The sequence below is a fragment of the Pan paniscus genome, chromosome Y, assembly GCF_029289425.2.
Source record: "Pan paniscus chromosome Y, NHGRI_mPanPan1-v2.0_pri, whole genome shotgun sequence".
In the NCBI taxonomy this organism is placed as follows: Eukaryota; Metazoa; Chordata; class Mammalia; order Primates; family Hominidae; genus Pan; species Pan paniscus.
This window is the reverse complement of record NC_073273.2, coordinates 38,308,828-38,580,252: the sequence shown is the minus strand read 5'-3', so window position 1 is coordinate 38,580,252 and position 271,425 is coordinate 38,308,828. Positions and strand designations below refer to the sequence as shown.

General features: G+C 38.4%; 1 protein-coding gene across 1 annotated transcript; it reads right to left on the bottom strand.

Moving 5' to 3' along the window:
* Nucleotides 1–40,959: 40,959 nt before the first annotated feature.
* Nucleotides 40,960–218,173, bottom strand: LOC129395521 (probable ubiquitin carboxyl-terminal hydrolase FAF-Y). The gene is given in 49 exon segments (XM_055106945.3): nucleotides 40,960–42,523; nucleotides 44,138–44,233; nucleotides 44,985–45,197; nucleotides 45,334–45,490; nucleotides 54,495–54,583; nucleotides 54,669–54,889; nucleotides 55,305–55,490; nucleotides 55,896–56,107; nucleotides 58,639–58,751; nucleotides 59,359–59,584; nucleotides 60,687–60,810; nucleotides 61,206–61,708; nucleotides 61,710–61,936; nucleotides 63,747–63,888; nucleotides 67,953–68,141; nucleotides 83,444–83,634; nucleotides 85,704–85,924; nucleotides 88,672–88,894; nucleotides 89,945–90,091; nucleotides 90,908–91,054; nucleotides 91,438–91,546; nucleotides 108,503–108,672; nucleotides 110,079–110,204; nucleotides 111,171–111,296; nucleotides 114,837–115,115; nucleotides 115,305–115,435; nucleotides 122,010–122,130; nucleotides 122,902–123,051; nucleotides 123,398–123,638; nucleotides 124,798–125,009; nucleotides 126,098–126,193; nucleotides 127,739–128,081; nucleotides 130,501–130,588; nucleotides 135,452–135,585; nucleotides 137,426–137,562; nucleotides 138,702–138,908; nucleotides 156,438–156,542; nucleotides 157,749–157,901; nucleotides 159,507–159,645; nucleotides 159,807–160,058; nucleotides 160,321–160,436; nucleotides 169,244–169,462; nucleotides 170,808–170,920; nucleotides 173,829–173,908; nucleotides 175,278–175,426; nucleotides 186,503–186,659; nucleotides 193,981–194,026; nucleotides 214,233–217,222; nucleotides 218,079–218,173. Coding segments are annotated over 46 exon segments (7,857 nt in total). The 5' UTR covers nucleotides 186,599–186,659; nucleotides 193,981–194,026; nucleotides 214,233–217,222; nucleotides 218,079–218,173; the 3' UTR covers nucleotides 40,960–42,385.
* Between the last annotated feature and the right edge of the window lie 53,252 nt (nucleotides 218,174–271,425).

The following is a 271,425-nucleotide window of genomic DNA, read 5'->3' as shown; positions in this document are numbered from 1 at the left end:
TAGTATATTATGACACGAGTATCAAATTAGGAAGAAAAAAGATAAACTTTTGTCTTAGAATGTATACAGGCTAAAAAAGCTAAAGTTACATACTTAGGTAGGTAAGTGAACAAACTTTCACAGCACCTCAAATGACTTTTATTAAGTAATCATTCCTACTCTATATTTTCCTATATTGTATTATATTTGTCTTTTTTCACTACTCTGTGGTTCCAAGTCTCTTACTATCCATGTAATATTGAGATACATAAGAAGCTGAAATAATAGTAATCATTATTATTGATATTACTGGGATAAACTGAAATGATGAAAATAAATAATGTGCTTAGGTAAACAAAATCATACTGAAAAAAGATCATAACAAAAGGTAGAGTAAAAGTAATTTTTGGTGGGGCACAGTGGCTCATGACAGTAAGCTTAGCACTGTGGGAAGCTTAGGTGCTTGGTGAGTTCGAGATCAGCCTGAGCTACATGACAAAAGGAGCAATAGCATTTGATTCTCACTTACATAAAATATCTAGAATGTGCAAATTAATAAAGACAGAAAGTAGATTAGAGATTTGCCAGGGTCTGAGATGAGAAGGTAATAGAGAGTTATTGCTTACTAGTTACAGAGTTTCTGATTAGGGTGATAGAAAAAGTCTTGAAAAGTGATAGTGGTGACAGTTACACAACATTATGCCTGTAATTAATGCCACTAAACTGCACACTTAGAAGTTATTACAACGGCCAGGTGCGGTGGCTCACTCCTGTAATCCCAGCACTTTGGGAGGCTGAGGCGGACAGATCACATGAGGTCAGGAGTTCAAGACCAGCCTGACCAACATTGTGAAGCCCTATGTCCACTAAAAATATTTAAAAATTAGCCGGGCATGGGCCGGGTGCGGTGGCTCAAGCTTGTAATCCCAGCACTTTGGGAAGCCGAGGCGGGCGGATCACGAGGTCAGGAGATCGAGACCATCCTGGCTAACACGGTGAAACCCCATCTCTACTAAAAATACAAAAAATTAGCTGAGCGTGGCGGCAGGCGCCTGTAGTCCCGGCTGCTCAGGAGGCTGAGGCGGGAGAATGGCGTGAACCCGGGAGGCAGAGCTTACAGTGAGCGGAGATCGTGCCACTGCACTCCAGCCTGGGCGACAGAGAGAGACTCGGTCTCAAAAAAAAAAAAAAATTAGCCGGCCTTGGTGGTGGGCACCTGTAATCCCAGCTACTGGGGAGGCTGAGGCAAGAGAATTGCTTGAACCCAGGAGACAGAGGTTGCAGTGAGCCGACACGGTCCCACTGCACTCCAGCCTGGGCGACAGAGCGAGACTCTGTCTCAAAAAAAAAAAGTTATTACAATGGCAGATTTATATTTTATATGTGTACTACAATTTAAATTAGTAATTTAATAAATTTTGGTATACTATGTTAATAATAATACATATTCTTTATACTGTATTAATAATATTTAATTATATAGTATACCAAAAGTTATTAAATTTAAAACTTTAGGTGAATTGTATGTATACTTCAAATAAATATAATTGTATTTGAATACAACACAGTATTGCTGTTTTATAAAAGTTAATTGCAGACCTAAGATCGCCTAGATTTTCTCCTTTGTCATTTTTGTTTTTGTTTTTGTTTTCTTTTTGAGACAGGGCCTCTCACTCTGTTGCCCAGGCTTGAGTGCAGACACACAGCTATGGTTCATTGCAGCCCTGATCTCCCGGGCTCAGATGATCCTCCTACCTCAGCCTCCAGGTGGTTGGGGTTACAAGTGTACACAAACACACCTGGATAATTTTTGTATTTTTTTGTGGAGATGGGATTTCACCATGTTGCCCAGGCTGGTCTTGAACTCCAGTGCTCAAGCAATCCTCCCACCTCAGCCTCCCCAAAGTCCTGTGATTACAAGCCTGAGCTACTGCTCGCAGTCTCCTATGTCTTTTTTAATAAGTTTTATTGTTATTGGGTTTATAATTAGGTCTATGATTCATTTTGAGTTAATTCTGTAAAAGGTATAAAGTCTGTGTCTTGATTTTTTTTCTCATGGACAATTGTTTCACTATCATTTGTTGAAATGAGAATCTTCTTTTTTCTTTTTATCTTTGCTTCTGTGTCAAAGATGAATTGACTATACTTATGTAGGTCTATTTCTGAGCTCTCTCTCCTCTATTCCATTCATCTGTGTGACTATTCCTTAGTATGCTAAGCAAGACAATACGATTCCTATAGCTTTCTAGCAAACTTTGAAGCCAGAAAGTGTCAGTCATCCAATTTTGTTCCTCACTATTGTGTGAAATTATTATTATTATTATTATTAGTTTGAGACTGAGTCTCGCTCTGTTGCCCAAGCTGAAGTGCAGTGGAGCAATCTTGGCTCACTGCAACCTCTGCCTCCTGAGTTCAAGTGCTTCTCCTACCTCAACCTCCTGAATAGCTGGGATTACAGACACCCGCCACCATGCCTAATTAGTTTTTGTATTTTTAGTAGAGATGGGGTTTCACCATATCGACCAGGGTGATCTTGAACCTCTGGGCTCAAGTGATTTGCCAACCTTCGTCTCCCAGAGTGCTGGGATTACAGCTGTAATATTAAGTGTTCTTGAGTAATTCTTAGAAAATTGGCCCATTTATCATTATTTAACTGAAACCAATTACTGGTATCATTGTTTCGCATGTTATCCTAGGTTTTTGTTTCACAACTGAGAAAATTAAGGAGCATGGATGCAAAGGGTGAGGTTGGAGTGAAAGTTTACTAAGCAAAAGTAGAAAGCTCTCCACAGTGCAGAAGTGATCCCAAGTGGGTTGCAGTTTTACTGTTGAGTGCAAAAGCTTTTATAAGAAACTCTTCTCACCACTGTAGCTGTTTGAATAACCGGTCTTATCTATAAAGCCATCTGCACAACTCCTTATCTATTCAGCTGTGAAATGTCTTTAGGTAAGCACAAATCACAGCTTTTCTTGTTTATGTAATTGTGGGTTTGTTTTAGTTAAGTCCTTCTCCTGCCAGTGCAAGTTCCTGTAGAGCTCTCCACGTATATGCCTGAAAAGAAGAGGAAACTTCTTCCTGAGAACCCACTAATCATTCAAAGAAAAAAAAGTTTGCTATGCTGAACCTTGCCTGCCTTGTCTGCTTATCTCTGTGCAGGTGCAGCCTGAGTTTACCCTAGGCTGCTCTATTTTTGCAAGTACCTGTGATTTTTGAGGCAGGCAGCTTCTCTGATGACTACTCTTAGTTTACCCAGTTGATTCTTCCTTTTCTTCTCCTTCATTTCCCCTCTTAGGAGTGGAGACCCTAACTGCTATTAGGGAAGTTGGGTGATGGTCTTTCTAGCTACTTCCTGCTGGAGAGGGGCATTGTGTAGGGAATAAAAGCTAGGGCTTTTCCTGGGGCTGGTCCAAGGGTCCTTGGAAGAATGCATGTCCACGTGGGGTTCCATTTGCACCACCATTTGGAGTTTAATAGCCTCAGGCAAGAGGAAACAATTGGGTTACAGCATTGACTATACAGGCTCCAAACATTAGTGCAAGACATTAAAAAAAAAAAAATGATCCCAGTAAAGGAGCTAATCAGGTTCAAAAAGAAGATTGAGATCCTTCAAGAAGGGATTGTAGCCAACTCAGACTAAAGCCCACTCATTCTTTCTTAATATGGCAATGATTCTGATTTGATTCTTAAGCACCTGTAAATTTTCTTCCACTTGATTAGAGGTGTTGATCCAAAAGCAACATGTTTTATTTAAGAGTGCATAAGTGCCCCTACTTCAGCTGTAAGAACATCTAGGGCTCTCCTATTTTGCATTACCACTGAGGCTAGAGAGTTTATGGATTGTTGTTATGCCTCTGTGGGTTCTACTGTTGCCTTCCACCCTCACCACATCATAATAGAGCGATTAAGCCCTGATTTCTCAAGGAGACGAATGTTGGCAAATGAAAATGGCCTTTAGCTCTAACATGTCTCATTCCTGGTCTTTTCAATTCAGTATTGTCCTGTGCATGTCCTCCCCAGTCCTCTCTCAGTTAGATCTCTGTACAATGGCATGGAAATGATAGATCTGTTTGCTGTGCCCAAGATAGGGCACTTTCTAGAATGCCAGATTAGGAATTCCACCGGATGATATTGCCATGTTGGAGGAGTTTAAAAATAATAGGTCAGGGACCACTGCCACTATAGTGCATATTCCCATCCAGTACCTAGGGAGGATTAGGTACAACCAGGAACCAAGAAGAAAATAAAGCTCTGTTGCTTGAAAAGAGGGTTCTGGGTTATAATGTGTAATAGATTCAGCTTGTCTTTGCCCAGGCCTCATAAAGAGGTTTCCCATACATTTAATGGGAGCATCTTTGGTATAGGGATAATCATAAAAAGTATAGTCATGTATGGTGCCATTTACACACTAGGTGGAAAGGATCCTTCTGACAGATGGAGTTTTGGAAGATTATGGACATAATATGTCCTGGCCAGTATCTCAGCTGATTCTTCCTGCAGTGGCTCTCAGTCTAGACATTTCCTGTCCATGAACAAATGTGTCATTATTAGTCATTATTAGGTCATTATTAGTTTCAAATAATATACAGAGGTCCAGGATTCCCTGAGGTGGCATGTTTGAGAAGCACCATGTGTTATTTGTTATTGTGACATAATAGTGGTAAGAGGAGTTATTCAGGGGCTTCCACTCAGATTTGGAATTCCAGTTAGGAGGTATGGATAGGATTTTAAGGGTTTTGCAGCAATTTATCTTGTGTTTTAGGTTAGCTTTCTCCTCTTTTTACCCTCCAGACCTCCTCATTTTTAGAGACTGTAAATGTAATGTTGCAATATTTGAGATCCCTCCCCAGGTATAGTCCTTTTCCTCTGCTTTAAAGCAGAGGGAGGTGTTTGTTATTATTCTGTCAAATGTGCCTGGTCTAAGATTCACAAGGATGTGAGTCTTAGATATGTCTTCCCACATGGAGTTTTAACTGGTATGGGGTGCTCGCATACCAGGTTCCATTTATATCTGACAAGTCCTTGATGTTTAGGGGCAAAGCTATCAAAGGGAACCCCAGGATGGTGAGTTCAGGATCATCACGAAGCCCCCTAGTTTTAGTGTTATTAAAATAAGCAAATCATTTAGGGCAAGCCATGCAATTAGTTGTATATATGGGCAATGGCTGACATTGTAGGGGCCAAAAGATGAGAAGCGTTGCTGCCTCTAACAGGCTGATAGGAATAAAGTCTTCACATTTGCCTCTTATATGTTACTACTGTCCCTGCAATAAGGAGAATAACTAAATAAAATATTCCGGCAGTGAGACTTTCTGTTTGATAGTCCACTCAGGAAGTACCACAGTGTATAACCCCAGCACAAAAAGCAAAGTAAACAAGATAATTCCTGCAATTATGAAGTAGTAGATGGTTTCCACCTGAACTTCTATTTCTCAAAATATTGGATTTCCCTATGGGCATCTATGAAGTCACAAATTTAGTCCCACAGAAAATTAAAGTTTCTCTGTAAATATGCATCAAAAAGAAGCTGCGATACCTGACAGTGGATCTCAAAATGAAAAGTGGAAATAGCTGAAAGAATCTGTTAAATGTGGTAAAGGTGAGAGTGAAGACAGGTAGTCCTCAATCATTTACTTATCTTTTGTAATTCTGTTTGAAGTTCCCAAGTTCTTTACCTTGATATCCAGGATGTTCTTCTGGACTGTCAGGGGTTGCTCCTTCTGCATTCCAGGACTTGAGTGTGATGAATCCAAGAGTTGAGTCCCACAACCTTCACCACCAAGGGGGTAGAAAGGAATATGATGTAAGGTCCCTGGAGTCTAATGGGGAGGAAGAAGAGGGGAGAGCCTTCACCACTACCAAGTCTTCTGGGTTGAATAAAGGTAGTCCTATTTCTTGGGTTTGGGCTTCTGATAGTTGTTTTAATTCTTGCTGGAAGTGGGCCACAGAGGTTATATGTTTACCCAATTTACAAGTTTACTGGTTTAATAGGAAATTATTGGTAAGGAAAGGCCAACCATACATTATTTCAAAAGAGCTTAAACCCAATTAGAAGGGATGTTCCTCACGGTAATAAGGCCATGGGAAGAAGAGTAACCCAAGGGAGGTGAGTTTCTTGAGACAGCTCTCTGAGGTTCCTCTTAATGACATTATTTGTTTTTTCTACTTTTCCTGAAGTCTATGGTCTCCAGGCACAATGTAGATGGTATTGTATGCCCCAGTGGTTTTGTTACTTAGAACCTCTGAGTAACAACTGCCTTGAATGAGGGGCCATTGTCACTTTAGAGTTACTTGTGGAGTCCAAATCGAGTTATCTCATTAATTAGCATGCTCATAACCTCACAGGACTTTTCTGTTTGGCATGGAAATGCCTCCACCCTGTTAGTAAATGTATCTAGCCATACTAAAAGATATTTAATGCCTTTTACTTTTGTATATGAGTTAAGTCTATCTGTTGGTTTTCCTGCAGTAACTCCCTATCCATTGAATTCAGGGTTTGAGGGAGGAGCTGCCTATTGAGATTTTTTTTTTTTTTTTTTTAAGATGGAGTCTGGCTCTGTCACCTAGGCTGGAGTGCAGTGGCACAATCTCGGCTCACTGCTAGCTCTGCCTCCTCCCGGGTTCACGCCATTCTCTGCCTCAGCCTCCCGAGTAGCTGGGACTACAGGTGCCCACCACCACGCCTGGCTAATTTTTTGTATTTTTAGGGCTAAAAAGTGTGTCCTTGAAAGGTGGCCCATTCTATCTTTGCAGGAGAATACTGAGGTCTTGTTTTTCTTATGGAGCTATCCCAGATTAGAGGGGTGTCAAGTGTGTCAGACCTCTTGGTCTTTTTGCCACTGATTTGGCTGCTTGATCTGCTAGTCTTTGTCCCTTGGCCATGTCAGCAATCCCCTTCTGGTGTCCTCTGCAATGCATAACTGTCACTTCCCATGGAAAGAAAACTGAAGATAACAGTCTACCTATTTCCTTAAGGTATTTATTGGGACATCCATTGGCCATGAGAAAGTGTTTTTTCTTCCAGATAGCACCATGGGCATGAAGACCCAGGAAAGCATACTTAGAATCAGTATAAATGTTAACTGACTTTCCTTAAGGGCTTAATTCAAGTATTTTGTGAGAGTGACTAGCTCAGCTAGTTGAGAACTGGTGCTCGGTGAGAGACGCATGCTCTCAACAATGTCATCCTAGGTGACTACTGCATACACTGCCATGTTCTGCAAAGGAACTTCAGTCTGTAAAGAGAGTCCAGTCTGAGTTTTCTAGGGGACTTTCTCCGAGGTTCTCTCTGACTGCATAGATGTGCACCACTATCTGTTTATAATCATGTTCAGGTTCTTTAGTTTCCTCTGGGAGGAAGGTGGCAGGGTTTAGGCAAGGTCAGTTATTTAACTGGACGGCAGATCCTTCTAGCAGCAAAGCTTGATATTTGAGGAGGCAATTTGTCTATTAGTCAGAGACTCTCTTTAAAAGATAATCAGTCCTGCTATATTATGTGGAGTGTAAACAGTCAAATTATTCCCCATGGTTAACTTGATGGCTTCTGACACAAAGCGCCCACAGCAACTGCTCAGAGGCAGGCTGGCCATCCTTTAGCCACCAGGTCAAGCTCCTTGCTTGGTAACCAACTGGCTGCTGGGCTGGACCTCAGGCCTGAGTTAAAACTTCCAAGAATAGTCTTTTTCTTTCTGAGACATAAAGATTGAGTGTGTTTCCTGTGGGAAGACATAGGACAGGTGCTTTAAGCAAAGCTTGCTTTAGATAGTTAAAGGCTTTTTGGGCTTCAGGTTCCCAGGTCAAAGAATGAGTTTAACTGCTTGAGTTTTTTTTATAAGGTGATATAAATGGTGAGCTATTTTTGCCATACCCAGGTATCCACAATCTGAAAAAGCCTGTATTACCCAAAAATCCCCTTAGCTGTTTGAGAGTTTTGGGAAGGGGGAAAGAAGGAATGGGCTTAATACTGTCTTCACCCAACATTCTTATTCCCTCTGACTAGACAAAGCCTAGGTATTTCACTGAGGTTTGACAAAGCTGGGCCTTAGATTTTGAAACTTTATACCCTCTGTCAGCTGGAAAATTAAGAAGAGGTGAAGTGCCTTCCTGAGAAGCCCCCTCAGTTGAGGCAAAAGGAGAATGTCATCAGCACATTGTAAAATTTTAACTTAAGGATGAGAGAACTCAGAGATGTCTCATGACAGTGCACAATCAAACAAGTGAGGGCTGCCTCAGAATCTCTGGGGCAGCAACATCAAGGTTAACTGGGTGGTCTGTGAGGGGTGGTCCTTGAAGACAAACAAGTATTGGGAGTCAGGGTACAATGGTATGCAGAAAAAGGCATCTTTCAAGTTTAGTACTGTGAAAAATTTTGTTCCCTCAGGAATTTGAGTTAGCAATGTATAAGGATTATGAACCACTGGATGAATTGGTTAATGAGACAGAGGTCCTGAACAAGCCTCCATTCCCAGTGTGGGTTTCTATACCCCTCACATTGGGGTGTCACAAGGGCTGCTGCAGGGCGTAAGGAGGCCTTGCACTTTCAGATGATCAGTGATGGCTTCCAGCAATTTTCTAGCTTCTGGCTTTAGGGACATTACTTCTGGCTAAGAAAAGAAGTGGGATCCTTAAGATGAATCTGGACTGGTATAACTGTTGTAGCCTGGCCAGCCTTTCCCTGAATTGCCCATACATCTGGGTTAATATTGGTTTCCATTAAGGGAAGGCAAAGAGTTTATTCTGGAGCCATTAGGATGGTGGCTCCCATAGAAGCAAAAATATCCCTGCCTAGCAAAGGAGTGGGACTTTCAGGCATAATTTAAAATGCGTGGGTAAACAGCAGGTCTAAATGTTGGATAGTATTAAAATTAACACTTCCCTAAAGAGGCTAGGCTATTCCACCCTGGCACTGGTAAGAAGGCGATGCCCTTTTACAAAGAATATGAGTTACTTTTTCTTCAGGGTGTGAGGGTCAAAGGAGTCCCAGTGTCTCAGGATGCATGTGAGAGGAGTGCAGGCTGAAGAGGATTTGTTACACATTTAGAAAAGAGAAGGAGAAGGCATTCATTAGTTTCCTTCTTTTTGGAGTGACCCACGGTGGAGAGAAAAGGCCAAAATGGCATCCCCCTTCACCCCTTTCCACCCAGCCTCTGGGTCCTGGCGACCATTACAGGTGCCACCCATGGATGCACGCATGACCTTCACTCATGGATTTGGAAGAGTTAGTCAACAGGAATAGTTACTGTTATCTGTACAACACCCTAGTCACCTATGGCTCTTCCCCTTTAATTACTTAATTTTGCATGAATGGTATGGTCCCCAGGTCCCGCAGATGGAGGGATCATGGAAAAAAAACATATAATAGTTGTGCCTGGGCCAGGCCCCCTAATGAAGGGAAGGTTCTGTCTCGTAACATATTAATTACTCTTATTTTAAATTCCAGGTCTCATAGTTCCAAAAATCTTGAGTTTTATCTAAGTCTAGTTTTAATGCTTACTTGGTCTCCTCAGACTGTATTTTCTTGCTTCTTGTCATGCTTTGTAATTTTTGGTTGAAAGCCAAACATGATATATGTGATAATAAGTTCCGAGTTAATTAGACATTTAAGTGTAAGGTTTTATTTGGTTTTGTTTTTGAGACAGAGTCTTGATCTGTTGCCCAGGCTGGAGTGCAGTCATGCAACCTTAGCTCACTGCCACCTCCACCTCCCAGGTTCAAGCAGTTTCCCTCCTCAGTCTCTCAGGTAGCTGGGAGAGTTACAGTGTTAAAAGAATTTTGCGTGTGTGATTAGATTAAGGACCTTAAAATGGAGAGGTATCTTGGTAGATCCATAGTCAATGTACTTAAAGACAAGAATTTTTTTTTTTTTGAGGTGGAGTCTTGCCATCGCCCAGGCTGGAGTCCAACAGCACAATCTCGGCTCATTGCAGCACTCTGATCCATGATCAAAGTGTTAAGATCAAGCTATTCTCCTGCCTTAGCCTCCCAAGTAGCTGGGACTACAGGTGCATGCCACCATGCCTGGCTAATTTTTGTATTTTTAGTAGAGATGGAATTTCGGCATGTTGGCCAGGCTGGTCTCAAACTCTTGGCCTCAAGCAATCTGCCTCCCTCAGCCTCTAAAAGTACTGAGGCCCAAACCTGGGCCAAGTGTAAGATTTTATGTTAAACTGGGTAAGGATTGGGCTATGTTTAATGTTTACTGTAGCTCTAGGTATCAGGAGCTTCCTCTGGCATCCTGTTTTTCTATGCCCTTTTATATTTGCATTTCCCCAGTAGCTCCTTCTTAATTAGAGGATACAAGTGCTGATTTTTCCTTTCCTTTCTTTCTCCATCTTTAGATAAAACAGAACAGCTAAAGGATGATTCAGCATGGTGGCTCAGGCCTGTAATCCCTGTCACTTTGGGAAGCTGAGGAGTTTTGAGACTAGCCTTCCTAGCAGACCCTGTCTCTCAGGAAAAAAAAAAGTGAAAACAAAAAAACAAAAACAAAACAAATAAAACCACTAACCAGTCATGATGTCATGCACCTGTAGTCCCAGCTACTCAGGAGGCTAAGGCAGGAAGGTCACTTGAAACCAGGAGGTCAAGGCTGCAGTGAGTTATATGATCACATCACTGCACTCCAGCCTGGGTGACAGAGCAATTCCATGACTCAAAAACCCAAACAGGAAAACTAAAGGCTACTGGATTTTGGTAATTGCCCTCTGCCTAAGTAGAATAAGTTTCTGTTAGCTTTTTCACAAGACAGTAGATCTCTGTGATGGAAAACGTACTGGGTATTTTTCCATTTTTCTTGACAAAATCAAGAGGTCATTTTTCTGGGCTATTAAATTTTAAAAGTTGATGGGATTTCTGTGGCCAAAATCCACGAAATTAAAGCCACTTTCCCCCACCCCATTCACTGTAAGACAACAGTTCCAGGAGGTTTCCCACTCTTAAGCTAGTCTAGACATACTCTCCAAAAATTCATTAAAATTTTTATTTAATTGTTTCTACAATTTTGTAGCTCCAGTAGCTTCTGCTTCAAGTAAACTGAACTCAGTCACATTTTCCTGCATTTGCCTATTGCTCCAGATTTTAGGATCACAGTTGGCCCTGCAACCTTAGTTTTCTAAATTGAGAACAGTCATTTATTTTCAGGTTTTGGGGGCGTTTTCCTTGTTGAAAGTATGGAGTGACAACTTCCAAGCTTTTTACATGCTGGAGGTGAAACAATAAATTCTTGAAATCCATTTTATATGTCCTTTATAGCGCACAGACTAACCTGTCTCAAATTATGTGTAATAGTACACAACTGTTTCTGCCAGTTACATATTGACTGAGAGCGGAAACTATTTTTACTTTGGGAGGCCGAGGCGGGCGGATCACGAGGTCAGGAGATGAAACCCCATCTCTACTAAAAATACAAAAACATTAGCCGGGCGCGGTGGCGGGCGCCTGTGGTCCCAGCTACTCCGGAGGCTGAGGCAGGAGAATGGTGTGAACCCGGGAGACGGAGTTTGCAGTGAGCCGAGTTCGCGCTACCCTATTCCAGCCTGGGCGACAGAGCGAGACTCCGTCTCAAAAAAAAAATAATAATAATAACTTTCACCCAACTTGTTGGTTCAATTTAATTAACAGTCCATTCATTTGCATTCTCTTCTGTATTAGGTTGGACAGATTGTAATACTTGCAGACTAAATGAAAGTTTGTTTCTATAAACCTTAATTTAAATAATGTTTACTTATGTGTTACTTTATGCTATAAATAGAAAAAGTAAGCAGAGCTTTGTTTCTTGTAATAATTGCTTTAGAAAAGGGAAAATATTGCCATTCACAAATTGGTACTCCATTCTTTCTTAAAATATTTCAAATCAATTTTTTCACACAACTTTATAATACAACAAGAAGTGTTTTAAAAATGTAACTTTTTAGTAATTTTGATAAAATTTGAATGTAAGTAATAATAAGACATAATTTTATCACAGCACCTAAGAGTGATATGTAAACATGGCACCATAAAATTATGTCTGTCTTTCATGTATGAAGCTGGAAATCATCATTCTCAGCAAACTAACACAGAAACATGAAACCAAACACTGCATGTTCTCACTCATAAGTGGGATTTGAACAATGAGAACACATGGACCCCTAGAGGGGAACATCCCACACTGGGGACTGTCAGAGGGTGGGGGCAGGGGAGGGAGAGCATTAGGAGAAATACCTAATGTAGATGACAGGTTGATGGGTGCAGCAAAAGACCATAGCACATGTATACCTGTGTAACAAACCTGTGTGTTCTGCACATGTATCCCAGAACTTAAAATATAATTTAAAAAAAGAAAAAAAAATTATATCTATCTTTATTTCCAAACCAATCTACATTTTAAATAAAATTAAAAATAAAGTACATTTGTATGAAGAAAAGCATCAATGATTCACTAATAGTCTGTAACAATTTATTGCACCATTCCTTCTTCAGCTTTCCCCTTTATACAATAAAGATAATGAGAACTATTTCATGACATAATGAGAAATTTGTTTATCTTTGTGGTAGAAAATCAATTCAGATTACTGTTGCAAGCAACAAAAAGATTTTTATAAACATTATGGTAGAGGAGAAACCAATAAGTTTAAAACATTGCTTTTCCATCATAAAACTGAAAAAACAAGATGTATAAGCAAAAATAATACTTAAAATAATATGAGGATATATGTGGTAAATGTCATCTAGACTGCAAACAGTTTTATAGTGAAACCTGCATCTTATTTACCTTTGTAAATGTAAGAAATGTATAGTAGAAATTACAGCTTTTCAAAGGAGGAGGATATATCAATTCACTGGGAAGCTAGAAAAGTCTTTACAGTTGTTAAGATTTTAGTCAAACCTAAAAAACCAGAAGGATTCAGGTTATCAAGGAGAATGAGAAAGATTAGTTTTAAAATGGTGGCAGTGGAGAGGAAGGAGAAGACACTGAGATGTGCAGAAATTTGACAAGAATGGTGAAGGCATTTTGGAAACAGTTTTGAAAACAATGGCCAGGGCCGGATGCGGTGGCTCACACTTGTAATCCCAGCACTTTGGGCAGGCTGAGATGGGTGGATCACTTGAGGTCAGGAGTTCAAGACCAGCTTGGCCAACATGGTGAAACCCCATCTCTACCAAAAATACAAAAATTAGCTGGGTGTAGTGGCACACACCTGTAGTCCCAGCTACTCACTCAGCAGGCTGAGGCACAAGAATCGCTGGAACCGGGGAGGTGAAGATTGCAGTGAGCTGAGATTGTGCCACTACACTCCAGTCTAGGCAACAGAGTGAGAAATAAATAAATAAATAAGAAAACAATGGACATGGAATTTAGAAGGATAGTTGATTTTATCAACTTAACATGCAATCATTAAAAATCCACAACACACCTGGGTCCTGTGGCTCTGACCTGTATGCCCAGCAACTCAGAAGACTGAGGTGAAAGGATTGCTTAAGGCCAGAAGTTTTAGATTAACATAGCAAGTTCCATTTCTTAAAAGAAAAACAAAAGAAAATTAGCAGGGCTTGTTGACACACACCTGAAGTCTCAGCTACTCAGGAGGCTGAGACTGCAGCATCCCTTAAGCTCAGGAATTTGAGGCTACAATGAACTATTATTCCATTACTGCACTCCAGCCTTGGCAACACAGCAGGACTGTGTCAAAAGGAAGAGAGAAAGAGAGACAGAAAGAAAGAAAGGAGAGAAAAAGGAAAGAAGGAAGGAAGGAAGGGAAGAAAGGAGGGAGAAAGAAAGGGAGGGAATGAGGGAAAAAAAGGGAAGGAGACAGGGAGAAAGAGAGGGAGGGAGGGAAGGAAGGGAAGGAGGGAGGGAGGAAGGAAGGAAGGAAAGAAAGAAGGAAATGGAGAATCCACAACACATTCCTAGGGGCTGGAAATATAATGTGATAGACAAGACATTGAGCCCTTGACCTAATGAAGACACTTACAATGTTTTACCTGGAAGAATGTCTAAAAAACTAGTGGAAAACAAAACTTGGAATGTTCGGCTCATGCTTACAATGTAGTATAGTGTGGAAGAACTTAATATTGTAAGCAGTGAGAAGTATGTGAATAATTCTGAGCAAAGGACTGACAGGAGGAAATGCTGCATTTAGATTATCTGTCAGTGTTGTATACAGGGTTAATTAGGGTAGAGAGAAGCTAAGGCTAGGACTTAGCTTGATGTCTCGGGTGAAAATGCAATAGGTAGAAGAAGGATGAGAATATGAGCAAGCATATCACACAGAACTGACAAAATGGGAAATGCGTTACTCATTTGGTGCGAGACAAAAAAGCATTATCAAGTTACAAGCCTCAAGTGTCTGTTATAATGATAATTCAATTTCTTGCTGTTAGTTTTTTCCAATATTTTATTGTAGTAAAGACAAAAGAGTTAAGAAAAGTGAACAGGGCCTAAGGGATGCAAATCAAGCATAAAAACATAAACATTGTGAGAGTGTCCAAAAAAAGAAGGGATAGAAAAGGAAACTGAATGAATACTTGAAGAAATAATGATTGAAAACTTCCTAAATTTCATGAGAAACACGAGTATAAATATCCAAGGAACTCAAACATTTCAAAAAAGATTAATTTAAATAAAACTTCACCAAAACACATTACAATCAAATTTGAAACTCAAAGACAAAAAAAAAAAAAAGAACCTTGGAGGCAGCAAGAGAGAAGTGATTCATCACGCAGAAGTGATCTTCAGTAAGATTATTAGCAGATTTCTCATCAGAAATTTTGGAGGCGAGAAGGCAGTGGATTTAAATATTCAAAGTGCTAAAAGAAAGACAATGTCAACCAAGAAGCCCTTGTTTGGAAAACTGTCCTCTAAAAGTGAGAAGGAGATTGGGCATTGTGGCTCACACCTGTAGTCCTGGTACTTTGGGAATATGAGGCAGGTGGATCATTTGAGTCCAGGGGTTTGAGACTAGCCCTGGCAATGCAGTGAAATCCTGTTTCTACAAAATAGAAAAAAATTATCCAGGCATGGTGGCATGCCCATGTAGTCCCAGCTACTCAGGATGCTAAAGTGGGAGGATTACTTGAGCCTGGGAGGTCAAGGTTGCCATGAGACATGATTGTGCCACTGCACAACAGTCTGGGTGACATGGGAGTCAGGCAGAGTAAAAAGAAAGGATGCTAGACAACAACTTGAAGCCTTATGAAGAAGTAAAGAGCTCATTAAAGGTAAATACATGTGTAATTATAACAGCTAGTATTATTGCAACAACCATATGTAACTCCATTTTTAATTTATATTTTACATTTTTTAAAAAGCAATTGTAAGAATAAGTGCTAGTATTTTTGTAACTTTTGCTAGTAAGTTTACGTTTTGTTTTCTACATAATTTAAGACACTAATAAATTTTTAAAAATTGTTAGGTTTACATTTTGAGGCACAAAGTATATAAAGATGTGGTTTTATGACATCAATGAAAATGGGTGGGACACATTGTAAAGAGGCAGTTTTTGTATGTTTTTCATGTGAAGCTGGTATAAATTTAAATGAGTATTATAACTTTGGAATGTTACCATACTTTAGAATGTTAACCACAAAGAAAATAGTTAAGGAATATGTACAAGAACAAATTAGAGTGGAATTTAAACATTTTATTATAAAAAATAACATCATAAAAATAAACACTAATGTAGAAAATTAGGGCCAAAAAAAGCTATAATGCATATGTGAAACAAGTAGCAAAATGACAGAGGTAAGTCTTTCTTATTAGTAATTACTTTAAACATAAGCAGATTAAACTCTCCAATTAAAAGGGAGAGATTGCTGAATGGACAAAAAATATGGTTAACCAGGTGCTATCTACAGAAACTCACTTTAGATCCAAAAACACACGTAGATTGAAATATATTAATAGGAAGAAAAAAAAATTTTTCCAAGGAATAGTAACCTTCATCCCTGAGAAGTCTGAGGAGAAAAAAAGAAATAAGTAATCAAGTAAGAGCAGAGATGCAGTTAGACCACAAAGCAATGTACTAATATCAGACAAAACAGATTTTAAATAAAAAAGGCTATAAAAGATAAAGAAGGACATCATATTTTAAGGAAAGACTCCATAGAGGAAGAAGATATAACAATTATAAATGTTAATAAATATTTTTTTACCTAATGACATATCTTCAAAATACATGAGGCAGAAACAGAAAATTGAAGGAGAAATAGATAATTCTGCAATAATAGTTGGAGACTTTAATACTACACTCTCAATAAGTTATAGAACCAGAGAAAAGATAAATAAGAAAATAGAGAACAACACAATAAACAAGTAGATCCAAAAGACATGCAGAATACTCTACCCAACAATAGAGGAAAGCCAAGGAAACAAAAAGCTGGTTCTCTGAAAAGATGAAAGAAATGGACAAATCTTTAGATAATAAGACTAAGTAAACAAGAGAAAAGTCCCAAATGCCTAAAATTAGAAATCAAAATAAGGACTTTAATACTGATTTTACGGAAATTAAAATGATTATAAGTGAGTATTATAAACAACCTTTGCCAACAAATTGGATAACCTAAATCAAATAAAAAATTTCTAGAAACAAAATTTCCCAAAACTAAGCCACAAAGAAATAGAAAGTCTGGATAGATCTATAATGACGTAAGAAGATCAAATCAGTAATCAAAAATATTTTGACAAAGAAAAACTCCAGACCTGATGGCTTCCTGCACAAATCCTAGGATAATAATACCAATGTGTTTCAAGCTTTTTCCAAAAACTGAAGGGAAAGAAACTTTCTAGTTCATTCTATGAGGTCGACACTACCCTGATATCAAAACCAGATTATAAGGACACTACCAGAAAGGAAAACTACACATTAATATCTTATAAACATTAATGCAAAAATCCTGAATAGAATACCAGCAAATCAAAATCAGCATTTCAAAAGGGTTATACACTATACCCATAACCAAAAGGGATTCATTTTTAGAATGCCAGGATGTTTCAACACGTGAAAACTAGGGTAGCAATCCCATTACTGGTATATATCCCAGTGAAAATAAATCATTCTACCAAAAAGACACATGCACATGTATGTTCATCACAGCACTATTCACAGTGGCAAAGACATGGAATCAACCTAGGTGCCCATCCACAGTGAATTGGATAAAGAAAATGTGATACATTTACAGCATAGAATACTATGCAGCTGTCAAAAAGACTGAAGTTGTGTTTTTTGCAGCAAATGTATGGAGCTGGCAGCCATAATCTTAAGTGAATTAATGCAAAAACAGAAAGCAAGAAGCCACAAGTTCTCACTTACAAGTGAGAGCTAAACATTGAGTACACAGGGATACAAAGGAGGTAACAACAGACACCAAGACCTACTTGGGGGTGGAAGGTGAGTGGAGAGTCAGGATCAAGAAACTACCTATCAGCTACTATGCTTATTAATTGAGTGACAAAATAATGTATACAGCGAACCCCAACAACAGGCAATTTACCCATGCAACAAACATCCACATGTACCCCCTTGAACCTAAAATGAAAGTTGAAAAGATAAAAGGAGTTTAAGGTATTTCACTAGATTAACAGAACAAGGCGGGGAAATCCATGATCATTTCAATGGATGCACAAAAAAGCACTGTAAAGAATTCATTTCCCTTTCATGATAAAAACATTCAACCACTGAGGAAGAGAAGAAAACTACCTCAACATAATAAAAGCCCTATATGAAAAACACACAGCAAACATAATATTCAATGGTGAAGGAGTGAAAGTGTTTCCTCTAATATGTGAATCGAGGCAAGGATGCCCTCTTAAGTCACTTAGTCCTAGTTACAGCTGTTAGTTCAATAATAATAATAATAAATATGTTGGGTGCAGTGGCTCACACCTGTAATCCCAGTACTTAGGGAGGCTGAGAAAGGAGGATCGCTTGAGCCCAGGATTTTGAGACCAGCCCCGGCAACATGGTAAAAATGTTGTCTCTACAAAAAGTACAAAATTCTCAGATGGGAGGATCACCTGAGCCAGAGGAGGCTGGGGCTGCAGTGAGGCATAATCACATCACTACACTCCAGCCTGGGCAACACAGTGAGAACGTGCCTCCAAAAGTTAATTAAATAAATAAAAATCAAGAAATAAATAATAAGGCATCCAATTTGGGAGAAAAAAGTAAAATGATCTCTATTTTCCAGATGATATCTTATACGTAAAAAAAGACCTAATGACTCCACAAAAGCACTGTTAGAGCTAATAATTAAATTCAGCAAAGCAACACACACTAAGTTCATACAAAAAATTAGTTGGATTTCTATATAGTAACAATGAATGATTTGAAAAGAAAATTACAAAAACAATTCCACAAACATTAGAATAAAATAAAATACTATTTTATTTCATTAATTTTAATAGCTAAATAAAATACTTAGGTATTTAAGATATTTAGGTATTTTAATATTTAATACTAACTACTTAGGTATTTAAAATACTTAGGTATTTAAGATATTTAGGTATTTTAATATTTAATACTAACTACTTAGGTATTTAAAATACTTAGGTATTTTATATACTAACTACTTAGGTATTTAAAATACTTAGGTATTTTATATACTAATTACTTACATATTTAAAATATTTAAGTATTTTATTTAGGTAGTAACTTAACCAAGAAGATGAAAGACTTATTCGGGGAAAGCTATGAAACATTGATGAAAGAAGTTAAAGCAGACATAAATAAATGGGAACATATCTTACATTCATAAATTGTAAGACTTAGTTCTACGAAGGCGTCAATAGTACCCAAAGATCTACAGATTCAGTGTGATCCGTATCAAAATCTCAATAACTTTCTTTTGTAAATATGGAAAAACTAATATTAAAATTCATATAAAATGCAAGGGATGCTGAATAGTAGCCAACACAATCCAGAAAAAGAACAAAACTGAAGGACTCACACTTCCTGATTTCAAAACTTTCTACAAAGCTTTAGTAATCAAAACAACATGGTACTGGCATAAGACAGACATATGAGCCAATGGAATAGAAAGCCTAGAAATAAACATTCACATAAATAGTTAAATAATTTTTGACAACATTATTCAATGGGAAATAACGGCATTTTCAAAAAAAAAAGGCACTGGAGAAACTGGAAATCTGCAAAAAAGTGAAGTTGGAACTTAACAAATGTTGCATGCAAAAATTAACTTAAAATGAATCAAAGATCTAAACATAAGATCTAACTATAAAACTTCTAGAAGAAAACATAGGGCAGAGCTTCACGACATTGGATGTGGCAATGATTTCTTGGATATGACACCACAGGCACAGGCAATGGTGTCTCATGCCTGTAATCCCAGTGCTTTGGGAGGTCGAGGCTAGAGATTGCTTGAGTTCAGGAGTTCAAGAGCAGACTCGGTAACACAGTGAGACCCTATCCCTATAAAAAATTTAAAAAGTAGCTGGATGTGGTGGCACATGCCTATAGTCACAGCTACTGGGGAGGCTGAGTCAAGAGAATCGCCTGAGCCCAGGAGTCTGAGGCTGCAGTGAGCCATGATCATGCCACTGCACTCCAGCTTCTGCGACAGAGCAAAACCCAATCTCCAAAAAAATAAAAATTAAAATAAGGCACCCCCCAGAATGAAGGGCTTGAATAGAGTTTTCTTCAAAAAGATATAAAAATGGCCAATAGGCACATAAACAGGTACTCAGCATCACTATTAATGAAATGGAAATAAAACTACAATGAGCTATTTCTTCACATGTATTACAATAGCTACTATAATATAAAATAAAAACAGAAAATAAGTGTTGGTGAGAACGTGGAGAAATTGAAATTTTGTGCATTGTTGGGTAAAATGGTAAAGCCATTATGGAAAACAATATAGTGATTCCTCAAAAAAATAAAAATAAAATTACAATTTGCTCCAGCAGTTCCTCTTCTGGATATATACTTAAACAATTAAAAGCAGAATCTTGATGAAATAGTTGTATACACTAGTGTTCACAGCAGCATTATTCACAATAACTAAAATGTGGAAGCAATCCAAATGTTTATTGATGAATAGATAGCAAAATATAGTATATGCACAATAGAACCAGCCTTAACTTAGCCTTAAAAAGGAGGGAAATTCTGCACTATGCCATAGCACAGATGAACCTTGATGATATTATGCTAAGTGAAATAAGCCAGTCACAAAGACACAGTGTATTATTCCATGTGTAGGCAAATATATGATTCCACTTCCAGGAGATATAGTCATGCACTGCATAATGACATTTTGGTCAACAGAGGACCCCACATCATATTATAATACCATATTTTTACTGTATCTTTTCCTTTTTTTTTTTTTTTTTAAGATGGAATCTCACTCTGTCACCCAGACTGGAATACAGTGGTTCAGTCTCAGCTCACTGCAATCTCCTCCTCTTGGGTTCAAGTGATTCTCCTGCTTCAGCCTCCTGAGCAGCTAGAATTACAGGTGCATGCCGCCACACCCAGCTAAATTTTGTATTTTTAATAGCACAGGGTTTCACCATGTTGGCCAGGATGGTCTCGATCTCCTGACCTTGTGATCCGCCAGCCTTAGCCTCCCAAATTGCTGGGATTACAGGGATAAGCCACTGTGCCCAGCATGCTGTATCTTTTCTATGTTTAGATACACAAATACTATTGTGTTACAGCTGGCGACAGTAAAGTACAGTTACTTTTCTGTATTAGGCCATTTTTGCATTGCTATAAAAGAATGCCTGAGGCTCAGTAATTTGTGAAGAAAAGAGATGTGTGTGTGTGTGTGTGTGTGTGATGGAGTCTTGCTGTGTTGCTGAGGCTGGAGTGCAGTGGCATGATCTCAGCTCACTGCAATCTCTGCCTCCCAGGTTTAAGCAATTTTTCTGCTTCAGCCTCCCAAGTAGCTGGAATTACAGGTGCACACCACCATGCCTGGCTAATTTTTGTATTTTTAGTGGAGACAGGTTTCACCATGTTGGTCAGGCTGGTCTCAAACTCCTGACCTCGTGATCCACCCACCTAGGCCTCCTGAAGTACTGGGATTATAGGATTACAGGTATGAGCCACCGGGGCCAGGCCAAGAAAAGATATTTAATTGACTCAGAGTTCTGCAGCTGTGCAATCATGTCAATGGTATCTACTCACTCGAGTTTGAACCTCAGGGAAGTTTTACTCATGGCAGAAGATGAAGCGGGAGTAGGCACATCACATGGTGAGAGTGGCAGTAAAAGAAGTTGAGAGAGGGTGCCACAAAGTTTTACACAACCAGATCTCATGAGAAATCATTATCATAAGGACACCACCAAGAGGATAGTGCTAAATCATTCATGAATCAATCACTTCCCATCAGGCCCCACCTCTAACATTATGGATTACATCTCAACATGAGATTTGGCAGGAAAAAATATCCAAACTATATTAAGGAATACTGTCAGGTTATATTCATATCAGATTGCTTCAGTAGTAGTTGAGACAAAAAAAAGTAGGCTTAAGATGAGTACACACATACAACAGATCACTTGGAGAGTCCTGAAATGTGATTCTTGCAGTTTGGAGTTTCAGGAGACTGGTATCAGAGTCTGAGGAAGGTAAAGTGGATAGGAGGATCACCTGAACCCGGGGCTGGGGACGGAGGTTGCAGTGAGCCGAGATGACACCATTGCACTCCAGCCTGGCAACAGAGCAAGACTCCGAATCAGAAAGAAAAAATCATGAGAAAATTTGTGGCAAATAAATGGCAAAGGAATTCCTGATACTTTTTGCAAGAGATTCTGTTCTCCCTTAAATTCCTGTGGGTGACTATCCATTGCACAGCAGGAAGTGAAGACATAGGACTAGGACCCTAAAGAAAGTTTTCTCAAAGAAACTTGGAGGCTGTTATGTAAGCCTGAGACTTAGGATTTAGTTTTCTGATTTACTAAGTGATAATTAACCTGAAGTCAAACAGCAAATGTAGAATGAGGGCCCAGGAGTACTTCAGCCTGAAAGAATACTTCGTATCAGCCAGGACACAATATCTGCAGAGCTTTTATTTTCTCCCTCAATGGTGAACCACAGGCAGAGTTCTTTTAGCCAAATTTGTCTCGTGTTCTTGACAAGCTGGACATTCCCAAATTTTTGCTGTCTGGATGTGTGATATGTAGACCTGAGCTTCCCAACGAGAATGTCATCACTATGTGCTGGGAATATATTATAGTTGTGTCATAAAATAGTGATCATTATATGTTTGGGTTTTTTTGGGGGTATTTTTGTTTGTTTGTTTTTTTTTATTGATCATTCTTGGGTGTTTCTCGCAGAGGGGGATTTGGCAGGGTCACAGGACAATAGTGGAGGGAAGGTCAGCAGATAAACAAATGAACAAAGGTCTCTGGTTTTCCTAGGCAGAGGACCCTGTGGCCTTCCGCAGTGTTTGTGTCCCTGGGTACTTGAGATTAGGGAGTGGTGATGACTCTTCACGAGCATGCTGCCTTCAAGCATCTGTTTAACAAAGCACATCTTGCACCACCCTTAATCCATTCAACCCTGAGTGGACACAGCACATGTTTCAGAGAGCACAGGGTTGGGGGTAAGGTCACAGATCAACAGGATCCCAAGGCAGAAGAATTTTTCTTAGTACAGAACAAAATGAAAAGTCTCCCGTGTCTACCTGTTTCTACACAGACACGGCAACCATCCGATTTCTCAATCTTTTGCGCACCTTTCCCCCCTTTCTATTCCACAAAACCGCCATTGTCAACATGGCCCGTTCTCAATGAGCTGTTGAGTACACCTCCCAGACGGGGTGGTGGCCGGGCAGAGGGGCTCCTCACATCCCAGTAGGGGCGGCCGGGCAGAAGCGCCCCCCACCTCCTGGACGGGGCGGCTGGCCGGGCGGGGGGCTGACCCCCCCACCTACCTCCCAGACGGGGTGGCTGCCGGGCGGAGGGGCTCCTCACTTCTCAGACGGGGCGGTTGTCAGGCAGAGGGTCTCCTCACTTCTCAGACGGGGCGGCCGGGCAGAGGGGCTCCTCACATCCCAGACGATGGGCGGCCGGGAAGAGGCGCTCCTCACTTCCTAGGTGGGATGGCGGCCGGGCAGAGACGCTCCTCACTTTCCAGACTGGGCAGCCAGGCAGAGAGGCTCCTCACATCCCAGACGATGGGCGGCCAGGCAGAGACGCTCCTCACTTCCCAGACGGGGTGGCGGCTGGGCAGAGACGCTCCTCACTTCCTAGACGGGGTGGTGGCCGGGAAGAGGCGCTCCTCACTTTCCAGACTGGGCAGCCAGGCAGAGAGGCTCCTCACATCCCAGATGGGGTGGTGGCCGGGCAGAGGCTGCAATCTCGGCACTTTGGGAGGCCAAGGCAGGCGGCTGGGAGGTGGGGGTTGTAGCGAGCGGAGATCACGCCACTGCACTCCAGCCTGGGCAACATTGAGCACTGAGTGAGCGAGACTCCGTCTGCAATCCCGGCACCTCCGGAGGCCGAGGCAGGCAGATCACTGGCGGTGAGGAGCTGCAGACCAGCCCGGCCAACACGGCGAAACCCCGTCTCCACCAAAAAATACAAAAACGAGTCAGGCGTGGCGGCGCGCGCCTGCAATCCCAGGCACTCGGCAGGCTGAGGCAGGAGAATCAGGCAGGGAGGTTGCAGTGAGCCGAGATGGCGGCAGTACAGTCCAGCTTTGGCTCGGCATCAGAGGGAGACTGTGGAAAGAGAGGGAGAGGGAGACCGTGGGGAGAGGGAGAGGGGGAGGGGGAGGGGGAGGGAGAGGTACATGTTTGTTAAGTGGTGGTAAAACTGCATAAAATTGACCATTTGAATCATTTAAAGTGTGTAATTCAGTGGCATTAAAGACATTCACATTGTTATGCAATGATCACCACTATCTATTTCCAGAAATTTTTCATCACCCAAACTGAAACTCTGTACACATTAAACACTAACTCTGTACAATATTAACCTCTCACTTAGTCCTTGGCATTCTGTCTCCTGCTTTCTATCTCTTATGATTTTGACTCCCCTATGTACTTCACATACGTGAAAACCTGCAGTATCTGTCTTTTTGTGACTGGCTTGTTTTACTTAGCCTAATGTTACCAAGGCTGTTGCGTGATGTAGTATGTGTCAGATTTTCCTTCCTTGTTAAGGCTGAATAATGTTCTAATGTATGCTATACTATATTTTGTTTATCCATTCTTCTGACATGGCCACTTGGATTGCTTCTACATTTAGGCTACTGTGACATAATGCACTATGAAGTATCTCTTCAAGTGCCTGCTTTCAATTCCTTCAGGTATATATATCCAGAAGTGAAATTGCTGGATCATATGGTAATTGTATTTTTAATTTTTCTGAGACATTATCATGTTGTTTTCCATAGCACCTGCACCAGTTTACATTTTTCACCAATAGTGCATGACTCTTTCTTATTTCTCTATATCCTTCCCAGCACTTATTTTTCATTGTTTTGATAATACCTGTCTTAATGGAGATGTAAACTGGTATATTATTGTGGTTTTATTAGCACTTCTCTTTTTTTTTTTTTTTTTTTTTTTTTTTTTTAGACAGAGTTTTGTTCTTGTTGCCCAGGCTGGAGTGCAGCAGCATGATCCTGGCTCGCTGCAACCTCCACCTCCTAGGTTAAAGCAATTCTGCCTCAGCTTCTCTGGGATTACAGCTGTGTGCCACCACACCTAGCTAATTTTCTTTTCTTTTTTGTAAGACAGAGTCTTTCTCTGTTACCCAGGCTGCAGTGCAGTGGCATAATCTCGGTTCACTGCAACCTCCACCTCCCAGGTTCAAGTGATTCTCCCGCCTCAGCCTCCTGAGTAGCTGGGACTACAGGCATGTGCCACCACACCCAACTAATTTTTTGTACTTTTAGCAGAGACTGAGTTTCACCATGTTAGCCCAGATGGTCTCGATTTCCTTACCTCATGACCTGCCCACCTTGACCTCCCAAAGTGCTGGGTGAGCCACCGCACCTGTCCTAATTTTTGTATTTTTAGTAGGGAAAGATTTTCACCATGTTGTCCAAGCTGATCTCGAACTCCTGACCTCAGGTGATCCAGCTGCCTCAGCCCTGCAAAGTGCTGTGATTACAAGTGTGAGCCACCACACCTGGCTATTTGCATTTCTCTAGTGCTGAGTTATGTTGAGCAGCTTTTGAAAGGCTAATGATTGTATATTTTATAATAGCTTCTTTTGCAAGTTTTATACCAGTTTGATACTTAATATCTTTTCCAACATTTTATTAGCATAACTACATAACAAAAATAAAACTGTATCATTCACTTTATTTTAGGCCGTCCTTCATAGACCCTGACATATCCTTTGCAGTTTACTCCAGTGAGATGTACAAATATTACCATTTCCTGAGTGTGCTGCAGTGTGAAAAAGTTTGTGGAGTGATGATCTAGACTCTTTGCTGATCTTCTATCCTATATTCTTTCTTTGAATAGGATCAGAATATAATTACTGAAGGAACTGCTTTCTTTGACTCTCATGTTTCCCTGAGACTACCACTGAAAATGAACTGGGCTGCAGTTTCAATTTCTTACCTGAAAGCTCAAACCATCACCTCTTGAGCAGAATGAAGAGTGAAATGGATATCCAGAGTAATACGTGAGCTATTGCCAGCCTCACAATTCAAAATTTTCTAATTTTCCTTTGCACTATTCCTGCTAAAACCAAGGGATTGGTTCTGTTTCTCAGCCTATATTACTTAGTTGAGGGGCATCAGCCTGCTGGAACTTGGGGCAGGTTCCAAAGAACAAGAATTACTAATCAGAAATGACCAACAACTTTGCTTCATCTCTTCTCTTTTAATTTTTGAAGGCAATACAGTGATGGTTCTTAAAATGTGGCACTATATAGCATCACTGAGAATTTAGAAATGCAAATTCTTATTTTCTATCCTAGACATACAGTATCATGGAAAATATGGGAGGAGAGCAGGCAGCACTTGGTTCTTTATCAGACTTTTCAGGTGATCCTCATGTAACTAAAGTGTGAAAACTACTCTGGTAAAAAAAAATTGAAGGCTCTTTAAAGTACATATCAGTTTAGTTTTAACTCATCAAATGCTGTTTCCCTAGATTTTTATTAGATTGCAACTTTCCCCACCATGAAGTTTTTGAGGCAGACAAAGCTATTGACCAGAGTAAGCAATGTTAGACAGGCCAGACTCCCTCATGGTCTTGTGCACTTCTAAGCAATCACTAGGTTTCTTCCTGGGATGTGTAGGTGGGGGAATCACTAATCTCTTAGTAAATTCAATCTCAAAAAAAAAAACACACACACAAATAAAGTTCTACAGTGAGTCTCTCTGAGAGAGAAAAGCAGAGTTTAGCTTTTCTCATTCTTCCTTCCTTTCCTCCTCTCTCTATTTCTTTTTCTTTTGTTATCAGGTGCAGAGATTCTTAATAACACTCTCCTGTTAATGAAATATTATCATGACTTGTGCACACCTGGCACCTTGTGGGTTTGTTTTCTCTTATCTCCATTTTCCACTTCCACTTCCTTGTCCCATATAGGTAAGCAATCATTTATATATACTTATTTTCATAAGTACTTCCAAAACAGCCATTATTTTTTATGTATGCATTTTTATTTTAATGTAAATTTCATAGACATAATACTGTCAATGCAAAAAAGTGAACAAGTCACAAACACATAGCTCTACAAATTTTCAGAGTAAACACCTCTTTGAAACCAGCACCCATGAGCCAGAAATGTGACACAACCACAACTCCAAAAGACCCCCTCTGGCTACTCTTCCAGTTATTAATCCCAGGGATCACTAGCATTTTGACCTAAAACAGCATAATTATTCTTTTTCATATTTATAAAATTTATTTTCTTTCTTCTTTTTCTTTCTTTTTTTAAAAAATAGATATAGGGTCTTGGTGTGTTGCCCAAGCTGGTCTCAAACTCCTGGGGCTCAAGTGAGCCTTTTAGAGTGCTGGGATTACTAGCATTAACCATTGAAACTTGTTCTGTAATTGAAGTTTCTATAGGGGTGTGTGTGTGTGTGTGCGCGCGTGCTATGTGTGTGTGTCTGTGAGAGAGAGAGGGGGAGCAAGACAGAGAGAGTGTGGGAGAGAGACCGAGAGAGAGAGAGAGAGAGAGAGAGAGAGAGAGAGAGAAAGAGAGAGATTGGATCTGTGTCTATTCCCCAAATCTCAAGTCGAATTGTAATCCCCAATGTTGGAGGTGTGACATGGTGGGAGGTGACTGGATCATAATGGCAGTTTCTCTTATGAGATCTCTGTTTTTTTTTTGGTTTTGTTTTGTTTCTTTCTTTCTTTTTTTTTTTTTTTTAGATGAAGTTTCGCTCTGTTGCCCAACCTGCAATGCAGTGGCGCAATCTTGGCTCACTGCAACCTCCGCCTCCTGGGTTCAAGCAATTCTCCTGCCTCAGCCTCCCAAGTAGCTGGGACTACAGGCATGTGCCACCACGCCTGGCTAATTTTTGTATTTTTAGCAGAGACAGGTTTTCACCATGTTGGCCAGGCCAGTCTTGAACTCCTGATCTCGTGATCCACCTGGCTCAGCCTCCCAAAGTGCTGGGATTACAGGTGTGAGCCACTGCACCTGGCCGTGAGATCTGCTTTTGAAAAGAGTGTGGCAACTTCCCAGTCTCTTGCTCCTGGTCCAGCCATGTGAGATGCACCTGTTTCTCTTTGCCTTCTGCCATGATTTTAAGTTTCCTGAGGCAGAAGTCGCTATGCTTCCTGTACATCCTGTGGAACTGTGGACCAATTAAGCTTCCTTTCTTTATGAATTACCCAGTTGCACTTATACTTTATAGCAGTGTGAGAACAAACCAATACGGTATGTGTATTCCTGAGAATAAGAAAGTATTAGTTTGCAAAGAGAGTTTTGACTGCTCTTTTCCCTGTAATCCTCCCTAGCATAGGGAACCATGCTACTCAATGGCTTTGAACAAGGACTTCAAAAAGAAGCTGAACTCTGTTCTACAAAGAGATTTATGAGGAGGCTATGATACAAGATAACAATATACATCAGAAGTACCCAGTTATTTTGTCTTTGTAGTTTTATTAGAAAATAATTTCTTGGCTGGTAAAGTTCCTGCTGGTATACCTTGTTTCTCTGTGATTAGAGCTGCCCACTCAAGTGTCTGCCCAGCAATCTGTAACAGTCTGGGGCTCAGAGAAAAACATGACAAAGTTCTTTGCATTCAATTTACCATTTGTCCCACCCTTTCCCACCTTTGTAGCAAAAAAGCAATTTATTTGACATCTGGGGAGGTTTAAAATCCTGGCTTATCACATATCTGTGTTTTGTTATTATTTTTTTCATTGTGGTAATATATGCATTAAAAAATTTACCTGTTCAACCTGTTTAAACTGTAGAATTCAGTGGCATTATGTACATTCACAACATGGTATGGACATATATTTTTAATTTACATAAATAGTACTGGATTACCTGTTTTATCTTATTTCTTACTGTATTTGTAAGAACAAAACTTTTTTTGTTGTTTTTTGTTTGTGTGTTTGTTTTTGAGACAGAGTTTTATTCTTGTCACCCAAGCTGGAGTGCAGTGGTGTGATCTCAGCTCACTGCAACCTCCACCTCCCAGCTTTAAGCAATTCTCCGGCCTTGGCCTCCCAAGTAGCTGGGATTACAGGCACCCGCCAACACGTCTCACTAATTTTTTGTATTTTTAGTAGAGACGGGGTTTCACTGTGGTAGCCAGGCTGGTCTCGAACTCCTGAGTTCAGCTGATCTGCTCACCTTGGCCTCCCAAAGTGCTGGGATTACAGGCATGAGCCACTGGGCCTGGTCAGAACTAAGTTTTAAAGATCAATTTCTTTTCCTATGTATATATCAAACCCATTGCTTCCAATTGTAGTATGATATTCTGTGGTGCACCCCCCCAACATTGAACCCAACTAAACCTCTGAAGTGGACACAGAGACTGCCTCACAATCTCTCCTGCAACAAACCACACAGGAATAGGCCTCTTGTAAATGTCTCCATGGGCCTGTGTAAACAGTTAGGTAGGATACACTCCAAAGAGACTGCTGGGTCATGCAGAATGCATGTGGTAAAACATTAAGTGCTGGCCAGGCGCGATGGCTCACACCTGTAATCCCAGCACTTTGGGAGGCTGAGACATCGGATCACAAGGCCAGGAGATCAAGACCAGCCTGGCCAACATAGTGAATCCTGTCTCTACTAAAAATACAAAAATTAGCTGGGCATGGTGGTGCACACCTGTAGTCCCAGCTACTTGGGAGCCTGAGGCAGGAGAATGGTCTGAACCCGGAAGGTAGGTGGAGATTGCAGTGAGCTGAGATTGCATCGCTGCACTCCAGCCTGGGCAACAGAGTGAGACTCTGTCTCAAAAAACTAAAAATAAAAAATTAATAAGTGCTGTTAATTATACTTCTTCCTCCACTTTAACCCTGTTTTCTCCTTCTTTACCAAATCTGTGGCTTTTTTCCTTTAAATTTTTCTTATGCATCATCTCAGTCCATTAAATAAGATTGATAATTTGCTTATTTTAATATGTTGATTATTTTAATATGATAAATAAAACGATGATTTCCGAAAGATGTCTATCTTCTAATCCTTAGAATGTGTTAATATGTAACCTTACAGTGTTAAAAGAATTTTGCATGTGTCGTTAGATTAAGGACCTTAAAATGGAGAGGTATCCTGGTAGATCCATAGTCAATGTATTTAGAGCCAAGAATTTTTTTTTGAAGCAGATTCTTGCTCTGTCGCCCAGACTCGAGTGCAATGGCACAATCTCGGCTCATTGCAGCACTCTGATCCAAGATGAATGTGTTAAGATCAAGCGATTCTCCTGCCTTAGCCTCCCAGGTAGCTGGGACTACAGGCACATGCCACTATTCCCAGCTAATTTTGTATTTTTAGTAGAGATGGGATTTCACCATGTTGCCCAGGCTGGTTTCAAACTCCTGACCTCATGATCCACCTGCCTCAGCCTCCCAAAGGGCTGGTATTACAGGCATGAGACAAGGCACCCAGCCTCCTTTTTCTGTGTGATTATGAGCAAGTTTGCCAATATCTCTAAAATGAGCACAGCATCTACTTTGCAGTATTGTTTTCAGATAAAGTGAGTAAAGTGTTGTCTTACTCAGGCTTCATAAGATACTTGGACTGGGTGGCTTAAACAACCAAGAATTTATTTCTTCCAGTTCTGAAGGCTGGGAAATCCAAGATCAAGGTGGTAAGGTGAAGGCTGGTTAACTTTTTCTGGTGAGGGCTCTCTTCATGGTTTACAATCTGCCATTTTCTTGCTATATTTACCCATGGTGTAGAGAAATCCAAGTTCAGTCTCTTTCTCTTCCTACTGAAGACAAGACATTAACTCTATTATGCAGGTCCCACCTGTACCTCATTTAAACCTAATTACTGCCCACAGGTATTCTCAAATGCTAATATTTTGGGGGCTAGGACTTCAACCTATGCATTTGTGGGAAGGGGAACACATTCAATCCATAAGAAGGATTTATGACTATAGTCCAAAAGTAGGTATCAATTACTGTTAAAACTAGATTAAATTTAAGTATGATTTTTTTCTATTACTTTATTGTCAATGAAAAATACTCGTGGAGCACTTACAATGGTGTATAATATAGGATATTATCATTACCCTTATAGCACTCACAATCTAAATGAGGCTTTTTCCATAGTACCTGCTAGAATGCATAAAATAACGGTAACCAACATTTACACAAGGCTTTCTGTTTGTACCTCTGGGATATTTTTAGGTTTCCTTAAGGGCAACACCCCTCTGTTTAGCCCCTTATTGCTTAGTAACAGTCCCTTTGTACTCATTAACCTGCATTGTGTAGACAGCTTTCTATGTTAAATTCTAGCACAACCTCTGCCTAGTTGAGGTAACTTGAGTGTGTAATAGCTTGTCTATGCTTCAGTTTCATTATTTATTAAATGAAGAATAATAAGAATAGTACTACTTCATGAGAGCTATGTCAGAATTAGATAGGTTGATACATACTGTAACAGCACCTGAAATGTGGTAAGTGGCCAATAGATAATGCCCTTATAATTTCACTTCTGTGAGTGGTGCTACTGCTAACAAAGGAAATGGACAGAATTAATGGGGAAAATACTAGTCAGTCATATATTCGGCATATATCCTATGGTGGAAGCAGTGGTGATTGTGAGGCCAATGACATCTACTACTCATGCTTCCTGAACCAGGTTATGAGGTATTGTAAATGACTACTTTTGCTTGTTCTTGGTCACAATTTGCAGCATTTCTGGCAAAACATAGCCATTAGCTGTAGGTGAATTTGATAGAGGTGGCTTGAAACATGAGTACCCCTAACATTACAGGAACAGCACATATTTTATACTTCTGCCTCATCGAGTTTCCTGATACTTCACAGTTATTTGGATAGCATTTTGTATTCAGAAGGGGCTACAGGATGATCTCAAAATCATGGTATTTGGAATAAAGCTACACAACAATGTTAGAAAATAAAATATTGGCTAAGTGTGGTGTCTCATGTCTGTAATTCCAGCACTTTTGAAGGCCAAGGCAGGCAAATAGCTTGAGCTCAGGAGTTCAAGATCAGCCTAGGCAACACAGGAAAACCCTGTCTCTAGTCAGGTTTAGTGGTATGTACCTGTAGCCCCAGTGAACTGGGAGGCTGAAGTGAGAGGACTGCTTGAGTCCAGGAGGTAGAAGCTGCATTGAGCCATAATTGTGTCACTGTACTCCAGCCTGGGTGACAGAGCAAGAAGCTGTCTCAAAAGAAAGAAAGAGAGAAAGAGAGAGAGAGAGAGAAAAAGAGAGAGAGGGAGGGAGAGAGGGAGGCAGGAGGGAGAGAGGAAGGAAGGAAGGAAGGAAGGAAGGAAGGAAGGAAGGAAGGAAGGAAGGAAGGAAGGAAGGAAATAAATACTGCAATGCCTGAGAATTTGAATTGTTATCTTTTTTTTTTTTTGAGAGAAGTCTCACTGTTGCCCAGGCTAGAGTACAGTGGTGCAATCTTCGCTCACTGCAACTTCCGTCTCTCGGGTTCAAGGGATTCTTCTACCTCAGCCTCCTGAGTAGCTGGGATTATAGACGCGTACCACCATGCCTGGCTAATTTTTGTATTTTTAGTAGAGATGGAGTTTCACCATATTGGCCAGGCTGGTTTCAAACTCCTGACCTCATGATCCACCTGCCTTGGCCTCCCAAAGTGCTGGGATTACGGGCATGAGCCACCTCACCCAGCCGCTTCTGTTTAATCTTTAAATTATTTTTAAGGTAACATTTTTGATAATTCTCCCTTCAAACCATGAATTTCCCTCTCCTTCAATGTGGCTGGATTTAGTGCTTTCCTTCTGTATTCGTCAGGGTTCTCCAGAAAAATAGCATCAATAAGACAATAGGGTGTGTGTATGTGTGATTTATTATGAAAAACAGGCTCATGAAATTATGAAAGCTGAGAATTTGCAAGATCTGCAGTCAGCAAGCAGGAGAGGAGGTGTAAGTTCCAATAGAATGACCAAATGGCTCAAGCCCCAGAAGAGCTGATGTTTCAGGCTGAGTTCAAAGGTAGAGGAAAAAGATATCCCAGTTTCGCCTACATGCAGTGGCTCATGCCTGAATCCTAGCACTTTGGATGTCAAGGTGGGCAGACTGCCTGAAATCAGGAGTTCCAGGCCAGCCTGGGCAATATGGTGAGACCCCCACCTGTACTAACAATACAAAAAATTTTCTGGGTGTGGTGGTGCAGTCCTGTAATCTGAGCTACTGGGGAGGCAGAGGTGGAAGGATTACTTGAACCTGGCAGGCAGAGGTTGCAGTATTGCGATCTTGGCTCACTGCAACCTCCGCTTAGTAGGTTTGAGCCACTGTACTCTATCCTGGGCAACAGTTAGAATATGTCAAAAAAAAAAAAAAAAAAAAGATATCCCAGTTTGAAGGCAGTCAGATGGGAGAAATTTCTGTTAACTTAAAGGAGAGTTTTAATTTTTTGCTTAACTCAGGCCTTCAACCGATTGCACAAGGCCCCTATCTTAGGCAAGCTGATCTATTTTACTCAATCTACCCATTTACATGTCAATTTCATCCAGAAACACTCTCACAGACATACCCAGAATAACTGGCCAGATATGTCACGGCCCCGTCAAATTGACACAAAATTAATAATCACATCTCCTAAAAACTGAATGTGGCAAAAGTATCAGGTACCACACACTAAGGGCTTCCTCATAAATATTTAATCTGGAGTGAACTTTGGAGCTGATCTTTTTGGAGGCTTTTGACAAAAGGAACCGGAAAAATAAATGCTTATATGTAAAAAGACAGATATCTACATTTCAGTTATTGTGGGTTTGCAAGCATCAGTTCACTGAAGTCAGCCCCTAATGACCAAAACTGTGAAATAAAGAACTCTGAGATCTCCCCAAACCCGCTATGCCAAAGGGAAAATTTAAGGTTGGAAAATGGGTCACACAGACACTCTTTTCTAAACAGAAAGCTACAAGACAGTAGGCCATATCATCTCCCCAGTTAGCGTCTGTCATCTCAACAATGCAAATGAACAACTTATCTTCCTAAGTCTGGGGCAAGAGGAGCCTAGAAATAATGGAATGCATGTTTGACTTTTTTCTCTACTCCATGTTGACTTTATGTTGTGTAAAGTGCAGATTTACCGAGTATGAGATCAATACAAAATTGCATGTTTTTCTACCCATTCCCTTTCACATGCAACATCTAGAATCAATGAGTGCTAAACAAAGCCTCAAGAGAATACAACCGTCTCACTTGTCTGCCTGCCCCATTTTTTCCTGCCTCCCTTGCCTCTTGCCCCCCTTTTTTTCCTTTAAATATTGAAGCCCTCAAAACCCTCTTTGGAAAAAGTGTGAGCTACAGATGCTACTGTGGCCTGTGTTTCTTTTTCCCAAGTATGCCCTCAATGTAGGCAAAATAAACTGATAAACTGATGGAGACTTGTGTCAGATACTTTTTTAGTTCTGTTCTTTGGAGATCTGTTCTTACTTTTGGAGATCTCTTCTTACTCTAGAATTCTAGAGTTTGCCTTGAATTCAGGCTTCTTAAGTTCAAGTCCACAGTATATCGCTTATGGTTATGGGATCTCCACCCACTCCATGTCTAACTTTTCTTACTTGCAAAGTGGAAATAGGAACCCTTATATCCATTTGAGAATGATGTATGCAAAATGTTTATAGCATATTAACAGTTGACTAATACTGAAAGAATGCTGGCTGTTTTTTTTAAATCTAATTAGTGTATTTATATAAAAGATTTTAAAGTTGTCTAAACACTGGACTCTTTCATTAATAGCTCTTTTATTTGTGAAATAAATTGTTTTAATATGGAGGTAGCTCACATGTAGCTAAAGAGTTAATATCACACATAGCTCAAAAGTTATTACCAAAAGCTCTTATCACTTTTCCCACAATTAAGTAGGGGTGGATGGTAACATTAATAATGAAGACAAATGGCAGGCATGAAGACAAATTGGCTTAATGGAAGCCACGTCCTAAAGTGATTATTAAAAAGGCTGATTACAATTAAATACAGCTATGAAAAAACATTAGGGAAATTTTAAAGCTACATTTTAAAAAAAGGGAATTAGCATTAAAGCACGTAGGCATAGGAAGTGGCTGGGATGTTTTTCTAAATGTTTATTTCAACATTGTTACCTACTTGCATATTTGTACCTTGTTGCAGGAATAAATGAAGCGATTCCCATAACAATGGAAAATACTGTTATGGATTGCTCTGGGCTATGTTGAAACAAAATGCAGTATATGTATGGTCTTCAATTTATCCTTGAAGTACAAAAAAATGTCTAAACAGTAAGAATAATATAAAGATATATGTGTTTATCATATGTCAAGTACTGTTTTTAGCTGTTTGCGTACTTTAATCCTCATATATTTATCCTAATTTTACAGGAGAAAAATGAAGCACACAAAGGATCCACCAGCTGCTGAATCCAACAGAGCTCCTATTGCTAATAATAGAGCTCCTACTACTCTTAACACTTCACTGTATGCTAGCTTTACCACAGTGGCCACAAATTGTGGGTTTTCTTAATTGTCCTTTGTCATATTGATTTCAGATGAGGGTAAGAAGGAAAGTCAAAGGAAATCTATGGTAGTTCTGCATACAATGGAAAAGCACTATTAACTAATTTAGTTACCTATGTTCTTGCTTCTAGTACAGAGAGGTACTAGAAAGCAGGAGCAGTTAAGTTTGATTTAGTATGATGCTAAACACTGAGAATGTTTATAATGATATGGTTAAAAGATGAAGGTACACAACAAGAAATAACATAGTTTTGGAACTGTTTCCAAACTTACTACCTTTAATTTGCAGCTTTCAGCAAGAAAGTTACTTCTTGCCATAAAAAGACTAATAGAAGCCAAACTAAAGCTGCCTGGCTTTAATTCTAAAACATATTTCATTTGAAAAAATGATGTTCTTGAACATGGAGTTAGAAAAGTATTTCAAGTTTTGTCTGGGACCCATAGCATTGCTAATCTTAGCATTTAGTAGAATGATGAATAGACAATAAACCATTACAATTGTACTTCTCATTATTTTATTTTTAATTAATTAATTTTGTTTTATTTTATTAATTTTTTGGAGACAGGGTCTCACTCTACTGTTGAAGATGGAATGCAGTACTGCAATCATGGCTCACTGCAGCTGTGACCTCTAGGGCTTAAGTCAACCTTCTGACTCAGTCTCCCAAAACAGTAGCAGGTAAAACAGGCCTGCACTACCCTACCTGGCTAATGTTTTATTTTTTGTAGAGATAGGGTGTTGCTATGTTGTCGAGGCTGCTCTCAAATGCTTGGGCTCAGGTAATCTGCCCACCTCAGCCTCTCTTGGTGCTGGGATTATGTGAGAGTCAGTGTGCCAACCTCATTATTTTAAATGCACTAAAAACAGGTGTGGCTTACTGGGTACATAAGGAAATACAAAAAGACAAGTAAGCTAAATATACAATCCCTTGGTTATTGTTGTCTGTAATAGCTAAAAAAAAAAAAAAAAAAAAAAAAGGAAAAGAGCGTTGGGGCAAATTCTAATACTGGGCCAAGCTCAGATTTCAGCTATCTTTACATTTCAGTCTCAGCTTTGACTGATAGCCTGAGGACTATTATGAAAGGGGAAAATTGGGCCAGGCACAGTGGTTCATGCCTGTAACCCCAGCACTTTGGGAGGCGGAGGCAGGCAGATCACGAGGTCAGGAGTTCAAGACCAGCCTGACCAACATGGTAAAACTTTGTCTCTACTAAAAACACACAAAAAATTAGCTGGGTGTGGGCATGTGCCTGTAATCCCAACTACTCAGGAGGCTGAGGCAGGAGAATCATTTGAACCCAGGAGGTGGACGTTGCAGTGAGCTGAGATCATGCCACTGCACTCCAGCCTGGGCAACAGAAAGAGACTTCGTCTCCAAAAAAAAAAAAAAAAAAAAAAGAAAAGAAAAGGGAAAATTGTATCAACACAACAGCTAACACATCTAGGACTACACATCACCAAACCAATTGTCTAGGTAATCACTTTTCAGCCTCTTGACTAAGATCAAGTGCAACACTCCAAGTAGAAGAAGGGTAGAACCAATAAGCTACAAGAAGTAAGCAAGTACAGAGTGCAAAAGAGTTTTATTATTTTGTGGATTGGTATTGTCAGCTTTCTGAAGAATCTTTACTAAATGGACTGTAAGAGCAACAAACTTCTCCTAAGAGCAGTGCATTTGGTTTGGAATGCTATTAAACAGAAGACTGTGTTTTGATTGATGTAAGATTCACAGCTTGGTATGAACAACACAGAGGGCTGTACGTGATTTCCAGGAGAAAGCTAGCTTCTGGATAAAAGCCACTGTAAAGTTTGATTACCATGAGAAGCCGTTTTCCTTCCATCTATGACAAGTGATATACTCATGGGCATGCAATCCTGCACTGGCCTCAAGATGATCTGGATATTCATCTACTGAGTAAGACCCCTTATCCAGCTACCAGCAAATGCTGTCTTATTGGGGTGGGGGTCCCTTTTTATCGATATATCCTATAGCCTTACTGAATCAAAACTAAGAAACAGTCCTAGAAGTCATATTGGATATGTTGTCTCAGATTCCTTTTATAGGCCTTACAGGTACTCAGAAGATTCATAGGAAAGGGAAAAAGCAAAAGGAGGGAGACATTCATTCACAGACTGATTCACAGAAAAGAGATATTCACAGAAAAGGAAAGGAAAAGGGGCCCTAAATAAATCTGCACGATTTATCTCAGTTTCCAAGTATTTAAAAAGCCAGGAGTAAAAGATAACAATAAGAAACTTGCCTTTGAATTGTCTGGGTAATTATCTGACGGACAGATGAATCAAGATGAAGATTGACATAGGGTCAGGACTTACTGATTTGATTCCAGACTGGGGACCCAAAGCACATATATATACATCAAATGTGCAGAGGGTAAGTATTTTTCTGGGATTCAATGACATGGGAACACCATGCACTGTGATTCCAAGACCTGGTGGGGACTACAGTTGAGAGGATAGGGGATCCAACAGTGATTAATTTAAGGTGAATATCTGCAAGAAAATTTGAGATAAAGAAACTTTGTGATGTGGTTTGTCTGTGATGGTACGGGCCTATCCAGCTTCTCCAATCTCTCTCCAGTCTGGCTCTGTCATCCAAGTTGGAGAGCAGTGGCGTGATAATGGGTCACTGCAGCCTTTACCTCCTGGGTTCAGATGATTCTCTCACTTCAGCCTCCAGTAGCTGAGATGACAGGCACCTGTCACCACACCTGGCTAATCGTGTTTTTTGTAGAAATGCGGTTTTGCCATGTTTCCCATGCTGGTCTCCAACTTCTGGGCTCAAGCAATCTACCTGCCTTAGTCTCTCGAAGTGCTGGAATTATGGGCATGAGCCACTGCACTCACTCTATGCTACTTCTTATAGTAAAATAGAAGGCATGAAATTTGCCCTCAGTCCAGACTTGATTGAATACATTAAAATGGGAACAACTAGAACTACCTATGCTCATAAAAATTGTTGAAACAGCGTAGGATACTTTGTGGACAACAACAATAAAACCCCAAACAAAAAACACTTTAATTAATTTAATTAGAAACGAAAGGACCAGTACTGACAAATTATCTAGAGTAAGCTTTTTTGACCTAGGAGAAAAAGAGTTGGTTCATGGAAACAAATCTAGAATAACGTAGTGCTGCATATACCATCAATAGTGTCGACATTCCTTTCCACAGTACAACAAAGAGACTATAGGATAGTGATATTCATTCATCTTGCAAATGTTTTTCTTTGTCTCAATCTTACAAGAGTCAACTGCATGTGGAAAAGATCCCAAATGACATTAATTATTAATATTTTGCCATAAGATTACTATCATAACTCGGTTATGAGAGATTTGGGCTTGATGCAGTTCTTCAATGTACTACTACAACATACTGAAGATGACATGTTAAAATCTGAAACTGAAGAGCAATCTAACACAGACTTATATATGTTGATTCACATGACCAACAAGGAGAGATCATAAATCCAGAGATGCACCCAAATGGTGAAATTCTTAGAAACACCTGGAAAGAGACATTGTGACACTTCATAGGTGACCTAGAATGAATTTCTGTCATTACGTACTCCTAAGCAAACAGGAAGCCCAGCATTTGGTTGAATAGGATTTTGGGGATTCCTATTACACATCCGAAAATATTTCTAGCTCCTTTCCAGAACACTACCCAAAAGAAGTTTCATTTAAGGAACATTAAGTTAATTGAAAAAATCCAGGAAATGTAAAGACCAAGTATTGCATGTTTTCATTCATAGATGGGAAATAAAAAGTTGATCTCATGAAGGTAGAGAGTGGAAAGATTACCACAGGCTGGGAAGAACACTGGGCAGGGGAAGAGATGAGTTAGTTAAAGGGTACAAATAGCATTAGAAGGAATAGGTCCTAATGTTTGATAGTATAGGAGGGAGACTATAGGTATGAGTAATTATATTTCCACATAACTGCAAGATTAGATTTGGAATGTGCTCAACACAAATAAATGATACATGTATGAAATGACTAACATAACAATTACCAATACACCAATATACCAATTAGTGATTTGGTCATTATTGTCTACATGTATCAAAATATCATTTGAACCTCATAAATACGTACAATTATAATGCATCAACTTTAAAAAAGAGAGTGGGGTCTATTTAATTAAGAAATTGCACTAAGGCAGGCCATGTCTGAATTTCAAAAAGTGCTCTCTCTCAATATTTTGGGGCGTTATGATCCACAATCTGATTTTGGAAGTGCTTGCAGGTTGTTAGGCAGACTGAAACTATGGTTAAACAAACAAACAACTGCACATGCCACTCTGCAGCAATAGCTGGGAATTTTGGACCAGGAAATTCCTGGATGCCATGATATAATATGTGCCATTTGAGAGATACTTACTAGCTTGCCTTGCATTGGTGTAGTTCGCCTTGACAAGCTAATTACTAGCTTGTCTTGCCTGCTTCTGAGACTGAAGACCATAATCTTAAAATCTGAAACACCTATAATGTGTTGCATGAATTAAGAAAACATTCTAATGAGGAAGTGCTCAGAAGAGGTCCAAAATAACATGCAAAATGGATTTATAGACAAACATGTTACCAGGAAAGTGCAAGGAGGTGCTCAATATGTTAAAGAGCAGGTAGTCTCTTTTTTCCTATGATCAACTTTGGAACCACTTCAGGAACTACTGCATGGTACTTTTGCATGGGCAATACCCTTTGAATAGCTCCCTACTGACCAAGAAAGACCTGCTTGGTTTACAGATGGCAGTTTCAAGGTGGGTGAACAATGTCCTGTTGGCAGGCTTTCATAGAGACTAGAAATGAAAAGACCGATTGAACATAGAATAAACAAATTAGTTGAATGGTTGAACTGCATGTTGTTTTCTTATGAGTGTTAAAAAATTTACAACTTTTTTTTAAACACTGCATTTGTTTGAATTCTTGCCAATTCATGAGTAGTGACTGACGGCTTGGCCACAGGGACAATGGAAAACTGAACTATTAAGCATATGCCAGTATGTGACACAGCACTTTGGAAAGTACAAGGTGGAATTTAAGGGGTATGTTAAAGAAGGGTATGTTGACATCCACCTGAAGGACCCTCTCCAGGATGATGGGGAGGTGACTAGAACCAGCAAGTTGATATCCTGGTGGATTTGCTTGAGGTGGTCACCTTACAGAGATGCAGCACTAATGCAGATGGGGTGAATCTAGACATATTCCTCTTGTACTCTGTGAGGAACAAAATCCCAAGATACATTTCCAGGTGAGAAGAGAGACACAGACTGCAAATAACTATGGCCTGAATAGGAAGGCCCTTAACATAGCTGGATTACAATGGACCAATGGCAGTAGCTGTGCCAGGGCATTAATGGATCCTGACTACTGTATTCGCAGAGGTCAGTGATAACGCTTAAAATGCTATATATAAAAAAAGATATTATAACCAATTTGGACAAACGAATTGCATTTCTTCATACTAAGCAACACATTCCAGGGTCTATTGTGTCCAACAATGGGCAAAGAGATATTACAACAAATGAACATATTACATAGGTTATAGAGTGGTAGTTTGGGAGAGTATAAGCATTTTAAATATTGATTGTATAAAATAGTTCAACATTTGCTAATTTGGTATTCATGGTGACTTTATAACTGTGAATAACAAGAATCAACTATGTAAAAATGTGCCAAAAGCACAAAAATGATTAAGCTAGAAAATTTTTTTACAAGGCCAATATCTTAATTTTTTTTTCTTTTTTTAGGTCCTTAATGAAAGGTCAAGGGCCAATTTTTTTATGCATAAAAACTCAATGTGTCTGAAATGCTGAATTCAGTGTCATGCCAACGCATGCCATGCAAATAATTAATTTAAATGCGTAGTCCTTAAGAATACTACAAGAGAGTAACAAGAAACAAAAACACACCACAGGACAAAAGTCTTCTTAAATTTTATTTGTGAATTCAGCAAAATAATTTCTATAAAACAAAACAGCCAAACATTTAAATAGTATAGGATAGGCTGTATCTATTTGCAGGTATATTTGGTTTTTAAACAGGTTCCAAAATATTACACACATTCAAAATTTACCAATTCTCTTTTAAATATAGTATTAACTCACAGGTTTCTTGGAATCTTAAAACAAACGTTTTTTCTAAAATGGTACCTTAGAATTACATTAAATAAGCAAGAGCTTAGATCTTAATTAAATCTTGTATCTAACAACAAGAGTTTTAGAATAATGAAAAAAAACTACAACAATTCTTTCTTTCAAATAAAAGTGTGACTACGAATTCAGTCAGACATCTTGGTGCAATGGTGCTTCAAAGTACTGTGGATTCTTATGATGTACACTTCACCGGGATCAGGAGAAGCAAAGTTTTAGAAACTTCACTTAATAAATTCTATGGAAAAAAAAATCGCAAGCACACCAAATACAATCTATTATGCTCCACCACATTCTGACATAGGAAAATTTTGCGTATTGGTTTTAATATTTTAAAATTCCTATTATCGATACTTTGATATTCTTCAGCTCATCAAGAAATTGAACTATCAAACATTAAATGTGAAGAACATGTATGCAATGAAAAACTGCTTGTCTGTCACATTTTCCCCCCATTTTATATTTATTCTAGGTATAAGAAATAAAAGCTCTGAGCAATATACAGCTGTCACTCTGGGCACTGTCATTCATGTAATTCTGTCCTCTTGGCTACACAAACAGTGTGAAGCCATGCTAACTGTTACAGCATAAGAATAACTTTAAAGTGGTTAGCCTATATACCAGAATAAAAAGGTAATGAAAAGTATCTAGAAATGTTACACTGCCAATTTTCCACATCAACCATATAATTCAAAAGTTACCACCAGCCTTATATATCCAGGAAAGAAGGATTAACAAGAAACTATTGGTGTAAACTGACAAAGATGGGCTCTTTTATGTTCCCTTTTTTGGGGGGAAGTTGGTAAGTTGACCAAACTGCTCAAAGCAGGCAATATCAATTGCACAATGTAGTGAACACAACAAAAAATAATTGTGTGACTGTGTAGATCTGACTTATTTTCATCAAAAACAGTTTCTTGCTTAAGAATGAATAGTCAGACATTAACATAGTATATATACCTTTCTCATTTACAGATTAGGACCAGTCATTTGTTACAAAACTCTGTACACTTCACCCTGCATGTGTCTTATACACTGACAAATTGCAAATTACTGCAAATGAGACAGTGAATATGCTCTTTACTCCATGTTGGTTTGGAGCAGTTTATCTAGTTTTCAATACTAGCCAGACATGGAGAAAGTTTGGACTGTAAGACCTTAGTGCATGGTCATAAAGGAAGCAGTTAATTATTGCTTTTCACTGATCCTTCATCTGAGGTGAGGATACTTCTTCATTGCCTTCATAATTTTCTTGGGTTCATTGGCCTGTTTTCTGAGGGTTGTTCAAGTGATGTGCTGCTGGTCCTGTATATGGCTGTCCATGTACATGATTATTCTAAGAGAGTGAAAGAGACCAGCATTGTAACACTTTTCAAATATTAACAATTAAAAATTTAAAACCATGGGGTAAGGTTGGTCAAAAAGTAGACATTTTTAAACCTGGATCTTTAAAAAAAAAAAAAAAGAACTTACAATCTGATTTTTATATTTGAAGAAAAGAAGTACCATATGAATAAAGTGTTCTGAGAAAGTGCACACACATAAATGTGTCAGCTTCTGATAAAAATTCATTTCATCTCCCTAGAGAATGTACCCAAGAGTCTTGGCCAGGTGCAGTGACTCATACCTGTAATCCCAGCATTTTGGGAGGCCAAGGTGGGTGGATCACAAGTTCAGGAGTTCAAGACTAGCCTGGCCAACATAGTGAAACCCTGTCTCTATTAAAAATGAAAAACTTAGCTGGGCAAAGTGATGTAAGCCTGTAGTCCTAGCTACTTGGGAGGCTGAGGCAGGAGAATGGCTTGAACTTGGGAGGTGGAGGTTGCAGTGAGCCAAGATCAGGCCACTGCACTCCAGCTTGGGCAAGAGTCAGACTAGGTTTAAAATAAAAAAGTCTTGGATGGCCAATTATTGTGCTAAGCGGAAAGGTTTTCCATGTGTTTTCCCCAGAGCAGCAACACTTGGAAATTTATAAGAAGTGACAATTCTTGGCCAGGTGCAGTGGCTCACGCCTATAATCCCAGCATTTTGGGGGGCCAAGGCGGGCAGATCACAAGGTCAAGAGATTGAGTCCATCCTGGCCAACATGGTGAAACTCCACCTCTACTAAAAATACAAAAATTAGCTGGGCGTGATGGTGCGTTCCTGTAGTCCAGCTACTCGGGAGGCTGAGGCAGAATTGCCTGAACCCCAGAGGCAGAGGTTACAGTGAGCTGTGATTGCACCACTGCACTCTAGACTGGTGACAGGGTGAGACTCTCTCAAAAAAAGAAAAAAAAAGGCCAATTCTTGAGCCCCACGATAGCCCTGTAGAGTGACAATTTCTGGACCCTGCAATTGCTGTTCTCAATCAGTGCATTTACATGATTATGATGTACATTAAATTTAAGAACCATGGCCTTAAAATGACTGCATTAGCCACATTTGCGGCTAATCTTCCCAGAATTTTCCCAAATATACCTGTTTTGCAAAAGAACTTATCAGAAAGTTTATTTATATTTTTCCTAAGTTATATTTTTTCAGTTAACCATCTATTAAAGCCAGTCAAACTGAATTTTTACTGCCACTGAATCTCAGATACTTGTGCTTTCACATTTCTTCAACAATTACTGAAATATTACACAGTTTTATTAACCATAGCAAATAGCAAAAGGGGGTAGTACCTGGTTACAAAGAACATACCACAATGGCAAAATAAAACATGACCTCATTTCAACTAACACTCTACTGATCATCTTGTCAAAGCTGTTCTAGATAATTTATTACTTTACAGTCACAGTGGATCCATCTTCACTCCATGTTGGTTTGGAACAGTTTATCCAGTTTTAAATATCAGCCAGGTACAGAGAAAGTTTGGACTTTCAAAATATTTAAGAAAATAATAATTGAAGACCTTTTAAGTAAAGCATCAAAATGGGTTTGGGGGATAAAAATGAAAAATCCTTTTTACCTGTTGATACTGAGAGGCAGGTGAATGAGGATATAATGGGGCATCTTCTGATGGAGAGGGCTCATGCTCATCTGGGGCATCCTGGTCATCTGGCTCCTAATTTTAAATATTTAAAGAGATTAAGCATTAGATTATAAAAGTAACTTCAAATTTATATTTAATTTCCTTCATTTAGAATAAACTTTTAAAAAATGCACAAAGCTGGCCTCTTTAACATCTTTGCATTTACTGCAAATAATTTAAAATATAAGAAAACAGGCCGGGTGCAGTGGCTCATGCTTATAATCTCAGCACTTTGGGAGGCCAGGCAGGTGGATCACTTAAGGTCAAGATTTGAGACCAGCCTGGCCAACATGCTGAAATCTTGTCTCTATTAAAAATACAAAAATTAGCCAGGCATGGTGGTGGCTGCCTGTAATCCCAGCTACTCGGGAGGCTGAGGCAGAAGAATTTCTTGAACCTGAGAGGTGGGGGTTGCAGTGAGCCGAGATCGCGCCGCTGCAGCAGCCTGGGCAATAGGGTGAGACTCTGTGTCAAAAAAAAAAAAAAAAAAAAGAAAGAAAGAAAGAAAAAGAAAAAGCAAACAAAGACAAAAAACAAACAAAAGAATATCTGAATTCTCTCAGGTATGTGATTTTTAGACAATTTCACAGAAATTTTTTCTAAAAGGAAACTCCTTTGTTAACTTAAGATCAAACAAATCAAGCTAACCATTAAAGCAAACAAAACTGCACATGATTTTTTTAAGCACAATATTAATAAACATGGGCCTACACATTAAAAAAATACTTTTCTTTTTCCCATTTCCATCTGCTGTCCATTGGTGGCCTTTTTTTTTTTTTTTTACCTCTTCTGGACAGAGTTCACAAGCTTTTGCAAGTGTCCTCCTAGCACTATGTGATCTTTCTAAGAAATAACCATTTGCTGTTTCATTGCTTTGTACTGGAGGAGACCAACTGTTGTAACTATACTGAGGATTGCCAGTATATGGTCTTCTTTCAAGTTCATCTCCTAGCCATTCCACTGCCCAGGTCCATTTTCTTTTAAGATCTCCGTTACCCTTTAGAAAAAAATAAAACTATTTAGAATTTAGAATGATTTTCAGTATCAGCTTAAAATGCTAATACAAAAATTTCACGATCATTTCCTTACTTGTGACAGAGGTTTCTACAAATTTATAAGAGAAAAACCCTCACCTGTAAGATCTGGTAAGCAACAGGACAACTGCTAAATAGAGCTACCATACATTTTATGCACTGATATGCTCGTTTTTGATAGTGATTCTTCGAGCGCTGTATTGTATCGAACAGCCCATCTCTGTCATCTGGAATTCCTTTAAGTGCATTATGAATTCTAAAACAGAAGCAGATGTAAAACTTTGTAATATCCAATAGTAGCTAACATTTGAGTGCCTAATTATGTGCCATTTAGTACATGTTTTTGATGTAATCATATAATCTAATTAACATTAGAGTTACTTTCCTAAATAGGTAGGAACAAATTAAAATTAGGAACATTTTAACAAATGAGAAAACAAGTACAGACAGCACAAATAGCTTGCCAAACATTACAGATCTGGCAACTTGAGCAGCTGGTTAGCAATCTGACTTAGTCAGACATAGGAATCTCACTTAGATTGCTAACCAGCTGCTCACAAAAATTACTAAGAGCAAATTAAGGACAATGATGCTACATTATTTTTCATATTTCTTTTCCTTTCTTTCTTTCTTTTTTTTTTTGAGAGATAGAATTCTTTCTCTGTGTCCCAGGCTGGACTGCAGTGGCATGATCGTAGTTTGTGGCTCACTGTAGCCTCAAAACCAGAATACAAGGAATACTTTCACTTCAGCCTCCCAAGTAGTTGGGATTACAGAAACACACCACCATGTCCAGTTCACCACATTACTTTACTAAAGCTATTAGTCTTTTAAGACTACTTTAGTTGAAAAAAACTTACTGATTATGGAACAGTGATATAAATTGGCAGTATAAAATTAACTTGAATTCTGATACTGTGAAAACACACACATGACGCATAAAGCAATTTTCACTGACAATGATAAAATCTGCCTGATTTGCTAATGATCAATTATTTTATTTCAGGACTGCCTAACTGCAACATATTTACATAGCCAACTCTTCCCTGTTTCTCCTTAATAGTCAATTTAAAAAATTGCAAATGAAGGCTGGGCACGGTGGCTCACACCTGAAATACCAGCACTTTGGGAGGCAAAGCTGGGTGGATCACCTGAAGTCAGGAGCTTGAGACCAGCCTGACCAACATGGTGAAACCCTGTCTCTACTAAAAATGCAAAAATTAGTCAGGCGTGGTGGTGCATGTGCGTAATCCCAGCTACTTGGGAGGCTGAGGTTGCAGTGAGCGGAGATCACCCCACTGCAATCCAGCCTGGGCAACAAGAGCAAAACTCTGTCTAAAAAAAAAGTTACAAACAAATATATGTTTTCTTTCTTTTGTGTCATTACCTACACAGAAAAATAACTTGAAATTTTTTTTCTCTATACCATGTATCTTACTTAACAAAGTATTTTTATATTCCAGGTCAGATGTTAGGTTTTTTTTGTTAGCTTCAGAGACATTTATAATACAACTTTTGTTTGGAAAGGGCAACTTTTGAAATCTAATCATTTCAGACAAAAAATAACATGGATATGCTTCCTGCAACACTTGTGATATATCATATTCCATTTTCTTATTCTCTTACAGTTTATAATGAAGTGATAATAACACTGCTTGGCACACAGCAGATGTTGATATATATATATCTGTTGAATACTGTTTACTGAATAAACTCAATGTTCATTATACAAAACACTTCAAGCTTATGTTTGTAAGGACAATATTAATTTTGTACAAAAGTCTACTATTTTCCACATTAATCCAACATGTGTATCTTTACTAAAATCACTTCCTTGGATAAGATAAGAAGGCTAAAAATGTGATTTAGCCTTATAGTAGCTACAAGATGTACATAGCTGGCTGGGTGCAGTGGCTCATGCATGTAATTCCAACACTATGGGAGGCCCAGGCAGGTGGATCACGAGGTCAGGAGATCAACACCACCCTGGCCAACATGGTGAAACCCCGTCTCTACTAAAATACAAAAAAATTAGCTGAGCGTGGTGGCACGCGCCTGTAGTCCCAGCTACTAGGGAGGCTGAGGCAGGAGAATCACTTGAATCCGGGAGATGGAGGTTGCAGTGAGCTGAGATTGTGCCACTGCACTCCAGCCAGATGACAAAGCAAGAAGGAGTCTCAAAAAATAAAATAAAATCACATAGCAAACAATATTTGTCTAAAAATTCTTTCAAACACAGTAAAAATTTTAAATAAAAATTGGAACCCATTGAAACAAATGAGATCTAATATAAAACATTACCCATCTAATGCCACTTTTACATTATTTGATCTGCTTGATGCTGGACTGAATCACAACTTGAGAATTTTAATTGTTGAAATCTAATATTTTTGGTTCTCTAAAATTCAAGATTACAATGATTTACCTTTAAGCACTGTGTTCTGCAGCTTTATAATACATTTGTTTTCAGGTTCTTTTGCTTATTATTATGTCTAATGGGTGTGTTTGTGTGTGTGTGTATGTTTGTGTGTGTTCCTAAAACAAGCTATATTAAAATTCTCACGAGGAGAAAAGTTAGAATTTTCGGGCAGAATTAGGCAACTAATTCTACAGTATAATTCTTAGACTGATTTTACTGAAGAGAACACAATTGAGAATTCTAGGGGTATGTTTATAGACCTGTTAGTAGCATAATCTCAGTTCTGAAAAATTACCACTCCGATTTCTTATATACTAATAAAACTACTTAGAGGCAATGGATTAAGTGTTACCTATTGTAACTAATTCTAGAAAAAGTACATCATAATCCTAAAATATTAACAGAACTTAAGGAGGTATCAAAAGCCTTACTGGGTTCCTTAAAAAAATAAAAACAGTAAATGGAAGACAAAACCTAATATTAAGGATGAAAGTGGAACATTAAGAGAAAAGAATGCGATGGAGAAATAGGAACAGCTCTGGTCTGCAGCTCCCACTGTGATTGATGCAGAAGATGGGTGATTTCTACATTTCCAACTGAAGTACCTGGTTCATCTCACTGGGACTGGTTGGAGAGTGGGTGCAGCCCACGGAGGGTGATCCGAAGAAGGGCAGGGCGTCACCTCACCTGGGAAGCTCAAGGTGTCCAGGGAAGCTTTCCCTTTCTTAGCCAAGGGAAGCTGTGACAGACTGTACCTGGAAAAAAGGGATACTTCCGCCCAAATACTGTGCTCTTCTCAAGGTCTTAGCAACCAGCAGACAAGGAGATTCTCTCCCATGCCTGGCTCGGTGGGTCCCACATCCACAGAGCCTTGCTCACTGCTAGTGCAGCAGTCTGAGATCGAACTGCAAGGCAGCAGCCTGGCTGGGGAATGGGCATCCACCATTGCTGAGGCTTGAGTAGGTAAACCAAGCAGCTGGGAAGCCTGAACTGCTTCCACCCACCGCAGCTCAGCAAGGTCTGCTGCCTCTAGACTCCACCTCCGCAGGCAGGGCTTAGCTGAACAAAAGGCAGCAGACAACTTCTGCAGACTTAAACATCCCTGTCTGACAGCTCTGAAGAGAGCTGTGGTTCTACCAACACAGTGTTTGAGCTCTGAGAATGCACAGATTGCCTCCTCAAGTGGGTCCCTGACCGCCAGGTAGCCTAACTGGGAGACACCTCCTAGTAGGGGCCAACAGACACCTCATATAGGCGGGTGCCCCTCTGGGATGAAGCTTCCAGAGGAAGGATCAGGCAGCAATATTTGCAATTCTGCAGCTTCCACTGGTGATACCCAGGCAAACAGCGTCTGGAGGGACCTCCAGCAAAGTCCAACTGACCTGCAGCTGAGGGACCTGACTGTTAGAAAGAAAATAACAACAGAAAGGAATAGCATCAACATCAACAAAAAGGACGTCCACACCAACACCCCATCTGTAGGTCACTAACATCAGAGACCAAAGCTAGATAAAACCACAAAGATGGGGAGTAACCAGAGCAGAAAAGCTGAACACTCTAAAAATCAGAGCGCCTCTTCTCCTCCAAAGGATTGCAGCTCCTCACCAGCAACGGAACAAAGTTGGACCGAGAATGACTTTGATGAGTTGACAGAGGTAGGCTTCAGAAGGTTGGTAATAACAAACTACTCTGAGCTAAGGGAGCATGTTCGAAACCATCGCAAGGAAGCTAAAAACCTTGAAAAAAGGTTAGACGAATGGCTAACTAGAATAAACAGTGAAAACCTTAAATGAACTGATGAAGCTGAAAACCATGGCACGAGAACTTTGGGACACGTGCACAAGCTTGAATAGCCACTTGGATCAAGTGGAAGAAAGAGTTATCTGTGACTGAAGATCAAATGAAAGAAATAAAGCAAGAAGAAAAGGTTAGAGAAAAAAGAGTAAAAGAAACAAACAATGCCTCCAAGAAATATGGGACTATGTGAAAAGACCAAATCTACGTTTAATTGGTGTACCTGAAAGTGATGGGGAGAATGGAACCAAGTTGTAAAACACTCTACAGGATAGTATCCAGGACAACTTTGCCAACCGAGCAAGTCCAGCCAACATTCAAATTCAGGAAATACAGAGAACACCACAAAGATACTCCTCAAGAACAGCAACCCCAAGAACATAATTGTCAGATTCACCAAGGGTAAAATGAAGGAAAAAATGTTAAGGGAAGCCAGAGAGAAAGGTCGAGTTAACCACAAAGGGAAGCCCATCAGACTAACAACAATGGCTTTCTCAGCAGAAACCCTACAAGCCAGAAGAGAGTGGGGCCAGTATTCAACATTCTTAAAGAAAAGAATTTTCAACCCAGAATTTCATATCCAGACAAACTAAGCTTCATAAGTGAAGGAGAAATAAAATCCTTTACAGACAAGCAAAGGCTGAGAGATTTTGTCACCACCGGCCTGCCTTACAAGAGCTCCTGAAGGAAGCACTAAACATGGAAAGGAACAAGCGGTATCAGCCACTGCAAAAACATGCCAAATTGTAAAGATGATCAAGGCTGTGAAGAAACTGCATCAGTTAACTGGCAAAATAACCAGCTAACATCATAATGACAGGATCAAATCCACACATAACAATATTAACCTTAAATGTAAATGGGCTAAATGCCCCAAATAAAAGACACAGACCAGCAAATTGGATAAAGAGTCAGGACCCATCGGTGTGCTGCATTCAGGAGACCCATCTCATGTGCAAAGACACACACAGGTTCAAAATAAAGGGATGGAGGAAGATCTGCCAAGCAAATGGAAAGCAAAAGAAAAGCAGGGGTTGCAATCCTCGTCTCAGATAAAACAGACTTTAAACCAACAAAGATCAAAAGAGTTTAAACCAATAAAGAAGGCCACTACATAATGGTAAAGGGATCAATTCAACAAGAAGAGCTAACTATCCTAAATATATATGCACCCAATACAGGAGCACCAAGATTTGTAAAGCAAGTCCTTAGAGACCTACAAAGAGACTTAGACTCCCACACAATAATGGGAGACAAAATTATTATTTTGTGTGACAGTGGAGACTTTAACATTCCACTGTCAATATTAGAAAGATTGAGACAGGTTAACAAAGATATCCAGGACGTGAAATCAGTTCTGCAACAAGCAGACCTAGTAGACATCTACAGAACTCTCCACCCCAAATCAACAGAATATACATTCTTCTCAGCACCACATCACATTTATTCTAAAATTGACCACATAGTTGGAAGTAAAGCACTCCTCAGCAAATGTAAAAGAACAGAAATCACAACAAACCATCTCTCAGAGCACAGTGCAATCAAATTAGAACTCGGGATGAAGAAAACTCACTCAAAACCGCTCAACTACATGGAAACTGAACAACCTGCTCCTGAATGACCACTGCATAACGAAATGAAGGCAGAAATAAAGATGTTTTTTAAACCAATGAGAACAAAGACACAATGTACCAGAATCTCGGGACACATTTAAAGCAGTGTGTAGAGGGAAATTTATAGCACTAAATGCCCACAAGAGAAAGCAGGAAAGTTCTAAAATCAACACCCTAACATCACAATTAAAAGAACTAGAGAAGCAAGAGCACATTCAAAAGCTAGCAGAAGGCAAGAACACATTCAAAACACATTCAAAAGCTAGCAGAAGGCAAGAAATAACTAAGATCAGAGCAGAACTGAAAGAGATAGAGACACAAAAAACCCTTAAAAAAAAAAAAGTCATGAATCCAGGAGCTGGTTTTTTGAAAAGATCAACAAAATAAATAGATCACTAGCAAGACTAATAAAGAAGACAAGAGAGAAACATCAAATAGATGCAATAAAAAATGACAAAGGGATATCACCACTGATCCCACAGAAGTAAAAACTACCATCAGAGAATACTATAAACACCTCTATGCAAATAAACTAGGAAATCTAGCAGAAATGGACAAATTCCTGGACACCTACACTCTCCCAAGACTAAACCAGGAAGAAGTTGAATCCCTGAATAGACCAATAACAGGCTCTGAAATTGAGGGATTAATTAATAGCCTACCAACCAAAACAAGTCCAGAACTAGATGGATTCACGGCTGAATTCTACCAGTGGTACAAAGAGGAGCTGATACCATTCCTTCTGAAACTATTCCAATCAGTAGAAATAGAGGGAATCCTCCCTAGTTCATTTTACGAGGCCAGCATCATCCTGATACCAAAGCCGGGCAGAGTCACAATAAAAAAAGAGAATTTTAGACCAATATCCCTGGTGAACATTGATGCAGGACTCCTCAAGAAAATACTGGCAAACCAAATCCAGCAGCACATCCAAAAGCTTATCCATCATGATCAGGTGGGCTTCATCCCTGGGATGCAAGCTTGGTTCAACATATGCAAATCAATAAACATAATCCATCACATAAACAAAACCAATGAAAAAAACCACGATTATCTCAATAGATGCAGAAAAGGCCTTCAACAAAATTCAGTAGCCCTTCATGCTAAAAACTCTCAATAAACTAGGTATTGATGGAATGTATTTCAAAATAAGTGCTATTTATAACAAACTCACAGCCAATATCATACTGAATGGGCAAAAACTGGAAGCATTCCCTTTGAAAACCGGTACAACACAGGGATGCCCTGTCTCACCATTCCTGTTCAGTATAGTGTTGGACGTTCTGGCCAGGGCAATCAGGAAAGACAAAGAAATAAAGGATATTCAATTAGGAAATGAGGAAGTCAAATTGTCCCTGTTTGCAGATGACATGACTATATATTTAGAAAACCCCATTGTCTCAGCCCAAAACCTCAAGCTGATAAGCAACTTCAGCAAAGTCTCAGGATAAAAAATCAATGTGCCAAAAATCACAAGCATTCCTATACACCAATAACAGAGAGCCAAATTATGAATGAATTCCCATTCACAATCACTTCAAACAATAAAAAAATACATAGGAATACAACTTACAAGGGATGTGAAGGACCTCTTCAAGGAGAACTACAAACCACTGCTCAATGAAATAAAAGAGGACACAAACAAATGGAAGAACATTCCATGCTCATGGATAGGAAGAATCAATATCATGTAAATGGCCATACTGCCCAAGGTTATCTATAGATGCAATGCCATCCCCATCAGGCTACCAATAACTTTCTTCACAGAATTGGAAAAAACTACTTCAAAGTTCGTATGGAACCAAAGAAGAGCCCGCATTGCCAAGACAATCCTAAGCCAAAAGAACAAAGCTGGAGGCATCACGTTACCTGACTTCAAACTATACTACAAGGCTACAGTAACCAAAACAACATGGTACTGGTACCAAAACAGATATATAGACCAATGGAACAGAATAGAGGCCTCAGAAATAACCCCACACATCTACAACTATCTGATCTTTGACAAACCTGACAAAAACAAGAAATGGGGAAAGGATTCCCTATTTAATAAGTAGTGCTAGGAAAACTGGCTAGCCATATTAAGAAAGCTGAAACTGGATCCTTTCCTTGCACCTTATACAAAAATTACTTAAAGATGGATTAAAGACTTAAATGTTAGACCTAAAACCATGAAAACCCTAGAAGAAAACCTAGGCAATACCATTCAGGAGATAGGCATGGGCAAGGTCTTCATGACTAAAACATCAAAAGCAATGGCAACAAAAGCCAAAATAGACAAATGTAAAGTAAAGAGCTTCTACATGGCAAAAGAAACTACCATCATAGTGAACAGGCAACCTACAGAATGGGAGAAAATTTTTGCAATCTACCCATCTGACAAAGGCCTAATATCCAGAATCTACAAAGAACTCAAAGAAATTTACAAGAAAAAAAACAACCCCATCAAGAAGTGGGCAAAAGATATGAACAACACTTCTCAAAAGAAGACATCTATGCAGGCAACAGACACATGAAAAAAAGCTCAACATCACTGATGATTAGAGAAATGTAAATCAAAACCACAATGAGATACCATCTCACACCAGTCAGAATGGTGATTCTTAAAATGTCAATAAACAACAGATGCTGGTGAGGTTGTGGAGGAATAGGAACGGTTTTACACTGTTGTTGAGAGTGTAAATTAGTTCAACCATTGTAGAAGACTGTGGCAATTCCTCAAGGATCTAGAACTAGAAATACCATTTGACCAAGTGATCCCATTACTGCGTATATACCCAAAGGATTATAAATCATGCTACTATAAAGACACATGCACATGTTTGTTTACTGAGGCACTATTCACAAGAGCAAAGACTTGGAACCAACCCAAGTATCCATCAATGACAGGCTGGATAAAGAAAATGTGGCACATACACACCATGGAATATTGTGAAGCCATAAAAAAGTATGAGTTCACATCCTTTGCAGGCACATGGATGAAGCTGGAAACTATCATTCTGAGGAGACTGTCACAAGGACAAAAAACCAAACACCGCATGTTCTCACTCATAAGTGGGAATTGAGCAATGAGATCACTTGGACACAGGGCAGGGAACATCACACACCAGGGCCTGTCAGGGGGTGGGGGCAGGGGTGGAATAGCATTAGGAGAAATAGCTAATGTAAGCGTCAAGTTGATGGGTGCAGTAAACCAACATGGCACATGTATACCTATGTATCAAACCTGCATGTTGTGCAGATGTACCCCAGAACTTAAAGTATAATTAAAAAAAAAAAAAGAATGCAAATAAGTGGCAATTTTTCTTCATATGTTTTTAAAGACAACATTAAGCGGAGCATCAAAGATAAAAAATGTATATGGCAAATGACAATTCCAGTCATTTCAAGAACTTGGGAAATTCTAATTATTCTGGTGGCAAAAGGGTATTCACCTGTGAGTCTGCCAGGAGTCCTCAATCAGTAAAATTTGCAAAAGTAGATCTAAATATGGCCAAAGTTCATAAGTATATGAATATGCAACCTACAAATAGGTAAGAGATAGTGAATTATGTATTTTTAAAAAATGACTAAAATTACAGATATATAAATGTTTATTTTTCTTTCACCTGCCAGAGAAGTTCGCTGAGGACAGTAGATGAGAACTGAGGATTCTCCCAAGAGCAAAAGCGAAGTAATTTGATGGTATCCTCTGAGTTACTGCAGTCTTCAATAATTTTCTTCACATAACTTGTTCTCACAAATAAAATGTCTAACACATTCTGCTGAATTGGCATTATAGGCTGTGATAAATTAGGGTCACCGAAAGGATTGGGGAGAGGGGGATTACCTAGAACAGATTTGTTATCAATGAAAAACCAATAGAATTCCTCACAAAATTATAATAATAAATTTCTTATCTTAAAAAATACAATCTGATTTTAAATTAAATTAAAAATTCACCTAAATGATCAGGTATATACCAAGATGATAAAATGCAAAAATATAAATGCTGACACTAAAGACAAAGTTTATCATTTTTACACTAAGCATTTCATAAGGTATCACAGTATCCTACATTTAAAAAATAAACTCCCTATTAAACATATGAAAAAGCTAAAACTTAAGAAATATAATATTCTAGAACATAGGCCTTCAGACTAATTTCATTTTTATAAATCTTCAGAGCTACTTTTTATGAAGTGCTACATAAAGCTAGCATTATTTTTAAACTGCTGTAAAAAAAATGGAACATGCTACTTTACCATTGATTGAAGACTGCATTGTTGATGACACATTGCAACAACGAATCAGCTGAGACACTACTGAATATAACTTGCCTAATTCAGCATACTGATATTTGATTGGAGGACCTGGTCCTTTGTCTAAAGACACAAGCATAAAGGTAGCAGGTACATTCAATTTCAGAAGCTGTGTTTTTTCTGCCACACCTATAAAAAAGGACAGAAAAATAATATGTAGAAAAAAAAACTAAGAGGGTAAGTACTGCAATAATTAAAAATTAATTATTATAGCTCTTTGTAAGTTATATTACTAAAAGCTCATTCTCTTTGCTTAGAATAGAAACAATACAGGCAGAATGCTGACAGAACAGAAAATACACTGATATAATTAAATAAGATACAGTATCATAACCCTGAAATAATGATCATGACTATGGCATTCCAATTAGCCTAGGTGCTAAGGGAAATGTATACTTTCTAGGGCCTAGAGAAGCTGGAAGGCCCTAGCTAAAGAATAACTTTCATCATAAGAAAGTAAGACAGAAACTAGCTGGTAATAGTGGCTTACACCTGTAATCCCAGCACTTTGCAAGGCCAAGGTGGGTGGATCACCTGAGGTCTGGAGTTCGAGACCAGCCTTTTCAACATGGTGAAACCCCATCTGTACTATAAATACAAAAATTAGCTGGGATGTGGTGGTTGGTGCCTGTAATCCGAGCTTCTTGGGAGGCTGAGGCAGGAGAATTGCTTGAATCCAGGAGGCGGACGTTGCAGTGAGAGGAGACTGCGCCACTGCACTCCAGCCTGGGCGACTAAGCGAGACACTATCTCAGAAAAATAAAATAAATAAATAAAAATAAAAAAAAGTAAGACAGAAACTAAATTAAATGAGCCATAAAAACTGTTCTAGAAAAAGTTTCCATTCTAGGACATTCCCTTACGTGGCTTGTTTTTTGTAACTACATCTATAGTAATAGATGTATCCAAATGATTTTAGATGATTCCAAATTCTGGACATATGTATCCCACTACTGGATTTCTTTACATAGGTATCCCATATGTTTTTAAAATGCAACCTGCTCACACAACTCCTTTTTCCTCTATCAGAAAATGGCACTACTATTTTCTCAGTTCATCAAATCACATGCCGGATGTAGGCTTAACATCTCTTTCCTGCTCCGCTTTCTCAAATATCAAATTACCAACTCCTGCTGATTCTAACTCATAAAGAGCTCCTGCATCTGTTCATACCTGTCTTCCATACTGCCAGTTTCCCTAATATAAAGCAGCCACAATTTTTTTCTATTGATAATTTTTAATACTTTCTTATCTGGGTCTATTGTAAGCCATTCTACGTTATAGACAGTGTGATGTTTTTAAGTTAAGCTTCTTGTGATCCTCTAGTGGTTCATTCATGCCCTCCTGATAATGTCCAGGCTACTTTACAAAATCAGAGTAGCATAATTAGAGAATCCTGGAAATCAGTCCTGCTATTCTGTATTCTTCACTGTATAAAGTCACACTGAATACCTCACACTGTGTCTAAGAAGCAAAGTTATGTCAATACTAAGCCTGCATGCACCAACCGCTCTGTTTAAAAAATCCTAACCAACCCCTTTCTCCTGGCAAGCTGCTTCTTCCATCCTTAAAGGAAATATTAATTATTCATCATAGAAATATTAGCATGTTTGATTGTAGGGTACTGCCTGAGGCCTTACTGGGAATCTCACACGACGTGTGGCAAACGCATTGTCTCATTTTTCTGAAATCCAAAAACTTCTAAAACCTAAAACATACTGCCCTAATGACTTAAGAGTCATAAATCTACACTAATTCTTGGCAGGGAAAATTACCATTAAGTTGTATTATAAACCATCAATGTGTTGTATATGAGCAGCCAATATCTAAAATAAAATAGTACAAAATAGGGTTTTTGTGAATGCATAAACTTAATACTTTTATATTTAAAATATAAAAGTGACTTCATTTATGTTTGTGTAATGTCTGCTTCTTACTCTATTACAAGTATCCAGGAATCTCATATGTAGTCAGGCAAGGCAGAGAAAGAGAAAACACAGAGATGATCAGAGAAGGAAGAATAACTGATAAAATGTTCTTCCCGCTCAAGTTAAAGATTAATAACACACATAACACTTTCATTAGAAGAATGCATGACTACAGAACTTAACTTTAGGTAGTAAGATATTTGTGATTTTTAAAAGTTAGCTGAATAACTTTTAAAAATCACAAATACCACAGATATAAAAGTGTAATATAGATACACAGTTATAAAATTTAACTTTTAAAAATCACAAATATCATAGATATAAAAGTGTATGTGCTGAGTCAAATCTTCAAAAAATGTGATCAAATACTTATCACTAACACTAAAATTTTAACTAGTCAATAAATTTTAATTGTATCAATAAATTATTAATTTTGAAATATTGTTGTACTAACGCCTGAATTGCTGATATTCAAATTGGATAAATACATTTGTAATAAATTTACTCTTCTTTCCACACAATAAAAACAACATAAAACAACACCGAAAACACTACAATGATTTTTGATGTGTATTCCTGGCAATCTATCCATGCATTCAACAATGACTGAGTTGTTCTATGCAATCCCCACTCATTGCAAGAATTCTGCTACCTAGCTGAGGAGTAAGGAAATTTTTTAAAAACCATCAAAACACAATGGAATAAGCCAAACAGAATTTTTTAGGTAAGCATTCTAGAGGCACTCAAAAGAAAAAATAAATAGGTTGATGTGAGAAAAAGCAGGCTACCTTAAGAAAGATATACTGAAAATCACATTTCTTAATTGATGTTAATATTAATATCAACAGAAGAATTAAAGTGGATTATATATTTGCATTATTATTAATTTCAATTTAGTTTATTTTAATAAAACATATGTACATGTCAAATTCTTTAAAGAAATAATTCTTAAACCTGATAAGCAACACAAGCACTTGGGGTCCTTTAGAAATATGGATCCCTTATCCAAGCCCTAGGAATTCTGATTCAGATGGTGTGGGGTATGACCAGGAAGCCAGTATTTTTCAAAAATCAATGTTAAGAGATAACATCAATCAGACAAAGTATATGATCTTAAAGATTACCAGAGAAATAAAACAAGTGCATAAATTACCATATAATATGAGAAATGCCATTAAAGTTACACAGAAAATTTGCAAAGCATTTTAAGAATATGAATATGGTATATTGCTTCTACTTCAGAACAAATTACATGTAATCACTTGATTAAAATGTGCTTCCCATTTAATATTTAAAATTGAAACAATCATTAATATAGTTGTGAAAAATTCTTATCTAAATTGGCATACATTACAAACAAATTAAAATATTGCTGTAAATGACGTCCATGCTCTGAAACTTCCCTCAAGAGATTTAGTGTGGCTCTTAGTAAGTGGTCACTCAAGCTCAAGTTATCACATGCCTGTGAAAAATGAAATATTATTTTATCAGCATCAAGATGCAGAAACAGCTTTTATTTGCATACAAAAGGTTATGTTCATATACAGAGCAAATCTTTCAGAAAGAAAATTATTAAATATAGTTGCTCTTTGAGAGAGAGAATGAAGAGCTCGGGTAGACTTCATTGTAGATCTTGTATGTTACTGTAACTGTAAAACAAACAAACAAACAAACAAACAAACAAAAAGCTCTGGCAACTTCAACAGAAGAATTTAAGTGGACTATTTATTTACATTATCACTAATTTCAATTTCATGTTACAGTGTTTCACTAAAAAGCTTTTAGCCATTATAAAAGTAAATCTTAAAAATGTCAAACTTAAGGATTTACTAAATAACTAAATAATTGAATGCACAAAAGGAATTTCCCTTCTTTTTCAGAATGCCCAGCAATCACTATTACCATGAAATAATTTTACGAACTCACAAGTGTCATAACGTACGTATGAATTTGTTTATGGTGAATACATCAAAGAGAGGAACATAAATTTGCTGATATGAATTTGCAGAAACAGAATTTACTTCTAAGTATTTAATTGCTTATAAAAAAAAAAAAAGCCATGCAATTACCTGACTAGAAGGTCCTGGAGATGCAAAAGGAGAAGGACAAGACCCATCTTGCAAGGAAAAGTGTGCAATAAACACTATAAGTTTTGCAAATGCACCCCTCACTTCTGCACTAGGGCACTCCAGAAGGTATTCAGAGAAGCGATTTGATACATTAAAAAGGACATTATGAGTAAACCAAAAACGTATATTTTTGCTGTGACGGAGAAGAACGCACAGTGCATCATACCTACAACAGAAACATCTATGAACGTCAAATTTCAGTGATGTGTTTATTTTGCTTGGTACATGGAAGAAACAGATTTTTATGAACCAAACAACGATCTGAGATGTTCTCTCCAATTAATGGTCAGTTGGTTTTAGTACAAATATCAGATTGATAAAGCTGTGTGACTTTAGTCCCACAGAGTCAAAAAAAGGAATGAAATACGAAATATATGTAGCTCTCTGCAAATCCATGATCAAACTCTCCCCAGTGAAGTAACATTTCTTTAATATCTTTCAACGTGAGCAATGCTAAGAGTTGTTAAATCAAGGCATTATAATGTATTCCGTACTTTTATAATTAATAGTAACTTAAAACTATACAGCTATTTTAAAATTGTCTTTTTTTAATTTTTAAAGAGGCAGAGTCTCTACTGACCAAGCTGAAATAAAAGTAGTGGTGCAATTACAGCTAACTTCAGCTTCAAACTCCTGGGCTCAAATGATACTACTGCCTCAGCCTCCCAAGTAGCTGGCTCTACATGAACAAGCTACTAGCTAATTATTTTAATTTTTTTTTTGTATAGAAGAGATCTTGCTATGTTGCCTAGGCTAGCCTCAAACTCCAGGCCTAAAGTGATCTACCCATCCCAGCCTGTGGTGGATTAGGTGGATCCTAAAGTGCTAGGACTACAGGTGTGGGTCACCACACTGAGGTAATTTAACTTTTTGTTGAGATGAGGTTTCACTGTGTTGCCCAAGCTGGTCTTAAATTCCTGGCCTCAAGTCCTGTCACCTTGGCCTCTTGAAGTGTTGGGATTACAGGTATAAGCCACCACACCTGACCTAAAAATCATCTACCTTTTTAACTATAAGTGAGAATTTCATCTAGTAAAAATAAAATAATTAAATGATGAAATAGACTAAGATATGATACAAATTCACAGGACTAGGAGCCAGTTTTTAAATAAAGGCACATTTAATTTATCTCATGACTACTGCCAAGATTTTTATTCTATATTTTAAATTTGAAATGATATTTTCATGGTTAGGAAAAAATAAAACAGGAAAAAATAAAGAACCAAACAACTATAAGTACTATAAGAATGAAATCCAAAACCATGTACCGGTCACTGGCAGGACCACGAACTATTTTCTTGGTGTGAAATCCAGTGGTAAAGAGGAATCTAGCAGCAAGCTGAATACTAATCATAGTAATTTCTTCTGCTTCAGGCAACAAATAATCCTGCCCTTTAAATAAAAAGTATATATATGGTTAAAAACATTTTTATCTTCAAACTCTATGTTAAATAATCTTAGTTATTCTTAGTGATTATCTTACCCCTTCCCTAACCCATATTTCAAACTAATTCTTGAGTAAAAAATAGTAATTACTACAACAAATGCTTTTCTATATTTCCATATATTAAGAATCACTGTTCAAAGGTACAGATATCATAATTTTTTCATTTTAAAATAACTAAACCAAAAAAGCCAACACATTCATATAAAACGAGGTTAAAGATTCTATGAAAAAATAAAAGAAAACTGAAGAAAAAGGTGAAACACATTTGATGCCCTGTAAGAAATCCTAGAAGCCAAATAAAAACTATTCTTTATTATAAGAAGCTACTTTCAAAGCTTACCTGGAGCAAGGTTTAAATAAACACCATTACATGTAAGCAGTTTTTTCACAAACTGAAAATACTCTAAACTATATTGCATTCGGTTATGCATAAATTGCACATTTTGTTTCCGTACACTTCTCTCAATGGCTGGTGACATAATGATCTGATGGGGTCTTGCAATAGTTAGCTCTGATATATATCTTATCATCTCATCATCTTCATCTATCATATCCATTTGTTCATAAAAAAGTATGTAAGCATTCCACCACCTCTTCTGTCGCCTATATGACATGCGCTTCATCATGTGATCAAATACTTCTCCCATGTACTCTCCACCAAAACACTGATTTTTCATTTCTTCATCATCATCCATTTTGCATTCTGTTACATCTCCATCATCAAATTTATACCAGTGATCTGTCTGATCATCTTTACCATTCCTTTGAATGATGTAAGAATAATAATGCCCACCGCTTGCTTGACCACTGTGTACAAGCACTTTGTGCCTCCTGCAGTTTGTCAGACTGCTCTTTCTGTTCAGTCAACTCATTTTCTGAGTTTACATTATCCCTTTCCAGGTTTGCAACACCTGCTACTGTGTAAGGTCCCATATCCAGCTCTCGAGGAAATTCAAAATAATCATTGAATTTAATTGCACATTCTCTTTCCCAGTCATAGTCAAATCGTTTGAGTTGGATAGCAAGAACCCGAGGCAATTTTTTAATTAGCAGGCGCTTTACTGTGTCAACCTATAATAAACAGAATATAAACAAATGTTCTCTTGTAACTAGAACAGAAACTAAAACAATTTCATGTTAATTTTAAAGTTTACAATCTATTTAAATTTATTTATAAGCAGATGAGTAAATAAAAATAAATACCATCAGGGTAATTATGTCACAACTGACTTAAACAATCCTTACTTACCAAAGCTAAAAATATATAAATATACTCATCCTTTGGTATCTATAGGGGACTGGCTCTAGGACCCTCATAAATATCAAAATCTGTGTCTGCTCAAGTTTCTGATTTAAAATGGAGCAGTATTTACATATCATCTACAGACATCCTCCTGTATAGTTTAAACCATCTCTACATAACCTACTTAATACAATGTATTAAGTATGCTATGTAGATGGTTATTACACTGTAACGGCTTTTGAATTTATATTACTTTTTATGGTAGTACTGTTATTTTTTGTTTTCAAATATTTTTAATACATGTTTAGAGGAAATGGTGTTTGCAGAAGCTGTGGATATGAAAGGTCCTTCATTTCTTGCAAACTGGAAAACATTACTGATAAAGACACTGATGGCTATGTAGTTCCATATGGCCACTAGTACTTGACTGTGTTACTCCTCTGATGTTTTCTTTTATGCTAATGAACAGAATTTGCTGTGAGTAAACTGAAGACATATGATAAGCAATTTTAATAGCAGGTAATATTTATAGCACTTAAAAACCAGGTAATACACTAAGTGCTGCACACATATTAATGAATTTAATCCTCACTGTCTTATAAAAAGGTACTACCTATATATAATTATTTTAAAACATGTGGATTAAGAGTAGCAGAAAGGGTGAGAAGAAATAGTCCCAACTGTTAGAAGTGTGGGTAACAGGCAGTATGGCTTTATAAACAAACAACAATCTAAGTGGTGCATAAGTCCAAAACAATGTAGGCAGCTTGAAGGTGAGGGGTTTTGAAGGTCAAGGAAAACACATACATTTTTTAATATATAATATCTTAAAAGACATGTTATCATTCCATCTCCCAAACTAACTGCCAGAGATAAAAATTAGCTGGCTAGGCCCAAAAAATGAAATCTGGGCTGGGTGCAGTGGCTGACACCTGTATTCCCAGCACTTTGGTAGGCCAAGGCAGACAGATCACGAGGTCAGGAGTTCAGGACAAGCCTGGCCAACATAGTGAAACCCTGCCTCTACTAAAAACACAAAAAATTAGCCGGGTGTGCTGGCAGGTGCCTGTAATCTCAGCTAGTTGGGAGGCTGAGGTGGGAGAATCGCTTGAACCAGGAGGCAGAGGTTGCAGTGAGCCGAGATCACACCATTGCACTCCAACCTGGGTGACAGTGCAAGACTCCGTCTCAAAAAAAAAAAAAAAAAAATTCAAAAAAATGAGATCTGTTAGTGAAACTACACGTGGTTGTGAAAATCTGATGTAAACCAATAAAATTAGCAAGCTTCCCTACTTCAAGAGGAAACTAGAGTAAGAAAATAATGTTTTCTACTACCAACTCTTCAAGATTGAAGCATTCAATTGCAATTGATTTCAGGGCAGAGATGGAAAAACTTGTAAGATTCTATGACTTTCAAAATTATTTACCCAATAAAAATGTTCTGTTTTTCCTAGTCTGGCACTGTATTTTCTCAATGTTATTTTGCTTTAAACCAGTTATCATCTTGACCACCTCTCTGCTACCACTGTAACAGCAGAGATAAAGCAGAAGTTAATTTTGAAGATGAGCATAAACAACTCCAATGTCCTCCTATTCTGTTCAATGCAATCATTATTTTTCAAAAGTAAAAAAAAATACCTTTTTATCACATTTTTCACAATGATATGCATTTGCACCTTCCAATAAATCTCCTTTGATATACTGTTCCAAAGAATCAAGAAGATTTTGATGATTTCTAATATCCACATTCAAAGTTGTAAAAGATTCTTCACATTCATACCTAAAGATATTATTAATGAAACAAATTAAAAGAATGTATTCTATAGGTTTAGTTGTTTTTTTTTTAAATCTTTTAGAGACAGGGTTTTTCTCAGGCTGGCGTGCAGTGGCACAATCAGCTCACTGTAGCCTTGAACTCCTGGGCTTATGCCAGGGATCCCCAGCCAGTACTGGTATGTGTCCTATTGGGAACTAGGCTGCACAGCAGCCAGTGAGTGGTAGGCAAGCTGGTGAAGCTTCATCTGTATTTAAACCACTCCCCATGGCTTGCATTACCACCAGAGCTTCATCTCTTGTCAGATCAGGGACAGCATTCGATTCTCAAAAGAGCAAGAACCCTACTATGAACTACACATGTGAGTGAGGTAGGTTGTGCACTCCTTGTAAGAATCCAAAGCGTGATAATCTGTTACTGTCTCCCACTGCCTCCAGATGGGACCATCAAGCTGCAGGAAAACAAGCTCAGGGCTCCCACTGATTCTACATTATGGTCATTATGGTGAGATGTATAATTATTTCATTATATATTATAATGTAATAATAACAGAAATAAAGGGCACAATAAATGTAAGACACCTGAATCACCCCAAAACTATCCCGCCATCCTCAGTCTGTGAAAAAAATGATCTTCCATAAAACTGGTCCCTTGTGCTGGAAGGTTGGGGACTGCTGCCTTTGGTGATCCTCCCACCTCAGCCTCCCTAGTGGCTAGGCCTACAAGTGGGTACCAACATGCCCAGGCAAGTTTTTTTTGTTTTTTGTTTTTGTAGAGATGGGTTCTTGCTCTTGACTATGCTGGGCTTCAACTCCTGGGGTCAAGTGATCCTTCTGCCTCATCCTCCCCAAATGCTAGGATTACATGTGTGAGCCATCGTGCCCAGCCTGGTTTCTAAATCTTATCCTTCTGGGTGCCATGGCTCATGCCTGTAATCTCAGCACTTTGGGAGGCCAAAGCAGGCGGATCGCCACAAGTCAGGAGTTCATGACCAGCTTGCCCATCATGGTGAAGTTCCATCTCTACTAAAAATATATATATATATAAATTAGCCACGTATGGTGGCACACGCCTGTAATCCCAGCTACTTGGGAGGCTGAGGCAGGTGAATCACTTGAACCCAGGAGGCAGAAGTTGCAGTGAGCTGAGATTGCACCACTGCACTCGAGTGTCCGGGAGACAGAACAAGACTCCATTTCAAAAGTAATAATGAATATATCTTTTCCTTAACTGTGAACTTGATGAAAAACACATATGCAGTATTTAACACATCATGTCAAGTATATTAATCATACAATGTTATTAATAAGTAATATCTTTTATCAGTTGCTTATTTTGTACTGGGCACTGTATTAGATTCCTTACACAGATTATAGCTCATCTTTACCTTGATAAAAGCCCTGTTAGAGGTACATATCCATCCCTACTTTAAAGCTAAGACAATGGGGTTGAGTAGGGAAGTCAAAAAGAATAATTTGATACAGTTTATTAGGTGGAATGATGCTTTGAAAACCAGCTTGTCTGGCCTTACCTCTTAAGTTCTTTATGTTCTATCACACTATGATACATATTATCTGTTTAAACAGTAATTCATGACGAGGTAAAAATAAGAATTAATCAAGCTCTAAAAAAAGCCTATACTAAACCATTAATGAACTTTATTTTTAAGTGTCCCTCAATTTCTGTCATAAACACTTTCCTAATGTGTAAGTTCAAACACTTATCATGCTTAAATGCCTCTGGTGTTCTTGTCTATAAAGTCGTAAACATAAGCAGAGAGCCAGGTGTGGTGTGGCATTTGCCTGTAGTGCCAGCTACTCAAAAGGCTGATGTAGGAGAGGGTCACTTGAGGCCAGGAGTTTGAAGCTGTTGTGTGCTATGATCACACTTTTGAATAATCACTATACTTCAGCCAGGGAAACATAGTGAGACCCTGTCTTAAATAAATAAATAAATAAATAAATAAATAAATAAATAAATAAATAAATAAATAAGTGGAGTAGAGAGTAAATAATGTGGGACTGAGTCAGCATCATAGATTATGGTAATTTTCTACAAACTCAGAAAATGAGATGGGGCAGGCACGTCAACCATCAAATCCATTCATCTAACCAATATTTTCAAAATGTCTAAACAGTATCTCACTCTCTTGCACAGTCTAGAGCATAGTGGTGCGATCTCAGCTCACTGCAACTTCTGCCTCCCGGCTTCAAGCAATTTTACTGCCTCAGCCTCCTGAGTAGCTGGGATTACAGAAGCCTGCCACCATGCCCAGATAAGTTTTTTGTATTTTTAGTAGAAATGGGGTTTTACCATACTGGTCAAGCTGGTCTTGAACTCCTGACATCAAGTGATCTGCCAGTGCTGGTGTCCCAAAGTGCTGGGATTGTAGGTGTGAGCTACCACCCCTGGCCAGTTTCTCACAGTTGGAAATTTTGATTTATTCAGGAAAAACAAGACAGTCACAAAAATGAAATTACATTTATAAATGACTTATGCAAGTTGCTTTTGATCAGGAACCACCCCATAGAGAAGTATAAGGCTATCTTAGAGAATAAAATAATTAAAAGATCCTACAATTAAAAGTGATACTCTGGCAAGGTGTAGTGGCTCATGCCTGTCATCCCAGCACTTTGGGAGGCTGAGGCAGGAGGAAAGCTTGAACCTGGAGTTCGAGTCCAGCCTGGGAAACATGGTGAAACCCTAATTCTACAAGAAATACAAAATTTAGCTGGGTGTTATGGCATGTGACTGCAGTGCTAGCTACTTAGGAAGCTGAGGTGAGAGGACTGCTTGAGCTTGGAAGGTTGAGGCTGCAATGAGCTGTGATTGTGTCCCTGCATTCCAACCTGGGTGACAGAGTGAGACTCTATCTCAAAAAACAGAACAAAACAAAACTACCCCCAATGCCTTATAATATAGAAGTCTTGGATGCTAATAACAAGTTTAGTTAGAATATATATTTTATTTATGCTACTGATATTTTTACTGTTTCCTGTCTTGTCAAATCTTGCTAAGTGGTTTGATGTGCAAGCATATGTAACACTTCTCAAGAATAGTAAGAATTGAGAGTAATTGAAGTCATTTAAATGTTACTTCCTTCAGAGATGTTTCAAAATCCAAGAGATAGCTAAAACCTCAGATAGCATTGAACTCTATATACTATGTATATTCTGTTTTCTTCCTAAACATACACACTTAAGTGTGATTATGTTTAATTTATAAATGATGCACAGGAATAGCTTAGCAGCCGCTTTCAGCCTTTTCTTTGGCGTATCTGAATTACCAGAATATTACTAAGTAAAATAAGAGGTATTTGAACTAAGTTGTGTGATATCTTTGACAATCATTCTGACAACTGAGACAGCAACTAAGTAGAAAACAGGCACAGAGACAGTATGGATATGCTGGAAAAAGGGATGATTTACATCCTGAGAAGGACAAAGCAGGACAGCCCCAAATTTGATCACATTATTTAGAATGGGGCACAGTTTAAAACTTATAAATTGTTTATTTCTGGAGTCTTCCACTTAATTTTTTTTTTTTTTGAAGAGTAGCTGGGATTACAGGCACATGCCACCACACTCAGCTAATTTTTGCATTTTTGTAGAGGTGGGGTTTCACCATGTTAGCCAGGATCGTCTCAATCTCCTGACCTCGTGATCCACCTGCTTCGGCCTTCTAAAGTGAACGATGAGGTGGAAACTGAAACCATGAATAATGGGTTACTACTCCAGTCTTGCCAATTATCTTTGGAAGTTCCATCTAAATATTCTGATTGCTAGTTAGAACATAAAAAGAAAATGTCTATTTAAAGAATAAGTGTAGATTTATGGAAAATGCCATTTTAAGACACAGGATAAGACAAAGCAAACAAGAATGAATTGAGGAAGTAATGAAGTACTAACCAAATGTTCCTGGGAAGAAAAAAATCAGAATAGTGTAGTATGCATATGAATTTAATTCATTCATAGTCCTAGGCTTTTGGTACACTCTGCTTTTATATAAGTACTAATGAAAGATTTAAACTATTATTAAAAAAAAAACAACACGAAGTATACATTAAAAACATAGTTAGCACTTATCTATGTGGGCAGCCTTGGCAGATCTTCTGATCAGCAAAGGAGCCTCCTAGGACTTTACTTAGTATAGCCGGGTGTCCTAAAGCTTTTAAAGCTTCATCTAAACTATCCACCAAAGAATTAAAAAACTCTAAGGCATCATGTTGTTCACGGAGATTAACAGGTTCACCCCAAATCCTAAGAAGGAAATGAAACAAAATGAGTTATGTAATACATGCCTAGAATATCCATATTTTATAACAACAAAAATAACAATGACAAACATAAGCTGAGAGTTTAAGCCACATAGAAAGGAGAAACGCACATTGTTTGCAGAGGCAACACAATCGAAGTGCTTACAGTAATAATGATACCACAGTGTCAAAAAGTTATAAATGGTGTGACTAAGCTGGATAGTAGGTTTAGAATAATGTTTGCTTCATAAAGCACAGTATATTCAAGCACTTTCAATTCAAGTAAAAAATGACATTTACATGAGAAAGAACCTAATGCTTATGTGGATGCTATAACTACTGCGTTAAAACTTTATTCTGCTTATTTCTGGTGATATAGTGAAAAGATCCTACCACTTAGTTACCATTGTTCATCAAAGCAATTTTTCCAAGTGAAAAGTGAAAGGTTTCCCCGTTCTAGAGTAAACATATTTTCAGTAATCTAAATAGGCATAAAAGGTGAACCAATCCTAAGAAAATACCAATGATAAGTATACAAAATGAGAACTAATGCTGCTGAAAGAGGTTATTCTGGAAGATATCAAGAACATCTAACAATATTTTCCTAATAATAAGCATCAGAAAATGTCATTTTTAGCAAAAGGTATGGGAATATTTTGAACTTGCTAAGGTGGTACACTGTATTTTTCTTTGCGGTGAACTTTCACAATTAAAAAAATTGTTATAAATTTACAAATAAATTTTAAATATTAATACATACAATAAAATTCACATACAATAGAAGCTACTCTGTTGAAGCCATAGGATGTGAGTTTTACAAATGGCAGCCAGCTGTGTAACCACCACAATTGGAGTATCAAACAATCTCTTAAGTACCTTCCTAAATTTCCTAATAGTAGCACTTTGTAAGCCAAATGAATCTCCTGCTATTAATTCCTGGCAACCACTGATCTGTTCTTCATAAATCTGAAGTAGCCTTTTCTAGAATATTACATACAGGAAAGCATATAGATTTAGTGTTTCCATCCTTTTTATTATTGTGGTAGAGTTTACATAATTTACTTTTTATCCGTTTTAAAAAAGACATTAAATTTAATCAGGAAAAATGTAATCAATAATTTAGAAGTATGACAGCAAATTAAAGAGAGAGGAGCACAGAACAAGTAGGATTCTTTATAAAACCAGGACATTTTAGTTTGTCAGTACAAGTCAACAGGACAATGTAACTAATAAAGGGGTAAAATGCTAATGTGTTAGGCTTCACTAATACATAAAGAGAAATCTGGTACCACACCTGGAGTATTCATTCAACTTTAAGGCCACCCTTTAAGAATACTGATGCACTTTGGGAGGCCGAGGCGGGCGGATCACGAGGTCAGGAGATCGAGACCATCCTGGCTAACACGGTGAAACCCCGTCTCTACTAAAAATACAAAAAATTAGCCGGGCGTGGTAGCGGGCACCTGTAGTCCCAGCTACTCGGGAGGCTGAGGCAGGAGAATGGCGTGAACCTGGGAGGCGGAGCTTGCAGTGAGCCGAGATCGCGCCACTGCACTCCAGCCTGGGCGACAGAGCAAGACTCCGTCTCAAAAAAAAAAAAAAAAAAAAAAAAAAAAGAATACTGATGAACTGGAATGTGGCTTTATTCTTTTGTTTTTAATTCATATTACTGTGGTAAAATAAATACAACACAACATTTACTTTTTAAATCATTTAAGTGTAAAGTTTAGTGGAATTAAGAACATTCATGATGGCTGCTGTACTACCATTACACCATTCCATCTCAGACCTCTCTTCATCTTGCAAAACTGAAATTATACCCATTAAACAACCCCTAAAAACTTCTTATTGACAACCTCTGAAAATCAGCATTCATTTGGTACCTATAAATACAATCTCACTAAGTTGGATCATACAGAATTTGTGTTTTTGTAATTGGATCATTTCACTTAGCATAAAGTCCTCAAGGCTCATCTATGTTGTAGCATATCACAGAATTTCCTTCAATGGTGAATAACATTTCATAATATGTATATAGATTTATCAATTTATCAGATGATACAAACCAAAAATATTTTTACATTTATCAACTGTGAATGTCACTAACTACCGAGTGTACACTAACTCTTTTGAGACCCTGCTTTCAATTCCTTTGGGTTTATACCCACCAGGGAAATAAGAGAAATTGCTGGAGCATATGGTAATTCTACTTTTATTGATTTATTTTTGAGACAGAGTCTTGCTCTGTCATCAAAGCCAGAGAGCAGTGGTGCAATCTTGGCTCACTGCAACCTCTGCTTCCCAAGTTCAAGTGATTCTCCTGCCCCAGCCCCCTGAATAGCTGAGATGATAGGTGTATGCCACCACACCCAGCTAATTTTTGTATTTTTAGTAGAGATGGGGTTTCCGGCTGGTCTCGAACTCGACCTCAGGTGATTGCCCGCCTCCACCTCCCAAAGTGCTGAGATTACAAGCATGAGCCACCACATCCGGCTGTACTTCTACTTTTAACTTTTTGAGGAAGCACTATATGTTTTCAACAGTGGCTGTACCATTTTACAATCCCACCAATAGTACACAAGGGTTTCAATTTTTTCACAGCCTCACCAGCAGTTACTATTTTTACAATGGTCATTATAATACATCTAAAATGGTATTTCAATACAGTTTTGTTGTGCATTGCCTTTATGATTAGTAATATTGAACATTTTTATATGTACCTCTTAACCATCTGTATGTTTCTTGAAAAAACATTTATTCAAATCTTTTGCTCATATTAGTCTGTCTTCACACTGCTGTTAAGTACTGAAACTGGGTAATTTATACAGAAAAGTTTAAGTGACTCGGTTCCACATGGCTGTAAGGAAGCAAGACTGATAGGCCTTAGGAAACTTAATCATGGTGGACAGGGAATCAGAAGCAAGCACATCTTATATGGCAGAGCAATATAAATCTTTCACCACCTTGGTTAAATTAATACCAAAGTATTTTATTTTTTGATGGCTATATAAATGTTTTCATACTTTCTTTTTGGGACTGTTTACTGTTACTGTATAGAAATGCAACTGATATTTGTGAGACTTTGCATTCTGCTACTTTGCCTAATTCAATTATTTACTCCAACAGTTTTCGTAGGAGTATCTTCAGAAATTTATACATGTAAGATCACAGCATGTGTAAACAGAGATAATTTTTCTGCTCCTTTTCCAATGTGGATGCCTCTTCTTTTTTCTTGCCTAACTGTGCTGGGTAGGACTGCCAGTATTATATTAAACAGCGGTGGTATAAGTGGGCAGCTTTGCCTTGTTCGTTAACTTAGAGTAAAAGCTTTATATTACAAATATGCTTGCTCAGAGTTTTTTATACATGGCTTTTATTAAGCTGAGGCAGTTTCCTTCTGTTCTGTATTCACTGCATGTTTTTATCATGAAAGGCAGTTCTGTTAAATGCTTCCTCTATCTCAATTGAGATGACAATGTGCAATTTTTTGCTCATTTATTAAAGTGGTGTATTACACTGATTAGTTTCACTTGTTGAATCATGCACATATTCTTAGAATAAACCCCACTTGGTCATGATATAATATTCTTTTAACATGCTGCTAAATTGGGCTTGCTAGTATTTTGTTGTGGAATTTTGCATCCATGTTCATAATGTATTACTGGTCTATAATTTTCTTGCAGCATCTTTGTCAGGCTTCTATATGTTAGATGTAGATTTGAGGCTTTCCTTTAGCACAATGAATGTGAACCTTTAACTCAGCTCAGTGTGTCAATAGCTTAATCCTTTTTCTTTGCCGTGTTGTATTTCACCATATGAATGTACCAGAATTTACTTATCTATTAGCCATTCAAGGGACAAAAGTTGTTCCCAAAATTGCTGGGACACAAGCAGTTTAGCACTGCTGATAAAGCTGCTATAAATACCTACATACAGGCTCTATCTTAGTCCTCAGTTCATTTTGATAAATATCCAGGAGTCAGCCTGCTTAGTTGTACATTAAGTTTATGAATAAGTTTGTAAGAAACTGGCAGTTTCCCAAAGGATCACAACTTTGGAAAATTTTATCAGTAATGGCTGAGTATCATGTACTCCTGATCCAAACCAGCACCAGAAAAAAACAGGGGTGTAGTTGTATCTGTTGTGGTTTTAACATAAAAACCCCTAATGAATAATGATGTTGAACACAGTTTTATACCATTTATCTTCTTTGGTTAAGTTTTCAAATATTTTAAGAATTTTAATTATGTACTTTTTAATATTGAGATAGGAAAATTCTTTATTTTGTATGTATTTTGCAAATATTTTTCCCATGCTATGCCTTTTCATTTTCCTAATGTCGTCTTTGGAAGAGTATATGGCTTTCCTTTTGATGAAGTCACACGTATCAACATTTATGAATTATCATCTAAATATTGTTAGATAACAATTCAAAGTGACAAAAGGTTTTTCTTCAATATTCTCACATTCTAGGTCTGAGTTTCATTTTGCATTAAATTTGTATAAGGCACAGGTTGAGGTTCACTTTAGGGGAAAGGGTATGAATGTCCAGTTGTCCCAAATCACTAAAAGCGAAGACTTTGCATTCTCTCCTCAAGATGGGAAAAATGCAAAGTCTTTTCATTAAATGATCTGGGACATTAGTCATATTAGTATACATTATTTTCCAAAGCTACACATGGTATTAATCTTTGTGCCTATCCTTTTATTAATGCCATGTTTTAATTTTTGTGGCTTTAATGGCAGTCTTGAAATCATGCAGTGGAAGCTCTCCAATTTGGATCATTTTCTTTCCCAAATTGTTTTAGCTTTCCTTGTCCTGTTTCCTTTCATGCTAATAATTGGTAAATTAATATATGTAAATATCCTGATAGAAAACATAGGTTTATAAATCAATTTGGGAAGAACTGACATGTTAGCAATATTTCATCTTTCATTAAAGGGGTAGTATGGTATCTGCATGGTCTTGTGGGGAAAAAAAATAGTTGTGAGTTTTTTTCTATCAATTTTTACCTTCTTTGATCTCTGCAGTTTTTTTTGAGTGTTCAGCTTTCAGAAGCTGCAATTAGTTTTCGATGTTGTTGGTTTTTTTTGTTTCGGTAAAGAGTGTTCATATACAGTAAACAGAAGCATAAACGATAAATTATAACAACACACATACACACACCCCTTGTAAAATCAACTCAGTCAAGATAATGAATGTATCCAACACTCAAGTGATTTTCCTTTTTAACCTCTCCATTTTGCCCCTGCCATCCCATTCTTCCCATCTCAAGCAACCACTTTGTGCTTTCTGCCAATTAGAATATTTCCATTTTCTATAATTTTAATACTAATACAATCACACGATATCCACCATTCCTGTCTTTTTTTTCCCACTCACAATAATGAATTTGCATTCAACATGATAGCTGTAGGCTGTCTGCAGATGCCTTTTATCAGGTTTTCTTTCATTATTAGTTTTGCTGATGTTTATCAGGAAAATCTATTTTGTCAAATGTTTTCTTACATCTACTGAAGTGATTATATGTTTCCTTTTTAGTTTGTTTAATGTAAGTATATTAATTGATTTAAACCAACTAAGCTTTCCTAAAATATATTCTCCTTTGTCATCAGGTATTGTCTTTAATATTGTTCACTTCAACTTCCAAAATTATTTTTAGAAACTGTGCATCTAACACCAGAAATGTGGTCTGTAGTTTCAGTATTTTTAAATGTTTGTCATATTTTGCTATCAAGCAAAGTAGTTCTTGAAGAATCTTAATAAAAACTTTTTTATTTAGTTTTAGGCCATCATATCTTCTAATGCCTTTTTTTTTTTTTTTTCTTCTCCTGTTTTGGGGAAATTAACTAGATCATCTAAGGTTGTCCCACAGCTCAGTGATAACTCTTTTCTTTTAGAAAATCATTTTACCCTTGTGTTTTACAATGAATACATTTAATAGATCTTTTCTTCTGCAGTGTGTTATCAGCTGTTAATGTCATTTAGTGTCTTTTTCTTTTCTTTATGAGATGGACTTTCACTCATTGCCCAAGCTGGAGTACAATGGCATGGTTTTGGCTCATTGCAACCTCCACCTCCTGGCTTCAATCGATTCTCCTGCCTCAGCCTCCCAAGTAGCTGAGATTACAAGCATGCACCACCACACCTGGCTAGTTTTCTATTTTTTGTAGATACGGGTTTAACCATGTTGGCCAGGTTGGTCTCAAACTCCTGACCTCAGGTGATCCACCGGTCTCAGCCGCCCAAAGTGCTGTGATTAGAGGCATGAGCCATGACCGCGCCCAGCCTTAACATATTTTTCATCTCTTTTAAGTCTTCATCTGCAGAGCTTTGTTGTAATTTTGCTTATCTCTAACTTTTTGAACATATGAATATACATTACAAAAACTTTTAAAAGTTTTTATCGTTTTAACATCTAAGTCAGTTCTAGGTCAGGTCCACCTATTTGTTGATTCTTCACATGGTAGGTCATATGTTCCTGCTTCTTTGCATGCCTGATAATCTTTGACTAGAAAGAGATATTTTGAATTTTACCTTATTCAATGCTTGATATTCTGTACTCTTTTAAACTTTCTCTAGCTTGGTTTGAGACGTAGTTTGATTTTCCTGTTCACACTTTAGGTAGCCAAAAACAGTGCATAGTATAGGAATAAGTATTCCTTGGTACCGAACAAGGCTCTTCTAGATACTCTATACCCTGTGAACTAACAGTTTTTCTAATGTGGCTGGGAGGAACAGCTATTTTTCCTGTTCCTGTGAGAATTTAGACTGCTCCCTCTAATTCTTTCATGTGTTTCTTTCCTTACCCCAATTTGTTTCCTGATTTACATGTAGTGCTTAGTTCTCTCTTGAATATTCAAGGAGAAACAAAAATTACTAGAATTAATGCAGCTCTCTGATGCACTATTACAAACCTTAGATCCTTTAGTCTCCTTGGATTCTCCACAATGTTTCCTTAAGTCAGGAATTCCATTGGTCTGATTCACTGTCCCACCCTACACTGTAGACTAACTAAGGCTACTGTAGGGCTCTCATTTGTTTCCTATCTCAAGAATAATATTCCTTTTTTGTCTGATGCCTAATGGTTGAAGCCATAGTTTAATGTACTTTATCTGTATATTTTTAAAAAATTGTTTCACCAAAGGAGGCAAATTAAGTCCAAATTACTTCAAGCTGACAAGAAGTAAAAACACATTGTTTTCATTTTTAGCACTACTCTAAAGTTTCTTTCTCTATCACTTCTTTTTTTTTTTTTCCAACTTCATTGGTTTCTAGTACTTCTGAAAAATCTTTGCTTGTTTTGGGTTTAATTTACTATTTTCTCCACTGTATTTTTTTCTTTCCTTTTTTTTTTTTCATTTTTCTTTTTTTTTAAGATAGGATCTTGCCCTATTGTCCAGGCTGGAGTGCAGTGATACAATCACAGCTCACCACAGCCTCAACTTATTGGGTTCAAGCAATCCTCTTCCCTTAGCTTCCTGAGTAGCTGGGACTACAGGTATGCATCACCATGCCCAGCTAATTTCTGTATTTTTAGGAGAGATGGAGGTTTCATCATGTTAGCCAGGCTAGTGTTCAACTCCTGGGCTCAAGTGATCTGCACATCTTGGCCTCCCAAAGTGCTGGGATTACAGGCATAAGCCACCATACCTGGCTGCTCCCCTAGTTTTAAGGTAGAAAACAGGTTAATAATTCCTACATGAAAATATACCGTTTACTGGCCTGGCATGGTGGCTCATGCCTGTAATCCCAGCGCTTTGGGAGGCCGAGGCTGGTGGATCACCCAGGGTCTGGAGTTCGAGACCAGCCTCCCCAACATGGTGAAACCCTGTCTCTACTAAAAACACAAAAAATTAGCTGGGCATGGTGGCAGACGCCTATAATCCCAGCTACCTGGGAGGCTGATGCAGGAGAATCGCTTGAACCTGGGAAGTGGAGGTTGTGGTGAGTCGAGATCACACCATTGCATTTCAGCCTGGGCAACAAGAGTGAAACTCCATTTCAAATAGAAAAGAAAAGAAAAGAAAAGAAAATATACTGTTTACCATTCAACTATTCCCCACTAATTTTGGTAATCAGTGAATCTTTCTTGCATCAGTTATTACTGTGATGCTCTAATGGTGTTACTCTATTTCCTTCATTTATTTATTCAGTTATTTGCTTCTACCAGTATGAGCATTTATTTTATGCTAAGTATTATAATCTAATACTATTATTATTTATCTTTTTCCTAAAATTGTTTCAATATTAAACACGAGAGCTTTTCAGTTGGCTCGTATGCCGACTTGGTATTATTTCTTTTCTTTTTTGACAATTTCCTTAATGGCTTGCATCTAGGCCAATATGCTCATAGTCGTCTGCTCCTGCCTGGGAACACACCAACTTTCCAAGCAGGTCTGGTTCCTTTTTATTAGAAAATGGTACTTACAAATTAAGCTCTAGATACCAACTGCTAGATACCTATGTACAAATTAAGCTCTAGATACCAACTGCCTAGATAACTATGTACAAATTAAGCTCTAGGTACCAACCGTTAGACACCTACATTATTGGGCTCATTATTTTTAGACATTCTCAGTGCACAGAACTTGGAAATATATGTGTATATACCACATCAATGCTCACACACACATATCTCTATTGCTACGCCTATCTGTATGTATGTGTCTAAACTTAAAACATATATACAAGACGCATGGTGGCTCAGCTCAAGCTGTAATCACAGCCCTTTAGGGGGCTGATGGGGGCAGATCACTTGATGTCAGGAGTCTGAGACCAACTGGCCAACATGGTGAAACCCCATCTCTACTAAAAATAACAAAAAAAAAATTAGCTGGGCATGGTGATGGGTGCCTGCGATCCCAGCTATTTGGGAGGCTGAGGCAGGAGAATTGCTTGAACCTGTGAGGTGGAGGTTGCAGTGAGCCAAGATTGCACCACTGCATTCCAGACTGGGCTACAGAGCAAGCCTCTGTCTCAAAACAAACCAACCAGCCAACCAACAAAAACACAACCACCAAGAAGCATACATACATATCACACCACGTATGTAGTTTAAAATAAACATGATTACAACTACATACCACTGTTCACTCAAGCCACCTACCTTCCCTTACCTATAACTTATCTTTACAAAAATTACAATCCTGGCTGTTATTATCTATGCTACATTTGTTCACCTCTAATAAACATCTAAAGTAGTTCCAGAATTGGTAACACTTGGAAATAGAATTGCAGAGATTAGTACTTCTGTACAGTTCTTTTTATTTAGCTTTACAGTACCTACTCAATACACTGTTTTCCAGAGTTACTTGGGATGGTTCTTTCAACTTTTCTTGGTTAGTGATTTCCTATTTTCTTTTTCCAAGCTTGGATTTTTTTTTAAAAAAAAGTTGAGATAATTGTAGAATCACATGGAGTTTTAAGAAATAACAGAGATGCTGTTTTCTCTGTTTCTGTATTTTAATAAAGATATCTTTTATCCAATTTCCCCAGCAATAGCATCTTGCAAAACTATGTAACACAATATCACAATTGGGATACTATTATTGGTACAAGCCAAAATCTTAAATTACATTTCTCTAGGTTTTACTTGTACTTATTTCTGTATGTACGTTTAGCTGTCTATGTCTGTGTAATTTTACATAAACACACACAAATATATATGTATGTAAATACATATATAGAATATATGAATAAATTATATACAATTGCTTTATGAATTACATTATCACAGTGTTAATATTTTACCACTTCCATTAAGATACAGAAGCTTCACAGCCAAATAATAAGCATTTACTTTTCTCCATATGTAATTGTCAAACATACTAAAACCATGCATAATTACCCCTTAATGTTATTTTTATTTTCAATACTCATAGAAATTTAAACAAACTAGGAAAGAAAAATAAGACTACTACATATACCATTTCCCGTTTGTATTCTTTCTTGCAATTACATGTGTCCCTGTGTTTAACTACCTTTCTGCCAAAACTTTTGACTGAATTTAGAAATTTCTTCACAAGTTTCCTTTCTCATGAGAATAAATGTATATCCCAGTAACTACTAAGAGATATTTTCACTGGATATCAGAATATGACTTTTATTCTTTATCTACTTTTTCTTCTGCTGCCTGTACTTTTGACGTAATCAAACAAATCACTGCCAAATCCAATGTCATAAATTTTCCCTTTAAACTTATAAAATTTTATTTATTATGTTTAGCTTTGATTCATATTGAGTCAATATTTAAATATGGTCTAAGGCAGGATTGTCCAAGGGAGAGAATACACTCATGGGTTCTGAGTTTCTGTTTCTTGATAGGCCGGTAAAGTTCCTTCCTCACCCTTGTTTAATCTTATCACTAGACACAGAAACTAAAAACCCATGGCTTCAGGCTGCTTTTAGCCTAAAAGAAAACAAAACATAACAATGAAATAAGGCAGGTTGGACAAGCTTGTCTAAGACAAGGTTTTAATGATGAAAGACTAAGAGCTTTTCCTCTAAGACCAGGAACAACTCAAAGATATCCACTTTTACCACTTCTATTTGACACAGTAATTCTCCTAGACAATCATTAAAGAAATAAGAAACAAAAAGCATCCAAATTGAAATCCTAACGATTACACACAAGTATACATCACTATGATAAAATAATTCAACAAAGTTTCCAAATCAGCACCCCAAAATCAATATGGGGATATGAGGGAGTTATTATTAATGAATATAAAGCTTCAATTTAAAAGAAGAAAAACTGGCAGGGCACGGTGGCTCAGCCTGTAATCCCAGCACTTTGAGAGGCAGAGCGAGGCAGATCACCTGAAGTTAGGAGTTCCAGACCACCCTGGCCAACATGGTGAAACCCTGTCTCTACTAAAAATACAAAAATTAGCTGGGCGTGGTGGCAGGCACCTGTAATCCCAGCTACTTGGTAGGCTGAGGCAGGAAAATTGCTTGAACCCGGGAGGTGGAGGTTGCAGTGAACTGAGATCACGTTACTGCACTGCAGCACAGCAAGAGAGCGAGACTCCGTCTGAAAACAAACAAACAAACAAACAAAAGAAGATGCAAAACCTTCGGATATAGTGGCGTAAAGGTATATAATGCCAGTCACCTGGACAACTAAAATCTATTAAAAGGGTGAATTTTTATGTTATGCACATTCTGCCATGATAGAAATAGTAAATCACAGGAGGAGCCTGAAAATGAAAAGAAAAAAAAAAGATAAGTATGACTTCATCAAAATTTAAAACTCTTGCCTGGGTGCTGTGGCTCACGGCTGTAATCCCAGCACTTTGGGAGGCCAAGGCAGGCGAATCATCTGAGGTCAGGAGTTCAAGACCAGCCTGGCCAATGTGGTAAAACTCCGTCTCTACTAAAAACACAAAAATTAGCTGGGCGGGGTGGCACAGGCCTGTAGTCTTAGCCACTTGGGAGGCTGAGGCAGAAGAATTGCTTGAATCTGGGAGGCAGAGGTTGCAGTGAGCCAAGATTGCACCACTGCAATCCAGTCTGGGTGACAGAGTGACACTCTGAAAAAAAAAAAAAAAAAGAAAAAACCTCTTAAGCATAAAGTGTACTATAAATATACAGAGAGGATAATCCACAGATGGGAGAAAATATTTCTAAATAATTTATCTTTAAGGGCCTAATATCACAAATACGCAAAAAAGATACAAAGAAGTCTTACAATGCAACAACAAAAGGCAATCAAAAAATGAGAAAAGTACTTCAACAGACATTTCCTCAAAAAAGTACAGAAATTGCTAATAAGTACATGCAAAATGCTCAATAGTACTAACAGTCATTAGGGAAATGCAAATCAAATTCAAAATAAGATACACTTCACATATTTCAAGATGGATATACTAAAAGTAAGGAAACAGCAAGTGTTGACAGATGTAGAGAAACTGTAACCTTCATAATTTGCTGACAGAAAATGTAAATGTCTGGGCCAGGGCCAGTGGCTCACACCTATAATACCAGCACTTTGGGAGGCCAAGGTCGGCAGATCATCCGAGGTCTGGAGTTTGAGACCAGCCTGGCCAATATGGCCAAATCTCATCTCTACTAAAAATCCTGTCTCTACTGAAAATACAAAAATCAGCTGTGGTGGAGTGCTGATGGAGCACGCCTGTAGTCCCAGCTACTCAGGAGCTGAGGCAGGGAGGCTGAGACAGGACGGTTGTTTGAACCCGGGATGTAAAGGCTGCTGTGAACTGAGATTGCGCCACTGTACTCCAGCCTGGGTAACAGAGTGAGACTACTTCTCAAGGAAAAAAAAAAAGAAAATGTAAAATTCTACAGGGGCTTTGGAAACCAATTTGGTGGCTCCACAAAAAATTAGACATAGAATTACCACATGACCCAGTAACCGCATTTCTAGGTCTACTCCAAAAAGAAATGAAACATGCATCCATACACAAACTTGTTCATGAATTTTCACAGAGGCACTATTCACAATAGCTCAAAGACGGAAACCATCCAAAGTTAATCAATGGATAAATAAACAAAACATGGTCTAGTCATACAATGAAATATAATTCAGCCATAAAATGAACAAAGTGCCGATACATGTTACAAAATGGAGATACCTTAAACACACCATATTTAACATAAGAAGCTAGACAGAAAGGCCATATATTCTGTGATTAAATTACAAGAAATATAAAAAATATGCAAACCTATATAGAGAGAAAAGTAATTTTTTGTTGTCAGGGTAGGAAGAAGAGAAAAGTGGGCTGAATGATTCTTTAATGAGCAGGGAACCTCTTTTTTTGGTGAGGAAAATGTCCTGGAACCAAATGGTAGTGATATTTTCACAAAAATTCTGAATGTACCAAAAAGCACTGAATTGTACACTATTAAATGGTTAAAATGTTGAATTTTATGAGAACTTTACCACAAAAGAAAAAAAATGTAATAGGAACATATGTGTCTAGAGTTTGTGTAACACAAATGTTTTAGGACAAATTGTGAGCTCCACACTTATTTGGAGAGAATCACTGAGAGGACAAAAACATATATATTTAAGTACAAACACATTATAGCTTAATACATTTAAATACAGATTATAAAGAAGCAAAACGATATATATCTATATATGTGTGTATGAAATTCCTCTATAATGTATATAATTATGTAACTGTGTATTCAGTTATCACACATATATTATTAAGTGAAAGATTTGAAGACAAATCTAAAAGTGTTATAGTAAATTGGAAGAACAGGAACAGAATTGTTGACTAGATTGCAGAAAAAAGTCGAGGTAAAGAAAGCATACGATAGGGAAAGAAAAAAATAGTTGAAACAGGTAAAAAGGGGAGCAAGGCACGTGTGAAGTTACATAACTGAAAGAGGAAAAGAAGAATTATATATGCATATCGTACTTATAATCTAGGCTTACAGCTCAGCTACAGAATACAGAAATTTATACTGAGAGATATAATGGGGAGTCAGTGTACTTTAAGTTTGTGACTTTCAAAAGGAATCAAAGTGATATGCTAATACATATAAGGGTGGCTGCCATAAGTGCAACAGAAAAAGCAGCTCAGAAATCAGAAGAGCTCTTTCCTTTCCTATCTCTGAGCTATCAAGGAAGTACCTTGTTGAAAGAACTCTAAATTCTTATGAGGGGCAGCAGTATTTTTCTACACATTAGGAAGAGCATGTCTTACAGTATATAGTAAAAAGTTGTGCTACAGTGTTTAGTACCATGTATAACACAAAGTAGGCCTTGATAAAATAGGTGAAACAAACAAACAAAAAAGACAAGTTCAAGATGTAACTGAGCTCTTTCTTTGTTTTTTTTGAGATAGGGTCTCACTCTGTTGCTGAGGCTGGAGGCCAGTGGCTCCATTATGGTTGAGGTGATCCTCCTGCCTCAGCATCCCAGGTAGCTGGGACTACTGGCACAGGCCACCACGCCCAGCTAAGTTTTTGCATTTTTAGTAGAGACGGGGTATTGCCATGTTGCCCAGGGTGGTCTTGAACTCATGGGCTCAAGTGATCTGTTTGCCTTGGCCTCCCAAAGTGATGGGGCTACTAGTGTGAGCCACTGCAGCTGGCCTAATTGAGGTTTTCCAAACCTAAAAAGAGGCCAAATTTTATTGGTCACTTTTGGAGGATATTAGGGAATCATCACTTTACAAATTTGTAAAGAAAAATATACCTATATATATATAAATATAAAGTTATAATTATATATAATATATACAGTATATAATGATATATAATAATACACATATATTTTTTGTTGCCAGACTAGGAAGGGGGACTTCCTTTCTAGTGGTGAAAATGTTCATTTCTTTATGAGTAATGCTGGTCTTCAAGGTGATTATGATACATCGCCTCAGGGATCAACACTGCTCCAGAGACCAAAAGATATCATTAATGCACTAATCTAACTTATAATGAAAGAAGAAACTAAGAACAAAAGTTAGTGAATGAAATGATATTCCACTCACTAAAGGAGCTGAGACTACAGGTTCATATTACCATGCTTAATTTTTGCATTTTTTTGTAGAGACAAGGTTTTGCCATGTTTCCCAAGATTATAAAGTAATTTTTATTATATGTGATAATGTACCATGATCATCTTCTTAAAGACAAATGTTAGGGATATATAAAAAAATCTATATAGATAAAACAATATATTTGACATTTGCTTCAGCAGAGAGCTGTTTAAGCAAGGGGATGACTGTTTTAGTATTTCGCTTTTATATCATTTTTTATTAAGATTGAGTTTCCTCTTGTTGCTCAGGCTGGAGTGCAATGGCACAATCTTGGCTCACTGCAACCTCTACCTCCTGGGTTCAAGCGATTCTCCTGCCTCAGCCTTCTGAGTAGCTGAGATTACAGGCATGCGCCACCACACCCGGCAAATTTTGTAGTTTTGGTAGAGATGGGGTTTCTCCATGTTGGTCAGGCTGGTCTTGAACTCCTGACCTCAGGTGATCCACCAGCCTTGACCTCCAAAAGGGCTGGGATTACAGGCGTGAGCCACCATGCCTGGCTGCTTTTATATAATTGATGTCTTCCAAAATGAAGAAGTAAATTACATCTTAAGAGATTAAAGAACACAGTGCCTTTCTTTACTGTGACAAATTTTACTTCTCTCTATTGGGATAATAAAACATTCTATTGGGATAATAAAACAAAACTATGACCAAGAAGGATAATTAGAATATTAGTACAGTTTAAATATTAAATATAAAACTAATTATGTATTCTAAGCTACATTTTAGAAGTTTACTGTATTGAGGTTTTTATGAAACTTAAATGATCACCCACCCATAATTTACCTGAACTGTTTCCAAAATCCTCTGGGTACATAATATTGCAGTTGGGAAGCAGCTAAATGACCAAAGATGACCTGAAGGTGTCTTAGGACACCAATATTATACTCTTTCCTATCTTCTGTCTTACTTAATGCTGGCTTGTCTTCAAATTGATGAGGATATCCAAATACATCATCTCGGGGATCAACATTACTCTAGAGACCAAAAGACATTATTGATGAGCTAATCTAACTTTAACAGTATAACGAAAGAAGCTGAAACAAATACCAGAAGTTAGTAAATGAAATACTATGCACTTTTTTATATTTCTTACTTCCAAAGCACTTAATTTTTAATATTAGTGCTCATTTCACAGATGGGTTATGATAAAAGATTTCACAGATAAGTTATCATAAAAGAAGTTAAAAAAATACATTAGAGGTAGTGTAATACAGTAAAGTTTGGTCAAGTATACAGCAGTAAAGACAAATGGGTGCTCTGCCATAAGTAACTTCAGGGGAATAAGTTACTTGGTCTTCCTAGGACTCAGTATTTTCTTGTGAGCATAATGCATTTTCCAGATTCATGAAGTAATTTACATAATGTTATCACAATTATTAACAATAAATACAGTTATTAAGAGTAGTTGTGGAAGGTACGGGAGCATATACAGAAGCTCCATAGGTCATAATTTCATTGCAGCTACAGAGCAAAATACAGCTACTTTACAAATATCTAACATGTTTCTATATGCTTTGCTCTGTATCTGGTATTTGTGATACAGAAATAAATACCCAGTTCCTGCCCTGGAGAAGCTCATTGCATAGAAAAAGTAGGCAGACACATGCATGCCATAGTACAGTGCTGAGACAACATAAAGCACAAGCAACCAAGCACAAAGGTGGGTGACCTAATCTGAAAGTTTATGTTCTGTTGGCCTCACTTACTTCTTGTCAGTATGATTTGCCATCCCTATCTGTTTTAAATTCAACACCCTATGGGTAACATGGGCTATAAAAGTAGGACTTAATTTCCAATTTCCTTTCAGTAGTGGCTCTTAACCTGGTATTGGTCAACAACCCACATGGAGATTCTACTGTAAGTATAGTTACCCAGATAGGAATGCTGGATGGTGTGATTTATTAGATCTTGAAAGGCGGCAGCAAGTGTTTGTAATCTCCATAAATGATACACTACAATCTGAAACTCAAACTATTTCTGACCACTGAAGGGAAGATACGTAGAAATTGGAGAACCATTTCCTGCAGTTACAATTTTTGTTTCTGCATTTAGTTCCTATCAACATATATGCAAAAAAGTAAAAGATAAACAGTCTAAGTATAAACATGACCGAAACTTTTTTTTTCTTTTTAGATGGAGTCTCACTCTGTCACCCAGGCTGCAGTACAGTGGCACGATCTCAGCTCACTGCAACTTCTGCCTCCTGAGTTCAAGTGATTCTCTGGCCTCAGCCTCCTGAGCAGCTGGGATTACAGGCATGTGCCACCACGCCTGGCTAATTTTTGTGTTTTTAGTAAAATCAGGGTTTTGCTATGTTGGTCAGGGTGGTCTCAAACTCCCCACCTCAGGTGATCTGCCCGCCTTGACCTCCCAAAGTGCTGGGATTATAGGCATGAGCCACCATGCCCAGCCAAAATATGACGAAAACTTCAAATTTTCCATATACATGTATTTAAGACCTGCATCTTAAATATGTGATCTGCAACTAAAACCTAACTTTTTTACTGCTTTATTTTCAACTGGATTTTTCATAGGCAGCCTGATTGCAACTGTTAACTAATATTGTTAACAGGTCCGTGAAGCATTAGCTGAGAAACAAATTTGTTTCCTTAGCAGAAAGAGCTCTAATTTGAGAAAAATAGAGAATCCTAAAAATAAGTACAGCTTATGAAACACAGACAATATAAAAAGTGAAAGAAATGAAACAACAGATTTTAAAAAACAAGGCAATGAAAATGTAATTATTAAAAATAAATAGATTCATCATTTTTCAAATACCAAATTACATTTACCATGTCACACAAAATGCGATTATATTAACTGTGCTTTGGAGACAAACAAAAAAACCGTGTTTAATTATCAACTGGAGTTTTGAGTCTATTAGATAGTGAGTACTACAAGTATGCCAGACATAGTATCTCAGAGATTCTGTGTGTATCATCAAAATGTAGTCCCCATAACATCCCATGAAAGTATAGTAATCTGAGGGAGAACAACAGCATCTGCTATCAGACTCTTCAAAGAAAACAGTATTAAAATTTACCTCACTGTCCTGCTTCTCATCCCCGAACATATCATCGTCTAAATCACTACCTGTGCCTTCAATTGCAAGAATACTGTTCCTGATAGAAGGAATCATGTATAGCTGCTGGATCACAGAGTTCATGTAACACGTAGCACCAGCATTTTTGAGTCCCACAAATCCTTTTGGTGGGCGGGGTCCAACAGGGGGCAGATATTCCCACTCAGTAAGTGTTTCACAAGCTGAGTTGAAAAGAGAAAAGATGCTTATACTATGAAAACAGTGATTCTGTTCACCATTTTCAGGCTAACAAATTAATAATAGCAACACCTCCTTCACCACCACAGCCACTTTGAAACAGTACTTTAAATTTTGACACCAACAACATAAGCCACCATACAGATTTTAACCACAGACCTTGTTAAGTTGATGTTTTTAATGATACTGCTTCTGTAACAGTTTTAAGAGTCATATAAGATGATGTAATATTGGCCAGTGCCGTGCCTCATGCCTGTCATCCCAGCAGTTTGGGAAGCCAAGGCAGGCAGATCACCTGAGTTCAGGAGTTCAAGACCAGCCTGACCAAAATGGTGAAACCCTGTCACTAGTGAAAATACAAAAGTTAGCTGAACATGGTGGCATGTGCCTGTCATTCCAGCTACTTGGGAGGCTAAGTCAGGAGAATCGCTTGAACCCATGAGACAAAGGTTGCAGTGACTCCAGCCTGGGCGACAGACACAGACTCTGTCTCAAAAAAACAAGATGGTATAGCATTAAATTTCCATGTGTTAAACACAGGCTTAGTGTTAACCATTATTATTTTACTAATTAAAAACTTCTAGCTGGGCATGGTGGCTCACGACTGTAATTGCAGCACTTTGGGAGGCCAAGGCGGGCAGATCACGGGGTCAGCAGTTTGAGACCAGCCTGGCCAACATGGTGAAACCATGTCTGTACTAAAAATACAAAAATTAGCTGGGTGTGGTGGCATGCACCTGTAGTCCCTGCTACTAGGAAGGCTGAGGCAGGAGAACTGCTTGAACTCGGGAGGTGGAGGTTGCAGTGAGCCGATATCGTGCCACTGCATTCCAGCCTGGCAACAAGACCAAGACTCCCTCTCAAAAACAAAAACGACAAAAAAAAATAAACTTCTGTACCTAAGTGTATTGAATTCACTGTGGTCAGAACTCTATATAAACAAAATACTATGGTTTTCTCACTTTTAATTGCATATAGGACCACTTTGTCTTATTTATAATGAAAGTATGTATACATTACAAACTTGACTTTGTTAAGTCGTGGTTCTGATTCTTAAAAAAGTATAACCTTCACGTAAATATCTGTTTCCTTCCTTAGTAAATAGTGATAATTGCTTTGCCAATATCCAGTTTTATTGTGAGATAAAGTCAATGGGATGGTGTATTTCAAATCACTGTGAGAACTATAAATCCCTTTCTTCCTTGCATAAAACCAAAACAACTTAAACATCAATCACCATCAGAGATGAATTACATAAACTGGAGCACATTGAACTGCAAGTTATGTAGCTAAAAAACAGAATTATACAGACCTTCATGTGCTGACAGGTGTGTCACAAAGTACAAAACAAAATTAACAATATTGTATTTTGTACATTCTCATTTGTACAAAACGAATAGCTATACATACATATAAATGCATAGACAGAGATAATCTCTGGACTGGAAACATAAAACCTGTAGGAAGTTAATAACTGTTAACATGTATCCTCTTTTGTATTTGAAAATACATATTTACCAGGTATAAACTTTAGTAAAATAAACAAGTGTTTCTAAAAAATAAACTCTTTTGAAACTACACTTACCACATAAATACATTAGCTAAATAAATTAACAAAAGAAGCGTTTTTAAAAAAGAAACTTTTTTAAAAAGAGTGACTCACACATGTAATCTCAGTAGTTACTCACACATGTAATCTCAGCGCTTTGGGAGGCCAAGATGGGTGGATCACCTGAGGTCAGGAGTTCTAGACCAGCCTGGCCAACATGGTGAAACCCTGTCTCTCTAAAAATACAAAAATTAGCCAGGTGTGGTGACAGTTGCCTGTAATCCCAGCTACTTGGGTGGCTGAGGCAAGAGAACTGCTTGAACCCAGGAGGCGGAGGTTGCAGTGAGCTGAGATGGCACCATCGCATTCCAGGCTGGGGAACAAGAGTGAGACTTCGTCTCAAAAGAAGAAACTCTTCTCTCTATGCAGATTCAAAGGGACAAAAAAAATCTGACCTTCTAAGCAGGGAGTTTAGCTAGAAACTCCTACAATGTGATTGAAAACGTCCTCACCCAGAGAAAGACATAAGCAAAGATAAATTCATATTTATTAAAGATTTATAATGAATGCTGTTATTAATTATATTTTTAAGCCTTGGGTTTTTCTTTGAAATGAACTAAATTTTATATTATTATCTGTTATTTTACTTATACCACCTCCCACTCTGAGTTTCAGTTCTATGTAAGATCTGAACATAGGTACGCACTTTGTGGGACTGATGTAGGCATTTAGAACTGAGTAAAATACACTCAAATATTCTCTTCTCACATTGTGATCTTTAAAACCATACCTTCCTTAGAATTCAACTAAAATAACATTAAGCAACTTCAGTGTTAGGATTATGAAAATCTTTTCAATACATACATTTTAAATATAAACTTTTTATGGCATTAAATTTGCCTTCCTGTTACTCTGAAGTTTTGGTTTTATTTCACATATGATTAAATAAAACTCATCTAAACAAACTATAAAGGAGCATTTAAAAGACACAGCTAAAAATTTTTCTGAATTAATGTTCTCTGACTAAAGTGGTTTTAATTACATAACTGACAGCTAAAAAATGTTAAACTCACTGGATCAAAAAAAATCCATCACAAGTTAATTTTTTCTAAAACACCAAATAAAATTTTGCAGTGAAGTATTATTAATGAAAAAAACAGCTTTATAATTTAAAATACTCACTAGTAATTGCTGTGCCCATGTAATACATTTCAGTCAAACAGTCTACTATCTGTTTGAGATTCCTCACACAGCCAATAGCTAATGCTACAAGTAGCTCAAAACCGGCATTGATGGTAACGGGTGAACTACAGACTGGAATAGCCTGCTCAGCTGGTAGTTCTCCACTTCTTACATACTGCAGGTAAACTTTGGATGCAGGAAAGATGAAATCATCAATTAATTCCTAGTAAGTTAGAAAAAGACATTACATGTTATCAGTAGAAAATATAGGTTAGGAACAATATGTTTCTTCAAAGGGAATACTTTAGTAATTATCTGACACAATTAAATATCTCATTATATCTCAAAACAAAACCCCAGAAAAAAACCCGAGTACAATTAATAAATGTAATAAGTTTTCCAGATTAGATTTTTTGAAGTGATTTAAACAATTTTATACCAAAGAAAAGTGACATTCTAAATAAATTTATTTCTTTAATCAGATATAAACAGAAACAAATTCATTTCAAACAGGAACAGAATGCATCAAAGTTATATTCTTTTTCTTGAATTGCATGACATATAAAGAAGCTCACCAAGAAATAGTGTATAAAAAATGAAGTTTTGCAAGACGGAAATTTCTCTCATTTAGAAATCTAGTCAAGAAAAATTGAGATTTATTCAACATGAAAATCACCTCAATGCTGCTTACTGACTTTTCATACCACTTTATCGTAACTCTGATTTGTAATTACTTTACAAAATCTCTTACAGTGAGGCACACGTTTTAAAGTTACTGTAACCTCTTCAGAGATCCTTTTTAAAAGAGAAGTGGGACAAGAAAAAAGAAAAAATATCAAGATTATGTCTCAAAGACATTATACAGAGGTCAATCAGACAGATTTGCTAACATTTATGAGGTCACGATAAGAAGTTCAGTAACAAAATTCAGAACTTACCTTAAAGAGGCTGGGTGCGGCGGCTCACCCACTTTAGGAGGCGGAGGTGAATGGATCACTTGAGGTCAGGAGGTCAACACCAGCCTGGCCAACATGGTGAAACCAGCTCTCTACCAAAAATACAAAAATTAGCCAGGTCTCTACCAAAAATAGAAAAATTAGCCAGGTGTGGTGACACACGCCTGTAATCCCAGCTATTTGGGTGGCGGAGGCAGGAGAATCACTTGAACCCGGGAGGTGGAGGCTGCGGTGAGCTGAGATGGCACCACTGCACTCCAGTCTGGGCCACAGAACAAGACTCCATCTCAAAAAAAGAAAAAAAAAAAAGTACTTACTTTAACGAGATTAGCACCTCCTTTTTCACAACCAAAGTGACACTTTTTCTCAGAAGTTTGAAAGGCCAATAACTCTTTTGTTACCCCAAGGTGGCCTTCCAGTATTGGCTCTTTGACACCTGTTTCACCTGTGTTTTTAACATTATCCTGCAGAAGGAAAAATATTATAGGCCCAACTCACAACATGGAGATAGAAAAGGACAAGGAGTTAGGAGAACAGAGAGCTGGAAGGAAATGAGATCTTCTATACAACTTCCCCAAACTGTTCAAGTGGTTTCCTATTTCTTTTTGAGAACTCTCTAGAACAGTAAATGTAAGCAATTTTGCTTACACAAACATATTTGGGATTTACAACCACAAGGAAAGGAGGTTACCACAGCACTGAGTGGAAGAGGCCCGAAATGCTGCTCAACATCCTACAATGCACAGCAAAGCTCCTCCCCAAAAGGAATTATCTGGGTACACAACGTCAATACCAGGGTTCAAAAACCGTGCTCCGTAAGTAAGCTTTATAATCTACTAGAAGCAGCTAACCTGAAGCCCAAAGCCATACACTTTAGAAATATACTCTCATAGAACTTTGTGAAGTAAGATATCAGATGGTTCAATGTAAATATGAATCTCTCAAATTCGATTTTTTAAAAAGTCTTCAAATGTGATAATTTCCCCAAAAAAGGCCAAGAAGCACCAAAGTGAAAGAAACAGAATTATCAGCACTCCAAGTTCCAAGAAAAGTAAAACACATTGAACAAAACTAGCTATGTTTGTTTCTATGAATCTAAGTTACCAATTCACTAGTGAAAAGTACACATTTTGTTTGTATTTACTCTCAGAGGCATTTTGAGAATTTATTCTCCTAAGTTGTCAAATAAAAATAGAGACTAAATAAAAGACTACAAGCCTCCTTTTAATAAGACAGCTGATTTGGTCATGACATAATAAACTAAATACTATTCAACTTACCCTAATCCTTTTGAGCCAATCAATTTCACTGACAAGAAGAACTTCAGCATTGGGTATGTTAATATTGCCATAGTAAGCATAATGGAGAAGGTGCCGTAAAAGTGTGAAATAATCGCCTGAATATTTACCCTTCTCTCTTGCTGTGCTCTGAAATATTAAATTAAAACAACATGAATTCACAAGTCTACACTCAGAGTCCATATAATTTTTTTAAACCCAGAAAAATTAAAATTGGCAATATTTCATATCAATGACAAAGACGTACTATATTTTTCCTACAGACGTACTATATATATAAAATAAATATATAGTACATCTATAGACCTACTATATATTTTTCCAAGACGTAGTGTATTTTTCCCAAGAACTGTAAAAAAACAAAAAGCCAATCTACAAATAGTAAAAAATTATAATACTGCATTTATTAATTATGCCTGTTCAAATACAATAAAAGCTATCGTAGTAACTTTCTGAATGTCTCTCATGTTAAGAATGCATTATATTGATAAGTTCATTTGAAAACTTCTCACCCCCAGTATGGTAAAGAGTAAAGTAATGAAGAAAAGCAGAGGCCTGTGTCCCATGCAACATCTGGTGCACATTAAAAAGAACTGCTCCTGTGCCAACTGACGAACAGTTCTGAAATAAAAACATAATGTATCTTATGAACAACAACAAAATAATTCCAACACTGATCTATCTTTAATAGGAGGTATATACATCAATAGTAAAATACAAGGTAACCCCCATTTTAGCATTTGGCTAGCAACACAGAATGAATGAGTTTAAAATACTTGTCAGGGAGCTAATCCTCAAATTGTTACCTAGTAGGCTAGGAATATTACTACTTACTATTTATTGTTCAAGTTTGTTAATGTATGATTTCTTAGATCTTCTGATATTTACTGTGAATCAGGGGTTGGGGTGGATCATGTCAAAGGTAAGCATCAATCAATAAAATATAAGCCTCTTATTTTGCAGGACATATTTTTAACAACCTCTCTTGGAAATGCGTGGAAACACCCTCTAGATACTATACAAAGGTGCTATGCATTAAGCTTCTGTATATCTTTTTTAGCCTCCCCAGAATCACTTTCAATGAACTGTGCATTGGAGCAAGCAACTCATGGAAATGCAACATGGCTAAAGATATGTCTGATTGTATCAATGATTCTCAAATGTGATTATCAGACCAACAGCATTAACATCATTTGAGAACCTCGAAGACATACAGATCCTCAGATTCCATTCCATGCTTACTGAGTCATTAATTTTGGAAGACAAACCCAGAATCTCTTTTTCTCTCTCTCTTCTGTCTTCTCTTCTCTCTCCCCTCTCTCTCCCCTCCACCCCACTCAAACTTTAATCAACTGAACTTTTCAAGGGCTTATAAAAGTCCCTCCTATTTATGAAACCCACAGCTTGGGCTCAGAAATCTTCAAACTATAGTATCAAAGAATTCCACATGTATGCCTTTTCTTCACAATTTTCTGGAGAGACAGTCCAACTGTGTTAAATTCCTAAAGGTGTCTGAGACTCTAGATTTAAGGATATTTAGCAGACTTCCAGCCTCTCACCACTAGATGCCAGTAACAACCTTACCAATCCCACTTCCAGTTATGAACCAGGCTTAAGAGTAAAATCTAAAGTAATATCTATTGACCTACATAAAACATGACCTATATAAAGCTATCACATGGACTTTCCGTTATCTCTACGAGCTCTTCATCTATAATTGTTCTCCTTTTTCATCCTGCCTCAGCCACACCGACCTTGCTATTTTTCTAACAAGCTAAGTAGGCTTATGCCAGGGATCTTCATACTTGTTGATCCTGCTGCATACTTACATGATTATTTCCTTGTTTGTTCATTTAGACATTTACTTGAAAGTCACCCTGGCAACGAAGTATTTTGTGACTGTCCTATATAAAACCAAACTGTACTTTATAACAAACAAATCCTGCCTCATGCATTTTATATGGAATTGATAATCTTACTTAAAAACAAAGCAAAGAAAAAGTTTCATACCATATCCACTAAAACAAAAACCTAACATCTAGGAACCTAAATTAGGAGGTTAATATACTACTTAATTATTTTAAGGAAAATTTTTAAGGCACAAAAGTGTAAATCTCCTAAATAAAAATGAACTCTGAGATCAGAAAACAATCAGTGCTTCATAAATTACATTGAAAGCAAAGCTACAGGACAGACACTTTCAAACCCTCCAAAGAAATAGCACATCAACCCAAAACTGACAGGACCCTGGAAATCAACAATTTATATCAACCAAGCAAACACTGAGCCAAGAGAGATAATTTTTAAAATGGTAGGAAAGTCTTGTGGTGTTACCATACCACCTCCCAGGCACAGCTGAAGCCTTTGAAAATGCAATCCACATTCTCAATGTGAGGCCCTGACCCCTGATTCTAGAAGGAGTAAAGAAGACCTTAGGTGCTAATTTATTGTGTTTTATTTCTAGTCTGTCTAGGAGTTACATAAAGAATTGGTGAAACACACAAAGCTCTGTTTTGCCTAACTCAGAACTCACTCATGGTTGAAAATGCCAGGCATTAGTCACAAATATTTAAGTTGCTGGGAGCAAAGTATATGATTAACCCATAAAACAGACAACCTGAAAAAGAGGGCAAAAGCTGGAGAGATCTTTCTTTTGGAGAAATCAGAATATTTGAAAGCAGTTAAATATACTAAAGAATTTAGAAAATCATGCACATGCTCATGACAGGAAACATTCTCAAAAAACATGTAAAACTCTAAGTGTTAGCCCTCAGGCTTAACTATAGCTTCAATGTGAGAAAAAACTGAAGGCTGAGGCAGAATTGTAAACAGTCTCCCTAAGTATTAAAGGGGTGTGTTAATACAGATCCAGTTGTAAAAACTGATAGTTTTTATATTACACTCAGTTAAAACACTGGTGCAATGCAAGCTAAGCCTTCAATAACTAAGAGGACACCTTGGAGAAATGAAGACTTCCAGAGTTAACACACTGTAACATTTCAAATATAGTTTTCTACAAAAAAACAACAAAACACACAAAAACAAACAGGAAAATATGACCAATGTGAAGTGAAAAACAGAAACTGAAAATGTCCTGAACTTTATACACAAAGACTATTAAAAAACCAAAGTTTTGGCTGGGCATGGTGGCTCATGCCTATAATCCCAGCAGTTTGGTAGGCCGAGGCAGGTGGATCACGAGGTCAGGAGATCGAGACCATCCTGGGTAACACGGTGAAACCCCGTCTCTACAAAAAATACAAAAATTAGCAAGGCATGGTGGTGTATGCCTGTAATCCCAGCTACTCAAGAGGCTGAGGCAGGAGAATCGCTTGAACACGGGAGGAATAGCTTGCAGTGAGCAGAGACCGCGCCCTTGCACTCCAGCCTGGGTGACAGAGAGAGACTCCGTCTCAAAAAAAAAAAAAAAAGGAGTTAAGCCTAAAGAAAAAAAACAACAGACAAATGATAAAAGAACACGAGAGTATCAATGAGACAAATTATAGAAGAAAATATGGAATATCTAGAGATAAAAAAGCACAATGATGCAAATGAACAGTTCATTAAAGGAGTATATAACAGCAGGTGAAGATTAAGTCTGAAGAAATGAAAATTGAAATAACCCAGTGTGAGAACAGAAAAAAAGAGGAATTTGAAAAAGTGGGAAAAACCTAACAAGTACACAGAATGCCATGAAGCAGACCAATGCATGCAATATGGGTGTCCCATAAGCGCAGAAGGAGAAGAGGGAGAAAGAATATCTGAAGACATAAATCGCTGAAAATTCCCAAACTTGATGAAATATCTGAATGTCCAAACTCAAGAAGGGTAAAAATCTCCAACAAGAACATAGTCAAAAACAGCCAGCCACACCAAGAAAATTATAGTCAGTCAAGAACCAAGACAACTGTAAAAACAGAAAGGGAGAAGCAATTTGTCATGCAGAAGGGAGTCTTGACTGACAACAGACACCTCAGAATGGAAGCCATTTGTTATGTAGAAGGGGGTACTGATTAACAACAAACAGCTCAGAAAGCATGGAAAATACAGAAGCCAGAAAGCGATAACAAAATGTTAATAGAAAAAAGCTATCAAACACGAAATCTGAATCTGGAAAAATGATACTTCAAGCAAAAATACTTCAAGCAAAAATGCCTAGATACAGAAAAGCTAACGGAATGCGTTACTACCCCTGCTCTACAAGGATTGCTAGAAGGAAGCCATCAAGTTAAAATGAAAGGACATTGGACAGTAATTTTAAGCCACAGGAAGAATTAACATTGTAAAGAAAGCTGCTATTACTATTACAACAACTGGGAAAAGTAACTATTACTATTGTACTTCTGGTAGGCAGCTATTACATAAAACAATTATAAATCCATTTTAATGGACACTGTGTACAGATAGTAATCTGAGACAATAACACAGATTAGGAAGGATGGAAAAGTACAAAAGCAGCATATTTATATACTGTTGAAACTAAACTTCATATTATTCAAACAAGTTAGTATTACTAAAAGTAGGCTATTTTAAGTTTAGAATATTAACTGAAGTCCCAAATATAATTAATAAAAAACATAAAATATACAGAAAAGGGAATAAGCACATTTTTTTTAAAAAAACAAATTTTTAAAATGAGCATCAAGTAATAATATAGTGAGGATCAAATATATAGTGAGGATCAAATATATAGTGAGGATCAAGTATATAATGAGGATCAAATAATATAGAGAACATGCAGAAAATAAGTAGGTAAATGTCGGAGTAAACCATTACTTGCTTGTAATAACTTTAAATGTACGCTCTGTGTGAAAAGGCACAGACTGGCAAAATGCATTTTTAAAAAATTGATTCACCTATATGAAATTTATGCAAGTCTCACTTTAGGTGTAAAGACACAGAGGTTAGAAGGAAGAGGATACAGGGTTCTGGGAAGAGGGCAGCAATGAACTACAGAGCACCATGAATCTGTCTCTCCAACTAGACAATAGGTGCAGTTGGCAGAATTGTGTGATACAATTATTTTGGAACCCTACAGTCTATCTGAAGGTTTACAGCTTTCAAAAGAAGACTTGGATAGTAAACTACAATTAAATTTGATCAATTTCATAGCTTGGCTCAACAGCAGCCACCTACGCTCCATCAACTACCACTGTGATATACTGCCTTGCAAACACTTCTGGAGCAGCCTGCAAGAGCCAGGATGGACAGAAAGAACCCTGTCCTCCAAATCTCAGGAGGACTTGTGCACTGATTGCCGCTTCTGATTAAGATGGTCCCGACAAAGGTGAGCAGTCATTGTTACATTCCCCAACCATTTTGCAGGAGCTTCCTCCTCCTGCTGAAGCAACTTTCCAGGGATTAAAAGGGCCAGAGCATTTTCCTTTCTCATTTTTCTATTCAGATTTGAGCAGATAGAAGGGGGGAAAAAGCACACCTAAAGAAAAGGCAGTTAAAATTATCAAGTCAGTAAGAGAAAGAAAAAATAATAAAGAAAAGTGAACACAGCCCAGGAACCTGTGGGACACCATCAAGCAGACAAACTTACACATTTTGGAAGTTCAAAGAGAAGAGAGAAAGAAACAGAGTATCTAACGAAACAGTTGTCAAGAATGTCACAAATTTTAGGAAATAAATAAATACCAAGAAGCTCAAGAAATTCCAAGTAAGATAAACTCAAAGAAACACACACAAAGATACATGCTAATTAAACTGTCTAAAACAAAGACAAGGAGAATCTTGAAAGCAGCAAGAGAAGTCACTAGTCATGAACTAAAGACCCGCATTGATAATCAGAGGATTTCTTTTTTTTTTCTTTTTTTGAGATGGAGTTATGCTCTTTCTCCCAGGCTAGAGTGCAGTGGTGCGATCTCGGCTCACTGCAACCTTCGCCTTCCGGTTTCAAGTGATTCTCCTGCCTCAGCCTCCCGAGTAGCTGGGATTACAGGTGCCTGCCACCAAGCCTGGCAATTTTTGTATTCTTAGTAGAGACCAGGGTTACACCATGTTGGCCAGACTGGCCTCGAACTCCTGACATTGTGATCCACCCGCCCCAGCCTCCCAATCATCAGCACATTTCTTATCAGACACCTCAGAAGCCAGAAAGCAGTGGGCTAACATATTGCAAGTGCTGTAAGGATAAACTGTCAAACAGAAATCTTATGTCCAAACAAGCTGCATCAATGTGAGGGAGAAATTATGACATTCCCAGATAAAAGCTGGGGAAGTTTGTCACCACTAGATTACCCTTCGAGAAATGCTTTATGGAGTACTTCAGGGTGAAATGAAAGGACACTATACAGCTGTTTGAATAAAGATTAAGGTAAAGATAAATATATGGCCAGTTATGAAAGCTATCAAAGCTTTTAACAATGTGCAACTCCACTATTTGTTCTCTACATGATTTACAACACTATTATATTAAAAGACTATCACCAGCTTATGTTTTTGGACATAAAATGCATCAAGGTGTAATTCTGTGAACTTAATAACTGACATGACGGGGTCTGAGCTATTAAGGAGTGGGGCTTTTGTATGCTACTGAAGGTAAACTAGTGTGACTTTAAAAGTGTTATAACTTTCTTAAATGTAATCGTCACAGCAACCACAAAAGGGAATAGTAACAAGCAGGTAGGACGCTTTCTGCATGACACCCGAGAGCAGGAGCTGGGGATCCAGCTGCTCTTATCTGAGGCATCTGCCTAGCCCTGCATCATGGGACCATGGCCCCAAGCCCGAGCTGGCCCACCAGGGAGTAAGTGTGGAGAGCCAAAGGCAGTTTCTCCACACAACTTCTTCCCCACCAGTGGCGACAAAAGCAGGAGAGGCTCATACGTGTCCAGCGCCCAGTGGAGCAGTGGAGGCAGAAGTGGTGGCTATGTGGGGACACAACTGAAACAAAGTGTTGGCCACCTGGCACAGCACCTGCCCCAACCCTGTCCATCCATCCATGGTTTCCCAGGAGTTTGAGGTTGAAACGATTGTTGACAAGACAAGAAAGGGAAGACGGAGTATTTGGTTTGGTGGAAAGGCTATGACAACAAGGATGACACTAGGGAATCAGGGCCACACTTCATGAACTGTGGGCAATATATTCACAATTTTAACACATCCCACACTGAAAAACAGAAAGACAACATACTGGCCAGAATAGGTAGAACTTCTTCAAACAATGCCAGAAAAGAAATCTCCAGCCTTACCGAAACCAACTTTTCTAAGAGCTCTTTTAAGATGCTAGCGATTAGCAAAGACCACAAGTCCAAAAACAGCCAGTTGTCTGCTGCCAGCCAGAACTTTGGGGAGAAACACAGCTTCATCTCTCTCCAATCCAAAGAATATGGAGCTAGTAAATTCAACTATCAATTGAATTTGCTTGCACCTCAGAGCCCCAGTAACACCAGGAACACAGTGTGTGGCTTTCAGGAACCTGAAAAACTGGACCCTGTTGAGCCACATCAGCAGGACACAGTGGTGCTTAAGGTGGCAGCAGAGAAGCCAGGCAGAGCTTTATCAGATCCCAGGTAAGAAAAGGCCGGGATGGAGAACAGACCCCAGATCTACCCACTAATGCCTCAGATGTCTGGCCCAGTGACTGCTGCTAGGGCCACAGGCTCAGCTACCAAGGAAGAAAGTACATTGCTATTAATCGATCCATTAATAGCCCATGGAGCAACAAACATGCAAACATCCATACCAAGAGTGAGAGGTGGGAAAAGAAAGGTTGTTGATGACAGGCTGGGTGTGGTGGCTCTCTGCTGTAATCCCAGCACTTTGGGAGACTGAGGCAGGTAGATCACCTGAGGTCGGGAGTTCGAGACCCCCCTGACCAACATGCAGAAACTCTATCTCTACTAAAAATACAAAATTAGCTGGGCATGGTGTCACATGCCTGTAATCCCAACTACTTGGGAGGCTGAGGGAGGAGAATAGCTGGAACCCGTGAGGCAGAGATTGCGGTGAGCCAAGATTGCACCATTGCTCTCCATCCTGGGAAACAAGAGTGAAACTCCAGAAACCCCATCTCAAAAAAAAAAAAAAAAAAAAGAAAAGAAAAAAGAAAGCTTATTGATGACAGAAGAAACCAGCATTTTGTCAAGAGGGTGCGTTTCAGCACAAAGCTAACAAAGTGCCGACAGATACTGAGATACTGTGGGGAGGAAGAAACATGGCTTCACTCAGATCCTGCTATCAACTAGATCAACAGAGAACAACTCACTAAATACAGAAGTAATGAAAGAAATTCAGGGTGCTCTGAATAGGGCTGCTGCCAATGACAGCAAGCTCATGCTACTCAGCGTAGCTGACAGTGTCTTTGCTGTGGCCTTGATTTTGTGTTCTTTGTGCGGCATTTAAGAAATGATAGAAAAAGGGCAAGCATTAAAAGAGTGGACACTAGCGAAAACTTTGTGAATACTTTCATTTAGGGTAAGAAGCCTATTATTTCATCAGTCAATGGCCCAGCCATTGGACTAGTCACATCCATACTGCCTCTTTGTGATGTGGTTTGGGCTAATGAAAAGGCGTGGCTTCCAACACCTTTGGTATTTGGAGGCGTGTACCAAATGCCTGGTCTCTCAGGCGTTTTGGACGGCACCTTTCACTCAGAAGGTTATGGTTCAAATTAAGGAGCTTGCCTCCTACAATCCTGTTGTGCTTGAGGAATCCAAAGCCCTTGTGCACTGTAATGTGAAGATTGAGTTGGAACAGGCCAATGAGAGTGTGAACAGCTGAAGAAAATCTGGGGCTTGGCACAAGGGATAGAAACTGTGTTAAAAGTATGTGCAGAAGAAAATCTATCAGTTTTGATTGTCAGTCTGTCTGCTCATGACACTAGTACTGGGCTGAGCAGAATACATCATTAGCTACAAGACGCCCTAATCCAGCCTCATAGCCTGAAACAAGTTCACCCATAGCTAACACTTGGAAGCAGGACTAGAAATATCCAAGCTCCTTATTTAATATTACAAGGCATTTTTAAGCACTGTAACTTTAAAATAAGTAACGACAAAGCTTCTTTGCCCAAATGTCATTATTTTATGCACATATACACCCAAATATAAAAGCATACTGGTGAGCACTAGACTGTTCTTGGAAGCTCTAATTTTTATCTACAGCCAGTGCTATATAAAAGACCACAATTGTGTTTTATTACTTTTGGATGACAGAAAAGTCTGAAATGATGTTTGTTTTTCTTATTTCTTCCTCCTAGAATGCTGAGTCTAAAAGGGTATGAAGTAGACTCCCTCAAATAGATACACAGAAACTGAGATACTGCCTTTGTCTTTATGAAGATACAAAATACCTCAGAGACAGAAAATTCTAAATCAAAAGACTTATTTTTTAGAATAAATATTTCTGACAAAAATTCCACTGATGATCATTCCCCCAAACCAAACATACACTTAGGATTCATGCTGACATATCAATTGATTTTCCTTTGTTTTTAAACACCTCATTCTTACCCAGTTAACATGAAGAAACCATTATCACTCTAGAATAAAATTTCTTGTGCAATATTAATGAATCATGGAATCGTTTAGGTATTGTTGCGGGATTTTGTAAGGAATCAGAGAGACCAATGGGGTTCAGGAGGATATTTATTACTTAGGTGCTCTGGCCCAGTCGGATTGACATCCAAAGGACTGAGCCATGAACAAAGAGTTAAGTTACCTTTTAAGCATTTCTTGGGGTGGGGGGAGATCTGTGCATGGGGAAGCATTACAGAAGTGAGAAACAAAGGCAGTTTTTCAATTAACGGAGACATGCAATACATCATTTCTTACTTTCCAAGGAAAAACATGTTTTGCGATTTAAGTTTATCTGTCTAGTGACCTTGCAGCTGCACAGCTAGAGAACCAGGGTCTTCACAATGCCTGGAAAAGGAGAAGAGATAAGGCTCACTAGCCACAGAAAAACAGGCAGTTACTTTTTAAAGGACTCCAGCTCTTTCTCTTCCTCAGGGGAAATCGGGTTTTCTTACGTACAACTGAGTTTTTGCTTACACACTCTTTAATTTCTTTTAATTCCTGTTCCAGTATAAACATCTAAGTTATAATGTTTATAAAGTGTAGTTTTTAGGTTCAGTTGGAGTATTTTTAATACGTGAAAATTCTTGACACACTTAAATGCAGAAACTCCTTTCAAAACAAAACAAACTACCTTACATTTGGCATTAAAGTTTCTTGATGTCTGCTTTTATGTGCACACCACCCTCCAGGAAACTACATGTTCAGCTATCTAGAAGCTCTCTGAAGCCTGTCTTCTTGTCTGTCTAAGGACACGTCATTAAATAGGCATGATTAAATAATATTCGGGTCACCGGTGGTCAACTTGACCTTCAGCCACTCACTCTTCCCTCCTAGAAACTGCCCCGTGGGGCTGAGCGTCCCAACTCTCTGTTAACGGTGGGTCTTTGTTCTTAGAGCTGCCAAGATGGTGGCAGGCTGCTCCAAAGATGGCAGCAAGCCTTCCATTCTCTCACCTGGGGTTCTTGGCTTCACAGTTTCTAAGGAATGGAACCTTGGGCCATGCAGTGAGTGTTATAAGTCTATTAGAAGCCATGGGTCACAGAAGAGAACTGTGGAGCCCAGCCACTAGTTTTCAGCTCGATTAGGACAAACCCAGGCACTTAGCCAGGCAGGAACAATAGCAAGCCTCTAGCCTGATCGGGAGCGGCAATGGGCGCCTCCCTGGATCAGAAGTGCAGTGGATACCCTGCCAGATCTGGAGGGGTGGAAGTCAATGGTGGGTCTGCAATGGCGGCATTCAGCAGTGGTGGAAGGCGAGGGAAACCTCAGCTTGAGCCAGAACAAACACAGACCAGAAAGGTGTGCAGTTGCAAGATTATTTAACAGAGTGAAAACAGAGCTCCTATATCAAAGGGGTTTGCCACTGCCGATTCAAATGCCTGAGTTTATATCCCGATCATTGTCCCTCCCCAGTGTACTCTCAGGCGATAGATGATTTGACTATTTCTTTACCTCCTGCTTTTAGCCTAATTGGTATTTTAATGAGTTCTCTTTATTACCTGATTGGTCAGGTGTGAGCTGAGTTACAAGCCCCATGTTTAAAGGTGGGCGCAGTCACCTTCCCCAGATAGACTTAGGAATTCTTAGTCAGCCTAGGAAATCCAGCTAGTCCTGTTTCTCGTAATCATGTCTTCCTCTTTCCAGTCAACACTAGCATATAAAGAGACAACACTTTGGAGATTCCAAAGATTTTAGAAGTTCTACTCCAAGAAAAAGGGACAAACACCAAACTCATTTCACAAGCTCACATCTATTAAGAAGAAAACCCCAGTGATACAGGAGTTAAGAAGAAATTACTCAGGCAGAGAGTAAGGGTGTGGGAGTCCTCCATAAGGCTCATTTTCATGACTAGCAGCCCCAAATCATTTACCAACAAACGGCGGCCTGTAAAGTCGAGTTGCAGACATAGACAAGCAAGCTGGAAGCTTGCACAGGTGAAGGCCGGCAGGAACAAGGGACTAGACATGTTCAAGATGGCAGCTCCATCGTCCCTTCTCTGCCAGCCATGTGTACAGTAATGAGCAGACAAGATGGCTCCGATCAACTGGCACAGCCCAATATGCAAAATAACCTTAGGGTGGGGCCTCTGGATGTGGTGGCTCACCCCTGTAATCCCAGCAACTTTGGGAGGTGGGAGGATCACTAGGTCAGGAGTTCCATAATGGCCTGACCAACATGGTGAAACCCCGTTTCTACTAAAAATACAAAATTAGCTCGGTGTGGTGACACACGCCTGTATTCCCAGTTACTCAGGAGGCTGAGGCAGAATTGCTTGAACCTGAGAGGTGGAGGTTGCAGTGAGCCAAGATCCTGCCACTGCACTCCAGCCTGGAGGACAGAGCAACGCCCCTTCTCAAAAAAAAAAAAAAAAAAAAAATTAGGGTGGGGCAACCAACCTTCCTCACACACTATGTAAATGTCACAGCTGATCAAACCAATCTGTGAACCCTATGTAAATCAGACACAGCCTCCTCAAACTGGGCTAGAAAATCCAGCACATCGGCTGCCAGCCGGTCCTTTCCCCTCGGAGACCCCTCTCTCTATAGAGACAGCTGCTTCTCTTTCTCTCCTCTTCTGTCTATTAAACCTCCGCTCCTGAACACCTTGGGTGTGTCCATGTCTTATATCTTCCTGGTGTATGACCATGAGCTCCAGGGTGTATACACCAGACAATGTAGCTGTTTCACCAGGACCAGAGTGTTCAACTGTTGAAATCTATCAAATGTTCAAATTAAAACAAATTTTTCCCTTTTCCAAAATCATTTATTTTAAAACAAGACAGTACAGGTTGACCATCGCGAATAACAAAAATTAGAGGTGTTCTCTAATCTGAAACTTGAGGGCTGACACGACACAAGTGAAAAACTCCATCCCTCAGTCTTAACGCAATCTTTGTTTCACGCACAAAACAAATATACAAAATTACCTTCATGAAGATAGATGAAAAATAAATGAATTTCCTGTTAAGACTAGTTTCTCATCACCAAGATATGCAAACATTCTAAAATCCAAAACACTTCTAAGTCCCAAGCATTTCAAATAAAGGATACTCAACCTGTACTTCTTAACTTATAAGACCAATACTATTCACCTAACAAAGCTAGACAAATATTTTTTCAAAGGAAGGAAGGATGGAAGGAAGGAAGGAGGGAGGGAGAGAGGGAGGGGAAGGGGGAGGGAAGGGAAAGGGGGAGGGAAGGGGAAGGGAACAAGAAGGGAAGCAAAAGGGAAGAAAAAGGGAAGGAGAAAGGAAGGGAAGGAGGGAAGGGGAAAGTAGAGACCAACACAATACCTTTTAACAATGAGGACTAAGATCTGATTTTTTATGTTGCCCAAATTCCTGTCTAAAGGGTCTGGGGAGTCATTCCCTACAAATCATAAATCCTCATCAGATGGCTTTTATTTAACCCTATATATCGTGACTTACTTTTCAGTCTGACTCTGGCATAACATTACGATACACGGAAGAAAATCAAAATATTTTACCCCAAAACATGTTTCTTAGCCATATCTTGAAACAGCTCTGCAAAGCTTTCCTTTGTGGGAGAAAATCTGCATCTGTTAAGAATCTCTATTAATATAGCCAAGTGTTTTTCTTCCAAGCCCTGTCAATCCTAAAGAGATTAACTGAAGATCTAGCACCTTTTCAAGATCTGAATAAAACACATTTGTCATTTATTGTCTCTAAGGGCAGCCACTATAAAAAGACTTCACAAGAACCTTGGTCTCCATAATCTTTTATCTTAACCTGAACATGTGCTTTCTATGATCCCAGGTCTTTGCATAAAACCAATTGCCAACCAGAAAATGTTTAAATTTACCTTTACCCTGGAAGCCCCCATCACCCACTTTTGAGTTGTCCTGCCTTTCTGGACCAAACCAGTGTATTTTGTACATATATCTGATTGATGCCTAATGCCTCCCTAAAATGTATAAAACCAAGCTGCACCCCGACCACCTTGGGCACATGTTCTCAGGACCTCCTGAGGGCTGTGTCACGGACCATGGGCACTCATATTTGGCTCAGAATAAATCTCTTCAAATATTCTATAGAGTTTGATTCTTTTCATTGACAACAATATACATGCAAAAATCCTCAATAAAATACTAGCAAGAAATCCAGCAGCATATTAAAAGTACAACGTACCATGATGAAGTGTTGGATTTATCAAGAACGTAAGGGTGTTTAAACATATGAATTGATTCCTAATATATTGTCAGAAGCCTCTGAACCAGACCAATTCCATCTTGAATAGGGGCTAGGTAAAATAAGGCTGAGATCTACTGGGCTGCATTCCCAGAGGGTTAGGCATTCTAAGTCAAAGGACGAGACAGAGGTTGGTACAAGATACAGATCATAAAGACCTTGCTGATGAAACAGGTTGCAGTAAGAAAGCCAGCTAAACCCCACCAAAACCAATATGGCAATGAGAGTGACTTCTGGTCATCCTCACTGCTGCAGTCTCACCAGCGCCATGACAGTTTACAAATGCCATGGCAATGTCAGGAAATTTACCCTATATGGTATAAAAACGGAAAGCATGAATAACCCAACCCTTGTTTTGCATATAATCAACAAATAACCATATAAATGGGTAACCAGCAGCCCTCAGGGCTGCTCTGCCTTTGGAGTAGCCATTTTCTTATTCCTCTACTTTCTTTTCCCCTGCCCCTCCCCCACCCCTTCCTGACAGAGTCTCACTTAGCCCCCCAGGCTGGAGTGCAGTGGTGCAATCTCAGCTCACTGCAACCACCGTCTCCCAGGTTTCAAGCAATCTCCTGTCTCAGCCTCCCAAGTAGCTGGGATTACAGGCACCTGCCATCATGCCTGGCTAATTTTTCTATTTTACTAGAGATGGGGTTTCACCAGGTTGGTCAGGCTGGTCTTGAACTCCTGACCTCTGGTGATCTGCCTGCCTCGGCCTCCCAGAGTGCTAGGATTACAGGTGTGAGCCACTGTGCCCAGCCTATTCCTCTACTTTCTTAATAAACTTGCCTTTACTTTATGGTCTCACCCTGAATTCTTTCTTACATGAGACCGAAGAGTCCTCTCTTAGGATCTGGATCAGGAACCTTTTCCAGTAACAATATCATCAGAAATACAATAAAGAAAATAAGGCTATCTCAATTGAGTCAAAAAAATTATCCAAACTAATGTAAACACCTTTTCATAATAAAACTGATTTTGAAAAGTTGGAATACAAGAGAAGTTTCTCAACAGCATAAAGGCCATATATGAAAAACTAATAGCTAACATGGTCACAGGTATTCGAACCAGAGCGACTCCCACAGGCAGTCCACACAAAATGCAGGTCACAAAGACCCTGCTGATAAAACAGGATGCAGTAAAGAAGCTGGCTCATTGTATGCTAAATATAATGCATTAGCTTGCGAAAAGACACTCCCACGAGCGTCATATCACTTTACAAATACCATGGGCACCATCCAGATTTTATCCTATATAGTTCAAAAAAGGGAGAAACCATCAGGTGGGTTGAGAGTGGGGAGCAGCAGATTCCCACCCCTCTCCCAGAAAACCCATGAATAATCCACTTGTTTAGCACAAATAAACTTTGTTTCACACGTAATCAAGAAATCACCACAAAAATAACCAACTAGCAACTCTCAGGGCTGCTCTGCCTATGGAGTAGCCATGCTTTTGGTTCCTTACTTCTCTATAAACTTGCTCTTACTTTACTCTGTGGACTTGACCCAGGTCCAGGAACCCTCTCTAGGGGTCTGGATCAGGAATAACAACATCACCAAATCGTGAAAGACTAAAAGCTTTTCCTCAATCAGGAACAAGATAAGTACGCCTGCTCTTACTACTACTAATCAACACAGTAGAGCATATACGCAAAAAAGGGAAGAGATAAACTTGGTCCAAAAAGGAAAGAAAAAGTAAAACTATGTTATATTTGCAAGTGACATGATCTTACTGTAAAAAAAACCTCTAATTCATAAAGAAATTTAACAAAATTGCAGGATAAATAAAATCAATATAAAAAAATTAGTTGTTTTGATATACTAGCAATGAATATCCCAAAAGAAAATTAAGAAAACAATTCCATCCACAAGAGCAGCAAAAAGAGTTAGCACTACAGTACTTAGAAATAATTTCGCAGAGAAGAAATAAGAGTGTTGAAGAAGTAAACAGAATCTAAGTAAATGAAAAGACATCCGATGTTCATGTCTTGGAAGACTTAATACTGTTAAGAGGCAATCACTCTTTTGAGAGAGATTCAATGCAATATCCAACTTAAAATTTATATGGATTTTTATAGAACCTAGAAGGTCCAAATAACCTCAAAAACAAATAAAAACCTATGCAAAACCAAAAACACAAACAAACTAAAAACCTCAACAAAGCTGAAGGACTTATATTCCCTGATGTACTAATCAGGAGTGTGGCATTGGCCTAAGGACAGGCATATAGACCAAAGGAATATAATTTAGAGCCTAGAAACAACTGCTTGTATCTTCAACAAGGTGCCTAGACCACTCAATGGGGTAAGACCACCATGTTCATCATGATGGGAAAGCTGGATATCCACATTCAAAAGAATGGAGTTGGACACTTAGTTTCACATCATTCACAAAAATCAACTCCAATTGGATGAAAGATCTAAAATTAAGAACTATAAAAATAAAAAATTCTTAGAAAACAATGTAGGAGAAAATAGCTTTTGCTTTGGATTTGCCAATGATTTCTATACTGAGGATGATGGAAACACAGGAAACCAAAAAAGACATAAATTAAACTTCATGAAAATTAAAAACTTCTGTGCATAAAATAACATTATCAGCAGAGTGGAAATAAATCCTGAAGAATAGGAGAAAATGTTTGTAAACCATTAGTCTGGTAAGGAATTAATATCCAGAATATATACAGAAACTCACTACAAAAAATAATCAAATTCAATAATGCTATAAAAACTGGAAGATACATTTCTCTAAAGCAGATATACAAGTGGCCAGTAATATCACAAGAGCCAATGCTCAATATCACTACAATAGTCATAAGGAAATGTAAATACAAACCACAATGAGGTTACATCTTACATACATTAGGATGGCCATTAACAAAAGTGAAAATAGTAGTGTGGGAGAGGATTTGGAGAAACTAAAGCCTGCGTAAGGTGAGGTTGGGAGTGTAAAGTGGTGAAGCCAATGTTAAAAAAGTTCAGCAGATCTTCAAAAAGTTAAACACAACTTACCCTATGACCCAGCACATCCATTTCTACAAATATACTCAATAGCTCTGAGAATAAGAACTCAGAGATCTGTGCTCATAGTAATATTCACAATAACAGTAATCAAGAGCTAAAAGGTAGAAATAATCCAGGTGTCTATCAACAGACCGATGTATAAACAACATCTAGTATACACATATGAGAGAGTATCCCCTGAAAATGAATCAAGTTCTGACCATGCTACAACATAGATGAACCTCTAAAACATTATGCTAAGCTAACAAACTAGACACAAAGGCACAAATTTGTGTGATTTCACTTATGTGACGTACCTAAAATAGGAAATGCATAGAAACTAAATGAATATTTTAAGTTATCAGAGATTGGAGGGTAGTGAAAATGGGAGTCATTAGTTAAAAGAATTTGTTGAGGGTGATAAAATATTTTGAGGGTGATAAAATATTTTTGAGATAAAGCAGGAGTGACTGCACAATATTGCAATCATTCAATATACACCAGTCATAACTGCACAATATTGTGCAATTAATGCCACTAAATAAAGCTAACTTAAAAAAGAGGTTAAAACGGCTAATTTTGTGTTATGTATATAATTACATGATTTACTACAATAAAAAAAGTAAAAGAAAAAAATCAATGCTGGCATCTTGCAGAGAAAAAAATTTAGGTTAACTGGAACATGTTTTTAAAAAAATGCTTCTACACTTCAAGGTATTACATGGGCAAGTAAAAGGGTTCCTTCCTTCACTTCCGGAAAAAAATTTTCTTCAGAAGTCATTCATTTCTGCTTGGAACGGTAAGGTAAGCCTTCCTTCAAATTACACATAAAAATCACATACTTGCTTGGACAGTGCAATAATAAGTCAATGATGAAGGTCTGCCAGGCTTTTTCTTTACTAAGTGCATCCAACACTGTTGGAAGTAAAGCAAAACATAAGGTCATCACTTCCAGTGCTTCACAGCAAACTTGTTCATCTTCCACCTCCAGCTTATTGCTTCCATTGGTGGTCTGCAAAATTAGAATCAGGAGCAAGTTACCTAGAGACACATTCAAGAAGAAATTCACAAACCCTCTGGTTGACATTTACAATTGCCTACTTGGTAAAGACCGTGCAGCCTCAGACTCTTCACTTGCGGCTAGAGAGGCTCTTTGGGATATACTCCAAGGGGGATTTAAGAAGCACATTCACTGATAGGTACTCCTCACTTTTCATGTTCTTCTGGATGTGACTGATCTGCTTCAATCATAACTGCTACTACAGAATCACTTTGGCACTGCAGTTTGGGTCTTGAGTAGTTCTATTGTAGAGCCTACCTACAAGTCATTTCATTCAAAAATTGATCATAATACAAATGTTCAGGAAGCCTATGGAAGACTTCTGCAACCTAAAATACAACTAGGTAGCTAATAATTTTTAATCTGTCACTATCCATCAAAATGTAACTAAGACTTGTATGTTTGGAACAGAATAACCATTCAACTATTCCTAAAACGGAAGTTGTATAATGCCATGACACACTTTCTCATTTTAACTATACTAATGTATATTTAAATACACTAATGTATATTTTAATGGAGACCATCAGGGTTCTATATGGGTAGGTAAACACCACAGACAACAAAGAGCTAAACAGTCTTATTTCTGTAAATAGCTTGCTTAATGTACCACAAGGCTGGTGATAATACCTAAATGTTAGACACTCTTCCTGCTGTTGAGTGTTCTAAAAGAACGATGTAAAATTGATTGATTGGTTGATTGAGACAGAGTCTTGCTCTGTCACCAGGCTTGAGTGCAGAGGATTTCCACTCACTGCAACATCTGCCTCCCAGGTTCAAGTGATTCTCATGCCTCAGCCACCCATGTAGCTGGGATGACAGGCATGCGCCACCATGTGCGGCTAATTTGCCCCCTTCCCCCGCCCCCCACCTGCCGGAGAGATGTGGTTTCACCATGTTGACCAGGCTGGTTTTGAACTACTGACCTCAGGCGATCCGCCCACCTTGGCCTCCTAGAATGCTGGGATTAACAGGTGTGAGCCACTGTGCCCGACGCCAGGTAAAATTTAAATGCCATAATTCCCAAAGAGACAGTTACCAAAAATTTACACAGGACAAAATCAAGAAGAACTAAAGAAAATAGGGAGAGGTGGATTCATTACAGTATAACTATATTTGAGTCAATGAGAAGTCTTTTTAAAAAAGTAGGAAAAGAAAGCTGCCTCATAGCAGGCTTCTAGAGTATTTTATTTCCAAAATAAAACAATATATTCTCATTTTATTTATAGGTAGCAATAAATTTTAAACCATTAGATACAAGCGACTTGGTCTATAAGGTGACAGAAATGATGAAAATTTAATCACATGTACAATGAAGCAACATTTTCTTAAAAATCTATTTCTGTAATAATTCTTACCATCTGATAAATTTTAGTTATTTCTTCATTTGGGCTAAAAACTAGTCCTAATGCCCCACATGCTGATGCCCAGATAATTTTCTGTATAGCTCTAATTACACAAATATCAGGCATATATCTTGAAGCCTGCAGAAAAGAAATAAATAATTAAAAGTGCTGGCAGAACATTAAAGTGAAAAATCAGGAAAACAAAATATTTCTCTTAGTGAAAGAAGTGGAAATGGAAGTAAAAGTAAACATGCATCAGACCTGCCTTTAAGGACCAAAGTTCCCTTGTTCCCATTTTTTTAATATCTTAACATTAAGTCAAAAAATATGGCTTCCCATATGAATGGAAGACACAGCAATACCCACCAAGTATGCTTCAGGTTCAAGTCTGATATGGCTTTATCCTATTTTTCATAAAATTTTAAAAATAACAACAGTCAAATTACTTAGCCATGCTATGCAGAGGTGTTCACCCAAGAGATATAAAAACGTATGTCCACAGAAGCACTATGACTTGATAAGTTACCTAAAAATTTTATTCACAACAGTCAAAACTAGACTGTTGTGAATAATCCAAATGTCCATCAACACACGAATGAATTAGCAACATGTGGAGTAACCATACATGGACTATTACCCAAAGTGAAATAAACTACACACATATATAACAACATGAATAACTTTCAAAATTTTGCTGATGGATATAAGCCAGACCCAAAAGAGTACAATGTATATGATTCCATTTATGTAAAATTTAAGAGAATAAACATCACAAGAAAACTTCTGGAGCCATTATAAACATCCTATTCCTTGCTTGTGTGAGCAGTTTAAACATATACCAAAACTTATTTGATCTAGTTTGTGCAATGTAAATTATAACTCAAAAAGCTTATTTAAAAATTTCAAAATTTCTAAAGCTCTAATATTAATATTATCAGCAGCTATCAGGTCAAATATAACTTTATGAAATTTTAAATAAATTGAGATAGAGACTAAAGTGTTTTGGGTCTACAATATTTAGCCTCAAATTCTCATAGCTTAATTTATTTACGTGTTAAGTAGAGATCATTCAAGCTCCCAGAACTGTCTAACTTTCATACTAACCTCATTAGATATTTCCTGAGCAAGAAGTATGGACTCATTTCTAAGTACGCACTCAGATGAGGGATTAGGAATGCTCTGAAGGGCACTTTGTAGCACCACTGCTTGATCATGAGTAACTTGGTTAATCTGAAAAAAGTGAATCATTTTACGTCAAATGAAAAAACTGTATATACCATAATCCCTAAAATTTTTACATTAAAAAAAATTTTACTCCTCATCCATCACCACTTCCTCGGCATGTTATTCCTTCACTTACCCCTGTGGAGTTTATGGGGGTTTGCATAAGAATTATTTCACATTGCCAACATTATGGAGCTGTCTTTCAAAGTGATAGACGTACAGAGGTGTTTACCCAAGAGATATAAAACCATATATCCACAGAAGCTCTACGATATGTTGATGAGTTTCCTAACAGTTTTACTCCCATCAGCCAAAACTAGAAACAATCCAAATGCCCATCAACAAACGAATTAACAAAATGTGGAATTACCATGCCTTGAATATCGAATATTACTCAAAGTGAAATAAACTACACACGTAGTAACACCCTGGAAACTCCAATTTGAGATGAATTCTATTATTTCTGCACTTGGGCTCATTTGCAGGGGATAAATGATACAACATGTCTCTGGGTAGAAACTTCTCCTGGTCCCCCTTTGCCACAGGTGACTAGGCCTACCATAATACAATGGAGAAAACTGAGGATACCATTAAACAGTCCTTTAAAATCTACAAACTTAGTCTTTAGGAAGCTACTTATTTTGCCCAAGGCTGATTATGCCACCTGCATTCTAATGCTCATTTCACAGACAGGCTAAAGGTTCTCACAGCTTAACCTATCATCCTCTCTACTGCTGTTATTTACACAGTAAAGTTTTATTTTATTTTCTTAAAATTTGAGACGGAGTCTCAATCTGTCACCCAGGCTGGAGTGCAGTGGTGAAATCTCGACTCACTACAACCTCTCCCTCCTGGGTTCAAGCAATTCTCCTGCCTCAGCCTCCCTAGTAACTGGGATTACAGGCACACATCACCACGCCCGGCTAATTTTTGTATTTTTAGGAGAGACAGGGTTTCGCCATGCTGACCAGGCTGGTCTTGGACTCTTGACCTCAAGTGATCTTCACCCCTAGGCCTCCCAAAATGCTGGGATTATAGGCATCAGCCACCACACCTGGCCTAAAGTTTAAAAAAAGTTTAAAAAGACCATATTAAAACAGATATTTTAAGAGATTCGAGAGCCTGGGGGAGGTGTTACTGCAATTGTCAGGCGGTCAAAGCGTTAAGACTGAACAAATCAAATACTTCCAGCCACTGTTTCCAACTTCAACCAACGAATTTTAAAATTTATCTGTTACGTACATATTATTTTCATTTTTCAATAAAGTTTTCACAAACGATTTGCCAAGTGATACTACATAAAATTTCACACACAGAAAAACTAGTATTGCAAAGGTGGTAAAAATATAGTTTCCAAGTCAGTGGCCTCACGGAATTAAAAATTTCAGCTGGCCGGGCGTGGTGGCTCATGCCTGTAATCCCAGCACTTTGGAAGGCCGAGGTGGGTGGATCACCTGAGGTTAGGAGTTTGAGACCAGCCTGCCCAGCATAGTGAAACCCGTCTCTAGTGAAAATACAAAAATTAGCCGTGTTTGGTGGCACGCGCCGGGAGTCCCAGCTACTTGGGAGGCTGGGGCAGGAGCATCACTTGAACCCAAGAGGCAGAGCTTGCAGTGAGCCAAGATGGCGCCACTGCACTCCAGCCTGGGTGACAGAGTGAGACTCCGTCTCAAAAAAAAAAAAAAAATCTCAGCTGACGGTTATCATTTTGGACCAAGCTACTTCATGCCTCCATGTCTCAATTTTCACTTACTAAATAGAAAGTAATAGCAGAGGCTCAACAAATATAGCTGTCTTCGTGATTAAAGGAGATAAAGCATAGTGACTGGCATACAAGAAACAGCTCAATATATTTTGACCATTAATATCCAATAAATTTAGAAATTATGTGAGGTCTACATGCATCTTTAGCAATTATCTGTTTTATACTAGGTACTAAATACATACATAATATCAATTACTTGTTGAATAAAAAGTTACACAATACTTTAAAACTGCAAATTGAATTTTGCTAATCCAACTAGAGTTTTTCATGTCAGCAAAGTCTTGTGTCACTTGTTCTTACACCAAAATTGTGTTGTTAACATTACTGGTAATATATTAACTCTCTAATTCAACTCAGTAGCAAAAGAAGGATTAGGAGTGCCCCAAAATGCAAAAATAACTGTGTTTACTCTAATACTGGCAGAACCAAATATTCTCCATTCAAAACTTCTCCATGGAAAGGAATTATAGTAATTAAGGATTAATAAGTGTGGAATGTGTAGAAAGTACTACAACATCTTACTTAATAGCATAAAAAGCTTTTAAATCTACGAGAGAAACCCCTCAGAATTTTCTTTGCGTTTTCCAATTTCTCAAAAGGTAACATCTTGTACGTATTGTAGACAGTCGTACATTAAACATATTTTAAAGACTAATTTTCCTTGAGCTCCTTACCAGAATATGATTAGAGATTATTATGTATCTCTGTGTCCTTTGGTAGCACACTTCTTAAACATGCATACAGAAAGAAATATGTAAAAAGATACAAAAAATATCTTGTTTGTATTTCAGTAAACTCCCATAACAAGGACCATAATAAGAACCTTACCTTTTTTATGTAAATATGCATGAAGCCCACAATATAAAGCAATAAAACTTACTCAGGATGGAGACAGAGCTTTGTAAATTAATATCTAAATTGACATGTACAAGACCATTTCTTCTTTTTGTCCTTTTTTTGAATGAAACATTTCAAAAAATATATAAAAGCAGATAAAAGAATATAATACATCCTCAAATACCCATTATCTAGCTTCAATAATTATTAACAAATGTTTAAACTTGTTTCACTGACTGCGCAAGAAACAAACCCAGAATTATTTTGAAGCAAATCTCAGACATTTTATCTTAGGTCAATAATGACAGCATGACTCATACCCAAAATAAAATTAATCAGTCTAGAATATACAGATAATCCAGTCACTATCCAAATTTCCCTAATTAACACCTCTCATATATCTAAATGTAATAATCTGTATCCCTGAACCATTTTATCTTCAAGCAGTGATTAGTAAAACCATCCTTTATAACATAAGTGAGTGAACTCAATTTAGTTAGAACTGAATTCATCTTTTGCATCCAATCTAAGCACTTCTGGAGAACTGTTGGTGATGCTGCTCAAGGCTAACAGCAAAGGAGAAAGAGATTCACAGTTGTGGGAAGAGAGGTTTGCTGCATGGCAATTACATATTCGCCTTTATGACGAACTGTCTTTATGTATCTTTTTGGTATGACTTAACAAAAGATTCAGGTGAAGTTTTCATTACACTTTAAACAACTGAAAGTAAAAAATGATTTAAAGAGACTGGGAAGTTCACTCAAAGTAGGATACGCAATAGTCAATCTTTACATTTTTAATATAAATACAACTTAATCGAAAAAATCCCTAAGATAATATGCTATCTGTTGAATTATTTCCATCATCTACTTAAAAGACACAGAGTTTACATTTATTAAATAGTAAGGACTAAATATTTTTAAAAGTTTCTTAACATTTATTACCTGTGTTATGGGGTCTGTACCATCTACAACTGGCTGACAAGCTTCTGCTACAGCTTGAACATGGCCATAGCCAATCGCAGTTAACAACAGTTTGGCTATTTTAAGAGCATTTAAATAAGCACCCCTTCGAGTTTCCGTATCTGTATTTGGCAAGAAGTTATTTCTTATTAGCATACTCAGTACAAGAGGTAAGCCACCACTTTTCAAGAAGTGAACTTGAAAGTCAGAGGACCCATCAGTTAGAGGCACACCAGCAGGCATTAACAAGGTATAAACTACCTGGAATAAAAAAAAAAAAAAGGAGAGTACATTAAAAGGGATTTTTAAAAAAACTTAGTAACATCTATTTCTCCTCTGATCATTGCTAAGAAATTCGACTATTTAAAAAACTTTCTTTACAGTCTTATCAGTGTTCTTCACATTGCCATATAATATAAAAATTACATTTTTGCAAAGGCAAAAACCAACCTCTGTTAGGTATAGAACTTGGGAGGCAGAAGGACCAAAGAAAAGAGAGTCAAGGGGTGGACTAAGTTTGCCTTCTCCAAGTTTTGCATGGTCCAAACAAACAGCTCATAATTTTTCTACAGCTGTTCTATCTGCAAAGGAAAAAGACACAGACTAAAATAAAATGTAACTCATGTGTTATTAATGTTTCACATTTGCCATTTCGAAGAGTATTATCTTAAATAAATAAAAATTATATCCACAAATCTCATTAAGCTGAGATCAAATCTTACAATATATAACTAGAACTGAACTGACTGATTAGTGATCAATCAGGACTCCTTAACTGCCAACACAAAATATGAAGGGAAGGGTTTCCTATCCAGAGAGTTCAGATCAATATATCCTCCTTCATCCACTGGAGACAGAAAGGAAAAAAAAAAAACCAAAACCAAAAACTGGAAAAAGAAATAATACAAGCATTGACCGCATATAATTGAATAATAAAACGACAAATTATCAATTAAAAATGGGCAAAGGATGTTAACAGACATTTCTTCAAAAACAGATAAACGGCTAGGAAGCAAACGAAAAATTGCTCAGCATCATTAGCCATCAAAGAAATGCAAACAAAACCATATTAACATCCCACTTCAACATCAGTAGAATGGATAACCAAATCAAAAAAACATTTAAGTAGTATTGGTGAAGACGAGGAGAAACTGTAACACTCCTACCTTACTGGGAGGATTGTAAAGTGGTACAGCCACTTTGGAAAAACTTGGTAGCTCTCAATAAGTTAAACATAGACTTACTGTCATCCAGATTTGAGTCCCAGATATACAACCCAGAGAATGCAAACATAAGCCCCCAACAAAACTTCTACACAAATATTCAAGGAAGTATGGTTCATGGTAGTCAAAAGCTGAAAACAACTTAACTGTCCATCAACAGATGAGGGGATCAACAAAATCTAGTATACACAAACCGCACTATATTATTCAGCCTTAAAAACAAAACAATTCTGCCACATGCTAAAACATGATGAACTTTGAGGACATTACTGAGCGAAACAAGCTGGTCACAAAAAGAAAAATACTGTATTATTTCATTTGCATGAGCTACGTAGAGCAGTAAAACTCAGAAAGAGAAAGTAGAATGATGACTTTGAGGGTAGGGGAGCAGGAAGAAATAGAAGAGTTGTTTTTAGTGGGTACTGAGTTTCAGCTTTGTAAGAAGAAAAAAATTCTGGAGACTGGTTGCACAACAATGTGAAAGCACTTATTACTAATGAACTATATAATTTAAAATGCTTAAGATGATAAACTGTATGGTAACTTTTCCACAATTTCTTTTAAAAAGTGAATTGCCTGATGGTAATAGTCAGAAGGCATGCAAGCCCAATTTGAGAAATATTGTACAAAACTGGTCTTTTTCAACAATGTCAATATCATCAAAGGTGCTGTAATTCCTGAAATTGATAAATTCTTCTGTGGTTATATAAGAGAATGTTCTTGTTCTAAGGAAACACACTGAGACAGTTAGGCAAAAACACAGGTTATGTGTAACTTCCTCTCCAAATGTTAGAATTATATGGAGGAAAGAATGACACAGCAGGTGTGACAACCTTTTAACAGTTGCTGAATCTGGAAGTGTATATGGAAGCACTCTGTATTATTCATGATGACTTTAAAACTATTACAATGTCAAAAGTTGGTTATATTTTAATAGAAGAAAAAAAAGATTCAGTGGACAGGGGTGACCATGCAAAACAGAAGAAACCAAGCAAAACTCGGTACAGGCACTGGAGAAATAAGCTTGCTTGTTGTATAACAACATATTTCTGTAATACCAATTAGCTCATTTCCAATCGGCAAAGAGGGTCATAATATTAGTATGATGTGTAAGCTAAGCTTGGCAGATGGGATCCCTCATAGGCAAGAAGAGCCAGAAAGTAGTAGTATAACCTTCAGATAGAAAGAAAGAAACCATTAGCTTGAGTGCTACATACATAAACGCTTTCAGCTCTACCTTAAGAAATTAAAAGGGAACACCTATTCCCTTGTAATCCTCTCAGACCACATCACCTGCTGATGCTTTTTATGTTCCACCTATATGGCAGTCCCTCTGTTTCAGAATATTCTATCATTCACTTGCTTTATCTCAATGCTGTTAAGCCAACAATTTCTCTTTTCATTTTGTGCATACTTAATATCTTCCAAAACAGGAGCTAGTCACACTGAGGCATCTACCTGGGCCACCCAAATTATACACAAAGTCAGTCACTCTTATTTCTAGTGGTACTCTGCTTAAATTGTATGTTGCATGGCAGCCTGGCATTAGAGGCTGAAGCCAGAGCTAAGTGAAGAGGAGGTTATCTACGCAAGGAAAAGGTTGGTAGAGAAGATAAATAATTGGTAACTATAGGATTAATCAAACAAGTAAATATATTAAAGAATAATACTCAGCCAGGTTTCTCACTCCTGGAGACAAAACTTTCGTATAAGGAAAGAGAAAAGAAACAAAAAGAAGCTTGTGGAACTGAACTAAAATTGGAGGTAATGGTGTGATCTCATTCATAGACAGATAGATAGATAGATAGATAAGCCTGGCTTTATTGTGCTCTACTTCACTATCCTTTGCAGATACTGTGTTTTATACAAATTGAAGGCTTATGGTAACCCTGCATCCAACAAGCCTATTGGCACCATTTTTTCAATAGTTTGTGGTCATTTTGTGTCTTGTGTCACATTTTGGTAATTCTCACAGTATTTCAAAGTTTTTCATTATTATCATATCTGTTAGGTGATCTGTAACCAGCAGTCTTTGATGTTCCTATTGTAATTGTTTCAGTATATCACAGCAAACTTAATAAATGCTGTGTGCATTCTGACTGCTCCACTGACTGGTCTTTCCCCATCTGTCCTCCTTCTCAGGCCGCCCTATCCCTGATATACAATAATGCTTAAATTAGGCCAATTAATAACCCTACAATGTTCTAAGTGTTCTTGTGAAAGGAAGTCACACATCTCTCACTTTAAATTAAAAGCTAGTGATTAAGCTTAGTAAGAAAAGCATGCCAAAAGCTGAAATGGGCTGAGAGCTGGATCTCTTACACCAGTTAGCCAAGTTGTGAATGCAAAGGAAAAGTTCTTGAAGAAAATGAAGTGTTGCTCCACTACACATAGGAAAGATTAGAAAATGAAACAGAATTATTGAAAAGAAGAAGAAAGCTTTAGCTGTCTGGATAGATCAATACAGCCATGCCTTCCATTAAAAGCCAAAGCCTAAACCAGAGTGAAGCTCTAACTTTCTCCAATTCTATAAAGGCTGAGAGAAAAGAAAGCTGCAGAAGAAAAGCTTAAAACTAGCAGAGGTTAGTTCATGAGGTTTAAGGGAAGAAGCGATCTCTAAAACATAAAAGTACAAGTTGAAGCACCAAGTGAAGCTACAGCAAGTTACCTAGAACATGGAGCTAAGATAATTGACAATGGTGTCTACAGTAAATGGATTTTCAGTACAGACAAAACAGCCTTGTAGCAGAAGAGGATTCCATCTAGACCTTTCTTAACTGTAAAGGAGAGATTAATGCCTGGCTTCCAGGCTTGATAAAACAGGCTGACTCTGTTGTTAGGGGCTAATGTCATGGGTAAATTTAATTTGAAGCCAATATTTATTTACCATTCCTGAAAATCCTAGGGTCCTTAAGAATTACGCGAAATCTACTTCGTCTGTGCCCTACAAGCAAAATAACAAAGCCTAGATGACACCACATCTGTTTACAGGATAGCCTATTGAATAGTGTAAGCCACTGTTGAGACCTACTATGCAGAAAAAAAGATTTTTTGAATGTATTACTGCTGATTGACAATGTATCTGGCAACCCAAGAGCTCTCATGGAGATGTATGTGGAAATGAATGGTGTTTTCATTGCTTGCTGACACAATGTCCATTATGCAGCCCATGGAGTAATTGTGAGTTTCACCTTATCACTTAAGAATAGCTGGGTGTGGTAGCTTACACCCATAATCTCAGAACTTGGGTAGGCCAAGGCAGGCAGATCACTTGATGCCAGGAGCTTAAGACCCAGCCTGGTCAAATTAAATATTTAAGACCCAGCCTGGTCAAAACAGTGAAACCCCATTCCTACAAAAGATATGATAAATTAGCTGCACGTGGTGGCACACACCTGTAATCCCAGCCACTCTGGAGGCTAAGGCAGGACAATCACTTGAACCTAAAAGGCGGAGATTGCAGTAAGCCAAGAGGGTACCACTGCAATCCAGCCTGGGTGACACAGTGAAACTGTCTCAAAAAGAAGCTTGTGGAACTGAACAAAGGATTACATTTTGTATGGCTATTGCTGCCATAGACAGTGATTCCTCTGTTGAATCTGGGCAAAGTATGTTGAAAGCCTTCTGGAAAGTATTTTCCCTTCTAGATGCCACTAAGAACATTCACGATTCATGGGAAAAGGTCAATATAACAACGTTACTGGGAGTTTGAAAGAAGTTGGATGACTTTGAGACATCAGTCGGGCAAGGAACTACAGATACAGTGGAAACAGCAAGAGAACTAGAATTAGAAGTGAAGCCTAAAGATGTGACTGAATTGCTGCCAATATCACAATAAAACTTTAACAGAGATGAACTTGCTTCATATGGCTGAGCAAATGAAGTGGTTTCTTAAGATGAAATCTACACTTGGAAAAGATTATATGAATACTGTTGAGATGACAACACAGGATTTAGAATATTACACTACATAAGCTTAGTTGATAAAGCAGGAGCAGAGTTTGAGAGGACTGACTCAAGTTTTGAAATAAGTTTTACTTGGGGTCAGATGCTATCAAATACTATCCCAAGCTACATGGGAATCTATCCAGAAAGGAGAGTCAATAGCAGAAAAGTTCACTGTTGTCTCCTTTTAAGAACACAGATGTCCCCAGCTTCAGCAACCATCACCCTGATCAGTTAGCAGCAGTTGATGTTGAAGCAAGACCCTTCAATGGCAAAAAGTTACAATTCGCTGAAGGCTCACAAGATAGTTACTATTTTTTAGCAATAATGTATTTTTAATTGCTGTATACCTTTTTAAAAAGATATAATGCCATTGCACATTTATAGTGTAAAAAACTTTTATGTGTATAGTGTATAAAACTTTTAGTTTTACACTAGTGTAAAAAACTTTTATGCACACCGGGATACAAAGAAACTTGTCCGACTTGATTTATTGAGAGGTACACTTTATTGTGGTGGTATGGTAATGGAAACCACAGTATCTCCAAGGCACATCTATAGACATATACATATGGTAGATTTTATTTGTATGTTAGAGAGTCCATATTTTATCTTCTATGGAACATTTTACACTAAAACAAATCAGTGATCAGGTAAATGGCCAATTTAGTCTTGGAGCTGGAAAATGGCTCATTTGTAGGCCAACAAATACAAGCCATTTAATGACAGTACGTTCAAAATCAGATGCTATTTATACAAAAATACCAATTTCTCACAGCTGAAGAAACTACTCTTTCAACTAACAACATCTGTTGATTACTTAGTACACACAACAAACAACAAAAAAATCAAAGTACAACTACCATTCCAAGGCACTTCATCATTAGATTTCAGAACTAAAGAGTTAAAAACAAAGCTTCTAGACAGAAAGTTAAGACACAACAGGTTCAGTCCTCCCAGCAGCCAATATTGCCATGAAACTGCAGATGTTCTGCTTTCAGCTCTATGTTCAACCTACTCCAAGTAAAAAAATAGAAAAAAACAAAACAACCAAATAATAAACTACTGCATGTGGGAGAGTTTAGGTGCATTCAGAAAAGTAATGTCTTAACAAAAAAATCTTGTTTTCCATGTATCGATTTTTAGGAGGGTGTCCTTCGGCAAAATGAAGATTAACTCAAGAAAGATGCAAGACCAAGGAGCACCAGAAGACCACCAAAGGAAAGGCTGTATACAGAAGTCCCAGAATGATAGCTGTGTCAAAGAGAACAAAGCACAAGGCAGCAGGAAGATGAAATGCTCCAAGAAAACATGATATAACAGATTTGACCATGTGAACAATTGTTTTAGGAAATTACTGGAAGGAGTATGAGAAAATTTAGTAATTAACACCAAGAAAACCAAGCAAATGATAAAGGCAATATTAAAATTTAGTATAATCATGTGTGAGTAACTTAGGAGATTGTAGTATTTTCACATTGTGTTAAAAATGTGAACAATGCATATAGATTTAAACAAAAACTGTGACATGACCAGAGAGTAAGGATGTGGTAATGCATAAGAAATACATTTTCACAAGTCAATACTTAATGTCTAAAACCTGACACACAAAAATAGCATGGGCATAGTGCTTAGAAAAAAAATGGTATATCCAGTAATGAAAGGTAAACCTTGAGGGCGAGTTTTCTTTGATAGATGGATGAGGTAGGAGACTGCTGTTCGTCACTGGGAGCCTTGAAAGAACCCTGACTTTCTGAAGTATTAGTTTTCTAGAAGTATTTCATGATAATTACATGCTCCTAAATATTTTCCCATCCTTGAAAATATTTTCATCAGCAACACTATGAAAGACACATGATCAACATTAGAGACTATTCCACAAAGTATATTAGATTTGCAAACAGAATTTGTTAATATTTTCTTTTTCATCCATCATGTAGTTATGAGCATCCTTTCTGTGGAATAGGGGGATGGATCATTTTCTTACCTGGTGGCATAAGTTTCATAAGTACTCTTGCTCCATCTCTAAGAGGTGGCATATTCAGGTTCCTACCTAAGTCTGCAACTTGCCAAAGGAAAGAGATGTATCTGGGATGCACTGACATTATCTAGAATACAGAATATACAAAATATTTACCTGCAAATTGTGCTACAAAAAGTTTTCTGTTAATGAAAATTTATCCACTGTCTATCCTTCAAATAAGGTTTCTATTGGTCAATCACATTTCTGGATATACCATTTATACCACCCCAAATGACTATTTTTACATTGATAAATCCATTGATTCAACATGCAAATTTATACATTACATATTAAGCTTTCTAATATACTTTGAGTAATTTCATTGCAACAATTTTTCGATTTTTTTATAAACTGTAGTTTCACATAGTACTCAGATGCTGATTATACAAAAGGCACCTCACTCCCTCAGGAATTAAATTCCTAATCCAATTTTTTCAGAGACTTAAATCTCCCTAATGCTGAAGTGACTGGTATAATTGTAGGCATAATTTTTAAGAGGCTGAGGGAAAGGCTAAGAAAGGTAGAAGCTGTTGTTCCTTTACGTATGAGATGTATTTCTAAGAATCATAGAAAGATAATACATCCTATTTTTCTTTAAAACTATCCTAAAAGACTGAAAATATAGTAGTACCTTCTAGAGCTATATATTTAATACCATACGTAAGCTATAACAGATTAATTCTACCTACATAATTTTATTATAAATTCCTACAACTAAGAAATTCACTCAGAAGTTAACAGTTGACTATACTGTTGACATTTTGACCCATTTATGAATCTCTATAAATCTATGAAGCTCCTCAGAAAAAGAACTATTCTACACATTTCTTCATATTTTGAATAGAGAATTACTCACCACCCCAGGCAAACAACTTTCCACCTCTAGATTGGGACCATCATTGTAATGATTATGGTGGTTTCCAGGAGATGCAGTTGAGGAATCGGAAGAGCTATCAGGACTTGATGGCATATTGGAATTTATTTGTGTAAGTTTGGCTGTAATTAGCTGAAAATAACAGTGTGTTTAGTAGCAAAGACAAGGCAAAACATTTCTACAAGTAATGGGAACTAGATACATTGAAAGGTTAAAATACATCTTAGGCTTTAATTTTAGAAATACATTTAAAAATTACTGTCTAACATAACCATTTAATTGTATTTCCTTTAAGTTCTGTGACATCTATCTTATTCAAGGTGATTATAATCTAGATACCAACACAGAAGTTTGTACATAATAGTTAGATGCCCAACAGACATTTACTAAATAATACGTTAATAATAAATGTTGAGGCTTACTAATATAGCCTCAACATTTAAGTTTCATGACTTATTTAAAAGCTGTATTTACTTACAGATTTATCTTTTAAGTTTAATTGTCCAATTAGTTTTCTGTCATCTTCAGAATCTATCAGCTCACCACCCACAAAAAGTTCAATTTTTGTGTGGGCTACATTGGCTTTAATACGATTAACAATACATCGCCGTACTGAACCAATTGTGTCATTCGTATGAGACCATATATCCAACTCATCAACCTGTCTGCCCTGGTTTGGAAACCGAACTATAAGAGAGAGGTGTTTGCCACGAAATGCTCTGAAAAATAAATAAGTAAATAAAAAGAATTAAAAAAAAAGAAAAAACCACAATGATATTCAGCAGACTGCTAAAAAAACCCTGAAAATTTAATATTTTATTATTAAGTCAGAGGAGGACAGTTAAAACAACTTATTTTGTATTTAGGATCTTTAGAACACCATGCTTCTTTTAAACAGTGAACAAACATCACAATCTTGGAAATGCAATAATCAAATTCTGTTGTTAATCTTATCTCTGTGAAGGCTGAAAAAAAGCTTCCTACTTACGATAGATCACAACAGACATGAATAATGCTTCAGTTATTTTCATGCCACAAAACTCAACTCACTAAGACTATTTTCAAACATGGAATATGAGTTTCGGCTTGAACATATCAACAAAAATGCTAAAATGCACGTTTCTGTCAAAATATACCCCAAAATATTTATCTTGGTATAATCTTGCTTACTTTATTCTCTTCTGATAGGTAAGATGCAAAATAAAAAACAGTATTAAAAAGCAATTTTACATTTTTTCAGTTAAGAAAGTGGAATCAGACTTTTAAAAAACGTGATTGTGCTCATTCTGTAAACTTTCCCCAAAACTGTAATTGCCATTAAATTGTTAATAAGTAACTGACTTTAGTTATACTTATATGATTTAGTTATATGATTATTATTCGTATCACGTGCTATAGAATTTGTATATAATTTATGATTATATTAATATCTGACTATTAGATCATCTAATTATTTTATGGTAATTAGTTTTTAAATTTAAAGGAATTTTAGCAAACACCATTTAAAAATATTCCTTCTCATACTGGCTTAATAAGCAGTTCTTAATTTTATTTTTAAGAACGTTCAAATAAAAAACCATCAAATGCAAAATAAGTCTATCACACTTAAGGAATGATAACGACTTGGAAAAATAAAAGAGACACTGTTAACTAATGAGTGAAATACCTTACCCAAACATAAATCAAAATAAAAATGTACCCTATCAAAAAGCATCTTTTTAAAAAAAGATACAGCTGTTTTTAAAGGTGAGAATATTGGAATTCGGAAATAAGAATATCCCCCACTTTCCTTTTAACCTATTATTACTTTCCTAAGTAACTTTCTAAGAAAATATTAAGTAATTGTAAGTTAACACTAGAGATCAACTTCACACAAACCTCAACATAGGTAGAATCATTCTTTCCTTGTGATAATCACTGTCACATTCATTAATGTACTCTTTTATAACAGTTAATACTCTAACCATTCGAATGGCTTCTTGTCTTGCACAATTAATGCTGTTTTTGTCACCATCAAAAACACACAGTGTATCATACGATGCTTTTAAACGATCAAAGCAAGACTGAATGAAGTCTTCATGGATAACCACCTATAAATAATGGACAAATACAGATAATCCAGGTTGTTTACAAATGAAATGTGACATCAATCTAATAAAAAGCAGTAAAATGTCAATTTAAAGGTAATTCAATCATAGTCATATTTACCCAGTAGTAAAACACAAGTTTCCTGAAAAGGAAACTGATTATGTGAAACTAGCAAGTATAAACCAATTTTGTTTTTAAAAAGTGAATGTTGGCCAGGTGTGGTGGCTCACGCCTGTAATCCCAGCTCTTTGGGAGGCCGAGGCAGGTGGATCACCTGAGGTCAGGTGTTCAAGATCAGCCTCACCAACATGGTGAAACCGTCTCTACTAAAAAAATACAAAATTAGCCAGGTGTTGTGGCAGGCGCCTGTAATCCCAGCTACTTGGAAAGCTGAGGCAGGAGAATTGCTTGAACCTGGGAGGCGGAGGTTCAGACAGCCAAGATCCCGCCATTGAACTCTAACCTGGGCAACAAGAGCGAAACTCCATCTCAAAAAAAAAAAAAAAAAAAAAAAAGTGAATGTCCAGTCGGGCACATGTGGCTCATGCCTGTAATCCCAGCACTTTGGGAGGCTGAAGAGGGAAGATAGCATGAGCCCAGGAGTTAGACACTAGCTCTGGCAACATAGTGAGGTCTCATCTCTAAGATGAACGAAAAAAAAAAAATTAGCTGGTGCGGTGGTGTGCGCCTATAATCAGAGGCAGGAAGATAGCTTGAGCCTGGGAGTTCCAGGCTGTAGCTGAGTTGTGGCTGCACCACTGCATTCCAGCCTGGCTGACAGACAGAAATCTCAGAAAGACAAACAAAAAGAAATGCCTAGACAAAAGGCCAATCTCAGACAAAGTTCTGGCCATCTCAACATACGATAATGAATAATTACATTTAAAATTATTTCAATCACCTAAGGATAATTATCAAAGAAACATTTCTTTAGTCAGCATTGGGCAAGGGAGAAAAGTGGATTAAACACTGAAAAAATATTTTTGACAAGAGTTAAAGATTATTTTCTAGTTATTTTCAGGTTAAAAAAGATACTACCCAACAACTTAACCCAATTGTTGTGGATCTTTTTAAGCACTTCAATTCTCACCTGATTGGCTTTTAATCTTGGGCCAAGGTTTGTGTATATCTCTTTAAGAAGATCTATAGCTCTGTTGGCAATCTCGTCACTACTCTGAATCACAACCTGGTTCCAAAAATATTACAGTATTAAAACCATTCAAGATACAGCTTAATTTGGTATTTAAATTTAAATCATATCCTTAATTATTTTTAATATAATCTTCAATAACTTAAAGATAAGTTGATTTTGATACTCAATATAAGTGATCTTAAGAATTCAAAGATTAATAAAAAATACAAGTTTTCTGAACAAAGCCGTTTGCTTAAGAATGAAAGACACAAATACTTCAAGTGATAATATTTAACTTGTCAACTTGTTAGTCAAGCTGATAGGTTTTCAAGGGGTAATTCAAGTATGCTAAAAAAAAAAAAGGGTGCGAGAAATACTATTTAACATAGAGCTATCCTGCTGGCCCCAGGAATTTTTGTAAATCTTTACCAATCATTTAATAAATCAGTGTTTTTCAAACTAAGTTTAGAATCCTTGCACCTTAGAGTATTTCAGGAATGAAAATTTGGGGAGTTTGAAGACAGAAAGGAAATGAATAATGGGAAACTAAGCAAAGAAATGCAAGCTTTCCTCTCTTACTTCCACTACCTGTATATAGTTTTTTAATTGATAGGAGTTACTACTAGTTAAAATGTTTCAAAACCACTGGTTTTAATGGAACACTGTAGCAACTTCTCAGTTTACATAAAGTTTGTCCAGAGAATAAGTAAATAATAAAACCCAAAATATAAGCTGTGACACAACAGATTAGATATATCAAGATGGCAACAAGATATATTACACTATTAATATGGGAAAGTTAGCTTTATGAGCATGCAACATTTATTCCAGCTATTTAAATATATACAAAGTGAACAATATCAATAAAGGTATTGATTCATAATGATATCCTAGTAATAGTCTTCCGTCCATCGTTCATGTCAGCATCAAATACATATAAACTTCAAGATCTATCTTATATAAAAAAGAGAATAACTTTCACAAAGGAGGGGAGAATAGAAGATGTAGTTAGCATGTAGAGGGTTACTATAATTCTTTTTTTTTTTTTTTTTTTTTTTTGAGACAGAGTCTCGCTCTGTCCTCAGGCTGGAGTACAGTGGCGCAATCTCAACTCACTGCAAGCTCCGCCTCCCAGGTTCACATCATTCTCCTGGCCTCAGCCTCTCAAGTAGCTGGGACTAAAGGCACCTACCACCACGCCCGGATAATTTTGTTTTTGTATGTTTAGCAGAGACGGGGTTTCACCGTGTTAGCCAGGATGGTCTCGATCTCCTAACCTTGTGATCTGCCTGCCTCGGCCTCCCAAAGTGCTGGGATTACAGGCATGAGACACCGCACCCAGCCTACTATAATTCTATACATCTGAAAAGGGTGACAGATTCTAAGTTAGTACAACAGGGTGAGAGAAAAAAACAGTAATGAATAAAATATAAGAAGGTAAAGAAGAGCAATTATCCTTGCACACCTAGATTTCTAGGACAAGCATCAAAACAGAATATAGCCATGAAATTCTCAGGCAAAATTATGACTCTTGAATTATTTTTAAAAAGTAACCTCAGGTACAATGTTGGCATATCAAAGTTCTTACTGCTCACTTACCCTCCAAAGGTAGTCTAGTCCAATTAATTCCAAATCATCCATCATATAGGATCTTCTTTTTGCTATTAGTTTCCTTTCTCGACAATTGACAGCTTTGAAAAATCTTTCAAAGCATTTCATTCCATTTTCAGTTAAAAGGGAAGGATCAAGCTGAAGCACACTACTTTCAAAGAAGTCCTTATTAATATCAGGATCTAAGTCTGGTTCATCCCCCATTAACTTGGAATACCACTTAAAACAGGCTTCATGATCACAAAGATAAACTGCATTTTCTGCTAAGCACTTCCATATTTGTTTTGCCTGAGGAGCACAGAGCCACAGTTGGCCATCCTTCAGTAAAAATCTTGGAGAAACAAAATCAGTAATTAGGGTCAACATAGTTTTTTCCTGCAAAGCAAGTTTTGACAGGCACAACATAATACTTCACCACAGTTATATTTTAATTACAGCTTTAAAAATATGAATTCTTTCAAAATAATTTGTTAAACACATATCTGGAATTTAAAATGTGTCAGGTATTCACATTTGTTTAACAAATATATATGAGGCAGCTACAAAATGCCAGCAACTTTGCTGGGTGATGTGCCCTAAGTAAGAAGACTTCTCCTCATTTTCAGCTCACCTTCTGAAACCCAATACTGATTTAGCTCTCCCTTAAATTATATCATTGCAAAATAAGGTTATTACACTAAATGACTTTCAGAGATAACTAAATATCACCGTGAATTTAAAGCGGCTTAAACTGCTTACATTTCTGAAAATATTGCACTCATAACTAGCCATATGAAACAAAAAATCCACCAGTAATTAAAAATTATGTCTATCTCTGTAATCATTAGTGTGTCCTCAGTGATGTCCTCGAGCTTTTTAGTTGTTTCACTATTTATTAGTTCACTACAATAAAACAATGATTAGTCTGCTTTAAGCAGTCTCTTTATTTGGTTGGCTTCTACTTTCTCTTAGCACTCTTCCACCCACTCTGTCTACCATTTCTATGAATGACAATGTAAGGAAAAATAAGTTTATTTTAATTTGAATAATAACTTCACACTTAGTTAACAAAATGACAGTGGCTTTATTCCCAAAAAGAGTGTGGCGTTTTTATTTAATAGCAGAAGGTTTCTTCTTCTGGATCTTAATTTTTTTTTTTTTGAGACAGACTCTCGCTCTGTTGGCCAGTCTGGAGTGTAGTGGCACAATCTCGGCTCACAGCAACCTCTGCCTCCCAGGCTCAAGCAATTCTCCTGCCTCAGCCTCCTGAGTAGCTGGGATTACAGGCGTGTGCCACCACACCCAGCTAATTTTTGTATTTTTAGTAGAGACCCGGTTTCACCATGTTGGCCTGGCTGATCTTGAACTCCTGACCTCAGGTAATCCGCCCACCTCGGCCTCCCAAAGTGCTGAGATTACAGGTGTGAGCCACCACGCCTGGCCTGGATCTTAATTTTAAGTTGTTAATATCTCTGTAAGAGTGCTGAGCATGAAGGGACCACCTAGATTAAATCTACCTAATCTCTCTCATCCTAATTTATAAATGAGCAACAAGAGATCCAGCAAGATGAAACACAGCAGTTTGTAAACTAAGGTTTCAGTGTAAATGTCTGAAAATTCACTAGTGTCATAGGGCAGACACTTTTAAAAACTTCTATATGGGTAATCTGGTCTCTATCACATACCAGCTGTGTGATTTCAAAGCACTTTGTTTTCCCCAAACGGAATCCCAATGAGGAGTTAACACCTGCCTCACAAGGCTGTCATGATGAGTAAAGTGATTAGCACAAGGCCAAATATATTCAGCCGGCATTAGCTCTTATAGCTTCCCCCTTTGATTAACTGTAGTACTGTAATATGAACTCTGGAAGGTCATCTGATTCTAAACTTTACTAATAGAATGAATAAATACTAACTAATTTTTCCAATCCAATAAACCTAAGGAACACATTTACCAAAAACAATGGCTCACTTTGGAAGAGATACTCAATATTAAGAGGCAGATTGTTTTTCTATGTGGTTAAAAAAAAGGTACTACAAGTGTCAGAAAACCTGATACTAGAATATTTTGCAAACTGAAATCCTATAATAAAGATGAGATCTATCTGGCAGACCATAAAATCCTCAATAGTTATGAACTGACTGAATAAAAAAAAACAACAGACTTTATGTCAAATAAATATTGTCCCATAAATTATATGATTGATCAGCAAACAGAATTACATGCTCTGTAAAAAGAAAACTAATCCCAGAATTAATAGAGAAAAATAATGAATTCAGTAAATTTTATAAAACACTGAAAAATAGTTCTGGCAACTTTTCTTAGTATACTTATTCAAATACTTTTCTTGCAATGGTATGGTAAACTGCATTTCTAAGAGATCTCTCAATATTCAAGCTATACATACATAAAAAAATACATGTCATTAAAAGCTATGTATTACTGAGTAAATTCAGTTTGGAACATAGTTTTGGCTTAAAGGACAGACAACTTTACTTATCCCATTTAAAGTAATGTTATTATACATAGTTAGAGGTTGCTTTTGTCTCTATCATTGTTAAAACATTCACAAGCCACTCAGGAGGCTGAAGTGGGAAGATCACCGCCTGGAGAGGTTGAGGCTTCAGTGAGCCTAGATTGCCCCACTGCACTTGAGCCTGAATGACAGAATGAGATCCTATCTCAAAAAGAAAAAATAAATACAGAATAACCCTGCATTCCTTATCACTGCAGTGCCTTAAAAGAATAGCACTGATGGTTTAAAACAAACCTAAGGAAGTTTAGTCGTTCTTGAACTTCTTGAACATGACTGTATCGACTTCCAAGCCTCACTGTTTGTGGATCATAGTCTTCATGATCTGCAAATAAACCAAAATTATGCATTATACACATGTATATCCACAACATTATTGACTTAGGTAAAAAGAAATTATTAAGTTAATAATCATTCTCATTAACAGAAACTTGTAATTATGGTATGTTTATTTAAACCCTTTACTTCCACAAAAAATAGTCACTTTTTACACAAAGAAAAATATAACTTGCTGAACACGTTATCAAAAATATTTTTTTAGTCTTAATTCCCCCTTCATTCATCACACACACTGGCGCAATTTGTGAGTACAGCCTACGATTTTTTTACCATCATGTTTCCATTTTCCTTCCTTCTTTGTAGGCAAAATATTTCCTTCCTTCTTTGTAGGCAAAGTATTTCAACATTAAAAATATCACTTCTTTATTCACTCAAAAAAATTAAGATGAGAGAAAATGCTGTATTTTATAAAGTTATCATGTGAGTATCTCAATCACCAGGGTATGAACTGGCTCAAACAGTCTCAGATACTCTGAAAAACCTACCTTGTCATTATGATTATAAATACTTGTGTTGGAAACCAGGCCTAGCCTATGTCAGAAATCTTTATTTTTTAATATAAAATTGGTAAATGCTTTTTATTTACTTTATTAACATCATCTACTGGGTGAAAATCTCAGTGTTTGTAAAGAATTTTTTTTTTTTTTGAGATGGAGCCTCGCTCTGTTGCCAGGATGGAGTGCAGTGGTGCGATCTTGGTTCACTGCAACCTTTGTCTCCCGGATTCAAGTGATTCTCCTGCCTCAGCCTCTCAAGTAGCTGGAGCTACAGGTGCACACCACCATGCCCAGATAATTTTTGTATTTTTAGTAAAGACGGGGTTTCATCATGTTGGCCAGAATGGTCTTGATCTCTTGACCTCATGATCTTCCAGCCTTGGCCTCCCAAAGTGCTGGGATTATAGGCGTGAGATACCATGCCTGACCTGTAAATACATTTTAAACAGCAAAAATTAAGTTCAAAGCTACTGTCCTGGCTAGGCACGGTGGCTCACGCCTGTAATCCTAGCACTTTGCTAGGCAGAGGCGGGCAGATCACAAGGTCAGAAGATCGAGACCATCCTGGCCAACATGGTCTCTACTAAAATATATAACATTAGCCGGGTGTGGTGGCACACGCCTGTAGTCCCAGCTACTCAGGAGGCTGAGGCAGGGAAACCACTTGAACATGGGAGGCAGAGGTTGCAGTGAGCCAAGATTGCTCCACTGCACTCCAGCCTAGGTGATAGAGCAAGATTCCATCTCAAACACACACACACACACACACACACACACACACACACAAACTTATTCAAAAGGTAACACTCAACTAAAATATGAATTTACTCCAACACAAAAGCCATGCTTTTAAGGAAAAGTGCCCTAAGGTGGCTTATCCCAATACCTAGCAAAATAAAAGTAACAGAAGAAAAGCATTAGAAGAATACGATAAAAACCATATGCCTGAAAATGACTGTTTGTGACATTAAACAGAAGACAGTTGAAATACATACCAATACCAAGTGTTGTCAGGAATGAAAGACCTTTATCCCGAAACTTTTAAACATAGTATGGGAGAAATATGTTGTTTTTCTTCTGCAACAGACACAGGTATTTCTCAGGTATACATCTCTTGGACCTTGTAATGTTCACATTTGGCGCCAAAAAACGTTCTTCAATTAGAAGCAAAATCTTGACTTGCAATAAAGATGGAATAGAATGTTTAGAATGTGCAATATTTAGTGAAGAAAGAAATCTCGCATATTTTGACTCGTGGCTTTTTACTTCTATATACAGGAACACCTGGCAACTGTTGTAGAAACGTACAGCTTACTTCCATGAGACTGACAGATTGCACCAAATCTCAGACCCTCAAGTTTTCTTTAAAAATCTGGCACAATAATGTAAAGAGACTTTCAGTTGCATATATGTTTTCTTGTTTTTCCGACCACGATATTGAAACATCTGTTTAAACATCAGACTGGCACTCGAGGTACTTTTTCATCCCCTATACACTTTGAACTAAAAGCTATTTTTTTTTTCTTGAGGGGGGAGTGTGTGGCATGGGGGTGGTTTATGTGTATGACTTTACATTTTAATGTAATTTCAAATTTATAGACGAGGTGCAAAAATAATACAATGAACTACTGTTTATCCAGATATATCAACTGTTTAGATGTTGCCTATTTGTTTTTACAGGTATCTCTGTTTATATGTATATGTCATTTTAATGAACCATTTGAAGGTAAGCTGGACACATCACCTAATTTTATTCCTTAAAGTTATGTTTATTTCCCAGTAACAAGTACAGTTGACCCCTGAACAACATGGGCTTGAACTGCACTGGTCTACTCATTAATATATATGGATCTTTTAAAATAAATGATGAGTATTAGAAAATTTTTAGAAAATTTGTGACAATTAGAGAAAACAGATGAACAACATAGCTTAGAAATATTGAAAAAAAAAAAGAGAAAAGGCCGGGTACAGTGGCTAACGCCTGTAATCCCAGCACTTTGCAAGGCCAAGGCAGACACATCACCTGAGGTTAGGAGTTCAAGACAAGCCTGGTCAACACAGTGAAAGCCCATCTCTACTAAAAATATAAAAATTAGTTGGGCATGGTGGTGGGCACCTAATCCCAGCTACTCGGGAGGCTGAGGCAGGAGAACTGCTTGAACCCAGCAGATGAAGGTTGCAGTGAGCTGACACGGTGCCACTGCACTCCAGCTTGCGTGACAGTGAGACTCAGTCTCAAAAAAAAAAAATTTTAGAAAAAATGAAATGTCATGAATACTTAAAATATGTTTATTTCAGTGAGCTCCAGTTTTGCTGAGTATACTTAAAATGCTGTGTGATTCTAAACTCCTGAGTGAGCAGTTAGTCTCTTCAGTACATTATGTATCATGGTATAAAGTAATCTCTTGGCTGGGCATGGTGGCTCATGCCTGTAATCCCATAATCCCAGCACTTTGGGAGGCCAACAAGGGAGGATCATGAGGTCAGGAGTTTGAGACCAGCCTGACCAACATGGTGAAACCGTGTCTCTACTAAAAATACAAAAATTAGCTGGGCATGGTGCAGCATGCCTGTAATCCCAGATACTCAGAAGGCTGATGCAGGAGAATCACTTGAACCCAGATGGTAGAGGTGGCACTGAGCTGAGATTGTGCCACTGCACTCCAGCCTAAGCGACAGAGTGAGACTCTGTGTCAAAAAAAAAAAAATATCTTGCAGTTCTCACGTATTTTTTGTGTTTAGTGCAATAATGGAAACAATGAATGACACCAGAGGACCCAAATGATGTGCTTCCCCCAAAATAGTGAAAATCATGATATCACAAGAAAAACCTGAATTGTTTGATATGCATTGCAGACTGAGTTCTGCAACCATGACTGCCCACCATTTCACGATAAATGAATTCAGTGTAAGGACGATTGTAAACACACACACACACACACACACACACACACTCTTCATGAAGCTGTCATTGCATCTATGCCAATAGAAACAAACTTTGCACTTTTGTGAAATATCTTCAATTTTGTATTGAAAATGCAGTTTTTTTGAGTAAGACTGCTATAAAAAAGGCACACTTACAGACTAATATAATGGGAAAAATCAAAGTCATATGACAACTTAAAGCAAAAGGTGTAGGAGTTTGGTCAGGGTAGTGGGAGAAATTATAAGAAGAAATTATAGGAAAAGATGCAAACCTTCTTGGAAGGTTGGGAGGTTTTGCAAAAGCTTTGAAAGATAATTTGGCTAAAGGCAGCCAAATTCTCTTATCCAGAGCCTGAGAGCAAAAGGTAGATAACAAGGAAGTGTAAAGGAATTGATCTAGGTTAAGTTAAGTTTACTTAGGCCTCAGAACCTGGCCTTTAATCATGTGCGTGCAGGACTGCTCTCTCCAGGTAAATACCCACAAGTTGTGTTGACTGAAAGCCTTTGTCATTAAATGTGTATTAAATAAATGCCCACTTCTCAGGGCTGCAACTGCTGTGACTCTTTACAGCACCTTCCTGGGTGTCTGTGAGCGGTCAGTCCCCTAGCCGTGTGCCCAGGCAAAAAAAACCTGTGTCTGCGTACATTTTCTCATCCGTCGCTTGGCCAGAGTCTGCGGGTCAGACCCAGCAAAAAGGAAGGTGAAGGATTTGAAACTGGAGAACTGCCAGCTTAGGATGATGTGATAATTTCAGAAAGTGGTTTGTCTTTAAAAATACCAAGATAGGCCGGGCGCGGTGGCTCAGCCTGTAATCCCAACACTCTGGGAGGCCAAGGCAGGAGGAACACTTGAGCCCAGGAGTTCAAGATCAGCCTGGTCAACATGGCGAAACCCTGTCTCTGCTAAAAATATGAAACAGCAGGGCATAGTGGTGGGTGCCTGTGGTCCTAGCTACTCAGGAGACTGAGGTGGGAGGATCACTTGGGCCGGAGAAGCAGATGCTGCAATGAACTGAGACTGTACGACTGCACTTTGGCCTGGGCCACAGAGTGAGACTCCATTCCCCTCAAAAAAAGAGCAAAAGCGTAATGACTTGAGTACACACCAAAGAGACCCAAGAGAATTATAACCTACCATAGATACTAACAGGCAGAGCTCCCAGGTATGAAACAAAAGATACCAAGAAGAAGGATGAGTAAGTAGACATGCATTTAATAAAGACACTGGGAAAGGTGGCCTAGAGTTTAGGTTGCCTAAGATTTGGGATACCAAGTAGATCATATTCCTCAAGTGAATGCAATATGAAGTATAAATCCACTTCTATTTTTTCTCATTCAAAAATAAGTGTTGTCATTTCTTAGGTTATTAACATTTAGAGCAAAACAAAGTTGATTCCCCATAGTTAATTTTAGCTTATCATACATACCTCTAGCATACAATCTGATGCTATTCATGTAGGTTGCAAGGTTTTCTGCTACCAAAGTAACTAAAGCATGATTTTGTTGAAGGTGGTTGATTAAATCATGGCGATAAAATATGTGGGGACTTCGCTGAGTTTGACTGAAATAAGAAGAACTTAACAGTATAATAAGGCACATGAAAATTGCTATAATTAAGAGAGTTTACAGAAGCTAAATTCTAGCTACTACTTAAAAAATTTTTAATGCTATACATTCTTAACAAAATGTGGTCAATATCCTCCCCTTAACAAAATATCAAACCCTGTAAAAAATATAATCCATGCCTCCAACCAAATATTCATTTCAGTATTCTTATTTAAAAATAAAAAGTATCTATCAGTATCAAAGCACATGTGTTGCATGATGAAGAATATCAGACATCCAGGTACATTCTGGAACAATGAGTTCACACCCTTTTACCTGGGGTTATCACAAAAAATACATAGTTCTCTTTTCCTTCCTAGTTTGTCATTATTGACGAAACCAATCAACTCACAATCGTTACTAATCTACTGGTAATGAGGTCACCAGTCTTAAGAAAGTATATGTACTGCATCTATCTATAGTAAATAGATAAGTCTGATAAAAGACAAACGATATATAGAGAGAAATAATCAAAATGTGTCATTCATAAGTATTTTTTCCAGTGTTTATTCCCATGAAACTTTCAAATTTCCTGTAATATTTCCAACATTAAAAAAATAGAGTCAAAAGTCAACTTGAAAAAAAATCACAAAATATAAATAGCATTTTAAGCTTCTATCAACACAAAAACTCTCTTTGGGGCATAATTATATCAATCTAAGCTATAAAGCATCTTGATTAATCGCCATCTGATACACAAGACAAATGTCCATACACCACGAGACAATCTTTTTTTTTTTTGAGACAGAGTTTTGCCCATGTTACCCAGGCTGGAATACAAGGGTGCAATTTCAGCTCACTGCAACCTCAGCCTCCCAGGTTCAAGCAATTCTCCTGCCCCAGCCTCCCAAGTAGCTGGGATTATAAGCGCCCGTCACCGCGCCCAGCTAATTTCTTGTATTTTTACTAGAGACGGGGTTTCACCATGTTGGTGAGGCTGGTCTTGAACTCCTGACCTCAAGTGATCCACCTGCCTCAGCTTCGCAAAGTGCTAGGATTACAGGCATGAGCCGCAGCACCCATGAGAGAATCTTTCTAAGATTACAGCTAGTTAGATAAGCCTGGAGTTCATCACTGGGAATCCTAACTGCACTGAGAATTTTCTTCAACTAACACAGGTTTCTCCATGTTATTTTTCCTTTTATTTCATTAATTTTCAATATGTTACAATAAAATAAAATAAATTATTTAAATAACCACAATTTAACATGTAACACCAAACATTTAAAATTAAAGAAAATCTAGCTAAAATAAATTATGAGTAAAAAAATCTTTAAACAGTCTTGTCATGTTTTATAATTTAAATCACTTTGTAGTCTAATTTTTAAAACTCAAGAAAGAGGTGTTCCCCCCTACAAATGTTAAAAATGTTAGATTAAATCAATTAAATAAATAACAAATAATACTATTTGTAACTACAAGGAATATTAAGCCAAGACAGAGTTAAACGTGGAAAGGATAGAGTAAAATGAGGAGTAAGATAAATACAACACATGGCATAATATCTGATACATCTGCTGGAAGTCAGAGACAATTCTGAACTAAGACCTGAAAGGCGGTAATGTCACTATGATACTTAATTGTTATTTAGTATTGGATATATCACTTACCTAACTGTGTCATAAAATACAAAGAAGTTGAATATCATCAAGGATCCTTATATTGTTGTAAACAAACTCTTAGAAATTTCTTGTTTTCCCACCATGGTTTTCTTTCTTTAAAATTTGCTTTCATATACCATTTCCAACATAATATACAGATAAAAATAAGAAAATTCTCTATTAAAAAAGTCTTACCTCAAATTTTGAGGTGCTTCACCAAACAAACTACAAATTTCTCTTATTCGTTTCAGAGCAGGAATTACCCACTTGTCATTTGTGCGAAGTTCTTCTATAAAGTGATCTATCCACTGGATCTTCTGTGCATCTCGATCCTTATACATGAAAAAAATTTATACTGTAAGTGGATCAATACTCAATGTAATTCTACCTTCAAAATTATTTTGAGACTTACAAAATAGGAAACCTTCTAAACTTAGCATCACCAAATTTATGATGTAATTGTAAAAGAGTTCAGTCAAACAAAATGCTCTAAATATATTATTTTGAAGTTATAAAGAAAACACCAAAATGTAAGGCGCTTCTATAAATTTAATGTTCCATGATTCAGAAATATCTGTACCAAGACACAGTTCCCAAATACCAGCACATTTACAGTTAGTATGATTTTAAAACATTTGTCTAAATGGTGGCTACTGCATTTCATTGAGTTTTGTGAAGTTTTAATACTTAAAATTTGTAGCATAAGGCACATCGGTTAAACATTGGGAAGCTGTTGTGATTTGCTGATAGGGAAGCCAATATGTTCTGTTAATCTTACTAACTTTTTACTAGCAAATAAAATGTAATTACCCTTATACCTCTAAAGTCACTTACTGCTTTTAAATCTTTATGATCTGTATTAGCACTACATATTTAGTTACAATATGAATATAATATGTTCTACCTATTAACATCTTTGTCTCAGTGAGGCAAAAATGCTTAGTGAATGATATATAAAATCTGGCTGGAAAACCCAAGGGTGGAGAATGGGTAGCCAGGCTTATACGACAATAGTATGCCAATTCCTCAAGATTACTTTAGAAATAAAAAATGGCAGGCTGGGTGCAGTGGCTGACGCCTGTAATCTCAGCACTTTGTGGGGCTGAGGTGGGTGGATCATGAAGTCAGGAGGTCGATACAATCCTGGCTAACACGGTGAAACCCCGTCTCTACTAAAAGTACAAAAAATTAGCCGGGCGTGGTGGCGGGCGCCTGTAGTCCCAGCTACTGGGGAGGCTGAGGCAGGAGAATGGCATGAACCCGAGAGGCAGAGCTTGCAGTAAGCCAAGATCGCGCCACTGCACTCCAGCCTGGGACACAGAGCGAGACTCTGTCTCAAAAATAAATAAATAAGTAAATAAATAAATAAATAAATAAATAAAATGATAGAAAAAACTGGAATCATCTTGTAACTAAGTTATCCTACTTGTGAAGGAAAGTCAGAAAACTGAACAAAGAAACACTCCCATACCTGGGAACAACTATAATCTAGTATTTTTATGTGGGCAGTAAGAGCAAGGTCCATGATGTCTACAGGCACATCATCACTATGAGCCAGGTTCCAAAGAAGGTTCAACACTTTGTGTGCCATCACACCATCTTTATCATCTTCTGCAAGACGGAGTATCAACTCAAGGAGCTTTTCACGTTGCTTTTTACTTGCATTTGTCCAACTTGCCTAAAGAAAGTATTTAAATGATATAAATAACACATAATTTATTACGTTTGTTTACATTAAGTAACCACTGCTTTAAGTCTTTGAATAAACTACATTCATCACATACACACACGCGCGTGCGCGCACACACACACACCCCAAGAGCATATCTGAACAAAGGTGTTAGTGGAGGAAACAAAATAGTACTCGCGAGACAAAGTAATTGCAACTCCAGGAAAAACAGCCTCTATTTCCAATATAAACTTTGTTACTTTTAACTTGAAAATTACGTAATTAAAAAATAACAAAGGATACCTGACACAAAAATGCTGTTATACATAAAGAGAGCAGATGATTAAGTAATCCGCATTAAACATTTTACAACAAAAAGCAAACATAAGAGGTGAAAAATGTTTATTAGAAATTATGTTACAGACCAAAAAATCCAAACAACAAAAACCTCCAACTTACAAAGAAATGATGAACAAATGCTGTCTACATGTAGGAGATAAAATGCTCACTGAAAAGAATTAAGATCATTTTGATTTGTGAAGGTAAAACAGATGTTTCATTATTCTTCCCATTAAATACAACCAAAACTCCTGGACATTATACATAACACGAACTTTGGAGTCTGAAAAGAATAGGGAAGAAAATAGTCCCTGAAAAGTAAAGAGAAGAATGTAGACCTCACAGAGACTTCTAAATATAAGGAACAAGAAGGTAGTGAATTCCCAGAATTTTCTTTTATTTCATATATTTCAGATTTGAAGCTAAAAGATCTAGCAACCTGCCAACATTAGTAGGTGCAGATAAGAAAAGCACCCTCCCTCCCCACAGCCACCCCTATAGCCTATGGATCAGGAAACATGCAAATTGAAAACTTAGAAAATAAATGTCCTACTCCAAGCAAAAACTATAGAAAGAATTATGACTCACTCCCCATGCATACCACAAAAAGTTGAGTGAAAACCCTAAAGTTCTTAAGGCTGTAACCAAGCATGCCAAAATCTGTGGGAAGATAAAGAAGGCCAACTAGTGAGCTGGGGTTTCTATGGAAGATAAAGAAGGCCAAGTAGTGAGCTGGGATTTCTAACTCCACTTGACAATAACAAAGAGCCAGCACCTGCCTGATTCTGCTGGAGTGATGCCTAAAAGAGAATCAGAACTTTCATCACTGCCCATTGCAAAAAACGTTACTCCCACCATGGTAGAAGTTAGAAGTGTGGACCACACAGGGGGTCAGAAATTCCTCCCCACATAGCAGTAATAAGGAACACCCCCTTCGAGTGTTAAGGAAGACAGTATAGGGAACTTGGAGTTCTACTTCCAAGTGGTAACAACCAAGGGTATCCCTCCCTTCCCTTGCCTGAGTGTTGCCAGACAAAAATCAAGGAAAACAGAAGTTTCAATATTCCTTGAGTCAAACAACATATGAATATCTCTGGGTTTCCACTGAGTATTACTTGACATATCAAGAATCAGGAAGACATCAACATGAATGAAAAAAGAATTGACTGGTGCCAACACAAAAACGACAGATGTTAGAATTATCAAAGATTTTAAAGTTACATAAACAGACACAGTAATGTGCTACAGAAATTTAAAAAATATTCCAATAACCCTCCAGAAGGCAGGAAAATAAACACAGAGAAATGAAAAACAGAAGAGAATAAGCATAACATAAAAATATGATAGCAAGCGGTAGCAGGGATTCTTTGTATTATTAAGTATAACAAAATAGGCAGGTTGAGGCTGGGCGCGGTGGCTCATGGCTGTAATCCCAGCACTTTGGGAGGCTGAGGTGGGTGAATCACCTGAGGTTGGGAGTTAGAGACCAGCCTGACCAATATAGAAACCCCGTCTCTACTAAAAATAAAAAAAACATCAGTCGGGCATGGTGGCAGGCATCTGTAATCCCAGCTGCTTCGGAGGCTGAGGCAGGACAATTGCTTTAACCTGGGAGGCGGAGGTTGCAGTCAGCGGAGACCGCGCCATTACACTCCAGCATAGGCAACAAAAGCAAAACTCCCTCTCTTAAAAAAAAAAAAAAAAGAAAGAAAACAGGTTGAAAGCAAAAGAATGCAAAAAGATAAAACTGGCAAACATTAAAGGAAAGTAGAAATAGCTATTTTAATGAGATTAAAATAGATTTCAGCACAAGAAAAAAATGTCATAGGTCACTAAACAATGAAAAAGGATCACTTCATCAAGACACGACACAGCAGTTCTAAACATGTATGCACCAAAATGTGTATACTGCAAAATATATGAAGCAAAAACTAAGATAATCAAAGGCAAAAGAGACAAAATCATAATTAGAGAGACATCAACAACCCTCTCTAAACAAACGACAGAACTACACAGAAAATTTGCAAAAATATCAACGAAAGTATCAACCAACAGGATTTAACTGACATTTATAGAACACTCCACACAACAGCAGGATAAACCTTATTTTCAAAGTTCCTACAAAAGAAAACACACAAGATAGACCACCTCTTCAGTGACAAAACCAACCTCAGGAAATTTAAGAATGAAAATCATACAATTACCCAGGAATCAAAGTATAAATCAATTACATTACGATGACATGAAAACCTCCTATCAATTGTTGTTCAAGTCCTAGTTCTACGTTCTCAAAGAGTCATCTTCACAGAAATTAATATAATTGAGGCTAAGCATGGTGGCTCATGACTGTAATCCACCACTCTGAGAGGCCAAGGAAGGAGAATCACTTGAGTCCAATAGTTTAAGGCCAAGCAAGTTTGAGTCCCAGCCTAAAAAACACAGTGAGACTTTTCCCTATAAAAAAATTTAAAAATTAGCTGGACATAGTGATTCATACCTATAGTCTGAGCTACTCAGGAAGCCTGAGGTGGGAGAATTGCTTGAACCTGGGAGGCTGAGACTGGAGTGAGTGTGATTGTACCACTAAACTCCAGCCTGGGCGAACACAGTGAGGCCCTGTCTGGAAGGAATACATACACATACATACACATACACACACACACACACACACACATACACGCAACATGTATATCTATATATTTATAATATGTATATTATACTGGTATATATGTACATATATATTGGCATATGTATATATATATACATAAGCCTGTTTGCATATATATGCATGTCAAAAAAAAGCAAAATTTGGATAAAATATGCAACATTTAAACATAGTGGAAGATGGGAGTTCGTAACACCAAACACACAGATAAGAGGAAATGCTGAAGTGAATCATCTTAACTCCTACTTTAGGAAACTACAAAAAAAGAGCAATATAAGCTTGAAGAAAGCAGAATAAAGGACACACTAAAGAATTAACAAAAATCCATAAACTTTAAAAGAAACAACAGAGAAAATTAATTAAACAAAGACTTGTCTTTTCAAAAGGATGTATAATTAAACTTCTAGTGCAGTGAGTAAAACAAAATCTTATTAAAGGTAATACACAAATTACTAACATCAGTAATAAAACAGCTATGACTGCAGACTGTGCTGACATCAAAAAACAATACGGAACACTAGAAATAATATATAATTTGACAGCCTAGACAAAATAAATCACATCTCTTAAATTACAGGAACTCAATCAATATAAACAATTTTAAAAGAACAATAATTATTATGAAAAACTAAATTTGTAATGTTAAAACTCCCCAAAATAATCACCAGACCAGATAGTTTCAGTGAGGAAAAAAAGAAGAAACACTTCCCAATATTTTATAAAGTAAGTAATGTTCTGACTGCAAAACCTGAACATTACAAAGAAAACTACAGACTGCATCCCTCAGAAATATGAATACAAAATTCCTTAACAATTATTAGAAAAGGAAAGTCAAAAACACACAATAATAATGATATATGATTAAGTATGGTTTATTCCAGGGATGCAGGCCTAACTAACTAATCAAAAAACAATCACTGTAATCCACCACATTAAAAGGGTAGAAAAGAAAAACTGGGCTGTACGTGGCTGTTCACACCTGTAGTCCCAGTGACAGGAGGTGAAGGTTTGGGAGGACAAGCCTGGGCATGACAGTGAAACCCGACCTCTGTAAAAATAAAAATTAGAAAAAAAGTTAGCTTCATGTGGTAGGGTGTGCCCTTAGTCCTAGCTACTCAGGACGCTGAGGGAGGAGGATAGCTCAGGCCCAGGAAGTCAAAGCTGCAGTGAACTGTGATCACGCCACTGCCCTCTCACCTGGGTGACGGAGTGAGACCATGTCTAAAAAAAAAAACCTCGCTATCACAGCAACAGATACAGAAAAAAACACTTGGCAAAACATCCATTCATGACAAAGAGTCTCAGAACAAAAATGGAAAACAATTTTCTTACAGCAATTAATGGCATCTACAAAAAAGGGGGAGATAACATTATTCCCTCTGTACTTGCTTTTCTGTTCTAAAACAGACAGGGTGAGATCTTGGCTCACTGTAGCTTCTAACTCTTGGGCTGAGGCAATCCTCCTGCCTTAACCTCACAAAGTGTTGGGATTACAGGTGTGAGCCACTGCTCCAGGCTAACGTTATTCTTAACAATGAAACACTGATAGTTTTCTTACCATGAGATCAAAGCAAGACTAAATTGCTCCCTCTAGCCACTTCTATTGAGCTTTATACTGGCAATTCTAACCAACATAATGAGGCAAGAAAAAGAAGTAACAGGCACACACAAGGAGAAGGAAGATGCAAAATTCTTCCTACGTGCAAGAGTATGATTTTCTATATAAAAGAAAATTGCAAAGATCCTCAAAGAGAAAAAAAAAGCCTCATGGACTTTAACATGATTGCAGGACATGGAATATACATATAAAAATCAAACCTATACAGGAGTAGTAATAAATGTATAAACACAGCATCAAAAACATTCACAATTACTCAAAGTAAAACCAGACACATAAACATTTAACTGTAAATTTAACCAAACATGTATAAGGTTTGTATGTGTAAAACTACCCAGCACTGAATAAATAATTCAAAGGTCTAAATCAATGAAGAGGTATACAGTATTCTGGGGCTCAAAAATCCATGCCAAAATTCTCCCCAAATCGATATACAGAATTTATGTACTACTATTTAAAACAGTGTATCTCCTATTACTGGGAAGCAGATATCTAAAATGAAGATCAGATTATCTAAAATTTTTATGGTAAGCAAAATTTAAAAACAACTAAATAATTTGAAAAAAAGATAAACTGGGACGAGTCTGTCTACCTGATTTTAATACTACATTATGTACTTGCAGTAATCACAATCCTGAGGCACAGGAACAAAGATCAATGAAGAAAACAAAAAATGTATAAATAAACCCACACAAATGTGACCAACTGATTTCTGAAAAAGGTACAAGAGCAACATAATAAATTAAAAATGAAAGACAGCCTTTCACAAAATGGTTCTGGAATACCTGGGAGAAGAAAAAGAAGTTTAGATCTAAGTCTCACACCTAAAGAATGCAAGAAAGCATCACTCAACTGGATCAGACCTGAATGACATAAGTAAAACTTTTAGAGAAACAATATAAGAATAAATAGGATTTATGGGTAGGCAATAAGTGCTCAGAATTTGACATAAAAAAGCATGATTTCTAAGAAAAAATAAGTCGGACCTCATCAGAATTACAAACTCAACTGGTAAAACACCTGTTAAAGCGGACAAAAAGATATGCTATAGACTGTCAGAAAATATTTGCTAACTGTGTTTCTAATAAATGACTATCATCTAGATTATATAAAGAACTCAGTAATAACAAACTTAAATTAGCAAATGAACAAAAAACATAAAAAAGGCATTTCACCAAAAACTCCACATAGAAACTAAATATATGAAAGATCTTCAACATCATTAGTCATTAGGATAACGTAAATTAAAACCATTAATGGGATTTCACTGCACACCTGTCAGAATAAAACAAGTTTAAAAAACAGTGTCACTGGGGTGGGCACGGTGGTTCACGCCTGTAATCCCAGCACTTTAGGAGGCTGAGGCCGGTGGATCACGAGGTCAGGAGATTGAGACGACCCTGGCCAACATGGCGAAACCCCGTTACTACTAAAAAAATATAAAACAATTAGCCAGGCATGGTTGCAGGCACCTGTAGTCCCAGCTACTTGGGAAGCTGAGGCAGGAGAATGGCATGAACCTGGGAGGCAGAGCTTGCAATGAGCCGAGATTGTGCCACTGCACTCCAGCTTGGGCGAAAGAGTGAGTGAGACTCCTGTCTCAAAAAAAAAAAAAAAAAAAAAAAAAAAAAAAAAAATGTCAATACCAAAATGTAGAAAGAATGTGGAGAAACTGGATTATTCATATTCATAAACTATGGGTAGAAATGAATAAGGTTAGTCATTCTGGAAAACAGTTTGGCAGTTTCTTAAAAACCTAAAAATGTCCTAAACAAAACAGAAAGAAAATCCAGCAACAAATAAAAAGATTATAGGTCATAACAAGTATCGTTTATTGCAGTTTAAGAAGCAACACATATAAAAAAAGATTATACACCAAGACAAGTATAATTTATTCGAGAAGTATAAACCTGGCTGAACATACAAAAATCAACTAATGTAATATAGGATATAAACACATGTAACATCTCCATATACCAAGACAGTTAATAAAATCCAATATCCTTTCATGATAAAAATACTCAATAAACTAGGATTTGAAGAGAACTTCCTAAACCCAATAAAAGGCATCTACAAAAGCCCTCCTTTTTACATTGTATTTTATGCTGAAAAATGGAAAGCTTGCCAACTACAATCAGAAACAAGACAAAAATGACTGTTCTCACCATTACTTTTAACATTGTACTAGAAGTTCTTGTTAGGGAAATCAGGCCAGAAGGAGAAGTTATATAATTGGAAAAGAACAAGTAAAACTAACTGTATTGCAAACAATATGATGCCATACATAGAAAAACTTAAGAATCAATAACAAACTACTACAAGAAAGAAATGTAACAGCGTTTCAGTATGCAATATCAGTAAACAAATATCAACTGTATTTCTACATACAAGATACATGTTTCTTTACATTAGATGTTAAAAAATCCAAAATGAAATTAGGAAAACTTCCACTTATATTCACAACAAAAACAAAAAATTCTTTTGGTATCACTTTAGCACAGTTGAACTGAAAACTAAAAAAAAAAAATTGCTGAACAAAAGTAAGATAGACCCAAATAAACGGAAAGACATCCCTAAGTAAATGGAAAGACATTGTATGTTCCCTGATTGGAAGACTAATACTGTTAAGATGGTAATACAATACAAACTGAATAAGGTTTATCAAAATTCCAGCTAATGTCTTTGCAAAAATCAACAAGCTAATGCTAAAACCAATATGGAAGTTCAAGGGACCTAGAATAGCCAAAACAATCTTAAAAGATAACACAATTGAAGAACTGTCACTTCATAATTTGTAAATGTTCTATAAAGCTGCAAATCAATGCAATGCAATTCTGGTTTCACGACAGATATATCCAAACAATGAAACGGAACATAAAGCTTGTAAACACTTCCATCTATGATTGACTTATTTTCGACAACGATGCTGAACAATATTCCCAAAACAATCTTTTAACAAATGCTCCTTGGACAACTGAATATTCACATGAAAAAAGTAAATCTAAAACTCTTACCAGCATACTATACACACGCATCCATCAAGGAGTCACACAGACCACACAAGTCTAGGAGGTCAAAGGGTTATCACCAGCAGAGCACTAAGGCCACATGGGTAAGCATGACTAACCCCACTGCTATGCTCCTCTGGTACCACGGTTTGGGGGTGGCACATTCAACATGGTGCTGGGACACAGTAACCAAAGAGGGAAAACAGTTGGCAGTGGGTGGGGGTGCTGCTCTCACTGTCTTCCTCTCCACTCTGGGTCACTGAAGAGACTGAGGGATGCCTCTTCTCTTGTCTCTTTTCTAGATATATAATACCCCATCCTCACGCCTGCAATCCCCTTGATTGCAGACTGGTTATCCTTTAATCCTCAGACCCTAAAGTTCACTCTGGGAAAGCCCCAATTTCACTCACATATAAAGGCCTTCCAGGATGTAAGCCAAGTATTTAAATTCTCCATGAAGGATGTTCCAGGGAAGGGAAAGCCATGAGAAAAGTAGCAGTGACCTTAAAGGACTCTAAATGGGACTATGATGATAACATCAGAAAATGGAGATGGAAACTTTTACAAATGTGTATGCTGAAGGACTTGCAGGGGATTAGAGCCAAACCTATTAACTGTTCTAAGGTTTCCAAGATAGATCAAAAACTAGATGAAAATCCTTCAGCATTTTTGGAAAGGATGAGAGAAGCTTTAGTGAAACACACCTCCTTCTCTGCTGGTTTATTACTCAGGCAGCTCCTAAAATGGGAAGGAAATTAATAAAACACTCTGTTGAAAAATCTAGTTTTTCTCACCCTCAAGTAAAAACTTTGCAGTGTATAAATGACGCTCTCCTCTGTGCCCTAATTAAGGATGTCTCAGGAAGGCACTGAGGCTATCCTCAATCTCTTAGCTTAAAGTGGATATAGGGTCTAAAAATCTAACACTCAGCTCTGTCAGACTTCAGTAAAGTCACTAGGTCTAGTCTTAACAGAAAGGACCAGAGAAGTAGGTAAGGAAAGGATTGAGTCTATTTCCTTTACTAGTTAAGGGGATTCATAGGTATTACCAGATTTGTAGACTGTGAATACCTGAGTACAGGGAAATGGCTCTCCCTTTATATTACCTCATAAGAGAAACTCAAACAGTTAAAACTCACCCCCACAACTCGGGACCCTGAGGCTCAAAAAGCCTTTAACCAGCTAAAATAAGCCTTACTTAAAACACCAGCCCTCAGTCTTCCCACAGGGAAAGCATCCAGTCTCTATGTATCAGGAAAGAAAGGAATGGCCCTAGAATTTTTAACTAAGGCTTGAGGTCTGGCTCAACAGCCAGTGGGTTACTTAAGCAAGGAACTTAACTTGGTGGCTAAAGGATGGTCAACCCACCTGCAAGCAGTTACAGTGTGGCCTTGCTAGTGCTAGAGGTCAATGGGTTACCCATGGGGAGTAACTTTTCTTTCTTTCTTTTTTTTTTTTTTGACACATGGTCTGGCTCTGTCGCCCAGACTGGAGTGCCGCAGTGCGGCTCACTGCAACCTCGGCCTGCAGGGTTGAAGCCATTCTCATGTCTCAGCTTCTTGAGTAGCTGGGATTACAGACATGTGCCACCATGCCTGGCTCATTTTTTTGTATTTTTAGTAGAGATGAGGTTTCACTATATTGGCCATGCTGGTCTTGAACTCCTAACCTCAGGTGATCTGCCCCTGTCTCAGCCTCCCAAAGTGCTGGAATTACAGGTGTGAGCCACCGTGCCCAGCCTAATTTAACTGTTACCACCCCACACAACATAGAAGAACTGCTGTCCTCCAAGGAAAGGTTCTGGCTAACAGACAAATGGCCTCCTCAAATATCAAGCTTCGCTGCTAAAGGGATCTCCTGTCCAGCTGAAAACCTGCCCTTGCCTAAGTCCAGCCATTTTCTCCCAGAGAAAACTGGGAACCCGAATATGACTGTGAACAGGAAGTGAAGCAAACTGGTAAAAGAAGTAAGAATCACTATTTACATTCTCTGTAAAGTTTTAATTAATGAAAAAGAATTTTTTTAAAGAGCACTCAACTTAATTGAAAGTGGGTCTCTAAGCTATGGGTGTATTTAAAAGGCCCTGGTGTTTTTCTCTTCATAGATCTTGTTTTTCTGCAAAAGGTTCTTCTTCAGTCAACTTTTTTCACTCTGTCTTGCCACTCTTGGTGCATGCATGAAAGACCCTAGAATGACTTCTGGTGGCCCAGGACTCCTTGAGAAAACAGATAAGGTGCAACACATCCCATTTGGGGAGAAATTTCTGTTTTCTTCATACAACCCCTGTAATTAGAGGTGGTTAAGTCCTTCTAATCTGTCTTTGTCTTCCAGCTATGCTTGTTTACTAGGCACAGGAGACTGTATTCCTAGACTGCTCTTAAAAGGGCTCCACTCTAAGCTGTTGGATCTTCTTCTGTCTGTGTAGTCATGTATGTGATATGTATGTGATGTCTATAAAAAGAGTTCTAATTAATTGGCCTAAGTAAATAAGCACTTAAATACTTTTAAAGAAAAAGCAAAAGCTGTGGTACCTTTCAGTTCACATGACTTTCATCTTTAAAAATAAAAACATTCTGGGCCAGGCACGGTGGCTCACGCCTGTAATCCCAGCACTTTGGTAGGCAGAGGCAGGCGGATCACAAGGTCAGGAGATCAAGACCATCCCGGCTAACATGGTGAAACCCTGTCTCTACTAAAAATACAAAAACTTAGCCCGGTGTGATGGTGGGCGCCTGTAGTCCCAGCTACTCGGGAGGCCGAGGCAGAAGAATAACGTGAACCAGGGAGGTGGAGCTTGCAGTGAGCCAAGATCAGGCCACTATACTCCAGCCTGGTCAACAGAGCGAGACTCCGTCTCAAAAAAAAAAAAAAAAAAAAAATTCCTAGAGTTACCGTTTTGACATCTAATTGAAACTACTGGAAATAGATCTACATGCAAGGTATATAAAAACAGTAAAATATGTTTTTAGTAAAAGATTATAAGGCAAGGAAATGTACATTGTGCCTAAGAATAAAGGACTGTCTTAAATTAGATAAACTGGAAGGTTTAAGCAAACTGAAAAAGATTGCAAAACTTAATCTTACAAAGCAAACTGTGTATGAACATATTAACTAAATTAAAAAGGGTATTTATGTTTTTTTCTGTAAATTAAATATTGAAATAAAAGCACAACAAGGTATTCCTAAGATCCCAATCTGCTCTTTAGCAAAACTTGTAAAGGGTTATAACAGGTTTGCAAAAATCTCACCTCATGGTCAAACTGGTTAAAATTGAATAGGAGTGCCTACAATGTTTCATTAAAAATTGAGGCTAAATAAATTAATAGTAAACTAATGCAAGGGTGAAATTTTAACTTTCTCTCTTCAACAGGACTTCCATATAATAATAAAGGCTGATGGGATAACCGTATGGGATATCCAAGATTCTAGGCCCAGAGTATGTGCTGTTAATTGCAATTAAGGTTGTTATGTTGAGTTATTTTAAGTCATGGAAATAATCACATTTGTCAATCATGTTCTTGACTGTAACCACCTTGGACATTTTGTCTTTACAGACAATTGTTGTCTTGCTTGAATCTTCTTCAAAAAAATAGTTTATAATCAGCTATGGAACTTTAACAGGTGCTCTCAAATGCAGGTTTCTCATAACAGAAAAATGTACAGGACTTACGAAAAGCTGAAATGTTTACAAATATCAAGCAGAACAATAGTTAACAGAATGGACTGAACTAATAGAAAACTAAAGCAATCTTTTTGGTTTATGCTTGCAACAGTGCTGATCCTTATTTTGTTTTTCAGAGTCAAGGAAACTTGTCTTGAGCTAGCTACAGACTTTAACAACTGAGTAAGGTATACTCTTGTGAACAACGTTTAGAGCATGTTTGTTTCTTTCTGCCTGGTTCCTTTAAAATTCAGATACTTGTTGTAAGTATTCTTGACTTATAATATGGTTGTTTGCGTCAGTGCAGTAAGAATCCTTTTTATTTTGCACACAATTGGAAAAACTGGTTGTTTTACCAAGGCTTTGACTGGAGGGTTTGTTTCCACTGAAGGAGTCAGTCTTGACTTGCAGAGCCAATAAAAGCCCTTTGGGAAAAGTGGCCTCATACCTTGTCTACACAGCTTCCATATAAGCTTCCTAACCTGCGGTGAGTAACAAATTTCACTTTCTCACAGCCCTAGGAACACCATGCTCTTGGAACCTCAAGAAAAGAGAAGTTTACCTAAGTTACAGGTATCTGAGGGTACAAACCCGTGGCTGGGCTCAGCTTCGAAGTCCCATCTGAGAGTCCTTGTGGAAGAAAGTTCCATCAAAGCCTATCTAAAAGGCCTGTGTAAAAATAATTATTCTTCCTGTACTTTATGCAAATCTCAGACCAACTTTAAAACTAAAGTCTATTTTGCAAACAACTCTATCTTATTTGTTTTTAACAGAAATGAGGACTGGAATTTGTTTTTAACAGAAATGAGGACTGAAAAAAGGGAAATTATGTTCCAAACTTATCACATATCTGTCATTGACTTCTAGTTTCGTTAGTAGTTTTTACGTTCCTGCCTATATTTTAAACTAACATTGCTTATTCCTGTAAACTAACCAGCCATCTCTGGCTGCAGCTCAGAGGAAACAGAAAGGGATATGTAACGTAAAAATCTGGAACAATGTTCTAGTTCAGGGCGATTATCCTACAAATGCTGCCAGGTAACCTATAATCCAGACGTTTCCATTTTGGGAAAGTAAGACCAAGGAAGCTCAACAAAGCCTAGCCCCATGCACCCAAAATCTTAACAGGCATAGTTATAGCCACCAGTTATCAGGGCATGTCAACAGCCTCAGGATTTTAATGCTGTCTTTCCCCACTTCTTGTCTCATTTTAACATATGTCCACTAGTAACCCAAATTGTTTCATTTCACTTAGAAGCTATCAAGCTCCAAATGGTAATGCAAATGGAACCAGGCATAAACACTTCTTTCATCTGAGTGTCTTAAACCATCTCCTGGAGGAATCCTAGCTTCTGTTCCCCACACAATGCCTGTCTCCAGCAGGAATTAAACAGAAAGATCAATGCCCAATCTTCCCAACAGCAGTCAGGGTTTCCACTCCTGAAGCAGGGAATGAGGGAGAAGCAAAGGAAAAATCAGTTTGGAAAACCTCAGGCTGCACCTGCACATAGCTAAGCAACTTTGTGTAATTAGTCAGCTCCCAGGAAAAAGTTTTTCAGGCATACAAATGGTGAGAACTTACACAGGGAGGTGAAGGGCTTATCGAAAACAAACCCTCAGTTATATCAAGAAGAGAAGTGGCACTCTGTGCTTGCCTAGAGACATATCCACAACTGCTTAAGATAAGAGGAGTTGCACAGACAGCTTTACTGATAATAGAAGTTATTCAAACTGCTACAGAGATGAGAAGAGCTTCTTATAAAAGCTGTTAAATACAGCTATAACCCAGCAATCCACTCAGACTCCACTCTGCTGAAGAGAGCTTTTTTCTTTCACTTATTAAATTTTCACTCCAATCCCACCTTTGTGTCCACGTTCCTTAATTTTCTTGGACACAGGACAAAGAATCTGGGGTACTGATACAGAAAATGAGAAACTGCTACAATAAGGTGCATTAGGAAGACTGCAACATTTCCACATTTCATCTCACCTAGAGAAATAAGCATTGCATTAAAACACAAAATAAAAACATAAACAAGCCAAAAACCCTGCCCACCAAGGTTCACAGCAGTTTATAATAGCCCCAACCTGGATATAATACAGATGTCCATTCACAGTGAGTAGTTCATACCATGAGTACTACTCGTCAATAAAGGAAGCAAATGTCAGATACAGTATGCCTAATGTGAAGATCTGAAATCCAAATACTCCAAAATCTGAAACTTTCTGCATGGTGACATGATGCTCAAAAGATATGCTCCTTAAAACAGTCTGGGCCAGGCATGGTGGCTCACACCTGTAATCCCAGCACTTTGGGAGGCTGAGGCAGGCAGATCAGATGACAAGGTCAGGAGATCAAGACCATCCTGGCTAACACAGTGAAATCCTGTCTTTACTGAAAAAAAAAATACAAAAAAGTTAGCCGGGTGTGGTGGCAGGCACCTGTAGTCCCAGCTACTCAGCTACTTGGGAGGCTGAGGCAGATGAACGGTGTGAACTCAGGAGGCAGAGCTTGCAGTGAGCTGATATCGCGCCACTGCCCTCCAGCCTGGGCAACAGAGCGAGACTCCATCTCAAAAAACAACAGCAATAAAAACACTCTGGATTTCAGATTTTTAATGCAGAGATGCTCAAGTAGTCAGTATGAGGCAAATGCTCCAAAAAAAAAAAAAATTCCAAAATACTTCTGGTACTAAGCATTTCAGATAAGGGATACTCAACCTGATAGATACATACATCATTCTAGTGAGCCTGCAAACAATTAAATAGAATGAAAAAAAAAACTAACCTCAAAAGGCCACATTATGTTCAATTCCAGTTAGTACATGTTTAAAGTAAAAGCAAAAGACCTTTAGAAATTGAGCTGACTGGCGGTCTGGTTAGTTGCCAGGGGTTAAGAAGGAAGTTGGGGCAGAAGGCAAGCGGGTGTTGCAATAAAAGGGCACCATGAGGAACCCTTGTGATGACACAGATATTCAGTATCTTGATGGAAACAATGTCAAAATCTTGGTAGTGATCAAAATCTTGGTTGCAGTGATTTTTAAAGATGTTAACACTAAGAGTAACAGGGAAAGAATATATGGGATTTTCTGCATTACTTCTTAACATGGTACGTGAATCTACAATCTTCTTAGTATCAAAAATTAATTTATTAAAGTAAAACAGTGTTCTAAATGCCCAGCAATAGAGAGGAAGCTATATGTAGTATTTTATTAGTAGTTATTAATGAGAGGTGAAGTCAGCTGAGCTTCTAGTTCAGATGGGGACCTGGAGAACTTTTGTGTCTAGCTAAAGGTTTGCAAATGCACCAATCTGCACTCTGTGTCTAGCTAAAGGACTGTAAACACACCCATCAGCACTCTGTAAAATCAAACCAATCAGCACTCTTTGTCTAGCTAAAGGACTGTAAACACACCAGTCAGTGCTCTGTAAAATGATCAATCAGCACTCTGTAAAATGGACCAATCAGAGCTCTATAAAATGGACCAATCAGCAGGATGTGGGTGGGACCAAATACAGGAATAAAAGCTGGCCACTCAAGCCAGCAGCAGCAACCGGCTTGGGTCCCCTTCCACCCTGTGGAAGCTTTGTTCTTTCGCTCTTCACAATAACACTTGCTGCTGCTCACTCTTTGGGTTTGCACTACCTTTATGAGCTGTAACACTCACCAGGAGGGTCTGTGGCTTCATTCTTCAAGTCAGCAAGACCAAGAACCCACAGGAAGGAATAAATTCTGGACACACTAGAACTAAAGAACTGAAATCCACTTGAATGTCCAATAATAGGAGAAAGGACTACATCACCTTAACCTAGTAACTGTACAGCAATTTAAAATGATAAATACAGAATTTCTTAGGAAGACAACTGTAACACCTGCTTTTAATTCCCTCTGGTGTCCACAAAATTCCCACTGAAATACAGAAACTACTAACAAAATAGCAAATGATGAATATTATTACAAGAACAAAAAAATGTAAGGAGGCAACTACAGAATCAAAGAGGAGTGATTAAAAGACAGAAAACTAGACAGTGAGGAATGTAGTTGGATCCTGATTCAACCAAACTGTTAATAAAACCTGTGAGAAACTATTTGTGATACAGTTTGAACAATAAGCATTTAGATACACAAAAACTCCTAGGAAACAAATTAGGACAGCTACTGGACAGGAAAAATAGACATATTCTAAGAAGGAAGTGAGAACAGCTCAAAGACCTGTAAAAATGTTCAATCTCAGTATCTAGAAATATTAAAATTGATGACCACAAAGAGAATCTCATAACCATGGGACTTTCAAAAATTAAAAATTATGCCAAAAATAAACGTTGGCAAGCACTGAAAATTAGTACCAACACCTCAGAAGACAAAGGCTTACTTAGAATTCAAATCTTTATCACCTAGAGTTTGAGCAAGCACATTAACTACATGTAACTGAGAAGAAAGATAAACTTGGAATCATCCAGCTGCAGCCCACGAAGAACTGATAATTGGCGTATACTCATTGCCTCCTTAAAAGCACCTTAACAAAGACCTTTGAAGACACACTGGCATGCTGTGTAAGAACTGCCAGATTTACCAACACCTCAAAAATGCAATGCTAGTCACTGAATAACAGACTTTTGATAAACAACAGATAAGCCAAACAGCAATACAGAAATTACAGATTTTTTTTTTTCTTTTGTGACAGTCTCCCTCTGTTACCCAGGCTGGAGTGCAGTGGTGTGATCCTGACTCACTGCAACCTCTGCCCCCGAGGTCCAAGACATTCTCCAGAGTAACTGGGATTATAGGCATGCACCACCATGCCCAGAGAACTTTTTGTATTTTTAGTAGAGATGGTGTTTCATCATGTTGGCCAAGGTGGTCTCGAACTCCTGACCTCATGTGAGCCACCCTCCTCAGTCTCCCAAAGTGCTGGGGTTACAGGCGTTAAGACACCGTTCCCAGTCAGATAATAGATTTTTTATTTTAATTATCTTGAAGTCATCTTGAGAATTTATGAATTAAAAAGGAGAGGGAGAAAAAAAAAAGAGAGAAATTGACACCAGATCCTCCATCTATTATTATGGCTGTCTTGGTGCATCACTGTTTCAGAAGTTATCTCAGGACTAAAAACAATAGGAAATAAAGAGTATCAAATATAACTTCTCAATATTGATGTCCTTGCCTACCTCTGATATACATCCAACAGATTAAAACATATAGTCATCTCAAATAAATTCTTATTATGCTGACATGATTAAAAGTCTAGTCCCTTTACATGGTAATTCTGATTTAACACATCTGGGGTGTAGTCAGAATTCAAAGTGTAACACTTGTGAAACTATTATCCAGGTCACTTCTGACTTCTTGTACATCATTTTCTTCCTTTTTTCTATATTCTCCATAATGGCAAGATCCATCTATGTGCTAAACTGTTACAATGTGTTAATTTTCATTGTCACAAAGTGTTCCATATAAAGGAGTCCACAGTTTACTTATCGTTTAATAATATATAGATATTATGTTGTTTCCTTCAGTTCGGGACTAATAAAACAATCCTGCTAAGATACTGTTGAAAACATTCCTTAGTGAACATATTCAGGAGTTTATCCAGGGCATAGATTCAGAAACAGAATAGTTGGGTGATAGAATGTAAGAATCTACATTTTAAAAGAACAATGCCAGCCTATTCTCTCTTGTAATTAGCAAGTAAAGCTCCCACCAAAAATCTAATTACTATTTACTGAAATATTTATTCCTGAATAATGACATATGGATTTATATTCTTGATCCATAAATTCATCAGCCTTAAAAACCAGCGAGACCATTGTGCCAAAATGTCTTTAAAAGTGACATTATGATATTAGAAACCTCTTGTTTTTTGAATTTCATTTCTATATGCCATATACATAACTCCATAGAACCAGAATGTTTTATGCCTCATTTTCCAATTATTCTCTGCATTTCTACAGGTTATTTTAACCAAAGTCAAAATGAAAATTACCAGTGGAAATGAATTCAAAGAAATAATCTAAGTGAAAAAACATTAAGATTCTGCATTTGTGATGAAAACTATTACAACAAATTATTGTTAAACTCTGATTGGAAGAAACAACAATGACCAATTCTTTTTCATCAGAGATTCTTCCATGAAAATGTTAGTTAAGCACACTAGCTATAAGCAAAAGAAATCTAACTAATTAAACTTTACTTAGAATTAACTGGCAATATTTACTATTTGGCAATACTTTACTATTCAAGCTACTACCTTAAAGCAATCAAAAAGATGATCAAGTTGTCCAGAAGAAAAATCCCAAGCCAACTTTGCTAGCAGATCATGTACATTCTTCACAATGGCTTCATGTTTTCCTGCCTGTTGAAAAAACAAAAGTAGAATAAATAAAAGCAAACAAAAAAATTACAGCATACTTAAATTTTAATAACAAAAAAATAGTTCTACTACAAGACTCTCCATTACTTAATAAACATTCCTACTTCATTTGAGTAATTAACAGAATTCTTAATATTTGAAATGCTTTAGAACTGTCATTTAATACCTGGCAACTCAGTTTTTTTGGGTACAAATAGTAAACTTCGGAAATTAATATGAAAACTTACTAGAAGGTATTTACAAATAAAACTAAGAGAAAAAGAAGTCAAAATATTGGATTGTTTCAAAACTCCAAGCTTAAGTGCTCAATAAAAGCAAGTATTTTGTTGTTTCTCTTTAAAAAAAGGCAAAAAACAAGCTTTATGAGCCAGTGCCTAACAATACTCCCCAAGTGACCCAGGAGTAGAAACCTGCCATTAAGATAATATAAAAACATATGCATTAGTATATCTGAAACCAGGGTTATTATGGAAAGTCATAATCTTCTATAATAATCGTATGTTTTTTAAAGTCACCGTAATGGAACTCGTGACATTTGTTTCTTCTATGCATTACATAGGTGAAAACCTCCAAATATAGATTCTTTATCCTCTTTCAATAATTGTTCCTTTAATCATAATTATTTTGCTATATAGATCTTTCATTTAAAACCATGTGTGGCCAAGCGCCGTGGCTCACACCTGCAATCCCAGCACTTTGGGGGGCTAAGGAGGATAGATCACGAGGTCAGGAGATCAAGACCATCCTGGCTAACAGGGTGAATCCCTGTCTCTTCTAAAAATACAAAAAATTAGCCAGGCCTGGTGGTGGGTGCTTGTAGTCCCAGCTACTCGGGAGGGTAAGGCAGAGAATGGTGTGAACCCGGGAGGCAGAGCTTGCAGTGAGCTGAGATTGCACCAACGCACCCGAGTCTGGGAGAGAGAGCAAGATTCCATCTAAAAACAAAACAAAACAAAACAAAAAAACCCAAAAAAACTACCTATAAGCTGCTACCATGAATATATATACAAAGACAGAAAAATGTTATTTTTTGTTTAAAAATTCTTGGTAAGATTTCTCTACATGAACAGCACATGCATTAGTAAAAGTCAGGCAATACTAAATTGCTGGCCATTATATAAGGGTTACCAAAAATTTTCTCCTTTTTGGTATCTTTCTTAGAAAACAGCTATCATCTCACTTTCTTACCTGTGCTGCCCAGATATTATCAAGGTCCTGTAATGTAAGAGCCTTTTCTTTAATCACAAAACGAAGAATTTTCTCTAGCTTTTCTACATATTGTGGTTGATGAAGACTGTCTTGCAAGACTATGGATAAGATATTATTTTGCTGTATCCATTCCTAAATGTAATACAAAAATTCAATGCTGAAACTAAAAAGAAATTTTTTAAAAAGCAAAATAAAAACATGTCTCCAACTTCTAAATAACATTAAGTAGGAATTCAAAAGTCCAAATTATGTATACATTCACAAATTACAGCACAGTAGTGTGACATTTAAGTGTTGTGTTAATTCAAAATTAAACACTAAAATAACTTATTTCACAAAATTTGGCATATAAAATCTTTCCATAGGTGTACTAGATTCACAAATTATAATTCACTAATATAATGAATTACCTTGGTGTTGTAATCTGCAATTAGTATACATTAACATAAATAATTTTACAGAATTTTACTTCTGCAAATAAAGATTCCCATATGTGATACAACAGTACACTTCTCACACTATCCATTGAAAACAACCAGTTTTATATTCCCAATCTTAGATTCTTCTGTAAAATACAATAAAAGTGCCACAACAATGTCAAATTTTGCTAAATACTTTCAATGTTGGTGTCTCTCAAGAACCAGTAATAATTCAAGGACTAGTGAATATACTGAGTAATTCTGTTTAACATTCCACAAAGCAGGCAAATTGCATACATAAAACCTGACCACCAGCACTGAGTATGAGCATGGGTCTAAGGTAAACACTATTAATACCACCCAAATGTCCTTAGCATATCTTTTTTCACATTCTAATCCTTTCCACTAGCAACCTGAAGGTTATTTTATGGTAAAGATTATTCTACAGAAATGATCTCCACTATGCAAACCACATACACTCAAAAAAAGAGTTTTTAATACTTTGGTGAAGTATTTGCTATTTATTTCGAAACTAAAATGTATGAAAATATCTATGGTAAACAGTTTCATTACCTGTCAAAATGACATACATAGTGATTTTAAAATGAAATTATTAAGAAATTAATCTTACACTTTGGGAGGACGAGGCAGGTGATCATGAGGTCATGAGGTCAAGACCAGCCTGGCCAAAATGGTGAAACCCCATCTCTACTAAAAATATAAAAATTAGCCAGGCGTGGTTGCAGGTGCCTGTAATCCCTGCTACTTGGGAGGCTGAGGCAGATAATTGCTTGAACCCAGGATACGGACGTTACAGTGAGTGGAGATCGTGTCACTGCACTCCAGCCTGGGTGATGGAGTGAGACTTTGTCTCAAAAAAAAAAAAAATTAATTAATCTTAATATTCTTAAAATCATGATAAAGCACTACTCAATTATCCCATTAGTTATAATCCGTATTTATTAATCTTCAAATGGAATTAGGAAGTGATCACTACGTTAGTTCATTCACCAGACTACAGATCCACTCAACCCCTCCAAAAATCACATCTTACTATTTCATTTCAACCAAGCCATCTATTTACATCAAAGCTACATTCAAAAATAATAAATTTACCTGAGGAACAATTAAGTTACCTCAACAGTTTCAAACAACTAATCATTTATTAAACCTTTTATTATTATTATAAAAAGATCTTACGATTAGTCATAAATCTTTCAATTTTAGTTTTGCTATTGTTGCTTCTAACAATAATTGGTAACAATGTAATTTTCCATAAGCAGTGTCTTATTCACAATAAAAGATTTAAGAGGCTTACTGCCATTTGCTCAGCTGTCAGCCATTCTTCCTCCTCAGGATTACTATGCCGATGAGTATAATATGATACACTAGATATAACCTTATTTATTTCATTCAGTGCATTCATCTTTCCATTGAAAGAGGAAATTTGCAACAATCTATGAGAAAAATTTGGAGTAAATGTTATAACCTTATTTATTTCATTCAGTGCATTCATCTTTCCACTAAAAGAAGAAATTTACAACCATAAATGAGAGAAATTTGGAGTAAATGTTATATCAGAATTCACACAAATAATTTAAGGTGGAAAATATCTTACCTGAGTATCATCTTTAACCTAAAAATTTCCAAATTTTTTATAGTCTCATCTTGTCCTGAAATTCTTGAAGCTAAGTTCTTCAAAGATTTAATAATCATTGAAATGGCATCATTTTTGGCTTCATTCTTTGCTTCCTTTTTCAGTTCTTCATCAGTTAAGTTTTCCAATAAATGTGGAACTATTTCTATAACTGGAATGAAGTACTTTTTCACTGTATGTTGACTGAGAAACTCATAGCATTGTCCAAATGGTCTGAAATACGAAGGACACAAAACCTCTGTAACATTCATGTTTTTTAAAAGAACTAAACTTGCCAATTACTTTCAACACTTAAGACCACACAAAAACAGGTCCTCATTTTACAGTGAGACACAACCCACACTGAAAAAAATGAAACAATGATTTTTAAGTAAATAAAATAGTAATTTGTATAATGCACAGAATATGAAAACGTAATAAGAGCTGCAATTATTTGAACAAACATGAAATTATTTAACAAACATGAAAACATAACTTAATAAGAGTTGCAATTATTTGAACATTTAATGCTGATCCATTAAAAAAATGATCATGCAAAATCTGGAACCCATTTAATGTGCCAAATTTATTGATGAGATCCACTAGCCAACCCTGTAATACAGTTAATAATAAAAATTAATTCCCCCCTTTCAGAAAAAAAGTTACTATTTGAGATGCATTTGTGTGAAGCATACTAGAAACGGAAAATTTAATTAAAAAATTATACTAAATTATCTTTAAAAAGAGTACAAGACATGTTTACTATATATACTTACAGAGATTTAAACCTTTTATATTGTATTTTGTTTTCTGTATCTTTCAGCTGGACACAGCACAGGCAGAAATTATATCATAGTTCATGGGGACACAACTGGTATTGTTTATATCTCATGTATCTGGTACGAGTAAGAATCAGGTAAAGGTTGTATATCTAAAAATATTTCTAAACGTTAAGATGCAATATGAATTAACGACTTCAGAAGTTATGAAAAGAATGAATAAACTAAGAATTAAGAAATAAGGTAAAATGAAAGATTTTTATATCGTTTTCTAGAGTCAAGTTTTAGGAGAAAAATCAAAAACAGGGAGTAGAGAACAAAGGATGTTTTACTACCAATCTTTTCTTCCTCTTCTTTTTTTTTTTTTGGAGACGGAGTCTTGCTCTGTCACCCAGGCTGGAGTACAGTGGCATGATCTCAGCTCACTGCAACCTTTGCCTCCCAGGTTCAAGCAATCCTCTGGCCTCAGCCTCCTGAATAGCTGGGATTACAGGCACCTGCCAATACACCCAGCTAATTTTTGTATTTTTAGTAGAGATGGGGTTTCACCATGTTGGCCAGGCTGCTCTCGAACTCCTGACCTGAGGTGATACACCCGCCTCGGACTCCCAAAGTGCTGGGATTATAGGCATGAGCCATCATGTCTGACCACACTACCAATCTTGAGAGAAATAATTTCTCCAGTTTGAACAGAAAAACATATTCAGGACATGTGGAAAATGTGAAATAAAAAATAACTTTTAAAGAATACACTTGTATAACTCTAATCCTACGTTTGATATGATGAAAAACTGAATTTTAAAAGCTTTGGTAAATATATTCCTGAATGAATTTACTATAATATTATATTTTCCTATCTTTTTATTATTTAGCTTTAAAAAATGAGTTCATGGAGTGACATCAGCAAGATTGTGGACTAAAACACTCCAAAGCCTTGTTTCTGTTCAAAGAAAAAACTTCATTGCAATTCTGAAAATCAGTCAAAAGTATACAGCTATCAAGAAAATGCCCAGTTCAAGAAAAAGCCATATTCAAAGGGAACAGGCAATTTTGTGTTATTTCACTTATCCTTGCCCACTCCCTTCCTACCAAGGTACAGTTTGCAGAACCAGTGATCTGGTCACCAGTTCTGTATGAACTGGAGGAATCAAGAGGGCTAGATTTACAAGATTCTAAATTTGTCTGCAGGCTGCCTGTGGGATTAGTCTCTGCATACTCAACCTGAAGGGCAAGGGGCCAACAGTGGCTTAAAACTCCGACTAGAAGCCATGGGAAGACAATTTGTGAAGTCTCCAAGGGAATTACAAACCTGTAGACTACTGAGGCGAACTACTGAATGAAGAATGCACATGACAGGTAAGGCAGCAAAAATAAACAGAGGTGAGGCTCATGGAGGAATTGGGAAATTTTTACAGCAACCATCATGGAATGGAATAACCAGAACCATGTGAAATACATGGGTAAAAAAGACTTACGGGAAGTCTCAAGAAAGACAAATACCTAGAAAAGGTTAAAGCAGGCTTTAAGCCTGCAAGCTGAGCTGATTAATAAAGGGAATTCCCCTGTACCAAGCCAATTCACAAAGACTGGGGAATATAAGTGCTTTTTCAAATGCTCAAAATGACTCAGGAGGCCAGTCACGGTGGCTCACACCTGTCATCCTAGCACTTTGGGAGGCTGAGGTGGGTGGATCCCCTGAGGTCAGAAGTTCAAGACGTGCCTGGTCAACATGGTGAAACCCCTGGCTAAATATACAAAAATTAGCTGGCATGGTGGTGGGTGCCTGTAAACTCAGCTACTCGGGAGGCTGAGGCAGGAGAATCGCTTGAACCTGGGAGGCAGAAGTTGCAGTGAGCCAAGATCACGCCATTACCCTCCAGCCTGGGCAACAAGAGGGAAATCTGGTCTTAAAATAATAATAATAATAATAATATAAAAATACAAAAAATTAACTGGGCATAGTGGTGGGAGCCTGTAATCCCAGCTACTTGGGAGGGTGAGACAGGAGAATTGCTTGAACCCAGGAGGCAGAGGTTGCAGTGGGCAGACATGGTGCCATTGCACTCCAGGCTGGGTGACAGAGCAAGGCTCTGTCTCAAAAAAAAAAAAGATGACAGCATACAAAAAGTAGACAAGATAAAATAAATCTCCAGAAACTGTCCTTGGAGAAACACAGTCAGACTCACTTGACAAACACTTTAAAATATCAGCGCAGTGTCTCACACCTTTAATCACAGCACTTTGGGAGGCCGAGGCGGGCGGATCGCCTGAGATCAGGAGTTCAAGACCAGCCTGGCCAATATGCTGAAACCCCATCTCTACTAAAAATACAAAAACTAGCTGGGCATGGTGGTGCACGTCTGTAATCCCAGCTACTCGGGGCCACGGGATGCTGAGGAAGAGAATCGCTTGAACCAGGGAGGCAGAGGTTGCAGTCAGCCAAGATCGCACCACTGCCCTCCAGCCTGAGAGACAGAGTAAGGCTCTGTCTCAAAAATAAAATAAGATAAAATAAAAAAATTTAAGAAAAAGTCAAATATGCCTAATGAACTAATGAAAAAGGAGGCTAAAGAAAATTAGAAAAGTGATATACAAATGAAATGAACATGTCAACAGAGAAAAAAAATAATAAAGAACCAGGGCCAGGCATGGTGGTTCAATCCTATCATCCCAGCACTTTGGGAGGCCAAGGCAGGCAGATGACCTGAGGTCAGGAGTTCAAGACCAGCCTGACCAAACATGGAGAAGAAGACCCCATCTCTACTAAAAATACAAGTAGCCGGTGGCCAGGTGTGGTGGTTCATGCCTGTAATCCCAGCACTTTGGGAGGTCGAGGCAGGCGGATCACAAGGTCAGGAGACTGACACCATGCTGGCCAACATGGTGAAACCCCATCTCTACTAAACATACAAAAAATTAGTGAGGCATGGTTGTACGCGTCTGTAGTCCCAGCTACGTGGAATCCTGAGGCAGGGGAATCACTTAAACCTAGGAGATGGAGGTTGTGGTAAGTCGAGATTGCGCCATTGCACTCCAGCCTGGGCAACAAGAGCAAAACTCTGTCTCAAACAAACAAAAAAACCAAACGTAAATTCTGCAGATGAAAATATGGAAACTGAATTAAAAAATTCACAAGATGGGCTCAACAGGAGACATCAATAGGCAGGACTGACAATCACGACTTGAGAAAAGGTCATTTAAAATCAGAGTAAGTGGAGAAAAAAAGAAGTCAAAAGTGAATAGCCTGAGAGACTTAGGGAATACCACCAATTGGAAAAATGCAAACATTATGAACGTCCAAGAAGCAGAAGATAAAGAAACAGAGGTCTCACATGCAGAAATAGTGGCCGAAATAGTGGCCAAAACTGTGCCATATTTGAGGAAAGACATGGATATATACAAATAGAAAAGGCTCAGTACCTCTAGGGAAGGCACACCCCCAAAGACCACCACCAAAAAAAGTTATAAAAAGAAAGAATCTAGAAATTAGTAAGAAAAGTAACTCCTCACATAATGAAAACAAAACAACAGCAACAACAACAACAACAAAACCCTCAAAAATAGCTAACAGCTGAATGCTCATTAGGAAGTACTGAGAGGAAAATACTATCAAATAATAATTTGGTACTTGGCAAAACAGTCCTTGAAATTAAGACATTTCTAGACAAACAAAAGCTGCTAGAGTCTATTACCACTAGACTACAAAAATGCTAAATGGAGTGCAAGTTGAAATACAAGGGCCCTAGGTGATAATTCAATGTATTAAAAAAAATGACCAAATCTGTGGTAAAGAAAAACACACAAACATTTGTAAAACTCAGTATTACTGTAATTGTCTAATAACTCCACTTTTTATTCTCTTACAGAATTTGAGAGGCCAAAGAATTAAAAAACATGTCTGTATTACATATAAAAATATATCATTTGTGATATCAATAACATAAATTGCAGCAGGTGAGGTGTAAAGGACATTATGTATGCAACTGAAATCAAGTTGGTATGGGTTTAAAATAGACTGTTACAGCTATTATAATAATATACAGGCATACTTCATTTTATTACGCTTTGCTTTACTGAATTTTGCAGATACTTTTTTTTTAAGTGAAATTTGTAAAATGTCACATTTTTTAGCAATGAAGCATTTTAAAATTAAGGTGAGTACATTTTTTAAAGACGTAATCTTACCACATACTTAACAGACTAAGAATAGTGAAAATTATATATATATTGAGAAACAAAAAACTTGTGCAACTCCCTTCAGTGTGGTAATTGCTTTATTGCAGTGGTCTGGAACTCAACCTGCAATACTATCTCCAAGGTATGCCCCTATGTAATACCCATGGTAACCAGGAAAAACATGTTTATGGAATATGCCTAAAAGGAAATGAGAAGAATCACAACATGTCTGTAAAAGACAACCTGAAGAATTGAAATTATGAAAATAAAGTCAGTAGGTAAGAAAATTATACAGAAAAAAAGCTGTAAGACATCAGAAAACAACAAAATGGCAGTGGTAAATCCTCTTTATCACTAATTACTCTGAATATAAAGTAGATTCAACTTCCCAACCAAATGATACAGATTGGCAGAATAGATTTAAAAAACAAAAACAGAATCCAAGATACACTGTCTACAAAAGACTCACTTAAATATAAGGATGCAAACAACTTGAAAGCTAAGAATACAAAACATCTGGGAGGCCGACGTGGGTAGATTACCTGAGGTCAAGAGTTTGAGACCAGCCTGGCCAACATGACAAAAGCCCGTCTCTACTAAAAATACAAAAATTAGCAGGGCATGGTGGTACATACATGGTGGTGCACACTCCCAGCTACTTGGGAGGCCGAGACATGAGAATCACTTGAACCTGGGAAGCAGAGTTTGCAGTGAGCCAAGATTGCACCACTGCACTCCAGTCTGTGCAACAGAGCGACTCTGTCTCAAAAAAAAAAAAAAAATCCACACAAACAGTAACTAAAAGAGAACATGTTTTGCTAATATGAAGCAAAATAAATTTTAGGTAGCATCCTCTCACAAGAGGCAAAAAAGGATGTTATATGATCATAAAAGGGTGAATTCACTGCAATTATAAATATGCATACACCAAACTTCAGAACTGCTGACTGTGTGAAGCAAACATTATGAGACCTAGAGAGAAAGTTATACAAAATTAGTCAGACACTTCAATACCATATTTCCAATAATCAGTAAACAATCAGACAAAATGTCAATAAGCCGAGGTGGGAGGATCACTTGACATCAGAAGTTCAAGACCAGACTGGCCAACATGGTGAAACTCTGTCTACACTAAAGATACAAAACTGAGCCAAGCATGGTGGCGGGTGCCTGTAATCCCAGCTACACAGCAGGAGAACAGCTTGAGCCTGGGAGGCAGAGATTGCAGTGAGCTGAGATGGCACCACTATACTCCAGCCTGGGTGACAAAGCAAAGCCCTGTCTCCAAAAAAAAATAAGGAAAAAAAGGCCTTGCACAACACTAGAGAACAAGTTGACCTAATAAACATTTATGGAACACTCTACACAAAAGTAGCAGAATAAACATTCTCGTCAAGTGCACTTAGAACATCCATCAGGATACATTACATAACAAACAAAACAAATCTTAACATATTTAAGACTGAGCTCATACAAGCTATCTTTCCAGATCAGGATGCAAGGAAACTAGGAATCAACAGCAGAAGAAAAACTGAAAAATCAGCCAGGCGCATTAGGAGGCCAAGGCAGGTGGATCACTTGAGGTCAGGAGTTCAAGACCAGCCTGGCCAACATGGTCAAACCCCATCTCTACTAAAAATAGAAAAAATTAGCTGGGCGTGGTGCCACACACCTGTAATCCTAGCTACTCCGGAGGCTGAGGCATGAGAATTGCTTGAACCCAGGAGGTGGAGGTTGCGGTGAGCCGAGATCACACCACTGCACTCTAGCCTGGGTGAAAAAGCGAAACTCCATCTCAAAAAATAAAAAAAAAATAAAAACTGAAAAATCCATAAATAAGTAGAAATTAAACAACACATCTTAAACGACCCATCGATCAAGGAGGAGAACTCCAACAGAAAGTATAATATTTGAGGCAAATAAAAATGAAAACATATCAAACTTATTCTCGAGATGCAGCAAAAGCTGTGCGAAGAGAGAACTTCATAGTACAGAGGATTTTTTAAAAAAGATCTCCAATCAACAACCGAAAATTTATACCTTAAAGAACTACAAAAAGAAGCTGGGAGCAACGGCCCATGCCTGTAATCCCAGCACTTTGGGAGGCTGAGGTGGGCGGATCACCTGAGGTCAGGAGTTTGAGACCAGCCTGACCACCATGGTGAAATCTCTTTTCTACTAAAAATACATAAATCAGCCGGGTATTGTGGTGAGCACCTGTTAACCCCAGCAGCTATGGAGGCTGAGGCACAGGACGGGAGGCAGAGGTTGCAATGAGCTGAGATCATGCCGCTGCACTCCAGCTTGGGCGACAGAGCAAGACTCTGTCTCAAAAACAAAAACAAACAAACAAAAAATAACTACAAAAAGGGTAACAAAATAAACCCAAAGATAGCAGAAGAATATAAATGCAAGAGATTAGCAAACAGAGCAGAAAAACAACAGAACCAAAATTTGGTTCTTGAAAAAATAAAGAAATTGCCAGACCTCTAGCCAGTTTGACTAAGAAAAAGAGAGAAGACTCAAATAACTAATAGCAGAAACAAAAGAGGAGACATTACTATGTATATTATAGAAATAAAAAACCATCTGACAGTACTAAGAACCACTGCATCCTAAAAAACTGGATAACCTAGATAGGAGGACAACTTTATAGAAATATACAATCTACCCAAGACGTAACCATGAAGAAATAGAAAATCTGAATAGGCCCATAACTAATCAGACAGAATCAGCAATCAAAAATACCCCCATAAAGAAAAGCCCAAACAAAACCCAATCACTTCACTGGGGGAATTCTACCAAATACTTGAAGAATTAAGACCAATCATCCTCACAGTCTTCCAAAAAACTGAGGAGGAAAGAACATATCCAAACTCATCTATGAAGACAGCATTACCCTGAACATCAAAACAAGACAAAGAAATTACAAAAAAAAAAAACCCTACACACTAATCTCCCTTATAAATATTGATGCAAAATTCTGCAATGCTATAGTAGCAACAAAATTTAAAACATATTAAAGAGATTATATACATGACCAAGTTATTTTTTTCCTGGAATGAAAGACACTTCAACATACAAATATTGATCAATATGACACACAATCTGAAGAGAATGAAAGGAAAAAATCACATGATCATGGCCATCAATGCCGAAAAAGCTTTGACAAAATTTAACACCACAATGATAAAACCACTAAACAAATGAGGAACAGAAATAATTGACATTAACATAATAAAGACTTTATGTAAAAAGCTCTTGGCTAACATCATATTCTATGATGAAAGACTGAAAGTTGTTTATCTAAGATCAGGAACAATCAAGAATGCCTCCTTTCACTATTTCTATTCAATACACTAATTAAGTCCTCCTACCTGTGGAGGTAACACAAGAAAAAGCAGTAACAGGATTTATCCAATTTGAACCAATGGGAAAGAAAAAAGTAAATTATGTCTGTTCACAAAAATTTTATACTATTTAAAGGAATTCTGTATCATTTTATCTTTTTGGATTCTGCGAGTTTGTGTGTTTGTGTGTGTGTGAGCACACGCACATGTGCATATGCAGTATACTTGCTAAAGCCACGTTCTATTTTCTTTTTCTGTTGCTGGTTAAGTTTTTTTTTCATGCGCTAAATATTAATTGAATTTAGTATGATCAAACTGACTTTGAGATATGAAATAGCCACTACAGTAATATTAAAGATACTGACACATTAAAGTGAAAATATACAAAACTGGGTGACTTTTCCATAGCCTTGACTGCTAGTGCAGTGGTTTTGGCTGTTTTTTTCTTTTCTGGCTTTTTGATGTATAATTAGATTTTGCTGTCTTCTATCCCGCTTCCTTGAGAAAAATTGTTAATTCTGGCAAGTATAAAGCAGATCTAACTTCCCTTTGAGGTACAATTACAAAGATTACTTACATGATCCAAGATTTAGCTGTTGAACACTGAACCATCTTCTCCTAAGAAAATCAGGCATTACAAGAAACGCCTAATGGTATGTCATGAAAGCAAAATGGTACAATTTTTAAATCTCACTGAGGTTATACAGTCTGTAAATATATGTAAGCATTCTGCTGTTTTAATAAATATATACACACAGTACAAACAAAGAACAGCCCATGCTTATTTGCAGTAATTACCGTCTCTAAAGTAGCTGTGAACAATGAATTAGCAAATACTGACTTCTCCTCACAGAAACACAATGCTATGCTCCAAGGAGCATATTCAATCAATCAATACATAATAAACCCTGTTCAGGCATGAGTTATATGGTTATTGACCATGAGTTCAAGGTTATACATATTAAATAATAGGTCTTTAAACAGAAACCCACATAAAACAAGATTATGTATTGACTTGATCATTATTTAAAGACAGGTTCACATCACTAATGGTCTGTGGCAAATGCAAATAAAAAAATTAATATTTAATCTTGAAAATAACAAACCAACGCACTTTTGGTGATCGAGGATCTGAAGAACGAGCAAATAATTCATCTTCAGGCAACTGAGCATTTGAGGAAATTAATTCACACGGACGTGTACCATTGTAGATATGAAACTTGCAGTGAGGATTTAAGGCCATGGCGAGAAGTTCTAGAAGTGGAAACCAATCTTGGGACAACTTGGCCACACAAAGTTCCACTAGGCGATGAGTATTGTTAATAATACATCTCTGTTACATGGATAGGATATAATACAGTTTATAATAAGAACACATTGCAATTTCAAACACATTTAATTTTTATTAATAATCTCTTTCCATTTTTCTGCACTGGTCATCTTAATTCTGCATAATTTCACTAATATTGCGATCAAAGTAATACATTGGTAAAGATAAATTAATATTTATTTCATAAATTTGCACTTAATTTCAAAAGCTATTTGAGAAACGTAACAAATAAAGTAGGTACCACAGTTTGTCTATTTCTGCTTTATGTCCACAGGACACACAAACTGCCACTTTTCTCTCTGGAATTTGTACTTTAGAGGAAACTTTTAAAGTTTTGTTATCAACATCTCAACTCAAAAGTCACATATTTTCAAAATTTCAATTTCCACCCCTACAAAAAAGTTATAGGTCAATTCAGAGCTGCTGGCATATGCATGCCATGGTCATTTGTGGAAAATGTCTAAGTTGTATTTTTTAGGTTGAGGTCATCAAAAAGTATATATTTGATTCACAACTTTTGGTTAACTGCATTTTCAAAAAAAGAACCAGAGGCCTGAAGTATGTACAGTAATTCAGTAAAGATACTTTATTTTTTGTCATTTTTAAAATCTCTGAAATATGAAGGTATCTTATAATAGAATCAAGATACTTGGCAGACTGCAATATATACCTAGGTACTAGATTTGCAATATTACCTGAGATTACTTGTGTTTCCTTTTACCTGTCACTTGAAGATACTGCTAATCTGAGAATGTATTAAATTCTATTTGACTTTTTTGGCATCAAAACTCTATGAATTCGTATCACAAAATTGTGTCAGTATTGGTTTCTAGTCTAAATTTCCAAGACAGGGGGTCTTCTTTCTCTACCAATCTTCTTTCTTTCATTCTCTGCACATTACATAACTGACTTTAGAACTATTATACTCTGGAAAATAGTTTCTTTGCTTTACATTTGTGCATAGTGAGTTTCTTTACCATTTACATTTTCACTGAAATTATATCCTTTGTTATCCCAGCTACATTGAGAGTCTGCTTAAGTATTTTTGACCTCAAGTGCTACAAAATAGTAGTGCCTCTTCCAATCAATACTATCTTGCATTTGATGAAATACACTGTATTGTGTGTAAGGTTACAAGGTTGTTGAAATTTCAGGGGACAGGTTAAACAAAGGTTTACTAAATCAAAACCGCAAGCTCATTCTTAAAGACCATGCTAACCTTCAATTATGCAGTATATATCAGCAGACTTGATATGTTAATATGTTACGCACAGAAGTATTTTTCAAAAACAAATCCACAGGAATCACCATGTAAATCTGAGTCCCAGAAATGAAATACAAGACTCACATGAATTTCAAACTTCCAGCCACTCACAGCCTCATCCATAAGAATTTTAGTGAAAGATATTGTCAGTCCATCTTGAAAAAAACGTTGGCATGCTTCACTTTTAACATCAAGGCCTAAAAAACGAGCCAAACAAAGAATGTTTAAAAAAAATTATTTGGCCAATTATGATTAAACATAGTAAATTGCTAGAAACTATTATGGTCTCCAATTCACAAATAGTGTTGTGGCTTTTGAAATGAGACATGACATTATAAAATGTTAAAAAGGTGAAAAAACATGGTATTTCAGAAAAAGGAATGAAATATAATATTCAGTAAATTTTAGAAACAGTTGTATAAACTACATCAAATCAAGTAATGTAACTAATTGAAACAGCTTGAAAATATGACATCAGAAAAAGAATGTTCACTAGTAGACAGGGAATTGAACCATTTCACAGAATTTTAATTACTGAAATACAGTAAAAAATCTGTGAAAATTAAAAAGTGACAATTAAAAAATCTGATTTTTCCCGGTAAATTGCCCATTTATCATCAAATTTAAGAGGCAAATCCTAAGTTTCTTTTTTCTTTTTACCTTTACCTGATTTAAGAAAAGCAAGATCCATGTGCCTCTATCAAAAAATAAAACTTACAAGTGTTTTCTTTTGAAGAGTCTTGCTCTATTTCCCAGACTGAAGTACAGTGGCACAACCTCAGCTCACTGCAATCTCCACTTCCCAGGTTTAAAAAATTCTCCTGCCTCAGCCTTCAAGTAGCTGGGATTATAGGCATGCACCACCACACCTGGCTACTTTTTGTAGTTTTTGTACAGACAGGGTTTTGCCATATTGGCCAGGCCGGTCTCAAACACCTGACCTCAGGTGATCTTCCCGCCTCGGCCTCCCACAGTGCTGGGATTACAGGGATTACAGGATCACTGCACCCAGCCAGAAAACCTGTAACTCTTAAAGCAACTCAAAACATATTAAATATGTATAAGGAGATATATTTTGATTTGAATTATATACATACTACTCTATCATTTAAACTAGTTTTATCTTAGAGTAATCACGATCTCAGAGTAACAGAGGAAAAGTCCCTGCAAATGACATACATCCACTGAATATCAATGCTATGAAATGAAATACCATTTCCAGTTTTTGTTCATTTTGTAGTGTTAGAGCCTAGAACATACCTAATACAGAAGTCCTTGACATTTACTCAATTAATAAATATGCAATTAACAAAAGAAATTTAAATGAGGAGAAATATTTTCAATCTGGTAAAATATTTTCAGAGGTCACTAGATCACATATTGGTAAGATCAGTAAAACAACATAACAGTCGTTAAATGACAGTAGGATAGTTATTAGTTAAATGAAATTAACAATACCACCACAGAGTCAGAATTGGCAACAGAAACACTTTACAGGATACCAAAGGAATTAAAAATTTGTCTAACAACACTGACAGTTAAGTTCCTGCTGAATGACACAAAAATTAAATACTTCTGACCCTTCTTAGAGCTTTCAAGTCCTTAAAAAAATACACAGTATTCACCCGGGGGGCTGGCTCACGCCTGTAATCCCAGCACTTTGGGAGGCCGAGGTGGGCGGATCACGAGGTCAGGAGATAAAGACCATCCTGGCTAACACTGTGAAACCCCGTCTCTACTAAAAATACAAAAAATTAGCCAGGCGTGGTGGTGGGCGCCTGTAGTCCCAGCTACCGGGAGGCTGAGGCAGGAGAATGGCATGAACCAGGAGGCGAAGCTTGCAGTGAGCCAAGATCGCCCTACTGCACTCCAGCCTGGGAGACAGAGCGAAACTCTGTCTCAAAAAAAATAAATAAATAAAAAATAATATAATAAAATAAAAATTAAAAAATACAAAATATTACAAAAGTGGCTCATCCATGAATTTTATTGCACCTATTATTACAACAAAATCATCCAAAATGCTTCATTCAAACCCAAAGCTTGTACTTGTGGCTGAAAGTAAAAATATCAAATTTTCTTCATAGGTTGTTGTTTTTTTTTTATATTAAGGCTTCATCTTTTAAGACGTTTTTCTTTTTGAGAAAAACCCTTCAACTCTGTGTTAAGAAGCAAAAAAAGCTAAATATGTAAGCTAGACAGTTTACTAAACATACACACTCAATATTAGTGAAATAGTGACTTCCATGTAAAAAACAAATAGATGGGGCTGGCCGGGTGTGGTGGCTCATTGCTGTAATCCCAGCTACTTGGGGGGCTGAGGCTAGAGAATCACTTGAACCTAGGAGGTGGAGGTTGCAGTGAGCTGATATCACGCCACTGACTCCAGCCTGGGTGACAAAGTAAGACTCTATCTCAAAAAAATAAAATAAAATAAATAAAAATAATTGGCAAAATTATTTACAAATTAACATACTTCTCAATCACAAATTAACATATTTCTCAATCACATGTGACTTAAGTGTAAAAAGGTCACCAAATATATATGATGTCATACAATAAACCCTCTATGCAGCACTTTGTAAACTGTAAAATATGCTTTAATGCACATTACTTCATATAGCAGACTTTAGAACTATCATATTTTGGAAAATATTTTCTTGGTCCGCAGTCTGATGCTCTAACCCTGAGCTATATCCCCTCCTCATATTCTGGAAAATATTTTCTAACTTCTGGATAACAATCTTTTTAAAAATTTAAAAAATATATATTCTCACCTTAGAAATATGGTTGTACACATAAAATTATACATAATACTTAAATGGCTCCAGGTATCCCTAAAGGCTATCTAAAGATTTCTATGAACCTTTACTATAGGGAAGTATGTATATTTGTCTGTGTGTGTGTATATATATGTGTGTGTGTGTAATAAGTATATATAATATGCATGTATATATGTAAAATAATCCTTACCAGGAAGGTTTGTGACACATTATAAACTAGGAATAAACGGTACCTTTATAACAGAGGGATGAAAAGCCTTTAAGAACAAGGTGTAAGTATATATAGGAGCACGTATTATAGAAAATGTACATCCACACTCACCTTTTACACTAAGATCAATAGCAGCTTCTAAAAAAACTTCTAATTCCCCTTTTGGCAAAACAGGAACCACCCATCGAGGCCTAAGGATTATTATAAAACAAAAAGAGGCTTTACTGGTTTCATAGTAATGAAACACTATAAATAAGTTACCTACCGTAGTTACTGTTACTATGAAAAAGTGAGAAATTCTGACTATATTATATTCACCATATAGACTTTTAAAAAGAAGTAGGCAAATTATCTACATTGGAAAACTAAGAGACATCTATTGTGTCTACATACTGAATTTTTTTAGGCACTGTCAAATGAGATATAGCAATGGCAGGGAATTCTTTTAATAGCTTCCATAGAATACTAAAACTAACCTATTCAATTATCAATTAAATGTATACCTTTTATTAGTAGGAAAACGCTCTTTGGGGGCTCATATTTATTAGTGAAAGGACACACTGTGGCAAGTGTTTTGTTTTACTCCTCTTCACAAAGACAAAAGAAATTAGATCTCAACAAAACATTTATCTCACCTTTTCCTAAAGATCACGTCTCGGGTGTGGGCCTCTAAACCTACTGTCATAGGTACATTCCCATATCAAAAGGCAATACAGAAAGCCACTATGCCATCTTAAGTACACTCCCACATTAAAAAGTGATGCAAAGGGCACCACACACTCACCTGGTACATTCCTTACTTTTGTAAAAAGTTCAGCTTTCTGCAACTATGTCTACTGACAAACCCACTACTCCCCAGAAATAACTTTCTTTCATCTGTCCCTTAATCCCTGTACTAAGAAACAGCAAAATTCCCAAATATCTCTTTTCGTTTTTAAAAAGATGCCTCAATACATATAATCTATTAAAGGTAAACTGATTCTATCCTTTTTGTTGCTTTTATATATACAAAAAAAAAAAATCTTTTCTGTCTGCCACTAAGGATTTACTAACAGTTTCAGTTCTCTAGTCCTTATGAAAATTACACTCTAACAGAAATCAGCAATCGCTAAACAAAACAGAGAAAGAAGCAATACAACCTTCTGCAATAAGGTCTCTGCTGTAGCAAATGGACATTCCACAAGTGAGAAAAGTTCTCCAGAACTCTGGTATAAAGTTCTTATCAAAGAGAAATGTTTGTAAATATTCAAAACAAAATACCTACCTATTTGTCTACGCTAGAAACACAGGAAGGGTTCATAAAGCATCATTAATCTGAAACTGTATTCATATTGTCATTACCTTCCAATATTTAAAATCCATAAGAAATGCCTGCATTAAGTACAATGAGCTGCAAAGTGTTCAGCTAGGACTAAAATGTTCAGGCTATTAAAATAGTAAGACTTGAGACACTACAATCTACTCTTTTCTTTTTCTCATTTACTACTAGTTGCAATGCTGGAAGTAGTTTTGCTTTTCTAGTTTACTGCATCCATTAATAAAACATCCAAACAAATGCACCTGTTGATCATGTCATCCAGCTTTGCCAGCTCAGTATGTGGAAATGCAGGATCTTCATCTTCATGCTGTGGTGGGGCATCACCTTGCCCTTGTTCCTCTGGAGGAGGAGTTGCTACGGAATTCTCATTGGAAGAATCAGGTGATGAAGTCTTAATTAAAAATTAAATATTCCAAATTTAAACCACAGATTAAGGAAAAATATCTATTTTTAAGTGTCCATATATATGCCCAAATATTTAATAAAACTAGGGTCACAATGTTTATCTTTTTAAAATTTAATTTGGTTAATACAGAAGTATTTTCCCTCATGATTAAGAATCTTTTTTGTGGTGGGGGATGGAGTCTCACTCTGTCTCACCCGGGTTGGAGTGCAGTGGCATGATCTCGGCTCACTGTAACTAACCTCTGCCTCCTGGGTTCAAGCGATTCTCCTGCCTCAGCCTCCTGAGTAGCTGTGATTACAGGCACCCGCCACCACGCCCGGCTAATTTTTTGTATTTTTAGCAGAGACAGGGTTTCACCGTATTGTTCAGGCTGGTCTGGAACTCCTGACCTCAGGTGATCCACCCACCGCCGCTTCCCAAAGTGCTGGGATTACAGGCGTGAGCCACCGCACCCGGCCAATTAAGAATCTTAAAAATTAACTAATGGCGGCCGGGTGCGGTGGCTCACGCCTGTAATTTCAGCTCTTTGGGAGGACGAGGCGGGCAGATCATGAGGTCAGGAGATTGAGACCATCCTAGCTAACATGGTGAAACCCTGTCTCTACTAAAATTACAAAAACAAAAACGGGTATGGTGGCGGGCGACTGTAGTCCCAACTATTTCGGAGGCTGAGGCGGGAGAATGGTTTAAATCCGGGAGGCGGAGCTTGCAGTGAGCCGAGATCACGCCACTGCACTCCAGCCTGGGTGAAAGAGTGAGACTATGTCTCAAAAACAAACAAACAAACAAACAAACAAATTTAATGGCAACACATTACTGCAGGAGTTGACTAAGTAAAAATTAGAGGATATGTTTTTGTCATGTCTACTGTTAATAAATACATTCATAATAAACCTTATGAATTATCTCCTTAAGGATAGGATACTGAAGTAAAATGACTAACTAAACAAAATAAACTATTCCTTTTAAGGCTATATTCCCAAACTACATTATCAAAGATAACACTAATCTTCACCCTCACATGCACCTTTGTGTTTACAGTGTCTTCATCAATTTAGGTTCTAATAATTTAGTTTGACTATATACTACATAAATTCTGTACAAACCTGCTTTTTTTAAACTTAGATTATAGATTATAATTATAGATTCACAATCTGTTCCAAGAAAACTCTTCATTCCTTAATAATAACCAATAGTTTAGACACAAAAATTCCTAACTAGGGATTACAGGTTCCTATTGCTGTTACTTTTCTTCTTCCTCAGTTTCCCTTGAGAGAGACAAATAAGAAAAGGCAATGAAGCTGGATTCCTCAAAACATCAAGAATTAACACCTCATAATTAAAGAGATTAAAATATTTAACTTAAGCAACACATAAATTTCTTCCTTACAAATACCAATTATGTTTTAGGAAGATGAAATTGAAAAGCATGTCTGGAAGAGGACTGTATAGAATTGACCTCATTTCTTAAATGTTTAATAGAACTTTCCTATGTTTTCTTTATTGCAAGATTTTAAAACTGTAATTTCAGTTTCTGTACTCAGAACTATTATACTGGTGGTTACAAGTCTGTACTCAGAAACTGAAATTATAGTTATTTATTACTTTTTCAGTCTTTCAGTCACCCAACTGTCCTTCAACAGGCAAATGGACAAACTAGTACATTTATGCAATAAAATACTACTCAGCAATTGACAGGAAAAAACTTTTGTTGCGTGTAACAATATGGAAGAATACTAAATGCATAATGCAAAATCTCGAAAGATTAAGTCAGCATGATTTAGAAAAGACAAACTATGCGGTATGGTAGCTCACATCCGTAATACCAGCACTTTGGGAGGTGAAGATGGGAGGACTGATTAAACCCAGGAGTTTGAGACCAGCCTGGACAACATAGGGAGACCCTATCTCTAGTTAAGGAAACAAAAGAAAAAGAAAAAGGCAAAACATACAAATGAAGAGCAGATCAGCAGTTGCCAGGAACTGAAAATGGAAGACTTAAATATACAGGGGCAGTGCAAATAAATTTTTGTATTTTACATGTTCATTATACTGGTGGTTACAGTCTTTCATTTGTCAAACCCAATACCTGTATATTATGCATACATTATGTATAAACCAAGTGACGTTTACTGTCTGTAGCCAAACAAATAGAAATTTAAAAAGCAAGAGAAACAAGAAGCGTATGCACGTGGGTTTCAACTTCCAAGTCAGATGTGATACTTAGCAACAGATTACTGCATCTGCCTATAACTGAGAAGTGGCTAAAATTAATTGCTTGCTTAAAAAACTGCAGAAGCTACCTGGGTAAGAAAAAGGGAATACTCCAGAAACATATAGACAAGATAACTGCGATTAATGATTTCAATCCAATACAATTCTGCCTACAGTGGATATGGGCAGCAGGCTCAAAACTAGCTCAAAATCCACTGCAGATGCAGGTGGAAAATCACGGAAAATGTGGAAAGTCACAGAAAGTGTGGGAAGATGAGCTTCAGCATAACTTTAACACATTATTTACAAGGCTTGAAGCAGAAAGTTTGATTTCCTATCAGGATATAGGAAATCAGGATTTCCTATCAGGATATTATGCCATAGTTGGGAATAATAAAACCTAATGGTGGCCTCCAAAGAAGAGAGTGAAACATTTCAGCATTGTTTCGCTGAAACAATGGGAAGAGCCCCACTATGGTCTACTGAAAAGGAAGAACAAAATAGAAGACCACTGAATCTTACCTCTCTCTGATTCAACAGTCTCTAAGCTTGAATTAACCAACCCCATTCTGGCCAGTGAGAAAATGGTTATATTCTCTAAAATGGAAAGGTAATAATAATGTAAGTAAACTTTCAGATTAATGATGTCATATGAACATAACCCTTAGGTGTGTTTCTGGCCTAGAACGTACAGATAGGGATACTTTGGAAATGACAATGTGATTTGTGAGTCTAGGTCATGAAAGGTATCATGGCTTTTTCTTCCCTCTCTTTTAGGTCAATTTCTCTGGCAGAGGTTAACTGCCATGTCTGAAGTCACTCAGGCAGCCCTACGAGGGGATCCACATGGTTAAGAAACAGGCCTCTACCCAACCGCCATGTGAGTAAACCATTGCGGAAATGGACCCACCACAGTCACAGTCAAGCCTATCCATACATATCTATGATAAAGTTAAAGTTCATAAATCAGGCACAGTAAGAGATTAACAACAATAATTAATAATTTTTCCATGGATGGAGCCAGTTGAGGGGTGAGAGGGTTCAGGATGAAACCTGTGATCATGAGATACTAGATTTCTCATAAGGAGCATGCAACCTACATCCCTCGCATGCATAGTTCACAGTAAGGTTCATGCTCCTATGAGAATCTAATGCTGCCACTGATCTGACAGGAGTTGGGGCTCAGATGGTAATGCTCGCTCACCAGCCTGATGCTCACCTTCTGCTGTACGACCTGCTTCCTAACAGGCCACAGTGTGGTACTGGTCCGACCTGGGGACTGGGGATTCCTGCTGTACATACACAACAGTAGCAAAATACACATTCTTTGCAAGGGCACATGGAACATGCATCAGGATACGTAATGCCACAAAACGAATCTTAACAAATATAGGAAGACTTAACTCATAAAAAGTTTCTTTTCAGATCAGGATACAATTAAAGTAGAAATCAATAGCAGAAGAGGCCGGGCGCGGGGGCTCACGCCTGTAATCCCAGCACTTTGGGAGGCCGAGGCAGGCAGATCATGAGGTTGAGAGATCAAGACCATCCTGGCTAACACGGTGATACCCCGTTGTCTACTAAAAATACAAAAACAAAATTAGCCGGGCATGGTGGCATGCGTCTGTAGTCCCAGCTACTTGGGAGGCTAAGGCAGGAGAATGGCGTGAACCCAGGAGGCGAAGCTTCCAGTGAGCTGAGATCACACCACTGCACTCCAACCTGGGCAACAGAGCGAGACTCCGCCTCAAAAATAGAAAAAGAAAGCAATAGCAGAAGAAAAACTGAAAAATTCATAAATAAGTAGAATTTAAACAATACATCTTAAATGGCCCATCCATCAAAGAGGAGAAATCCTATAGAAACTATATAATATGTGAGGCAAATGAAAATGAAAAAATACCAAATTTATGGGATAGAGCAGAACCAGTGCTGAGGAAACCTTATAAAGTACTTTAAAAAAAGATCTCAAATCAACAACCAAATTTGCACCTTAAAGAACTAAAAGAATAACAAAATACATCCATGCTCCACAAAACATTTCATTCAAGATGAACTAAATATACAATGGTCATCTCATAATATTGCAATAGTCCATTTTTACTAAATTTTTTCTGTTTAGAACTTACCATTGTATTACAATTGCCTACCATATTCAACTCATGCTAACAGGTTAGTAGCCTAGGGCAATAACTGGCCTACATATGTAGTAGGTTATACCATCCAGGTTTGTGTAAGCACACTATGATGTTTCCAAGACAGTGAAATCACCTGACAATGCATTTCTCAGAACATATGCCTTCGTTAAGTGACACATTAAAGCAAAAGCGAGCACAGATGTAAGCAAAATAGAGAGTAGAAAAACAACTAAGAAAAACCAATGAAATCAAAATTCTGTTCCTGAAAAAAATAAAGAGCTGCTAAACCTTTAGCTAGATTGACTAAGAAAAAGAGAAGAGTCAAATAATTAATATTAAAAATAAAAGAGGCATTACTATGTATTTTATACAAAAAAGTTAAGGATTATCAGTGCATCCTATAAACCACTGTATCTCAGCAAACTGCATGACTTGGATAAAAGGACAAATTCCCAGAAGCATACAATCTACGCCAAGAACAAGTTATAAAGAAATAGACAATCTGAGTAGATCTTAAACCTCTGTGGCAACCAGTCCCAAGGTATGATAACCTCAACTGTAATTAAAGAATTATTGAAGGCTCATGCTGGGAAGTATGCAATGCAAGTTAAAAACCACTAAGAGGCTGGGCGTGGTGGCTCACTTGTGTAATCCCAACACTTTGGGAGGCTAAGGTGGGTGGATCATGACGTCAGCAGTTCAAGAGCAGCCTGGCCAAGATGGTAAAACTCCATCTCTACTAAAAATACAAAAATAAGCTAGGGGTGGTGGTGCTTGTATTCCCAGCTACTCAGGAAGCTGAGGCAGAGAATTCTTTGAACCTGGGAGGTGGTGGTTGCAGTGAGCCGACATCGCACCACTGCACCACAGCCTGGGAAACGCAGCGAGACTCCCTCTCAAAAAAAAAAAAAAAAAAAAAAAAAACTACTAAGAAGCCAAATTTTATGGGAATGAACAATTTTTTTTTTAACCTTTCCCTGAAAAGATAAGAAAAAGGTCCCTTGAGCTTCTCGGAGGGAAAGATGCAAAGTAGCCATTTTGAAATACATAAGGACATTCTGTTCTGTTAAAAGAAAGCCCTCAAGAGAAACTAGTTTATACTACTGAGGTTTTTTAATGACTAAGAGACCTAAAGGAAAAAAAATACTCAACTCTAGCCTGCTACAGCATTCTACATGGTAGAACTAAAAACTCCAATTCCAGCTCCCTATATCCATCATGTTCCATCTAAGCCACAGCCCAAAGGCCACAGGCTCACTACGACATTGAGACTTAATCATAAGATTACAGATTGCTTCCCCTACCCGAATACCAGTAGTACATTACTAGAGCCCATCTGCCAAAGTTCCTTTCTACATAGTACTTTATGTGCATCTCTGAAGAAAAAATTACAATGCATACTAAAAGACAAAAAAACTGTTTGAAGAGACAGAGCAAGCATCAAATTCATACTCAGATGTAACAGGAATGTTAGATTTAACAGATGGAGGCCGGACGCAGTGACTCAAGCCTGTAATGCCAGCACTTTGGGAGGCGATTGCAGGTGGGTAGCTTGAATCCAGGAGTTCAAGACTTGGCTGGGCAACATGGTAAATCCCCATCTCTACAAAAAAAAAAAAAAAAAAACAAAACACAAAAATCAGCCAGGCATGGTAGCACATGCCTGTAGTCTCAGCTACTTGGGAGGCTGACATGGGAGGATAGCTTCAGCACACGAGGGAGAGACTGTGGTGAGCCAAGATCCTGCCACCGCACTCCAGCCTGGGAAACACAGTGACAGCCTGTCTCCAAATAAAAAGATTTATCAGATGGAAATATAACTATCATTAATGCACTAAGGGCTCTAATGAATAAAGTAGATGACATGAGAAGATAGTTAATGTAAGCAAAGAGAGAGAAATTCTAAAAAAGAATCAAGGTAATACAGTATAGATCAAAAACACTGCAACAGGAATGAAGAATGCCTTCATTCCTGTGCATTTTAATGATGCACTCATTAAAAAATTAGACTTTGAACACTGAAAAGCAGAGAAAAATAGGCTGAAAATTAAAAAAAAAAAAAAAGGCCTGGCACGATGGCTGTAATCTCAGCACTTTGGGAGGACGAGGTGGGCGGATCATGAAGTCAGGAATTCGAGACCAGCCTGACCAACATGGTGAAACCCTGTCTCTACTAAAAATACAAAAATTAGCTGGGCATGGTGACGCGTGCCTGTAATCCCAGCTACTCAGGAGCCTGAGGCCGGAGAATCGCTTCAACCTGGGAGGTAGAGGTTGCAGTGAGCCGAGATCACACCACTGCACTCCAGCCTGGGTGACAGAGCGAGACTCCGTCTCCAAACAAAAAAAAAAAAAAAAAGAAGCAATTATAGCTAAAAAATGTCCCCAAATTAGTGCCATACAATAAACAAGAGATTCAGGAAGCTCGGAGAATTCCAAGCTAGATAAATGCCGAAACAAACAAACAAACAAAAGAGTACATCTAGAAATACATTCAAATTGCAGAAAATGAAAAATAAAAAGTTTGAAACATGCTACAGGCAAACATCTTACCTATAAGCAAAGCAATGATTAGAATTACGCTGGGTTTGGTCTAAGAAATCATATAAGCAAGAGACTGGAATAAAATATCTATAAGTGTTGAGAGGAAACAACTACCAATCTAGAATTCTGTATTCTGCAAAAGTATACTTAAAAAGTGGAGAAATAGAAACTTGCTCAGACAAAAGTTAAGAGAATTTGTTGTCAATGTATCTGCTCTGCAAGTTTTTTTGAGAGTAGAAAAATGATATACAACAGAAACATCTTCAAAAGAAAAGCATTCTGTAAGGAATGCATGAAGGTAACATAAAAACTCTTCTTTTTATCTTAAATGATCTAAGACATAATGGTTTCTTTAAAATAAAATTAGCAGCTGGGCACAGTGGCTTTTGTCTGTAATACCAGTGACTTGGGAGGGCTCAAGTGGGAGGGTTGCTTGAGTCCAGGAGTTTGAGACTAGCCTGGGAAACATAGTGAGACCCTCTACAAAAGTTAAAAAAAAAAAAAAAAAAAAAAAAGCCAGATATGTTGGTGCATGCCTGTAGTCCTAGCTACCTTGGAGGCTGAGGTGGGAACAACACTTGATCCCAGGAGTTCAACACTACTGTAAGCTAAAATCATGTTACTGCATTCTAGCCTGGGTTGACAGTGATGCCTGTCTCAAAAAATAATAAAATAAATTAAAATAGCATTAACAACAATGTATTCAATGATTACAGCTTACGTAAAAATGAAATGAAAGACAGCAATGATACAAGAACAGGAGGAAACAATTACAGATATTTTGTTATGATAGTACATGTACTCCACTTTGGAAAGTGGACTTATGGATTTGATATAAATGCATATTGCAAATTCTAGGGCAATCACTAAAAAATTTAAAACTAAAAAAAATAAAAGCCTATGATTAATAAGCTTAGAAAAGAAAAAAATATATAGAATGTTCAATTACAACCACAAAAGGCAGAAAAAATGGACACAGTAACAAACAATAAGGGTAACAAATGGAGAATAATAACAAATAGTGTAGTTACTAACACAACTATATCAATAATCATCTTCAATATCAATGGCCTAAATATACCTATTAAAAGATTATCAGAGTAGATCAAAAAACAAAAGTCAACTATATGCTGTCCATAGGAAACCCACTTTAAATATAAAGATGTAGATTAGAATTAAAGGAATGAAGAAAAACATACCAAGCTAATACTAATCAAAACAAAGGAAAATTAGCTATACTAACTTCACAAAGTGAACTTCAGTGTAGGAAAATTATCAGGAATGAACAACAACATTATATATGTGGTCAATTCAAAAAGGTGGAAATATCTTTAATGTATATGCTCCTAACAATATGGCCCCATAATATGTGAGGCAAAAAGTGATATAAATGCAAGCAGGACTAGATTGATCCATTAAGATAGTTTGAGAGTTCAACACTTTTCCATGAGAAATGGACAGATTCAGCAGACTATATCAGTAGAAACATAAAAAACTAAACAGCGTCATCCATCAACTGGATCTAACTGATATCTCTAGATTATTTCCCCCACAACAGTGAGTATACCTTCTTCCTAAGTGCACTGGGAACATTCACCAAGATAACCCGCCCAGTGGCCATAAAGCTCACCTTAATAAATTTAAAATAAAAATAATAAAACACATGCTTTCAGGCCACAATAGCATTAAACCAGAACTCACTAAAAGACAGTTGTAAAATCCTAAAATATTTGGTTACTAACGCACTTCTAAATAACGTGAGTTATTTAGAAGGAAAGAGAAAGGGCTGGTCACAGTGGCTCATGCCTGTAATCCCAGCACTTTGGGAGGCTGAGGCAGGTGGATCACAAGGGTCAGGAGTTCGAGAACAGCCTGACCAACATGGTGAAACCCCATCTCTACTAAAAATACAAAAATTAGGTGTGGTGTCGCACACCTGTGATCCCAGCTATTCAGGAGGCTGAGGCAGGAGAATTGCTTGAACCCAGCAGGCAGCGGTTTCAGTGAGCCAAGATCAAGCCACTGCACTGCAGCCTGCGTGACACAGCAAGACTCAGTCTAAAACAGAAAAATAAAAGACAGAGAGAAAGAAAGCTCAAGAGAAATAAAAATAAAATTTGTACAAAGTGAAAATTCAACTTAAAATTTGTGGAATACAGCAAAAGCACAATTAAGACAAAAATTTATACCATTGAATGCATATATTAAAAAGAAACTCTTAAATCAATAATCAAAGCTTCCATTTAAAAAAAAACTATCAAGAAGTACAAATTCCAAAGTAAGCAGAAAAAAACTACAGCAGGAAGGAAAATGACAAGAAATTAACAGAAAAATCAGCAAAACCATACACGCTGGTTCTTTGAAAACATCAATAAACCTCTAGCCAAACTAAGAAAAAAGAAGACACAAATTATTAATTAAAAAATTGAAACAAGGGACATATAATACAAATGCCATACTCATTAAGGGATCCCCAAGCCTCAGGTCACAGACTGCACCAGTCCGTGTCCTGTTAAGAACCAAGCTGCACAGCAGAAGGTGAGTGTCAGGCGAGCCAGCATTAGCACCTGAGCCCCAACTCCTGCCACATCAGCAGACACGTTAGAATGTCACAGGAGCCTGAACCCTATTGTAAACTGGATCCATGTGAGGGATCTAGGGTGCGTGCTCCTTATGAGAATCTAACTAATGCCTGATGTTCTGAGGTGGAACAGTTTCATTCCAAAACCATTCTACATCCCCCCATCCATGGAAAAATTGTCTTCCACAAAAGCAGTTGCTGGTCCTAAAAGGGTTGGGGCTGCTGCATTGAAGGATAATAAAGGAATACTATGAACAGCTCTATACCTACCAGAAATTCCTTTAAAGACACAATCTGCCAAAACTCAGAAAAGAAACAGATCATTTGAATTGGCAATATTTTCTAAATAAACAGTCAATAAATAACAATCTTCTGAAACAGAAAGCACAATGCCCAGAAAGGCTCAGTGGTAAATTCTCTCAAATATATCAATTCTCTACCATTTTTTTCCACCACATGGAAGCAAAGGGAATACTTTCTTTCTAGGCCATTCTATGAGGTCAGCATTACCCTCACATCAACAACCAAATATATTGCACGAAAACTAGACCAATATATCATAAACATAAATCCAAATATCAACAAAATACTACTTCAAGGAACTAGAAAATGAACAGCAAACAAAACCTAAAGAAACCAAAGAATGAATCTTAGAAAAAGGAAGAAAAAACACACAAATGGGAATTAAAAAGCCAAAACCCTGAAAACATTAGCTCAATGCAATTAATGAATCACCCTAGGAAAAAAGGCAAGAAAAAGTAAAGGCAAATTACTAACATTAGAAGCTTCATGTATCTTACAAAAAAATCTAACAGTATAGTAAAAGAAGTAATTATTTCCAAATAGGTCAGCACAGAACTTTGATATTAAATCTATGTTAAACCTTTTAGAAATATTATTTCACTTATCCTTGTTTTATAGATATGAAAACTGAGGCTTAGATATTATAGCAGTTAGAGTCATAAGATAATCTTATAAAGTGGGGTTTGAATATAAATAGCTGCCTGAAGTCTGTGCTTATAACTAAGGTTACAGGGACTAATTTAATACTTTTGCCCTCAGATTCACATGGGACCTTAGATACAGAAAAACACAGGGCTACACTCTCAACCATGTACAGTAATCAAGGTTTCCTTTCACTAAATGCCAGAGTCACTTTTTTTTCTTTTCTTTTTTTTTTTTTTGAGACAGGGTCTCATTCTATCACCCAGACTGGAGTGCAGTGCCTCGATCATAGCTCACTGCAGTCTTGACCTCCCAGGCTCAGGTGATGCTCTTGCGTCAGCCTCCCAGGTAGATGGGACTATCTGCATGTGCTACCATGCCCAGCTAATTTTTGTATGGGAGACAGGGTTTCACCATGTTGCCCAAGCTGCTGTTGAACTCCTGGGCTAAAGCAATTCTCTCTTTAGCCTCTGAAAATGCTGGGATTACAAGTATGAGCTACCACACTCAGCCCACAGTCACTTTTTTTCACGTGTAACTTAAAATAACCACATATTTTATGATTACTTTACAAATCATTCAGGACATGTTTCACAATTTTGTATTTCACAGTACTCAAAACAACAGTCTTACTCCTACCGGGTTCTGTTGGAAGAGATGCTGAGACTGGCCATCAAGAACCTGGCCCTGGCTGTCGTTCCCTCCTAGTGGAGAGCCATGAGTGATGGCTGTCATACATGACACAGCACAGATCTTTGCTCTTTTTTTTTTTTTTTTGTCTCTTTATGTAGTTGTCCTAAGGGAAGAAATTATAGTCCACATATAGAAGATGAAGTACCAGCATATATCAGCCTTAAAAATTTCCAATTCAAGGACAGAATATCTTGCAGAGACCATTTCATAACCTAAAAGGAAAAAAGGTACCACTGGCTTACATATTAAAAAGACCAGTAAGAGTCTGGGCATGGTGGTGCATGCCTATAATCTCAGCACTTTGAGAGGCCAAGGCGGGTGGATCACCTGAGATCAGGAGTTTGCAACTAGCCTGACTAACAGTGGTGAAACCCCATCTCTAATATAAAATACAGCTGGGTGTGGTGATGCATGCCAGTAATCTGGGCTACTTGGGAGGCTGAGACAGGAGAATCGCTTGTACCTGGGAGGCAGATTTTGCAGTGAGCCGAGATGGTGCCATTGCCTGCCTGGGCAACAAGAATAAAACTCTGTCTCCAAAAAACAACAAAAAAAGATGAATAAGAAATTATTACAATTTTAATATGTACACTAAAATCACCAGTCTTTACAGTTAATAACAGAGGATTATAAAAATGAGAGAAATAAAAAGCTAAATGTGTATTTACAGTTTTACTTCCCTTAAGAAATTCACACTATTGTACAAGCAGTTATGCCAGGAAACATGCCATATATTATATAACATTCCAGAAAAATAAGTAAGCTTCTTGGTTGTCATTTTTAACTTACAGAAGAATCTGTGAAAGGCCTATCAATTGCTGCCTTATATATACTGTGAAAATTTAATACCTAAACATAAGGAAACTAGTATTAGATTTTTACAAAGAATTCAAGACAATGCACAGTCAACACATCATTGTATCAGAGCATTATAAATGGCTTTTAAGATAATTTTTTAAGTGATTTAAATACAAAATTTAAAACTTTGGGGTAACTCTTCTTTGGAAAGGGTTTAAATTACACCATATTTCTCCAAAACCATCAAATCTGTCAAGTGAGCTCATGTTTCCACTTTGACAAGTCTTTTTTCCCAAGGTCCTTTTTAATAGTCCTTCAGGAGAATCAACAGTATACTCAAAGAATCTTAACAGGACTAGAGGACACAGAAATTTAATGGTTAGGGTTCACTGCAATCTGATAGGAGTATGGGAAAACGCCACCAAATCCTTTACATTCCATATTCATTAGTCCAGTGGTTTTCATACTAAATTGCAAATTAGCATTTCCTGAAGTACTTCTAGAGGACTGCTAATGTCCAAGTTCCAGCCTAGACCAAACAGCAAAACATCTGAGACCTAATAATCAGCACTTCTTTAAAATCTCCAAGCTTAATCTGATGTGTCACTGATTGAGAACTAGGTTTGTTTCCATAAAAATTAAAACTTGAGGCTGGGTGCGGTGGCTCACGCCTGTAATCCCAGCACTTTGGAAGGCTGAGGCGGGCGGATCACGAGGTCAGTAGATCGAGGCCATCTTGGGTAACACAGTAAAACCCTGTCTCTACTAAAAATACAAACAATTAGCTGGGCATGGTGACAGGCGCCTGTTGTCCCAGCTGCTCAGGAGGCTGAGGCAGGAGGATGGTGTGAACCTGGGAGACAGAGCTTGCAGTGAGCTGAGATCACACAACTGCACTCTAGTCTGGGCGACAGAGTGAGACTCCAACTCAAAAAAAAAAAAAAAAGAAAAAATTAAAACTTGAAATCAAAGCAAGGTAGAAAAGAATAATCAGTGATATCTATGTGTCCAAAACACACTGCCAAGAAAAAAAAGAGAGAGAGAAACAGAGTAAGGCACAGTATATAAAAAACTAAAGTAAAACAAATCAAATAAACAAAAAACCACACATGACCAATACATATGTGTATAACAAATTTAAGAACAGCACTTTTTAGAAGTCAGACACTATGTGAAACACTTAATTTCACTCAACAAATCCATTTAGTAGTTGTTATTAACCACCTTCACAGGTAAGTAGAAACAGAGAGTAAAAAAAAGTAAATTGCTGGGCCAGGTGTGGTGGCTCACACCTGTAATCCCAGCACTTTGGGAGGCCAAGGCGGGCGGATCACCAGATGTTGGGAGTTTACGACCAGCCTGACCAACATGGAGAAACCCTGTCTCTACTAAAAATACAAAATTAGCTGGGCATGGTGGCGCATGCCTGTAATCCAGCTATTTGGGAGGCTGAGGAAGAAGAATTGCTTGAACCCAGGAGGCAGAGGTTGCGGTGAGCCGAGATTGCGCCATTGCACTCCCACCTGAGCAACAAGAGCGAAACTCCATCTCAAAAACAAACAAACAAACAAACAAACAAAAAAGTTAATTGCTCAAATCAGTACTTAGTGGAAAAAGGGATTCTAACATAGGAAGTCTGCCATGATTAAACCGCTACACACATACCCTTTCAATCTCATTAATAATCAAGACAAAACGTTATAACAATGCAATACTATTCTGTTTTTCCTGACCATATTCATCAAAAAAAACTAAAGACTGGTAACTAAACATTTAAGTCAGACATAGATTGTTCTTTAATAAATAAAATTGAAAACCAAGTTACAAATTAATATTATTCCATAAGGGCAGGATTGAAAAGAAAATGGACAAAAACCAAACGTGAAGTATATACACACACATAAATCTACCTCTATATGGTCATCTTATATAGTCTTCTCTTTCATTGTTTTTTGCTACATAAAAATTCTCATTCAAAATGTTTTATATGAAATACGTTTTAAAACAAACTAGAAAAACTCCCTCCCTCCCATTTTCTATTTTAGTTCTGCTGCTAATAAAAATGACTTAATAAGTTTTTCCTGCAAGTAAGAAAGAAACCAGCCACTTCACTAAACACTACTTCAAACTTGCTCATGTCTGTTCCTTTTGTCCCTTACCTGGGGGCTCCTGATCCCACATATATGCCCCACTTACGAAAAAAACCTTGCTCTAATCTTCTCTCAATTTTTCTCAGTTTCTTCCTGGATTCACTTTTCTTAGCCTATAAAATATGTTCAAGGATCCCCTACTGAAAGCCACCCAATATCTGAACTTCTTCTTCCAGAAAATTCTTGAAAAAATGGCAATGTCTTTCCTTTTCCTCATCGATTGCCTTGTATACAAGCTGCTTTAAGTGAGGATGGTGTAAGATCTATGAATGACTTAGGAATTAATAACCAATTGCTCTAAAAGCATATGCAAGCTTTCTGTGGAGTGCATTTTTTTTTAGGGAGGAGAGAGATGAAGCATAGTCCAACATCAATTTACTATGTAACTCTCTACAGGTCACAAGATCCTACTGCAGTTATAACCAGAAACAAAATACAGAATATATACCAATGAAAATGAAAACAGAATGAAACTACTTATCGCTACCAAAAAATAAATAAACAAAACACAAAAGGCAGTAAAAGAGAAAATAAGCAAAAATCCACAAGAAATACAAGGCAAAAGTAACTAACTGACAATAGTTAATACTTTCCTTTCAGTAAATACTTTAAGTGTAAATGGATTCTCCAATCAAACACATAGATGAGCTGCAAGGATAAAAAAGCAAGTTCAACCTTATCCTTCCCTATAAGAGACTCACAAGAGTCCTACAGTAGACTATGTGATCAAAGAATAACCATAGCTTCAAAGTGAAAAAATGGAGAAGGATATATCATGCATATAATAACCACATGAGAGCAGAGTTTGTTATATTAATATCACACAAAAAAGACTAAATAAAAAAATTCCACAAGAGACAGGGAAAGACACAATCATAAAAAGGTAATTCATTAGGAAGGTAAAAAACTGTAAATATGCAACAAAAAGCAGAGCTCTAAAATATATAAAGCAATATTGACAGATTAAAGGAAAAAATAGATAGCAACAAAATAATAGTACAAAATTTCCCTAACTCACTTTCTACCCAACCAGACCAAAAAAAAAAAAAAAAAAAATCAACAAGGAAATAGAGGATTTCAACAATAAAACAATTAGACATATGCTGAACACTAACCCAACAACAGTAGAGTACACATTCTTTTCAAGCGTATATGGCACATTCCCCAAGACAAACCTCATATCAAATCAAGTATTAATAAGATTAAAATAACAGAAACAACATAAGGTATCTTTTCAGAAAACAATGGGATGAAAATAGAATCAACAGCAGAAAGAAAACTGGAAATCCACAAATATGTGAAAATTTAACAAAACATTCTGAGCCAATGGGTCAGAAAAAATTAAAATGACAATTAGAAAATATATCGAGAAAAACTAAAAATAAAACATACCAAAACTGATGGGACACAGCAAAAGCAATGCTAGAGGAAAAGTTCATAGTTTTAAAGTTTATAAGTTTAATACCTGTAAATGCTGGCCTTAAATCTGAAATTAACAACCTAACTATAATCTTAAGGGAGAAAAAGAACTAAACCTGAAGCTAACTGAAGAAAGATCATAGCAGAGATAAATAAAATACAGAATAGAAAAAAAAGATCAACCAAATCAAAAGGAGGCTGTTTGAAAGATCAACACAACTGACACCACTACTTACATAAAGAGGAAAAAATAAAACCTCAAATAACTAAAACCAAGACTGAAAGAAGGGATATACAACCAATGCAAACAGAAAAAAAGAGTCTAAGAAAATACTTTGAACAACTATATGTCATTAAATTAGATAAGCTACAAAAAATGAATGTAAGTTGCTAAAAACACTCAATGTACCAACACTAGATAATGAAGGATTAGAAAATCTGAACAGATTTATAACTAGTAAGGAGGCTGAATCATTAATTAAAAACTTTCCAACCAACAAGTCTGTGATCACGACTTCACTGAAGAATTACACAAACATCTAAAGAATACGTATCACAAATCCTGAAAGTCTTCCTGAAAAATAAAGAAAACACTCACAAATTGACTTTGGAATAAAGGTAATGCAGGCCTCTTAGACTAAATCTGCGAGTGTTTTCTTTTCCACTTTCTTTTCTACTAAAAAGAAACTACAGACCAACGTTTCTGATAAATATAAATGCAAAAATCTTCAACAAAACACTAGCAAACCAAATTTAGCAGTATCATGAAAAAATTATAATCAAATGGGAATTTTGCAATGCAAAATTGGTTCAATACATGAATACCAATCAATGTAATATACCCTATCACCAAAAAAAGGAGAAAAACCACATGATCTTTATCTTGATGTAGAAAAAAAATATTTAACTAAATTCAACAACCTTGTATTACCATTCAACAAAACAGAATGTAAAAAAAGGTCACATAGCCAGGATGGTCTCGAGCTCCTGACCTTGAAAGGTGAAGCCAGCTGTACTTCCTGGATCGAATGGGGACTTGGAAAACTTTTCTGTCTAGCTAGAAGATTGTGAACGCACTATTCAGCACTCTGTGTCTAGCTAAAGGATTGTAAATGCACCAATCAGCACTCTATAAAAATGCACCAATGAGCACTCTGTGTCTTGCTAGAGGATTGTAAATGTACCAATCAGCACTCTGTAAAAACATACCAATCAGTGCTCTGTGTCTAGCTAGAGGATTGTAAACACACCAATGAGCACTCTGTAAAACGCACCAATCAGCACTCTGTATCTAGCTAAAGGATTGTAAACAGACCAATCAGCACTCTGTAAAATGGATCAATCAGCACTCCATAAAATGAACCAATCAGCAGGACATGGGCAGGGACAAATAAGGGAATAAAAGCTGGCTACACCCAGCCAGCAGCAGCAACCTGCTCGGGTCCCTTTTCATGCTGTGGAAGCTTTGTTCTTTCGCTCTTCACAATAAATCTTGCTGCCACTCACTCTTTGGGTCCACACTACCTTTATAAGCTGTAACACTCACCATGAAGGTCTGCGGCTTCCTTCCTGAAGTCAGTGAGACCACGAACCCACTGGGAGGAATAAACAACTCCAGACCCGCCACCTTTAAGAGCTGTAATGCTCACTGCGAAGGCCTACAGCTTAACTCCTAAAGTCAGAGAGACCATGAACCCACCAGAAGGAAGGAACTCCAGACACATCTGAAAATCTGAAGGAACAAACTCCGAACACCATCTTTAAGAGCTATAACACTCACCGCAAGGGTCCGCAGCTTCCTTCTTGAAGTCAGCGAGACCAAGAACCCACAAGAAGGAATAAATTCTGGACACAACCTCACATGTTAAAATCCCATCTCTATTAAAAAAATTTTAAAAATTAGCCAGGCATGGTGGCAGGTGCCTGTAGTCCCAGCTCCTCGGGAGGCTGAGGCAGGATAATGGCGTGAACCTGGAAGGCAGAGCTTGCAGTGGGCCAAGACTGCGCCACTGCACTCCAGCCTGGGCGACAGAGCAAGACTCTGTCAAAAAAAAAAGTCATATAAGACAAAGAAGAGAGCAAGACCTAACTTCATACCAAATGGGAAAAGGCTCAAAGCCTTTCTCTAAGATCTGGAACAAGACAAGGACCCCTCTAATTCAACATAGTATGGAGAGTCCTAGTCAGAGCAAAGAAAGAAGAGATAGATATAAAATGGCATCCAAATCAGAAAGAAGGGAGTAAAACTGTGCCTATTCAGAGATGACATGATATTACATGTAGAAAAATCTATAGAATTTAAGCAAGGAGACAAATGACTTATACTAAAAACAAACAATTATTGCAGAGGGAAAAATAACTAAAGACAGAAATACAGGCAAAGACCTCTAATGTCCAGGTATTACAAGACTTACTACTGTTATCAGTACTACCCAATGTGATTTACAGATTCAACACTATCTCCACAATATTGTTTTGCAGACAGAAAAATCCATATTAAATATACCCTCAAGGAACCTCAAGTACTACACACTTCTACTGTTCAAATTAGAACAACAAAAATTTCTCATAACATTTTTCCCAAGCAGGCTACAATAGATAATTCCCTAGGCCTCAACATAGGTACCCTTAGCTTGATAGCCAAGGCTTGCCCCAAACACTGAAACAGGCTTACAGATATATCCTTACAGCAAGGACAACTGCTAGCAAAGAAATCAGCCCTGCTGTCAGCAATCATGTGAGTAAGCTATTGTGGAAGTGGATACACCAGCCTTCAGATAAATAACTGCTACCCACAAAAACGAAAAGATATGTTTGTTGTTTTAAGCTGTTAAACTGTGAGCTATTTTCTTATGAAGTAAAAGACAAATATCCTGCCCCAGCTTAGTAATTAACTCAGTGACAAAAAAGAAAAAATTGTATTAGCTGCCCCTCTATCAGACCATGGTAGTCTCATAGGTCTCTGACTGTTCAATTTTATTCCACAAAACATTTCTGTAAACATCTCTTACCCAAACTGCTAAAACTATTGTTTTAATTCTTCAGCTAGCGACTCACCTCCAACACATCCTCCACACAGCGACCAGAATTATCTCCAAGCTCTCTGCAAAACAAAAAGCAGATTTCATCATGAATCCTTTCTTTTAAAAGGAAAAAATCTGACTTCAGTGCTTAAAAATAAAATCTCAGTGCCTTAATCTGGTACTTGAAATCACTTATGACCCAGTCTCATTCAAACCAGCTCTTAGTTTCACGCTCGCTAATTCCCTCCTAAATATCTGGTGTGTCTTCCTCATTCTATTACTATTATCACATACATCCTTTAAACTGTTTCCCTCCAGTGGAAGTATCTGACCTAATTTATGGAATCACCAAAATACCACAGTTTTTAAGACCAGCAAACAGTATTCCACCTCAAACTATGATTTTCTTCACCTCTTCTACTATTCCACATTTGAGACATGTATTTTAACACAGCAGTTATCATATTGTATAAATAAGTACCTATTTAGCCACTAGAACTAGAGCCTTAAAAGTGGAGACTAACCATTTTTACATCATGAGTAAATGAATACAATTCATAAGCTGCCCAGTAATGACTAAGTCCACATCTACCACTTTACAATTTCAGTGAGGTTAAACAATCTGCTAATTGGTAGAAAAGCTACAATGGCAAATCTAAGTTTCTTAACTAACATCACAACTCTGTTAATCACTACACTCTCTCAATCAGTCAGAAATGCTGCTGATACACAAGGGTCAGTTTCACCTCTGAGCCCAGAAAAGTCTTTCCACACCATCTATAAAAACATTGTTTCATTAGGTTTTGTAATGGAATTACCACTGCAAAAATACGGAGAAATAAAGTTCAATTATTCAACAGTCTGATAGTTACAGAAGCCAGCCAAATGCCTAGACAGGGGCAAGTCCCTGGTGAAACCCCACCTGAAAGCCAAAAACAGGCCACAGGCTGAAAGACTGACTGCTAGTCCTGTATGAAACACAACCCAGAATGAGAACCTCTGTTCCTTTTTGCCTGCCGTTTCATTCATGATTGATTCTTTCTGAATAGTATCTTTTAACCAATCGAATGTTGACTTTTCCAGTACTACCTATGGCTTGCCCCTCCCCAATTCTAGGCCCATAAAAAGCCCGACTCAGCCATATTAGGGGGACCTTCCTGCCTTTGGGAAGGGGGACAAACCCCTCGTCCCTTTTCAGGTTTGCCTGACTAGTTCGTCACTCAATAAAACTTCCCACCTTGCTCACTTTGTTAGCACATCCTTATTCTTCATGGGTGCGGGACAAGAGTTTTAGAACCACCAAAAAGGGGTACAAGCTATAACACAGGTGAGCTGGGGCATGCCAGCATGGCCATGCAAGGCCCAAGCAGGGCATCACCAGCCAGGGTTCATCAGCTTACGAAGTGACTGAGAAGAAAAATCCTATCATTTTTGGGTCTCACTCAGGATACCTGAAGGGTGAGTAAATGTGGACCTAAATTTCACTTTTTTTCTGTGAACTCTTGTCCTCAGACATTTTTCTGAAGGCAGATGAAGCACCAAACCTCTGGTAAGCTAGTTAAGAACAGTGGTGCAACTACAGAGGATAGGATGCTAGAGAGGACCCTCCCCCATCACTCTTGGGGTTAGGGAATGCTGGCCTCATTCAATTCCCATTTTTCCTGTGGCATTTGTCTTCTTGTTTTTCGGGGATGTTATGGTACTTATCTCTTTTACTGTTAGATCCTCTCTCAAGATTCTTACTTCGGGATAGGGCCGCCGCCAGAGACCACTCGACACGGAGATTACAGCAAAGAGACACTCTTTATTACTAGCGCGCTAGGGTCCCCAGCGTATGAGGCCAGGAGACCCCGAATGACTGTTACACACTGCTTATAAAGGCAAAAACTACAAATTCAAACAGGGGGAGGTTACAAATTCAAACAGGGGGAGGTTACAATAAGCTGATTGGGTCACATATTTGAAAAGTCTTAGGGCATGAGGTTTGGAAGTAACTGGTTGGTTCTAATTATGGCCTGAGCTAGCTGTCTCACGCTGGTTGGTCAGGGGGCTTATAGGCGGCAGGAGGTATTTCCTGGAAATGTTTTCCTGCTTTAGTTCCGGGAACATTGGGGGGCAGAGGGGCTCCTTGCCCTACCCTGGGCATCTGGTGTCTTTGATAGCCATTGACACACCCTGACTCCTGGCCATCTGGTGTTTTTCTAGTGGCCATCTGGTGTTTTTCTAGTGACCATCTGGTGTTTTTCTCTGGGGTCTCTCATTCCCTCCTCTTTTTGTGACTTAGAGGCTCAATCTTGAGTCTCTTCGTTAGTCTTGACTGCCTGGTACCGCTGAGTCAGGACCATAGCATGCACTATATTTAATCTGTCTTTAATTAGAGCAAGCAAGCGGTTAAAAATGCAGGGCCTGAAAGTTAAAATAAGCATAAACAGAATCAGGGGCCCTAGGATAGTGGAGATGAGAGTACTAAACCAGGGGGATTGGTTGTACCAAGTTTCAAACCAGTTTTGTTGGGATTCTCTTTCTTTCTGTCTATCATCTAGTCTTTTTCTAAGTTTGGCCATAGAGTCTTTAACTACTCCGGAATGATCAGCGTAAAAGCAACACTGCTCTTTAAGGGCAGCACAGAGCCCGCCCTCTTTTAGAAAAATTATATCTAGTCCCCATCGATTTTGGAGTACTACTTCGGACAGGGAGGTTAGAGATTCTTCAAGTTTGGTAATGGAGTGTTCTATGGCCCTGAGGTCTTCATCTACGGCTGCCCTGAGTTGTTGTAGGTGGTAGCTGCCATGCACTAATGCTGCGGTTCCTGTCCTGACCTCAGCCGCTACTCCTAATCTTAGCATAACAGCGAGGGTGAGGGAAACAGGTTCTCTCTTCATTCTAGTGAGGTATTTTTGCTCAAACTGGGATTTAAAAGACTCTCCAGTTTGGTAATAAACTTGGGGCACAACTTGTACTAATATACAGTAATCCTCACTGTCGTTGAAGACAGCTGTGGATACACAAGGGGTAAGTCCGGTTTTGCAAGCCTACCAGTCTGGCCCGGAGGGTATTAGATAGTGGCTAGTTCTGGGTACTGCCAGGGTTTTATTACAGAGATGTTGGTGACTGGGGGGCACCTGGCCTATACAGGTTCCCGACCCTGACACTTCTGCTAGGGTAAGTTTCTTGTGCTGGTGCCATGCACATCCAAAATGACTAGTGGAATTAGTAAAATTACTAACAGAGGCAATACCTTCATAGTAAGGGGGGCCTGTGGCCAGGCAGAGCCAGCAGGAGGTGGTGGATTCAGGCCTTGTCTGGTTCAGGGCGAGGTAAGCGCCTCTGATGAGTTTGAAGAGTCTACTGGTTGCTTCCAGGTCGGGAGGCAGGCGGGTGGTCCCCGGGAGCGCCGAGGGGGCCCTTGGGAGTGCCGATGGGGATTCGGATGGCGGAGGAGATGGGGAAACGGTGGTCGGGACTTTTTGCCGGCTCTCTGACTGAGAAGGTGCCCTCCCTGTTAGAACCGGGTTTGGCCTTACTGGGACCGAGGCTGAGACCGGGTTGACTAGTAGCCTAATTTGGATAGGGAGTCCAAATGCCGGAGATTGGTATAAATTTAGGCCTCAAATTAGTCCGGTTGTCCAACGGGGGTCAGTTTTTGCGGCCTCCTCAAATTTGACACAGATTAAGTTACAGGTGGCCGAATACCGTGTCCTAGTGCATGGCTGGACATAGGACATGGTCACATACCAGGGTTGGGTTTTCCATTTCCATTCTCCATCATTAGTTGTTACACATGACCAACTTGCACAGTATAGGGACATTATTTCACCACAGGTCTTTTTCATCGGTCCTGTCCGAAATCCAGGGCAAACATAAAACCCGTTTCAACTAAGGGAGACCTTTCTCGCTTGCTTTCTCCACTCACCACCTTCCATTTCATTTATCATGGCTATTTTGTCAAGATTAAAGTAGAGGTCGGGGAACCAGGTGTTTAAAGGGGCTATATGTGAAGTCTCGTTGAGGACTTCATGGGTTTCAAAATTAGTTATTTGCCAAGTCAATCGATAGGGTTGATGGGGGTTGCTGCTTCCCATAACCCAGGGAAGGAAAAGGGCTAACAGTAGGTGGGGGGTTAGACACGGGAGAGTCTTATCTTGAGGGGGTCCCTGGAGCGACGAAGTCTCCATTTCTCAGGCGATGCTGATTCTGGCGCCTTCGGAGCAGCTTTCACGTGGGATGCGTGGATCCAGGCGGCGACCCCGTCAACTTTCACGGCAGTGGGTGTGGTGAGGAGAACGATGTATGGTCCTTTCCACCGGGGTTCTAATCCTTGGGAGCGATGTCGTCTGACATAGACGGAGTCTCCCACTTGGAAAGGGTGACTGGTTTGTGGGTGTCCAGGCTGGTACAGTTCCACCAAAGGAGCCTAAATTTGGGCTTGCACCGCCTGTAGTCCTTTTAGCCGAGCCTGCAAGTCAGTCTTAGGGTCAGAGGGGGAGAAAGAATCAAGCAAGGTTTACAAGGGAGGTGGTCCCCCGTAGAGGATTTCATAAGGGGTGAGCCTAAAGTGATTAGGTGTATTTCGGGCCCTCAAGAGAGCTAGGGATAGGAGACGTCTCCAATCTTTTAAGCCAGTCTCTAAGGTCAATTTTGTTAAGGTCTCTTTAATAGTTCTGTTTATCCGTTCTACCTGTCCTGAACTCTGGGGCCTATAAGCACAATGAAGTTTCCAATTAATCCCCAGTATTTTGGCAAGTCCTTGACTTACCTGGGAGACGAAGGCTGGCCTATTGTCTGACCTAATTACCTTGGGGAGTCCGAACCTGGGGAAAATTTCTTCCAATATCTTCTTGGCCACTATGTGGGCCGTTTCTTGCTGGGTGGGGTAGGCTTCTACCTATCATGAAAAGGTGTCTACAAATACTAATAAATATTTATATCCCGCATGGTGAGGCTTTCAGTAAAATCTACTTCCTAATAGGTCCCAGGGCGGTTGCCCCGTGTCCTTATCCCCGCCGGGACTCGCGTGGCCCCGGCGTTTACTTGTTGGCAGGCCTTGCAAGCGAGCGTTACTTGTTCCAGGAGGGTGCCGACCCTGGGGATTAGGAAGTCAGTCTTTTCAATGAGAAGTTTTAGTTTTCTACTACTTAGATGTGTCCAGGCGTGCATCTGCTGCACCATGGCCGTGGCCTCTTTTCGTGGGAGAACTGTTTTCCCGTCTTTTTCCTAATTTTTAGTCTCTTGGTTTTCTATGGCTCCTAAGGCTACTGCCTCTTCCCGGTCCTCTGGTGTATAGATATAACTTGTGGGAGGGGATATCCGGTCAGCCTCTCTGGTTTCCGAAACTAAGGTCAATGTCTCTATTCTAGCAGCCTGCTTGGCCGCGTGGTCAGCTTGCCTGTTACCTTGGGCGACGGGATCAGGTCCTTTTTGATGTCCAGGACAATGAATTATGGCCACCTTTTTAGGGAGGAAGAGGGCCTTCAATAAGGCGATTATTTCAGCCTTATTTTTGATTTATTTTCCTTCTGATGTTAGGAGTCCTCGCCTCTTGTAAATGCTCCCATGGGTGTGGGCTGTTGCAAAGGCATACCGACTGTCTGTGTAGATGTTAGCCTTTTTCCCCTGCGATAGCTCCAAGGCCTTTGTTAGAGCAGTTAGTTCAGCCTTCTGAGCAGACGTTCCGGGAGGCAGTGCCTGCGCCTATATCGTGGCATGTCCATCCACTACCGCCGCCCCCGCCCTCCGGGTACCTGCGTCCATGAAGCTGCTACCGTCTGTGTACCAAGTATGGTCTGCGTCTGGGAGTTTGTGGTCCTGGAGGTCTTCTCGAGTCCCGTGGGTCTCCGCCAGCACTTGTCGACAGTCATGGGGGCTCAGCGGGACTTCCGGTACGGGTAGCAAGGTGGCAGGATTCACAGTGACCGGAGGGCCAAAGCGGACGCGGTCCGTGTCTAGTAGGAGGGCTTGGTAGTGGGTTAGACGAGCGTTGGTGACCCAACGGTCCGGGGGCTGCTGCACTATGGCCTCCAAGGCGTGCGGGGTAATGACAGTCAATGGTTGCCCAAGGGTTAACTTAGCAGAGTCTTTGACTAGCATAGCGGTGGCTGCCATAATGTGGAGGCAAGGGGGCCACCCAGCCGCCACAGGGTCCAGTTTCTTAGATAAGTAGGCTACTGGTCTTTTCCAGGGCCCCAGTTTTTGGGTTAAAACCCCTTTGGCTATCCCCCGTCTCTCGTCTACATAGAGGGTAAAAGGCTTGGATGTGTCAGGTAGCCCGAGGGCGGGGGCAGAGAGGAGTGCCTTCTTTAAAGTTTCGAAGGCCTGTTGGTGTTCTTCCAGCCAGGTAAAGGGGTTGCTCCCTTTGGTGAGGGCATAAAGGGGGGCCGCTAACTCAGCAAAACCGGGTATCCACAGACGGCAGAACCCGGCAGTCCTCAGAAACTCACGCACCTCCTTGGGGCTCCGGGGTGGCGGAATGCGGGCTACAGTCTCTATCCACCCAGGGGTGAGCCACCTTTTTCCTTCACTCAAGATGTATCCCAGGTAGGTTACCTTAGCCTGGCAGATTTGTGCTTTCTTGGCAGATGCTCGGTATCCTTTTTCTCCGAGCTCCTGGAGCAGTTGCCTGGTGCCCTGTAGGCAGGCTTCTTTAGTGGGGGCTGCCAGGAGGAGGTCATCTACATACTGGAGCAGAGTTAAATCTGGGTGCGGGGTGTGAAAATCAGTCAAGTCCCGGTGAAGAGCCTCGTCAAAGAGGGTAGGAGAGTTCTTGAACCCTTGGGGAAGCCGAGTCCAAGGTAATTGGCCTGAGATTCCCCTCTCAGGGTCCTTCCATTCAAAGGCAAAAAGCTCTTGGCTTTGGGGAGCCAGGGGTAAGCAAAAGAATGCATCTGTTAGGTCTAGTACTGTATACCAGTTGTGGTCTGGTCTCAAGGTACTGAGCAGGTTGTAAGGGTTAGGGACTGTAGGATGTATGTCCATGGTTCTCTTATTAATTTCTCTTAAGTCCTGGACAGGCCTATAATCTTGGGTACCAGGTTTCTTTACCGGAAGGAGTGGCGTATTCCAAGGTGAGCGGCATGGCCGTAAGACTCCTAATTCCAGAAATTTGTTAACATGCTGTTGGATGCCCATACGGGCTTCTCGGCTCATGGGGTATTGCTTAATGGACACGGGCACTGCGGTGGGTTTGAGGTCAACTATAATCGGGGCTTGAAATTTTGCCAGTCCAAGTCCCCCTGTCTCTGCCCAAGCCTGGGGAAATTCTTGCAGCCAATTATCGGGAGGGCTGGTGAAGTTGGGAGTCTCAAAAAGCCGGTACTCATCTTGCAAGGAAACGGTCAGAATTTGGATAGGCTGACCATCCTCGCCCAGTACCTGGGCCCCTCTCTCCGAGAAATGTATCTGGGCTCCGAGCTTGGTCAACAGATCCTGCCCCAGAAGGGGATATGGGCATTCAGGTACTACTAAGAAAGAATGAGTCACCATACCTTTTCCAAGGTTTACTGTTCGGTGGGTCGTCCACTTGTGCAGCTTTCCTCCTGTTGCTCCTTGGACCCAAGAGGTGCGGGATGAAAGAGGCCCGTCTGCTTTTGTCAGAACTGAATGCTGGGCCCCGGTGTCCACTAGAAAGGTGGTGGGGCGCCCCCCTATAGAAAGGGTTAGCCGGGGCTCGGGGGGGACTTCGGAGCCCTGACGCCCCTAATCACTGTCCTCTCCCAGGGTCAGGACAGGAGTGGGCTTCTTCCGGTCCTTAGGACGTTTAGGACATTCCTTGACCCAATGTCCTCGTTCCTTGCAATAGGCACATTGGTCTTTATCCACCTTCGGGCGCCTTCGTTCTCCCCCCTCTCTCCCTGGCCCTGGCCCTTTCCCTGTCACTACTGCTGCCAGGATTTTAGTCAAATGCCTGTCTCTCTTACGATCTCGTCAATCTTCCCGCTCCTCCTGTTCCTTTGCTAGCCTAGCTTCTTTTTCTTCAGTAGTCTCTCTTTTGTTATAAACCTTTTCTGCTTCCCTCACTAGTTCCTGCAGCCCATAGGTCTGGATCCCGTCCAATCTTTGGAGCTTTCCCTTTATGTCTAGCGCCGCTTGGTCTATGAATGACATTGCCACGGTGGCCTTGTGCTCTGGGGCCTCGGGATTGAACGGAGTGTACATTCGAAACCCCTCTAGGAGCCTTTCCATGAAGGCTGCTGGGCTTTCGTTCTTTCCCTGAGTAATAGTTCTTACCTTAGCCAAATTGGTGGGGCACTTTCCAGCCCCTTTGAGACCTGCCAACAGAGCCTGGAGATAGATTCGGAGACTCTCCCTACCTGTTGCTGTTTCATAGTCCTAATCCGGGCGGGTGAGGGGAAATCCCTCATCTATCTCGTTGGGGAGCTGGGTCGGGAATCCTCCTGGCCCTGGCACATTTTTCCGAGCCTCGAGGAGGACCCGTTTCCTCTCTTCTGTCGTCAGAAGAACCTGTAAGAGCTGTTGGCAGTCATCCCAGGTGGGTTGGTGAGTGAGGAGAATAGACTCTATCAGAGAGGTCAGGGCCTGCGGGTCTTGGGAGAAGGGGGGGTTATGGGTCTTCCAATTGTAGAGATCTGAGGCCGAGAAGGGCCAATACTGGACCGTGCGGTTCACGGTGCGGAGGGGAAAAAGGGAGGACTGCCAGGCGGACTGGTCGCCAGGGTCCTTGGCCCGCCGTAAGCGGAGGCGGGGTGTCTGAGGCGGGTCTGAGGGGCGAGTTCGGGTGGGGCCGGAGAGGGGAATGGGATCTGAGAGGGGGTGGAAGAAGAGGTTGGAGAAAGAGTAGGAGCCGAGGGGGTGGAAGAAGGGGCAGGAGACAACGCAGGGGGTGAGGGCGTGGCATAAGGAGGGGGGTAAAGGAGGGGATTGTGAGGCGGAGGAGGGAGGGAGTCTAGGAGGAGGAGGTCCTTCTGACTCTCATCCTGGAGGACAGGTTTCAGGGGGACCGGGGTCTGGTCTCGGGGGGCCTCCAAGGCGAGGAGGGTCGACTGGGAAGGGGAAGCCGAGGGCAGGAAGGGCTTCACCTAAGTGGGGGGATCCCGAACCAGGTCTTCCTAGTTGATGATATAGGCCACCTGGTCAGGATGGCCGCGTGGCCCTAGATCTATTACTTTTGTCTTAACCTGTAAGATAATGGAGAGGTCAAAGGTCCCGCCTTGGGGCCACCCAACGCCGAGGGTGGGCCATTCAGAAGAGCAGAAGGCTTGCCATCGCCCTTTGCAAATTTCCACAGAGAGATTGTGGGCTCGCGCTCGTACGTCAGGGAAGTGAGTCAGGGTCAATGATAGAGGAGTCGTCAGTGTCTGTCCTATAGTCGTGTCTACAGATTCCAATGCACAGGCAAACAAGACAATAGTAAAAACAGAGACTGCACACACACAGAGAAGCCGCGCGGCAAGAGATCGGCGCCACAGTTCTACAAAAGATTCAGATGGCAGGGAGAACCTGCCTTCAGAGGTGAGGAGACTGACGGAATCGTCAGTTTTCCTCCAGACAACCGCCAGGGCGGTGCTTCGGTTCCACGAAGGATTCAGATGGCAGGGAGAACCTGCCTTCAGAGGTGAAGAGATTGACGGAATCGTCAATTTTCCTCCAGACAACCGCCAGGGCGTCCCCCGGGGCGTAAGTGGGAAGGTGCCGAGCACGTCTGCCCCCCTTCCACACTTATACAGATTGAGTACTCTTCCGATTTAGCCGGCAACACAAATAGACGAACAAAACAAAACGAAAGTACCTGAGGGCACCTGGTCGTCAGTCAGTCGATGGCCCGGGCCGAGTGTGTCTTCGCCGTGCGGGTCGGGGGTCGTCAGGCGGCGAGCAATCCCGGACGAGCCCCCAAATGTTAGAACCTCTCTCAAGATTCTTACTTCGGGATAGGGCCGCCGCCAGAGACCACTCGACACGGAGATTACAGCAAAGAGACACTCTTTATTACTAGCGCGCTAGGGTCCCCAGCGTATGAGGCCAGGAGACCCCGAATGACTGTTACACACTGCTTATAAAGGCAAAAACTACAAATTCAAACAGGGGGAGGTTACAAATTCAAACAGGGGAAGGTTACAATAAGCTGATTGGGTCACACATTTGAAAAGTCTTAGGGCATGAGGTTTGGAAGTAACTAGTTGGTTCTAATTATGGCCTGAGCTAGCTGTCTCACGCTGGTTGGTCAGGGGGCTTATAGGCGGCAGGAGGTATTTCCTGGAAATGTTTTCCTGCTTTAGTTCTGGGAACACTGGGGGGGAGAGGGGCTCCTTGCCCTACCCTGGGCATCTGGTGTCTTTGATAGCCATTGACACACCCTGACTCCTAGCCATCTGGTGTTTTTCTAGTGGCCATCCGGTGTTTTTCTAGTGACCATCTGGTGTTTTTCTCTGGGGTCTCTCATTACAATGTTGCAAGTGTTGTTGCAAACTACAAACATATTACTAGGTGGAAAGAGCATTTGGACCAGCCATCAGATATGTAATTCAGAACAATGCAGTTTCTGTCTGTTCCTAGAGGAAAACAGGAAGCAGAGGTTAAAAGTCTCTCTCCCTGCTCGAGGAATCTATTTGCATAAAGAGGCTTTTTCAACCCCAAGCACCTTCCCTGCCCTGCATGTAAGCTGTTTTTTTTTTTTTCCTTTTCTTTTCTCTGCCACATACAGGGAGCTTTTCTATGCAAGAGGTTTTGCTTTCTTTTGGAAGGCATCTTACTAGGCCAGATCCCCAATTCTCCCTTTCTCTCCATTGTCTCAGTACAAACCCGTTGCACAGCTATACCTGAGTATTCAGCTTATAAGAAGATGGCGAAGAAGTAGCCCTCACAGCTGCTGGCTGCAGTCTGGTGAGGGCCACCTGGACTTAATGAAACCATGCACCTTCCTAAGGAAGTTGCTTGTCCCAAACTGAACTCCAAGCTTCAGGCTGAAGCTCTAGAAAGGAAAATGGATCTGAGGGATCCAGCGGCAGACAATAGTCAAGGGGCACAGTGCAGGTGAGCATGACTAATTCCTGCCAATTGGAATCTCCACCCCCACTGCCCATTTTATGGATACAGGTCATGCTAGCATCCATGGCATAGATAAGTTACAGACAGCAGAAAAAATAGGCAATGGATAGGTGAATGCGGATAATTCCTACCTGTTACACATGCGTGAAAGCACCCTGCTGAGTCACTGGGACTCAGGGATATAAAGACAGAAGAAATAAAGGGGACGCCTTTTCTTTCTCTCCCTCGTGTACCCCAGGTATTCACTGGAAACACACAGGAACTAAGGGATGCTGTTTTCCCCTCCTTCCAGGTAAGTAACCAGCCACCTTCAGTCTGCACTTCTCTTGGATACATCCTGAATCACTGGGACTCCCTTGAAAAAAAAAAACAAAAACCTTTTTCCTTTTTCCTCCTCTGTCCTCTTTGCAGATGAGTAATTGTGTCCCCATGCTACAGAATCCCTACAGATTCATCCCCCAGACTGGGAAAAGTCAATTTCCCCAAACCTCAAACTGTTTGGCTTAAAAATAAACTGAGAAGGCTGGGCATGGTGGCCCAGGCCTATAATCCCAGCACTTTGGGAGGCCAAGTAAGGTGGATCACAAGGTCAGAAGTTCGAGACCACCCTAGCTAACACGCTGAAACCCCATCTGTACTAAAAATGCAAAAAATTAGTTGGGTGTGGTGGCACACATGCCTGTAGTCCCAGCTACTCAGGAGTCTGAGGCAGGAGAATCACTTGAATCTGGGAGGTGGAGGGTGCAGTAAGCAGACATTGTGCCACTGCACTCCAGCCTGGGTGACATCAAGACTCTGTCTCACACAAAACAAAACAAAAAAACTGGGAAGCAAGCACCAATCTGAGTAAATATCTTGAGGAGGGACAACTTTTACAGTATCATTGCCTACTTCCCTTTCACAGGACTTCAGGATAGATAGGTCTTCACAACTTGGGGGAAGGGAACTCAAAAGCCTGACAGATCAGCAAAAAACCGTTTTTCTTACCAAACTTCTGGCCTCGCTCTCCCTGTGTAAACTGGTAGAATGAGTTATAAAAATCACTATTTAAATCCTCTCTGTAGTTTTAATTAATAGAAAAAAGGATTTATGAGACTACTCTTAAGCTGTAGCCAATCTGATATGCTTTATGTGTCTCTCTATATGGTTCTGTCATAAGAATACCCTAGGATAGAGCACGGCCTATGACCCAATAAGCCCACTGTTCAAGCCAGGCCATCAAAGTGGTCAGTAACAAATTTTGCTTGTCTCCATCTTGTTTTAAGCCCCTGGGAGCTTGACCTTGTAAACCTGTGGCAGTACTTTCTTTGGGTGTCTGCCATTTTACAATAGTGGTCCTGGTTCAATATTGGCATAGGGACTAAGTACTTTCTGGTTAGTGTGTGAATTTTACCATTTGCTGATTCTCTTCCCTTCCATGAACGACTTCTAGCTAACTTTCTTAACTCATCCTATCTCTGAGCTATCTTTAAAGAGTCTAGGTTTTGTAAAAACTGCTTACCACCTCTTTGAAAATGCCACATACACTCTTCATTAAGTCATAACTTTGAGTTGAGGCTTGTTGGTTTCACCTGTGAGGTTATATTTTTGGTGAAGGTCAAAAGCCAAAAATATTGGCCTCTTGGCATAGCTAAAGTTGAGTAACAAGGGGTTTTAAATTATTTTCTTAAGGAATGCTATACTTAATTAAAAGTGGATAACCAAGCTATATATTATTGACCTCATGATCCACCCACCTCAGCCTCCCAAAACTGCTGCAATTACAGGTGTGAGCCACCATGCCTGGACCAAGCTATAGGTATATTTAAAAGGCATCTATGTTTTTCTTCCTCTTCTTGGAACTTTCTGGAAAAAGTTTTTTTTTCTTCTTAGTCATCTGAATTACTTTTCTTCATTTTGTTGTGCCACTCTAAATGCATGCATGATAGGCTCTGAGATAACTTCTGAGAGCATGAGGCTGCTCGGAATAAACAGAAAATGTGACATGGACCCCATTTTGGGAAGGAAAAAAAAAACAACTCTGTTTTCCTCATGGAACCCCAGAAATTAAAAGTGAATAGATCCCTCTCAAAAATCTGCTTTTGGCTTCCACATATACCTGTTCATTAGGCCCTAAAACCTCCATGTTTTCCTAGCTCTGTTTTTGGACAGGCTCCACCAGGTGGTAATCGAATTAGGAGATGAGCAAATTAAAAATCTTGCAAATATTGGATCTTCTGTTTGTGGTTTGTGTAGTTATATATATGTGTTATGTGTGTTATGTTTATATAAAAAAGAGGTCTAATTAATTGGCTTAAAGAAAAATATGTGCTTAGATGAAATATTTTTGAAGGAAAAAAGCTATAATGCCTTTTTTGTTCACGACTTTAATCTCTCAGAAATTAAAAGTTTTAAAGATTATTGGTAAAATACAATTGTTTTCAAAATGTAAATACATAGTCTAAATTATGCAGGTCAGATTCTAGGTTTGCTAAATGTCAAGGTTATAAACTGCTTCTTTGGCTTTTGAGAATTGTTTGATTTGCCTGTTTCACAATTTGGTCAGGCCTGGGGACATATGTAATTAACAGTGCTCCTCCTAGCTGTGCCATAAACTTTATCTGTGCCTGGCACATAATCAAAAGAGCTTAACCGGCTGGGCACAGTGGCTCACACCTGTAATCTCAGCACTTTGGGAGGCCGAGGTGGGTGGCTCACCTGAGGTCAGGAGATTGAGACCAGCTGGCTAACATGGGGAAGCCCCATTTCTACTGAAAATAGAAAAAATTAGCCAGGCATGGTGGCAGCTGCCTGTAATCTCAGCTACCCTGGAGGCTGAGGCAGAATTGCTTGAACCCGGGAGGCAGAGTTTGCAGTGAGCCAAGATGGCGCCATACAGACTAGGCAACGAGTGAAATTCAGTCTCCAAAACAACAACAAAAGAGCTTACCAGGTTTTACATTAAAATTACAAATTGCTATGAATTACCCTTATGTAACTGAAACTATTGAAAATAGATTTATACGAAAGGTGTGTAAGAAAACTAAAATGTGTTAGCAGTAAAAAATATAAAAAGGCATGGCAAAGTAAATTTTTCCTTAGGAGGGTGGAAGCCTTATTTTAAATTAGATAAAATGCGTTTTGTCTATTTTAGTTTTGTAAAAATTAATCTTATAAAATAAATTCTGTGTGAACATGTTGACTAAATTCAAAAAGTATTTTTTTGGTTTGTCTCTAATTTGAGCATTTAAATAAAAACACAACAAGGTTTTCTTAAGGCACTGATCTGCTCTTTAACAAAATTTGTAAAGGGTTATGAAAGATTTACAAGATTATCACCTCACGGTCAAACTGGCTGAGATCGGAGAGAATCATCTATAAGGTTTCATTTAAAAGTTGGGGTTAATGTTAACTGTAGACTAAATCAAGGGTGAATTTTGGCTTTCTCTCCCTTGAATAAGATTTTCATGTAATAGGAAAGAATAATTAAAGACTTTTGTTTGCACCTTGAGAATAAACTTCCAAAAAACAGGCAGTTAAGACAGGAGTAGATTGGAAAGTAAGTCTTCTCTTTTAATGAAAAAAGGTTTTTGCCTTTTTAAAAATTTTTGAGTCATCATTTTGGCTAAATAACTTATTATAATCTGGAATTCTACTTCATAATATTAAGTGTTTTAAATATCTAACATATTTAACAAGCTTCCCCAAATCAAACTTCAGTTTCAAGGTTATCTCTTCTGACCCCTAACTTTTGGATGCTACAGAGGGCCCATGGGGAAGTTCTGTGGGATTGGCAAAATAAAAATTATATTTAATCTTCAGGTTATATGTTAGTAAATTATAATGTATGTTCCAAAATTGTGTGGGATTTCTAAAATTCTAATGTCTGAGTATATGTTTTCAATCATCATTAACATTATGATTTTAAGTTATTGTAAACCACTAATAACCTAATTTCTTTGTCAATTGTATTTGTAATTGGGTCATTTTATCATTCACAGACAATTGCCTTGTCTTGATCCTCTTCAAAAGATGGCTTATCATCAGCTATAGAACTCTGTCAGGTGCTTTTAAATGCCAGTTTCTGATGACACTGGAAACTGTGACACTAGAATAGAGGAAAAATGTATAGGACTCACGAAGAGCTGAAATGTTCATGAATATCAAGCAGAGCAAGAGTTAACTGAATGGACTGAACAAAACTGAAGGAATGTTTTTTTTGTTTTGTTTTGTTTTTTCTTTTTTGAGACAGAGTCTCTCTCTGTCGCCCAGGCTGGAGTGCAGTGGCGTGGAATCTCGGCTCACTGCAAGCTCTGCCTCCTGGGTTCACACCATTCTCCTGCTTCAGCCTCGTGAGTATCTGGGACTACAGGTGCCTGCCACCATGCCGGGCTAATTTTTTGTATTTTTAATAGAGATGGGGTTTCATCATGTTAGCCAGGATGGTCTCGGTCTCCTGACCTCGTGATCCACCCCCGTCGGCCTCCCAAAGTGCTGGGATTACAGGCATGAGCCACCATGCCCATCCAGGAATTTTTTTAACTTTTTGCTTAAAACATTTTGGATCCTTGTTTTTTTGTTTTTCAGAGTCAAGAAAACTTTTGAGATACCTACACTTTTAACAATTGAGTAAGGTATCTTCCTGAGAACAAAATTTGTAGCACATTTGTCTGCCTGGTTTCTCTAGAATTTGGAAACTATTGATGAGTATCCTTAACTTATGGCAATACAGTTATCTGCATTAGTGAAGTAAGAATCCATTTTCTTTTGCAACAGGATACAGCTGGAGAAACTGGTGGTTTTACCGATGCTTTGACTGCAAGGGTGTGCTTCCTTTTAAGGAATCAAGCTTGACTTGCAGTGCCAATAAAACCCCTTCTGGAAAAATGGCCTCATACCTTGTCTATGCAGTCCTAGTATGCGGCTCCTAACCTGTGTGAGTAAAGAATGTCACTTTCCACCAGGCCCAGGAGCCCGATGTTATCCTGGGACTGCAAGAAGACAGGGAATTTACCTAACTCATAGATATTTGAGGGTACAAACCCATGGCTGAGCTCAGCTTTAAAAGGTCTTGTCTAAGATTCCTTGTGGAGCAGAGTTCCATCAAAGACAATTTAGAGCACCTATGTGAAAAATAATTATTCTTGCTACCCTTTGTACAAACAAGCAGGCCAAGGAAAAAAACTAAAGTTTTATTTTGCAAAGAACTCAGAGTCCTATCATGATTTGTTTTTAACAAATATGAGAACTGGAAAATGAAAAATTACATTTCAAAACTTACGTAATTCTAATCTCATTAGTTGTTGTAAGTTTTAGCTACATTTTAAACTAACCTTGCTTATTCCTGTGAACCAACCAGTGATCTTTGGCTGCAGCTCAGAAGAAACAAAAGGGATGGGTAATATAAAAATCTGGATAAATATTCTAATTCTGGGTAATTATCCTGCAAATCCTGCCAGGTAATAAGAGTAAACAGGGTGCCGATAACCCAGAGGTTTCTTTGGGAAAAGAAAACCAAGGGAACTAACCAAAGCCAAGCCCCATTCACCCAAATCTTAACAGGCATACCAGTAGCCACCAGTTATCTGGGCATGTCAGCAGCCTCCAGATTTTTCAGCTCTCCTTTCCCTCGTTTCATTTTCATACGTGACTTCTAATAACCAGGTTTGTCGCTTCTCATCTTCAGGGCATAAAACTCCAAACGGTCATGCAACAGGACACCTGGATGATGGCCCCTTTTACTGAGGACCCTTAGGCAGGCCTCTGAGGAAGATCTGACTGCCGTTTTCCCAAAATAGCACCCGTAACAGCAGGAAGCAGTTAAGACTGGTCTTCATCCCTAACCTAAGGGTAGTCAGATGTACCTCTTCAGAGGAGGGAACTTATAGCAGTAAGAGGCAGCCAAATGCCTAGGCAGATAGGGATAGGTCCCTGGTGAAACCCCATAAAGCCAAAAATGGCCTGAAGGCTAAAAGACCAGATGCTGGTCCTGGATGAAATTCGAGACCAAGAATGGGAATTTCTCCAGCTGTTTGCCCACCCTTTCACAATCAATTCTTTCTTTTCCAGTACTACCTAGGGTCTGCTCCTCCCATTCTGAGCCCATAAAAAGCCTCAGACTCAGCCATATTAGGGACACTTTCCAGCCTTCGTGTAGGAGGACCATCCCCTTGTCCCCTCTCCACTGAAAGCTGTTTCATCACTCAATAAAACTCCCTGCTTTGCTCACTCTCTTGATTGTCAGCATATCCTCATTCTTCTTGGGCACGGGACAAGAACTTGAGAACCAGTGCACAAGCCAGATGGGACCTGGGCAAGCATATGGGGTGGGGTACCTCTTGTGGCAGGTAGCATGTCCCAAGCAAGGCCTCCAGCATCAATTTCCAGAGGTCCCCAACTGGCAAAGGGACCATGAAGAAAATCCTGCATCACTACTACTGGGCCAGAGACCATGCCAATAGTCATAAACTTAAGTTCCAGTAGAAGACAAAAACACAAAAGATTAAATAAAGTAGAAAGTGTTGGGTTCATGAAAAATTGCAAGCAGAGTTCAAAGAGTGTACATCATTACCGAATAAAGATGCAATATTTCATGAAGATGGCATATGAACTGGGCCTTGTAGGTCAGACATGAGAGAACACAGGCCAGGCAAGCCAAACATTAAGCATACTCTAATAAGAAGGAATAAAAAAGGTCAGAGCATGCACATCAATTGCGGCTAGTTTTATCTGATGAAATAATATTAAGTAATTATGAACATGTAGAGGAGAGCTAGGTCAAAATAACTTCAAGTGGAATCAACACAGTAAATAGTTGTGAACAATATTTGAGAGTAACTGGAAGAGAAAGCTTCCTTGAGGAAGCTACTACTAGTTTTGTGTAGCTAAAAGGAAGCCAAAGAAGCCTCCCATGATTCTTTTCACTAACGTAATTCCTGCACTAAGCGTGTACTTACAATTACTAAAATCATCCTCGATAAAAGCAATATACTTTTAGACAGCTGATATTTATGTGGCTCAGATAATAATACCCTTTATATCAGGCAAGGAACATACACACACACATACAATGACCCTCATTTTAAGATTATTACAGGTGTTGTTGGCTTGGTCCTGGTAAGCTGCAGCAAGAAGGACTATGGGTTAGTATATGTATATACACTAAAAAATTGTACATTATACTAATTATACTGAATAATTCTGTTAGAATATATGTATATTCTCAAACTATGGGGCTTAAGGCTAGTAACAGACGTGAAGTCTTATACAAAGAAATGACAATAATCTTGCCGACCAGGGTATCTCATCCTTGGCACTGTTAACATTTTGGGTCAGATAACTCTTTGCAAGTGGGAGAATTCTGTGCACTGTATGATGTTTAGCACTATCCCTGGCCTCTACCTACTAGATGCCAACCAGTGTATGCTAATCACCATCCCCTCACATCATAACCAAAGATGTCCCCCGATATTGCCGAATGCCCTATGAGAAGGCAAAATCAGCCCCAGTCAAGAAGCACTGCTTTAGACACTATAATAATTATAATAACATTCAAATGATCATTTATTGTTATTATGCTTAGTTTATTCCTATAACTGTTAAATATGACATTAATATACCGATTCGTTGATGAACTGAGATCTGTAATTATTTTCACTAGAGTCTAGACAACTACTTTACAAACGGTATTCTACATCATTGCATAATGCATTCTTGAAAACATGACAGAAGTCAAGGACAAACGACAGACTTACACATTTTTAAAGACTTTCAACTCTTAAGAGCACAACAAATGTAATAAAATCCCCCATAACACCCATGGTGCTGCTTGTAAAATGGCTCCCCATGATGCAGCCTCCTGACAGTCATGGTTTTGTCCAATAATCATGTTCTGATCAATTTGGAGCCTACCTAATGATTTGTTTTTAACTATGTCAATTCCATGATTAGATTATAAAGACTTCCATGTTACTTGCATTTGCTGCAGCTTGTCTTGCTTGCTTGCCCTAATGAAGTGACTTGCTCCATAAAAAGGGCTGCATGGCAAGAATGCACTATAGTAGATGGGTGAAGAAATAAGACCAAGAATCGAAAAGGAACTTAATTCTGCCAATAATCACCTGAGAGATCTCAGAACCATACTCAGTCAATCTTTCAGTTGATGACAAACACATGAAAAGCCTGATTACAGCTTTGAAGAGATACTGAACCAAAGGACACAGCTAAATCATGCCTGTATTCATAATAAATTGTGAGATAAAAATTGTTATCTTAAACCACTACAGTCAGGATAATATGTGACATGGCTTGGATCCATGTCTCCACCAACCCTCATGATGAATTGTAATTCCCAATATTAGATGGAGGTGGACCTGGTATGAGGTGACTAGATCTTGAGGATGGCTCCTTCATGAATGGTTCAGCACCATACCCTTGGTGCTGTTCTTCTGACAGTGAGTTCTTGCAAGATCTGGTTTTTAATTTTAATTTTATTTTATTTTACTTTAAAGGCAGAGTCTTACTCTGTTCACCCAGGCTGGAGTGCAGTGGCGCAATCTTGGTTCACTGCAACATCTGCCTCCCGGGTTCAAGCAATTCTCCTGCCTCAGCCTCCTGAGCAGCTGGGATTATAAGCAGGTGCAACCACACCCAGCTAATTTTTGTACTTTTAGTAGACATGAGGTTTCACCATGTTGGCCAGGCTGGCCTTGAACTCCTGACCCTCAGGTGATCTGCCTGCCTTGGCCTCCCAAAGTGCTGGGATTATAGGCATAAGCTGCTATGCCTGACTCAGATCTGGATTATTAAAAGTGTGTAGCACCTCCCGCTTCACTCTTTCTTGCTCCCTGCTCCTGCCATGTAAGATGTGCCTGCTTCCCCTCTGCCTTGTGTCATCATTCTAAGTTTCCTGAGGCCTTTCCAGAAGCCAAGCGGATTCCAGAATCATATTTCCTGTACAGCCTGCAGAATCATGAGCCAATAAATCTCTTTTATTTATAAATTAGCCAGTATCCAATATTTCTTTATAGCAATACAAGAATGGACATATGTTATCTAGCAATAAATGCCTAAAACAAGACATCCTATATAATGTTAAAACATATTTTCTGCACTTAATTTTTCCATTTTAATCATTTCATTCACCGTTAAAGCTATCCAAAATAATCAAAGAACACAACTAAACTCAGTAAGATTAAGAACTCACGGATTCCCTATGATTTATCAGTTCCTTTACCTACATGAAAATCCCCACTTATTACTAGTACCATTACTACCAGTTTTTGTTTTTCATTCATCCTATCAACTGACCTTCCAAAATACTTGTATACAAATACAGCAGAGATCTCAAAACTGAAGTGCTCTAAGGCCAATCATACCACCATAAAATACAAGGAAATCTCTTGTCAGCTTCTGTAAAGACTGAACTGGAAATAAGAAAAGAAGTTGTCAACACAACTATATTGTCAATACATTAACACATAAAAGAAAATGGACTCTGTACCAACTTCAAATGTATCACAACTGAAAACAAGCTAATATTTTCAAAACAAATTCATTTCAAAAATCTTTTTTTTTTTTTTTTTTTTTTTGAGATGGAGTCTCATTCTGTCACCAGACTAAAGTGTAGTGGCATGATCTCTGCTCACTGCAACCTCTGCCTCCCCAGGTTCAAGCGATTCTCCTGCCTCAGCAGCCTCCCGAGTAGCTGAGACCACAGCCACATGCCACCACATCCAGCTAATTTTTATATTTTTAGTAGAGAGAGTGTTTCACCATGTTGCCCAGAATGGTCTTTATCTCCTGACCTCATGATCCGCCCACCTCAGCCTCCCAAAGTGCTGGCATTACAGGCATTGAACCACCATGCTCGGCCTTAAATTTTGTTAAAGGGAAAGGGATACTGGAATGGAAAGGGGCTGGCTGGTTGCAGTGGGCTATGACTGCCCTGGCTGAGGAGGAAGTCTACTCAGATGACTGGTTGGGTGGGGAGAAGGTGCCTTAGAGTTTTAGTTTTGGCTTGCATCACTTACTAAACTGAAAAATAATCCAACTGATGAAAACTTTGACGCAACACACTAATCTGGTAATAATCAGCATCAAAATGTTCATGACAGCATATTCACAATGACAAAAAATATTGTAGACAACCTAAAGACAACAAAGGAGAAACTAAAGAAATCTTGATACATCAATATAATGAAGTATTACTAAAATTCCTACTTAGGGAAAACTTAAATTAGAAAAAAAAGATGAAAGAGAGAAGCCTCTAGCTTAAACTATTTTTATCTCATTTTTAAAAATGAACACAAAAAAGTAAAAAATACATAAATATTATGATTGCCTTTACAGCATGGTATCATGGGAGGTAGAATGTTTGTAGTTTTTCCCATTTTGTTTCTCCTCTCTGGCCTCTAAACCTCTTGTATTGACCAACAATAACATGCATAACTTTCACACAAAAAATATATATGCCCAAACATACAAAGGGACATATGTCCTCCCACAAACATATACACAGAGAAAGGAACATAACATAAAAATTCTCTACCACTACTTCTTGGGATACTGAGGTGCAAAGATCACTTGACTGTAGGACTTCAAGGCTAGTCTGGGCATGGCAAGATCCCACCTCAAAAGACAAACACTAAAAGCTCTCCATTAAATAATAAACAGTAAGTTAAATAAGTTAAACAAGTTAAACATTTAAAAAACTAAAGCTGGAAGCAATGTAATCCCAGCACTTCGGAAGGCCCAAGCTGGAGGATCACTTGAACCCAGGAGTTCAAGAGCAGCCTGGGCCACACAGGCAAAGCCCATCTCTACAAAAAAAAATTTTTTTAACTAGCCAAGTAAGGTGTCATGTCTGTTGTCCAAGCACCCAGGAGGCTGAGATGGGAGGATCACTTAAGCCAGGAATTCGAGGTTGCGGTGGAATCGCCCCCAAAGCACTCTAGCCTAGGTGACAAAGCCAAGATCCTATCTCTAAAAATTAAGTAAAATTTGGTTTTCATTTACAAAGAATTCCAGCTCTGTGGACAAAACGTATTTTAAATATTCTATTTAAGCAGGCTATGTACCTCATATAATTTTTATGCTCTCTTGTGCCCAAGTTAAAAATAAGTTTATCTACTTAAGAAAAAAGACAAGTGAAAAGAAATGTAATCAGTGTTACAAGGTTCAATGACCATAAACCATCATAAATAAAATAGGTATGTGAAAAGAAAATAAATCTCAGGACTCCAAAATGACTAAGCCAAAGGGAAGTCAAGCAGGCAACTGACTCAGGCAAACCTGCCTCCCATTTTATTTCTAAATAAAATAGCTCCAAACATAAAAAAGCTACATCCCTCCCTCAGAATTTGCCCACAAGGAAATTCCTGTGGACAAAAAACACAGAGAACTCGAAATCATCCCTCTGATGCTCAGGTGAGAGAAATGCATATCTGATGGAACCCTAAAAATTTAAGACAGGTCTCAGTTAATTTAGAAAGTTTATTTTGTCAAAGTTGTGGACACAAACTTGTGACACAGTCTCAGGAAGTCCTAACGACATGCGCCCAAGGTGGTTGGGGCCCAGCTTAGTTTTATACATTTTAGGGAGACATGAGACATCAATCAATATATCTAAGAAGTATGTTGGTTCAGTCTAGAAAGGCAGGGATAAAGTGAAGCAAAGGCAGGAAGACTCAAAGGGAAGGGGGCTTCCAGGTCACAGATAGGTGAGAGACAAACCGCTGCATTCTTTTGAGTTTCTGATTACAGAAACTCAGATATGCATCTAAGTGAGCAGAGGGGTGAATTTGAATAGAATGCAAGGTAAGTTGGCCCGGAACAGTTTCTAACTTGACTTATCCCTTGAGCTTAGTGATTTGGGGACCCCAAGATTCATTTTCCTTTCATATCCCACTCCCCCCAGCCCACCCTTTTCTTTTATAAAATCTTTTGGAGAAACTATTTTACAACAAATGAGTCTCTCTGGTCTCAGGTTTCATCTGATCTCTCATGGCTAGGATGGTTTATTCCTATATGGGTAGGTCCTGAAAGCTCATTTTTAGCAGGTTGTGAAGTCTCACATCCTGTAAAGAGAAAATAGGAGGAAGGGAGAAAAAACAACAACACACAAAAGAATACTCCTGGAAAATCGATATAGGCCACATTACTCTGAAGTCTATACAACAGTAGGCAGGTATGAAAGTGGCTTATGTATATAAATAGGTTGCTGTTATTTTCTTCTGAGGTTTAAGTTGTCTGGCTTCAGTTCGCAGGACTTTAGGAAAGCGCAGCTTAGTTTTCAGTGACTCCGAATTCAAAAAAATGGGGAAAAAAACGGAGGAAAAGCAGAAAAAAATTAGAAACATTATTTTGAAGACTTGTAGCCAAGAAAAAACTAGAATTCAGCCCGAACTGCAGAGATAATAAAAACTGCAAAACAGTAGGCAAGTTTAGAATCTAACAGGTGTACTATAGTTTTCCGAAACACAATTTTTCTCTCTCCGTTTCCATTTTCCCTAAAGACAAATTATGGTAGGGCTGGTTTGCTTTAAATTATATACTTGGCCAGATTATTTGTACACAAGTATATTAAATACTTGTATTATATACTTGGCTAGATTATTTATATACAGGCCAGATTATTTATATTCCACTGCAGCAGGAATAATTATTTTTTTACATGAGTTTTAAATTGGCTTTGATGGAACTTTGTTCCACAGAAGGAATCCCACATAAGATTTTTTTAAGCCATGGATTTGGGCCATCAAATATCTGAGTTGGATGGATTTTCTCTCCTCTTGGGGTTCCAAGATAAACTTGGGGCTTCTGTGTCTGTTAGAAAGTAATGTTCTCGCCTGTAATCCCAGCACTTTGGGAAGTGGAGGCGGGCAGGTCACGAGGTCAGGAGATTGAGACCATCCTGGCTAACATGGTGAAACCCCATCTCTACTAAAAATACAAACCAAAATTAGCTGGGCTTGGTGGCGGGCGCCTATAGTCCCAGCTACTCAGGAGGCCGAGGTGGGGGAATGGCATGAAGCCGGGAGGCAGAGCTTGCAGTGAGCCGAGATCACACCACTGCACTTTAGCCTGGGAGACAGAGCGAGATTCTGTCCCCAAAACAAAAAAAACACAAAAAACAAAGTAACATTCTTTACTTACCACAGGTCAGAAACCCTGTACAGGGACTGTGTACAGAAAATATGAGGCCAGTTTTTCAAGGGCTTTCTTGGCTCCATAAGTCAAGTTTGATTCCTTAAAGGAAAGCACATCATTCCAGTCAAAGCCTTGGTAAAATAACCAGTTTGTCCAATTGTGTCGTGTTACAAATGAAAACAGATTCTGATGGCACTTATGCAAATAACTGTATTTCCATAAGTTAAGAAGACTTACAGATAGTTTGCAATTTTGGGAGAAATCAGGTAAAGAGAAACAAATATGCTCCAAATTTTGTTCATGGGAGTGTCCTAAACTGTTAACAGCTGTCAATAGCTCTAAAGAAAAGTTTTAAGACTCTGAAAACCAAAAAAAAGATTCACAACATTTTAAGCAAAAAGTCAAAAAGATTAGTTCAGTCCATGCAGTTAATTCCTGTTCTGCTTGATACTCATCAACAACATAAAATACTCATTTTAGCTCTCAATGAGTCCTGAAAGTTTTTCCTCTATTCTGATGTCACACTCTCCAAAGTTATCAGAAACCTGCATTCAAGAGCACCTGCTAGAGTTTTAAATCTGATTATAAAACCACCTTCTGAAGACAAAAGCAAGACAATTGTTGGTGGATGGCAAAACATTTTAGAGCAGCCATAGTCAAAAACACAACTGACAAGGAAATTTGTTACCTCTGTGGCATGCAATAATTTTACCACAACAATTATGATTATTGATAATATACACTGTTATATCAGAACTATAGGAGTTTCCTGTAATTTTGGAACACATAATAACATATTTATACAAATACAAGCCAAACCAACACCATTTCATATCTGACAATGCTTCTTGTATAATTTTTGTACCAAATAAGCCAAATTATGTTATTTTTTGGACATTAGGAAACCTAGTATCTTAAAGAATTAATTAGGTCAGAAAAAGACAAAATTTATCATTTGATTTTGGAAAGTTTACCAAATATCAAAGGTTTTAAAGACAATATCACAAAACAGGATCACAGGTCATTATAAAATAAGTCATTCATTTAACGAAAGTGACAAGTCACGGATTTCAGAAAAAGACAAGAACCTTTATTCTTTGAAAGAAGACCTAATTCTCCAAACAATAAGCCTTAAGAAGAACAGCATGAAGCCAATTAAATTTGTTTGTCAAAGTTGTATAAACAATCTATACAATTTTCTTTTTTTTTTTTTTCTGAGACTGAGTTTCACTCTTGTTGCCGAGGCTGGTGTGCAATGGCATGATCTTGACTCACTGCAACCTCTGCCTGCCAGGTTCAAGCACTTCTCCTGCCTCAGCCTTCCCGAGTAGCTGGGATTACAGGCATGCACCACCAAACCTGTCTAGTATTTTTGTATTTTTCCTAGAGAAGAGGTTTATCCATGTTGGTCAGGCTGTTCTTGAACTCCTGACCTCAGGCAATCACAGCCTGCTTTGGCCTCCCAAAGTGATGGGATTACAGGCATAAGCCACCATGCCCAGCCACAACCTATAAAATTTTAACTTTAACCATAAGATATAGCTTCCATAAATCTTTTTATAATCTGAAAAACCTTTATTAAGGGGTTGGTTAATGCTTCAGGAAAATTTTGTTAATCTCACACAGGGGCCCATATACTCATCTTGCATCAGTGTGCATGTGACATTAATGATTAGTTCATAGAGGAATTGAACTTATTTTATCTTTCAAAATTGGCCCTTACAATCTTATGCCTACCTCTTCCACAACTGTCCCTGGGCCTTGAGGAGTTGAAGTTTTTATTTATTCCCCTTTGTCTCACAAATGCAGTTTATTTTGATTGGAATCTCCTACTGGGCTTGAAGATGAGACTTTAATCGCTCTCAGTGTTTAAGATTTAGCAGGACTTGGTGTTCTTTTTATATCCAGGAGTCAAAGCCCTGTAACTCAATGTCACAACAACTTTAAAAACACATACAGGAAGATACGTGGACGCACATGTAATAACCCTAATTAAAAAAAAAAAAATTAGTCTCACTTTTTTTCCTTAAGCAAACCAAAACTTAATATTTCGATTTTCTAGTTCGTCCTGAACACTCCTCCTTCTTAAACAACCAGTCATTTTATTTTAGGACTAAAATTTACCACATAAGGTTCTTTCTCATATAAAAGTATTTCTCTTTAAGCTTTCATACCACACGCAAAAAAACCTTTATTTTTACAACTTTCTTTACATCTCTTTTTATTTCCTTGTTCCTTTTACCATATTTATACATAACCTTTAAATGAGCTTTGAATTAGGCAAAAATTTTTTACCTTTTTTTCTTTAAAAAGAATACACTTCTTTGTTTTAGCAAGAATGTTTTCCTATTATATATTATTTACTGGAAAGTACCCAAATAATGAAGTATTTACTATTTAATTTTATATTCAAAATTATGACCAGTTTGTCTACAAATATTTATCGCATTACACTTACCTAATGATTTTAATTGTTTACTTAGATTATTTATGAAAACTGTGATAGTCATGAATTTAAAGCTATGAAAACTGCCGTTGCAAAATTACAACTGAGACACTGAAAAAAGATTTGACCTAATTGACTCCACCTTGCTCTTTATCTCCAAGCTGTCCTTGTTCATTCCTGGGAATAAGCCAAACTAACTTTTGGAGGAACTTAGTTTATAGTTTATTTTTGAAACAAAGACAGTAACAGTCCTTTCCCAAACCTCCTTACTGCCTGTGGACTTGACTGCCTAAATCCACAGGATTAGATGTTAAGGTAATCTTACTAAATTCAAGATGCAGCTATTTTCATTAAACCCGTATCAATGTCTTTCTTTCCCTCCCCCCTCGCCCCCCAAGATGGAGTCTCGCTCTGTCACTCGCCCAGGCTGGAGTGCAGTGGCACCGTCTCGGCTCACTGCAACCTCTGCCTCCAGGGTTCAAGCCATTCCCCTGCCTCAGCCTCCCAAGTATCTGGGACCACAGGCATATGCCACCATGCCTGTCTATTTTTTTGTATTTTTAGTAGAGATGGGGTTTTCACCGTGTTAGCCAGATGGTCTCGATCTCCTGACCTCGTGATCCGCCCGCCTCCGCCTCCCAAAGTGTCAGGATTACAGGCGTGAGCCACCACACCTAGCCCCTCAGTGTCTAATATATTAAAAATTATAGGTTGGGGCCAGTGGCTCATGCTGGTAATCCCAGCACTTTGGGAGGCCAAGGTGGGTAGATCATGAGGTCAGGAGTTTGAGACCAGCCTGGCCAATATGGTGAAACGCTGTCTCTACTAAAAATAAAAAAAAACACCTGGTCGTGATGGTGCGTGCCTGTAGTCCCAGCTACTCAGGAGGCTGAGGCAAAAGAATTGCTTGAACAGGGGAGGCAGAGGTTGCAGTAAGCTGAGATCCCACCACTGCACTCCAGCCTGGGTGACAGAGACTCTGCCTCAAAAAAAAAAAGAAAGAAAGAAAGAAAGAAAAAAGTACACAAGCAAAAATCCTTCTGGCATTTTTTTGGCTGCATTTAGTTTTGTAACCCCTATGACAAATTTTGATACCTTATAATATTTGGCAGGGATAAGTATGATATTGCTTGATTAATAAATGCAAAACAAAAAATGTATGCTGGCAATTCTTAAGACATTCCTAATATTACTTTAACAATAATTTTAAAGGTAGCTTATTAAGGATTTTACTTAAGTTTCATAAATCTGAAAAAGCATTTGACCAGTCTTTTTTTTTGATACAGTATCTGATTTATGTGCTTTTATTTTTCTTTAAGCCAATTAGAGCTTTTATCTAATTTTCGTAGTGAAACATTGTGTACACAACACAAATACATAAATGTATTAGGCATGGCCATGGAAGACATTTTATAGATTCATAAAGACATCCCCCTTTTGTATGAGCGCAGCGGCCCACGCCTGTAATCCCAGCACTTTGGGAGGCCAAGGCAGGCAGCTCACGAGGTCGGAAGATTGAGACCATACTGGCTAACACGGTGAAACCCCGTCTCTAGTAAAAATAGAAAAAATTAGACAGGCATGGTGGCGGGCACCTGTAGTCCCAGCTACTCGGGAGGGTGACGCAGGAGAATGACATGAACCTGGGAGCTGGAGCATGCAGTGAGCGGTGATCACTGCACACTCCAGCCTCGGCAACAAAGCGAGACTCTGTCTCAAAAAAAAAAAGACATCCCCTCGTTTTTGTTATCTTTGACTTTCAGATTCTTAATAACCAGTTTTACAACCATAGGCAGCTGTCAGCTAAATAGCCTTAAATTTGCATATTAAAGGAAACAACTCAGGTGAAAATCAAATAGCAAAATTTACATCAAAAAGTACAGAGAGAAAAAAGTCTGGTGGTGCTACAGGGAGACACAGTGCACTTAAAAAATTTTTTTAAAGACCTTTCTGAGTGTCTAAACTACATTGTTCTTAAAAACCCAAGAGTAGCCTCTGTTGCAATAACTATTTTTGTCAAAAAAACAAAAACAAAAACAAAAAAAACCCAGGTGGAAACAGAATCAGTTAACTGAAAAGAAAAAAAAGACATTTGCTCAAAAAAACACAAGGTCTTAGGAAAGAAAAACAAAAACAAAAACATGAAGGCCTTTTAAATAAAAACATGCACACATACATGCATACACACACACATCCTGGATGTCGGCCTTTTAATGAAGCTGACTTTTAACCACTGAACTTCTTTAAAAAAATTTTTTTTAAATCTTGTTACCATATGTCAGCTAGGACAAAATGCTGCTAAACTAGTAGGAATCACACAAATTATAAAATTTCTGAGTGCTCTAAGTGTAAGCAGAAATTAACACTAGCTGGTTGTTAATGGTAACATTAGTCATTTAAAAAGAATTTGAAAGACTGAGTTCCAAACCAGTTTCTTACTAGTGATGGGTCTCAGGCTGTAGACTGGTCTCTACCATCCTAGAAGCAAGAAAAAAAAACCTCATCTTCCCTGTTGGAAGCAAGCTCAAACTCCATAAAGGAGTTATTTGCCTTCGATCATCACAGAAGCAGGAAAAGACTTGCCTTCCTTGTGTTGGAAGTAAGTAAAACTCCAAAATAAAAGAGGAGTTGTACAGCAAAATAAATTACAGATCTTGACCAAATTTGGGGAGATCAGGGCTTCTCAGGAGGGGGTGCTCTCAGACCTCAGCAAATTGTCCTATTGGTTTGAGCCATAAAGTTAACTCATCCTGGTACCAAGCACTGACAGGAGACCTGTAAAAGGTCAGGGGCATCTCCATTCACAATCCCTCAATGGTTACCAAATGTGGACCCTGAAAATTTGAGACAGGTCTCAGTTAATTTAGAAAGTTTATTTTGGTTGAGAACACATGCCTCTAACACGGCCCCAGGATGTCCTAATGACATGTGCCCATGGTGGTCAAAGCATGGCTTGATTTTACACATTTTAGGGAGACATGAGACATAAACCAACATACATTAAGGTTTGGCCTGAAAAGGAAGGACAACTTGAAGCAAAGGCAAGAAGACTTGAAGAGGGGAGGGGGCTTCCAGGTCACAAATAGGTTGGAGATGAACAGGTACGTTCTTTTGAGTTTCTGACCAGCCTTTCCAAAGAAGGCAATCAGATATGTATCTATCTCAGTTAGCAAAGAGGTGACTGTGAATAGAATGGGAGGCAGGCTGGCTCTAAACAGTTCCCGATTTGACTTTTCCCATTAGTTTAGTGATTTGGGGGCCCCAAGATTTATTTGCCTTTCACATGTTTCCCTAAGCCAAACCAAGGCATAAGTGACTACTCCTCTACCCTCCTCCCACAGGTAAATTGTGTATTCACTGAAAGGCTAATCAGAGACTCAAAAGAATGTAACTGTTTGTCTGTTATCTACCTATGACCTGAAAGCCCCTTCCCTGTTTCAAGTTGTCTTGCCTTTCTGGAACGAACCAATGTACATCTGAGACATACTGATTGATGTCTCAAGTCTCCCTAAAATGTGTAACACCAATCTTTTCCCAAAACACCTTTACACATGTTGTCAGGACTTCCTGAGATTGTGTCATGGATGTGTCTTGAACCTTGGCAAAGCAAACTTTCCAAATTGGCTGAGATGTGTCTCACATATTTTGGGTTCACATAATCAACAGTAAAAAAAGAAAAGTTTGGGGATGATAAATTCAAATCCAAACATACATAAAGCTCAAGAAGTTTAATACAGCTGTATTCTTCCTCTTATACCAGTAAGGATATAAGCTGACCTTATTACTGTAGTCCTAGTTTCTACATTACTTGCTGAACAGATCTGTGAAGAATCTTGTGCTAACATTAAGAACCTGCACAGATTATACCCTAAAGTATTTCTCTCTTCCTTTCTGAATAGGGAATTTAGCACATTCAACTAAGAAAAAAGCAAAATGAGAAACAAGAAGTAAATATTACTATTTCAACCGCTGTATAAATACTGTAAACTTCACACATGCACGTGCATGCACATACACACAGACATACACATCCGCAAAAGTTAACAAAGTTTGAAAAACTTTTGTAGATATTAAATGTTTTAAAAACTGAATTAAACTTAAAGTGTTTAAATTAACATAATACAGTGTCACGTAAAACCAAACTTTTAATTTATGGAATGATATCAGTAAATGATAGGGAGACATATGCCCCAATTTTGCATCTTTTAGCAACATGTTAACCAAACATTTTAAAAGAATAAACTCAACAAGTAAAATGTCCTTCACATGTTAAGACGCAAATGAAATGAGAATCTTATTCAATCTAAAGTTTTAACATCTCTGTGGCTAATCAAGACATTTCTCAAAGAACAGACCATTTTTATAATTTCTAAAACAAAATTACAATAAAAAAATTTTAATCAAACCTCAGGCAACTCTGTTACATAAAGAAAATCAAGTTTCTTTGTTTAAGAAGAAAAAGCATGTAAATCAGTACATTAAATTATAATACACTTTGTCAGTAACAGGCCTAACAGGAGTTGGAATACCCACTAGTTGAGCCTATGTATATGGAAATAAGAGTTTCAGATGATGAATACTAAATGCTTACCCAGTACTAGCATAATTAACATTCAAATGACAACTGTTGCTATATAAAAACTATTAATTAAAAAAAATAATTTTCTTGTTCATTTAAAAGGTTTATTCATGCTCAGAAACAATAACCAAGTAATTCTTTGTTGTTCAGCAGTTCTTTTAAGTAGAACTTTTTCTAGGTCTCATATTAGACCAATTAAATGAGAATGGGGGAGGGAGAAGTATGAAGGACATGATAACACTCTTTCAAATGACTCTATTGTGTAGTTGGGGTTCAGAAAAAGCCCTGCCTTAACCTGTACCCAAATATTAATGCCAGACATGCAAAAACAATTTTAAATGTTAGTTTTCAAGAATACAGTACTTAAGAGAACCAAAGAGAAGATAAAAATCTATTTCTCAATTACTGAAATAGAGAATATAAGAGCCAAAATGTAATTAAGGCTACCAAAAAATGGTTAACTATCATTACAGATGCACAATAATGTGAATATACTTAATACCACTGAACTGTACACTTACAGAGAGCTAAGATGGTATATTCTATGTTATGTGTATTTAACTACAATTTGGAAAAAAAATTAAAGAAGAGTTGCTCTTACTTAGAATAAAAATTAATTTGTCCATTGCTGACAAATGGGCAGACTTACAGATTAACAGCACAGAACTAGAAGAACAGAAGTAAGGTGTTAACATTTATACAAAATGATTTTCGACAAAGGTAGTAATACCTTTCAATGAAGAAAGCAAAGTCATTTCAACAAATGATATTAAGACAATTATCTACATGCAAGAGAATGAATCTGAATGTGTACCTCACACGACACACAAATATTAACCCACAACATTGTATGTCAAATGTAAGTACTATAAATATAAAATCCTTAGAGAAAAAAATGAGTAAATCTTTGTGACCTTGTACACCAAAAATAAAATTCTAAGCCCTTCAACCATCTGAATGGATGTCTCCTCTTAGCAAGGACATTCCAGTGTTACCCTGAGTGGCTGGTTCAAGCCATGGTGCAGGGCAAAGGAAAGACATGCCTCATTACAGGCTCCTCCCTTTCAGAATTATTAGTAAAACAGTCTTTAAGTCTGATGAGAAACATTTGCAATCTATTCTCTCTGAGGCCTACTACCTGGAGGCTTCATCAGCAAGACAAAACTTTTGAAAGGAGTTAGCCAGCTTGCATTAGGCAGACACTAAAGAAAGGGTCCCACTGAATCTCCAACCCATGTTTCGTGCAGATTAAGGGAATTTGCTCAAGGGCTTGCCTGAGCATGCCTACAGCAGACTAAGGGCCCATATGGGCACTGGGGGAATGAGGTGGAGCCACCAGGAATGGCACCTTAAAACAAATAGGGAAACCAGGACTATCAGCTTATATGTCTGTATGTAAAATCCCTTGTATTAAACTGTAAAGGGTGAAATCAGGAACCTGCTTTCAGGACCCTTCTCTTTGCTGAAAGCTTTCCTTTTGCTTAATAAATTCTACTCCACTCACTCTGTGAGTGTCCACAGGCCTAATTTTTCCTGGTCATGAGACAAGAAACCAAACCTAGCTTAGCTAAGGAGAGAAAACTCCTGCATCACTTTGGTCTCCACAACTCCTCAGCATCATAACCCAGACATTCCTTTCTACTGATTCTAGGTCCTTAGATAATAACTTAATTCTGTCAACCAACTGCCAATCAGAAAATGTTTAAATCTACCAACAACCTGTAAGCCCTGGCTTCAAGCCATCCAGGCTTTCTGGACCAAAGCAACGTACATCTTACATACATGTGTTTGATTGATATCTCATGTCTCCCTAAAATGTATAAAACTAATCTGCGCCGGCCGGGCATGGTGGCTCACATCTGTAATCCCAGCATTTTGGGAGGCCAAGACAGGCAGATCACTTGAGGTTGGGAGTTCGAGACCAGCTTGACCAACATGGAGAAACCCCATCTCTACTAAAAATACAAAATTAGCCAGGCATGGTGGCACATGCCTATAATCCCTGATACTCAGGAGGCCGAGGCAGGAGAATTGCTTGAACCTGGGAGGCGGAGGTTGCGGTGAGCTGAGATCACGCCATTGCACTCCAACCTGGGTTACACGAGTGAAACCCTGTCTCAAAAACAAAAACAAAACAAAACAAAATAAAAAGTAATCTGTGCCCTGATCATCTTGGGCACATGTTCTCAGAATCTCCTGAGGGCTGTGTCACAGGCCATTTGTCACTCACAGTTCGTTGAGAATAAGTCTCTTCAAATATTTTAAAGAGTTTGACTTTTTTCGTTGACAATAATTTGGTGCCCAACATGGGGCATCAGAGAACACTCTAGACCACAAAGGAGTTGCCCAAACTTAGAGCTAAAGGCACCAGCAGCGGCTCATTGAAAACCTCTGTAATTTCTTTTTTCTTTTTTTTATTTGAGACAGAGTCTCGCAATGTCACCCAGGCGCAATCTCCGCTCATGGCAACCTCTGCCTCCCAGGTTCAAGCTACTCTCCTGCCTCAGCGTCCCAAGTAGCTGGTATTACAGGCACCTGCCTCCTTGTCCGGGTAATTTTTTGTTATTTTAGTAGAGACGGCGTTTCACTATGTTGGCCAGGCTGGTCTTGAACTCCCAACCTCCCTCCTGATCTGCCCACCTCAGCCTCCCAAAGTGCTGGGATTACAGGCGTGAGCCCCCATGCCCAGCCTGAAAGCCTCTCCAATTTCAAGCTTCTCCTCTGGTGGAACTGGTATGTGCTCCTGAGCCCACCAGCCTCCCTTTGATTGACAGTCCTTGACGTATTCTGTTTTTGTGTTTATTTGTTTCTTCCTAGGAAACTGTTGTGTAGGATCCTCATTCTAGTTTGGAGGTGTAATCTAAAGGGTCTTTTCCATTTCCTTTTTCTAAAGACAGGGAGAACAATTTGGGCTCCTCAACTGGTTTCTAGTTCAGAAATACATTCTAAAGGGTCTTCTCCATTGCTTTTTCTCCCAAAATTAATCTCAGGTGGTTTGAGTGAGCATTTGTATGAGAAACTGAAGTGTCATTTTCATAGATAAATGAGAGACTGAGTTTCCTCAGCTCTAAAGGAAAACAGCATTTTGTTCCTCCCAACTCAAAGGTGCCCTTGAGTGACTGCGGATCAAGTGGGTATGTCTGGGGTACTGACCTCCCGTGACATGCAGTGGCCTTACAGGACACCCCCAACAAAAATTACTTTTTTAAAAATATAGGCTTTGGCTGGGCATGGTGGCTAATGCTTGTAATCCCAGTACTTTGGGAGGCTGAGGCGGGTGGATTACCTAAGGACAGGAGTTTGAGACTAGCCTGGCCAACATGGTGAAACCCCATCTCTACTAAAAATACAAAAAAATTGGGTGGACACGGTGATGCATGCCTGTAATCCCAGCTACTCAGGAGGCTGAGGCGGGAGAATTACTTGAACCTGGGAGGCGGAGATTTCAGTGAGCCGAGATGGTGCCACTGCACTACAGCCACAGCAACAAGAGTGAAACTCTGTCTCAAATAAATAAATAAATAAATAAATAAATAAATAAATAAATAAATAAAAATATAGGCTTTTTTGTTTGAACCCGGGAGGTGAAGGATGCAGTGAGCAGAGATCACACCACTGCATTCCAGCCTGGGCAATAGAGCGAGATTCTGTCTCAAAAAAAAAAAAAAAAAAAAATATATATATATATACACACACATATATATGTATATATATATGTATATATGTGTGTGTGTGCATATATATTATATATATATATATAGCTTTTGCAAGAAATGCATATAAAGGCTGATCAGCCAGTGTTCTCAGCACTCAGAGGTACTAGACTTCCAGAGAGGGAAACAGAGACACAGAATGAGACACTTAAGAGGGCAGAAATAATTCAGTGGTGACATGCTGTGGAGTCCTGCTCATAACCAGCACACTCCAATCCATTACACTAAACCCTAGGCCACAGCTCAGTTGGTCCTTTTAAGTGGAAACACATAATCTAAGAATGGGAAACAACCTAAATGTGGGAAACATCTAAGAATGACAAAAAAACCATGGAGCCTCTATTTGAACATTTAACTGAGGGACAAATTACATTAAGAAAAAATTCTCTATTTCTCTTTTCTTTTCCACCTGCTTTAAATCTGCTGTTACTTTTCTAAGTAAAAGTTACAGGATATTTGTTTGATTGAGTGTGTAGGTGTGTGTTTATGTGTACATACATGTAGTTTGTTCAGTGTTTTGGTCACAAAGTACCAAATTAGCTTAAAGTTAAATAGTAAGCCTAAATGCTTTTCAAGTTCATGTGACTGAAGTAAAAATCTTAATAAATATGTTAGCTTTAAAAGTACAAGTAAAATAGTATTAGAAATATCTTAAGAACTGTCAGCACATGTTTTGTTTACATTTATTGATTAAGAGGTTTCATACTTATCCTTGCCAAATCTTGTAAGGTGTTAAAATTTGTCAGAAGGGTCATAAAACTATAAATCCAGCCCAAAACAGAAGGATCTTTGTATAATTTTTGACAAATAAGATATTTAAGATTTTTGGTTTAATGAAAAGAAGTAAATCATGTGTTGTTCATATATTTAAACTTAAGTTTCTTACTTAGGTATGCACCTGAAATTCATAGGCCATAAAAATATTAACAGGGAAATAACCTTAAATAATGACTATCCTTATTAAATAATCAGGTAAATATAATGGAATAAATGCTTGTAAACAAATTTGTCATATGATTAGAATGTATGGTTATATTAAATAATACATATTAAATTTCTGGGTAATTTCGAATTTAAAAATTGTAAGAAGATGTCTTTAAAAATTGTTTTCGGCCAGGCGCAGTGGCTCACGCCTGTAATCCCAGCACTTTGGAAGGCCAAGGCGGGTGGATCACGAGGTCAGGAGATCGAAACCATCCTGGTTAACATGGTGAAACCCCATCTCTACTAAAAATACAAAAATTAGCCAGGCATGGTGGCGGGCGCCTGTAGTCCCAGCTACTCAGGAGGCTGAGGCAGGAGAATCGCCTGAACCCAGCAGGCAGAGGTTGCAGTGAACCAAGATCACGCCACTGCACTCCATCCTGGGCGACCCAGGGAGACTCACTCTCAAAAAAAAAAAATTGTTTTCTTATTTAATGGTAAATATTTTTGTCTAATGCAAATCTTATTTAGTGGGTATATAAAAAAGGAACCAGGAAATAAGACAGATGTAAAGAAAGTTACAGAAATAGTTTTGTGTTTTTTTAAGAGAGGTTAAAAGAAAAGTAACGAAATATAAAAAAGAATCTTGTGGGTAAATTTTTTGTCCTAAAATAAGGTAACTGGTTGTTCAAGGAACAGAGATATTTAGAACAAACCAGAAAGTCCAAGCATGTAATGAATGATTGATATAATTTGTAAAAAGCTTAGTAAAAAAAATTTTTTAAGTTACATAATAAAGTTGGCTGTATTTAAAAAAATTGTAACATTCTCTCTAGAAATCGAACTTATTAGAAATACACTAATGCAAAACTAAAGAACTGGTAAGAACAAGGTTTTATTTAAAATGTTGACTTCTCTTAATACAAGAAGGTGTTAAGTTTTAAATTCTATAATCCGTTTCTTTTGAAATTCCTAGATTGATATCTCAGAATTTCAGATCTTTCTTTTGAAAAGGCCTGAGACAATCTCAGTGCGGTGGCTCACGCCTGTAATTCCAACACTTTGGGAGGCCGAAGCAGGCAGATTACTTCAGGTCAGGAGTTCAACACCAGACTGGCCAACATGGTGAAACCCTGTCTCTACTGAAAACACAAAAATTAGCTGAGCAAAGTGGCACATGCCTGTAATCCCAGGTACTTGGGAGGCTGAGGCAGGAGAATCACTTGAACCCGGGAGGCAGAGGTTGCAGTAAATCAAGATCGCACCATTGCATTCCAGACTAGGCAACAAGAGTGAAACTCTATCTCAAAAAAAAAAAAAAAAAAAGTCCTGGGATGGTAACTCTCCTTCACCTTTTGTTGGCTCCTGTAACCTTTTAAATTTATATTCTAAAGTAAGAGACAGAAGTTTTGAAAACAGGCAAATAAATCTTTTGGACCTGCCTTTTGTCTGTATGTGCGTTATGTCTGTTATGTCTATATGTTTATGTGTCATGTGGAAGTGATATTTCACTACCAAACTAAATAAAAGAGCTCTAGTCAACTGGCTTAAAGTGCTTAGTCAGGCGTGGTGGCAAATGCCTGTAATCTCAGCACTTTGTGAGGCCAAGGCAGGCGATCACAAGGTCAGGAGTTTCAAACCAGCCTGATCAACATGGTGAAACCCCATTTCTACTAAAAATACAAAAATTAGTCCAGGTGTGGTGGCTCATGCCTGTAATCCCAGCACTTTGGGAGGCCGAGGCAGGCAGATCATGAGGTCAGGAGATCAAGACCATCCTGGCTAACACGCTGAAACCCCATCTCCACTAAAAATACAAAAAAATTAGCCAGCAATGGTGGCGGGTGCCTGTACTCGGGAGGCTGAGGCAGGAGAATGGTGTGAACCTAGGAGGCGGAGCCTGCAGTGAGCTGAGATCGCACAGCTGCTCTCTGGCCTGGGCCACAGAGTGAGATACTGTCTCAAAAAAAAAAAAAAAATTAGCTGGGTGTGGTGGTGCGGGCCTGTTATCCCAGCTACTCAGGAGGCTGAGGCAAGAGAACCACTTGAACCCAGAAGGCAGAGGCTGCAGTGAGCAGAGATCATGCCACTGCACTCTAGCCTGGGCAACAGAGCACAACTTTGTCTCAAAAAAAAAAAAAAAAGAAAAGAAAAGAAGAATAAGAAGAATGCTTATCAGACTAAAAGAAGCTAGCTCAAATGCCTTTTAATTCACATCATCTTGGTTATCTTTGACAAATTTAATCTGAAAATCCTCTTCATTAGTTTAAAATTTTAAAAGCGATGTTATGTTAAATTACATAGGTTTTCTCACTAGGAATTTGGGTTTCTAAGAGTTAAAATAGTAGGAAAAAATGTACTATTTTACCAAAAACATCATAAATACGGGGGAAGGGCAAAATCAACTACCAAATCCAAAGGGTGGCATATAAAGAAATTATTCTAATTTGCAGTTTGATATTATCAGCTTCATGAAAAATTTTTAGTATAATAGATTGTAAAAATAATTTTAAAGACCGAATCCTTAATTGTAAATGGGTTGATGCTGGACACAAAGCTCATTATTAAACAATCACTGATGAGTATATGCAATCCAAAGGCACAGAAGACTTTTTCTAAAATAACAACCAGCTTACTGGACTTGATAAATGGCCACTGTAAGGTCCGTTGACCCTGAGAAAGGGACTGTCCAATTCTCTCCAATAAAATGCCAAGTGGAGCACCCAGATGAAGCAGTTGATGTGCTTCACATGGAAGCCTATGGGTTTGGCCTTATGATGACCAGATATTTTCCCACTGAATATGCCTATTACCTAGGTCATACTAAATGCTGGGGTTAAGAAGGCCCCTTTTACATGGGCACCTCATGTGGCATTCCTCTTGCAGAATCATATAACTATTTCAGAAGACTTATTAAATTTGTTGCCTCTCCTGAGTCCTAAAGATGCTTACTAAAACATTAGGATAATTAACAACAAAATGGAAAAGGGAAAGAAAATCAAAGGACTTGCCCCAGAAGGGTTACATAAATCTTTAAATGGTTATTAATAAATAAAATGAAAATCGATAGGGTAAAAAACAAAGGAATTTACATACTATCAAAGGTTGCGTGGACCAAAGGGAACCCCTGCTAGTCCCCCAACATTAAAAAACACCAAAAGGTAGTTTTCTACTATTTGCACCATATTAGGGAAAGTTAAGAAAAATCAAAAGGTAAAACATAATGAAAAAGGTGGCACTGCCTGGAGCAATGCTTAAGTCAATTAAGATAAAGATTGGGCCGGGCACGGCGGCTCACGCCTGTAATCCCAGCACTTTGGGAGGCCGAGGCGGGTGGATCACGAGGTCAGGAGATCGAGACCATCCTGGCTAACATGGTGAAACCTCGTCTCTACTAAAAATACAAAAAAATTAGCCGGGCGTGGTGGCGGGCACCTGTTGTCCCAGCTACTTGGGAGGCTGAGGCAGGAGAATGGCGTGAACCCAGGAGGCAGAGCTTGCAGTGAGCCAAGATCTTGCCACTCTGGGCAACAGAGTGAGACTGCGTCTCAAAAAAAAAAAAAAAGATAAAGATAAAGATTGACAAAACAGCCTGTGTCCCTTGGCTGGATCCCCTACTGGAAACCCAAATTCTTTTTTACCAGAAAAGGTAAAATGGTCTGGGAGTAGAAAAGAAAGATTCCTCAGACCCGAACATAAAAAATGTAAAGATTATGAAATCTGAGTGTTTAAACAGGCTTTCTATAAAGTAGCTGTGACTCCTTTACCTAAACGTGTTATGAAAATGGGTACCAATGTACCTGACGCAGGGATGTTTCCCCTAACTAGTGTCTTCAGCTTTACTGAAGGCAGGTATTCAACCTGAGCAAATTAAAGGAAAAACAACAACAACTGAAGGCACATAAATCTGCCCTTTGAGAAATGTTAATTAAAGTGGACATGCTAAATAGGAACCAGTAAGACTGCCTGAGCCCACAGAATGTAAGGTAGAAGCTGCAGTGATAGAACAAATCCTCCACTTCACAGCCTTTGCAGAGCATTTACTGGGGCTTCTACCATAAGCCTGTGAGCACTTCCCAATGAGAATACCTGAAGTAGAACATTTCCACTTGAGGAGCAGTAACTGCCTTGCTATGGGTTGTTAACTGAAGCTTCCCCCCATGCTAATGGAAATAATGTTGCCCAAAAGTTTCATGATAAATTAATAATGCTTTACATAGAATATTGCTACCTGGAAAATACAAGGAGGAGATACTCATGAGCAGGGACCTCCTTCTTCCTTAGGACTTACCCTAATCATGTGAAGAGCTCCCAGATTGTACAATGCCTGACAGCTCTCATCTGACAAAAGCTGCTTAGCATGTGAGTGGCAGTTCCAAGGTACACAAATACAATCTTGTTTTGTAAGGCTGCTGCTCTGGTTAAAGAAGACTCAAGGAAGTATGCTTATTTTAGATTATTTACGGTTTAAAACATTTGGGTAAAGTATGTTCTTATAAGGAAATTTCCCTTTCACTTTGAGTTCTCCAGAATTCAGAAACTGATTTTATGGTAATGCAGTTATTTGCCTAAGTTTATTAAGTGCCTTTTCTCTTAAAATGAGACAGCTGGAATCACTAGTTACTTCACCAAGACTTTGACTAGACTAACATATTTTTAGGTAAAGTTCCAGCAAAGCCAACTTAAAAGGAGCCTATATGGGCGATCAATGCTTGCTGCACATTATGCAAACAATCAGGCCAAGTACAATAAGCCTAACACTTATTTTGCACATGAATTGGTCTTACTGTAATTCCTCTATAATGGAAAAGAAGTGCTGGAGAGAGAAACTGTTTCAAAGGAAAAGTTTAGCATGTTACTAGATTTCAGCCCTGACTTCTGTTTTTAATTGCAGAATAGAGCATGAGTTATTTCTTGGGTACAATAATCCTCTAAAGATTACCAGATTATAATTTGTTTTCATATTTTTAGTTGGTGTCTAATGGAATAGGTTCTTTTTCCGTTCTGACATGCGAATACTCTTTTGATTGTCAAAATACTAACGTTATGTATCTCTCCTTATTTTACTTCCAAAGAAACCAGATTCATGGTCTCCTGAAGACTAGAGATGCCAATTTCCCTCATTTGGCATCTACTGGGCCCAGACTGTTTTTCTCTGCCAATGTCCTACTGCCAGGACTATCCAAGCACCCTCTTTCTAGGCCCAGCGACTGCCAAAGCGGTGGGCACATGAGATTCTAAGGACTGGTTTTGAGGGGCAGAATTAGGTCATACCCTCCAAAGTAACCAGAGGTAAACAAATGCCTCAACAGCTAGTAAACAAGGGACTTTGCCCTCTAAGCTATTATGTGGCGCCTTTTCACGCATTCTAACCATAAAGAATTTTCTGCTTTTCATAAAACTTAAAAGAAAACAATTACTGAGAGGGTAAAGATACCTCATGACAAAGCCTCCCAGCTATAAGTTGTACATCTAGATAATACATTTTTAAAATTTTTTTTCAGAACAATGCTCATTTTTGAATAGGTAATTGCTATAATTCTGTAACTAAAACTATATGATTAGTAGCGGAACGCATAGAAATTAAAGATAAGTCAGTTTTGTAACCTCACCTTTGACTTTTTGCTGGTTGACTTTTTACTTACTAAAAAACAAAAAACAAACAAACAAAAAACAATGTGGCCGGCACAGTGGCTCACACCTGTAATCCCAGCACTTTGTGAGGCCAGGGTGGGCAGACCACAAGGTCAGGGGTTTAACACCAGACTGGCCAACAGGGTGAAACTGTCTGTACTCAAAACACACAAAAAATTAGCTGGGTGTGGTAGCACACTCCTATAGTCCCAGCTACTCAGGAGGCTGAGGCAGGAGAATCGCTTGAACCCAGGAGGCAGAGGATGCACCAAGCTGAGACCACCCCACTGCATTCCAGTCTGGGCGATAGAGTGAGACTCTCTCTCAAAAAAAAAAAAAAAATCTCAGGGTAATGAATGTGTGTCTATATCCATTCTTTTTTTGTCTAAATATTCAACTGGCTATAAGTCTTTTCACTGTCAGTTCCCTGGCAATAGAGGGATGGTGGTGAGTCCCCACGAAGGGGGACAAGATGAACCCAGACCAGACACCCAGGCCACACTGGGTTCATCTGTCCCAACTTTATGGGATGGAATAAAAATTTGGTGGCCACTGATGTTGCCTCTGGCAAATCTTGGCCTAAAGGGGGAGAATGTAAACCAAAAATAAAATTCTAAGCCCCCCAACCATCTGAATGGACCCTTCCTTTTGGCAAGGACATTCCAAGACTAACCTGAGGGGGGCTGGTTCAGGTTGTGATGCGGAGAAGAGTACAGACATATCTCATTATATGCTCCTCTCTTTTGAAATTACTAATACAATAGACTATTTTTCTGATGAGAAACATTTACAATCTTACAATCTATTTTTTCTGAAGCCTGCTACCTGGAGGCTTCACTTGCATAAGAGAACTTTGGTCTTCACAATCCCTCATCATTATAACCCAGACGTTCTCTTCTATTGACTCTAGGTCTTTAGGTAATAACTTAACTGTCAACCTACCAATCAGAGAAACTTTAACTCTACCAGTAACCTGGGAGCCCCGGCTTTCAGCTGTCTCAACTTTCTGGGCCCAAGCAATGTACATCTTCCACATATGTATTTGATGGATATCTCATGCCTCTGTAAAATGTATAAAGCTAGGCTGTGCCCAGACCACCTTGGACACATGTTCTCAGGGTCTCCTGAGTGCTGGGTCATGGGCCACTGGTCCCTCATACTTGGCTCAGAATAAATCCCGTCAAGTATTTTACGGAGTGTGACTCTTCATCAATAACTTTCAGTTAGGAAAAGATTTCCTAGCTAGAACATAAAAAGCACAAGCAATAAAACAAAACAAAAAGCTTTTGTGCTTCAAAATATGTCATTAAGAAAGTGAAGATAAGCTGCAGACTAGGACAAAATATTTGCATATCATATGTCTGACAGAAGATATTATCTATGCCAGCGCAGTGGCTCACACCTATAATCTCAGCACTTCGGGAGGCCAAGGCGGGCAAATCATTTGAGCCCAGGAGTTTGAGACCACCTTCGGCACCAAGGCGAAACCCCATCTTCACAAAAAAGTACAAAAATTACCAGTCTCACCAACATGGTGAAACCCCATCTCTATTAAAGATACAAAAAATTACCTGGGCATGGTGGCGTATGCCTGTAATCCCAGCTACTCAGGAGGCTGGGGCAGAAGAATTGCTTGAACCCAGGAGGTGGAGGCTGCAGTGAGCCGAGATCGCACAACTGCACTCCAGCCTCGGCAACAGAGAGAGACTCTGTCTCAAAAAAAAAAAAAACAAAGTACAAAAATTAGCTGGGCCTGGTGGCAAGCAGTCCAAGCTACTCGAAAGGCTCCGGTAGGAAGATCACTTGAGCCTGGGGTATGGAGTTTACAGTGAGCCGAGAGTGTGCCATTGCACTTCAGCCTTGATAGCGGAGTCTGTCTCACACACGCACATTAAAAAAAGGAAGGAAAGGACAAAAAGACATAGCCAAACAAAGAGCTTTTACAGGTCAATTTAAAAGAAACAATAAATTTTAATGGGCAAGTCTGAACATTCTCTAAAGAAACACAATCAGAAAATGAGCACATGAGAAGATGTTCAACATTTGTTAGCCATTAGGAAAATGCAAAATAAGATACCACTAATAAGATACCACTGCACACCCAATGGAAAGAGTATACCAAAACAGCTGTTTGAATGTAAAATGGTGCAGACACCTTGGAAAACAATTTGGCAATTGCTTAAGTTAAATATAAACTTACAATACAATAAGTAATTTTGTTACTACATACCTCCCCAACATACAATTGTTCTTTTCTTTTTTTTGAGACAGTGTCTCGCTCTGTTGCCCAGGCTGGAGTGCAGTGGTGAGATCTCTGCTCATTACAACTTCTGCCTCCTGGGTTCAAGGGATTCTGCCTCCTGGCTCCCAGGGATTCTGCCTCAGCCTCCAAGTAGCTGGGACTATGGGCACACACCACCACGCCCAGTTATTTTTTGTATTTTTAGTATACACGGGGTTTCACCATATTGGCTAGGCTGGTCTCGAACTCCTGACCTCAGGTGATCCACCTGCCTTGGCCTCCCAAAGTGCTAGGATTACAGGCATGAGCCACTGTGCCCCACCCTGTAATTGTTCTTAAAGTCCTTAAAATGTAACAAAGAAACAAAAACCCTAATTGTTCACACATAAAGCCTTGTGTACATTAATGTTCCTAGCAACTTCACTTATAAAAACCCCAAACTGCAAACAAGTGTACCAAATGTACACTTGGTAAACGGGTAAACTGCACCCATATAATGATATACCATTAGTATAAAAAGACACAGTATTTATCCACATTACAACATGAATGAATCTCAAAAACATTATCTACATGGAAGACGCAAATCTCAAAAACATTATCTATGTGGAAGATGCGAGATACAAAGACTACATATTTTGATTCAATTTTTGTGAAACATCCAAAAAAGGCAAATCTGTAGATATAGAAGATTACAGACTACCAAGAGCTGAGGATATGAGTGGGGAATGGCTTGAAAAGGAACAAGGATGTGCTGGAGTGATGAAAATGTTCTAAAACTGGAAGTGTTTCAGAACTCTGTAAATGTATTAGAAACCAGTAAGTTGTATATGTAAAAGAAACATTTAATATGTAAATTATACTTCAATAAAGCTGTTACACTAACTTATGCAATAAGAAAAAATATTTCGTTTATTGCACAAAAATGACTACCAATCCTTTAATGCACATTTTTTAAAAAACATAGATTTGAAATAATTATCTTTAACTCAAGCAAAGGATGTTTTCCACATCAAAATGCTAAAACAAAACTGTCTACTGTAGTTTAAAAACGAATCTTATAAAACAACAAAAAGCTAACAAAGTGTTAATTTGTGCAACAAACCAGGAAGTGAATGTTGAAATTGAGACAAATATCTACTTTCTAAAACTGTAAGCTGCCTTATAAATATCTGATGAAAAAATCTATTAGAAGATATCCATTAAAATACGTAATGCTAGATACTGGAAAATGCATTTCAACATCCGAGAAGAAAAAAAGACCCATAGTAAATCCTTTTTTTTTTTTCCTTTTTTTGAGATAGAGTCTCAGCTTTGTCTGCCAGGCTGGAGTGCAATGGCGCAGATCTCGGCTCACTGCAACCTCTGCTTCCTGAATTCAAGTGGTTCTCCTGCCTCAGTTTCCCAAGTAGCTGGGATCACAGGCGCCCAACACCATGCCCAGCTAATGTATGTATTTTTAGTAGAGACAGGGTTTTGCCATGTTGGCCAGGCTGGTCTCAAACTCCTAACCTCAGGTGATCTGCCTGACTCGGCTTCCCAAATTGCTAAGATGACAGGAATGAGCCACTGTGCCTGGCCTGGAAAAGAAATCCTTCTTTTCCATTTTCATTGACAAACCACGGTAACCATTCAAAAGCCCAAAAATAATAAATGCCCATACTCAGAATCCCCTGAGCCTCCTACATTATCTCACATCTGTCTGTCTGTGACTGGGAAGCACGGGTGGTTTACGGTCTCAATAAGTTAAATAAAATCTGTTAAAAATCACTTCTCTATTACGTAGATTCTCAAATACAATGTTTTTGCTATTATGTAGTCATTATAAAAATTTTCTCCAAGTGTAGATGAAAAGTCATATATACATATTTTGTTTTTTTAAACGAAGTTTTGCTGTTGTTGCCCAGGTTGGAGTGCAGTGGCGCGATCTCAGCTCACAGCAACCTCCAACTCCCGGGTTCACAGGACTCTCCTGCCTCAGTCTCCCGAGAAGCTGGGATTACAAGCACCCGCCACGACGCCAAGCTAATTTTTTTTTTTTTTTTGTATTTTTAGTAGAGACGGGGTTTCACCATGTTGGCCAGGCTGGTCTTGAACTCCTCACCTCAGGCAATCCAGCCGCCCGGGCCTGCCAAAGTGCTGGGATTATAGGAGTGAGCCACCACACCCGGACCCACAGTCATATATATTACTAAAGCCAACCGACAAAAAGAAATATTGTAACAGCAAGACAAGATTGACAAGAGTAAACATTCACGCAATCACCGTTAACAGAAAACGACAACAAGAAATAATTAAAATTCCCACAATCTTATTTTCAAGTCAGTGAAATAAAAAATACTCCCAACTCACCCTTGAATCACCAACGGCAAATACTTTAGGTTTTCTTTCTTCCCAAACTGTAAGAATAAAGTTTGAAGCGAGAAAGTTAAAAGCATTTGAAGCGAGAAAGTTAAAAGCATATCAATGAGTTTTCTAATTGAAAAACAAATCCTTACACTTTTAAACAATTGCGCATTTGCAGAGACGAAAATGGCAGTGATTAAAGCAGCAAACTAAGAAAAATGTAGAAGTTTATGGTGTGTATTTTTAAAGTTTAACGGTATAGTTTTAGACAACCGTGGTATCTTATGATCTGGTACTTAGTTTATCGGATAATTACTAATGAGAATGAACCCCAAGAAAAGAAGTCTTGAAAGTTTCGTAGTGAAAGAACCTGTATTTCCTTCTTAACAGTGATTTTGTTTTGTGGATTTAGAGGATGAACGAGTTGCCCAGTAAGAGAATGCCCCCCTTAAAAAAACAAAAACAAAAACAAAAACCAGGCTGAGCACGGTGGCTCACGCCTGTAATCCCAGGACTTTGGGAGACCGAAGCGGGCAGATCACCTGAGGTCGGCAGTTCGAGACCAGCCTGACCAACATGGAGAAACCACGTTTCTACTAAAAATACAAAATTAGCCCGACGTGGTGGCGCATTCCTGTAATCACTGGTACTCTGGAGGCTAAGGCATAAGAATCGCTTGAACCCGCGAGGTGGAGGTTGTGGTGAGCCGAGATCGCGCCACTGCACTCCTGCCAGGGCAACAAGAGCGAAACTCCGTCTCAAAAAGAAAACAAAAACAAAAAACCAGCATTAATAGTTAAGGGTTACATATACATCTTTCAAACTTAAAAACCTTCTGAACAAGTAAGATACACCGGGCAGCGTACAAATTAAGTAAACATGCGCAAATTTTATAAATAACATTCTTAATATAAACGTTTAAAATTCCTGTGTAAATTTCTAGTTTGCAAAAAATTTCATAAAAATTAGTAAAATATCTGCTCCATAAGTCTAAGTTAATATTTTGAGACACCGAAAAAGTACATTATGCGTAATGCGCTATCACAAAAACAGGTTTAACTACTAACAGAGACAAGTGGTTTCTGTAGAGAACAGAAAGGAGATCTGATACAAACTAAATCGGAACCGAATTGTTCATTAAAATACGTCGTACTGCGTCTTGGCGTTTAGCAAAGTAGCGGAAAGGAAGAGGAGGTATAAGGCTGTAAGAGGGCAAAAACCTGGTGCAGACTCTCAGGTCAGATGGTGAGGGGTGATTGCGGGAGGTGGACAAGAAGTCTGGCCTAATGACTAAGGACAGCTAACGCCTAACTCCGTTCCTCATCACTCCACCTGGGTAAGAGCATTTGGTGCAACGAGCCAGTTTCGAGCCTGTGAAGGACCGTGGGGCAAGGTCTGTAACCAGGAGCGGTTAGTCCCTGGCTCTGAGTGAGGCCCCGGGCCCCTCACAGGAGGTTCTTCCTGTGAAACCAGAGATTTAATCCTCCCACTTCACCTTAGGCATTACGAGAAATAGGGAAGGCGTGGGAGGCTAGGCGGCCACTTCTCCTTACAGTGCAAAATACACACACAGCAGTTCCGCCCGCGTCTGCCCCTAGTCCTCCGAAATAAGAAGTCTCAAGCCCGGTAAGGCAAAAGAAGAAACGCACATACTCAGAATCCCCTGAGCCTCCGACATTATCTCACATCTGTCTGTCGGTGATTCGGAGGCGCGGGTGGTTTACGGTACAGGCGCCACGTCCACGTAATCAAGGCACCCGACGGTGGGAAATAGAGACTAGACTCAGACCTACACCTGGGAATGGCGGACAACAAAATATCTGTAAAATATTTTGATATTAGACACTTTCTAGGCACGCGGTCGTGACTGCGGCCTGCATGCCTGAGGAGACATTGCTCACAAATACCGGGATTTGGCCTAAGAAGCGTCCATCTCTTTATACAGGTGACCGATGCCGCTACCTCTTTGTCATTCAGTAGCCCTCTTTACCTGTTTTGGCCTCGCTGCTAGGGCTGTCGCCGAGCTTACACGGACTCCAGGTGATGAGTTTTTCCTGAGTCACTGCAAAGGCAGTTTCACTAGGCTTCACTTTTCTTTCTCGCGGTTTTCGGCCAGGTCTCTCCTGAGACACTCCTATCTCCGGGTCCCGACACCAGCACCAAGCGCTCAGGTAAACGTCCCAAGTAAGACAAACGCAATCTACATCAGGGCCTGCTAGCGGCGTGAAGGAGGGAGGGACTCAGAGCATCAAAGTCAGTCCGCAACGGGCGGGGTTCAGTTAAATTGTGGCTCCAGCGATCTATTAGACCCGTCCTCTTCAATATGGCGCATTGAACCCGGCTGACCAAAAAAAAAAAAAAAAAAAAAAAAGGAGAGAGAGAAAGAGACCGCCCAGCCAGCTGCGCAGGCTCCCACCATCCCCAGCGCCGCGACCCGCGACCCTCCAAGACCCCACCCCCGCCAAGCCCCGCCCCTAGGGCCTCCCCTGCTCTGATTTACGTCTTCCTCTCTTTGCTAACGGTTGCTGTTTCTACTTTTGTTCCCCTTTTCTACTCTTTCTATACCCAGAAGCAGCGGAACTGGCAACACCTTGGTGCCCTAGACGGAAACCTCAGTCCCGACTGAAGCGTATTCATCACCAACACTGGGATAGCTGCAGCTAGGGCCACACAATAAAAATAGCCCAGGACGGCACTGGCTATCCGCTGCCCCTTCAGGGGCTGCTATAGAATTCCTGTCCTTAATCGCTTTTAGTTCTGTAACTGCTTGTGGAAACAGATGATTACTGGACAGGTGGGAGTACGAAAGGCGTTTAGTAAGACTGCAAATCTGATGTTAACTGGTAGGACGCAGAGTGTATGGCATAGTCAAGAAAGAAGTCAACGCCAGGCGAGGTGCTATGGCTAAGGGATTAATCTTTTGTGTCCCAACTATGTTGCTCTGACGGTTCCACTTGCACTACTGGTTTTTACTTCATCGTTAATCTCTGCTCTGGCCGATAACAGCCTGCATGAAAACATCACCAGTTTTCAAGTTTTTCTCAGGATGAACAGTACATAGAAAAGTGAGCCTGAATGCTGAGATCCTGAGACCGTGCTGCGGCGCCTGGGAATTCATAGAGCAGCTTTTAAGGGGCCACCATTTCTCGCATCGTGTGCCATGCAAGTAAACCTACCCTATCCTGAGACCCTTGCCTGGGGTGACTGGAAGAGCTGCTTCTGTAGAATCCTGGGCCAGACCATCTGTCTGGACGAATAGGAGAAAAGCCTAGTTGTTGTCTCCTGCAAGATGTATTCAGTTGCAATTTCGCCTTTGTTCCTTAATCTGTTAGTATGGTATATTACATCGATTAATATTTCATATTAAATCAGTCATGAATTCCCATTATGAGCCCCACTTGCTCATGATTGGAGATATTTCTTATATGTTGCAGACTGACTCTTGGTATTATTTGTCCATTTTTGTACTCACCTAGCACACACATACAAAATTGCAGATTTGTTAGGATTAGATATCATGTAAAACTTATTATCTTATGAAGTTCTTAATACATGTATTGCTATCCTTGGTTTTCCATAAAAAAAATTTAGAAAAAATAAGTTAACTGCCCAAGATCATCAGCCAGCAAAGATAAGAAGTACAAGTGTTGGCCAGGCACAGTGTCTCGGTCCTGTAATCCCAGCACTTTGGGAGGTCGACATGGGCAGATCGCTTGAGGTCAGGAGTTTGATAACAGCCTGGCTAACATGGCGAAACCCCGTCTGTTCTAAAAATACAAAAAATTAGCCAGCTGTCAGAGCAGGCACCTGTAATCCCAGCTACTCAGGAGGCTGAGGCAGGAGAATTGCCTGAATCAGGGAGGCAGAGGTTGCAGGGATCCCAGACAGTGCCACTGCACTCCAGCCAACGTGAAAAGAGCAAGACTCCATCTCAAAAAAAAAAAAAAAAAAAAAAATAGAATGCAAGTGTTCTAAGCCCCTAACAAAGCCCACTTTGTGCTCTACATCTGTGCCCCATGTAATAATCATAATCAAAAGATACTCTAGAACTTAATTCCTGCCTTATACTTACTAACTTTACTTCTCCTTTGAAGAAGTCTTGATAGGTATAGATAATGCAGACATAGGCTAATTTTTTTCTTTATTGCTGGTAAGATTTATTGTATAACATACATCCTATAAACATCACAGCCCAATTTTCACTAAATACTAATACACTGTGTAATAATACACTAATACACAGGTCTACCGATGTTACTACCACCATTTTAATAGAGAACTCTGTTGGATCTGGGATTTTATTTTACCTTTCTCAAAAGCTACAAGATTCACCTGTTACTATTTAGTGGATCCAAAGACAGTATTTTGGGACTAAGATCCGCAGACTTTATAAAGGCAGAACAAGCAGTATCAAGGCCTTTACTACTTGTAACAGAACAAGCAGCATGGGCATCATGTTTGCAGACTACCTGTGCTTCCTAAATCACATACGAGTGATGCAAAGGGGCCCACATATTTATATGTCAGACAGCAGTGCAATGCAGTTCCTTGCATTGCAGATAAGGAACAGCTTGGAATTCTACTACTTTTATACTAAGGCATAATAAGCAAGTTTGCTCTTTGTCTGTTGGAAAGTAGAGAATGATATTACCTTATCTGTCTAGGTTACTAAGAAATAACATAGATAGGCCGGGTGTGGTGGCTCACATCTGTAATCCCAGCACTTTGGGAAGCTGAGGCAGGTGGATCATGAGGTCAGGAGTTCGAGACCAGCCTAGCCAAGATGGTGAAACCCTGTCAATACTAAAAATACAAAAATTAGCCGGGCAAGATGACGGGCACCTGTAATCTCAGCTACTCAGGAAGCTGAGGCAGGAGAATCCCTTGAACTCGGGAGGCAGAGGTTGCAGTGAGCCAAGATAGTGCCGTTGCAATCTAGCCTGGGCAACAGCAAGACTCTGTCTCAAAAAAAAAAAAAGAAAAAGAAAAAGAACATAGATAAAGTGTTGTCAGGATATTGCATTGTGGCATACCCAGGAAGGCATATAAGGAGTGCAAGATTGATGGAAGTCTGTCTCTCCCAACAAATACTGCTAACATGTCAGAAACGTATCTTCCTAGTCCTTGCCTCCCTACCACCCCCCTTCCGTTAACTCTTCTGACTTCTATCATTACCTGATTTTGATTTATATAAGTAGTTTCATGTGGGCTGGGTATGGTGGCTCACGCCTGTAATCCCAGCACATTGGGAGGCCAAGGTGGGCAGATCACTAGGTTAAGGGATTGAGATCATCCTGGCCAACATGGTGAAAGCCCATCTCTATTAAAATACCAAAATTAGCCGGGTGTGGTGGCAGCCGCCTGTAGTCCCAGCTACTCAGGAGGCTGAGGCAGGAGAATCGCTTGAACTCATGAGGCGGAGTTTGCCATGCATCGAGATAGTGCCACTGCACTCCAGCCTGGCAACAGAGCTAGATTCCGTCTCAAAAAAAAAAAAAAAAAAAGATTCATGTGGCAGTAAACTTGTTTCTGGTTTCCTTCCTCAATATTATATCCAAGAGCTTCATTTATGTACTATAATATATAAAATACCAGAACATATCTGTCTCATTACTATTGATGGACATTTGGGTCATTAATTATAGTCCATGTATTTTGGTAGACATATGTCCTTGTTTGTACTAAGCCTATTAGTGGAATTCCTAGAGTTTTTAAGTATACATATGCTTATCTTCAATGGATAGTGTCAAATAGTTTCCCAAAGTGGTTGTGTTTATTTGAATCATAAACTTTCAGGGTTTGTTTGTATGTCAGAAGCAACCAATATTGATAATTGATAAACATTGATAATTTCATATGGTTTAGTGTGTAAAGTTACATCTCCACCAGTGTTGCCAGAGGGGAATATTCAACCAAATTGAACTCACCAACAACTCTCTTCCTGTGCTCTAAGGAGCGACCCATCAAGCACCTTAATTCAGCATGGGTCTCGAATTTTGACACTTTCTATTCAATTAATGACATAAGAAATGGGGAAGACATCTGAGTTAAAATAATAGATTAAATGGCAGAGTAAAACACTTCAAATTAAAGTTTATAAGTTCAGAGCCTTTTTCCCATTTCTTTTGTTTATACTTTTCTTCAATAACTACTGCCTTTAACATTAATATTACTTCCTTACTTTCTGGTTCTGTATTTTTAGGAGAAAAAGTGCTATTACATTACATTTTAATCAAAATGACCCACTTCATTCTTGTTCTACCTGGAAAGCCTTGGGAAGTATACTTATCTCTTACTATTAAACCCATATTGTAAGATAGGTGAAAGGAAGGACTTTCAGAATGGTGGCATGAGGAGTCTCCATCCCCAGCAAAACAGCCATACTGGTAAAAGTTATATGAAAAAACAAAATTAATAATGGTTGGGCGTGATGGCTCACACTTGTAAATCCCAGCACTTTGGGAGGCCAAGGTGGGCAGATGACTTGAGGTCAGGAGTTCGAGATCAGACCAGTGAAACCCCGTCTCTACTAAAATACAAAAAGTAGCTGGGCATGGTGGTACACACCTGTAATTCCAGCTACTCAGGAGGCTGAGGCACCAGAATAGCTTGAACCCGGGAGGCAGAGGTTGTGTGAGCAGTGATTGCACTGCTGAACTCCAGCCTGGGCAAAAAGAGTTAGACTCTCAAAAAATAAAATAAAATAAATCTCTAGAAGTAGTTCTAAAGGTGTACAGCAAGTGGAGAAACATTTATTCAAGCGAATTTACAAAAGCTGTAAAAAACACAAGTTTGTGGTATTTGAACCCCTTGAATTGAGAAATAGGCACTTCAACAATAATTGTTGGAGATTTCTAATGCTACTTTTAGTAATATATTAAGAGCAACTAGAAGAAGATTAACAAGGATATACGCAATGAAAACTGTAAAACATCTAGGCCTCCCAGGGCTTTGAGAGGCTGAGGCAGGAGAATCACTTTAGGCTAAGAGTTTAAGACCATTCTGAGACCAGTGAGACTCCTTCTCTGCAAAACTCTTTTAAACAAATTACGTGGGCATCCTGGTGCACACCTGTAGTACCAACTACTCAGGTTGCTGAAGGTGGAAGGATCTCTTGAACCTAGGGGATTGGGGCTGCAGTGAGATATGATTGCACACTGCTCTGCAGCCTGGACAAAAGAGAAAGACCCTGTCTCTAAAACAATAAAAATAAAGTAAAATAAAACATAGAGAATAACACGAATGACTAAATTAAGAATAGAAAAACAGAGAACATCAGCTGGGTGTGGTGGCTAACGCCTGTAATCCCAACACTTTGGGAGGCCAAGGCGAGCAGACCACCAGCTCAGAAGATTGAGACCATCCTGGCTAACATGGTGGAACCCCGTCTTTACTAAAAAAATACAAAAAATTAGCCGGGCATGGTGGCGGGCTTCTGTAGTCCCAGCTGCTTGGGAGGCTGAGGCAGGAGAATGGCTTGAACCCAGGAGGTGGAGCTTGCAGTGAGCTGAGATTGCACCACTGCACTCCAGCCTGGGTGACAGAGTGAGACTCTGTCTAAAAATAAAAAAAATAAAGAACATCCATGAATCTAAATGTTCATTCTTTGAACAATTAACAAAATGAACAAACATTTAGGTAGAATGACCAAGAAAAGAAGTGACAAGAGTCAAGTTTCTAAAATCAGAAATTAAACTTAATGAAACCAAACTTAATGAAAAATTTTAATTACACAGGAATATTATGGACAATTGCATGCTAACAAAATCAGTAGCTTAAATTCCTGAAAAGGCACAAACTTCCCAAACTAATTCAAAATGTAAAAGAAGATTGCAATAACCCTGTAATAAGAGAGTGAATTAATACCATAAAAACTTCTCTCAAAGAAAAGACCAGGTCTGAATGAGCTTCCTTCTCAATTCTACTAACTTTTTTCTTTTTATATATATATATATTTTTTCTTTTTTTGAGATGGAGTCTGGCTTGCTCTGTTGCCCAGGCTGGAGTGCAGTGGTGCAATCTCAGCTCACTGCAACCTCCGCCTCCACCTACCAGGTTCAAGCAATTCCTTGTCTCAGCCTCCCAAGTAGCTGGGATTACAGGGGCCTGCCACCACGCCTGGCTGATTTCTGTGTTTTTAGTAGAGACAGGGTTTCTCCATCTTGGTCAGGCTGGTCTTGAACTCCTGACATCATGATCCACCTGTCTTGGCCTCCCAAAGTGCTGAGATTACAGGCGAGAGCCACCGTGCCCAGCCAATTCTACTAACTTCAGAGAATTAATACCAATTCTTTATAAACTCTTCCAAAAGTAGAACTGGCAGGAGAAATTTGCAACTCATTCTGTGAAGTCATTTAAGATATCAAAACCAAAAACATGAAAAGAAGGCAGGGTTGGGGGAACAGAGGGAATAAGGAATGAAAAAAATAAGGCAAGAAGGGAGATTGGGACAGAGGAAGGAAAGAAAGAAAAAGAAGGAAAGAAAATAACAGACCAATATTTCTTTTTTCTTTCTTTCTTTTTTTTTTTTTTTCAGACAAAGTCTCCCTCTGTCACCCAGGCTGGAGTGCAATAGCAGCACAATCTCAGCTCACTGCAACATTTACCTCCTGGGTTCAAACAATTCTCCTGCTTCAGTTTCCCAAGTCGAGTAGCTGGGACTACAGGCAGGCACCACCACACCCAGCTATTTTTTGTATTTTTAGTAGAAATAGGGTTTCACCATCTTGGCCAGGCTGGTCTCAAACTTCAAGGCCTTCTGCCGCCTTGTCCTCCCAGAGTGCTGAGATTACAGGTGAGAGTCACTGGGCCTGGAAAATATTTCTCGTAAATATTTACAATAACATCTTCAACAAAATACCAGGAAAGCAAATCCAGCAACATATAAAAAGAATTATGGTAGAAGGAATTTTAATAGAGAGAATAATGAGAATAGAGAGAATAATGTCCCCCAGATATGTTTACATTGTAATACTGGGCATATCAGAATATATTTCCTCACATGGCAAAAGGACTTTGCAGATATGATTGATGTTTAGCACCTTGAGTTGAGATTATCTTGGATTGTTTAAAGTGGTCTAATCTAATAATGAGATAATAGAAATGGACACTAGCCATAAATAAAAGCATCAGTCAGAGAGCTGCAGCAATGATAGAAGGGTCAGAGAAATGGGAAGCTAATAGCCTTGAAGATAGAGGAAGGTGGCTGCAAGCCAAGGAAGGTGATTGGCCTCTAAAATTGGGAAAGGCAAGGACTTTACCTTAAAAAGAAATATAGCCTTTAATTTAGCCCATTAAAAACTGGGTCATTGGGCCAGGCAAGGTGTCTCACACCTATAATCCCAGCACTTTGGGATGCCAAGGCAGGCGGATCACTTTAGGTCAGGAGTTCAAGACCAGCCTGGCTAACATGGTGAAGCCCTATCTACGAACAAAAATTAGCCAGGCATGGAGGTATGCACCTGTAATCCCAGATATTCAGGAAGCTGAGGCAGGAGAATACTTTGAACCTAGGAGGAGGTTACAGTGAGCTGAGATCGTACCACTGCACTCCAGCCAGAGTGACAGAGCAAGACCCTGTATCAAAAAAAAAAAAAAAGAAAAGAAAAGAAAAGAAAAAATATTTCTGACCTAAGAAATGTAGGATGGTAAATTTATACTACTTTGAGCCATGATGCATAAGATAATTTGTTAAAAAGCAATAGGAGGCAGGGCGCAGTGGCTCACGCCTGTAATCCCAGAACTTTGGGAGGCCAAGGCGGGTGGATCACCAGGTCAGGAGATTGAGACAATCCTGGCTAACACGGTGAAACCCCGTCTCTACTGAAAATATAAAAAAATTAGCCGAACATGGTGGCGGGTGCCTGTAGTCCCAGCTACTCGGGAGGCTGAGGCAGGAGAATGGTGTGAACCCCAGAAGCAGAGCTTGCAGTGAGCCGAGATCACGCCACTGCACACCAGCCTGGGCAACAGAGTAAGACTCCATCTCAAAAAAAAAAAGAAAAAAAAGCAATAGAAAACCCATGCACCGTGACTAAACAAGAGTTATCCCAGGAATGAAAAGTTGGTTTACCATCTGAAAATCAACTACCATAATATACATTTCAATAAAATAAAGGGCAAACCAAACATCATAATAACAAATATAATAAATAATTTGACAAAAATCCAACAATCTTTCTTGGCCAAAAAAAAAAAAAAAAAAGATTAGGAAGTTAGAAACAGGAGGACATACAGGAAAAACCCAGAGTGATATCTCTACAATGATGAAAGACTGAATAATTTTTCTTTCAAATCAGCAGCAAGACAAGAATATCTGTGCTTGCTATTTCCTCAGCATCATAGTGAGATCCTAATGAGAGCAAATAGGGAAGAAGGAGCAAAAGGCATTCATATTGGAAAAGAAGAAATAAAACAACATGTACGGGTGAGATGATTTGGTATATCATGAATTTGTAAACTTTGAAGCAACCACCAAAACTCTGTCCTAATAAATGAGTTCTGTTAAGGTTGTAGACTAACATACAAAAATCAGTTGTATTTCTTTATACCTCCAAGGAACAATCTGAAAAATAAATGAAACAATCTCATTCACAATAGCATCAATAAGAAAAAGAATTCTTAAGAAAAAATTTGGGCTGGGCACAATGGTTCACGCCTGTAATCCCAACACTTTGGGAGGCCAAGGTGACTGGATCACCCTGGAGTTTGAGACCAGCCTGGCCAACATGGTGAAACCCCGTCTCTACTAAAAATACAAAAATTAGCTAGGCGTAGTGGCATGTGCCTGTAATCCCAGCTAATCAGGAGGCTGAGGTGGAAGAATCCCTTGAACCCAGGAGACAGAGGCTGCAGTGAGCCAAGATTGTGCCACTGCACTGCAGCCTGGGGGATGGAGCAAGACTCTGTCTCAAAAAAAAAAAAAAAAAAAAAAATTTAACAAGTGCAAAACTTACACTCTCAAAGCGACAGAACATTTTTGTAAGAAATTATAGAAGGCCAAGAAAAATGAGATGACATCTTTCATTCATGAAGTGTAAGATTTAATACTATGATTATTGCAATACTCCCCAAATTGATCTACAGATTCAACACAATCCGGATTAAACTTTTCATTGGATATTTTGCACACTGAGAAATGGATCTTACAATTTACACACAGTACGAGAATAATCAGAGACATCTTGAAAAAGAATAAAGTTGAAGGACTTATGCTACCTAGCTGTAAAACTTACTATAGGGCCAGGTGCAGTAGCTCACTCCTGTAATGCCAACACTTTGGGAGGCCGAGGTGGGTGTATCGCCTGAGGTCAGGAGTTTCAGACCAGCCTGGTCAACATCGTGAAACCCCATGTTGACTAAAAATACAAAAAATTAAGACTGGGTACAGTGGCTCACACCTGTAATCCCAGCACTTTGGAAGGCCGAGGTGGGTGGATCACGAAGTCAGGAGATCAAGACCATCCTGGCTTACACAGTGAAACTCCATCTCTAATAAAAAAAAAATAATTAAAAACATAAAAATAAAAAAGCCAGGTGTGGTGGTGCATGCCTGTACTCCCAGCTACTCAGGAGGATGAAGCCAGAGAATCACTTGAACCCAGGAGCAGGATGTTGCAGTGAGCCAAGATCACACTACTGCACTCCAGCCTGGGTGACAGAGCGAGACTATCTCAAAAAAAAAAAAAAAAATTAGCCAAGCATGGTTGTGCACGCCTGTAATCCTAGCTACTTCAGGCACCTATAAACTCGGCTACTTTGGGAGGCTGAGGCAGGAGACTCGCTTGAACCCGGGAGGCAGAGGATGCAGTGAGCCGAGACCATGCCATTGCACTCCAGCCTGGGCAACAAGAGCAAAACTCTGTCTCAAAACAACAACAACAGCAACAACCTTACTATAAAGCCATAGTAATTGAAACAGTGTGGCAGTGGCATAAGGATGGAATTCAATGGAAATAAATAAAAAATCCACTGCAAAAAGTCATTTTGAGTCTTTTTTAAAAGAGAGAACACTTGGCCAGGCATTGTGGCTCATGCCTGTAAACCCAGCACTTTGGATGGCCAAGATGGGCTGATCACCCAAGGTCAGCAGTTTGAGACCATCCTGGCCAACATGGTGAAACCCAGTCTCTACTAAAAATCAAGAATTAGCCAGGCATGGAGATGCATGCCTGTAATCCCAGCTACTCACAAGGCTGAGATATGAGAATTGCTAGAACTGGGGAGGTGGAGGTTACAGAAAGCCAAGATTGCTCTACTGCACTCCAGCCTGGGCGACAGAGCGAGACTCTGTGTCAAAAAAAACAAAAACAAAAACAAAAAAAGAGAACACCTCCAATTCAATAATAAAAAGATAAATCACATAATTTAAAAACTAGATAATGAAAATGAAAAGAAATTTCTCTAACTAAAGGACAATAGCACACAAGAAAGTCTCAACGCCATCAGCCATCAGGAAAATGCTCATCAAAACCGAGTAAGACACCACTTCTATCTACTTGGTTGACTATAATTAAAAAGATGCTGCATTCTGGATTATAGCAATTGCTGCCAAGAGTGTGGAGAGGTTAAAACTCTCATAAACTGTTGATGGAAATATAAAATTGTGCAACTACTTTGACAAACTATCTATGATTCTGATTCTACAAAATTTTAACATAGACACAGCAGTTCCACTCCTAAGTATGTACCCTAGGGAAGTGAAAACATATATTCACACAAAATATGTACACAATTGTTCATCATTGTATTATTCATTATAGCCAGCAAGTGAAATCACCCAAATGTTCGTCAACTGATAAATGGATAAAATATGTTGTTTCTTTTTTTCTTGCTTTTTTGTTTTGAGATGGAGTCTTGCTCTGTCACCAGGCTGGAATGCAGTGGCATGATATCAGTTCACTGCAACCTCTGACTCCCTGGTTCAAGCGTTCTCCTGCCTCAGCCTTCCACGTAGCTGAGATTACAGGCATGCCCAGCTAATTTTTCTATTTTTAGTAGTGACAGGGTTTCATGATGTTGGCCAGGATGGTCTCAATCTCCTGACCTTGTGATCCACAAGTTGACCAGGATGTTCTCAATCTCCTGACCTCATGATCCATCTGTCTTGGCCTCCCAAACTGCTGGGATTACAGGTGTGAGCCACTGTGCCAGGCCTAAAATGTGTTATTTCAATACCATAGAATATTATGCAGCAATATGAAGTACTCATACATTGTATAATATGAATAAACCTTTAAAACGTTAAGCTAAGTAAAAGAAGCCAGTCAGAAACTAATTGATTGTATCCTCGCATTTTGTGAAATGTTAGAATAGTCAAACCTGTAGAAGCTGATAGTACATTGTAGGTTGCATATCACTAGGTGCCTGGGGGGTAATGGGAAGTGATTGCTAATTAGTATGGAATATCATTTTTGGTGATGCAATGTTCTAAAACTGATTATAATTATAGTTGTACAACTCCCATGAATATAATATACTAAAAACATTGAATTGAATTGTACATTTTAAATCAGTACATTTTATGCTTTATGAATTAGTCTCCATAAAACTTTTTAAAAAGGATAAGAAGAACTTGTACATAATTGTTATTCAATAATTTTAGGGCTGCAAATTTCTATGACATTCTAGAGACTAAAAGCTAAATAGTTAACAGCAAAGGAGATTTTTGGGTAAATAGCCAAGTTAATATAGCTTTGGTAATTTGCCACCTCCTACAGCTCCCCAGAGAAGCAGACTCTTATATCTTGGAACTGGCCTGAAACATCTAGAATGTGCTCTTTTAAGAACTAGGTTGGAATTTACAGCTAGGTTATTGTATTCTCCTGTTGAGTCTATCTGAGATCCCATGGTAAGAATTAAGTTTGCTGTTTGGCTACCACCAACTCCTTTCACTGTTACCATCAAGAAAATGTAGGGTTCACCTTTCTCTAGTCTCAAAGATAAGTTACTACTTTACTCAAATATCTGCTTTCCAGCTTCTCAGATTCTGTTCCTCTTGACTTCTCTCCTGTTTGTCTTTGTCTTTTTGGGCTTATACTTGTTTTATTTATTCCTTTAGTGGAGTTTCTGAAAAGGAACTTATTGGTTTCTTTTAAAATGAAAAGCAAACTTTATTATTATCTTTATTTTTTATTTTTATTTTTGAGATGGAGTCTCACTCTGTCCCCCAGGCTGGAGTGCAGTGGCGTGATCTCGACTCACTGCAAGCTCTGCCTCCCGGGTTCAGGCCATTCTCCTGCCTCTGCCTCCCAAGTAGCTGGGACTACAGGTGCCTGACACCACACCTGGCTAATTTTGTTTTTGTATTTTTAGTAGAGACGGGGTTTCACTGTGTTAGCCAGGATGGTCTCAATCTCCTGACCTGGTGATCCACCCACCTCGGCCTCCCAAAGTGCTGGGATTACAGGCATGAGCCACCACACCTGGCCAGCAAACTTTATTTTTAAATGGCATTACAATAACCTTGGAAAATATTGCCACAAATATGAATAAAGTATAAACATTTCTGCTATATGAATCATTCATAAAGATTCAGGAAAGAAACATTATTGTCGCAATATTCAAGGCAAAGAGAGTGACCAGATGAGCACCCAGAAGAAACAAATGATTAATAGGCACGGTAGATATTCAGCTTCACTAGACATCTTTACTAGAAACTTAAGAACTGTGTATTATAATCAAAATAACCTATGTTACCTATTCTAAACTTCTACAACTTTGAGCAAATAATGTGAATCTCATTCCTGTTAAGTTGTAAAATTTGGAAGGCTTACTTTCCCTGAGGACTTAAAAACAAGTTTTTAAAAATTTAAAGGGTAAATTTCTGGTAATATATGTACTTTGAAAAAAAGCATAGTTTTTAATTCATTATCATTACTATGTGTTATGTATTATACATACTATACTTTACAGTATGACATTACATTTGTTTACACCCACATCACCACAAACACGTGAGTAATTCATTGTCCTATGACTTTAAAATTGTTCCAGCATCATTAGGTGATAGGAATTTTTCAGCTCCATTATAATCTGATATAAATGATGTCTTATATACATGTTTGTCCTTGATGAAAACTTTATTTTATTTTTCCATAAGTTATTGGGAAACAGGTGGTGTTTGGTTATATGAGTAAGTTCTTTGGTGGTGATTTGTGAGATTTTGGTGTACCCATCTCCTTAGCAGTATACACTGCACCCTATTTGTTGTCGTTTATCTCTCGCACCCCTCCTGCTCATCTCCCCAAGTCCCCAAAGTGTGTTGCATCATTCTTATGCCTCTGCGTCCTCATAGCTTAGCTCCCACAAATCAGTGAGAACGTATGATGTTTGGTTTTCCATTCCTGAGTTACTTCATTTAGAATAATAGCCTCCAATCTCATGCAAGCCACTGCAAATGTCATTAGCTCATTCCTTTTTGTGGCTGAGTAGTATTCCATTGTATCCATCTGTCTGTCTGTCTGTCTGTCTGTCTATCTATCTATCTATCTATCTATCTATCTATCTATCACAGTTTCTTTATCCACTCATTGATTGATGGGCGTTTGGGTTGGTTCCGTGATTTTGCAGTTATGAGTTGTGCTGCTATAAACATGCCATGTGCAAGTATATTTTGTACAATGACTTCTTTTCCTCCGGATAGATACCTAGTAGTAGTATTGCTGGATCAAATGGTAGTTCTACTTTTAGCTCTTTAAGGAATCCTCACACTGTTTTTCATAGTGGTTGTACTAGTTTACAGTCCCACAAACAATGTAGAAGTCCTCCCTGATCACTGCATCCACACTAACATCTACTGCTTTTTGATTTTTTGATTATGGCCATTCTTGCAGGAGTAAGGTAGTATAGCATTGTAGTTTTGATTTGCATTTCCCTGATCATTAGTGATGTTGAGCATTTTTTCATATGTTTGTTGGCCATTTGTATATCTTCTTTTGCAAATTATCTATTCATGTCCTTAGCCCACTTTTTGATGGGATTATTTGTTGTTTTTTTTTCTTGCGAATTTGTTTGAGTTCATGGTAGATTCTGGATATTAGTCCTTTGTTAGATTTATAGATTGTGAATATTTTCTCCCACTCTATGGGTTGTCTGTTTGCTCTGCTGAATGTTCCTTTTGCCATGCAAAGGCTCTTTCATTTAATTTAGTCCCAGCTATTTATCTTTGTTTTTATTGTATTTGCTTTTGGGTTCTTGGCAATAAAATCCTTGCCTAAGCTAATGTCTAGAAGGGTTTTTTCAACATTATCTTCTAGAATTTGTATAGTTTCAGGTCTTAGGTTTAATTCCTTAATCAGTTGATTTTTGTATGAAGTGAGAGATGAGGATCCAGTTTCATTCTCCTATATGCGAGACAAGCCAATTATCCCAGCACCATTTGTTGAATAGGGTATCTTTTCCCTACGTTATGTTTTTGTTTCCTTTGGCAAAGATCGGTTGACTGTAAGTATTACGGTTTACTTCTGGGTTATTTATTCTGTTCCATTGGTCTATGTGCCTATTTTTATACCAGTACCATGCTGTTTTGGTGACTGTGTCCTTACAGTATAGTTTGAATTCAAGTAATGTGATGCCTCCAGGTTTGTCCTTTTTGCTTAGTCTTACTTTGGCTATGTGGGCTCTTTTTTGGTTACATATGAATTTTATAATAGTTTTTTCTAATTCTGAGAAGAATGATGGTGGTATTTTGATGGAGATTGAATTGAATTTGTAGATTGCTTTTGGCAGTATGATCATTTTCACAACATTGATTCTACCCATCCATGAGCATAGGATGTGTTTGCATTTGTTTGTGTCATCTATGATTTCTTTCTGTAATGTTTTGTAGTTTTCCTTGTAGAGATATTTCTCCTCCTTGGTTAGGTATATGTGTAAGTATTTTATTTTATTTGCAGCAATTGTAAAAGAGGTTGAGGGCTTGATTTGCTTCTCTGCTTTGGTCGCTCTTGGTGTATAGAAGAGCTACTGTTTGGTCTACATTAATCCTGTATCCAGAAACTTTGCTGAATTATTTTATCAGTTCTAGGAGCTTTCTAGAGGAATCTTTAGGGTTTTAGAGGTAAACAATAATATCATCAGCAAACAGTGACAGTTGACTTCCTCTTTATCGATTTGGATGCCCTTTATTTCTTTCTCTTGTCTGAGTGCTCTGTCTAGGACTTCCAGTATAATGTGGAAGAGGAGTGGTGAGAGGGGGAATCCTTTTCTTCTTCCTGTTCTCAGAGGAAATGCTTTCAGCTTTTCCCCATTCATTATGATGTTGGCTCTGTGGCTGTCCTAGACAGCTTTCATTATATTGAGGTATGTCCCTTGTATGCCAATTTTGCTTAGAGTTTTTATCATAAAAGAATGCTGGATTTTGTCAGATGCTTTTTCTGCATCTATTGTGATGATCACATGATGTTTGTTTTTAATTCTGTTTATGTGGTATATCACATTTATTGACTTAAGTATGTTAAACTATCCCTGTATCCCTGGTATGATATCCACTTGATCATGGTGGATTATCTTTTTGAGATGTTGTTGGATTCAGTTAGCTAGCGTTTCGTTAAGGACATTAGCATCTATGTTCACCAGGGATATTGGTCTGGAGTGATTTTTTTCATTATGTCCATTCCTGGTTATGGTATTAAGTGATGCTGGCTTCACAGAATGATTAAGGAAGGGTTTCCTCTTTCTCTCTTTTGGAACAGTGTCAAAATGATTGATACCAATTCTCCTTAGAATGTCTGCTAGAATTCTGCTGTGAACAGGGTTTTCACAGGTTGTGTCACTATTGTCGTTCAGTTCAAAGAATTTTTTTAAATTTCCATCTTGATTTCATTTTTGATCCAGTGATCATTCAGGAGCAAGTTTTTTAATTTCCATGTATTTGCAAGGTTTTGAAGGTTACTTTTGGAGTTGATTTCCAGTTTTATTGCACCACAGTCTCAGAGAGTGCTTGATGTAATTTCAATTTTATTAAATTTATTGAGGCTCATTTTTGTGGCCTATCATATGGTCTAATTTGGAGAAAGTTTTGTGCAGTGTTCAATAGAATGTGTATTCTGTGGTTGTTGAATGGAATGTTCTGTAAATATCTGTTAAGCTCACTTGTTCCATGATATTGTCTAAATCCATTTTTTCTTTGTTGACTTTTTATCTTGATGACTTGTCTAGTACTGTCAGTGGAGTATTGAAGTTCCCCACTACTATTGTGTTGTTGTCCATCTCATTTCTTAGGTCTATTAGTAATTGCCCTATAAATTCAGGAGCTCCAGTGTTAGGTGCATTTATTTTTAGAATTGTGATATTTTTCTGTTGAACAAGGCCTTTTACCATTATGTAATGTCCCTCGTTGTCTTTTTTAACTGCTGTTGCTTTAAAGCTTGTTTTTTCTGATATAAGCATAGGTACTTTGGGCCCGGCTCACACCTGTAATCCCAGCACTTTGGGAGGCCAAAGCAGATGGGTTGCCTGAGTTCAGAAGTTCAAGACCAGCCAGCCTGGGCAACATAGCGAAGCCCCATCTCTACTAAAATACAAAAAATTAGCCTGGCATGGCAGCATGTGCCTGTAGTCCCAGCTACTCAGGACGCTCAGGCAAGAGAATTGCTTGAACCTGGTGCACAGAGGTTGCAGTGAGCTGACATCATGCCACTGCACTCTAGCTTGGCTGACAGAGCAAGACTCCTTTACCCGAAGTTTATGTGGGTCCTTACGTGTTAGGTGAGCCTCTTGAAGGCAGCAAAAAGTTGGTTGCTGAATTCTGATCCACTCTGCAGTTCTGTATCTTTTAAATGGAGCATTTAGGCCATTTACATTTAATGTAAGTGAGTGTGAGGTACCTAACCATTACATTCATCATGCTATTTGTTGCCTATGTATCTTGTTTTTTTCGTTTTTGTTTTTCAACTTGTATTTTTGTTTTATAGGTCCTGTGTGATTTATGCTTTAAAAAGGTTCTCTTTTGATGTATTTCCAGGATGTGCTTTAAGATTTAGAACTGCTTTTAACAGTTCTTATAGTGCTGGCTTGGTAGTGGTGAATTATTTCAGAATTTGTTTGTCTGAAAAAGACTGTATCTTTTCTTCATATATGATGCTTAGTTTCACTGGATACAAAATTTTGGCTGATAATTGTTTAGTTTGAGGAGGCTAAAAAGGGGCCCCAGTCTGTTCTAGTTTGTAGAGTTTCACCTGAGAAATCTGTTCTTAATCTGATAGGTTACCTGGTGCTATTGTCTCACAGCTGTTAAGATTCTTTCCTTTGTCTTAACTTTAGTTAACCTGAAGACAATGTGCCTAGGTAATGATCTTTTTCAATGAATTTCCCATGCGTTCTTTGTGCTTCTTGCATTTAGATGTCTAGTTCTCTAGGTAGGTTGGGGAAAAATTCCTTGATTATTCCCTAAATATGTTTTCCAAACTTTTAGATTTCTCTTTTTCCCAGGAATGCCAATTATTCTTAGGTTTGGTTGTTTAACATTATCCCAAACTTTCTGGAGGCTTTGTTCATATTTTCATATTCTTTTTTCATTGTCTTTGTTGGACTGGATTAATTCAAAGACCTTGTCTTCAAGCTCTGAATTTCCTTATTCTACTTCTTAATTCTATTGCTGAGACTTTCCAGATCATTTTGCATTTCTATAAGTATGTCCAGTGTTTCTTGTGGTTTCTTTTTTTTAATTTAAGCTATTTAATTCATTGAATAATTTTTCCTTCACTTCTTGTATTTTTTTTTTTATTTCCTTATATTGGGCCTCGTCTTTCTCTGGTGGCTCCCTGATTAGCTTAGTAACTAACCTCCTGAATTCTTTTTTAGGTAAATCAGGGATTTCTTCCTGGCATAGCTTCATTGCTAGTGAGTTAGTGTGATTTTTCGGGGGTGTTGAAGAGCCTTGTTTTGCTGTGTTACCAGAGTTGGTTTTCTGGTTCCTTCTCATTTGGGTAGCCTCCGTCAAAGGGAAGGTCTAGGGCTAAAGGGTGTTGTTCAGATTATTTTGTCCCATGGGGTGGTCTCCTGATATTGTACTCTCCTCCTCTTCCGAGGGATGTGGCTTCCTGAGAACCAAGCTGTTGTGATTCTTAACTCTCTTCTGGATCTAGCCACCCAGCGTGTCTACCAGGCTGTCGTCTGGTACTGGAGATTGTCTGCACAGGGTTCTGTGATGTAAACCATCTATGGGTCTCTCAGCCATGGATACCGGCACCTGTTCTGCTGGAGGTTGCAGGAGGGTGAAATAGACTCTGTGAGGGTACTTAGCTTTGATCATTTAATACCCAATTTTCGTGCTGGTTGGCCTCCTGCTGGAAGGTGGCACTTTCCAGAGAGCAACAGCTCTGAGAGTATGGAGAGGAACCAGCAGAAGGTGGGGCCTGAGAACTATCAAAAGTATATGCCCTCAGTTAACAGGGTGGCTGGGGAAGGTCTATCAGATAAGGGCGGGGCTAGGCATGTCTGAGCTCAGATTCTTCTTGGGCAGGTCTTGCTGTGGCTGCTGGGGGTAGGGATTAAACTCCCAGTTCAATGGAGTTGTGTACCTAGGAGGATTGTGGCAGCCTCTGCTGAGTCATGCAGGTTGTCAGGGAAGAGGGAGAAAGCTGGTAGTCACAGGCTTCACTCAGCTTCCACACAATCCTAAGGGCCAGTCTCATTTCTACTGAGTTCACCCCTAACAGCACTGAGTCTGTTTCCAGGCAGTGGGCAAGCAGGGGTGAGAATTTGCCCCAGGCTACCCACCTCCTAGCTGTGAAGGAAAGTAGGGCTTTAGTTCTTCCCACACCTGTAGAGTCTGCATGTCAGATTCGCGCCCTAACCCAAGTTCTGGCCACAAGGCTTCTCAATCAGCTCAAATTGTTACAAAGTTCATCTGGAGATTTCCTTCTCCCTGTGGCATTTTCCCTATACCTCTGGCTGCCCTCCTGAAGGATCCCTGTGATGTCAGGCAGGAATGGCCTGCTGGGGGCCCCAGTGAGCTCACAGGGATTTTCCCTCTTCTTTCTCTACCCTTGTATTTTGCTCGGCTCTCTAAATTGACTCAGCTCCAGGTAAGGTTGGAATCTTCTCCCATAAACTAGACCTTCATTTCCCCAGTTGGGGTATGTGTTTGGAGACAGACAAGATCCCTTTCCCACTTCCACATTTTGGACCGTAACAGGATTTGGGGTTTCTTCGGCATCCTACAGGAGCAATCTGCTTCCTTCAGAGGGTCTGTGGGTCCTCTCAGTTTTCCTGATTTATTTCTGCAGTTGTTCTGGAGCTTAAATTCATGTTGTGAGCCTCCACATGCTGCTCTATCCGTCCGACAATGAAGACATTATTATGCAGCACATAGCTGTATTAGGTTTCTCGGTTTTGTCCTAAAGTGGAAGTCAGAGACAAAAATTATGGAAGCTGCCAATTAATCAAGTCCTGGTCATTTTCAGCTCACTGATACTTAAGTTATTTTTAGCCTCCTTTGTTGTCATTAAGGATATAGCTCTCTGGCTTTCTATGAATCTGACTCATGGTAGACTGGCTTCCTGGGTTGTTTATTAAAGATAAGGAGGTTGGCTTCCTGGGAAGGCAGAGGATCAAAAGTTCTATTTTTATGTATAGTATAACCAATGTCCATTTGTATATTCAGTCTGTTAGGAGAGAGGATCAGTTTTTTTCTGAGGATAATATTTTCCTATGATATAATACTGAGGGAATGGCATGACTATAAAGACTTCGGGATATATTCTATTTTTTGTTTGTTTTTGCTTTGAGATGTAGTCTTACCATGTTGCCCATGCTGATCTCGAACTCCTAGGCTTATGTGATTTTCTTGCCTCAGCCTCCCAAGTGTCTAGAATTACAGGCACCCCACCATAACTAGCCATTCAACCTACTGATTATAGCTTATGTCAACCTAAAAAGAATGAGATGAAGAACAAAACATGGTGTAAAGAATTTACATGAGCTAAAGTGAGCACAAGCTGTCTGAAAAACTCAGACCCAAATAACATTGGATATGAGCTTCATTTGGTCTCTATTAACAAGCCAGTTTTAAACCAAGAGATAGGGGATGGGGAGTAGGCTGATAAAAGTTACCTGTCAGGAATTCTCACTGGTTTACAGAAATAACATTAACTAATTACTGGCTACACATTGTTAAGCTATTCAGTGTGGGCTGTAGTATCTGGGGTGGCATTATTGGATAAATTTGTTGCTACTTGTGGCAATAGCAGGCAGTTTCAAGAGATGGATACATAGCTTGAAGTGAGGAGTTAGAGCCAGGCCCAGTGGCTCATGCTTGTAATCCCAACACTTTGGAAGGCTAAGGCAGGCAGATCACCAGGTCAAGAGATGGAGGCCATACTGGCCAACATGGTGAAACCCCATCTCTACTAAAAATACAAAAATTAGCTGGGCATGTTGGCATGCGCCTGTAGTCCCAGCTACTTGGGAGGCTGAGGCAGGAGAACCACTTGAACCTGGGAGGCAGAGGTTGCAGTGAGCCGAGATTGCACCACTGCACTCCAGCCTGGTGACAGAGCAAGACTCTCTCAAAAAAAAAAAAAAAAAAAAAAAGTGGGGAGTGAGACAGAATTGCTGTCTAATTTTAATGCCTCTTTGGGCCTGATCACTTAAAAATACTTGCCTTCTTCAGATTAAAGTTTTTTCTTCGCTAATTTCCTTGTCTTTATGAACTCTTTTTTTTTTTTTTTTTTGCTTTAAACAGAGTCTCACTCTGTTGCCAGGCTGGAATGCAGTGGTGCCATCTTGGCTCACTGCCAAGAATTCTCCTGACTTAGCCTCCTGCGTAGCTGGGACTACAGGTGCCACCATACCCAGCTAATTTTTGTATTTTTAGTAGAGACAGGGTTTCACTATGTTGGCCAGGATGGTCTCGATTTCTTAACCTCATGATCCGCCTGCCTTGGCCTCCCAGAGTGCTAGGATTACATGCATGAGCCACCGTGCCTGACCAAAGTCTTTTTTATTGAAAGCATTTTTTTTTTCCTGAAATCTGACTATTGATGTGCCCTTCATAATGAGGATTATTCAAAGTCTAATTAGCCAGGTGCAGGGGCTCACACCTGTAATCCCAGTAATTTTGCAGGCCGAGGTGGGCAGATCACTTGAGGCCAGGAGTTCCAGATCAGCCTGGCCAACATGGCAAAAGCCCATCTTTCTAAAAACACAAAAATTAGCTTGGGGTAGAGGCTGGCACCTATAATTCCAGCTACTCAGGAGACTGAGGCAAAAGAATCACTTGAACCTCAGAGGTGAAGTTTGCCATGAGATGAGATTGCCCCCATACACTCTAGCCTTGGCGATACAGCAAGACTGTGTCTCCTAAAATAAATAATAAATAAATAAATAAATAAATAAAAAGTCTAATCTATAGCTGCTGTTCCTTGCTGAATCATCTCTAGTCTTCTGAGTACCATGAATTTAGTTTTCTCAGAATAAGTAAAACAATGAGTACATAGTAGAAATATGAAACATATAAATATTCTAATAAAGAAAGTTTATATGCCAGAATTTAAATAGAAAGAAAAATGTATTTCATTAAGTCACCTAAAAATATCATGAAGAAAATGATAGAGACACTTGGGTTGTTTTAATCTTTTTGTGCCTATTCAGATGTTGCTATAAACACTGGTGTATAGGAATTCTGTCTGAATCTCTGCTTTTGATTATTTTCAGATATGCCTAAGAGTGTAATTTCTGGATCATATGGTAATGCTACGCTTCACTTTTTGAGGCAACACCAAACTCTTCCCACAGTTACCATTTTATATTCCTACCATTAACTGAGGGTTCCAATTTTCACATTTTCACCAATACTTGTTATTTTACTCTTTAAAAAATTATATATCTTCTCATGGATATGAAGCAATATCTTATTTTGGTTTTGGTTTTGCATTTCTCAAGTGATGAGTGATGTTGCACATCTTTTCTCATGCTTATTAGCTATTGGTATATCTTCTTTGAAGAAATGTCTAATCAAGTCCTTTGCCTGCAGTTTGCTGGTTTCAGCAGGGTACGCATGCTAATGAACAGTTAAAGTAGGTACCGGTCTCTAGTCTGGATTCAGACAAGAGGAAAATTTATTTCTTGTAATTCTTTCAACAGCTGGCTACCCTAGACATAATGCAGAAGAGAAACATGCAGGTTAGGGAAAAGAAGGTGAACTTGATAGGGCTCTCAGAACTTGAGGAATGATGTGGCAGTCAGTTCCCTGGTCTGAGTGTCTTCTTTCTTTTCTTATTTTTCACCTGTATTTTCTGATCTGGGTGGTGAAAGAGTCCACAACTTAGAAATTAAAATGCAACTCTACCCTCTTCCCTAACCCCTGTCCTCCTGGTATGGAATCACTGAAGGACAACTGGGGGTTCTAGATTTATTTCCCACCTGGCACTAACAAGACAGCACCCCTTACCTTCTGCCTGCATAGTGTCAGGTGAAGAAGAAGGAAATGCCTGAACTTCAGTGCCCAACTGCCATTAATGACGTGGACTGTCCCCTCCATTCTGCCTGTGTGAGGAGGCAGCAGAGGCTAAGTGAAAAGATTGGAATTCCAGTTCCCTCTTAGCAGTTACAAGGCAGTCAACCTCCCAAGTACCTGGTATTACAGACGTGTGCCACCTCACCTCGCTAATTTTTGTATTTTTATTAGAGATGGGATTTCACCATATTGGCCAGGCTGGTATTGAACTCCTGACCTCAGGTGATCGGTTCCCCCTCAGCCTCCCAAAATGCTGGGATTACAGGAGTGAGCCACGGCTCCTGGGCCCTTCTTTTTTAAACAGACTGTAGGGGAAGATTACAGAAAGGAGGGAACTAGAAGTTTTAAAGGGATTTTTTAAACCTGTGAGTGGGCGTGGTATGGTAGTGGCTCATGCCTGTAATCCCAGGACGTTGGAAAGCTGAGGTGGGAGGATTGTTTGACACCAGATATTTGGGACAGCCTGGGCAATGTGGTGAGACCCCTTCTTTACAAAAAGTAAAAAAATAATAAAAACTTAGCTGGGCATGGTGACATGTGCCTGTAGTCGTAGCTACCTGGGGGGTTAAGGCAAGAGAATCACTTCAGCCTAGAAGGTTGAGGCTGAAGTGAATTGTATTTGCACCACTGCACTACAGCTTAGGTGACAAAGCAAGATCGTTTCTCAAAACAAGACAATTGAAACCTCCTGAACCTGGGTATTTCCCTGTGCAACCCACACAAAACACTGACTAGAATCAGCAAGGAATACTGGACATTTTAGGATCAGAAAAGCACTGCAAATCTCTTAAAATGAAACTGTCATTTAAATGTCTATAGCTCATCAAAGTAGACTAAGACACTTGCGTGCTAAACTTGTACAGTAACTGATAATAAAATACTACATTTAAATAGGAATCATCTTGTAATATAGTATCAGAAATGTCCAGAACACAACAAAAAATTACTTGTTATAGCAAAAACCAGGATTTTAAAAAATAAAATCAGAAATAAAAAGCAACTCAGAAGCCAATACCACAATGATACATATGTTGGAAATATCTGAGAAATATTTTGAATTGAGACAAAAGTGATAAATAAAAGTTTCTGAACAAATTTTTTTTAATCACAAAGAATAAGCAAGGACTAATTCGAAGGTTGCTTTTAGAATTCAAAATTAAACTTACGTTTTACGTGTCAGAGAAAATAATGTTTTTTTCAATGTTCTATTCCAACAACACTGTAAAATTTATTTTAGTGTTTTTTAGAGTAATCAGAGTTGTGCAGTCATCACCCCTAATTTGAAAACAGTTTTGTCACTCCAAAAGGAACCCAGTGTTCAATAACTTTCACTTCTATTCTCCTCTTCCTCAAGCCACTGGCAAAACTAATCTTTTAGTCTCAGAAGGTTTCTAAAGCAGCGTTTACAAATGTGTAGTTATAAAGGAGCTTATAAATGTGCAGTTATAAAGGAGCAATTATGAACACTCTTGACAGAAATTATGATAAAACAAAACAGTCTTAGAAAATAAATGGGATATAAAGATCAAAAATGAAAACTTTAAGACTACAAAACAATATAAGTAGTTAAATTACATTTTAAAAGGAGCTCAATTAAATGAAAAATGGGCTCATTAAATGGGCACAGTTGCAGAATGCCAGAGGAAGGAATCAGTTAATTTAAAGGTAGAATTAAATTTTAATTAGAGAAATTTAATTTAATGTAGAAACAATCCAATTTGAACGACAGAGGAAATAAACTCAAAAGAAAGTAACAATCTGCAGCAAACTAACGCAGGAACAGAAAAGCAAACACTGCATGTTTTCACTTATAAGTGGGAGCTGAACAATGAGATCACATGGACACAGGGAGGGGAACAATCCACACTGGTACCTGCCACGGGGGTGGGGTTTGTGGAGAGAGAGAATTAGAAAAAATATCTAATGCATGCTGGGCTTAATACCCAGGTGATGAGTGAGAAGGTGCAGCAAATTACCATGGCACATGTTTACCTGTGTAACAAAACTGCACATCTTTCACATGTACCCTAGAATTAAAAATAAAATTAAAAATTAAAAACATTTTCTAAATTTCTTTCATCATAAAGAGAAAGTAATAGAACCTCAGAGATTTGTAACAAAAAGGAAAACAATATTTTGTAACAATAATAAACATCTTTTGTAACAATAACAAAGAATTTAACCTTCAAGTTATTAGAATTCCAGGTAAGATGGAAAACGATATAGCATGCAAGCATGAATGAAAGCAGCAGGAGTTATATTTATACCAGAGAAAATAAGCTTCAGTGCAAAGAAAAATACTGGGGACATTAAATGATGATAAAATGAGTAATCTTCTTCCAAAATGGGTAAGGACCACAAAATGCAGCAGAACTGAAGCAAAACTGACAAACTATACAGGAGAAACAGACATATTTACAGTTATAATTGGGAAGTTCATCAAGAGTTGATTGAATCACTAGAAAGAGAACCAGCAAGAATATAAATACACTGAACAACACATGATTTTCAAGTATACCTGAAGATTTGTTAAGTATATCCTAGGTCCACCAAATGTTGACAAATTTATGAAGATTGAAATCGTATAAAGTAAATTATCTGACAAACTAGAAGTCAGTAATAGGAAGATAACAGGAAAATCTCCAGAAATTGCTTCAAACTAAAAAGCTGCACCACAAAAGAAACAACAAGGTGAAGAGATAAACTACAGAATAGGGGAAAATTATCCGCAAACTATATATCTGATAAAGGGTTAATATTTAAAATGTGTAAGGAACTAAAATAACTTAGTAGCAAGAAAACAGATAATGTAATTTAAAAATGGATGAAGGACCTGTAAAGAAAGACATTTCTCAAAAGAAGACATGTAAATGCCCCAAAGGTATAAGAAAAAAACCTCAATATCACTAATCATCAGGGAAATGCAAGGTTAAAAATCACAATGAGACACACCTCACACCTGTTAGGATGGTTTTTATCAAAAAGACAAAGTAAATGTTGACAAGAATGTGGAGAAATGGGGAACTACTGTAGCACATTGTTGGTAGGAAAGTAAATTGGCACAGCCATTATGGAAAACAGTATAGCGGTCCCTCAAAAAGTTAAAAATAGAACTACCAGTTCTACTTTTAGTATAATCTAGTAACTCCATGTGTGGATATATATCCAAAGGGAATACAATCTGTTAAACAGATATCTGTATTCCCATGTCCACTGAAGTATTATTCAAAATAGCCAAGGAGTGGAATAAACATAAATGTCTCTCAACAGATGAATGAATGGATAAATAATATGTAGTACATTTACATAATGGAATACTATTCAGCCTTGAAAAACTAGGAAATCCTGTTATTACATTGAAAATGCACAACATGGATAAACCTGGAAGACAAATAAATCAGGTGCAGAAAGACATGTATTACATGATCTCACATATATGGGGTAGCTAAAATAGTTGAATTAATGGAAGCAGAAAGTAGAATGGTTACCAGAGGTGGGGGGTGGCAGTGAGGTGTGGGGAGATGTGGGGTAAATTATATAAAATTTCAGTTAGATGAGAGTGAAAATTTCAGGAGCTTTTATCCAACATGCTGAATATGGTTAATAACAATGTATTCTTGAAAATTACAAAGAGAGTAAACTTTGTTTCTTGTCACACAAAAAAATTTATGTGAGGTACTGTGTATGTTAATTACCTCGCTTTAGCCATTCCACTGTATATATATGTATCAAAACATCATAGTGCGTCTAATTTTTGTCAATTAAAAAATCATCAAAACAAACAAAAGATAGAAAACTTTAAAAACATTTGGCAATTAAACAGTACAATTCTGATAAATTCATAGGTCAAAGAGGAAGCCTAAAGAAAAATAAAATACTTTGAATTAAAATGTTTGGGCCAGGCGTGGTGGCTCACGCCTCTAATCCCAGCACTTTAGGAGGCTGAGGTGGATGGATCATGAGGTCAAGAGATCAAGACCATCCTGGCCAACATGGTGAAATCCAGTCTCTACTAAAAATACAAACATTAGCTGAGCGTGGTGGCATGCACCTGTAGTCTCAGCAACTTGGGAGGCTGAGGCAGGAGAATCACTTGAACCTGCGAGGTGGAGGTTGCAGTGACCCGAGATCGCACCACTGCACTCCAGCCTGGCAAGAGTGAGACTACGTCTCAAAAAAAAAAAAAAAAAAAAAAAAAAAAGTTTGAAAATTCAGAATATTTGAGATGTATCTAAAGTAGTGCTGAAAAGGAATGTTATTGCACTAGATTTTTGCATTTGAAGAAAAGTTTTAAATCAGTAATAGGTTCCTGTCTCAAGAAATTAAAAAAATATGCACAGAAATACAAACACAATGTGACCTCACTTGTACGAAGAATCTAAAAATGTTAAAAGAATAGAAGCAGGGAGTAGAATGGTGGTTACCAGGGTCTGGGCAGGGAGTTTAAGGGATTTGTTACTTACAAAATATTGTATACTTGAAAATCACTATGAGAGTATTTTTAAGTGTTTTCTCCATAAAAACTAAGTGAACTAATGCATATGTGAATTCATGTGAGTTAGCCGTTTAGCGATATATACATATTATGAAACATTATTATTATTATTATTATTATTTGAGACGGACTCTTGCTCTGTCGCCCAGGCTGGAGCGCAGTGGTGCGATCTGGCTCACTAAAAGCTCCGCCTCCCGAGTTCACGCCATTCCCCTGAGTCAGCCTGCTGAGTAGCTGGGACTACAGGCGCCCCCAGCCTCGCCCGGCTAATTTTTTTTTGTATTTTTTGTAGCGACGGAGTTTCACCGTGTTAGCCAGGATGGTCTCGATTTCCTGACCCTATGATCCACCTGCCTTGGCCTCCCAAGAAACATTATGTTTTACAACATAAATACATACAAGTTTTACTTATCAGTTGAAAACATCAAACTTCAAAAAAACATGTTTTCTTGAAATTTAAATTTTCTGGCTCTATTCAATAGTTTTTGAAGTAGTTTTTAAAATAGATTGAATATCTCTCCCCGTCCAAATCTCTTATCTAATTGTCATGTCCACTGCTGGAGTTGGAGCCTGGTGGGAGATGACTGGATCATGGCTGAATTTCTCATGAATGGTATTCTTGAGAAATGCTTTTCTCATGAATTTGTATTTCTAGCACTATCTTCTTGGTGCTGTACCCATGATCATGAATTCTTCCAAGACCTTGTTGTTTAAAAATATGTAGTATCTCCCCACCCACTGTCTTGCTCCTGCTTTTGCTGTATGAAACCCTCCCCTCTGTCACCTTCCACCACCTCAGGCTGTAACTTCCCGAGGCCTCCCCTGAAGCAGATGCCTGGGTTATGTTTCCTGTACAGCCTGCAGAACTGTTAGCCAAATAAACCTCCCTTCTTTTTAAATACCAGTCTCAGATATTTCTTTATAGCAATTCAAGAATGGTCTAATACGCATATTTAGGATGAAGAAAAAAGAAAATAAAAATAAAAGCAGAAATCAATTCAAAACATAATTTCATAATTTCTCTGTAACAGAGTTGATGGAAAACAATACTTAATGAGAAAGCCTGATATGTAGAGCTAATCACTAAATAGAAAACAAACCATTTCCTTGAATATGAGTGTAGATAGTCTGAGGGATAGCTATACATATATGTGTATATATGTATACATGGTTTTGTGCATGATAGGCTTTCCTTATTTTTAAAGGCTGAATATATTCCATTGTGTGAATATCTGTACATATATATGTATAACTATACATATATCAGTTTTAAAAGTGATGTCAAACTTTTTAGATGAACAAGTCATTTTGTTTTTATGTTAGCTAGATATGCTCTGGTCCATTTAAGCCTGCCTAGCTTTGTCATCCCATATGCCTTTGAGATATTGATGACTTTTATGATTGTTATTCATGGCTGCCAAGCTACATTTGAGTAAGTGCTTTGCCCTATGTTCCCTTTTTTTTTTTTTTTTTGAGACAGAGTCTTCCTTTGTTGCCCGGAGTGCTCAGTGCAGTGGCGCCATCTTGGCTCACTGCAACCTCTGCCTCCCGGATTCAAGGGATTCTCCTGCCTCAGCCTCCTGAATAGCTGGGACTACAGGCACGTGCCACCACACCCAGCTAATTTTTGTATTTTTAGTAGAGACGGGTTTCACCATGTTGGCCAGGATGGTCTCGATCTCTTGACCTCGTGATCCACCCGGCCTCCCAAAGTGCTGGGATGACAGGTGTGAGCCACTGAGCCTGGCCCCATTTTGTTTTTAATGAGGGCTTCAGTAAAGACAATGTGGAAATTTAGGTTGGAATTCATAGATCTATAGGTCTATTTTATAAGTAAATATACTGTACACAAGTTAGTAAAAAATTAATTTCTTTTTTCTGGTTGGTTATTACTCCAGTGTGATTATAATATATTTTAGACTTTTAGGAAATAAGGGGCCGGGCATGGTGGCTCATGCCTGTAATCCCAGCACTTTGGGCCAAGGTGGGAGGATCACCTGAAGTCAGGAGTTCAAGACCAGCCTGGCCAACTTGGCAAAACCCCGTCTCTACTAAAAATACAAAAATTAGCTGGGTGTGGTAGCGAGAGCTTGTAATCTCAGCTCCTTGGGAGGTAAGGCAGAATCACTTGAACCCAGGAGGCGGAGGTTGCATTGAGCTGAAAAGTCCGCCACTGCACTTCAGGTTGGGCAACAAGAGAGAAACTCCATCTCAAAAAAAAAAAAAAAAAAAAAAGGGAAAGAAAAAAGAAAGAAAGAAAAAGAAATAAGGAGAGAAATCAAGCAACAGATGTCTACAGAGTAGTGTCACAAATGATGTATGAAGAAGATGAAGATTATGTCATATTAACCAGGTAACAGGATGAATGGAAATTAATGATACTCTGTAGCGGACTGAAGTAATGAGTACTATTTGATATAAGGCCAGAAATGAGTTTTGTGATTCTGTTGAGTAACTAACTTTTGAATTATAGAAATATAAATGAGTAGGTAAAAAGCTATGCCTTATTTTTTT